This window comes from Pogona vitticeps, chromosome 6 (genome assembly GCF_051106095.1).
Source record: "Pogona vitticeps strain Pit_001003342236 chromosome 6, PviZW2.1, whole genome shotgun sequence".
Lineage (NCBI taxonomy): Eukaryota > Metazoa > Chordata > Lepidosauria > Squamata > Agamidae > Pogona > Pogona vitticeps.
The window spans coordinates 104,015,188-104,298,722 of record NC_135788.1 but is presented as its reverse complement, the minus strand read 5'-3'; the positions used below and the strand labels follow the sequence as shown (position 1 = coordinate 104,298,722).

At 39.8% G+C, this 283,535-nt stretch overlaps 32 protein-coding genes and 3 pseudogenes across 34 annotated transcripts; 22 read left to right on the top strand and 13 right to left on the bottom strand.

The window, feature by feature from the left end:
- The first annotated feature begins 813 nt into the window (after positions 1-813).
- On the top strand, positions 814-6,631 carry LOC110070906 (olfactory receptor 14C36-like). Its single transcript, XM_078378097.1, has one exon. The coding sequence runs from the start codon at positions 4,080-4,082 to the stop codon at positions 5,040-5,042; it is 963 nt and encodes a 320-aa protein (XP_078234223.1). The 5' UTR covers positions 814-4,079; the 3' UTR covers positions 5,043-6,631.
- A 6,890-nt stretch (positions 6,632-13,521) lies between these two features.
- Positions 13,522-18,612, top strand: LOC110070907 (olfactory receptor 14A16-like). Its single transcript, XM_078378096.1, has one exon. The coding sequence runs from the start codon at positions 14,379-14,381 to the stop codon at positions 15,372-15,374; it is 996 nt and encodes a 331-aa protein (XP_078234222.1). The 5' UTR covers positions 13,522-14,378; the 3' UTR covers positions 15,375-18,612.
- A 303-nt stretch (positions 18,613-18,915) lies between these two features.
- On the top strand, positions 18,916-24,907 carry LOC110070908 (olfactory receptor 14A16-like). The gene has a single exon (XM_078378094.1). It carries the CDS (start codon positions 22,839-22,841, stop codon positions 23,775-23,777), a length of 939 nt encoding a protein of 312 aa, XP_078234220.1. The 5' UTR covers positions 18,916-22,838; the 3' UTR covers positions 23,778-24,907.
- Positions 24,908-25,813: 906 nt separating this feature from the next.
- Positions 25,814-31,960, top strand: LOC110070909 (olfactory receptor 14A16-like). The gene has a single exon (XM_078378095.1). It carries the CDS (start codon positions 29,209-29,211, stop codon positions 30,145-30,147), a length of 939 nt encoding a protein of 312 aa, XP_078234221.1. The 5' UTR covers positions 25,814-29,208; the 3' UTR covers positions 30,148-31,960.
- An 11,049-nt stretch (positions 31,961-43,009) lies between these two features.
- On the bottom strand, positions 43,010-47,320 carry LOC110070337 (olfactory receptor 14A16-like). Its single transcript, XM_078378093.1, has one exon. It carries the CDS (start codon positions 44,088-44,090, stop codon positions 43,128-43,130), a length of 963 nt encoding a protein of 320 aa, XP_078234219.1. The 5' UTR covers positions 44,091-47,320; the 3' UTR covers positions 43,010-43,127.
- A 3,030-nt stretch (positions 47,321-50,350) lies between these two features.
- LOC110070336 (olfactory receptor 14A16-like) lies at positions 50,351-52,341 on the bottom strand. The gene has a single exon (XM_020778007.3). The coding sequence runs from the start codon at positions 51,344-51,346 to the stop codon at positions 50,351-50,353; it is 996 nt and encodes a 331-aa protein (XP_020633666.3). The 5' UTR covers positions 51,347-52,341.
- A 4,228-nt stretch (positions 52,342-56,569) lies between these two features.
- LOC110070335 (olfactory receptor 14A16-like) lies at positions 56,570-66,287 on the top strand. The gene has a single exon (XM_078378092.1). The coding sequence runs from the start codon at positions 57,192-57,194 to the stop codon at positions 58,140-58,142; it is 951 nt and encodes a 316-aa protein (XP_078234218.1). The 5' UTR covers positions 56,570-57,191; the 3' UTR covers positions 58,143-66,287.
- LOC110070334 (olfactory receptor 14A16-like) lies at positions 66,288-67,852 on the top strand. Its single transcript, XM_020778005.3, has one exon. The coding sequence runs from the start codon at positions 66,911-66,913 to the stop codon at positions 67,850-67,852; it is 942 nt and encodes a 313-aa protein (XP_020633664.3). The 5' UTR covers positions 66,288-66,910.
- An 8,746-nt stretch (positions 67,853-76,598) lies between these two features.
- LOC110070333 (olfactory receptor 14A16-like) lies at positions 76,599-77,627 on the top strand (annotated as a pseudogene). The gene has a single exon (XR_013537807.1). The product of XR_013537807.1 is annotated as an olfactory receptor 14A16-like (transcript).
- A 7,515-nt stretch (positions 77,628-85,142) lies between these two features.
- LOC110070326 (olfactory receptor 14A16-like) lies at positions 85,143-94,892 on the top strand. Its single transcript, XM_078378072.1, has one exon. The coding sequence runs from the start codon at positions 91,883-91,885 to the stop codon at positions 92,831-92,833; it is 951 nt and encodes a 316-aa protein (XP_078234198.1). The 5' UTR covers positions 85,143-91,882; the 3' UTR covers positions 92,834-94,892.
- Positions 94,893-98,062: 3,170 nt separating this feature from the next.
- LOC110070325 (olfactory receptor 14A16-like) lies at positions 98,063-105,954 on the top strand. The gene has a single exon (XM_078378078.1). It carries the CDS (start codon positions 102,278-102,280, stop codon positions 103,214-103,216), a length of 939 nt encoding a protein of 312 aa, XP_078234204.1. The 5' UTR covers positions 98,063-102,277; the 3' UTR covers positions 103,217-105,954.
- On the top strand, positions 103,539-113,751 carry LOC140708260 (olfactory receptor 14A16-like). Its single transcript, XM_078378067.1, has one exon. The coding sequence runs from the start codon at positions 109,135-109,137 to the stop codon at positions 110,092-110,094; it is 960 nt and encodes a 319-aa protein (XP_078234193.1). The 5' UTR covers positions 103,539-109,134; the 3' UTR covers positions 110,095-113,751.
- A 2,215-nt stretch (positions 113,752-115,966) lies between these two features.
- On the top strand, positions 115,967-125,988 carry LOC110071328 (olfactory receptor 14A16-like). The gene has a single exon (XM_078378069.1). It carries the CDS (start codon positions 118,942-118,944, stop codon positions 119,899-119,901), a length of 960 nt encoding a protein of 319 aa, XP_078234195.1. The 5' UTR covers positions 115,967-118,941; the 3' UTR covers positions 119,902-125,988.
- A 4,693-nt stretch (positions 125,989-130,681) lies between these two features.
- LOC110070330 (olfactory receptor 14A16-like) lies at positions 130,682-131,641 on the top strand. Its single transcript, XM_073003631.2, has one exon. It carries the CDS (start codon positions 130,682-130,684, stop codon positions 131,639-131,641), a length of 960 nt encoding a protein of 319 aa, XP_072859732.2.
- Positions 131,642-134,470: 2,829 nt separating this feature from the next.
- LOC110070329 (olfactory receptor 14C36-like) lies at positions 134,471-139,385 on the top strand. The gene is made up of 3 exons (XM_078378231.1): positions 134,471-136,588; positions 139,110-139,141; positions 139,254-139,385. Exons 1-3 carry the CDS (start codon positions 135,868-135,870, stop codon positions 139,383-139,385), a joined length of 885 nt encoding a protein of 294 aa, XP_078234357.1. The 5' UTR covers positions 134,471-135,867.
- A 1,148-nt stretch (positions 139,386-140,533) lies between these two features.
- On the top strand, positions 140,534-144,551 carry LOC140708086 (olfactory receptor 14A16-like). The gene has a single exon (XM_078378068.1). It carries the CDS (start codon positions 141,767-141,769, stop codon positions 142,724-142,726), a length of 960 nt encoding a protein of 319 aa, XP_078234194.1. The 5' UTR covers positions 140,534-141,766; the 3' UTR covers positions 142,727-144,551.
- Positions 144,552-144,859: 308 nt separating this feature from the next.
- On the top strand, positions 144,860-157,670 carry LOC144583689 (olfactory receptor 14A16-like). The gene has a single exon (XM_078378066.1). The coding sequence runs from the start codon at positions 150,417-150,419 to the stop codon at positions 151,386-151,388; it is 972 nt and encodes a 323-aa protein (XP_078234192.1). The 5' UTR covers positions 144,860-150,416; the 3' UTR covers positions 151,389-157,670.
- A 668-nt stretch (positions 157,671-158,338) lies between these two features.
- On the top strand, positions 158,339-159,968 carry LOC110071257 (olfactory receptor 14A16-like). The gene has a single exon (XM_078378230.1). The coding sequence runs from the start codon at positions 158,976-158,978 to the stop codon at positions 159,966-159,968; it is 993 nt and encodes a 330-aa protein (XP_078234356.1). The 5' UTR covers positions 158,339-158,975.
- A 2,068-nt stretch (positions 159,969-162,036) lies between these two features.
- Positions 162,037-169,609, top strand: LOC110071079 (olfactory receptor 14A2-like). Its single transcript, XM_073003628.2, has one exon. The coding sequence runs from the start codon at positions 168,647-168,649 to the stop codon at positions 169,607-169,609; it is 963 nt and encodes a 320-aa protein (XP_072859729.2). The 5' UTR covers positions 162,037-168,646.
- Positions 169,610-177,967: 8,358 nt separating this feature from the next.
- On the bottom strand, positions 177,968-179,082 carry LOC110071077 (olfactory receptor 14A16-like). Its single transcript, XM_020778807.3, has one exon. The coding sequence runs from the start codon at positions 179,077-179,079 to the stop codon at positions 178,141-178,143; it is 939 nt and encodes a 312-aa protein (XP_020634466.3). The 5' UTR covers positions 179,080-179,082; the 3' UTR covers positions 177,968-178,140.
- Positions 179,083-184,436: 5,354 nt separating this feature from the next.
- LOC110071078 (olfactory receptor 14A16-like) lies at positions 184,437-188,971 on the top strand. The gene has a single exon (XM_078378077.1). It carries the CDS (start codon positions 187,788-187,790, stop codon positions 188,724-188,726), a length of 939 nt encoding a protein of 312 aa, XP_078234203.1. The 5' UTR covers positions 184,437-187,787; the 3' UTR covers positions 188,727-188,971.
- A 6,262-nt stretch (positions 188,972-195,233) lies between these two features.
- On the top strand, positions 195,234-202,073 carry LOC110071360 (olfactory receptor 14I1-like). Its single transcript, XM_078378070.1, has one exon. The coding sequence runs from the start codon at positions 196,528-196,530 to the stop codon at positions 197,482-197,484; it is 957 nt and encodes a 318-aa protein (XP_078234196.1). The 5' UTR covers positions 195,234-196,527; the 3' UTR covers positions 197,485-202,073.
- Positions 202,074-203,468: 1,395 nt separating this feature from the next.
- On the top strand, positions 203,469-204,714 carry LOC140708259 (olfactory receptor 14I1-like). The gene has a single exon (XM_073003627.2). The coding sequence runs from the start codon at positions 203,776-203,778 to the stop codon at positions 204,712-204,714; it is 939 nt and encodes a 312-aa protein (XP_072859728.2). The 5' UTR covers positions 203,469-203,775.
- A 4,701-nt stretch (positions 204,715-209,415) lies between these two features.
- LOC144583691 (olfactory receptor 14I1-like) lies at positions 209,416-212,637 on the top strand. Its single transcript, XM_078378074.1, has one exon. It carries the CDS (start codon positions 211,534-211,536, stop codon positions 212,476-212,478), a length of 945 nt encoding a protein of 314 aa, XP_078234200.1. The 5' UTR covers positions 209,416-211,533; the 3' UTR covers positions 212,479-212,637.
- Positions 212,638-216,089: 3,452 nt separating this feature from the next.
- On the top strand, positions 216,090-224,504 carry LOC144583695 (olfactory receptor 14I1-like). Its single transcript, XM_078378088.1, has one exon. It carries the CDS (start codon positions 218,640-218,642, stop codon positions 219,555-219,557), a length of 918 nt encoding a protein of 305 aa, XP_078234214.1. The 5' UTR covers positions 216,090-218,639; the 3' UTR covers positions 219,558-224,504.
- On the bottom strand, positions 217,968-224,772 carry LOC144583690 (olfactory receptor 14A16-like). Its single transcript, XM_078378071.1, has one exon. The coding sequence runs from the start codon at positions 224,770-224,772 to the stop codon at positions 223,816-223,818; it is 957 nt and encodes a 318-aa protein (XP_078234197.1). The 3' UTR covers positions 217,968-223,815.
- On the bottom strand, positions 217,968-226,924 carry LOC110071720 (olfactory receptor 14A16-like). Its single transcript, XM_020779363.3, has one exon. The coding sequence runs from the start codon at positions 226,922-226,924 to the stop codon at positions 225,989-225,991; it is 936 nt and encodes a 311-aa protein (XP_020635022.3). The 3' UTR covers positions 217,968-225,988.
- A 3,160-nt stretch (positions 226,925-230,084) lies between these two features.
- Positions 230,085-236,335, bottom strand: LOC144583692 (olfactory receptor 14A16-like). The gene has a single exon (XM_078378075.1). The coding sequence runs from the start codon at positions 235,485-235,487 to the stop codon at positions 234,546-234,548; it is 942 nt and encodes a 313-aa protein (XP_078234201.1). The 5' UTR covers positions 235,488-236,335; the 3' UTR covers positions 230,085-234,545.
- Positions 236,336-239,570: 3,235 nt separating this feature from the next.
- LOC144583693 (olfactory receptor 14A16-like) lies at positions 239,571-242,838 on the bottom strand. Its single transcript, XM_078378076.1, has one exon. The coding sequence runs from the start codon at positions 240,909-240,911 to the stop codon at positions 239,970-239,972; it is 942 nt and encodes a 313-aa protein (XP_078234202.1). The 5' UTR covers positions 240,912-242,838; the 3' UTR covers positions 239,571-239,969.
- A 3,655-nt stretch (positions 242,839-246,493) lies between these two features.
- LOC140708256 (olfactory receptor 14A16-like) lies at positions 246,494-247,478 on the bottom strand (annotated as a pseudogene).
- A 2,920-nt stretch (positions 247,479-250,398) lies between these two features.
- LOC110091548 (olfactory receptor 14A16-like) lies at positions 250,399-252,278 on the bottom strand (annotated as a pseudogene). The gene has a single exon (XR_013537615.1). The product of XR_013537615.1 is annotated as an olfactory receptor 14A16-like (transcript).
- A 3,995-nt stretch (positions 252,279-256,273) lies between these two features.
- Positions 256,274-257,672, bottom strand: LOC144583696 (olfactory receptor 14A16-like). Its single transcript, XM_078378090.1, has one exon. It carries the CDS (start codon positions 257,630-257,632, stop codon positions 256,727-256,729), a length of 906 nt encoding a protein of 301 aa, XP_078234216.1. The 5' UTR covers positions 257,633-257,672; the 3' UTR covers positions 256,274-256,726.
- A 7,062-nt stretch (positions 257,673-264,734) lies between these two features.
- On the bottom strand, positions 264,735-265,862 carry LOC110091525 (olfactory receptor 14A16-like). The gene has a single exon (XM_020815680.3). It carries the CDS (start codon positions 265,662-265,664, stop codon positions 264,735-264,737), a length of 930 nt encoding a protein of 309 aa, XP_020671339.3. The 5' UTR covers positions 265,665-265,862.
- A 44-nt stretch (positions 265,863-265,906) lies between these two features.
- Positions 265,907-274,321, bottom strand: LOC110071549 (olfactory receptor 4D9-like). The gene has a single exon (XM_078378081.1). The coding sequence runs from the start codon at positions 269,727-269,729 to the stop codon at positions 268,794-268,796; it is 936 nt and encodes a 311-aa protein (XP_078234207.1). The 5' UTR covers positions 269,730-274,321; the 3' UTR covers positions 265,907-268,793.
- Positions 274,322-274,519: 198 nt separating this feature from the next.
- Positions 274,520-281,746, bottom strand: LOC110091526 (olfactory receptor 4D9-like). Its single transcript, XM_078378082.1, has one exon. The coding sequence runs from the start codon at positions 277,696-277,698 to the stop codon at positions 276,772-276,774; it is 927 nt and encodes a 308-aa protein (XP_078234208.1). The 5' UTR covers positions 277,699-281,746; the 3' UTR covers positions 274,520-276,771.
- Positions 281,747-283,535: the final 1,789 nt, after the last annotated feature.

Below are 283,535 nucleotides of genomic sequence, written 5' to 3'. Positions count from 1 at the left end.
GACTGCTGGAAGAAATATCAATAATCTCAGATATGCAGATGATACCACTCTGATGGCAGAAAGTGAGGAGAAATTAAAGAACCTTGTAATGAGGGTGAAAGAGGAGAGTGCAAAAAAAGGCCTGAAGCTCAACATCAAAACAAACAAACAAAAAAAAACCATAAGATAATGGCCACTGGTCCCATCACCTCCTGGCAAATAGAAGGGGAAGATATGGAGGCAGTGACAGATTTTACTTTCTAAGGCTCCATGATCACTACAGATGGAGACAGCAGCCACGAAATTAAAAGACACCTGCTTCTGGGGAGGAAAGCGATGACAAACCTTGACAGCATCTTAAAAACCAGAGACCTCATCTTGCCAACAAAAGTACGAATAGTCAAAGCTATGGTTTTTCCTGTCGTGATGTATGGATGTGAGAGCTGGACCATAAAGAAAGCAGACCGCCAAACAATTGATGCCTTTGAATTGTGGTGCTGGAGGGGGCTCTTGAGAGTCCCCTGGACTGCAAGGAGAACAAACCTATCAATTCTAAAGGAAATCAACCCTGAGTGCTCACTGGAAGGACAGATCCTGAAGCTGAGGCTCCAGTACTTTGGCCATCTCATGAGAAGAGAGGACTCCCTGGAAAAGACCCTGATGTTAGGAAAGTGTGAGGGCAAGAGGAGAAGGGGACAACCGAGGATGAGATGGCTGCACAGTGTCTGCGAAGCAACCAACATGAATTTGACACAACTCCGGGAGGCAGTGGAGTATAGGAGGGCCTGGCGTGCTCTGGTCCATGGGGTCACGAAGAGTCGGGCACGACTAAACGACTAAATGACAACGTATAAGATCAAGCTGGGATGATTTGTGTGGTTTCTCTCCTAAATATCTCTATAGTGAGAGTACTTCTATTATGGAACAAAGAAGCATTTGTTTCACTCAGCGGCAACTATTCTGGTACAGGAAGAGCATAGCTCTATCTCACTTTTAAAAACTTACCAATAGAGATGGATCAGAAAGCTTGTGATTTGTTTTGATTCATGATCCATCAAGGTTGGCAAATCATGAATTACAAATTTATAATTTTTTCTGGTGAATCAATGTATTGATTTGTCAATTCATTTTTAACTTTAAAACCCCATAAAATGCCCCTCCCAGCACCTGGAGACACCAAATTGCAGAACGACTTTCCTTCACTCTTCTCTACAAGCCCTGAAAGTATGGTGAAGTTTGGGTTTCAAACATCCAAGTTATACACCCACAAGGAAGCCTTCCCCAGGAAAGTTCTCCCCAAACACTTAAGGGATGCCAAAATCACAGAAAGCTTCTACTGACTCTCCTCTACAATCTTTGGTGAAGATTGTTCTCAGACATCCACGTTCTACATCCAGAAAGTAGGTCCCCCAGGAAAGTGCTCTTTAGCAGCTGGCTTGAGGAACCCCAATCTTCACCAAACTTAGAGGGTTTACGATGAGTTGGGCATGACGTAAAGAGAGGAGAGGAGCAAGTCATACTGTTTCATCTCCACATAGATTGGAGGACTTCTCTCATGAGTGTATGATCTGGCACTTTGCTTTTCTTAGAGACTAATTTCAGTAAACAAACAGCAATAATTTCTCTTGGGACTTTTATTGTTGAACTCTCTTTGGCTCTGTAATAAGTACCTCGAAGAATCTGTGTAGAGCAGATAGATGGATTAAACTCCATTCAAGATTACCCTGCTACAAAAATTTCATGTAGCTGAGCCACATGATACAGAATAGCACCATACAAATCTGGTGACCTCTTCATGAAACCTTTATGGAAATACCTACTGAGAAGAACAGATTTGCTTTATCAAAAGGTAAATGCTGTCTCCTTTTCTCTCCTAATTTATGAAGAGATATTTCTATGATATATTTGCAATGAGACTGGATATAAATCTCTACACCTTGTCCTGTAGATCTTCCTGTAGTTGGGTGAATTGCATTAAATGCCCCCAAGTCAGGATGATGGCTGTTGCATTTGAGTATCTGAAGCACTGAAAGGGTTGCATAAAATAGGTTGCTGTCGAAATCTTGAGAGCCTCCTGGCTTCTGCCTTTTTTGGATTATGATGATTACAGAAAGCTGGCCAAAAAGAGCTAGCGGTCACTGAGGTTTGCCAACTTCCTCACTGCCTGACATTACATGCTTGTTCCGGCAAGACTCCTTCTACAGCCATGGTTGCAGAAGCAGGAGTGCTTTGCCTAGCCACCCAGATGGGACATGCACAGGCAAAGCTATGGTGAATGGCAGGGACGAGCCAAAGCTTATCTTTAAAAGAGGAGCTTGCCCCTGCTTTGGCCTCTGCTTACTGATGCACCGACCTGCCTTCCCACCCATGATAAGAATGAGTGATGGTAGTCGCTTCAGGGCTGGATGGGAATTTTTGACCTGTACCTGTAATTGGCTCCAAGGTGCAGTGTACCTGTACCTCCGAGGCGCAGGTGTGTTTTCACTCATCCTGTTCTTATCTTCATTCATTTACAATTTTGTCAATGGAAAGGTGCATAGTTCAATTCCAACTGTTGGTCATATGGGCAGATAGCGCTAAAGGCACGAGTTTTTTAGGTGAGTTACAAGTGGCACCCAATGGGGGTATAGTCATAACACCTCCCAGAGTTGAAGACCACGAGGTTTCTGAGCTGGGAGGTGGGTAAGCAGACCCCCCCCTCGCAGGACGTGTACTTTCTAGAGTGAAGAGCCTTGGGCAGCCTGCATTTGAGGGATAATCTGAGTTTATGGGAACTCACTATGAGAAGGTCTGGGTCTGAGGCAAAGCTGGCTCCAGATACAGATCATGCTCCCTCAATACTATAGGTATCCCTTTTAAAGGGGAGGATTGTTCCCATTTATTTATTTTATTTATATCCCGCTCATTTAGACCGAAGTCTACTCTGGGTAGCTAACAACAATATTAAAATGAAATAAAACAACAATATTAGTACACTAGATGATGGTGAAATAATTTAGGTATTGACAGGAGGGAAGGCCTGTCTGAAGAGCCAGGACTTAAGTTGGTTCTTAAAAACACCCAGCAAGGGAGTTCAATAAAGTGTGGCCCTGATTTATACCCAGTTCTTTTTTCTTTGTGGAAGTTCTGGATTGGTGGCTGGAGACAACTGAGAGCCAATACATTGAGGTTGAACCCTAAGAAAATGGAAGTTTCTATTAGGTGGTAGTTCTCTCTTTGAGTAATTAGAGAAATTACATGCACATGGTGCAGCTGGAACAAAATTCATTTTCTATGGCTTCTCTTTGGTTCAACACTATTGCAGCAGGTGGATGTGTCTTTCATGGAATCCGTATTGGGTCAAACATTTTGGCTCTTTCTGTACTGGAATAGACATCCATGCCTTCTTAGTTGGTTGACTGGATTATTTCCCTGTAATTTAGTTCATACCTGGAAACACCCTTGAAGACAGTCTAGAAGTTGTGCTGGTGCAGAATGCCTTTTCAAAGTACTGCACTTGTTCCTTGTGAACCAGCTAGTTCAAACCATGCTGTTTTCCAAACCCTGGATGATTTAGGACAGAGATCCTTAGAAGATACCATTCCCAGTGCAAACTATCTTGTACTTTAAAGTACAATAGGAAATTCATTTTCACAAACTATGTATTCGGTAAAGTTCATGCTGTAGTGAATAAAACATAGGGGTTCGTCCATGTAGCACACTGATTATGCACTACCTTCCTTGGTATATGTGGTTAGTTTCATTTTATATTTGAAAAGAAGTTTGTTCACTAGGATTTCTGAACTGTCACATTAGGCAAGGAACTCGTGTTTTTAACAGCTGCTTTGTAAAATGTTCCATATACGTTTTTGGCTGACCTTCTTCCTAATGTATATCTGATGTATTGTTTTTTTCTTATGTTGCGCTATTTAGACTCCCTTACTGATATTTTTATCAACTTAACAGTGAATGTGTATAGCTCTACTTCTGAAACATATTTTTCCCTACTAGTTTCATCAAGAAATTTTGATGAATTGTAGTTTAATTGGAGATGTGTTTGAATAACAATGGATAATGAATTTAAATACGTCTTCATTTTCTGCTTCAGATGGTAAGCAGCTATGGAAGACAACATGAACAATTTTACTTCCATGATGACTTTTCTGCTGCTGGGATTCTCAGACATCCGAGAACTACAAATCATCCATTTCTCTGTATTGCTAGCACTGTATCTGATGGCAGTAATAGGGAATTTTCTCATCATCGTTGCCATCATCATTGACTACCACTTGCATATCCCTATGTACTTCTTCCTCTTGAACCTGGCCATGATAGACCTTGGCTTCATTTCAGTGATGGTCCCCAAATCAATGGCTGTCTCGCTTATGGATGACAGGTCCATTTCTTATTCTGGATGTGCGGCTCAAGTTTTCTTTTGCTTCTTTTTTGGATCATCAGATTTAATTACCCTAACCATAATGGCACATGATCGCCATATTGCAATCTGCAACCCACTCGAGTATGAGAGAATTATGCACAAAGAAGCCTGCCATAAGATGGTGGCCGCCGGGTGGATATTCAGTCTCTTTTATGCCACCTTGCATACAGGTGCAACCTTTGCAAATACCTTTTGTTCTAATAGCATCAATCAGTTCTTCTGCGAGGCCCCACATTTATTAAAGCTTTCATGTTCTGATCTTTATTTAGCTGAAGTCTGGCTTCTTGCCCTAAGCTGTGGTGCAGTGCTAGGATGCCTTCTCTTCATTTTCATGACATACCTGAAGATCTTTGCTACGGTCCTGAGAATGCCATCTGTACATGGGCAGAGGAAAGCTCTCTCCACTTGCATTCCCCACCTCACTGTTGCCTCCATTTATTTGTTAGCTGCATTATTTGCCTATGTAAAACCACCCAGGGATGTTTCTTCTACTCTGGATGTGGTTTGTGCTCTGATATATTCCATAATTCCTCCCACACTGAATCCACTCATCTACAGCATGAGAAACGGTGAGATCAAGGCTGCTTTGTGGAAACTCTTTAAACTGGTGTTTTGTTCTAAAAACATTGCCAGGTTTGTTTTCTGATCATTGAATTGTATCTTTGCATGCAAATGTTTCCTTACCCAAGCACTTTGTGAGCACCAGGATTCTTCAAGGCTACCTCCAATACTTCAATCAAAAGAAGACCCATTCTGCTGTCTCTACACAGGACTGCAATGAAGCCAGGGCTCACCTGGTCAAAACCCTTGGGCTTTTTTCTTTAGGAGGAACTAGCACCCCATATCCTTTTACCTGGAATTATCTCAGTAGCTGGGAAAGGAATGGGTTTTCCCAATAAAAAATATCCTAGTTCTGATACAAAGTATTTGAGGGGGAATTGGTCCTGAGTGGAGAAGAACAAAGCAGTGTAGTAGAACCTGGCCCATGTCATTAAATCCCTGGGACTCTTTATATAGGAGGACCCTGATATTACCCTGGGCTGGGATGAGCTTAACTGCAGCCCTTATGATAGCTGAGAATGAAAAGGATTATCCCTGTAACAGCATATAGTTGCTAGCTATTACATTTTCAATGTAGAATATTTGGGGGTGAATCGGTACTGAATGGACAGTAACTTGCTGTTGCCCAAAATCTATTACTAGCCTTGAGTAGAAGACAGCCCATTTGGATCTTTTACTGAATGGTAAGTGAACCCTTTTGTAAATACCAATGAGTCAATGGGTCTCCTCTTTGTGTGAATAGAAACAGGATGCTAGTACAAGATGTGGCTGCCCAACTGCTGTCGATTGCCACTCTGTGTCTGCATATGTCTTTATCTCCATCAGCATGTAAAACATTTGCTGAAGTTATATAGAAGACTTGGTTCATAACCATTGATATGCACTTATCTAGTGGCTGAATGTCTGGACTAGTGTTCTTTAGTGCAATAGTGATGGGTACAGTCATAATGAGTGTCTGCACTTATGATATTACCACTGTCTTTTATTTTATTTTATTTTGCAGGTTACATTGTGCTAATCAGGATCATTGAGGCAACGATCACATCTTGCCTGTGCTAGCATTATTTTAGTTCAAAATAGTGAGCATTTCCAAGTTTATTGCAGGTGAAATAACACGGTTACAACACTTTCTAGTACTATGCAATCATGTGTAACTGCATGTTTGGTTTTATTCATTGGACTGCGAAAAATTGAGTTTTTCCCCCTCTTGAATTCATTTTACAATGAAAATGTTTTAAAATCATGAGTCCCAGGTGTGAAATCCTTAGTAGGTTTGCAGTATACTCATGATTATTGTAATTACCTCTAATGTTGTATATGCACTTACGGTTTAAAGTTTTTTGCTCTAGCACTTTCTCTATTACAGACACTTTTACAGACTTTCTGTTTTAACTGTTTAATGTGTGTCTCTTTTTATCGGCTGACCGTCACCATAAACTCTCCTGAATAGAACAGTTTATAAACAAAATAAATAAAGTAAGTTAAATTGTTATCAGTGGTACATAGATGTGAATCTAAGTTCCAGAACCTTCAAGTGAAGGTTGCAGATATCCTTATGCCCACTGGATAAGAACTATGGTAGCCCAATAAATTGGGAAAAATGTATTTGTCTGAGGAAGACCAAATACAAGATGGACTGATCCCCTAAGGAAAGCCACAGACTTGAGTTTACAAGAGTTTACAAGGGGCAAATGAGGAAAGTACATTTTGCAAATTTCCCATTCATAAGATTGCCACAATTCAGAAGAAATTTGATGGCACATAACAACAGAAGGTGTTTCTCTGCTTAATTAATAAGAAAGAAGGCATGTAGATGTTGGTACTACAACAGCTGCATAGTTAGTAGGTCCTCCCTTTTTAAAATTATTATTATCAAAGCTGCAAATGTCTTCCATGGAGTGCAGATTTGTTCTGTCAAATCTGGATGTTTCTGTACTAGAATAGCCTGGCATTAGATTTGATAATCTCTTGATTAAATATTGCCTTGTATTCAAGTTCTTACATTACAACATTCTTGAAGCTGGCCTGAAGTTGCAGTTGGTATATACCTGGAATAGTCCCAGTCAATCCAGAGGAATTCCTTTCTTATCAGACATTGTTCGGTCCGCTGGCGAGCTTGCTTTGCTGGTGCGGGCTGCCATTATCCCCTTCCCTGGATATTGCGAGGTGCTGTGGTCTTGCGAGAGTGACCTGTGAAGGGAGGGGGGAAGGAGGATGTTATTTAATATATGTTCCCCCCTCCCTTCGGCCTCTTCCTTTTCATTTACTTCTGCTTCATTGACTATGCAAAAGCCTTTGACTGGGTGGACCACAGCAAACTATGGCAAGTTCTTAAAGAAATGGAAGTGCCTGACCACCTTATCTATCACCTGAGAAATCTATATGTGGGACAGGAAGCAACGGTTAGAACTGGATATGGAACAACTGATTGGTTTAAAATTGGGAAAAGAATACAACAAGGCTGTATATTGTCCCCCGGCTTATTTACCTTATATGCAGAATACATCATGTGAAAGGCTGGAATGGATGAATCCCAAGAGGGAATTAAGATTGCCAGAAGAAATATCAATGACCTCAGTTATGCAGATGATACTACTCTGATGGCAGAATGTGAGGAGGGATTAAAGAACCTTGTAATGAGGTAAAAAAGGAGAGTGCAAAAAATGGTCTGAAGCTCAACATAAAAAAAACCAAGATCATGGCCACTGATCCCATCACCTCCTGACAAATAGAAGGGGAGGATATGGAGGCAGTGACAGATTTTACTTTCTTGGGCTCCATGATCACTGCAGATGGTGACAGCAGCCATGAAATTAAAAGCTGCCTGCTTCTTGGGAGGAAAGCAATGACAAATCTCGACAGCATCTTAAAAAGCAGAGACATCACCTTGCCAACAAAGGTCCACATAGTCAAAGCTATGGTTTTTCCAGTAGTGATGTACGGAAGTGAGAGCTAGACCATCAAGAAGGCTGACCGCCAAAGAATTGATGCCTTTGAATTGTGGTGCTGGAGGAGATTCATGAGAGTCCCCTGGACTGCAAGGAGAACAAACCTATCCATTCTTAAGGAAATGAGTGTTCACTGGAAGGACAGATACTGAAGTTGAGGCTCCAATACTATGGCTATCTCATGAGAAGAGAAGATTTCCTGGAAAAGACTCTGATGTTGGGAAAGTGTGAAGGACGAGATGGTTGGACAGTGTCTGCGAAGCAACCAACATGAATTTGACCCAACTCTGGGAGGCAGTGGAATTCAGGAGGGTTTGGCCTGTTCTGGTCCATGGGGTCACAAAGAGTTGGACAATGACTTAACAACTAAACAACAAAAGGAAATCTTGGCTTCATAAATAATTAATTTTGCTTTCATATTGTGGTGGGGTATAATTCAAATTCGCTGCTTCCCCTTGGAGGTGGGCAATAATAGCAATATAATAAAAACATAATATAAGATAAAATAAAAAAATTAATAACAATTGATTAGAATAATAAAATAGATATTATAATTAAATTATAAATTTAAAAAATCATTAAGTGACAAGAGTGCACTGTGGCAGAGCTTTAGGAGGCCTTACATTTATTTTATTATTAATCAACTTATTGCTTACACATGCTCAGTGGTGAATAAGAACTAATTTAAACAAAACAAATAAATAAGCAGACTGTATAAAAAATAATCATGGTGATCCTAGGGATTCAAGTGGCTTATTAAAGATATAGAACTGCATACACTTTTGAGTCTCAGTGGCTGTGATGGCTTCTAGGAAGGGCCAAGGTAACAAGAAAGGCCAAAAAGCATGCAGCTCCCCAAGTTTTGCCTCCCCAATCTTCTTTGGATGAGGAGGCATGGCCTATATGGCAGCAGCTGCAATACAAAATTGTGGCCTTAGAAGCTGAAAGAGCAGCACAAAGTGTTGCACAACACAGTGAGCCACTACCACACCATTCGGCCAGGGAAACCAAGAGTCATAGGAAGGTTAAACTTAGGGCCATGGCAGAAAATCTAATGGCTCATTTTGCAGCTTTAGAGGATGATCAGCAGGTCTTTCGACCATACAGGAGTGGATGGGATGCCTCGACTGCAACATCTCAACACCAGAGCAAGGAGGAGGAGTGAGGGTTGAGAACACCAGAGGTTGACTGGTCCTTCACAGAGATGCGAGGTCAGCAGGATGAAGGGGAAGAGGCTGTATCCAGTGATCGGGCTGGCAGGGAAAAACATGAATCAGCACCACTTCCAATGGCACATGAGATGACGGCTGCACCCCACCCAGCCACGCTTGGGCGCAATTGGTTCATAGAATGAAAAATAAAAATAATAATGAATAGAATAATAATAAATGAATTACAGCAGACCTTCTAGTGAAACATGGAAGAGTGTAAGGGGGCGAGATTGTGGGATTGGGGCGGTGGCATTGAGTTTTTTGGCGGTGGATGGACACTGGCACGGCAGATCCTCTCCTCAGTTACAGTGGCTTTTAGTGCATGTGTGCTAGGCACGTCACCAAGGTCCCGGTAATGATAGCAAAGCCATGCCAAAATCCCTCTCCCCCCTTTCCCCCTGCAGCCAGCTAAACATTGCACCCTCAGTGATAAGCTTGCACAGGTTTGGGATGTATGCCGGGTCCATTTTATATCAGGTCTAGCATCATATTAAATAAATAAATTAAAATAATAATAGTTAGGAAGTTAACAATTAAATAACATTTAAAACTTGAATAATTAATTTATAATGAATATATTAAATGAATTAATTTTAATATTTACATATATATAGTAGGTTAATTAGATATTCAAATTGATTAATTAAGCTGATAACCACAACAGGATTAAGTAATTGATTCAGGTGGTAAATTAAATTCAACTGGTTCGTTGAAAATTTATCTAATAATCAATATTAGAGGTGTGATTTATCAAGATATTTAACCAAATACTTTCTATGTTCAATTGTAGAAAAATTAATAATATATAAAAAATCTATTAAATATAAAGACCCCTAATTATTTACTGGTGTAAGGAATTGCTACTCTTCTAAGGGGTGCTAAGCTGAAACCTAGGCTTAGCTTCTGCTGCAGAATTCCAACAGTGTTGGCAATCGCATTACTGAGCTAAGTTATCAATTAATCATTAGGGAGCCTTGATCCATAATGGCATTGAGGAGGTGCCAGGGCAACAGGTGTTGCCTCCCCAATCCTCTTCAGATGAGGAATCATAGACAGTATGGCAAGAAATTTTTAAAAAGCTCTGCATTAGAAGCTGAGCGGCTCTACAAGTTTCAGCCACATAGATCAGCTAGGGATGCCAAGAGCCACCACAGGGCCAAATTCAAGGCTTAAGCGCATGACCTAATGTACGGTTTGCTGTTCTTGAGGCAGAGAGCTGAAGCAACTACTAGAAATGAAGCAGAGGGCGCCTTTTCAATACCAAAGCCACAGCGTTTGGAGAGAGGCAGAAGGTTGTCGACAACGGTAACAGCAACTGAGTGCCAAGAGGTCCAGGAGGAAGTAGATGAAGTCAGCCCTGACAGATCATACATTGGTCAGGGTCCAAGCATGGCTTCAACTTCATCAGGTAAGTTGGCTGCCACACTGGGCATCTGCACACCAATCCCTGCATGGCCTTGGGCCGGCAGTGGTCAATGCAATCAGGCATCCTACACACCTTACAACTCACAGAGCATGGGGCTTCCAAGCACCGCATGGCCATGCACCAGTCCACAATCTTGTGGCTTGGGCATGCCATTCTCCCCACCAGGCCAAATTTTGGAGACAGATTTGACAGCAGTCATTTGCACAAAAAGGTCGCCCTTGTCTAGTATCCCCATCTTGAAGGGGCAGGCAGTTTAAGTCCGACTGATCTGCTGGGAGTACAACTTCAAAGGTAGCTGTACAAAAAGTGCATGCAGCTTCAGGCATGAGTGTACCATCTTTGGAGGCCAGTACCCAGATTCATCATGCTTTTACAGCAGGCGCCCGGCTCCAGAACAAGGGCACAGGAGGCGGTAAAAAGCCCAACATAGGCAAGGGTACTCCTGGAAAAGAGTCCCAGCCCAACCTGGTGAGGCTTTGGAAGCTTGGTTAAGCTCCTACCCCTGTACAGAGGACCTTAATTACCTTTAGGTACAGTGGACCCTCAACTTACAGACGGCTCGACTTACAGACTTTTCAAGTTGCAGACTTCTCTGGCTGCAAAATTTAGGTTCGACTTGCAGCCTGAGAATCGACCTACAGACCAGAAAAAAACAAAATGGAACAAAAATGGAACAAAAACGGGCAGTTACGGGATTAATCGGTTTTCTATGCATTGTAGGTCAATAGAGACTCGACCTATAGACTTTTCGACCTGCAGCCACTGTTCCAGTACGGATTAGTTCCGTAAGTAGAGGGTCCACTGTAAAGGTAAAGGTTCCCCTTGACATCTAGTCCAGTCATGTCCGACTCTAGAGCGCGATACTCATCCCCGTCTCCAAGCCGTAGAGCCAGTGTTTGTCTGTAGAAAGTTTCCGTGGTCACGTGGCCAGCTCAACTAGACACAGAAGGCTGCTACCTTCCTACTATGGCAGTACCTATTTATCTGCTTGCATTTTTGCATGCTTTCAAACTGCTAGGTTGGCAGGAACTGGGACAAGCAACAGGAATGCTCTCCGTCGCGTGGATTCAATCTTATGACTACTAGTCTTCTGACCTTGCAGAACACAGGCTTCTGCAGTTTAACTTGCAGTACCACCACTTTTTTTTCAAGTAGTCTCCCCTTAAAAGGTTGAACAGTCATGTTAAATCTTTCTTCCTGTTTCTCCTTTGGAAAATGTACATGAGGAAGAGATAAGTGAGAAATGTACTCCATAGATTGCCCCTTACTTTAGTCATTGCCATTTGCCTCAGTTCATGAGGTTAAATATAGATGAAATTACTGTAATATTTTCCATTCTACTTCCATTCTCCCCAGACACTCAATTTCATCACAGCATGTAACACTTTCGCTAAACTTCTGGTCCTCATCTGTTGATACGCACTTATCGAGAGGCCTAAATGTTTGGATTGGCCTTTTGTTGTGTGATTGTTGTGGATAATGTTCAAATTTGTCACATTATGATGGACTGCACATCCACAGAAATGACATCCTCAGCTGTGGATCAGGATTGTTAGCAGTGCTTTTTGGTCATTGAAGGTTTTCCACCCATACCAAGGCTTCAAAAGGTCAAAAGAGATCCTTAAAAACTGCAAAACAAAACATGCGTGGTGGTGGTGGTGGTAAGAAATCTTTAAGATGAACATTAAAATCAATTGACTGATATGGTAAGTATTTTTGTGTATGCAGGTGTGCAACAGGATTTTAGCCCTAGTAATATAACAGTGAGGCATAATTCTCCTCTATGTACAGAAGAAAGAAATGTTGTTGGTAGAGGCTTAGTTTCATTCCAAAGAGTGTCAACTTTGTACATGATGCAATACACATAATGTTTTAGGTTTTGGATTAGGGTTAGGGATAAGAATTGGGTGGCAGGAATGAATCTAAGAATGTATTAAAGAGCGCAAGGGAATGATTCATGCTGTACCATCCCCATCGAGATGGGTGAATTTCTCCCATGAGTATATGCTCTGGCAATTTCCTTTTAATAGAGATTAATTTTAGTTTACTAACAACAATATGTTCTCTTGGGACGTTTCTTGTTGAACACTACTTGGGTTTATGATAAAGACCAGAAATAATGCAAGTTAAAATACACTGATGTTCAAAACTTCATTCAAGATACCCTGCAATCTCGTGTAGTTGAGACACAGAAATATGGATTAGCAGGATGTTCATAAACATGTGGTGATTTCTTCATGAACTCTTTTTGAAACGATCTACTGAGAAGAACAGAGATGATTTATCAAGAGGTAAATGCTCTCTCCTTTCCTCTGTCTCTGATGTGATTGAGGACAATGCCCTTCTATAATACATACATTTTCAGCACAACTTGATACAGATCTCAGAACTCTACTACAGAGATGTCCTATGAAAAAAGCAAGGTTGTTAATGAATTTATTCTTATGGCATTTTGTCAGTCATGGAGTGAGCAGAAATATCTGTGTGATTGTTAGCCAGAATTCCTTTGTTCACCTGAGCATTACATAGCTCTTCTTGAGGACAAGGTTATATTTTTACTATTGCTTCTCCTCTTTTGTGGAAATTCTGGATGGGTGACTGCAAGCTATTGGATAAGAGCCAACAAACTGATGTATAACCCTAACAAAATAGAGATCTATATCAGAAGGAGTTTCTCTGTTTAACTGATAAAAAAGAAGTATGTAGAAAGGTAACAACAAGGAGTTGGGCTTCCTTGCTAATAACTCCCAATTTGTCCAACAAACTGCCAGTCAAGGAAGACCAGACTCCATCCTTCTCAATATTCAAGAAACTGCTGAATCTAGAGGTATATAAGAAAGCCCTTAAGTATATAATACGCTCCATGGATGTGAATGTTAATGTTGGGATTTTGGATATTTTCAGTCATTACATTTGTCAGTTACAGCAGTATCTGGGTTTTTAAAAATTGTGTCATTTTATTATGAGTATGAAGCAGGTGGGTGATTGTGGACTTTGTTTATTTGTATACCACCCGGAGTAGTGTGACTTCACTAATCGGACAGAATATGAATTTATTAAATAAATACATATTTCAATGATGGAGCCAGAATAGATCCTCCTTTTTCTTTTTCTCTTCTTTTAAAATATTACTACAGGTGCAAATCCTAGAGGGCATACCTAGGCTGTCAGTCCTGGACTGGAATAGCCTGGTTTCAGACTTGCTAATCCCTTGACTGGATTCCTCCCTTGTAATCCAGTTCTTACATGGCAACATCCTTGAAGGCTGTGCAGAAGCTCCACTTGGTGAGTAATGCATATGAGGTGTCTTTTCAAAGTACTGCACTGACTCCCAACAAATCAGCTGACCCAATCCATGCTGATCGTAATTGCTTACCAAGTCCTGACAGAGCTCCATAGACCACCCCATTCCTCATGTAGATGATCGTGTGCTTTAAGATAAGCAAGGGAGACCATTTTCCTGAAGGCGTAGGCATAACTTATGTTGTCATGACTGAAGAAAGAGATTTCTCCATATAGCAACTTCACTGTGGAATAACCATCCTGGGATTTGTGATTAATCCCAAGTGTGTCTTCACTTGAGCTTTTGACCTGTATTCTTAATGAAGAAATGTATTTTATTAATTGTTGTATCAATACATTTCTCTTCATGTTTTTGTATTTATTATCATATGTGCCACATATATGCCACTCTCTTAACCGATGTTATTGCAAAAAAAAGAGTAAGTAGGGCTATAGTCCTGAAACATAATTGTTCGTGCATTTCTAATTTCAAGAAGAAATTCTGAAACATTTCACACTTCAGTCTGAGTTCTGTTTGAATAAAAATGTCATGAATGAATCTTAATAGATCTTCTCTTCCTGGTATACATATAGCTCTTGAACACAGGATGAACAATCTGACTTCTATTTCCACCTTTCTACTCCTGGGATTCTCAGAGGCTCGTGATCTACAAATCTTGCACTTCTCTGTATTCCTAATACTGTATCTGATGGCAGTAACAGGAAATCTTCTCATCATCATTGCCATTATTGTTGACAACCACCTACACACCCCCATGTATTTCTTCTTATTGAACTTGGCCATGATAGACCTTGGATTCATTTCAGTCATAGCCCCCAAATCAATGGCTGTGTCCCTTATGGATGACAGGTCCATTACTTATTCTGGGTGTGTTGCTCAGGTGTTCTTATATATCTTTTTTGCACCATTGGATTTTATTGTTCTAACTATAATGGCACATGATCGCCATATTGCAATCTGCTACCCACTTGAGTATGAGAGAATTATGCACAAGGGAACCTGCCTTGAGATGGTGGCCAAAGGGTGGATAGTTAGTATTTTTTATGCAATATTGCATACAGGTGGCACCTTTGCAAATACTTTTTGTTCTAATAGTATCCATCAGATATTCTGTGAAATTCCACATTTATTAAGACTTTCTTGCTCGGAGATTTATTTAGTTGAAGTTGGGTTTCTTGCTCTAAGCTGTGGTGTAACACTAGCATGCTTTATCTTCATTGTCATAACATATATGAAGATTTTTAGGACAGTGCTGAGAATCCCATCTGTACATGGGCAGAAAAAAGCTCTCTCCACCTGCATCCCTCATCTCACTGTTGTCTCTCTGTATGTGTTGACTGGAGTCTTTGCTCATGTCCTACCACCCAGTGATGCTTCTTCAGTTCTACATGCGGCATCTGCTGTGATGTACTCCATAATTCCCCCCACCCTGAACCCATTCATCTACAGCATGAGAAACAAAGAGATTAAGGCTGCTTTATGGAAACTCTTTAAATCTGTGTTTTCTTCTAAAAATATTGCTTTCTGAACACCAAATCTACCATCTTTGCTTTGGAATGTTTTGGTCTCCTAATTTTTATTTTGAGCCCTAACATGTCTTGTAAATGATACACAAATATGTTAGAGCTATTTCTCTCTGAATGTTTGCTCTGATTCCTTTATACTTAATTGTTCTCTTGCCCAATCCTGTTGCTATCTGAATTCTAACATTCTTCAAGGCTACCTACTTCATCCAAGAGAGGAACTGTTGTCTCTATACAGGAGTGTAGTACAGCCTGGGCTCCCCTTGCAACTTTTTTATAAGAGGAACATTTCCCCATCCTGTTGGATGGGATGAACATGGCTGCAGTCTTCAGAGTAGCTAGGAGAAAAACGGATTTTCCCTGTAACAATACACAATTCCTTGCAGCGCCAAAGGTAATGTAAATTATTTGTGGATGAATTCATACTGATTGGACAATTAACAGTTATTGCCAAAAATGTATTACTAGTCCGAAGTAGACAATAGTCACTTTGGATCAACTGCTGAATGGTAAGTGAACACTTTTGTAAGCCCATGTAGACCTATAGGGTGTCACTGGTGCAAGATGTAGCTCCCCAACTACTGTCCATTGCTACTCTATCTCTATATGTCTGTACCTACATCATCATGTAACACTTTTGATGAACTTTATAATAGACCTTGTGCTGAGCTGCTGATATGTACTTGTCCAGTGGCCCAAATGTTTGGCTTATTCTTTTGTAGTGCGATAGTTATGGATACTATCTGAAGGATTGTCTACAGTTCTGAATTTACCACTTTATTGCTGTCTACACATCCACAGAAATATATTCCATGTGCAGTTTAAATTTTTTACAAGTTACATTGTGTTGATCAAGATCATTCGTACAGCAGTGGCATTATCCCTGCACTAATATTTTTTGATTGAAAATAGTGAGTCCTTCCAAATGTATTGTCAACGACATTCCTATTCCTTACAGACAGTTATAACCCTTTTAATGAGTATGCATTCATCTGTAACTGCATGTTTGATTTTTTTCCCATTGGATTGAGATAAAATTGGTGTGACTTTTTTCCCTTGAATGCATTATTCAGAGAAAACACTTTGAAGTCATGACTGGAAGAAATTGGAATGGAGATTGGTAAAGATGTAATGTTATTGGATTTCATGTAAGAGATTAAGCAGCCATTTATGAATTCTTTCTCATGGAGCTGCAATTCAACAGAATGAGGGACTCATGTTTACCCTGGATTGGGTTTTTTGTCATCTTCCATGCAACATGTGTATAATGTGTTTAGCCACAGATGCTAAACAGAACCTGGTTTAATGTAATAAGCTGTACAGTAAGAATAGGTAATGCATGGAGGTCCTGCTGTTGCTGGGCTTTGGATTCCATCAATCTAACTGTTTCCCTGAAAGCATGTCTGGACCCTCCAGCTGGTACAAAATGTTGCTGCCCAACTACTGTCAATTGACACTCTCTGTCTGTATACTATATGTATCTGTACATATTTGTATCTACATCACCATGCAACATTTTTTGCTGTAGGCTCTGTACTAATTTTTAAGTGGGCCAGGTTCAAGGTTTTGCTATGACATTGCCAAGTAACTTTCCTCGAGGACACACCTTCTCCCTTGTCATCGGCTTGACTATTGATGCCTTTGGTGGTTCAAAATGTATTTGGAATCTGCTTGGATTTCCCACAACTACGATTCTTAGTGCCTGAAGTATACTCTTGATGAATGTAACTGCATTTAAATTTGTACATGTATTTTTATTTTATGATGGAACTTCTCTTCATATAAGCTGTTACTGATGTTTTCTATTTTAATATTTTTAATATTTGATGTTTTAATCTGCTGGCTATCAATCTAAAATCTCCTGAATGGAAGAGGTCATGATAAAAAATAAAAAAACAATAATCCTTGTGTCTCCTGGGCTAGCACTACAGTATAATTATTAGCCCAAATTTTGGCTCCAGAAATGTGTTTGGAGTGTAATACCTTTAGTTAGCTTTCATTAGCACAGCAGAGAGCATATTGTTTCAGGGTTTCTGGGAGTTACAAGTCAAGAAGATCAAGAGCTGTGACATTAGGAATCACTGCTAACAAACATTTGTTTGTTTTCTGTTAGGTTATTGTTGCATAATAGTGGGAGAGACCATCATCAGAAAAGTAGTCTTTAGCTTCTTTTTTCCACTCCTCCCCACAATTCCTCTTGTGCCTACCACAAGTTTAACATGATACTGGGGGGGGGGGGGCAGAGAGAATAAGGCTGGGGGAAAATCCCAAAGTATATTCAATTTCCTTACATAATTTTTGAAGAATGCTGGTAGAAGTTTGCTTTTGAAGCAAAGGAAGTGACTGCTGTGGGAGATTAAATTCAGGTGATTTATATAGCTTTTTACTCCTGAATGTCTGTTTAGTAATAGTTCTGTCATATAAAAGGCATTTGTTCCACAATCGGGCAACTTTTCGGTTGCCGTAGGGTGTTTGAAATCCTAAAAAAACAAGCTTATTAAATTCTTAAAATGTAATACTGTTTTTTTCTCTTTATTTGACATGATAGACCTTGGATTCCTTTCAGTCATAGTCCCCAAATCAATGGCTGTGTCCCTCATGGATGACAGGTCCATTTCTTATTCTGGGTCTACTTTATCCTTTCCTTGAAAGCTTGTCTGGAACCTCCAGCTGGTACAAAATGTTGCTGCCCAACTACTGTCAATTGCCACTCTTTGTATATATCTGTATCTGCATATATCTGTATCTACATCAGCATGTAACATTTTTGCTGAAGGCTCTGTAGTGGCTGCTATGTTTTGTGTGGGCAAGGTTCAAGGTTTTGCTATGACACTGCCAAGTGACATTTCTATAGGGCATACTTTCTCCATTTTCATCTGGCCTGACTTGGTATCTTCAGCTGAGACAGTCCTGGTGGTTCAACATGAGATTTGCTTGTACTCTCTAAGGAGTAAAATCATAAGTATGCTGAATTACAACCTTAATGAATGTAACTACATCAAAATTTGTACATGCACTTATTGATTTTTTTTCATCATGGAACTTCTCTTCATATAAGCTTTTACAAATTGTTTCTATTTTAAACTTTAAACACATGACCTTTTCATCTGCTATCAACCCAAACCTCCCAAATGGAACAGGTTATGGTCAAAATAAATAAATAGAATAAGTAAAACCCTGTAAAGTGCTGCATAGATGTGAATCAAAATTCCAGAATTTTTAAGTGAATGTTGCACAGTCTCATTACTCATTAGCCCTAACCTTGGATCAGTAAATGTGTTTGAAGAGCCTCGTGGCGCAGTGGTTAAAACGCTGTACTGCAGCTAAAACTGTGCTCACGACCTGGGGTTCAAATCCCAGGTAGCCGGCTCAAGGTTGACTCAGCCTTCCATCCTTCCGAGGTCGGTAAAATGAGTACCCAGCTTGCTGGGGGGGCAATGTGTAGCCTTTATAATTAAAATTGTAAACCGCCCGGAGAGTGCTTGTAGCGCTATGGGGCGGTATATAAATCCAATAAATAAATAAATAAAAAATAAAAATAAGTGTAAGGCCTTTAGTTAGTTTTAGTTAGCATAGCAAAGAGTGTATGGTCTCAAGGTTTGTGAGAGATACAATTTGAAAAGATCAAGTACCCTGACATTGGGAATCACTGCTAACAAACATTTGATCATTCTTTGTTATGTTATTGCTTCACAAAAATGCGAGAAATCTTCACTGAAAAAGTAGCCTTAACTCAAGCCTTTTCTCTTTTCCACTCTTCCACTCCTACACTCTTCCATTCTTCCCACCTCATAGCTATTTTGGTTACATGAACAGTTCTTGTGGCTACCACTAGTTAAACAGAATGCCAAAAAAATGGAAAACAAAACAAAACAAAACAAAACAAAACAAAACAAACACAGAGAAAAGGGCCAGGCTGAAATCTCCAATTATATTCAATTTCTTTACATAATTTTTGAAGAATGCTAGTAGAGGTTTGTTTTTGGAGCAAAGGAAATGACTGCTGTACAAGGTTACACTCAGGTGATTTATGTGATTTTTCCTCCTGAATGTCTGTTTAGCAATAGTTCTATTATGGAACTGAGAGGCATTTGTTCCACAAATGTGTGAATTGTTCTCTTGCAGTAGGACTTTTAAAAAATTAACCCCATAAACTGGTGAAGGCATTTAAATGGAATTTTCTTTATTTTCTTTTGAGTTTATGAAGCAGGGTCTTAATTTATTATACAAGTCAATGCATTGATGATTCATTCATTTTTCAAGTCAATCTAGTTTCTGTACTGGATTCATTTTCCCATAGGTCCTGCATTTGGCTAAGGGAGAGTGATGATGCTGCAGTGGTTAAACTGCAGTACTGCAGTCAAAACTCTGCTCACCATCCAGTTTCCATCCCAGATAGGTGGGTTGAGGTTCACTCAGCCTTGCATCCTTCCAAGGTCAGTAAACGAAGTACCCAGCTTACTGGGGGGCAATGTGTGGCCTGCATAATTAAATTGTTAACCAGCCAGAAGGTGCTTTAAACATTACAGGGCAATATATAAGCAGCATGTTTTGCTTTGCTTTTATATTCTCTTGCCATTATTTATGAATTATTCTATGAAAGATAAGCCAAAAACAAGCTGCTTTAATAATGAAGCAGTATCACGTGTGTAATAGGCATGAAAACTGTAGTGTAGTTAGAACTTGGATGTTAAATGTTTTATTTTCCAGGTGGTAGGAAAAACCTCTACTGAATTTAATCTTATAAAAATAAGTTTGCGGTGAACCATCTTAACAGTTTAGGCCCTCAATACCTGACAGAGCGCCTTCTTCTGCCCAGTTCTACCCATATCGCCCACTCCAGTCAGGCCTGCCGACTGAGGGGCCTAATGCCAATAGAGGCCCAGTGGAAAAAAATAGAAATTGGGCCTTCTCGGCAGTGGCCCCTCACCTCTGGAACAACTTAACTGTAAAGATCCACCTGGCTCCCTCGCTGAGGGCCTTCAAGACTAACTTGAAGACATGGCTATACAGGCAGGCCTTCCCTACAGCTATTACCTAGGTTATCTTCCCTTATCTTTTTCTCTCTCTCTTCTTTTTCTTCTTTTCTTCCTTTCTGATCATGGACTCTGTGATTAATCTGGATTTTACCTTAGTTTATTTTTATGTTATATGTAAACCACCCAAAGTAGACATGTTCTAGATCAGTGGTTCTTAACCTTTGTTACTCGGATGTTTTTGAACTGCAACTCCCAGAAACCCCAGCCAGCACAGTTGGTGGCGAAGGCTTCTGGGAGTTGCACTCCAAAACTCCTGAGTAACCCAAGGTTAAGAACCAGTGTTCTAGATGGATGATAAATAAATAAATAAATAAATAAATAAATAAATAAATAAATAAATAAATAAATAAATAAATAAATAAAACCATTACCTAGTGCATAAGCCCTACTCTAAGTTGATTAAAGCAGTTAAAACACAGCTACCCATCCCCGCCCATAAGGACATAAACAATGAAATACAGAAAAAGATGAATAACCCAGAATATCCAAAATAAGAGAGAAAAAGAACTTCTCCCATAAGTATATGATCTGGCATATTGTTTTTCATAAACAGTAACTTCAGTGCAGACAGAAGTAATTTCTCTTGGGGTATTTATTGTGTAACTCTCTTTGGCTCTGTTGTAACTACCATAAATAATTCATGGTCAGACAGACAGATTTAGAAATCTTCATGCAAGACACCCTGCTATAACAACTCATGTAGCTGAGTGCCAGAAGGTACGGATTAGCAGGAAGTTCATACAAATCTGGTGACATCTTTCAGGAAACCTTTACGAGAAGATATCTTAAGAAGAACAGAGATGCTTTCTCAAGAGGTAAATGCTCTTTCCTTTCTTCTCAATGAAATCTGATATAAGAATACAATATATTCTTTCTACAATATATACATTTGCATCGGTACTTGACACAAGTTTCAAAACCCCTTACTAGAGACCTCCTGCAGTTATGTGAATTGTCCCCAAATTAGGAAGATAGTTGATTTGCGTAAGTATCTAAAGCATTGGGTTGTTTTAAAAAGGTTCCTATCAAAAGCAGGAACAAGCATTTTGGATGCTGTCTTTTGTGGATCCTGATGATAACAGGCAGTTCGCCAAAACAGCCAGAGATCACTTAGAATTGAAAACACCCTCAATGCCTGACAAGACATGTTGGATATGGCAAAGGGAGGTCCTTGTGGGGCCTTTCCTTGTTGCAAGAAGCTGTCTTTGGAGCCAAGGTCTGGTTGGGGAATCCAGATAAGAACAGGAACGCATTCCAAAATTCATTTTTGTTGTGAATCTTATGAAAAAGCAAAGTTGTAGTAAATGCATTTATTCTTATGCCATTTTGCTCATCATGAAGTGGGAGAAATTATATGCAAGACTGTTAGTCAAAATATTTTGGTTATACCACACCTCATCCTTAGGAAGAGGTTGTCTTCTACTAGAGCTTCTTCTTCTCAATTCTGGAAGTTCTGGATGGGTGACTGCAAACAGCTGAGTAAGATTCAATCAACTGATGTTTAACAAAAGTGAAGTGTCTATCAGAGGTGCTTCTCCTTTTAACTAATAAGAAAGATAGGATATAGATGATTGGGCTAGAATAAATCCACAGACTGTCACTTGACGTTTAAAAAAATGTCTTAATAGATATACAAAAATTATCAATGGAAGGCATACCTTGTCAGTCAACTCTGGTTGTTTCTGGACAGGAATACCCTGGTTTCAGAATTCATACTCTCTTTACTGTATTATTCCCTTCTATTATGGTTCCTATAGGGCAATGCTCTTGAAAGCTCTCCAGAGGTTACAGTTGGTGTAAAGCTGTACAATCAGAGTATTGCACTAAATGTTTATGAAACAGTTGGCCTGTTCTAAGGTCCTGCTAATTGTACGCAAAGGTCTGAAGGGCATGAGCCCTCCATAGAATACTACATTCCCAGTGCAGACCATTTTGTGACTTAAAATAAGCCAGGGAGGCCACTTTAAGAAACCATGTAATCGTGTTGTGTTAACAGAAGAATGAGATTCCTCCAGGTAGAACCTTGATTGTGGAATAACTTCCCTAGAACACAAGGTTAGGGCTCTTTTACATTTGGAAATGGACATTATGGGGAGTCTCAACTTTCTAGAGCTTGTGTTTTTGATCAAGGAACTTGCTTTTAAAATAGTTGCATTGTAACATTTTAAGTTTAATTAGTTAGTTTTTCATTCTATTACTTAATGAATTTTTTTATTATGATGTCTGCTACCTTAGATTCCATACTGTATTATTATTAACACAAGAAAGATTGAGTATGGCTACAGTTTGGAAACATAATTCCTTGTTGTTCACTGTTGATTTCTTAATTGCATACTGAAATTGGAATTGTGTTTGGATAATAGTACCATGAACGATATTTAATAGATCTTTTCATCCTGGTATAGGTAGTACACAGCTATTGAAGACAGTATGAACAATCTAACTTCCATGTCCACCTTTCTGTTGCTGGGATTCTCAGATGACCTAGAACTACAGATCTTACACTTCTTTGTATTCCTAACATTGTATCTGATGGCAGTAATAGGGAATCTTCTCATCATCGTTGCCATCATTGTTGACTACCACCTACACACCCCCATGTATTTCTTCTTTTTAAACTTGGCCATGATAGACCTTGGATTCATTTCAGTCATAGTCCCCAAATCAATGGCTGTGTCCCTCATGGATGACAGGTCCATTTCTTACTCTGGATGTGTCGCTCAAGTTTTCTTATCTTTATTTTTTGCACCATTGGATGTTATTGTTCTAACTATAATGGCACATGATCGACACATTGCAATCTGCAATCCACTTGAATATGATAAAATTATGCACAAGGGCAATTGCCTTGATATGGTGGCCAAAGGGTGGATATTTAGTGTTTTCTATGCCACTTTGCATACATGTTGCACCTTTGCAAACACCTTCTGTTCCAATAGTATCAATCAGTTCTTCTGTGAAATCCCACATTTATTAAAGATTTCTTGCTCTGAAATTTATTTAGTTGAAGTTGGGCTTCTTGCATTTAGCTGTGGTGTAACACTTGGATGTTTTGTTTTCATTGTCATTACATACTTGAAGATTTTTGCTACAGTGCTGAGAATCCCATCTGTGCATGGCCAAAAAAAAGCTCTTTCCACCTGCATTCCCCATCTCACTGTTGTCTCCCTGTATGTATTAACAGGGGTCTTTGCCCATGTAATTCCACCTAGTGATGTTTTTTCTGTTCTGGATGTGCCATCTGCTGTGATGTATTCCGTAATTCCTCCCACATTGAATCCATTCATCTACAGCATGAGAAACAATGAGATCAAGGCTGCCTTGTGGAAAATCTTAAAAGTTGTGTTTTCTTATTCAGATGTTTTCTGAACATCTAATTGTTTCCTCCTTTCCAGGTGAATATTTCTGTGCAAATTTATCTCTTATGGCTTCACTCTTAATGTAAGGATATACAAAAATGTTACACAGATTTCTCTCTGAATCTTGGCTCTGAATCCTTTAAGCTTGATTCTTCATCTTCCCTACCCCATCAAAATCTGAGTTTTTGCATTCTTTAAGGCTAGCTACAGCATCTGAGAGAAAAAAAAATTATGCTGTCTGTACACGAGTGCAGTAGAGCCAGGTCTCACATGGTCAAAACACTTCGGTTTTTGTGCACACTACAATATTACCTCACACCGGGGATGAGCTTAGATGTAATCATTAAAGAAGCTGGGTGAGAAGTGCACCTTATACAATGTTTTCAAGACTCAATTGGTCATGACAAATAACAGTTATTATGTGGAATCTATTACTAGTCTTAAATTCCTCATGGTTTTCCCTGTAATTTCTAGAAATATAGTGAAATGTCTTTTACTATCACTGCTAAACAGAACCTGGTTATTTAAATAAGCCATATAAAAAGGATGAGTGATGTATGACTTTGTAGTTCCTGCTTCAGATTCTATCATCCCCACCATTTCCTTGGATGCTTGTCCAGAACTTGCAGCTGGTACAAATGATGGCTGCTCAACCACTGCCAATGACCACTCTGTATCTGTAAGTATCTGTATCTACTTCATCAGGAAATAGTTTTGCTGAAGGCTCTTTATTGGCTGTTAGTTTTTGAGTGGACCAGTTTTACGGTTTGGCTACTACATTGTTAAATGGGTTTATTGGAAGACTCACCTTCTCCCCTTTTATTTAGCTTGATGAATGAAATATTCTGCTAAGGCAGTCCTGGTTGCTCCACATATGTCGAGGATCTGCCTGGACTCTCCCAGAAGAATGATCTTTATGATATTAGCAGTACACTCCTAATTATTGTAATTACATCTAAAGTTGTACATCCATCTACTGTTCATGAATTTTTTTGCAGAACATTTTCTTCATATAAGCCTTTATTGACTGTTTCTATTGCAACTGTTAAGTTTTTGTCAATTTTAATCTGTTGCCCATCACCCCAAAGTCTCCTGAATGGAATCATTTATGAATAAAATAAAAAAATAAAAAAAGTAAAATTGTGTTCAGTGATGAATAGTCACGAATCTGAATTCGATAATCTTTCACGGAATGTTGCAAATCTCCTTATGCCTCCAGGACAAAAACTAGAGTTTCTCAATAAAATGGTGAAAAGCCATTCATTTGCCCTGTGGGTCCAGTGTGGAAGGAAGTTTAACTCTGGAACTGAGGTGAATTTTACGTGTGATAAGGGAAGATAAAGGGAGAGAATCAGCAGGTCTAATTAAAAAGAGACTGGAAGATCTATTGGAGATAGATCAAATGTATAAAATGTCCACAGGTGGCAGAAGGCACAGCAAATTTTTTAGAGCGATAGAAACAAGATTTGGGAAAAGGCAAATAAGAGAAGGAGTTGAAAAAGGAAAAATATTAAGGTGGCCTTCAATGTTGAAAGCATGCACTGTATACACCTAACTTCTGGGATTGTAAGGGGGGCATATCCTATATATTAGAAAAAGGAATTAAACTGGAATAAGGGACCACTAATCAGGGTAAAGGCATAACATGGTAGTTCTTAAGGTAAACTGAAGCTAGATATAAGGATGAGGTAAATCAAATAGTACTTAATGAACATATATTAGATATGATATTGACATAGACATGATAGAAAATGTGGAGATGGAAATGGCTAAACAATTATATAAAGAAAACATGCATAAAATGCTTTAGATAATATCTATTATGTGTTAGGAACCTATTCAGTTATTACTGCTATAAAATACAAAGTTCGTCAGTTAAATTACATCAAAAGTATATAAAAATATACACACAAATGGTCTAAATGTCCTTTAAATGTATAGATTTGGAAGGGACAATTAAGAAGATACCAAGATGCAAAAATCAAATAATCATAAGGAACCCATGTAACAAGATGTTTAACAAGCATCAATTGAATGTAGATAGATTGAAAAACTAATAAAATGCTTTTTTTTTTTTAAAAAAAATTCAGTCCCTTTAGAATGTTGCCAATTCATAAGGAATTGGCAATCTCAGTTTTTTTCTGGCCTCAAAAGCACTGGTTGCAAACTGATTATTAATGCCATGAATGGCTGAATTTCTGTGAAATTTTTAAAAAAGTGGGAAACAGGGATAATTTTCTTTCCAGGCATGCATATTTGGTCTTGTAAAGTTTGTAGAGGCAGCAGCACATGTGCAGCTGATCTCCTCCCCAGCCTCCTCTGGCTCAATCAGCCACTCATCAGATCCAGCCTCTGTCATCTTCAACTGATCTTCCAGTCCAAGCAACAGCTCAGGCTTCTCTGCCCTGCCCACTTGGATATTCTCCCACTCAGATAAAAAGGCGGGGCAGAGAAGTCTGTACTCTTGCTCAGGATTGGGCGATTAGTCAAGAAAGTGGAAAACTCAAGCAAGCTGGGCCTGGTGCAAGGCTGATTGGTTGAGGAGGAAGGGGAGAGGAGGAGGAGCACCTGTGCTGCCACCTTTACAAAGTGGGGTGAACTGGGACAAACTGGTGCATGCCCATCTCTAGTCAAAATCTAACCTCTTGTAACTTAGTGAAACCCATTAGATACTGTCTTGTTGGCCATTAAAGCTGTCCACTGATACTAAGACTTCTAAAGGGCAAAAGGGATCCCTAGGAAGCCACCGAACTGCAGATGGAGACAATACTGTATAGGATTATGTAAGGTAAAGGTTCCCCTTGACATTTTTAGTCCAGTCGTGTCCGACTCTAGGGGGCGGCGCTCATCCCGCTTTTCAAGCCATAGAGCCAGCGCCTGTCTGAAGACAGTTTCCGTTGTCATGTGGTCAGCGTGACTAGGGAATGCCGTTTTATCTTCCCACCGAGATGGTACCTACCGGTATTTATCTACTCGCATTTACATGCTTTTGAACTGCTAGGTTGGCGAGGAGCTGGGACAAAGCGATGGGAGCTCACTCCGTTGTGTGGATTTGATCTTACGACTGCTGGTCTTCTGACCCTGCAGCACAGGCTTCTGCGGTTTAGCCCAGAGCGCCACCACGTCCTTGCATAGGACTATGTAAGATAAATATAAAAAGTGTTGGCTGATATGATAAGTATTTATGTCCATGCAGATGTGTAATGGGATTTCAGCCATAGTAACAAAGTGGCAAAGACCAACTCCCCACTAGGTACGGACAAAGCAAATGTGAAGCAGAGGTTGTTTCTAGAGGCTTAGTCTGTGAAACTTCCTACTGCTCGCATTTTTGTTTCTTTGATTTTTAAATTTAGGAATAATAATGCTGATCAGGTCATTCTTTATCCTTGTTTCCAAAGAGTATCAACTTTCTACACAATGTCATACACATGAGGAGGATGGGAATTTTCAGTATTGGTTTAGAGTTAGGATTGGGGTTAGCAATAGGGATGGGATAGGATCGGAGAGATGAAGCTGAGCATGTATGAAGGAGAGGAATGGAGCAACAGCCATGCTGATTCTTGCAACTCTCCATGGGTGTAGGATCTAGCATATTCTTTTTTGTAGAGAATAATTTCGGTATACAAACATCAATAATTTCTCTTGGGACTTTTATTGTTGAATTCCCTTTGGCTCCAAGATAAATACTGCACGTAATACATGTTAAAATAGATAGATGTGCAAAATGTCATTCAAGATACCCCGTTACAGAGATCTCATAAGTCTGAGTCACAAAAGATGTAGATTAGCAGGAAGTTCCTTTGACTTCTTTCAGGCAACCTTTATGAGAAGATCTATTAAGAAGAACAGAGATGCTTTGTCACAAGGTAAATTCTCTCTCCTTTCCTCTCCTTCATAAGTGATTTAGGAAGATACATTTCGGCAATATGTACATTTCCAATGCTACTTGGCACAAGTCGCAAGACCCTACCTCGGAGACCTCCCTATAATTGTGTGATTTGCATTAAATGGCCTCAAATTAGGAAGAATGGTGGTTCATTTCACTATATGAAGCAGTAGAGATGTGTATAAAAGAGGTTGCTTTCAGAAACAGGTACCAAATTCCCAGTTGCTCTCTTTTGTGGGTCTGAGTGCGCACAAAAAGCTTGCTAGAAGAGACAGAGGTGATTGAGGCTTGCAAACTTAACTTCCTGGTAACATATATTTGATATGGCAAAGGGAAAATCTTGGTGGGCTTTTCCTGGTTGCAAAATTTGTACCATTGGGCTGGTTGGGGAATCAACCAGGAATCCTTTGAAAGTTTTCATACTGATCTGAGACAAATAAGAATCAGAAAGCCTTCCAAAGTTTACCATTTGTTCCGAATGCTATGAAAAAACAACATTGTAATAATTAATATATTCTTATGGCATTTTCATGGCCATGGATTAGGAGGAAATATTTGTTAGCCAAAATATTTTGGTTCACCCTAGCTATTACAAACCATTGTGGACGTTCTGGATGAGTGAGCTCCAGCAGCTGAATAAGAGCCAATAAACCTTAAGAAAATCAAAGTCTCTATGACAAGGTGTTTCTCTGTTTCTCTATGTAGATGACTCGGCTTGAATTGATACATAGTCTGTGGCCTCCCCCCCCCATCTCATTCTAGAGGTACAAAAGATTTCTGTGGCTTCACAGTTTTGGTTGTTTCTGCACTGTAATAGCCTGGATTCAGACATGATAATCTCTTGACTGGAGTATTCCCTTGTAATCCAATTCTTTCATGGCATCATCCTTAATGGTTATCCAGACATTACAGTGGGTGAATAATATGCCTTTTCAAAGTACTCCACTAAGTGCTTCAGAATCAGTTTGCCCATTCAAAGATGCTGGTATTTGTGTACATAGACTGAAGGACATAGGGCAAAACTCCATAGAATGCTACATCTCTAGTGCAAACTATGTTATACCTTAGAAGAAGCCAGGAAGACCACCCTCATGAACCATGTAGTAGGCATAGCTCAAGTTATGGTGACTGACATTTCTCTATGCATCACCCTTATTCTGGACTAACTTCCCCAGGACACATGGTTAGCCCCATTTTACATTTGAAAAGGACATCATTCAGTTAGTCTTCCGAACTGTCTCCTTGACCAAGAAACTTGCTATTTACCCAGTTGTACTGTAAAATTTTCTGTTTTGGTTATTTTTTAAAAGTTTTTCATTCTGTATATTTTATGTCTATTTTATTACGATGCATGCTATTTTAAACTCCTTCACTGATTTTTATTACCAAAATAATGAGTGAGTAGGGGCACAGTTATGAAACATTATTATTTGCTTGCTACCTATTCCATTATTTCATATTTAAATTGGAATCATATCTGAATAACATGATCATTAATGAATTGTAATGCATCTTATCTTCCTGGAACAGATTGTATGCAACTATTGAAGACAATATGAGCAATCTGACTTCCATCTCCACTTTTCTGCTGCTGGCATTCTCAGATGTCCGAGAACTACAGATCTTATCTTTCTTTCTATTCCTAGCATTGTATCTGATGGCAGTAACAGGGAATCTTCTCATCATTGTTTCTATTATTGTTGACAACCACCTGCACACCCCCATGTACTTTTTCCTATTAAACTTAGCCATGATAGACCTTGGATTCATATCAGTTATAGTCCCCAAAATAATGGTTGTATCCCTTATGGATGATAGATCCATTTCTTACTCTGGATGTGTTGCTCAAGTTTTCTTTTATCTTTTTTTTGCTTCATCAGATTTTGTTATTCTAATAATAATGGCACATGATCGCCATATTGCAATCTGCAACCCACTTGAGTATGATAGGATTATGCACAAGGGAACCTGTCTTGAAATGGTGGCCATTGGGTGGCTTGTTAGCGTTCTTTATGCCCTATTGCATACATGTGGAACCTTTGCAAACACCTTTTGTTCTAATTGTATCAATCAGTTCTTCTGTGAAATCCCTCATTTATTAAAGCTTTCTTGCTCTGAGATTTACTTAGCTGAAGTTGGGCTTCTTGCACTAAGCTGTGGTGTAGGACTAGGATGCTTTGTCTTCATTATTATAACATACTTGAAGATCTTTGCTGCGGTGCTGAAGATCCCATCTGTACTTGGACAGAAAAAAGCTCTCTCCACCTGCATTCCCCATCTCACCGTTGTCTCTGTGTATTTATTAACAGGGGTCTTTGTCCATGTAATACCGCCCAGCGATGCTTCTTCTGCTCTGGATGTGGCTTCTGCTGTGATGTATGTCATTATTCCTCCTACACTAAATCCATTCATCTACAGCATGAGAAACAATGAGATCAGGGCTGCCTTGTGTAAATTTCTAAAACTGGTGTTTTCCTCTACAGTTGTTTTCTGAACATCTAAGTATATACCCTTTCCACATGAACACCTTGCTGCTAATTTTTATCTTGAGCCTTAACATGCCTTAAGTATATATAACTCTCTCACAGAGCTTGCTCTCATAATTCTTACTTTAAATAGGTTATACTTGATTGCTGTCCTTCCCTACCATATCACTATCTGAGCTCCAGCACTTTTCAAGACTATCTACTCAAACCACTGTGCTCTCTTTATACAGGAGTCTAGTAAAGATAGGGCTCTCATGGTGAATACCCTGGCAAGTAGGATGCTAAACCTTTTATTCAGAAAAACTCTGAAATTGCCCTTCCCACTGGGCTGGGATGAAGTTAGCTATGATCAACCAAGTTGTTCGGAGAGAAATATACTTTATGCAAAGTATTTGAAGGTGAATTAGTCCTGAGTGGACACATAACAGTTAATGTTGCAAATCTATTACTAGTCGTTAATAAACATGTGTTGCTGGATAAAACCCATTACCCGTGTCATGTTTTCTTATTTCTTGATAGGATGGGGAAAGGGTGAAATTTTATTGTGCAACTATATGCATGAAAATCATGGTGACATCATGTTTATGAATTATGCCTGTTGGTGGTGATTTTTTAGGCATTTAAGGTGATCCACCCATGCCAAGGCTTCTGAAGACCAAAAATGGATCCTAGGAAGCTGCAGAACTGAAAATGGGGAGGGGAAGGAAACCTTAAAGATTAAAACCCTTTGACTGACATAATCATTTATGTGCATGAAGATACACAACAGGATTTCAGTCATAATAATATCGTGAGGAGGCACAACTGTCCCAGAGATACAAGTGAAAGAAATGTGAAGCAGAGGTTCTTTGTAGAGGATTAGGCTGTGGTCATACTGGCAATTTGAATTGATTTCTGTTCAGACTTTCTAAAATTCAGATTCAGGTCCTATGGTATTTAAACTGGTGGCTGTGTTCACATGCACTGAATGGAAATTGATTTATTTCTGGTGATTTAAGCCTGTTTTGGTGTCTACACTGCTGAAATCAACAATTTTCTTGCACACAATTTTAGCAGCACACTGCTCTTAAAGATTTTGATATTTTTCCAAAAATGGTAAGTGATACATCAATAAATCAAGTGTCTAGCATATAACACCTGGTATCACAATAGTTGCTAGAAACCATGGGGAAGAGGTTGCCCCAGCTGATTAGTGATGAAAAAATGAGAAGAGGGGAAGGCTTCCTTAGCTGCTTTGTGGGGCAATGCTTCTGGTACACAGACTGTCTTCTATGTCCAGGTGTACCCGCTCTGCATTTGCTCTGTACCTGCTGGTCTTCTGATGCTCTGCCAGCTCCCTCATCAGCTGACTGGAAAGAAAAGGTGTAGACAGCTGTACAGTGGTACATTGCATTGTGACATTAACTCGTTCCGCAAAAATCGCTGCAGAACGAAAACGTCGCCATGCGAAATAAAAAAGCCCATAAAATCGCATTAAAACCTGATTAATGTGTTCCTATGGGCTTAAAACTCATGGTTCAGTGAAGATCCTCCATAGCACGGCCATTTTTGGTGCCTCTTAAGCGAGGAATCCATCCCAGAAAACAGTGGGTGGCCATTTTATTTACCCGGCGGCCATTTTGAAACTGCCGATCAGCTGTTAAAAAATCATCACTTTGCGATGATCGGTGCCTGAAGCAGGGAACTGATCATCGCAAAGAGAAATTCCCCCGCAGGGAACATCGCAAAACGATTGCTTTTGTGATCGCAAAAAATGCATCACAAAGCGATTTCATCACTAAATGGAACGATCGCTATGCGAGGCACCACTGTAATGCCAAATATATTGTGAAATGATGCAATGATAAACATTTGAAGAAACAATATATAGAAACGAAAAGAAAAAATGACTATGTCCCTGCTACCCAAAATCCACATAGGCACAAATAAAAGCAACAGCAGCATTCATAATCACAAAACTTCATTGGACTTAATTGATTTTAGATCAAAAGAGCTCTGCTCAGAATGGTAGGACATTGTGGAAGTCAGTAACACATATAGAATGAGAAAGATGGTGGTAAGGGGTTTTACCTCCATTCTGTCTACCTAACCTTTGGCCCAATGTTCTCTCTTCACACTGCTGTTGCTGCTGTATCCTTATTCATAAGTAAACTTGGTAAAATTTACTTTGAGATCATCACCAGCTACAAGAAAAACAAAATTTTCACAGGAAGTAATTAAAAATGTTTGACCAGGAACGGCTTAACTGTGTTCTTTCACAGTGATTGAATAGTGCACTGAGTCACAGGGTCAAAAGTTCAATACAGTTTAACTGTATTACTTCACTATCCCTCAATGAGACAATTCCTACGGCAGAAATAGCATCTTCTATTCCTCACCACTGACTGAGCAGTTGTGAATCTGGAGAGAGGAGGAGACACCCAGCTCCCCCCTAGGTACAGACAAAGCAAATGTGAAGCAGAAGTTGTTTCTAGAGGCTTAGTGTGTGAAACTTCCTCCTGCTCCCATTTTTGTTTCTTTGATTTTTAAGTTTAGGAATAATAATGCTGATCAGGTCATTCTTTATTTATTTATTTATTTATTTATTTGATTTATATCCCGCTCATCTGGTAAATCTATACCACTCTTGTTTATCCTTGTTTCCAAAGAGTATCAACTTTCTACACAATGTCATACACATGAGGAGGATGGGAATTTTCAGTATTGGTTTAGAGTTAGGATTGGGGTTAGTAATAGAGGTGGGATAGGATTGGAGGGGTGAAGCTGAGCATGTATGAAGGAGAGGAGTGGAGCAACAGCCATGCTGATTGATGCAAATGTTCTTTTTCCAATTCTTAAATGTCTCTTGCCCCAATAATTTTAGATTTTATTCCTGCGCAGCTGAGCTTCTTGAGGCCTTCCCCTCCCCTTTGCTGTCATCTTCCAAATTTCTTAAAGATGCTACCTGGTTTCTTTCCACCAGTTGTCGCTGCTGCCCCAGCTTTCTTTCAAATAACGCTATTTACATAGCACATCCAAAACATAGGTCAGCACCTCTCTATCATCAAAATGTTCTCACAGTCCGGGTCAAAACAATGTTTAAGATAACAATCAATGCTTTGAGGCAAGTAACATTAGCAGTTCAATCTTTCTCTCCAGCCAGTCCTTAGGGATAGGTCCTCCAATCAAAGCTGCTACCAGAGGGAGGATTGCCTCCACTGCAGTGCGAAAGGAAACCAAGGAAGCAAAGGTGCCTCCATTCTGGTGATGTTACAGAATCTATGACTCTTAAGTTCCAAAGTTGTATTTTCTGATTCAATTTTCCTCCATCAGCATTGTAATTAGACAGTATATGATTAAACTATTTTGTGAGAGCGAGTCTTTGTCGTTGATTACAACAGTTCATTCACCAAATGCCTTTCTCCCCTCCTCCCTCTTTCACTTTCTTCTCTTTTTCCTGATCAAGGTTGAAGAATGGATGGGGGAGGCATAATCTAATTCACTGGTTCTTTACCTTGGGTTACTCAGGAGTTTTGGACTGCAACTCCCAGAAGCCTTCACCACCAACTGTGCTGGCTGGGGTTTCTGGGAGTTGCAGTTCAAAAAGATCCGAGTAACAAAGGTTAAGAACCACTGATCTAATTCACCAGCCTGTGTGACTTTGGGCAAACCTCAGAATCCCCATATGCTCCGAGAAGAAGGAAATGATCTAAAACGTCTGAGTACTCTCTACCTAGAATATTCTGAAAAGGATTGTCATCTGTCAGAATTAACTTGATGGTACACAATTTTTATGAATGATGGAATCCTTTGAAGCTAGCTGGAAGTTGAGTTATGGCAACTGGACTTTTTTCGTATTAGGTTGAAACTAGAGATGGGGATGACTCACTATTTTGGTGAGTTGTCCCACTTTGTGGGTCGTCAAAAGTTGACAACTCACCAAGCACGAAGTTGCACCTATGAAGCAATGAATAATGAAGTTATTTGTTGATTGGGAGGGGTATTTAAAAATACACCCCATCCTGCACCCCTGCTGCTACTGCCACCTCCCACTGCCACCCCCACCCCCTGCTGCCACCTCCCACCCTTAGCCTGCTGTAAGGGAATCCAGGCTGCCCATTGCAAAGATAGCAGCTGCTGCTTCTCTACCCTAAATGAAGCCGCAGCCGCCATCTTTGCAAAGGGCTACAAGTCTCCCTTTTTACATGCCATGGCTGTGGAGGCCTTATGGAGACCTTGGCAGTGGTGGTGATGATTATGGTAAGGGGGTGTCGGTGGGGGTGGGTGGCTAAGGTAGGGAGAGGAAGGGGGTATGGTTAGGCTGTGGGGGTGGGTGGCTGTGTATCGGCTGGCCAATAGGCAGAATGTTTTTTTTTAAAAATGAAGGGAGAAATAAAATTGGGAAATATTCATCAAGCCTTATTTGTTGGGACTTAACATTTAATGAATATAGATTGATGAATATTTAATAAATCAGCTGTATTTGTCCAAAAAACAGATCCATTTTTATATTTGTCCCCCATCCCTAATTGAAACATGGTTTCACTTCCACCGGTCTGAATAGGCTTCTTAGGTGTACAAAGGACATGTGTGTACATGTGTGAGAGAAAATCCCACCTATGAATTCCTTTTCCACCTATTGTCATGGGTTGTTAACAGTCATTAACAGTGGTCTTTCTGGTGAGGGGGGTCTTGATCTTTCTGGGGATGGATGAGAGGGCAGCATGATAGATAGAAGACAGGTTGTAGAGATGAAAAAAGGTGAACTAGCACATCACTCTTCTCCATTTCAGCACAGTAAATTGCTGAGTAGGCTGGTTGAGTTAGTCGGGGTTTGGTGAGTTAATTCCTCTGTAAGTTACATGGATTCAAATGGATCTACTCTAGTTGTGATTTACTTCAGCATAACAAGTTACAGTTAGAGTAGGCACCTTTGAATTAAAGGAATTTTTGGGAGGCGGGGCTTTGTTGCGGTGCTGCCAGCAACTCCAGAGAGGAGCTCTCTCTGGAAAAGCTGGAACCCTCCGGTCCAGGATCCCCTTTTTGAAATGGGGATCAAAGGAGAGTCTAGAAGAAGTCTCTCTGAAGCAGATGGTGAGCAGCAGAAGGAGAAGAAAGGGAGGCAGACCCGGACTTTTTTCTTCTGAAGAAATCACCGTGCACAGACCGGAGCGGGCGCCTTTTTTTGGCACTGAGCCGCGAGGAACCCTTTACCGGGGGAGAGGAGAGCAATCAATATAAACTAAAAATATATAACAAGTAAGTAAGCCGAAGCCTCTGATTTATGAAACAGCCTCATTAAGCTGAAATAAGAATGAAATTATTTGGCAGAAAGAATAAATGCAGCGGCGGGTTTATCTTATCAGTCTGACTCAAAAGCGAAACTAAGCTTCTCCAAGTGAACTATTAAAACGCCAGGCTGATTCTAAAGCCGAGAGTCTGAGATGGAAAAATAAATCTTATGTTTCTGGAGAAGAATCCCAGACAGCAACACCGTCTGACTGGATTTAAGAGACTTCGGTGGATGCAGCGTGGTTGGGATACGCTATTCTTTGCCTTCTCTGGACTTTGTGAACTATAAATAATAGAATCTGGTGGTTGGAGCTGACGTGGCCGACTGGACTAAGGAGCATTAAGGGGTTAATGAAGATCACAAGACGAGCTCCAAGGACAATCTACTGGACAGTTTGAGACTCTGTGACTGTTGTTTTGTTTGTGACCACGTGTGAGTCTAAAAATAGAAGCTTGCTGAACTCAGGAGAAGAAGAAATAACTGCGTCACGGTTCTACTTGATATTGTATTTGCTGGGCTAAAAGTTGATTTTTATACTACAATATCTGGACAAAGATTGGAGGGAGATCTAAGGGGAGGTTTATGATGAGGGGTTTGAATTGTTGATAAAATTGTGGAAACTGGAAGGATTTCTAGGGGGTGATTATTGTGGTATTTAAACAAACCCCAAAGCCTGAGATGGACCCCAAAAATTCAAAAGAACAAATGGAGACTTGGTCTGTTCAATCCCAAAGTTCTGGAATAGTGGTGCAAGAAATAGAAAAGGAATGGCAGATTAATATACAAAGGCTAATATTAACAGGGTTCCAGCGAGTGAATGCAGGTCTTAGCAAAATAGAAAATTTGATGAAAGGGACGAAAGAGGGGACAGTAGATGCCAAACAAAACTTAAATGAAGTTGTACAGACTTTAGAATCGTCTGTATTAGACATGACACCAGGTAATATGAATGCAGTAGAGAGTTATCCAGTGACCCATGCAGCTTCCAAAATTAAAAAGCACTATGACAAAAATCTTAAGGAGGCAGAGATACTGAAACCAGATAATTTTATGGTGAAAATATGGGAAGTGAAAAAAATGGATATTCTGTCAGATGGGCTGAAAGACTGTTCAATTCAAAAAGAAACGGAAAGATGGGATGTATTGTATAAATGGCAGCAGCTACCAGACAATGTTGGAATAACATAGAATAAAATTAAAATTAAATGATAAGATAAAAGCAGGAGGGTAATCAAACTGTGAAAAAGCAAAAAGTTGATATGTATTAGTAATATGAATTGATTGGATGATGTTATACTTTATGCTCTCCTATCCCCCAAAACTATTTTTCCTTTCCTATCCCCTCTTTCTTTCTGTACCCTCTATCCTTGTTTCTAAATAAAATAAAATTATTAAAAAAAAAAAAAGAATTAAAGGAATTTTTGAAGGAATTTTCTCATCAAAGCAACACTGACTCAATGGCCCTACTCTAGTACTATAGGGTTTGTAATATCCCTTTCTCCCCAAAATCTACCAAAGAGAAAAGACTCATTTTTTGACACTGCTTAGTATTCAATATCTGATGTTTATCTCAAGATCCCCAACCATATTGAATAATTTTAAAAATTAATCAAATAATCACATGGGACAATGAAGATTTATTGAGATAAAGGAAGAAGCTGGCAGATTTTGTACAGTAGATAATCTGTGTGACAAAACCAGCAGGCTCTGTCATATAAATGTGGCACGCTTCCCAACTCTCAGCAATTGCTTGTCATTGATAGTATTATATTATATTTGAGAGATTTATATTATATATTATTATATTATGTTTTCATGATTTTTCGAAAATGTGTCATTCTTAGCTAGACTAGAAGGCCTATCCCTAGAGAAATAATTAAATTTACGTTTAAACTAACACAGACGTCAAACTCTGTGTTGATAATTACCCTTCATGTAATTATCTAGCAAGTATGTAAACCCCTTGATTGTTAATTATTAGCTTTCTCCCTCCCACTCCCTGATGCCTTTCCAGAGAAATAAATAAAAACTGTATACATTAAAATGTATGTTTAAAAATAGTTGTAGTGATTATGATTAACACTGGAGATTTAAAATTCTCCAGATGAGAAATTCAGTTTAAGTTTAAAGTTCAGTAAATAGTGATAATCTAATTCTAGCCCTAAAAAAATCTTCCAAGTTTAATGTTTAATGGCTTGGGTGGGGAGAAATCTTTGCACTGTGTTTTCTCCCTAAGAGACTAATTAAAACAGCTTAGATATTCATTCAGTGACAATTATTTCTTTGTGTCTAATTACCTTCCTACCAGCAATGTTGACAAGAGGTTGTGCATTTTTGCACTTTAGTATTTTGTAAAAAGAAGAAGAAAAGGAAACATTAATTAGTTAATTAGTTATCAATTCTTTAATCATCTTATCATATTCCACATTCTCAAATATTATTATAACTAATTTATTAACAGCAATGAGATTAATAATAGCTAGGCAATGGAAATCAAAATTTGAATTTCAAATGAATGAATGGTATAATGAAATATGGAATATAGCTATAAATGATAAATTAACTTGTAATCTAAAGGTTAAGAAGGGAGAGTTGAAAAAGAACATTTTTTATGAAATATGGGGCAGATTCTTGGAATATGTATTAACAAGAGGAAAGGGGAAAGCTCCAAATCAAGAATCAATGAAGTTCTGGAGAAGAGAACAATGAAAGAAGAGGAAGAATACAGATGGCGGAAGAAGATTATTGCAAGATTATTGTCTATGGTGGTGGGGAGCACAGTTATATTGTATTTTGATTTGTATATTTTATGTTTATTTTTATGTTTTAGTTAATAAATAAAAAAGAAAAGAAAACAACTTGTTCTCTTTTTTAAAGCCAATATTATGGTAATTATTAAACAGAATCCTTTAAAAAAAAAAGAACTGATGCTTTTTAAAATTTTCTTTTTTAATGATGATGATGATGATGATGATGTATAAAATCAATCCATGCTTATTTAATATCGTGTCACCTGGGTTCAACTTATAATCATTTGTTGGTACAACAACAATACACATTAAGCTCTTAATCTATATAACGTGTTTCTAACTATTGATAAAACAAGTTCCATATTTGATAATATTCTGCATCTTCCTTTCCTTTGATTTTCAATGTCAGTCTATCCATTTCGGCGCAGTCCAATATCTTTTTAATTATTTGTTGATCTGTAGGTGCTTCTTCATTTTTCCAGTGTTGTGCAAATATAATCCTTGCAGCTGTTAAAACATGCAGTATTAAATATACATTTTGTTTATCAACACTTTCTGGCATTATGTCTAGTAAAAAGAGTTCTGGCTTAAAATCTACATGTTTTTTGATTATTTTAACACCAAATCTCCAATGATTTGATGGACATACGCTAGTGTGGATTAATGCACTGAGTGATAGGATTTCAGCTAGTGAATGTGGACAGTTTCATACTAGCTTATTTGCTCAGAAAGTCTTGGCTATTCTTTTTTTTTTCTGGTCTGGCATTCCCAAAAGCACAAATAACTAGCTCTAGATACCCTTCTAGTTCCCCACAACTTCCCTGCATAGGCATCACTCTGGAGCATTAAAAAATGGATTAAACACAGCTACCCTCTTCTGTTTGAACAGCTGCCAAGGCACCACTTAGAATTGGAGAGAAAATACATTGACATATTTGAGCTTCTAAATAGAAAAGTTGACAGTAAGGAAAAGGAGGATGATAAGGAAAAGGAGAGAGGCAGAAGATGCAGGCCAGAGCCTACTTGGGTTAATTAGTTGCCAGGTTTTTTGATTTATAAGGCAGTGATAGTGAAGGCTCGACCCCGGAGGGCCTCATCTCTGATTCAATACTTGGACCTAATCTATAGGGTGCACATTGATTACCGAGGTCATGCGTGGTTGCTCTATGATGAATCATTTTGTATGAGGGTGGCGATCTACCCTAATTTACATTGGGACGAGCTCCACCCTGGTCTCTGGGTGCAGATTATGACCCCAGCCTGACCTAGTGTGGGCAACAGGTTTGATAGTGGGCATCTCATCCGCAAGGCGAGCCAGAATTTCTCTCCTCAATGGTCTTTGGTCCATACGGTCCAGCCTCATTTGCTTTGCTGGGAATTTAACTCCTGCACAGCTTGCGGCAGTAAGGTCTATAGGTTCAGGCATGTGTGCTCCTTGTGTGGTGGGCAGCATGCCAGTGCCAATTGTTTTTGTGCCCATGCACAAGGAGATGGAAAGGAATCTGGTGGAAATCGAAAGCAGAATGGTACCACTGGAGCCACTGCCAAAGGGGCCCAGCTCAATTAAGTTAGATGTATTGGACAGATCGTTGTTGGCATATTATGAGGTGGATGATGCTGAATTCTTGCTGAATAGGTTCAGATTTTGTTTTAGAATTCCTGTTGTTGGCGAGAGAAAAGGTAATTTTGCACAAAATTTGAAGTTGATTAAAGATACGGAGGCTATAGTTAGGGAGAAAGTAGGTAAGGAGGTCAAAGAGGGCTGAGTTGTTGGCCCCTTTCAGGACTCCCTATTGCCACACTTTCAAGTCTCCACACTAAAGGGGAATACAGGCTTATTCACCCTCTGTCATACCCAGAGGGTGACTCAGTTAATGACACCATCCCACAGGAGCTGTGCTCCGTATGCTGCACTCCTTTCGACACTGCTCTGCACATAGTCAGGTCCTGTGGGTTCAAGGTGGAGATGGCTAAATGTGATATTAAGTTGGCTTTCTGTCTCCTCCCTGTACATCCTGAAGATTTTGATTTGTTGGGTTTTCATTTCCAGGGGACATTTTATATAGATAGGGCTTTGCCTATGGGCTGTTCCATGTCCTACACTGGTTTTGAGTGTTTGAACTCATTTTTGGAGTGAAACCTCAGGTGCAGGGTGGGTTGTTGGAACACTGCTCATTATTTTAATGATTATCTTTTTTGTGGTGAGCATGGGTCAGGGATATGTAGATTTATTTTGGAAATATTCCAGGAAATGACAAAAGAGTTAGGGCTACCGTTAGCCAAAGAAAAAAATGGAAGGTCCGTCCACCATGTTGACCTTCTTGGGAATTGAATTAGATATGCAACTACAGGCTTGCAGACTACCTGATTCCAAACTGAAAGTCTTACAACAAAGGCTTAGAGAATTATCAAAAAAAGAGAGAATCTCCCTTAAGGAGTTGCAGGAGCTAGTAGGCCATTTGCACAGGCTGCTAATTCCTTGCAGCTTCCAGGTAGCTTAATGTCATTCAGCTGTTTCTTCTGTCTTTCTCAAAAAACAAAATAAATGTGAGAGCCTTAATTATCAGTAAGAACTAGAAAAGAACTTGTCAGCACTTGGATTTCTTGATTAAAGATCCCAGACCTCCGGCTAGGTGGAATTCTAGGAGCTATTGTCCGAGAAATATGAAAGCCCCATACCTAGTGATACAAACAGTTATACTAGGCTTGAATGACAACACACAGATTTGTTTGAATAAATATGTCTGAACATTATGTAACACTGTATAGCCCCGTGCATTGAATGTTGTGTGTGAGCATCAATGAAGTGGATATGTACTCATTAGTTTGGACAAGTATATCTTATTTAACAAAAATGCAGCCAAACACATGACTTGTAATCTGGGTGAAGTAGGACCTCAGTAAGGTAAAGGTAAAGGTTCCGCTTGACATTTAGTCCAGTCATGTCTGACTCTACGGGGTGGTGCTCGTCCCCATTTCCAAGCCGTAGAGCCAGCATTTGTCCATAGACAGTTTCCATGGTCACGTGGCCAGTGCGACTAGACAAGGAATGCCTGTGTATATATCAGAAATGACTGTACGTAGAAAATTATTCTATTCATACATTTAAAAAGATATGCATGGAAGAAGACCAGGAATTGTGTGCTACTCTGGCCTTTACTTCCAACCATCTTGTGTTAACAGATATTGGTGGAACAAGCTGAATGCATTTACAGTACTATGAGTGATGTATCTATGAGCCAAAGAAGCAAGTAAGGACTGGATTTTCATATTTAAGATTTTCACACAGTATGTGGAATACAGGTTCATCCTCTGGTAATCCCCATTCAATTCCTTGAGAAAAAATAGCCTTTTTCATTCATTTCCCTTGCATACAACTCTATGCAGAATAGGACGCTGCTGCACTGCCATCACTCGATTGCCTCCCAAAGTGTGACTGTCGGGGCTCACCTCCAACTCACATTGCTGCCTTGTCCCTGCTGGTGACAGAGGCAGCAGGAGCAGGAGGTGGAGGTAAAGGAGCACTTGCACATGCTCAGGCACTTCTTGCTGCTGTCCATTGACTGCTGCCACTGCATTGCTTCCTCCAGTGCTCCCTTCGGGCAGGGGACAAGGCAGCGATGAGGTGAGCTGGAGGTGAGCCCCGGGAGACACAATGGAGGAGGTGATTGGGCAGCTGAGGCAGCAGCAGCAGGAGATGGAGGTGGAGGAGGAGTTGTCCATTAACTGCTCCTCCACTTCTGGCAAGGGTCAAAATTAGGGGGATCGTCTTATACATTGGGATCGTCATATACGTTGAAAAATAGGGTAGCTCGGTTTTATCAATGGCTCAGCAATCTAGGTAGGGAAGTAAGGAAGAAGCCCAATTAGTCACCCTGCTAAGAATGTGTTCTTTCTAGAATGCAATGATCTGGGTGAGAGATTCTGTGTGGTTAATAGCACTGCACACAGTACAGTAGACAAATGTAGCATTCTGGCATAACTGTAATCAAACCTTTTCTACATTGATGTATTTTTAACTATGCTTTTAGAAGATTAGGGGATATATAACAAGAGAAGAGACAATATATACTAAAATTTCTGTTTATGCCTATCAGAATCTTATTGTCAATTGTGTGTGCAGTAGAATCAGTTAGTAGACAGTGAGTTAACACTCAGATAAACTCCTTTAGTAATACATAATCAAGAAATTATCCCCAAATATCTACAAAAATACTCTTATTTAACAAATGCTTAACTTTAAGATTACATGCCAGTTTTTCATTCCAAATGGCCGTATTCCAAATTTCTTTATACCATTCATTTAACGAAAATTGAATTGTACTTCCCACTTCCTTCCTATTATTAGTCTAGACACTGTTAATAAATTTGACAATAATTATTTTGTCGTCCAGTTTCATTGCTCCTTATCAAATATCAATAATTTTCTATTTTAGAACATGGCTGTATCTTTAATTTAATTGTTTCCTCCATTTCCTTAAAAATCAAAAGCCAACATTTTAATATATTTTCACATTCCCACCACATATTAAAATATGTACCGACTTTCTGATAACCTATCTAATACATCTTAGGAAAATTAACATCTCTTTGATTTAACTGGAGTTAAATATCACTGCCAAACTAGTTTTTTTTTTTATTTTTTTTTTAAGATGAAGTTTTGAAAGGGGACTCTGTAAGGGGAAAAATTTTGATTATATCTCAAATTGGCTTGGTGGAAGGGAAGCACATTTGTTTAATTGTATTGTCCAACTGGATTTATGTTGTGAATTTTTTCTTTATGTATTCTTTTTAATTATTATTTGTTTGTATTATTTGAGGGGAAAAAGAAAGCTGATTGATTTCATGGGTCTATTCTACTCAGAACTAGAAATAATGCTGGCCATTAAATTTCTACTTACACCAAGATGTGCTCTCTCTCTCTCTCTCTCTCTCTTTCTCATACAATCTTATTTATAGCTTGTGCTCATTGGTGTTCAGATAATGGATTCTTTGATGAATCCTTCAGGTTTAGCATTTTACGGAGAGCAACCTTGATCTCTTTGTTTCGCAAGCTATAGATCAGCGGATTCATCATGGGTGGCACCAAAGAGTACATAACGCCAAACACCAAACGCAAATCCGATGGAGAATTTGCCACAGATGTAATGTAGGCCAAGACCCCACTGCATATGTACATGGAGACTACCATGAGATGGGGAAGGCAAGTGGAAAAGAACTTCTGCCTTCCCTGCATAGTGGGAATTTTCAACACTGCAGTGAAGATTTTCACATAAGTGAGAATAATGAAAGTGAAGCAACCGAACACTGTACTCATGCTGAATACAAGAACACCTATTTCAACTAGGTATAAATCAGTGCAAGAGAGTTTGAGTAACTGGGGTATTTCACAGAAAAATTGGTCAACAATATTGGAGCAGAAGGAGATTGCAAAAGTGCTGCCAGTGTGTATTATTCCATAGAGAAGGCCACTGATCCATGCGCTGACCACCATCTGCATGCAGCTGATTCTGTTCATTATTGTCTCATATCGTAGTGGGTTGCAAATGGCAACATATCGATCATGTGCCATTATTGTGAGAAGGACAAAATCAGATGCTAAAAAGAAGAACAAAAAGAAAACCTGTGCAACACACCCAAAATAGGAAATTGACCTAGTGTTCAAGAAAGCATTAAGCATGGATTTTGGTATCGTTGCTGAAACTGAGCCAATATCTACCACAGCCAAGTTCATGAGGAAGAGATACATGGGAGTGTGCAAGTGATGGTCCAAGACGATGGCAAAGATGATGAGCATGTTTCCTGTCACAGTTGCTAGGTACAATGTCAGGAATACAAAGAAGTGCATGATCTGTAAGTCTCGGACCTCAGAAAATTCCAGAAGCAGAAAATAAGATGCAGAACTTGCGTTCGCTGTGATATCCAGCATATTAAATTCTATTCTTCCTGGAAAATAAATAAGATAGAGAAATGTTATAGGTCAGTATGATCTGCTGAGTAGTTAATGCAGATTTCCTCAATTTGACCGTAGGTGGATAGTTTGGTGGTTTAAGTGGCTATGGATCCAGAAGTTTGGAGTTTGATTCCTTGCTGTGCCTCCTATGAGAAAAACCTGGCTGTGTGGTCTTGGGAAAGTCACATAGTCCCAAGACAACCTCAGAAATGAGGAATTGTAAGCCACTTCTGTGTATCCTGTACCTGGAAATCCCTGAAAGAAGGGTTGTTGAAAGTCAGAATTAACTTGATGATGCACACGTGTACACACACACACACACAGACGGACAGACACACACGCACACGCACACACACAGACAGACAGACAGACACACACACACACAGAGCAATGGGAAAAGGAATTACTGAAGCATAACTATCCCCATACCATCTTCCTTTGCCTTACATAGTTATCAGCTCTTGGGGAACAAAGTGAGCAATATGATGTGGTCAATGAATATCTTCTCTTCACTTGGCTGTCCTGATTACATCGCTGTGAAGAACAGAATGGAAAACATATCTGAAATCGTTGTGAAACATTCACCTACATCCGTGGTTCCCAACCATGGGTCCCCAGATGTTCTTGGACTACAACTACGAGAAATCCTGGCCAGCTAAGCTAGTGGGGAAGGTTTCTGGGAGTTTTAATCCAAGAACATCTGGGCACCCAAAGTTGGAAGATACTGACCTAGAATTATTCAGCTGTTTTAGCATCATGGTGGCTAAAAGGGTTTCACATTGTTCTGTAATTTGACCTTAATCTGGTTCACTTCCCTTTTGCATGTTCCGATGCCTGCATTTATTCCATCAGTTTTCCATCTTACAAATAAATCTGCACAGAAATATTTGTCAGGTGATCTATGGAGGTGATAACCTCTATAAAAAAAATCCAGCCTTTTCCTCCTCTCTTTTGAATACTTGAGATCTACCTGGAATCATCAAGAAAACACACCCTCTATTATATAATTAACCAAGGCATATATGGCACTTATTGTGGTAATACATTAGATGTTTTCCACCTTCCTGTGACATTGACCATCATTCATATCCACCTGTGTAAAAAGGATCAGGTGCAGACATTGCCGCGATAATTTGATGGGGTGTCATTGGTGATTAACCAGGCACAACTCTGGCACCCTATCAGAGTGCTTTGCGGCTTCCTCAGTTTGAGATTCACATGTGTAAGCACTGAACAAGATACCAGCCTTTGTGTGGTGGGGAAGGTTGTTTTCATAGACCCACTGGAAGACATGCATAGCTGTTATCTCTGGACAATGCACCGGGAAAGGACAGCACATCATCATGTACTATCACACCCAGAACATTTCCATCTCCTTTTGAATCAGGAATTGAACTTTCGGGATGACCTAGGTGTCTAATACATGGCTTCAAAAGTCAGAACAAAGTATAAAATCACATCCTTTCTCTTCAGAATTTGAGGAAAGATACAGACTCCAGATCAGAATGCTTTAAGTATTGAGGGGGGAGGGATAGTTTAGGATAAATTATATGGATGCATATATATGTATATATGGCTGTATATATGTGCCTCATTAGAATATGTGTATCACACATTCTAGTACTTTAAAAAACCAATAAAATAAAAATTAGAACCAGCAATAAAATGCCAAATGTCAAATACCAAATAAGCTAAATACTTCTTCAACAGAATAAAAATAAAAAATATACATTTTTTTAAAAAGCAGGTAGGCAGACAAATCATTAAATAAAACTCATAAAGGAAACACTTCCTGAACAAGGTTTTAACTGCATCTGAAAGTTATGAAAAAAGAAGCCTCTCTAACCTCCCAGGGCAAATTACCTCACAATTTACACATGGAAGACCTGAGTATCACATTTACAATGTAACTTCCAAATGCAGATTTTTTTTAAGTTTTATTTTTTTAATGACAAAAACCTACACAGAAAATCCCTAAATGTGCAAGCACATCAAAGACTTACTGTTTTCTTTACAGATGCTGGAATTTGCAGATGCCCTTTCTTCTGCAGCTTCTTTAAAGCACGCTGTTCATCCATGCAGGAGCTTTTCCAGGGAACTCCTTCTATTATTTTGTTCTGCCTTGTTTTGCAATCTGCACAGTTTATATTGACTGTATGATGTCACCATAGGGCAGGCATTTCTTAAGAGTCTTAGTCTCAAGAGCTCTGAACAATTCCTCATTAGGGGAACACTACAGAACCTGCTGGATAGCTCAGTAGTTAGGTCTCTGGCTGCAAAACCAGACGTTGGGGGTTCAATTCCCCTCCGTGCCTTCTTATCAGTTGCTGGACTTGATTCATTGGGTCCCTCCCAACTCTACAGTTCTAAGATGATGATGATGATTAACTTATGTGTCTTGTTTTCTTCTCATTCTCATTCTTCGGTGGTTCCATGTCACTTCCCACTTATGGCCATCCTAGGGTTTTCTGTTGCATCTATTACAATCTACATATGATGCTTTTGAGAGGTTTTGACTGGGATGGAGCTTTATGGACTGTGGTGAAAGTCAGTCTGTAACTCAGATTTCCTGCCTTTTTTGCCAGTCAAAGTTCTATCAATTTTAGTTATGTAGTCTATCAGAAGTGGGCTGTTAAAGTGATGTGTTCTGTCAGCTAGGTAACAAGTCAGTTAATCAATATTGAAGCTAGTTAATCAGTTAAGCTCTGTGATGTAGCAAGTTAACATTTTTACATAATATAATGTTTGTTTGAATTGGTGAAGAACTATAAGTTCTTCACCAATTCAAACAAACATATGTAAAATAATACATAATGGGTTCTAAGTCATGTTCTGATCAAACACAACTTGGAGCCCATTATCGGGCCTATTTCGTGGCAATACGGCTGGCGAAATGGCAATGTTTCTCAGGCCGTATTGCTTCCTCAGAATGTTGTCCAGCAGAGCTCTTTCGGGTGGTCTGGGATCTTCTTCAATCGGGAAATCCGGTGGAGGTCCGGACTGCTCATCAGCTCGCTGTGATGAGTTTGCCATTCATTTTGAGGGGGAAATCGCTCAGATTCGTATTGGGTTGGACTCCACCATTACTGCAGAATCAGAGGATGTGTCCAGTGTGCTGTGATTAGGTCAAGTATTAATAGATGAGTTTCAATTGTTGAGACCTGAGAATGTGGACAGGGTGCCGTTCTACCACCACTCCGCTTGACCTTTGCCCATCTTGGCTAATTGAAAGATCTGCCAGGAGGGTTCACACCTGAGTCCAGGAGGCCATGAACACCTCTTTGAGAGATGGAGTGGTCCCTACCACCTTGAAAGAGGAGGTAATTTGGCCACTCCTTAAAAAGCCTAACCTGGACCCAAGGCTAGTGGTTAACTACCGACCAGTGGCGAACCTCCCTTATTTGGGCAAAGTGTTGGAGCGGGTTGTGGCCGGGCAACTCCAGGCGCTGCTGGTTGGACAGTGTCACTGAAGCTACCAATATGAATTGACGAAGCTCCGGGAGGCAGTGGAAGACAGGAGGGCCTGGCGTGCTCTGGTCCATGGGGTCACAAAGAGTCAGACACAACTCAATGACTAAACAACAACAGCAACAACAAAACAAGTTTGCCAAAAGAGGTACCCACCAATCCACCTTAGCCTTTAGCATTTCAGGGAGAATGTTCCTGGAGCCTTGCCTGATTTCATACTTCTAATCAGGGTTTTTGTTTCAGTCACTTTGACCGGCCTCCATGGAGGAGTGTCATTTAAATTTATAGTTGGAGAGAAATCTATTGAATACTCTTTAATGTCCCCGAGTAGAGAGGTGCTGTTCCCAGATGTCCGCTGAGATGTTACAGTTGAGCTGGTTCGAAGATGAGGTCACTATCCAGCCTTAGGCCTACAGAAAATTCCATTACGGTCAATTGATGGTTTGCTAGGTCTTCGTTGGTATTTGGGGGCTGTCCCAAATTCCTCAAAGTTGCAACCAGACATTCCAGTTGGTGTACTAAAGACATTTGCTCTCAAATTGGCAGTCTGATAAAGGAGGTGATAAGAGGAGTCTTCGCCTCCTCTTCTGGCCAAGCAACATCTGGAATGGTCTTTTTTGTTGCATGGCTATCATCCTTGCATTTTTTTTGTAGGGTTACCATAATCATTTTGCCCATCAATTGAGTGGTCTTCTAAAATTTGAACAACATCCTCCTCAGTGTGCTTCTCTTGGACATAGACTGGATTCTCCCTTTCTGTCTCCCTTGCATACTCACTTAACGGGGGTAGTGGGTGTGCTAAGTTTTGGAAGTACCTAACAGACTGTTATACCTCTTGCGGCTAGTTCCTCTCTTCTGCCATAAATCCTATTGGTTATTATACTATCCTTAAATTTTACAATTGCCCATGCGTGGATATCATTGTGGAACAAATATTCCACATTTAGAATTTGGGATGTGGAGTTTAATTCAGGGATTATGGGTTCTAAGATATTTACCAGATTCCATTTGCGCTCATTCTGTGTAAGTATCCCTTTTGGTTTTGAGTATCCACAGAAAGCTAAAGTGTGAGTCATTAGTCTCAGCCTCCATGTTGCATTGCTCTCAGGCTTTGTCGGCTAGGTTATAGATTGAGTGTTCTTTTCTGTATTGCTCTTTAGCACATCAATCCAGCGGTCATTTCCCACCTCATCTATATCACCCTCACTAATACCCTGTATGGTAGAGGTGATTGCTGGTTGATGTGTATTTCTCAAAGCTTCACCAGTACCTAACTTTTCAGAATTTCTTTTAAGTCCGGGAGATTTTTCCTCTTTATTTGAGCTCATCTCAAGATGTTTAAATAGGTTATGGTAGTTCATTTTTAGAGGGGCTGTCGAACTCAATGAAATGTTGAAGCAAAGGGGTGAGCAGGCGCAACACATACAATGGAGAAACATTGTACACCCTTTAACCTCTCAGTTAAACTAATGTTGCCATGCCATGCCAAAAGCAGACTGGAAAGCTATACTCCAGTATCCAATCCCGTTCTTTGAGTTAGACAAGCAGAGGAAGAAGAGCTATATTGGACCAAAACCTCTATGGATATATTAGGTACATGATTTCCAAAATGTGTCCTTTGCTTTTTGAAATAAAAAACTGAAAGAGGTTAGAGTTAGCAAAGAATGTCACTGAAAAGCTAGGTCAAAATCATGCTAACTGTTTGACAAAAAGACTGTGAAGAAAGACAGGGAAGAAATTAAGTCATTTGAAATGTTGTGTGGGTAGAGATACTAAAGACAGCCAGAAAAGTAAGTGCTCCATCATGTCAAGCCTGAACTTTCACTCGAGCCAAAATGAGGACATGAGTTTGTCATACCATGCACATATAATAGAAATGTGAACATTCTAAATGATTGGATTGTTAGCATAATATAGCATTCTGACGAATCAGAATGTGTCCGGAGTCATTATTTCGGTGTTTTAACCTATGAGCACAAATGGGACCTAGGCTGAACAATGGTTTGGGGATCATCCCAGGTAAAAATCATGTGGATCCATGAGGTATTGAATGCCAAAGCACTCAGCGTGAATGAAACTAATAAGATATTCTTAAAATTAAATTGTCTGAAGGAACATTATATATTTCTAGACTTTTAAGTTTATTCAGTATGATTCTTCATAACTTCATCCATCTTGGTATCTCAACCTTTCTCTTAGATTGCTCTAAAAGAGAACCTAGACTGATCTTCTATTACTAGTCCCCACCTTGACCATCATCATTCAATGCAAGTTGAGATGCTCTCATGGCCAGGGAGGATTTTGGGCAATGACTACTTAAGGCCTGCTAAACATGATTTAAGACACATCTACTTGGGCAAACAACATGAGTAGACTCTGTACGCAGAACCTAACTAAGAGCTGAGTCTCATGGCACAATCTACCAGCACCACTAAAGCCCCAGATAAAGCCTGTCTTGAAGGTGATAGACAGAATATGTTGTGCTGTCCTTCCTCAGCCCTAATGATAGAAGAAAAACGCACAGCAGAAACGCACTACTTATTTCCTTTAGGCTGGCCTGTCCCTTAATCAACATTAATGTTCGCCTGCCTCAACTGGTTTGTACCAGTAGATATTACATAGTATTCAAACAGTACTTTCTGTCCTTAAATTAAGTTGCAGTTGCAGATTCCAGATATTCCTCTCATTGTGAAAAGCTGTTTGAGATCCCGTAGTTACAAGACAAAACAAAATAATAGTTCTTTATGAATGAGAGATACAGAAAGTGTTCACTTTTGTAGAATTAGGATTGAGAGAAGAGTAGTACCTAAGACTTTGAATACAGCATTTTTAATTCCCTTGTTTCTCATGCTGTAGATTATTGGATTCATTAAAGGGGGAAGCAAAGAATATAATACAGTCATTACCAAATTAAGATATGAAGAATTCGAGGATGGCTTGATATAAACGAAAGATCCCGTGAATATAAGTATGGACACTACAATGAGATGGGGAACGCAAGTTGAGAACGCTTTCTGCCTTCCTTGCACAGATGGAATTTTCAACACTGCTATAAAAATGTACACATAAGTCACAAGGATAAAAACAGAACATCCTACTACAATCACAACACTTAACAAAATAAATCCAACTTCAATTAGATACAGGTCAGAGCAGACAAGCTTCATTAATTGTGGGATTTCACAGAAAAATTGGTTCACAACGTTGGAGCAAAAGGGGACTGCAAAGGTACCTCCTGCGTGTAATGCTCCATACAGAAAGCTGCTGATCCAGACAATAGCAATTATTTGCAGGCAGGCTTGCTTGTTCATCAACAAGTCATATTGCAATGGATGGCAGATAGCAACATACCTGTCATAGGCCATAACTGTGAGAAGAGAGAGATCAGATGATATAAAGATAAGATGGAAAAGCACTTGAGCAACACATCCAGAATACGAAATGTGTCTAGCGTCCATGAGGGAATTTGCCATGGATTTGGGGACTATGACTGAAACTTGTCCTATATCCTGTATGGCCAGGTTCATCAGAAAGAAGTGCATGGGGTTATGTAAGCGGTGGTCAGCAACTACTGCAGAGATGATGAGAAGATTTACTCCAACTGCTACCAGATAGTAAACAAGGAACACAATGGCAAGTAGAATCTGTAATTCATGAACTTCAGATAAACCCAAGAGAAGAAAGTGTGTGAGAGAAGACTGATTCCTTAGCTTTTCTTCCTGAAGATACATGTTGTCTTCCTGTGAAAGGAAGTAGAAGGACATGAGTATAAAAGCAAGAGCTGCTTTGTGTTGGGTTTTTTTTTTTGTGGTGGTGGTTTAGTCATTTCTTATTACTTATGAGTAGGGGGAGGATTTCTGGGACATGTCTTATTTTTTTGCAGCCTATGTTTGCATTTTTTAAAGAGGCTTTGGACATGCTAATCAGGAATCTGGTGGAAAATGCCAGATTACTTGGAAAGGCATTTGAACTTGCTTGTGGCTTCAAATGTAGGTTGCCGAGAGTGTGTGAAATGTCATAGAAACCCTCCCCCATCTCAGTGTTTATTAATTTATTTCATCCAAAGGTATTGGGAGGTATTCATTAGAATAAAAATACATAAATGTAGTTTAAATTCATATTAAATTAATTGAACCACATGAGGAAGGCTTGCAAAACTAATTGAAGACTGGGGTTGCCACATGCAAAGAATGGCACAGCTTCTATCCCAATCATAAACCATAAATGCTCCAAAGCAACTGGCTTCAAAAGTATTTAGAATTCCTATGCTAATAATAAACCCTAACCCTTTGTCTATAACTTTTTATACATATTTAAATGCTTCCAAATTCCTAATTCCTTGGGGATATTATGAAGGGACAATTTTATTTGAAGTGTTCACATTTAAAGAAAATAAATCCCAATAAACTATACAAACATAACAATGAAACCATGCCACCTCTACATCATCACATGCCCACAAATTAACTAGTAGACAAAAAAAGTATATCAGTAAAAATGGGCTAACAATTTACTGGTCGAGAGGTGAGGTGGTTACAACCCTTCTTCCCTGTTATGAAACCAAAGGAATCAAAACATGTCAGTGGAAATGACTGAATTCTGCAGACATTTTCATACAACTCTTAAGGTGACAATGAGGAAAAATGCTTACCTTGTGAGTCTAGTTCTGCATGAATTCTGCAAATGAACATTTCTCTGAAGTCATACAATATATTAATGATGTAGATAATGGTTGAAAATGAGAACTCATGAAGTTCTATCCCACAAACTGCAAACAGTAATATTTTTTGTTAGGTGCATGGAGGAAAAGAGGGACATTATGAATTCTAAAATATGTACCTCCTGAAACATTTTCAATTGCACAAGATATAATTTTGATAGAGAATATTGATCAATTCAGTGAATTTTCTCACCGGTTTTGAACATTTTTGAAAAGGGACAGTGTGACCATGGAAGCTGACAGCTTCATAGCCTTCATCTTAGACTACTGTAATATACTCTGTGTGGGGCTCCTATTGAAGATTGCATGGTTACTGCAGTGAGTACAGCATGTGTCAGCTAAATGGGCTGCTGTCAAAATGACTTCCAGAGCCCATATGCATTGAAAGAATTACAGTAGCTGCCAATGCATATCTGGTTAAAATGCAAGCTTTTGGTGATGACCAACAAAGTCCTAAATGGCATAGGACCTGGAGTAGTTGATCATTAGGTTGTCCCAGGGAATCAATAGAAGTGTGGGCAGTAGTAATAAGGGCAAAGGCCCATTATTACGTTTATTCATCTGTTACAGTTATTTATATTCCACATTTAAAATGTATCTGTGTTTGTGTGCATCAATGAGAGAGAAAGAGAGTGTTGAAAATATGTAGCGGAACATAGTTTTGTTGCAGTAAGAAATGAAAAATATTCTGAAATTATGAGATAGAAATTACTTACTATTTTTCTTCACCATTTCTCTTAAGCTCCAGATGCACCTTCTATTCCATGGATATTTCATGTCCAAATACAGTACTTACCAGATGCAGGTTCCACTTTATAAGTACTTCTTCTTTTGTTCCTTTATGATGGCAGTAAGAGCTTGTTATTGCAGAGAGGAGACTTGTTAGCAGCTCCTTCATGCCCTTGGAGATGTGCTCCTTCGGGAAGCCATCATCGCTCAGAAACACAAGCATTCCAAGATGAAATGACTGACCAGTATGGACCAGTGTGTCAGGAAACGTCAATGGGTTCTAAATGCAGCAGCCAGATTGCTTACTGGGCTTGGTTACAGGAATCAATAAAGAATCGAATCTTTATTGGTTACTGAAGTTCTGCTTTACTACATCTCACTTTGATATGAGTCATTGGAAAACATATTCGCAAAGCTGTCCTTTGACCCCCCCCCCCCCGGTTCTATTTTGTTTCTGAATATTTCATGCTAAATTTCATGAGGTCTGAGCTCTCACAGTTCCAAAGGTTTCCAACACAGAAGTGAAGACATACTCCTTTCTATTTGGTGTAAGTGATAAAACAGGGAGAAGCCGAACACCTGAGGTGGCTCCAAGGACAGAAGGCAGGCCTTCTGAAGGCAATGGAAGGACAGTCAAATGTGTAGTCTTACACCTCAGTAATGCTGGACTTCCTGAATCTGAGCTGCATTTCTGTTGGCTCTGGTCAGGCTCGTCTGCTTCCTCTGTGGGATGATGGCTATAACCAAAGAGGTGGAAGAGACTGAGGTTTCCCTAATGTGAATATGGCTGAGGATGGCTACAAGGGTGTTTGTCCTACTGTTTGGTCTGCTGTGGGAATAGGCTTGTTCCTTCCTTTTGCTGAAAACCAGGAGGTTTTTTTTTAATTAGATATATCTGTGATCTAAAACTTAGAATGACATTCGCCATTGCAGTGGTGCCTTGACTTGCGAACGCTCCTACTTATGACCATTTCGAGTTATGACCAACTCTAGCTGCAAAATTTTGCTTCTACTTGTGACCGGAGCTTCCACTTACGAACAGAAAAAGGCAGGGAAAAAAAGGCGGAAAATTCAAATTTCTAACTGTAGGTGGCGACGTGGCTGCTTCTTTGTAGCTCTTTCACCCCAGCAGTTAGAGAGTGTGTATCATCGTCGTAGGCTTGGGACTGCCTCCTTCTGCTTCTGAGAGAGAATGTGTGTGTTTGCAGGGAGGCTTCGGACTGCCTTGTAAGATAAGGTGCTGTTTTCTGCTTTTTAAAAACTGTTCTTGGTGTTTTTGCAACGTGGTTTTGTGCTGGGGGGTTATGTTTCTGTGCTGTGATGGGTCTTGGGGGGGTTTGCTTGTTTTTTGGTGTTTTTCTCCCATTTCTGATGGGTCTTGGGGGGTTTCCTTGCTTTTTGGATTTCCCCCCATTTCCAATGGGTCTTGGGGGTTTCCTTCCTTTTTGGAGTTTCCCCCCCCCCCCATTTTCGACTGGTCTTGGAGGGGTTCATTGCTTTTTGGAGTTTTCCCCCCATTTCTGATGGGAGTTGGGGGTTTCCCTGCTTTTTGGATTCCCCCCATTTCTGATGAGTCTTGTGGAGTTTGTTAGCTTTTTAGTTTCCCATGCCCCATTACCAATCTTGCACGATCTGCTTGATTGCTTTTTTGCTTTATCGTGTTTGCATTTGCAATGGGTCTTGCACGGTTGATTGGTTTTGTTTTGTTTTCTTTGCATTAGGTCTTGCACACTTGATTGCTTTTTGCATTGTCTTGTTTGCATTTGCAATGGGTCTTGCACAGTTGATTCCTCCCCCCCCCCCTTTGGCTGGAGGGGATTGATCATGTTTCTGACCGGCTTTGCATTGATTTTTTTTGTGATTTTTTTTTTCAGCCAGAATGGATTAATTTTATTTCAGTGCATTCCAATGGGAAATGGTGCTTCAACTTATGACCATTAAGAGTTACGACCATCTTCCTGGGCCAATTAAGTTCGCAAATTGAGGCACCACTGTAATTTGGGAATTGCTTTTCTGGCACGATGTGAAAAGATTTTCCAAGAAAGCCAGCAGTAGTTCATTTAATGAACTTTCAGGGAGCAAAGAACTGCCTCTAGTTAATGAAGTGAAATTGCTTTTCTTGTGTTTTATTTCTATTTCACCCAACCTTATCTTTGTATCATATTAGTCACTTCTGTTAAAGGAAGCCATATTTTGGTTAAATATCAGGAAAAACTTCCTAACTGTTAGAGCAGTACGACAGTGGAACCATTTACTTCGAGAGGTGGTGAGTGCTCCAACACTGGAGGCATTCAACAACAACAAAACTTAGATAATCACCTGACAGATATGCTTTGATTGTATTCCTACATTGAGCAGGAGGCTGGACTTGATGGTCTTGTAGGCCCCTTCCAACCTCACTTTTCTATTATTCTATGATCCTTCTCACCCTTCGTGTTAAATTGGATAACTACAAACATTTCTCAGTCACATTTTTCTGATCATTCCCTCATCTTTCCTTACCTGGCTGAATATAAGCAGCCATTAGACATAAAGGAAACTGCTTAATGTCCTGACAGATGATTGGTACATATTAATCAATAATTTCATCTTGGAATATTTGCACTTCTGAGCTATGATATACGTATTCCCATAGAAGCATATCTCTGGGGACAAAAAGAAGTTGTTAACAGGTCTCCTCTCTGTACTTCAGTTGCAATTGCAAAGGTACAGAAGAGGAAGGACTTATTAAATGGTATCTCTGTTGGGCTAGACACTATATGCATGCATTGCATATCAGTGGAATAGAAAGTGTATCTCGAGCTAAGAAAAATATGTGAAGAAAAACAGTAAGTCATTTCTATCTTATAACTTTAGAATTTTCTCAGTTCTTCCTGCTACAAAATATATTCTACCATCTCTCTCTCTCTCTCTCTCTCTCTCTCTCTCTCTCTCTCTCTCACACACACACACACACACACACACACACACACACACACACACACACACACACACAGAGAGAGAGAATTGCACGCACACACACATACAAACCACATATTAAATGTGAAAATTAAGTAGCATATAAATAAATTTAGTAAGTATTTTGGGCAATTATCATTATTACTACTGCCCATATTTCTATTGTTTCCCTGGCACAACCTTCCAGGCCATTTAGGGCTTTGTTGGCCATCACCAACAAGGTTCAATTAATCAGTTTTCTCTGTCAAAATTGCTTCCTATTCAAATTTTCAGGAGGTATATATTTTAGATTTGTGATATCCCTCTTTTTCCACCTTCATCTTAGAACAGCTGCTACTGTTCACTGTTTGTGGGACAGATGTTCTGTGTTCTCCATAATCTGCACCATTAAGAGACTGCATTACTTGAGAGTCATATTTGTTTGTAGAACTAATTCAGAACTAGATCCACAAGGTATGTGCTTTTCATCATTGTCATCTTAAGAGTTGGGAGAAAAAAGGCCCCAAGATTCAACCGTTTGTCATGTATTGTACTGATCTGTTTTGAATGCTTTGGTTTTATAACAGGTAGAAACTATTCCACCCCCACTTGACCCAGTAAATCTATAACCAGTTTTCAGTGAGATATTTTTTATGCCAGATAATTTTTTCACATGTGATTATGTAGAGCTGATATATTCCAGTTGTAAGTTTGTAGAGTGTGTTGCTACTTATTTCCCCTAAATTTCAAGCAATCAAATAAAAAAGTATCTTCATATAAACCGCAATAATTTAGGAATTTGGAAACATTATAATTATATAAAGTTAAATATTTATTTTTCAATTATGAACTTTAAAACAGTTTTGGAGCAGATTTGGTAAGAGCACTGATAATGGATAAGTGAGACAGAAGCAGTGTCCACCAGGACTGTTGGTATAAGGCACCATCATCCTCAATTATTTTTTTCAAGCCTTCCTGGTGTAGTTCAGTTTAGCAATAATTATTGTATTTTGATTCAAAAATATGCTTCTCTACTGATTTTCTGTATTACTCTAGCATATGTTTCTCCATATCTTTGAATGAACACAGATTATAAATACTGGAAAGTAGCAAAATAAAGAAATGACTAAACCACCACCGCAAGAAAAATACCAGAAAATGCAAGTAATGCTGTTCCTTCTTTTACACTCATGTCTTTCTGCTTCCTTTCATAGGCAGGAAACATGTATCTTAAGGAACAAAATCTAAGGAATCACTCTTCCCTCACACAGTTTCTTCTCTTGGGATTCTCAGAGGTTCGTGAGCTTCAGGTTTTATTCTTCACTGTCTTCCTTGTTTACTATCTAATAGCAGTTGGAGTAAATCTTCTCATCATCTCTGCGGTAGTTGCTGACCACCACTTACATAACCCTATGCACTTCTTTCTGATGAACTTGGCCATACAGGATGTGGGACAAATTTCAGTCATTGTCCCGAAATCCATGGCAAATTCCCTCAAGAATATTAGACACATTTCATATTCTGGATGTGTTGCTCAAGTGCTTTTCTATTTTATGTTTGCAGCATCTGATTTCTTTCTTCTCACAGTTATGGCATATGATCGGTATGTAGCTATTTGCAATCCATTACAATATGAGATGTTGATGAACAAGCAAGCCTGCCTTCAAATGATTGCTATTGTCTGGATCATCAGCTTTCTTTATGGAGCCTTACACACTGGCGGTACCTTTGCAGCCCCTTTTTGCTCTAACATTGTTAACCAATTTTTCTGTGAAGTCCCACAATTAATGAAGCTTGCCTGCTCTGATTTGTACCTAATTGAAGCCGTGTTTCTTTTAGTAAGTATTGTGATTGCAGGAGGATGTTTTATTTTCATCCTTTTGTCTTATGTGCATATCTTTACAGCGGTGTTGAAAATTCCATCCATGCAGGGAAGGCAGAAAGCATTCTCCACTTGCCTTCCCCACCTCATCGTGGTCTCTGTATTAGTATTTACAGGATGTTCTGTTTATTTGAGGACATCCTCTAATTCTGAATCAAATCTTGATTTAGCAATGACTATATTATACTCTATGGTTCCCCCTTTAATGAACCCAATAATCTACAGCATGAGAAACAAGAAAATAAAAAATGCCATAACCAAGATAGTAAGTTTAAGACACTCTTTTCACTAGCCTTGTTCTACGAAAGTCACTAGTTTTTGTATGTCTAATAAAAAACAGCAACTATTCTTTAGTATTTTTTGTACTTCCATATTCCTGAATAGCCAGTATACACTGAGAGGAACATCTGGGCTCTGCACCTACAAGTATTTTAAAGGACAGGAAAAAGTTTGAATGATCCATAAATATGTATTGGACCAAAGCCAGGTTAAGGAGGAGAGTCATGAAGGAGAAGAATTAGTTCCTGATTAATGGACAGTTGCTCTAGGACAGTGGTTCTCAAACTGCAATTCCCAGGAATCCTGACCAGCACAACAATTGGTGAAGGCTTCTGGGAGTTGTAGTCCAAGAACATCTGGGGACCCCAGTTTGAGAACCACTGGTCTAGGAAGAAGTGACCCCCGTTGTGCCTTTTTCTTCTGTCAATAGGAAGAGTAATAATCATATTTCTTACTTTCAAGACAGATTTTATATGGGGCTTTAGTAATGCTAGTAGACTGTGTCATGAGACTAGGGTCTACTTATGTTGCCTGTCCAAGAAGGCACATCTCAAATCATATGGAAACGGCCTTGATTATTCATGGCCCAAATTCCTTCCTGGGTATTATAACTTCTTAAACAAGCTTTGAATGATAATGGGGGGGGGCACTGTTAGCCTCCACTCTGATGGGAATATGACCAGCTTCTTCATATAACTCTAAGTGTAGAAGAACCCCTTCTCAGTCCGTATCCCTTAGAATTGTTTTCATAATATCAGATCTATTACACAATGTGAAGCTTCTGGGAGATTCATCCTTGAACTATTCAACGGTACATCATGCATCTCAGAAAATCAAGGTTTTTTGGACATATATATTTATTTAGTAACTATTTATAAGGCACTTGATAGTGGGGAAAAAAAGCATTGCTTGGAAAAAGTTAGTCTCTGTCCTGAATTCTCATGCTGTGATTTCAAGGAATGGGTGGCAGCAAAAACAAAAAAAAATTCTTAAAGCATCTTAAAGATTGCCAAGATTTTTTTCATCACAAACTTCCAGAGATGGCAGTTCACTTTTGGAAATGCAAGAAGATGAGTTCTGCTGGATGGGTATTTATATCTAAGAGAAGAGGACTGGGATTCAAAATGCTAAGTATGGCAGACGTCAAAAGACATCAGCATTCTGATGCAGTTAATAAGGATAGTTTAATCATCATCAGGAAGTGGCGAGCATAGATTTTAATGGTGCTCATTTAAAGTTTTTCACAGGCATGGAATGGGATTGAGTACATTCAGGCGTAGATCAGCATATTCATCTATATATGGTCAGGAAAAACCTTTGTAGATAATAAGTGTAATGGAAGAGTTTATCTATCAAATGCAAGCAGTTGGTCAGAAGAAATAGGAAGGCAACAATTACAAATAAAGAGATTTCTCTAAGCAAGTGGCAAAATATGTCCACATTTACTTTTTCTGTAAAGCTGCAGGAGAAACTGGTGAAAGACTAGATGACTGGCAAAAATATATATCACCTTGGAAAATGAGTGGGGGACTGAGTCCCTCAGGGTGTGGATTATAATGTTGGAGTCATTTAATGGTGTTTGCAGTGCAGATATGGGACATTGCTACCAGTAGGATCTTGGCCATTCAGGAAGTGGGACAAATATAAGGCATGTTCCCAAAATCAATGGCCAGTTCTCTCCTGCACAGCAAATACATTTGTATTTGAGATGGAGGTACTCATATATGAATACAAATATCCCTGTGCAGCTGGAGTTGATGAGGGTATGCCCCCTGGGATTGGACCATCCACTCATATGTCCACCAGTGGTGGCAGCCTCTCTCATCCTTCCAATCACTTCCAGAGCCCTGCTGTCTTCCTGCTTGGCTAGCCACTCCAGGCAAGGGGAGGGAGGACAAGTCTCCATGGCTGCCGAGTCACTAGCCAAGCGAGATGAGAGCGGGGCTTAGGGTGTGAATGGAAGGATGAGCGAGGCTGCCACTGCGGCCATCAGATACATGAGTGGACAGTCTGGCCCCAGGGGGCAGACTCCCGTTAGCTCCAGCTGCAGGGGCATATCCGAGGGTATTCTCATACACAAGTACGAATATCCCCATCTCTAATATGCATCCCGCAAGTTCTCTTTTATCTCTTCATTATGGCATTAGACTTTTCTTTCCAACTGTATTGACATATGATTGGTCTATTGTTATCTGCAATCATTAAAATATGAGATATTGATGAATAAACAAGCCTGTCTATAAATTATTCACATTGTTTGGTTACTTCTTTTTTTCTTTTTTCAGTGCCTATACATTGGAGGGATTTTTTTTTCAATCTTCTTTTCCTCTAGTGCTCTTGATCACTTTTTTGTGAAATTCCAAAATATTCCTCCGGTTTGTATTAATTTGCACCTTGTTGAAGTTGGAAGTCTTCTGTTCAGTCATGTGGTTGGAACAGATTATTTTCTACTCATGGTTGTGAGTGTGATGCCTCATTACTTTTAAATGTATTGTATTTTTTGTGATGGTAGGTGTACTATTAACAGTGCATCGGCTTGGTGATTATGTAGTGGAAGGGGGTGAGCATGGAATGTTGATAAGAATGGTTGTGATTGGCTGGAAGTGAAACTAGGTAAGGCAAGTGAGCATGTCTGGAAGACAGTGCAGTCCAGAGAAGATCAGTCTAGGGTCTCCTTTGGAGTGGTCTGAGAGAGAGTTTGAGATACATAGATGGCAGAGAGTATGAAGAATTGGGTAGAATATATCTAAAGTCTATATCATGCTCCTTTATCACTTTAATTTAAATAAAATCTTATTAGTTCCATTTGTGTTGAGTGCTACTGAGCTCAATATGTGAAGCCTGATAATCTGAAGGATGGAATAAGTGCCTAAGTGAAGGGGCAAATACACATACTCAGGACACATTAACATAGCAGGTGTGCCACAGCAGGTGTGACACTTGACGAAGGCTGGCTAAGTGAGGACAATTAGAACTCAGCACTGTTATTCCAAGTGGCATTTGGGATAGTGCATTAGGCTTCAAGGATGTCCTCAAAGCTGTCTCCACTGGGAACATCTGCACTCCATCAGCAAGTCTAACAGTTTATGTATTGGACCAATCCTGAAATAAATGTAGGTGACTGAAGGACTAGGAGGGTTAGATAGACAATATAAGATAAGACAATACACTTAACTACTGAGAGAGGCAAATCTGAGCCCATTTGTCTCTCTGATGGTTTTGCCCCACCTGCTGAACTGATATACTGTAACGGCCACTGCAGCAAGCTTGATTCATGTGTGCTACTGAGATTGTATCTGTATATACTCAGCCTTCCATCCTTCCGAGGTCGGTAAAATGAGTACCCAGCTTGCTGGGGGGGGGGGGGGCAATGTGTAGCCTGTATAATTAAAATTGTAAACCGCCCGGAGAGTGCTTGTAGCGCTATGGGGCGGTATATAAGTCCAATAAATAAATAAATAAATAAATAAATAAATAATAAATATATATATATGTGCATCATTATAGCTATTAAAGTTCTGCTATACCAAATGTCACTTTGATTCGTGTCACTGGAATACATCTCTCCCTTCTCATGACAAACCATCGCTCGTCCAAATGGGGCTTCTGAGCATTTCATGCTAAATAGCCTAAGGTCTGGCCTCCCACTGTCCGGTTTCCAACACAGACGGGAAGACATACCCCTTTCTACTTGGTATGAATGCATAAAAGAAGAGGAAGGAGAGCACCCGAGGGACACCAAGGGCAGAAAGCAGGCTTGCCAAAGCAATGGAGAGACAGTCAAATGAGTATAATGGTGCAGAGGAGGCATCTTGCATAGTACACCCCCAAATGTGGTCTTGCATTTAACACTTTGTGGCTTCATTGTCCCTCTTCACTACTTGGGAGATACTGTAGTTTGTATCTGGGTTGCAGTACAGAGGATTTAGCAGTTTGTCCACTTGCCTTCATGTCTCCCTGGGCATTATTTCCATAATCGCAGTCCAGTACAGTTCAGCCTTGGCTTTCTCTTCTCTTCATCTCAACAATAGTGAACCATACACGCACTTTAGACCAAGATATTCTGGTTCACCAAAAGAAGCCACAGCATTTCCCTCAGCCTACAAACACCCTGCCCTGATTCTGCAGCATGCTGGGTGTCGTGAATCTGAGCTGCAGTTTTGTTGCCTCTGGTAAGCTACATGGGTGGTGGATGCATCTTTTGGTGGCTGATGGTTGCAACCAAAACACATGGAAGAAATTGAGGTTTCCCTAATGAGAACATGTTTTAGGGATGACTACATGGGCATATATCCTGCTGTTTGGTCTGCTGTGGAGACAGGCTTGTTCTGTTCTTTTTTCCCCAGGAACCAGGAAGATATTTTTTTTCATTAGATATAGGCATAGTCACACCAGCGCAATGTTTCCCAGTTCTTCCTCATTTTTTTTTTTTAAAAAAAACTATTTTTAGTGGTCAGACAACGCAAGATCATTAGTGCATCTTTTAGCATGTTTCCATACCATCTGCATGTCAAATCCACTGGAAGGTTTCTTCTTTCCTTGTTGCGGGATCTATTACACAATACAGTGGTGCCTCGCATTACGATGTTAATTCGTTCCATCGAAAACACTGTAAAATGAAAATGTCGTAATGCAATTTTAAAAAGCCCATAGAAACTCATTAAAACCCGATTAATGCGTTCCTAGGGGCTTGAAACTCACTGTCCAGCGAAGCTCCTCCATAGCGCTGCCATTTTCACTGCCTGTGCAGTGAGGAATCCGTGCCAGAAAAGAGCGGGTGGCCATTTTGTTTACCCGGTGGCCATTTTGAAACTGCCAATCAGCTGGCTGAAAATCATCGCTTTGCGATGATCAGTTCCCGAAGCAGGGAACCGATCATCGCAAAGTGAAATTCCCCCCTAGGGAACATTGTTTTGCAATCGCTTTTGCGATCGCAAAAATATCAACATCTAGCGATTTCATCATCAAACAGAGTGCCCATTAAGCAAGGCACCACTGTAGTTTTATAGTGGTGGTGTGCGTTTATGGCTATATCAATACTTTTTCTGGCAAGCCACCTTGTCTTGCTTCCAACAGTGATGTTGTGCGCTGTATGTCCCTGTAATATATTTTTTCAAAAATTAGCAAGTGGAATGTTGATGCTTTGGAAAATATTTATCATCAGCCTCTGCACTTCACCTACTTGTGGATCCTTCCACCAGATGGTGCTCCGTCCCCTCATACCCAACAACAAAATGTTGCCGAAACATTAATGTAACTATTTTTTTAAAAAAGGGAAAAGGTGTCCCCAGAGGTGGGTGGTCAGAACAAGGCCGGCTGGAGTTGTGCTGTCTTACCACTGTGCAGCTTCGGGGTGTGGGACTCACCCATTATCTTTAAAAGGGATCCTGTGAGACCCTATATATACTCTTTCCGCACTACAGCAGGATCCTTTCTGTTTTGAGATCTTAAATATTTAATTGGTTAATAAAGTGTGGCCCTGGTTTACTGCATCACTTTGTGTCTTGCATCATTATTCAGGGGTAGGAGGGCAATGTCTGTGATCACACACTTAAAATGAATGTTATCATTAACAGGAGGATCGTTTTTCTGGCTCTACATAAGAAACTTTTTACAGAAAGCAAGCAGTAATTTCTTAGATGGGGACGTGGTGGCGCTGTGGGCTAAACCGCAGAAACCTTTGTGTCCTGCAGGGTCAGAAGACCAGCAGTCGTAAGATCGAATCCACGCAATGGAGTGAGCTCCCATTGCTTTGTCCCAGCTCCTCGCCAACCTAGCAGTTCGAAAGCATGCAAATGCGAGTAGATAAATAGGTACCAACTCAGTGGGAAGATAAAACAGTGTTCCCTAATCACGCTGGCCATGTGAAAACGGAAACTATCTATGGACAAGCGTTGGCTCTACGGCTTGAAAATGGGATGAGCACCGCCCCCTAGAGTGAGACACGACTGGACTAAAAAATGTCAATGGGAACCTTTAGTTTCTTAAATTAGCTTTCAGGGATGAAAGAACTGCTCCTAATTAATGAAGTGAAATTGCTTTCCCATTGCTTATTTCCATTTCACCCAACCTTGCCTTTCTATCATATTAATCATTTTATATTAGTCATACTAAAAGTCCTTTTACTCATTGCTAGAATCTATGAATATAAATCACATTTTTTTCTGGCCATTTCACCATCTTTTTTTAACCTTCTGCCTGGCTGAATATAGGCAGACATTAGTGACAAAGTAAGTTACTGAATGGCATGCCAGACCATTGGTATGTTTTGGACAATAATTTCATCTTGGGATGCTTGTGTTTCTGAGCTATAACAGCTTCCCACAGGGGCATATCTCAAGGGGCACAGAACAGATACTAACAAGTCTCTTCTGCAATAGCAAACTCTTGCTGCCATCACAAAGAAAAGGACTTATAAAGCAGAATCTCTATCTGGTTGAGTACTGTACATGAACATTGAACATCAGTGGAATCAAAGTGCATCTGGAACTGAGACAAATATATGAAAAAGTGAGTAATTTCTATCATGTAACTTTGGAAATTTATCCATTCTTCCTGATAAAAAAATATATGTAGCCTATTTTCTGTGACGTATTTTGCTCTCTCTTTCTCTCTGTTTCTCACACATACACTTTAAATATAGGATGTAAATAATTCTAACACAAAAACAATTGTAAAATGAATTGGGGGGGGGCATTAATTCATATTGGTAATGCCTCTTCTATTACTTTTCCAGTAGATACAGTACTAATGATTAACCAGGCCCATTTGGAGAGAAGAGTCCTTTAAGTATCCAGGTCCTAAACCATTTAGAGCTTTGATGGTCATCCTGAACAGCATGCAGTTAGATTAATGGATATCAGATTTTAAATGGTCTTTTAATGCTAAATGTTTTTAATGAAGTATTTGGATTTCTGGAAATTTATAAAAGTTTATGAATGTTCTAAGGACCATAACAATAAACTGACTGACTGACTGATAGATGGGACTGGATATGAATTGGCAAGAGTTGTGATTCTTTCAGTGTCACATAGGCTCTGAAAGTTATTCCTGCCAGTTATCTAGCTGTCACCTACTGCAGTCACTGCAGCATCCGTATAATCTTTGAGAGGAGCCCCACACAGAGTGTACTATAATAGTCTAATGTGAAGGCTATAGAGCTGTGAACTTCCTTGGTCATTCTGCCCCTGTCCAGAAATGATTCTTGCTGGCAGGCCAATTCAAGCTGGCCCCAATCATTCAAAGCCTCTGAGTTCGTCTGAGATTTGTGTGTGAGAAAGAAAAAAAAACACCTCAGGGGTTACCTCAGACTACACACCAACTTCTTCAGTGCAAGTGCAACCCAATCCAGAACAGGTCACATAGCCATCTCCTGAACATGAACCCATCCAACAACAGAGCCTCCATTATGTTGGTATTCAGCTTCACTTTATTAGCCCTTCTCAGTCCATTATTATCCATTCCACACTCTGTTCTGTACCTGAGTAGTCTCAGCAGTAACAATTATCATATTGTCAGCTTAATATTAAAAGACCACATGCTCCATCTAGAGTTATTATCCAATTAAGCCCAAACTATAAGAGCGGTCTTGCTTCTTTCCACAGAAAACATCCTTGGTAAGGAACAAGATTCAATCAATCAATCTTCCCTATCAAAATTATTTCTCATGAAACTGTCCACGCTTCACAAGCTACAACTTTTAGATTTCTCAGTCTCTTTTGTCTCTCTCCATCTTATAGTAACTATTACTGCCCACTGTTTATGGGACAGATCTTCCTGAGTTCATTTTCAATTGTAATCTACAATGAGAAGACATTTTATTACAGCAAAGTCACAATGGGTTGCAAATTTCATGCAGAACTAGAACCACAAGGTACGTAAGTGCATTACATTGCCATCACCTTGAGAGCTGTAAGAAAACGTATCCAGGATTCAGTTCCTTGCCATGGACTGTCTTGATATATTTTGATTGCTTTGGTTTCCTAACAGGGAAGGACTGTTATGACCAACACACACACCACAACTCAGTAAATCTGTAGCCTGGTCGCAGTGAAGAACATTTTTTTTTTGGTCCCAGACATATATTTTTTTGGATGTTGCAACTTACTGGCAGCATGTTTTGGTTGTTAATAGGTTTGTAGAGCATGTTGGGATATATTTCCTTTAAATTTCAACCCTTCAAATAAAATCGTTCTTTTATAAAATCCCCGAGATTAGGAATTTGGAAGCAAAATAATATTTGTATACAGCTATAGGCAAAGAATAGGGTCAAAGATGGGCAAGAAACACTGGTTTGACAGTTGATGCCGTTTTATTTTTCAGCTGAAAAGATGATCAGCTGCTCCCCACTCAGACGCTGCGCTCTGGCTTCAGTATCTTGCTTCCTTTGAGTGGGTGGAGAAGGCAGGGCTGGGATCCACTTGAACATTTGCTTGGCCAAAAAAAACCCCACAAACAAACAAACAAACAAATAAACCAGCATGAACTGCCAAATTGGCCGTTTTTGTTTATTACTAGTTTGAGTTTATTATTATTATATAAACTCTTAAACAGTTTTGGAGCAGGTTCTTTAAGAGCCTTGATGGCTGATGACTGTAAGAGGTGCAGTGCCCCGCAGGACTTTTGGGATAAGGCACCCCTCCCACTCTAAATGATTTCTGTAAGCTTCCCTGGTGTCATTCACTCTAAACTACCATCACAACAAAAGCACCAACAATTTCAGTTGATGCAATTCCTCTTTCTACCTTCTGTTTCCTTCCACAGGACGAAAACAAGTATCTCATGGACCAAACCCTAAAGAATCAGTCTTCTTTCACAAACTTTCTTCTCTTGGGATTCTCAGAGATTCATGAGGTGCAGGTTCTACTCTTTACTGTGTTCCTTGTTTACTATCTGGTAGCAGTTGGAGTAAATCTTCTTATCATCTCTGCGGTAGCTACTGACCATCACTTACATAATCCTATGCACTTCTTTCTGATGAACTTGGCTGTACAGGATGTGGGACAAATTTCAGTCATTCTCCCTAAATCCATCGCAAATTCCCTCATGGACAGTAGACAGATTTCATACTCTGGATGCATTGCTCAAGTGCTTTTCTATATTTTGTTTGCAGCATCTGATTTCTTTCTCCTCACAGTTATGGCATATGATCGATATGTTGCTATTTGTGCTCCATTACAGTATGAGATGTTGATGAACAAGCAAGCGTGCCTTCAAATGATTGCTATTGTCTGGATCAGCAGCTTTCTTTATGGAGTCTTACATTCTGCTGGTACCTTTGCAGCCCCCTTTTGCTCCAACATTGTCAATCAATTTTTCTGTGAAATTCCACAATTAATGAAGCTTGCCTGCTCAGACCTGTATCTAATTGAAGTTGCATTTATGTTGTTAAGTGTTGTGGTTTCAGGAGGGTGTTTTATTTTCATCATTGTGACTTATGCGTACATCTTTACAGCAGTGTTGAAAATTCCTTCCATGCAGGGAAGGCATAAAGCCTTATCCACTTGCCTTCCCCACCTCTTTGTGGTTTCCATATTTGTATTGACAGGATTTTCTGTTTATGTCCAGCCCTTTTCTAATTCTTCCTCATATCTTGAATTGGCAATGACTATATTATACTCCATGGTTCCCCCTTTAATGAACCCAATAATCTATAGCATGAGGAACGAGAAAATAAAAAATGCTCTATCGAATATATTACATTTGAGATACTATTCTCACTAGCCGTGCTCTACAAATGTGACCGCTTTTCGTATCTCTCCTCCAACAACAACCAGTTTTTAGTTCTGTCTTGTAACTACAAATTCTCAAACACACTGAGAGGAACAACTGGGAGCTGGACCTACAACTATTTGAAAGGACTGAAAAAAGAGTGTGAGTGATGCATAAATATCTACTGGCGGAAAGCCTGTAGAAGCAGGGGAATCATGAAAGAGAATAATAAATTCCTACTTAAGGAATGGGTGGTCTAGGAAGAAGTGACCCCTGTTGTGCCTTTTTCTTCTATCAATAGTTCTGAAGAAGGACAAAAAACGTATCTTATTTATCACCTTCAAGACAGGGTCTATATGGGAGTTTAGTAATGCTGGTAGACTGTGTCATGAGACTAAGGTAAAGGTAAAGGTTCCCCTTGACAATTTTTGTCCAGTCGTGTCCGACTCTAGGGGGCGGCGCTCATCCCGCTCTTCAAGCCATAGAGCCAGCGTTTGTCTGAAGACAATCTTTCCGTGGTCACATGGCCAGTGTGATTTAGACACGGAACGCTGTTTACCTTCCCACCGAGATGGTACCTATTTATCTACTCGCATTTACATGCTTTCGAACCGCTAGGTTGGCAGGAGCTGGGACAAAGCAACGGGAGCTCCCTCCGTCGCGTGGATTCGATCTTACGACTGCTTGGTCTTCTTACCCTGCAGCACAGGCTTCTGCGGTTTAGCCCACAGCGCCACCACGTCATGAGACTAGGGTCTGTTGAAGTTACCTGTCCAGGCAGGTGTATATTGAATCATATGGAACAGGCCTTAATTATTCATGGCCCATACTACTTCATGGCTGTTATAATTTCTCAAACAAGCATTGAATGATGATGGGGGGGGTAGTTTTAGCCTCCACCTGGATGGAAATATGACCAACTTCTTCATATATCTCTAGGTGATGTAAAAGAAGAAGAACATCTGGCTAACGGAGGACAATTAGAATTCAGCCCTGTTACTCCAAGTGGAATTTGGGATAGTTTACTAGGCTTCACAATTCCCTGCAAAGCTGCCTCCATTGGGAACATTTGCACTCCATATGTGGTCACAGAGAATGACATCTGCCAGTCTAACAGTTTATGTTTAGGACCTATTCTGGAATAAATTTAGGTGAATGATGGACTAGGTGGGTTATACAGGCAATATAAGATAAGACAATACACTTAACTACTAAGGGAAGCAGATCTGAGCCCATTTGTCTCTCTAGTAGTCTGGCTCCTGCCCCACCTGCTTCACTGATATGCTAGCCACTGCAGCAAACTTGATTTATGTGTGCTTCTGAGACTGTATCTGCATTGTGTATATGCATCATTATAGCTATTAAAAGTCTGTTATACCAAATGTCACTTTGATTTTAATCACTTGAAAACTTTTGTATACACCTCTCCCTTCTCATGACAAACCATCTCCATTTCCAATTGTGTGCCTGAGCATTTAATGTTAAATATTTGTTAAATATCTAAATGTTAAAGCCCCATATAGAACCTATCTTGAAGTTGGCAAATAAGATACATTTTTTGTATTTAATAATTATTAAATATAAATGTTAAATAGCCTAAAGTCTCCACGTACATGTTTGTAATTATCTTGGCCATACAAGAAGTGTGAAAAATACATTTCATGTTTCCAAAATTCATATTTCTTTCTCTGGATGTATGCCTCAAGTGCACTTTTGTACCTTTGTTATGGCATCAGACATCTTTTTTTTTCCCAACTTTATCTGTGTACAATTGATATATTGCTATTTCCTGCCTGTGAGACCGGCAGGGGTTTCCTTGGCCACGTGAATGGGCTCTCCACCTCCCCAAGATGTTCCACACACTTCCAAGGGCAGTTGCCAGACTGTGCACAGCACAGCACCCTTGTTGTGGCACACCGTACCTGGCATATCTAAGAAATGTCCTAGAGTTGACAGAAGAGGTGGGGCCCCAATCCTCTTAAAAGAATTTTGGAGACACAGCTCCAAAGACTGTGGGAGTAAAGTTAGCTGTCTTGCACCCTAAATTGTTAACTTTTATGAATTTGCCTGGTTGGTCTTTTAAAATTTCCATTGCACCAATAAAGAGTTTGTTCCAGCAGCAACACTCTGTGTCATCATGAAAGGGGGGGCAACAGGGGAGGGGGGTACTCATACAGTGTTGGTGGTCACAGAACAAAGGAAAGGCTAATTGCCTTAGAGAGAGAGGAGAAAAGAATCGACAGTGGATGTCTGAGCCAGCGGAGCCTACTGGCAACACCCAGAGGGCTCTTTTCTTGACTTAGCATGATTACATAGTACCGTATGTTATGAGAGAAACAGATAGGATACTAGTTATCTAATCGTAACTAGGATTGACTAAAATAACCCTTTGATCTTATGCTCTACCTCTAAGCAAAAGGGCAGAATAAAGGGCTACCCCGCCTGCTGGAAGCTGCCACATCCTGCCAGGAGTGTATGCACGTCACTGGAACAGAATCCAGCTACAACCTTTAAACAGAAGTTTCCCACAGTGAATGTCATCACCAACAGTTTGCACTTCAACTTGATGTGCATTGTTAGCGGTTATGATTCTTCCAACGTCATATGGTCTCTGAAAGTTATTCTTGCCAACATCCTCAAGTGCTCAGATAAGACAAGGTATTGGTTGTTCTGGTTTTTCGGGCTCTTTGGCCGTGTTCTGAAGGTTGTTCTTCCTGATGTTTCGCCAGTCTCTGTGGCCAACATCTTCAGAGGACAGCACAGGTTGCTGTCCTCTGAAGATGCTGGCCACAGAGACTGGCAAAATGTCAGGAAGAACAACCTTTGGAACACGGCCAAAGAGCCCGAAAAACCCAGAACAACCATTAGATCCTGGTCGTGAAAGCCTTCGCGAATACATTAAGACAAGGTATCTTTATAAAAGAGACAGTAAAACAAAATATGCTGCAAGGATTCAACCACTCCTTGACCACAAGGACAGGGTCTCAGTTCTGTGGGTAAACTCATATATCTTCCCTGTGCTGTGTTTGAAGGTACAATATTGCACCTAGCAAGGGTGAATGCCCATCGGTCTTGGGGATGTTCTGTGAGATAGAGATAATTCTGTCTTCTGCAATAGGAGAGGGGCAACTGAAAATATAGCAGGAAACAGACCCTTTGTGCAGCGCTGTGCTGCATTTGCCCCTCAATATCCAGAGCTTTGTTTGTACAGAATACCTGGGATAGAGGTATTGAACCCAGCAGATCTGGTAACAACCCCAGGGTCTTGATTTTCTTCAGAAATAGGGCCAATGTAGGCATCCTTCAGTCTCGAAAGACTATGGTGACGTGCTCTGTATGGAGGACTTGGAACAAAGTTTAGTGTGGCTGAAGAGGCCAATTCGAGAGTGACAATCTCTTCCACACTGAAGACAAATCCAATCTGTCCCCTGTCCAACTCCCTGGTTTTGCTGCTTTTGTGACTTCCTCTTTGCCTCGGCCTGCTGAGCAAGGGTCTCTTCAAATTGGGAGAGGCCGTGATGCACTGCCTGCCTCCAGGCTGAATGATCAGATGTCAGGGTTTCCCATCTGTTGAGGTCTATTCCTAAGGCCTTCAGGTCCCACTTGCAGATATCCTTGTATCGCAGCTGTGGTCTCCCTCTGGGCTGATTTCCCTGCACTAATTCTCCATACAGGAGATCCTTTGGAATCCGACCATCAGCCATTCTCACGACATGCCCAAGCCAACGTAGACGTCGCTGTTTCAATAATGTATACATGCTGAATATTCCAGCTCGTTCTAGGACTACTCTGTTTGGAACTTTGTCCTGCCAGGTGATGCCAAAAATCCGTCGGAGGCAACGCATATGGAAGGTGTTCAGCTTTCTCTCCTGCCGTGCACAAAGGGTCCAGGATTCAGTGCAGTACAGGAGTGTGCTCAGGACACAGACTCTATAGACCTGGATCTTGGTATGTGTCGTCAGCTTCTTATTGAGCCATACTCTCTTTGTGAGTCTAGAGCACATGGTAGCTGCTTTGCCAATGCGTTTATCCAGCTCGACATCCAGGGAGAGGGTGTCAGAGATAGTTGAACCAAGGTACACAAAGTCATGAACAACCTCCAATTCTTACATGGAGATGGTAATAGAAGGAGGTGAGTCCACGCCCTGGCCCATGATTTGTGTTTTCTTCAGGCTGATTGTTAGTCCAAAGTCTTGGCAGGCCTTGCTGAAACGATTCATGAGTTATTGGAGGTCTTCAGCAGAGTGGGCAACGATGGCTGCATCATCTGCAAAGAGAAAGTCCCGCATGCATTTCAGTTGGACTTTGGTCTTTGCTCTCAATCTGGAGAGATTAAAGAGCTTTCCATCTGATCTAGTCCGGAGATAGACACCTTCTGTTGCAGTTCCAAAGGCATGCCTCAGCATGACAGTGAAAAAGATCCCCAAAAGGGTTGGTGCGAGGACACAGCCGTGTTTCACTCCGCTTCGGATGTCAAAGGGGTCTGATGTTGAGCCATCAAAAACTACAGTGCCTTTCATTCCCTCATGGAAGGATCTGATGATGTTAAGGAGACGAGGTGGACATCCAATCTTGGGAAGTATTTTAAAAAGGCCATCCCTGCTAACCAAATCAAATGCTTTTGTAAGGTCTATGAAGGCCACTAAGAGTGGCTGTTGTTGTTCCCTGCATTTCTCCTGCAACTGTCTGAGAGAGAATACCATGTCAGTGGTGGATCTATTAGCTCGAAATCCACACTGTGATTCTGGATAGACTCTGTCTGCAAACACCTGGAGCCTCTTCAGCACCACAAGGGCAAGCAGCTTCCCTACAACGCTAAGAAGAGAGATGCCACAGTAGTTATTGCAGTCGCCCCTGTCTCCTTTGTTCTTGTACAATGTGACGATGTTTGCATCCTTCATGTCTTGTGGTACTCCACCTTCCCTCCAGCAGATACAAAAGATTTCATACAGTTTGGTTGTGATGATCTCCTTACCGCATTTCAGCACTTCAACAGGGATGTTGTCCCTTCCAGGTGCCCTGCCAGAGGCGAGGGAATCCAAGGCCGCATTTATTTCTGCTAGGGTTGGTTCGCTGTCCAGCTCTTCCAAGACAGGCAGGCACTCAATGTTATTTAATGCTTCTTCAGTTACTACATTCTCTCTGGAATATAGCTCGGAGTAGTGCTGCACCCAGCGTTCCATCTGCTGTGCTCGTTCCTGGATGATCACACCTGTAGCAGACTTCAAGGGAGCAGATTTCTTCTGTAATGGACCTAAGGCCTGCTTGATACCATCATACATTCCTTTGATGTTACCTGTGTCCGCTGCTATCTGTATCTTGGAAATACACTGTCAGAAAGCAGTGCTTGGAATAGGATCTCCTGGGCTAAGAAGAAACAGATCCTGGCCCAGTATTTAAAGAATCTGAGCCAAGCCATGGTCTCAATCCTATGTTGGCCACCTTCAAGGCATAGGGTTGCATAGGAGACACAGTGGGGCAGACCAAAATTTTATACAGGAACATTTATTGGACCCTTTCCACAGAGCTATGGAATGCAGATATCCAGACGGGGACACAATAAAGAAGCTGTGCTGCTGATTTAGCATTAAAAATATGCAGCGCGGTGGGGATGTACGAGTGGCCCCAAGTATGATGGAAGTATAAGATAGCCTGTGCGGAAAGCTTTGCTGACTTTATCACTGTCTTCTGGTGAGTTGACCAAGTGTTTCTATGATGAAAAAAAGACACGCAAACACTTAAACTCTCTGACCTGCTGGATAGAGTTGCCAAGAAAAGGGTTTCCATGCTTTGCCAAAGACTATAATTTTAGATTTATCAAAATTCAGTTGGAGCTTGTTGTGTCTCAAGTAGTCATGGCAACTGCTAACTAGCCACTTTAGGCCAAGCCTTGTGCAGGGCAGGAGAATCATGTCATCCACATATAATAGGACTGGAATCTGTATAGGGCCTAGTTTGGGGCTGTGGCTGTTGATACTATGTAGGAGTGGGGAAAGATCATTAATAAAGAAGTTAAACAGAGTTGGCACCGGAACACAGCCTTGGTTCACTCCTCCGTTTGAGAAAATCTGATTCGAAAGGACCCCCTGCATTGACATTTTTATGCTACAGGTAGAGCCCACAGGGAGTTTTTGAATTAGAAAGAGAAGCCTCCTAAAATGTCCAGTCTAGAGAGCTTTTTGAGCCCATGTGTTTCTCTAATGACCTGGCTTCTGCCCCACTTGTTTTACTGATACACAGGTCACTGCTGTGAGCTTGATTCATGTATGTATGGCTGAGACTGTGACTGTATTATCATATATTTGCTATCAAAGTTCTGTTATACCAAATGCCACTTTGATTCGTGTCACTGGAATACATCCCTCCCTTCTCATGAGAAACCATCTCCTGTCCAAATGGAGTTTCTGAGCATTTAATGCTATATTGCCTAAGGTCTGGCCTCCCACTGTCCAGTTTCCAAAACAGACGTGAAAACATATCCCTTTCTACTTGGTATGAATGGATAAAAAAAGGGGAAGCAGAACTCCCAAGCAACACCAAGGGCTGAAAGCAGGCTTGCCAAAGCAATCAACAGTCAAATGAGTATAATGGTGCAGAGGAGGCTTCTTGCAGAGTACACCCACAAATATGGCCTTGTGTTTAACACTTTATGGCTTCATTGTCCCTCTTCACTACTTGGGAGATAGTTTGGATCTGGACTATTTGTCTATTTACATGTTTGTGACAAAGTAAGCTACTGAATGGCATGGCAGACCATTGATACATTTTGGACAATAATTTCATTTTGGGAGGTTTGTGTTTCTGAGCAATGATAGATTCCCATAGAGGCACATCTCAAGAGACACAAAGGAGATATTAACAAGTCTCCTGTCTGCAATAACGAACTCTTGCTGCCATCACAAAGAAAAGGACTTATAAAGTGGAATCACCATTTGGTCAATACAGTATAAAGACACTGAAAATCACGGGAACAAAAGTGCATCTGGAGCCAAGACAAATATTTAAGGAAGTAAGTTATTTCTATCTTGTAATTTTGGAATTTTCCCAGTTCTTCCTGCTACAGAAATATATAGCACATATTCTGCTACATATTTTGTGCTCTCCCTTGATCTCTCTCTCTCTCTCTCTCTCTCTCTCTCTCTCTCTCTCTCTCTCTCTCTCTCTCTCTCTCTCTCACACACACACACACACACACACACACACACACACACACACACACACACACACACACACACACACACTTATAATAAATAAATATATTTAAAATTTCAGACCTTTACTTGGTATTACTAATGCCCATATTTGCATTTCCTTCTCAGCAGTATCCAACGATCAGCTAGATTCATACAGGGAGAAAAGTCCCTTAAATGCCCAGGTCTTAAGTCTTTTAGGGCTTTGACAATCATCCTGAACAGCTTGGACCTGGACTAGAAAAGTGCCCTTTAGCAGCTGGCTTGGAGGGAATTACAGCACTCTTGCAAGTCAGCTTCCGAAGGGGTCACTTTCCTGAGGGACCCAATTTCTGGGTGTATAACATGAAAGTATGAAACCCGATTGTCACCAATTGTGGAGGGATTGTATAGGAGAGTAGTGAGATGCTTCTCTGTGATTTTAATGTCTCTAGGTTCCTGAAGGGGTTTTTTTATAGGGTTTTAAATTCAAGATGAATTGACAAATTGATATGTCAGTTCATGGGAAAAATCATGATTCGTAATTTGTCAACCTTGGTGAATTATGAATTGTGACTCATACCCATCTCGAGTCCTTTTCCATTACCTTATTATCTGCTCTGCACAACAGTTCTGTATCAGCAGACATTCAACAGACTTGAAAGATTAAATGTAGTAGAGGATAATAGCAATAACAATAATAGTTTTACCAGCTTAATATTAAAAGACAACATAGTCCATGTAGATTAATTAAGCCAATACAGTAAAAGCTGCCCTGCTTTTTTCCACAGAAAACATCCTTGTAAGGAAGTTTCAATGAATCAATTTTCTCTACATTGTTAACTATTTCTCCATAGTCAACATTACTTCTGCAATTGTTAAAGGTCGATGGGCTACACATTTTAGTCTTGTTGGTCTCTCACTCTCTCTTTTAGTTCTTCATCTTACAGCAACTACTACTGTTCACTTTTTGTGGGACAGATCTCCATGAGATCTCATTGTTCAACTCTAATAAATTTTTGGTTGCAGAATTAATGTGGAACTAGAACAAGGTAAGCGATTCTCACCACTATCATCTGTCGTGACCAACAATCTCCTCCCCCATAAATCTATACCCTGTTTTAACTGTGGTCCATTTTTGTCCCAGACAATCATTTTGAAGTGTGATCATGTAAAGGTGGAGTGCTTTGGTTGTGAACAAACTGATGAATGATGGAATTTATTTCCTTTTAATTGAAACTCTTCAAATAAAATTGCCTCTTTATACTGTCCTCAAGGGATTAAGAATTTGGTAGCATAATAATACTTATACAAAGTTACAGAAAACATAAGACATGAGTGGTGTTGCTCAGAAGTTTTGGTACAAGGCACCCCAATCCCCAATTATTTTTGTAAGCCTTCCCGGTGTAGTTCAGCCTAGCAATTATTTTATTCTCATTTCAAAAAAACATGCTTTCCTTCCGATTGTCTGTCTTACTGTTCTGTATATTTCTCCACATTTATGGATGAAAGTACCTTTTAAATGCTGATCAGTAATCAGGAATGACTAAACAGCAATTTCAAGTAATGCTGCTGTTCTTTTTACATTCATGTTATTCTGCTTCCTTCCACAGGCAATAAATATGTATCTTAAAGAACAAAACTTAAGGAATCAGTCTGCTCTCACACACTTTCTTCTCTTGGGCTTCTCTGAGATTCATGAGGTTCAGATCTTATTCTTCACTGTTTTCCTGGTTTACTATCTAGTAGCAGTTGGAGTAAATCTTCTCATCATCTCTGCGGTAGTTGCTGACCACCGTTTACATAATCCCATGCACTTCTTTCTGATGAACTTGGCCATACAGGATGTGGGACAAATTTCAGTTATTGTCCCCAAATCAATGGTAAATTCCTTCATGGACAGTAGACAGATTTCTTATTCTGGATGTGTTGTTCAAGTGCTTTTCTTTCTCTTCTTTGCAACATCTGATTTCTTTCTTCTCACAGTTATGTCCTATGACCGGTATGTAGCTATTTGCAATCCACTAAAATATGAGATGTTGATGAACAAGCAAGCTTGCCTTCAAATGATTGCTTTTGTCTGGATCAGTAGCTTTCTTTATGGAGCCTTACACACTGGTGGTACCTTTGCAGCCCCCTTTTGCTCTAACATTGTTAACCAATTTTTCTGCGAAATCCCACAATTAATGAAGCTTGCCTGCTCTGACTTGTACTTCATTGAAGTTGGATTTCTTTTGCTAACTGCTGTGGCTGCAGGAGGATGTTTAATGTTCATCATTGTGACTTATATCCACATATTTGCTGCAGTGCTGAAAATCCCCTCCTTGCAGGGAAGGCACAAAGCCTTCTCAACTTGCCTGCCCCACCTTACTGTGGTCCTTCTATTTGTGCTTACAGGATGTTTTGTTTATTTCAAGCCCTCCTCTAATTCTCCATCATATCTTGATTTGGCAATGACTATATTATATTCCATGGTTCCCCCTTTAATGAACCCAATAATCTACAGCTTGAGAAACAAGGAAATTAAAAATGCTCTATCTAAAGTCTTGGGTTCTAGATGATCCTCTCTCCAGCCTTGTTCAACAAAAATGGCTACTTTTTGTAACTCTCATCAGTAAAGAACCATTCCTTAGTTCTGACTGATAACTACAAATTCTCCAAGAGCATAGAAACATTGAGGAACAGCTGAGAGTGATGCCTACAATGTTTTAAAGGACAGGAAACAGAGTTTGAATATCTGTTGGATTAAAGAAATTTGAAGCAGGAAACATATGAAGGAGGAGGATTCATTCCTGATAAAGCAAATGGTGGCCCTAAAAAAAGGAAGAAGTAACCCCCTGCTGTGACTTTTAATTTTCTTTCTAGTGCTTAGGAAGGATAATGCAACATATACTATTTATCACTTTCCCAACAGGGTCTATATGCGGTTTTACGAGACTTGTTAGACTGTGCCATGAAAAGTGGGCCCCTAGGTAGGACCTGATTTTATAAGCTAGTCATTTTACCTGCCAAGGCAGGTGTATCTGAATTCATCTAGTGCTAGCCTCCCACCGCAATGGGAATATAGCTCACTATATCCTATAATTCTAAGAGATGTCCATGGCACAATGTGATACTTCTGGTGGCTCCATCCCTTAACTATTCAACTGTACCTCAAAGAGTTAGCCCGCCGCTGAGTCCGCGGACTTTGAGCAGGCGGGCGTGGTTTGCCACCCACCCCGGAAGAGAGGCGAGACATCGCGGGATGAGAGGTAGAGGGGGGGTGGAGAGCAGGCTTTGAAAGGGGCTGCTCCACCCCCGTGTTGCCTCTTTCGTTTTCGGGCATTGCAAGGAATGAGGACTTCGCTCGTCTGAGATCGTCACTTGTTCGTGCAGGAGGGGAGGGCAGCTTCGGCTCCCTCCGAGGGTGCTAATATCCATTTCTCATTTGTAGACTGTTCGATCATTTGTGATTGGGAGTGTTGATTGTTTTTAGAGCAGGAGGTGAAAGGAAGCAAGGGCAGCTCGCAACCGGTGGCCCCCCCGCGCGCGCGCATCGCGCTCAAATGCGAGCAGCTTTTTCTTGGTCTGGAAGGAAGGGAGGAGAGCATAGGCTCCCCCTCCCAGGGTTTCTCTTAATTATTACATATATATGATAGATTATTATAAAGTTGGTGACTGAGCAAAAGGGGGGAAAGCCTCGGCGTTCTCTTTCTCTTTTCACGCCAGCCCTGCTTCCGCACGTGAGGTCGTTGTTCAAAAGGAAATAACTACACGACGATTGCTAGGAGCTAGGAAATAAGGAGGTGTAAAGGAAAGAGGAAAAGGGAACAGGGAAGATTATTTAGATGGAAATTTTTGTGTTTAATAGGAGGTAAAGGTTTCCGGTGCAGAGCTGGGTGTCTTTTTTACCCACAGCATGTCAGGTCTCCTTTTCTTCACCCCACCCCTTTCCCCTCTTTTTTAAGAAGCAATTTGAGCAGGAGAGGCTTTTACCTTGCAGCTCCCATAGCGCACACCCGTTGGCTTCTCCCCCCCATCAAAGTCTAATGATTCAGGGCATTAGATTAGCAGAGCAGAGGGGCGATTACCCATTTCAATACATGTATAATTTAAATATTTATAAAAGTAATAATAATGATAATATTAATGATAAATGAAAATTATATATGTGTGTGTGCATGTATGTGTCTGTGTGTATGTGTTATATTTATAGTAATGATAAATATAAAAAATAAGTATAAATAGGAAATAGGATATACAAAAGTCATTAAATAAATTCATACGACATTTATATTAGGTACAGTTTGTACAATAGACTTTAAATAAAGTACGTATGTATTGCACCAAGCACATTAGTGAAGATTGATCAATTAGCATTGAGGCCTTGATTTAATTAATTTATTCAGCAAATAATTTATTTGTATTGCTCATATTAATTTATTTAAGGTTTTTAGTCTAAACAGCAGAAATTAATTGAAGATTGATTAATGAGTGGTAAAGTAATTGATTTCACTCGTTTAGTCGTGTCCGACTCTTTGTGACCTCATGGACCAGAGCACGCCAGGCCCTCCTATCTTCTACTGCCTCCCGGAGTTGTGTCAGATTCATGTTGGTTGCTTCGCAGACACTGTCCAGCCATCTCATCCTCGGTCGTCCCTTTCTCCTCTTGCCATCACACTTTCCCAACATCAGGGTCTTTTCCAGGGAGTCTTTTCTTCTCATCAGATGGCCAAAGTACTGGAGCCTCAGCTTCAGGATCTGTCCTTCCAATGAACACTCAGGGTTGATTTCCTTTAGAATTGATAGGTTTGGAACTAGTAACTCAGAAATAATTTACATTGGCACAGTCCTTTATATTGGTCCAATTAATTAGTCCATAGGCAGCAAGTAAAATTGTGCAGATGCCTGATAGCAACTTTTGAAGGCTGAAGGCTGTAGGCTAAGGCATGGTGATTGGAGGTCAAAAGACCTCCCTAGCATCAACAGTAGTCACACATGGTTGAAAGCCACTAATTGAAAAGACAAGGGTCATGGCAGGCTTGGCCCGAGTGGCAAGAATTAAAGGAGAAAATATCAGCATTAAAGGCTGAAAGAATGACTACACAGGTTTCCTCATGGCGCTGTGGTTAAACTGCTACCAAAACCATGCTCACGACCTGGGATTTAACCCCAGGTAGCTGGCTCAAGGTGACTCAGCCTTCTATCCTTTGAGGTCGATAATATGAGTACTCAGCTTGCTGGGGGGGGGAACAATGTGTAGCCTGCATAATTAACTTGTAGAGAGTGCTTAGGCACCATGGGGAGGTATATAAGCAGCACGCTTTGCCTCTCCCAGGACAATGTGGAGCCCAGCCACATAGATCGGCTAGGGACACCAAGAGTCATTGTAAAGCTGGATCAGGCAGGGAGACCATATAGACACTGTAAGGCTGAGTTCAAGGCAATAGCGAATGATCTAATGTGAGAATTGTTGTTTTTGAGCCAGAGCAGCCACCCGAAGCGACTGCCTGACGTTGATGCAGATTGGTCTTTGTGGAATCCAAGGTTACAGTGCGGTAAAGGGTAGTAAGTGCAAAAGGAAACAGATGAAGGCTGCCCTGACAGACGAGCTCCGCAGTATCACGGGGTCCATACCAGGTAAGGCAATGGCTTGTATCAGAAAGAGCTTCAGCTACTCCCAAGGTCTCCAGTGTAAGAAGGTGCGGAAGGGTATTCGGCATGGAGACGTCTGGAGCAACTGCTGGGCCACAGGTCGGGTACGACATGACAGATCAGGCGGGTGTTAGCACATCACATGGGTTGGATGATTCCAGCACAGCTGCTGCATCATACGGTGAATCTTCAGCTGCGCACGGTACACAAACAACCCCACCGGCTTGGCCAGGGGCCTGTGGTTCTCTTCTTGCACATTCCACATTCCCATGGGGTTACCCAATGTGGCTTGGCCTTATTCTAATACTTTGTGGATGGAGTACGCCATATGCAGCTCCTCTGGCTGCAGGTACATCCAATGTAGGGACTACCATAGTTGATGGCAATATCTGTTAGTGCCAAAGACAGGCTACAATACCGTTCCCTCAGCGGCTTTGCCTTTCGGTAATTATAGTCATTGGGTGGGGGAATTTATTTATGCTGGAGTACTAGGGAAAGCTTAGCCTTGGAGAACGTTCGCGCTGCTTCAATATTTTCATTCAGCCCAACCTGCGTTGGGATGAGCCACAGACGGGTTTGTAGTTACAACATATGACCCTGGCTCAGCCCAATACAGCAGACAGACTTGATAGCGGCCATCTAAACAGAAAAATTGTTTCCTCACAAACTCCCCACCTTCGAGCAGGATAGGCAGTTTCGCCCCGTCTGCCATGTTTTTGCATACAACTCCACGGGTTTTTTGTCCCAGAAGGCCAGGTAATTTTCAACATGAATGCATCACTTGTGGTGGGCAACATTAAGATTTTATCTATATGAAAGCCCGTTCCCAGTGTCAGAACAAGGGAATAGGAGGAGGCGAAAGCAAGGGGAACCAGCCCAATTAGAGTGAAGTGCTGGAAGCTTGGTTACGGACATAACTCACATGGAGGGAGTGCAGTGCTTACTTTAGAGTATTGAAACAGGTCGATAGCTGGCTTGAAGGCTATTGTAAAATTGATAAATAGGTGTAGGAAGTTAGGCCCCCTTTTTATTCTGAGCAGCCCTTGGCATAATTGAGCGTTTTCACTTTAGGAATAGTAACCAAGGCACCTGGTAATTTTAATTAATGCATCAGCTGTCCTATCTGGAGGGAATGTCAGTTATGATGCCATCCCCCGGAAACTATACACTTTTAGATGCACCTCTTGATTGATATCAACACGCTGCAGCAAACTTCACAGATGCTTCATGGTAAAATGGGGTTGATCTTAATGTTAGCGTTAGGATTTCCTATGTGGAGAAAGCGTCTTTTTACAGAGTTACAGGTGATAGCGGGGCATTTAAGCTTCACATGCAGTAGTAGCACTGGCCCGTGCTTTCCTATGGCGTCCCTGCAATGCTGCAGGGCCTTAAGCAGCCCATGCGGAGGACCAGAGTGACAAAGTTATGAAGGAAGATCTTGTATGAATACATTTCCCTGAGAACTTTAACACTGCCTCCTTTTGCAGATTTAATATCAGCCTGGAAGCAGATTTTCAGGTAAACGAGGAAGGGTCTTCTGGATCTGGGCAGAAGAGTGATCAAATTAAATGGTCTAATTTTTTGGTTTGACAACCAAATGGTTGTCTGCTTTATATACTACTTCTTGTCAGATTATGAGAGTGTGATGGTTTTAGTTAGTACTTTTACTCCACGAGCATTGCAATTTATTATAATAGTGTATGCCTGGCGTGCACCTGATTTAGATAACGGAATGGCCGAGGCTCTCTCACGCCAGTAGATCAAGCAGTTAGGACGTTTGCCCCAGATGTTAGGGAGCTGTCAGAATTCCTTCGGGGGTCTGGCGGAGTGGCGTGAAGAGGATTCCAGATTACTAGGTTGCTGGAACTGGAGCAGGTTTGGCTGGATCCAGTAGAATACTTGCAGCAATTTATGATATTCCTTCATACGAAAAAGTTAGCCCCAGGCACCATTCAAGGTAGGCTGTTGGTGCTGGCTTTTCAAGCAAACATAAATGGATAGGGATATTTCAGGGGATTATAGGATACAGAAAAGGTTAGTAGGGGTGGCCTAAGGAGTGGGGGAAGGTGTTTTTGATCAGAACACCTACTTCCCTACCTCTTATGGAGCACATATGTGAGTAACGGGACAGTTGTAGAGATAATTTTATGATGGCAATTGTTTAAGACAAGCTATCTTAATAGCAATTTTCGGTGCCCTCAGGACCAGTGAGTTAGTGGCAGGAAGGAAGGCAGACACCTCTCGATTAGCCTTACAGAGACAAGACATTCGAATCCAGGATAGTCACTTAGAATCACTATTGGATGATCCGAGGCTGATCAAATAGGCAACGGGAAGCAGTTGGTCTTGGGGCATGGCGGTATTGAGCTCCTGCCCCGTTACAGCCATGTAGGCATTTATTGAACCTAGGGGCTAAGAAGTAGGATAATTTCTCAGACTCACTGTTAAGTCACCATGACTAAACATCAGTTAAAGGTTCGGGTTAAGGGCATAGGATTTGGTGACGGATTCCAGGTCGCCCATTTCTCCGGCATTATTGCAACAGTTGTCTGAGCAATGGGTGAGTTTGTGTCGGGATGAATATGAAAGGGCGTTGTTTCAAGTTGCATCATTAATTGCATTTTTTTGGTGCGCTTCGAGTTAGTGAGTTGGTAGCAACAGGTAAGGAAGATAAATCAGGTCTGGCCCTGCAACAAAGGGATGTTTTGCTGGGGGATAATAGGTTAGAATTGTTTATTAGGCGTTCCAAAACTGACCAGGTGGGAAAAGGAAAGCGACTGATGTTGGGGCAATGTAGTATAGTGAGTATATGTCCTGTGGTGCAGCAAGGGTGTATATGGAGAAGAGAGGGCAGGACGAAGGGTACTTCCTTAGGCATGTGGATAAGTCGCCTTTAACAAAGTACCAATTTTGGAGAATGACAGACGGGGCGTTACAAAAAGTGGGAGTGCAAGGCCTACGTTTTGGCACGCATTCCTTTTGGATTGGGGCGGCTTCAACCGCAGCTGCTCTGGGTTACAGCCCTGAGGAAATTAGGAACATCGGTCGCTGGTCGTCAGCCAGTTACAAAAAATACATTAGGAATCTACCTAACGAGTAGGTAGGGTGTGGTTGTGTTTTACAGGTTCAATGGTTATCGGACGACGGAAGGACGTTTGGATCGTCGGCCATAGCTACATTTATTGGGCAGAACGTTATGCTGCCACCTCCTCTTGTGGGAGGGATTTAGGACTGGGCGCTTTGGCGCATATTACGTGGAAAGGAACCCACGGAATGCAGTGGATACAGTTCAACAGGACGACGGCCTTCGGTCCTTCGCCACCGGATGTGCTGGTGGTGCATCTGGGTGGTAATGACCTACCTAGATTTGCCAGCGAGGCACTGATAATAGACATTCTTCGGGACTTGAATTGGCTGAAACGCAGGTATCCTTCACTGCGGATTCTGTGGTCTAATATCACTCCTCGGTTGGCCTGGCGAGGCTCAGGGAGGACTGATGCGGTGAATAAGGCCCGGCGGGGCGTGAATAAGGTGGTTCGTAGAGGCGTCTGCGGCGGCGGCCTCGGATCGGTGATATACCATCATCGAATCCATGTTTCAAATCCCGAATTATTCCGCAGTGACGGTGTGCACCTGTCAGAGGCAGGTTTGGAATTATTCCTAGAGGATGTGAAAGGGGGCCTGCTTTGCGAGCTCCAAGGGCTTGGTGGCGGGCATGCGACATAGCCGGGCTAGTACGCATGCTGTGGCGGGTAGTGCGGAAATAACCGGTATTTCGGTGTGTCCCAATGGGTAAATCAAATAAGCTAACAGCGCATCTGACCTTCCGGCATTGCGGATCGTGCGATCACGGTGCCTGTGGGGGGAGGATGCGCTGGGCCACTCCTGGACCGACAGGCATCAGTCAAAGATGTCTTGAGGTATGGGGGTGTTTATTAGCGGCTAGACTGGCTCCAACGGTGGTTCGACCGAAGGAGCTTGGCGGCCGGGGACTCGCCCTTTGTTGATCAAGGGGTATGATAATACCCCCATTTTAACGGTTTTCCGCACTACAGCAGGCCCCCCATATATACTGTTTGGCCGAAAGGCAGGTTACCGGAGTTTATTAAGTTAAATAAAGTGTGGCCCGCATTAACCCAAACTAATGTCTCGTGTCTTTATTCCGGGGTTGGGGTGGCAATGTCTGGGCAAATCAAGGTCCCCTCTGCTTTTACAAAGTGGATCGATTTGATTATTTGAACATGTTTGTTTATGGAAAAGTACCAGTTTATAAGACATTTGACAGACAAACATACACTCACTTGAAAAGTTAGCCTGTACCCAGAATTCTTATATTGTGTGTCTGGTTAGTCATATTGAAATGTGTGACAGCAATAACAATGCATATTCTTGAAGCAATCTTCATGATTGACATCTTTCTGGAAAGATATTTATAAACAAGCAAAGGAGGCAGGGATTGAAAATACTAAATATCATAGCAATTGAAAGCATGCCGTCATGCTCATTATTTTAACAGAGGTGATTAAGTACAGTTTAATCATCAGGAAGTGGCAAGTATTGATTTTATATTATGAATGGTGCTCATTTACCGTGGAGAAAAAACAAGTTCTTTTACTAAGTATAATGGAAGAGTTTATCAAATTTGATCTAAATAATATATTTTAATCTTCCTGGTCACTGACTGTAATAAATTATTAATATTATTATGATCTATGAAATACAAATAGTGAGTGAGAAGAAATGTTTGTGTGCATCCGTGTGTCGTCAAGTCAATTCTGACTTATGGCAACCCTTGCCAAGGTCTCTGAGGTAGAGACTACTCAGAAACACTTTACCATTCCCTTGCTCTCTGAGCATCCTGGCACTGTGTGTCTTGCCCAAGGTCACACAGGCTGGCTCTTTTCCCTGGAGGTGCAGTGCGGAATCAAAATCCCAACCAATGGCTCCACAGCTAGATACGCAACTCACTGAACTATCCAGCCATCAGCTCAGAGGATTTAGTGGGCAAAAATGAGAGAGAAAGATTTCTCCATACAGGTGGCAAAACATTTACATAAGTCATATTGGTAATATAGACCACCCTCCATATATGAGCTGGTTGACACATGTAGTGAGATGAAAAGCTTAGTGTTTCCCTACTGAAGTATGATAGATGATAAAAAGACATCAAAAATTCTTAAAGGATCTTAAAGATTGTTGTTGTGGGTTTTTCGGGTTCTTTGGCCATGTTCTGAAGGTTGTTCTTCCTGATGTTTCACCAGTCTCTGTGGCTGGCATCTTCAGAGGATTGGAGTAGGAACTCTGTCCATGTTCTGTTGCTGTTTGTTGGATAATTGAGTATTTATAGCTGTGGGAACAGGTTTTGTCTTTTTTCAGGAGATAGGGTGATCAGCATGTTTTTGTTGTGACGGGGGGGGGGGGGAAAGAGACAAAAGACAAAAGCTGTTCCCACAGCCATAAATACTCAACTATCCAACAAACAGCAACAAAGCATGGACAGAGTTCCAACTCCAGTCCTCTGAAGATGCCGGCGACAGAGACTGGTGAAACGTCAGGAAGAACAACCTTCAGAACACGGCCAAAGGGCCCGAAAAACCCACAACAACCTTCGAGAATACATCTTAAAGATTGCTGAGAATTTTTAAAGCATAGACTTCCAGAGACTGCAGTTCACTTTTGGAAATGCAGAAAGAGGAGTCCTACTGGACAGGTATTTATACCTAAGAAAAGAAAATAGGGTTTGAAAATGCTAAGTAGGACAGAAGTTCAAAAGACATCAGCATGCTGATGATTTTAGCAGAAGTTCTTAAGGATAGTTTAATCATCAGGAAGTGGCAAGCATAGGTTTTAGTGGTGCTTATTTCACAATCATGGTGTGGAAATGGAGCATTCAAGCGTATTCACCTTCATATGGTCCAGAAAAACCTTTGTAGATACTAAGTATAATGGAAGAGTTTATCTGTCGAATACCAGCAGTTGGTGAGAAGAAATAGGACAGCTACAATAACAAATAAAAGATTTCTCTAGACAAGTGGCAAAATACATCCACATGTCCAGTGGTAATATAGACAACCCTCCATAGATGAGCTGGCTAACATACATAATGAGATGAAAAGCCTTTATATTTCTCTGTTGAATCTCACTTTGAAATTCATAAGTTCAATGGCAGTAGACCCTGGGGTGAGAAACAAAGCATCAGAGGAACATCTTGTTTTCTTAAAAAGGCATATTAAGAATATCAATCCTTATGTTTGATTTCTGTCCATTTTCTTTTCTTTTTTTTGTCCTCCATGATAAACTTCAAAAACATGGATATATCACATTGAGTGGGGAAATGAGTCTCTGATGATATGGAACACAAAGTTGGAGTCATTTGATAGTATTGGCAGTGCAGACATGAGACCATAGCTGCCAGTATGTATCTATGTTTAGCGTCCACCTACACATCTCTATGTACAGTACGTGTTTGTAATTATCTTGGCCATACAAGATGGGAAAAATATATTTAATCTTTTCAAAATCCATAGCCAATTCTTTTCTGCAAAGCAAATATATTTCTTTCTCTGGATGTATGCCTCAAGTGCACTTTTGTATCTTTATTATGGCATCATACATCTTTTTTCACAGATGATGTAGCCACAACAGGACTTGGAATCAAGGAGGAGAGTGATCCAAGAGAGGAGAACTGTTGGGTGGATGCCATGAAGTGGGAGGTGTGGGAGGTGCAAAAGGTATTGTCATTGCCGGAGAGGTCAACACCTCAATGGGGGATGGTTTGCCACCATGATCCTGAGACAGGTCACTGGGTTGAGCTGCTAGTGCCACTGGGGGAGGTTCCATTTGGTTCCATCTGGACCAGGCCAAGTGCCAGGAGTCCTGGAGGCTTGAGCATCAGAGGAGACCCCACCACTGACATAGGGAGCAGCAGGGGCAATCAGACTATAGAAACTTGCTATGCTACCTACATATGGGCCTCCAAAAGAATGGCCTCCGGCTGCCCCTTGTTCCATGTCCCACTATATGTAGGATAGACAAGTCAGCTCTGAGCAGAATTTGGATGCACCACCTGAGAGGATTACTCTACTTACAGGATGATAGCTGATGGTGGAGACTATGGTGGTATAATGGGCAAAGGAGCCTTTGCCACACACCTCCAAGGGCAGCTGACTGTCTGTGCACATAACCCTTGTTGTGGCACACCATGCTTGACACACCTAAGAAATGTCCTAGAGTTGACAGAAGAGGTGGGGTCCCACTCTTCTCAATAAAAGAATTTTGGAGGCACAGCTCCAAAGACTGTGAGATTAAAGCTAGTTTTCTTGCACCCTAAATTGTTAAGTGTTATGGGTTGGCCTAGCTGGTCCTTTAAAAGTTCCACTGCTCCAATAAAGTGTCTGTTCCAGCAACTACACTCTATGTCATCATGGAATGGGGAGCGGGAGATCGGGTACTCAAAGCATCTGTTACACTTTGAGATACTGATGAATAAATAAGCTTGCCTTCAAATTATTAGCATTGTTCGCATCACAAGCTTTTTCTTTTTGCCTTGTTCCATATTGGTGGAACAATTTCAACCTCAGCTCTGAGTAGAATTTGGATGCACTGCCTGAGAGGATTACTGTACTTACAGGATGATGGCTGCCAGTGGAGACTATGGGGACATAGTGAGGGAAGAAGCCTTTGCCACACACTTCCAAGGGCAGTTGAATGACTGTGCACAGCACCCTTGTTGTGGCACACCATGATTTTAATATACTATGTATTTAGATTGTTTTGATAAGTATATTGCTTGAAATGCATTGGATTGGCAAATATGTAGTGTGAGAGAGGGAGTAAAGAACATGGGAGGTTGGCAAGAATTTTGTGATTGGCTGGGAAAGAAACTGGATGAGGAAGGAAGTATGTGTTAGAGATAGTGGAGTCTGGGGGAAATCAGTCTAAGAACCCAATGCTATTTTTTTTTTAAAAACCATATGCACATATCTCCATTTAAATTAAGGGACGTGGTGGCGCTGCAGTCTAAACCGCAGAAACCTTTGTGTGCTGCAGGGTCAGAAGACCAGCAGTTGTAAGATCGAATCCACGCAATGGAGTGAGCTCCTGTCCCTTTGTCCCAGCTCCTCTCCAACCTAGTAGTTCGAAAGCATGCAAATACGAGTAGATAAATAGGTACCATCTCAGTGGGTAAGGTAAACAGCGTTCTGTGTATAGCCACGTGGCGGAAACTGTCTTCGGACAAATGCTGGCTCTACGGCTTGGAAACGATGATGAGCACTGCCCCCTAGAGTTGGACACAACTGACTAAATGTCAAGGGGAACCTTTACCTTTAACTTTACCATTTAAATTGCGTTGAGCACCTCAGATCAGTTTTTAAAAGGGTGAATACAACACACACTAGCAAGTGTAGATTGCATTGTTTATTTGAGCATCAGTGATTTTCTTTTTGTTCTTCACCAGAGGTCCATTTATTTTAATGGAGTTGTGTGATTGATTCATGGAAATTGATTCCACTTCTGTGAACACATTCATCCACACTAATTTTTTAAGTAGCCCTCCCACCGTCTGACTCTCACAGCCTCTTGCCCTGGCTGTCGTCCTGCCTCTGTAGAGATCATAGGGTCCAGCTGAGAAATGGGGAGAAGCTGAATCATGGCTGCAGATCATGTGGGGGAGAGAGAGAAGAAGAAAAGAGAAGGGAAGGGAAGCGAGGGGTGGTGGTGAAAGGACATCAGGGAAAGTGCTTAATGGTAGCTGATCAGGCTACAATGGGCCATTTGCTGTGGGGATGGTAGTAGTGCACCAAATGACACTTTACCTTAAGAGACCATTTGTAGCAAATGTGATCCAAAGAGGTCTATCTAGTACCCAGCCTGGACAGGTCATAGTTAATTCAATTCTTTAAAAACCTCTGGTTTATGAATGGGATATTCTTCTTTTGACCCTATGATTCAAAAAACAAACAAACAAAACCCCAAGAAATGACCCAATATTGCTACACAATTTCATGCTCACATTGCCAGCAGGAAAATGGCAAGCGTTACATAGCAAAGAGTAGCTTGGACATTGACAAAATCAATGCCAGCGGTCAAGATGGCCCCTCTCTGCTCACTTCCGTTCACAGAGTGACACCACTTAAGGGAAAATCCCAGGAGTTGACTCCTCTTTTCATTAGTTAATTACTTCTCACTTGTACACAAAACAATTGCCAGGGTAAACTTACTCACAAGTAAATTGTTTAAAACCTGCTTTGAGATCATGCCCAGTCACAAAGCAAAATAAATAAATAATAATAATCCTGTAATTTCAGTTTAAATCAAGTGCTGAATATTATTTTCTCTTTCTTAAAATATATTTTGAAATATTTTCACAGGAAGGTGTTAAATGCTTTCTTTCACAGTCATTGAATGGGGGGGGGGTCTGAATCTAAAGGTCAAAGGTTCAGCCCCTTTAGAATGTTGGAACTTTATAAGAGAAAGCCCAGAAGCTCACATTTTATCTTGCTTAAAGATTGCTGCTTTGGAACTGTGAATTAGAGCCATGATTGGTTTGGACATTTTCTTTCTAGGTGTGTAAATTTGGTCTTATCACTTGTTTTAAATTGACCAGAACTCAAGGTCTCTTGGATCTGCATGGGGTAAAAAACAGTGCTGCTTTTTTTAAAAATTAAAACTTGATGACTCTTTGCCCCAAATCCAAAAACCCCATGCCTGGCAAAGAGCAAGAACATCCTTTCCACTATGCCTGTGCCAAAGCTGGAGCTGATTCAAGGTACAGTTCCATAGTTTTTCTTCAGGCACCTGTTTTTTGAGTTGGGTGAGTTGTTCCAGGCAGAAAATCTCGGCAGAATGGTACTTGAATGTTGTTCCCAATGACATCTTGTGGCTGGTTGCATCAATAGCCTCTAGCTGAGTAGGGCAGATCAGTTTGGTTTGGGTGATCTATTTGGAATTTGCTGTTCTGGTTTTTTTTTTTTTTTTGCAAAATTTATTTTACACCTGGAACAGATACCGGAATGTGTATCCCGGGAGCATTTTGTGATGCTTCCCCTTAGGTCTGGTGAGTTTGATTGAAATGGCCTGCACAGAAGTCTCTGTTCCAAGTTGTGTTTCAAAAAAATATTTTTATGCTTGGAGTGGGTACTGAAATGTTGTTTCTGCAGATAAATTGTGTTTTACCCTACCTGGAATTTGTCCTTTAGTTAAATACATGAACATTCCTTAGTAACACTGATGTGGTCGTTTCCTCATCTTCCCTTCCCTTTCTGCCTGGTGGAATATAAGCAACCAGTAGAAACAATAGAAACTGCTTGATGCCATGGAAGATGATTGGTACACATTTGACAATAATTTAATCTCGGAATGCTTGTGGTCCTGAGCTGTGATGGATTCCCATAGAAGCATATCTCAAGGGATGCAAAGGAAATGTAAACAAGTCTCTCTCCACTATCAAAATCTTGACATCATCACACAGGTCTCATAAAACTATGTCTCTGTCTGGTCACCATTGTACATGGATACTGAATAGCAGTGGAACAGAAAGCGCATATGGAGCCAAGAGCAATAGATGAAGAAAAATAGTGAGTAATTTGTCTTATCGCTTCAGAATTTTCTCATTCGCTCTGCTACAAAAATATGTTCTACTTCTATTTTGCTTTCTCTCCCTCTCTCTCTCTCCCCCCCCACTTTCTCTATATTGGATAAAAATAATTGTAACCCATGAATATATTCAAAGACTGCCACTATTGTCCCACACTTCCATTGCCTTCCGAGCAGAATGATATGATCAGACAGGTCCATACTGGGAGAAAAGCCCCATTAATAACCAGAACATAAGCCATTTAATGATTGTCATCACCAACAGTTTGCACTTCAACCGGATGTGCATTGTTAGCTGGTACGATTCATCCAGTGTCATATGGGCTCTGAAAGTTATTCTTGCCAGCCATCTAGTTGTCATGTATTGCTCTTAATAAATAAATAAATAAATAAATAAATAAATAAATAAATAAATAAATAAATAAATAAATAAATAAATAAATAAATAAATAAATAAATAAATACTTATGGCAACTTGTCTAATGTGAAGGCTACAAAGCACTAATCTTTGATCAAGTCAGTTCTCAAATATGCACTAGTAATAAAAAACCCCACTGTCACCACAAAAACACCAGCAAAAGCAAGTCATGGCACTCTCCTTTGTACACTCATTTCTTTCTGCTTCCTTCCACAGGAAGGCAACATGCATCTAAAGGAAGAAAACTTAAGGAATCAGTCTTCTCTCACATACTTTCTTCTCTTGGGATATTCAGAGGTCCATCAGCTTCAGCTTTTATTCTTCATTATCTTCCTTGTTTACTACCTGGTAGCAGTTGGAGCAAATCTTCTCATCATCTCTGCGGTAGCTACTGACCACCACTTACATAATCCCATGCACTTCTTTCTGATGAACTTGGCCATACAGGATGTGGGACAAATTTTAGTCATTGTCCCCAAATCCATGGTAGATTCCCTCATGGAGATTAGACACATTTCGTATTTTGGATGTGTTACTCAAATGTTTTTTTTTATCTTTTTTATGGGCTCTGATTTCCTTCTCCTCACAGTTATGGCATATGATCGGTATGTTGCAATTTGCAATCCATTACAATATGAAATGTTGATGAGCAAGCAAGCCTGCCTTCAAATGATTGCTACTGTCTGGATCAGCGGCTTTCTTTATGGAGCAATGCATACTGGTGGTACTTTTGCAGCCCCCTTTTGCTCCAACAATGTCAATCAATTTTTCTGTGAACTCCCACAGTTACTGAAGCTTGCTTGCTCTGACTTTTACTTAGTTGAAACTGGATTTATTTTGTTCAGTGTTGTGCTTGCAGGAGGGTGTTTTATTTTCATCCTCGTGACTTATGTGCATATCTTTACTGCAGTGCTGAAAATTCCTTCCGTGCAAGGAAGGAAGAAAGCCTTCTCAACGTGTCTTCCCCACCTTACTGTAGTCTTTATATTTGTCTTTACAGGATGTTCTGCTCAGATCAAACCCCCCTCCAAATCGCCATCATATTTTGATTTGGCACTAACTATATTATATTCCATGACTCCTCCTTTAATCAACCCAATAATCTACAGCTTAAGAAACAAAGAAATAAAAAATGCTATATCCAACATTTTAGGTTTAAGATACTCTTCTCACTAGCCTTGTTATCAAAAGGTGACCACTTTTTGTATCTCTTATCCATAAACAACATTCTTTAGTTGTGTCTTATAGATACCAATTCTCCAATAGCATAGACACATTAAGAGGAGCTTCACTCATGCACCTACCACTGCAGTAAGTTTGATCTATCTCGGTGCAAATGTTTCTATATATGTACTGTAATACATATTGCCCATCTTTTTAGCTAACCAAAGTTAGATTAAAACTGTGCGATTATACAAAACCTCTATAGATAAGAGACTCCTATATCTTATTATTGAAAGGGACGTGGTGGTGCTGTGGGCTAAACCGCAGAAGCCTGTGCTGCAGGGTCAGAAGACCAGCAGTCATAAGATCAAATCCACGCGTCGGAGTGAGCGCCCATCGCTTGTCCCAGCTCCTGCCAACCTAGCGGTTTGAAAGCTTGCAAATGCAAGTAGATAAATAGGGACCACCTCGGTGGGAAGGTAACAGTGTTCCGTGTCTAAGTCTCACTGGCCACGGAAGATTGTCTTTGGACAAAACGCTGGCTCTATGGCTTGGAAATGGGGATGACCACCCCCCCCTAGAGTCAAACACGACTGGACAAAAATTGTCAAAGGGAACCTTTACCTTTACCTTATATCTTATTAAATGTCTTTATCAGGGCACCATACTTCGTGTTAGATGTGGTACCGAAGGAAACTTGACAAAACCTATTCAGGCGAATCAAGGGGTTCGACAGTGTTGTATATTAGCCTCCACATTATTTAACCTGTACTGTATTTAAATGATCTGCTTGGGTGGTGTCTTGGAACAGACTTCCATCCTCCTAGATTGGCAGAGACCAAATGTCCCCTACTGCTTTACGTAGATGATGCCATTCTTCTGTCACTATTGAAAATAGGCTTTAAACAGCTGATCCGTACATTTATGACCTAAGGTAAGAACAACCAATCGGTTATAAATTTTGTTAAAACCAAAATTATGGTTTTCACTCAATCTGTAACACCAAGAAATTGGACAATTAATGGTTCTTGCATTGAGCAAGTAAAACAGCTAAAGTATCTAGATATTATATTCCGCCATAAACTTTCCTGGGCTGCGCATAGACGGTCAATAATCCAAGCAGCCCAGAACATGCAGAAAGCTATCTTGCATTTTTTTTCTTTACAATTTATACCAGCTGCTGTCCAAGTTTTTAAGCTCAAAATTCTGCTCCAACTGTTGTATGGTATACCAACTTGGATCCCAGGATTTCACACTAGTATAAAGAGTGTTCTTTCGGTTTTTTAAAGATCCATTCTGGGAATGCCAAGATGTGTCCCTGCAGGTGCCTTATGATTAGAGACTGGTTTAACATCACTAGAATGCAGTCTGTGGCTCTTTGCTTTTACATATTGGAACAAGGTAATACATACTGATCCCTTCATGGGATATCTTAACCTTATACAGAAAGATGTCCATAATAGCTCTTGGCTTAAAGCTTTTCCAGCCAAACTGCACCTATTAGGGCTCTCTACGGAGTTCCTTTATGCCCAGGAACCCAAGGCAGTCAACTCTATCCTAGAAAAACAGATTAGGGACATTGACTTTCAATATTCTATTTCAAAGGCTTGCAAAAGATGTTCTATCTTGCACCTTGGCCTAGAACTATAATTTGTCCAAAAGTGCTAGGAGAATCTGATTATCCCAACATATAGGCACATCTTCTCAAGAGCCCAATTTAACTGTCTCCATTCCGCAATTTTAGATGGGTGATATTCTGGCACCCCTTATGAAAAAAGATTGTGTTCTTGTAAAGATAGATAAATTGAAACTTTGAAGCACCCTTTTTGTGTGTAATTTTTACAGAAATGAGTGTATCAAATTCCTCAAGGCCATAATGAATGTCTTCCCAAGTAGGACTCTAATTTGGCTTACAAAATATTTATTAAGCAACACAAACAAGATAACCACCTAATCAGTGGCCAAATTCCTTCTTTCTGCCCAAAGAATATGAAAGACAACCTTGACCTCTACCCAAACAATGTATGGGTAATTTATTTTATTAATTTATACTGTATTAGCTATCTTGAAATTTTAATTGCTTACATCTATTTTAAATATTACAAATATGTATCCTATTGGGTTCGAGTCCAAAAATAAAGATTGATTGACTGGCTAACCGAAGTTCTGTTTTATCAAACTTCAGTTTCATTAAAGCCATTGGAAAACATTCATACACACCCATTTTTCTCATAGCAAACTATCCCCCATTCCAAATGTGTTTCCAGTTTTTCATGCTAAATTCCATAATATCTGACCTCTCACTGTCTTAAAGGGTTTAAAAACTGTGGGCAGAACACTTGTGTGGTACCAAGGGCTAAATGACTGAAAGACAGTAGAATATGCAGAATGTTGTTCCCTAATGTGAACATCTTTGGGCATGACTACCCAGGCATTTGTCCAGCTGTTCCGTCCACTGTGGGGATAGGCCTGTTCACACCTTTTGCCAGCAACCAGATGACATAAATACCAGCATGAACCAGAGTATACCCACCAGCACCTTTCTGGCTCCCTTTCAGTGGCTACTCTTTTTTATGTTTCAGCAGGATTGTCACAATCTGATTTGTTTCCAGTATATGTGATCACTGAGGTTGAACCAAAGTGAAGCTTGCCACTTTGAAATTTCCATCCAGTTCAAATTACCCAATATTGTTATGCTTAGCAAGTGAATGAGTTTGAGAAATGAAAATAAAATCCTCTGTTATTCCATGGAGGGGTAGAAGGAGGAAGCAAAGTTTTTTACTTACACCTATTAGGGCAATGCTGATGTGTTATACCTTTTAGAATAAAATAAAAAATTGAAAGCTTCCTCCTGGAACAAGGAAGAGATGGGAGGAGTAATGGGAGAGACTTTGTTTTATTTCTTTCCTTAGAGGAGGCAGGAATAAAAAAGTTGCCTGAGGTAGATATGTCTTGGATGCAAGGATTGCATAGAATGGCATACAGGACCTCAATGTGTTCTTAAGCATTCCTATCTACCAAATCAAGCCTGCTCCAGTGTAGCTGTCTAGCTAGTCCTTGTGTCCTTGTTTGAAGGATATGGAATAAGTAATATAAGTTCATTTAAAACAAAACGAACAGATCAGTGTGCAAATATATAGTCTAATTTCTTCATGTTCCCTTCTTTAGTGTTCACGGATTTTAAAAAAAATGTGATTTCCCTTTCTTTTCTTGCCACATCATCATCATCATCATCATCATCATCATCATCATCATCATCATCATCATTATTATTATTATTATTATTATTATTATTATTATTATTATTATTATTATTATTGCTTCCTTAATCATCTCCGGATGAGGAGGTGTGGCTTACCTAGAAACAGACAAGATTTCAGCCTTGGAGACTGAAAGAGCAGCACAAAGGGTGGCACAGCATAGCAAGCCACAGCCACGACGATCAGTAAAAGATGCAGAGAGTCATAGGAGGGCTAAGCTAAAGGCCATGGCTGTGCATTTAGTGTCTCACTTTGCTGCTTTAAAGGATGACCAGCAGGTCTTGGGCCCATCCAGATGCCTCAATGGTAATGCTTCAGTGCCAGAATGAGGATGAGGAGCGCGGGATGCAGACGCCGGAAGTTGACCGGTCATCTGCTGCAGTTGGAGGCCAGAAGAATGAAAGTGAAGTTGCTGTATTGGGAGATCGGTTTGTGATGCTGCAGCACCAGGGTGAACAGGAGGATCAAGGGAGGCCAACATCAGAGGTTGCAGAGTCAGCTGCAGCAGCAAGAAGTCAGTAGAAGTGAGTCCCAGAGGCAGCAGAAGGTCAACAGTTGGCCAGGCTGAGCATAGTTTAGCAATGTTCTGTCTGCAGGTGAGCTAGCAGTTGCATCGGACACCCTCCCGACACTGGCCACTGGGTTCTGGCCAGGCTGTGGTCAGAGTAGTACACCATTACACAGCACACGTTCTACAATGATTTAGGGCCCATCCAATCCCTGCCTACTTCGAGCATGCCAGTAGAAAGCCGGATGGCTCCCTATCCATAAGGTAGTTTTCTATCACCCCGGGGTTTGGCATAGAGTGCGGGGGTTTGGCTTTACCCACTGTTGCCCTCCCTGGATGCAACTTTGTCCCTCTAAAGGCTCTGTCTTTTGGAGATCACGACATACTGTTCAGCGATCACCACACTCTAGCTACCAATAAAAATATGGATAGGGGTCATGTAGCCTTGTTCAGCTTTTTAAGTGGGACATAGACCATAAGGAGCTTGAAAAGAGGAGGACCTGAATGTACGCTGGGACAAGCCTAGGCCAGGCCTCGGATTGCAGTATATGACACCAGCCAAGCCAAAATTTAGGTTACAGGTGTGGCAATGGGCATCTTAGGTGCAGAGCCGGTCAGACTAAAGTCCCTGGCGGGCACGAGGCAAATGGTTCACCCATGCCCCCTTCACAGGGACTACAATATGAAGGGCAACTGGTCATGTAAAGTATGATGGTTAAGTTATGGGGATCGATGTGCGGCGGTCAGCACCCTAGCTCATTGCGTCTTAGAGCTTGGGCATAGAGGAGGATCAGAAAAATCCTGGGAGGTAATAAAGGCAAATGGCAAAAGGGGTCACTTTAGAGTGCTCTTAAGTGACTAGATAGGCGGGATATAAATAAAATAAATAAATAATAAATAAATAATAAAGGGCCCCAGCCCAATTGAGATTATGGTATGAGAGGCATGGTTACAGGTCTACCCTAGGCGGGAAGACACATTTCACCCTTTGAAGGTATTAGGAATGGTTTCAAGATACCGGCTGTAGGAGAATGCAAGACGTTCCTGGCCCAAAATCGGAAAATTGCACAGGGATGGAAGTCATAGAATTGGATGAGATTTCACAGGTGGTAAGAATTGTGGGATGTTGGGACATTTTACATATGCTCTGTGGAGGACCTTTGGGTCTTATTACAGGGCGTTATTTCCAAAAGAATCAAGGAGTTTGGCTCATACATCATTTGTACTGCCCAGAGGTGAGTCAGTAAATAATGTCATTCATCCGGAATTATGCACAGTAAGTTATGCCTTAATTGACAAGGCAGCATGTATGCTTCCTAGGTTGGAGTAAGGGTAGGGTCTCTGAAATGCGATATTAGCATATGTAAATTCATATTAGAAGCTTCCATGCAATGCCGTGTGAATTGGGTTACCCTTAGCAGCAGAAAAATTTGAGCATCCAGCCGCTTCGCTCACAATTTTCGTAAATAAGAGTTAGACACAAGGATGCAGCCTTCTAGATTGCCAGGTGGCAAATGGACCGACCTTGCATTCAAATCAGTTTGATATTAAAGCGGGAAAGTGTTGCTAAGACCTGCCGGAACTTGCAATTTATAATAATAATAATAATTTTAAAAAGATGCATGCAGGCTAGTGGTACTGGGTTGTGCATTCCTGCATGGATTATACAATACTGAGAACGGTCTCAGCTGCCTTCCACAGGAAATGGGTGGTGAAGCAGGAGTAATGAGTTTGGAGTTAGTTTTTAGTACAGGTCTAACTGGTCATTTTGGTGAGTTAACACTGCGCAGAGGAGTGTTAACAGAGAAGTACACAGAGCTGGATGCAATGGCCAAGGATCGGTGATTGGTCACCAGGAGATCCATGTGGTTTGGCCTGAGCTCTTTTGGAAAGCCCAGCGCGTTAACACTGCATGGAAATATTGACAGTGAAGTGTATCGGGCAGTGCTCAATGGCCTTGGATTGGTGAATGGTCACCAGAATCCACATGGAGGGGCCTAAGATATGCTGGCATGGCCAGTGGGTTAATACTGCGTGGAGGAGTGTTAGCAGTGAAGTGCATCAGCAGTATTCAATGGCCTTGAATCAGTGAATCGTTACCAGGAAATGAGCATGGGTCAACTGGAGTTCTGTAGCATGATGGAGTGCACCTCTCAGACAGAGATTTGATGGTGCAAAGACAAAAAACAATCTTCCAGAGTTGCATAAAAAGGGCACAGATACAGGAGAAGTGAAAAAAAAAATCAAAACTAGTGCTGGTTGCCCTTCCCTGCATTTCCCTTGAAGGAACAATATTTAGTCTCGCAAATAAAAATGCTCTGCAGTAACAAGGAATAGTTTGATGGAAAAATATGATGGAACTGTCTTAGGAATAGAGATATGAATGAAGGAGGGAGAACATACTCACCAAACTCTTATTTGAGTGCTGCCAAATTTATTTGGTGGATCTGCCTCCTTTCATATAATCTTAATTCCCTTTTGCCCATCTTCCTAATTAATTCTTGTGATAAACTCAGGACTTCTAGCTTGCTATCTATTGGTTTCTGTCAGGAGGATCTAAAAGGATCTTCCCACAGTAGGACAAGAAAAGAGCCCTCAGAAAAGGTGACTTTCAGACTTAAATGAAATGCCAGTTTCTATGCTCTTCCATTGATAGAAGGCTGAGCAAACTCCGCACATACTACACTTTCCAGAAAACATGGGATATTCATTTGCATCCTAGAAAAGGGGGGGAGGGGTGGTCTAGTTTCTCTGTATACCCCAGTTACCTACACTGCATTATCATATAAAATCACTGGAATTACTTTTGTGTTAAATGCCAATACAGTCCCTGGAGTATAATAGCCTCCTTTCAGAGACTAGCTAAATGTTGTCAGCCTTAATTTATTGTCTATTCAGGAGCACACCATATTTCTCAGTCACTTGGTGACCAAGAGAAATTTATGTCTTTTTTTTTCTAGATAGACTCAAGTGGAATAATCTGCAATTAGGCACTGGACTTTATTTTATTTTATTTTATTTCCTTCCTTCCTTTTTGCACTGCAACACCCATAATTCATCAAGAATTCTCCAAACCAGAATTCTAAATGCTACAGGGAAGAGATCAAAATCCTCACAGGAGTTTTCATTCCTTCACAGGTTATAGGCTTCTGAAAGTCTGCTTAATGGCCTCCATTTTGGCTGCAAAGATGTAGCAAGTCGCTAGGAGAGGCTAAAACACAGGGAAGCCATAAAGAATTGTGAGGCTAGTAGCATGTCTTCTAGTTAGACTCTGGAAATGGTGCCTCTTTAAAAACTGTCTGTATGTGGCTCCCCTATACCATAGTCTCTTCCACCTACAAAGTATATTATTTATTTCCAAACTAGAGGTTGCCACGGAAGCTTTCAGAAACCCATACCTGTGAGAGAGTGGAAACAATTCTGAAGACATTGGTAGAGAATGTGCCTTGGGCATACTATTTTAAGTGATGTCTGAGATCATACTCTTAAAATGATGTTTGCCATGAACATTGGAATTGAACCTCTGGTGTAAGATCAAATTATTTTTGAAGAGAGCAAAATAATTTAAATGAACTTTTAGGGAGCAAAGAGCTGCACTTAGTTAATGAGATGAAATTGCTTTTGTAGTGCTTATTTTTATTTCACCCAACTTTGCCTTTCTATCATATTAGTCACTTCTGTGTGCCAATCACAAAAATAAAATCCCTCGTTCACAATAAACTGGATAGGACTCTATGCACCTTCCTGTATCATATTTATCCCATCATTTTCTCATCTTTGTGCACTTTCTGCGTGGCTGAATATAGGCAGCCTGTAGAAACAGAGGAAACTATCTGATGCAATAGCTTATCATTGGTACATATTGATCAATCATTTCATCTTTCAGAATTTAGTTTCAGACGTATGAAGGCTTCCCACTAGGGCGCATCTCAAGGGGCACAAAGGGAGATATTAATAAGTCTCCTCTTTGCACTAACATACTATTGCTGCCATCACAAAGATGCAAAAGAAGGCCTTATAAAATAGTATTTCTGTCTTGTCAGATATTGTACATGGAACACTGAGTGGACTAGAAGGCGTATCTGGACCAAAGACGAATATGTGGAGAAAAATAGTGAGTAATTCCTATCTTATAATTTCAGCATTTTTCTGAGTTCCTGCTACAAACGTATCTTCTACCACATATGTTGTACCACATACGTTGTGCACTTGCGCTCTCTCTCTCTCTCTCTTGCTAATAACCATGTAAGATGAGATATAAATATATTTTTAAAAATGTTACTACCATTATTACTCCCTAATACTTCTGCTGCCTCTCTGACAGAACTGAATGATTAGAGGTCCAAAGAGAGAGCAAAGCCCTTTAAATGTCTAGATCCTAAGCTTTTTAGTAGCTTGTTGGTCATCACCAACAGTTTGCGCTTGTACTGGATATGTATTGGATGGTGATGTAATTCTTTGAGAACCATTATCATATTGATTCAGAATGGGTTTCATGCCAGTTACCTATCTGTCCTATATTGCCAACCCATGTAATGTGCCTTACTGTGGTCTCACTATCAGGCTGTGAACTTCTATGGTCAGATTATGCCTGTTTAGAAAAAGTCATACATGGAGGGCCCAATTCAAGCTGCGCTCTGGCAGTCAAATATTTCATTGGCCCCCATCCAGTCTATTACAGACGCCAAACAATGATTCTGTATTTTCACATTCTCAACAGACCACAAGAATTAGGAAAACTAGAATGAGACCACAAATAACAATTTCTCAAACTGGCATTTTCTTTCTTTTTAATATTTGTATACTTATTGTTCTTAGCTTTAATATTGCTTTTTAATTATGTAGGCTTTCCCTTTATACTCTGTGTTTTCATCTTTAGATATTGTCTTTCAGTGTTTCTCTTTTTCATAGAGGAAGGCAGGGTAAAAAATATTTTAATTAAAATAAAATAATAAGGAGTTCATCTAGATCTACTACCCTATTAATCCCATGTTACAACAGAAAGCATCTTTGATAAGGGATACAATTCAGTTAATCAAACTTCTTGATAAAAATTCTTCTTATGATATTGTGAGAGGTACAGGAATTACAGATTCTTCACTTCTTCATGCTTCTTCTTTCTCTCTATGTGTCAACACATTTTCCAGCAGGTAATACTGTTCACAGCTTTGTGGGATAGATTCTCATGAGTTCTCAACCATAATTTAAACTTATCAGAGACACATTTGGCTGCAGAATATGTGAAGATCTAGATCTACTACGTAAGTATTTTCTATTATAGTCACCTGAAGAATTATAAGAAAATGTCTCTGCGATTCGGACATTTACCATATATTTGTTTGCTTGTTTAATTTAATTTAAATTTTATTTCATTAATTTTTAATCAGAATAGATGGAAGATGCTGGGACCAAAAATAAAATTTTAGCAAATTTATCTATACTCACTGGGATAAATTTTTTTGTCCCCAATAATTTTTAACATGTAAACATATACAGAATATGCGCCTTATTTGTTAGTAGCTTAGTACTGTGTGTTTTTATAACACCACACCTTTAGATGTAAGCAGTTCATAAATATGGATCAATAAGAATGAATAAACTACAGCAATGAAAAAAATCACAAGCAATTTCAAGTAATGCAACTCCTCTATTTACACTGTCTTCTACTTCCTTTCACAGACAGGCAACATGTATCTTAAGGAACAAAATCTAAGGAATCAGTCTTCCCTCACACAGTTTCTTCTCTTGGGGTTCTCAGAGGTTCGTGAGCTTCAGGTTCTTCACTTCCTTGTCTTCCTTGTTTACTACCTGGTAGCAATTGGAGGAAATCTTCTCATCATCACTGCAGTAGTTACTGACCACCATTTACATAACCCCATGCACTTCTTTCTGGTGAACCTGGCCATACAGGATGTGGGACAAATTTCAGTCATTGTCCCGAAATCCATGGCAAATTCCCTCATGGGCAGTAGACACATTTCGTATTCTGGATGTGTGACTCAAGTGCTTTTCTATATCTTCTTCATAGCATCTGATTTCTTTCTTCTCACTGTTATGGCATATGATCGGTATGTGGCTATTTGCAATCCATTACAATATGAGATGTTGATGAACAAACAAGCCTGCCTTCAAATGATTGCTATTGTTTGGATCAGCAGCTTTCTTTATGGAGTCTTACACACTGGTGGTACCTTTGCAGCTCCCTTTTGCTCCAATATTGTCAACCAATTTTTCTGTGAAATCCCCCATTTAGTGAAGCTTGCCTGCTCAGACCTGTATCTAATTGAAGTTGCATTTATGTTGTTAAGTGTTGTGGTTGCAGGAGGGTGTTTTATTTTCATCATTGTGACTTATGTGTACATCTTTACAGCAGTGTTGAAAATTCCTACTATGCAGGGAAGGCAGAAAGCCTTCTCCACTTGCCTTCCCCACCTCATCGTGGTTTCCATATTTGTGTTGACAGGATTTTCTGTTTATGTCCAGCCCTTTTCTAATTCTTCATCATATCTTGATTTGGCAAAGACAATAGTCTATTCCATGATTCCCCCTTTAATGAACCCAATAATCTACAGCATGAGAAACAAGGGAATAAGAAATGCCCTATTCAAGGTATTAGGTTTAAGATAATCTCCTGTGGGTTCTTTGTCTAGCTTTGTTCTGTAAGTGGGACCTCTTTTTTTATATCTGCCTTCCCTTTTGTAATGCAGCAATAACTATTCTACAAATTATTTCTTTAGTTCTTTTATGCAACTGTACATTTTATATCCCTGGAAAAGACCCTGATCCTGGGAAAGTGTGAAGGCGAGAGGAGGAGGAGATGGTTGGACAGTGTCATCAAAGCTACCAACATGAATTTGACCCAACTTCGGGAGGCAGAGGAAGACAAGAGGGCCTGGCGTGCTCTGGTTCATGAGGTCACAAAGAGTCAGACATGACTAATGACTAAACAACAACAAAGGTTTTATAGCTGCTTTTTAACACAGTACCTAATGTCAAGGTTAAATGTTTTCATTGTCCTCCTGCTGTGATGGGAACATGACCCATTTCTTCTTGTAACTGTAAATGATTTAATCGATTGGGTCCTCTTCATACTCTACCATCCTTAGTTTTATTATGACAACATTACATCTGTAGCACAGTGTGAAAGACCTTGCAGCTGTGTCCCATAACTATTCAACAATATGAGAAAATCTGCCTGAGTTTCTGGCCAAATCTATGTCCCCCTCACTCCCACTGAAAACTGGGTGGCGTATGTGAATTGGGCTTGTTTGTTTATTTAGTGACATCCATTTATAAAACATTTAATAGGAAAAAAAAAGACAATTGTATGTTCTGTCAAAATGCAGTAAAATCAATCAAAATTCTTTCAGCATCTTAAAGATTAGTGTAAGCTATCATGATGTGGAACTCATGTTTGTAAATGCAGGGAGAGGATCCTTACTGGATAGATTCACAAGATGGGGCAGAGGGGATGGAAAATACTAAACATGGTAGAAATTTAAAGGATGCCAATACGCTGATCATTTTAACACAGGTTTAACCTTCATCATGAGGTGGCAAGTATATATATTTAGTCATGTTCATTTAAAGTTTTTCACTTCCATGAACTGGTGATAAATATGCCCAAGTGGCAATACGTCTATTTACACATTTGTGTTGGAGAAAATTCTTTTTCCACACTAAATAAACAGTAGAGGCTATCTATTAAATACAGTTAATAAGAAGGATAAGAGGAGGATAACAGTTACAAAGAAAGAGACATCTCAGTGCAGGTTGCAAAACACATAAACCCTTAGGTTGGTAATATAAAAATAGGTGATCTGGTTTATATTCTTAGAGATAAATAGTCTTAGGTCAAGTGTTTCTCTGTTGAATCTCTCTTTGACATTCATAAGTTCAAGGACAGTTGACCCTGAGGCCAGAAACAAAGTATCCTGGAAATACAATGTGTCTTTATTAACATATTAACATTAAGTAACTTCATTAGCATACTAACATTATGGATCATAATGTCTGGTTTGTGCGAATTAATTCTTTTCTTCACAAAACCCCCCTGACTTGTTGGCCACATGATAACCTGGCAAAAGTTACAGGCAAAAAGATAGATAAATTAGCAGGTGTATATACCCTGATGGTATAAATCAAAATCTTTGATCATTTAATTGTGTTTGTAATGTAGACTTGGGGATAGAACTGGCAACAGCCTTGGGGCATACCTACACTTTCCTAAATACTTGTTTGTGATGAATCTGACCATCCAGAATGTCAGATGATTATCTGTCGTATTCCCAAATCCATGATGAATTTTTTCATGTACAGCAAATCTGTTTCTTTTTCTGGATTTGTGATTTAAGGTCTCATTTAAATCTTATTTATGACATCAGGCATCTTTCCCCTAACTGTACTGAAGTACAATTGTTATAAATTCCCTGCAATTCATTACAATGTGATATACTGATGAATAAACAAGCCCTTTTGATGGTTGTTGTGGGTTTTTCAGGCTCTTTGGCCGTGATCTGAAAGTTGTTCTTCCTGACGTTTCACCAGTCTCTGTGGCCAGCATCTTCCACTGAAGAACACGGCCAAAGAGTCTGAAAAACCCCACAACAACCATCAGATCCCAGCCGTGAAAGCCTTCAGGAATACATTAAACAAGCCCTTTGTCTGTATCAGGAATAACCTACTGATTTGAAAAATCCTATGATATCTGAAAGGGATGCATTATCTAGCAATTGCAGGCCTCATCCTGAGAAAGCAGAATCGGAAAAGAGCACTGTTTCTCTATCATTGTGGTAGAAGCTCTGTTCACTCATTTTTGTACAGTATTCTATTAAAAAGAAGCAAAAGTATTGGAACCATGTTGTGATGTTTTGCATTATAACTTTACTTACCAGAGCATGCTACACAACTATGAAACACATAGGTAAAATTGGGCTTCCTAGCTGACACCATCCTTTGCACTCCAAACGTGTGCTGAAGTTTTTCATCGCAACAGAAATCTCACGTTTTGGAGGACCCCTTAAAGGGTGTAGGCAGCATTCCCTAAAGGGGATGAGTGTTGTCTCCAGCAGAGCTTTTGTTCCTCGTGATTGGCTATGCTAGCCAGCCCAGATAGGGGCTGTAGTCAAACAACATCCCCACTTTTTACTTACAAGATGGGAGATACTTGGATCAATTACACTACAAGTGAGAAGGATCTTGGAATTGTTGTAGATCAAAAGTTGAATATGAGCCAACAGTGCGATAAGCTTTTGGTGAGCTTTTGGGAGAAAACAGAAGACCTTTTTCCCCCCTCTGTGACAGAAAGCATTTTTGTTTGTGAGATTCATATTCAGGAACCAGAGAGTACGCTGCCCAACTCAAAATGGAGGAATATGTCAAGGACGCTTTATAAGAGTTCCAAATAAACATTGTTAATTACATGACGGCCCAGATTTCTGAAGTTAAGGCATTGTTCTCAGGATGGATTGGAAAAGAAAAGGATCCGAAGACACCTGGCCAGCCTATCGACTCAGAGGCAGTCCCAGAGAGAATGACTTTATCTGTTGTTAGGAAGGAGGGTAAAACCCCCCAAAAAGGAGGCCAGAATAATGAACTTGTATGGTGAGAGGGAGGGTCAGGTGGATGCACATAAAGGAGAAGATTACTGCAAAATAGACATTAATTTGATGGGAGAACACTCAAAACAGGGAAGTGGGAAGGCGAACCTGGAAGGGCAACAAAATGTTCATTACAGACTAGATACTGTTTGGCTTCAGGGGCAGAATATGATTGATAGAGGGATAAATTTAGTAAATCAGAGAGAAAATGGCTTAAAGAGATTTTATGAATGGCACTTTAAGGCTGGTAAAAAGAATGTAAGAAATTAATTCTAGGTTTGCAAGGCTATAAATAATCTTGGATCCCTGGTTTATACATGGAGCTGAGAAATATAACAAAAACTGGAAAGTTACTTGCTGAATGTTTTAAATGGTTGATAACTGCATATAATCTTTTAAATTAGTACAGTATATGTATCTTGAATAAGATTGTTTAGAAGTTATTGATGACAAGATAGAAATATAAAGATACTAAGTAATATATGAATCATAGTTTGACTATGTAGTTAAGGTTTCACATATAGATATATTTTTTCTTTTTAAAATATTGATTTTTGTTGATTTGTAAACACTATTATTTTGACACAATTGGATATAATAAGGATGCTGGGATACAATTATATTATGATATAGCGTTAGTAATTGTTGACTTTTACATTTTACGAGTGATAAGCATATGAAAATCTTAAACTAGAATATCTCATATTAAATATAACAATAGAATTGTTTGAATATAAGATCAATATAGCTCTAAGTTTATATTTTATATAATGTATGTATGTTGATCATTATGAAGTAAGGAAGTCATTTTTTATCTTAATAATGGTCTATATATGTTAGTAGGATAATATAGTTTATGTAATCAGAATTATATACTAGATGGATATATGGAAACTATCTCCCCGCAGATATGTTTGTGTTTGTCTTCTTGTTTGCTTGTGTTATAACAATAATAAAAAATGAACCATCATATTTATCCAGCCGGTTCTCCATCTTTCTTTTCCTTACCTTTTCCCATGTTGAATACAGGCATCCATTACAGACGAAGAAAGCTACCTAATGGCATGGGAGATCATTGGTATATACAGTAGTAATCAATAGTCTCATGTTTGTGTTTCGGAGCTCTGTTGGATTCCCACAGGAGCACCTCTCCAGCAGGTACAAGATATATTAAGAAGTGTCTTCTCTGCACTAATAAACTCTTGTTGCCATCACAAATGTCCAAAAGAAGAATATACAAGATGGTATACATTTCTGGTCAGCTAATGTACACAGGCACTGAATACCAATGGAATAGAAAGTGCATCTGGAGCCGAGAGATATATGAGAAGAAAAATAGTAAGTAATTTCTGCCTCATTACTTCAGGAGTTTCTCTATTGTTTTTTATCCAAAGATATGCTCTCCCACCTCTCTCTCTCTCTCTCTCAATAAACTTGAAATATGAGATATAAATAATTGTAGTACATAGATAAAAAAAATGTTGGATCATTACTCATTAATGCGACTGTTCCACGTGTCTATTATTTACCCAGCAGATTCAATGCTTAGGCAGGCACCTAAAGTAAAAGGCAGTTGTTAAATAGCCAGGTCCCAAATCATTTAAGGCCCTTTAGGTCATCAACAGTACCCTGGACCTGAACTAGATATTGGCAGCTGATACATTTCTTTTAGCAGCAGAATTATATAGGCTCTGAAAAGTATTCCCTCTCATAGTCTAGCTGTCACATAGTGTGCTCACTGCAACATCCATGTTATCTTCAAGGCCCTATGAAGACTACCTTCCTTTAGTTTAGGCTGAAGGTTATGAGGATGTAAATGTCCATAATCAATGTGTTCCAGCCCACTAGAATGCTTCTGTATTTGCTCTGTGTCAACAGACCCTCCAATTAGGAAAAACGGAGCAGTAACAGGAATAATAAGAGTAATAGTGTCAGCTTAATATTAAAAGTGCAAGCACTGCAGCTAGACATATTGTCCCGTTCAGCTTGTACTGTAATGTTTGTCTTGCTTCCTTCTTTAGGAAGTATCCTTGATAAGATTCATGTAATCAAACTCTTCTACCAACATTTCTTCTTGTGTAATTGTCAAATATTCAAGAGCTGAAGATCCTAGACTTATTGGTGTGCTTCCCTGCCCTTTTATCTCATCTTATAACAGATAATACTGTTCACTGCTTTGTGCAGGAGATACTTGAAAGTTCTCATTTTTAAATAAAATTTACACCCACAAGACATGGTATTGCTTCATAATCATATTTGGCCATAGAATTTATGCAGGATTGGAACTGCAAGATAAGCTTCTTAGTGCCACTGTCACATGAACAGATGTAAAAAAAAAGTGTTTAGATTTAACTACTTATCATGTACGCTTTTATAGATGTCTAATAGAAAATGTTGGCAGAAAATATTGTCTTTTGTCACTTCTTTTCTTTCAGATAGTGTTTTGACTTATTGTGATATGCTTTTGTTGGCAGTAGGTTTGTAGGATATTTACAAGCATAATCATAGTATTACAAAATTATCAATGAAGGATTAGAGTTTAAATATTGACATATAAACTTCTAAACATTTTTTGAGCTGGTTACCTGAGGGTAATGGTGCTTCAAAATTTGGACAGGAACTGTGCCCCAACAATGTCTGGGGTGAGGCACACAATTTCCCCCCGTAATTCTTACAAGCCTTCTTTGTGTAGATTAGTCTCAGAGGTGTTTTTTTTACACTGATTACGTTTTTATGCTTCAATACGGATTCTGTGTATTATTATACTGTGTATTGCACAACTCCTTAACACCAATTTGACTACAATTTTGAATGAAAGAAGTTTTAAATACTGATAAATAAGAAATGAATGAAAAACCACTGTAATAAAATCACCAACCAGTTGCAAGTAATGTGGCTGCTCTTCTCATAATCATGCTCTTCTGCTTCTCTCCATAGGTGAGCAATATGCATCTTAAGGAACAAAACCTAAGGAATCAGTCTTCCTTCACACACTTCATTCTCTTGGGATTCTCTGAAGTTCATGAGCTTCAGGTTTTATTCTTCATTGTGTTCCTTGTTTACTACCTGGTAGCAGTTGGAGTAAATCTTCTCATCATCTCTGCGATACTAACTGACCACCGCTTACACCATCCCATGTACTTCTTTCTGCTGAACTTGGCCATACAGGATGTGGGACAAGTTTCTATCATGGTCCCCAAATCCATGGCTACATCCTTCATGGAGACGAGACAGATTTCATATTCTGGATGTGTTGCCCAAGTTTTTTTTTTCATCTTCTTTATATCATCTGATTTCTTTCTTCTCACAGTTATGGCCTACGATCGGTATGTTGCTATTTGCAATCCATTACAATATGAGATACTGATGAAGAAACAAACCTGCCTTCAAATGACTGATGTTGTTTGGCTCAGCAGCTTGCTTAATGCAATGTTACACACTGGTGGTACTTTTGCACCACCCTTTTGCTCCAACACTGTCAATGGTTTTTTCTGTGAAATGCCCCATTTAGTGAAGCTTGCTTGCTCTGATATGTACCTAATTGAAGTTGGATATAGTGTATTAACTGCTGTAGTTGCAATAGGATGTTTCATTTTCATCACTGTGACATATGTCTATATCTTTACTGCAGTGCTGAAAATTCCCACTGTGCAGGGAAGGCAGAAAGCTTTTTCAACTTGCCTTCCCCATCTTATTGTGGTTTCCCTATTGATATTCACAGCATGTACTGTCTACATGAACCCTTCCTCTAAATCTCCACCATATCTTGGTTTGGCCTTCACTATATCATATTCCATGATTCCCCCTCTAATGAATCCAATAATCTACAGCATGAAAAACAAGGGAATAAAACATGCTCTAGCCAAGCTCTTCGGTTTAAGACTGTCTTCTGCAAATTCTCTTTAGCCTTGTTCTGCAAAGGTGATTTATTTTTGTATCTGTCATCTCTGGTGGTATTGCAGGGAGAGACAACTTAGAAAGTTTTTTACTCTCATGGAGCCATAATGGGTATATGCATTGGTAAAACAAGCCTTTTCCATACTAAACACACTGGAAGAATTTCCCTATTCTATAGACACTGATAGGTGAAATAGATTTTGAAAAGTTAAAAAGAGCAAAAACTTTCCATGCAAGTGGCAGAACAGATACAGACGTTGGTTGGTGATCTACAAAACCCTCCATATATAAACTGGTTAACATTAGTAGTGAGATAAAAAGCCTTTGATCAACCGTTTCCCTGCTGAATCTGTCTTTGAAGTTCGAGGAGAGTTGATCCTGAAGCCAGCTACTATGCATCCTAGGAGAATGATGTGTCCTTAAACACTCATGCTAACCTTTCTGATACTATGTCTGCTTTTTGCTGACTTATTCTTTTTTGTAAAAACTGACTTTTTGGCTGCATGATAGGATCATGTAAATGATAGGATCTCTAGCAAAAAATGGAAACATCACATAGGAGAATCAGCAGGTGTGTTAACCTCTGATGGTATGGGTTACAATTTTGGGAACATTTAATAGTGTTTACAGTGTAGTCAAGGGGACAGAACTGGCAATAGCCTAGGACTGCCACCTACAAATTCACCATCCAGAAATTGGGACAAATACCTGTCATGTTCCCCAAATCCATGACAATCTGTCTCAGACATAGCATGATCTCTTCCTTTCTGCCTGCCTGCCTGGATTTATAGGTCAACTTGTCATTTGTTCGTTCGTTCGTTCATTCATTCATTCATTCATTCATTCATTCATTCATTCATTCATTCATTCTTTCTTTCTTTCTTTCTTTCTTTCTTTCTTTCTTTCTTTCTTTCTTTTAATCAGATATCTTTTTCCTGACTGTATTAGTTTATGACTATTATATTCCTCTCTGCAGTCCATTGCAATGTGAAATAGTCCTGAATAAATAAACCTGCCTTCACACTATTGTTTGCACCTACAGGTTCCACATTTACAAGTTTAAATAGTAGTTATATTCATTAGAGGGAATGGGGGAGATGGAGGGGGAGTCCATTGGCATGAAAAGAGCTCCTTTGTCTGCTTCTCAGAGGATGGTCAGAAGAAGAGAGAGTTATCAATACAAAGATATGAGAAAAGAATCAGGGAAAAGAAGCTTGCCTGAAGTGCCAGAGACGGGGGAAAAACTTTACCAATCAAGTAAGTGGCAAAAATCAATCACATTAGGGTTTGAAAAAAAATCTTTGCTTGTAAATAGCTCTCTATCTTACTATATGGGTCTCCTGGATCTGGAATAAGTAACACATGTGTTTTTGGAGATGGAAAGGATATATATTGTAGGAAAGGATCTCAATTTAAAAATATAGAATCTAATCCACTTTATGTCTCCATGCTCTATGTTCATTAACCAAAAACCCTCACTATTTGAAAACAGTTTCCAAAAAGTCATGAGAGAGAAAGCTTCCTGTTTCTTTTCCACACCCAGAAAATCTCAAAGGAAGTAATTACAGTTTCTTTACATCCAAGCAGATTGCTGGATGAATTCGCCCAAATGCTGTTGACCTTTATTTAAGCTCTGAGCATGGGCAAACTTCAAACCTCAGTCACACGATGAGAGACAGAGATGGTCAGCTCGTTTAATGTAGGAAAACATTCATATAATATTCCACTTTACTATTAAACATATAAAGGTTGCTATGATCCATGTCTTTAAGCTTATTTTAATCTCTGCTGCACTATTACCAAGGATTCTAGCATGCCCTGTACATTTTTTCTCAAATTATTTTAAATTCGGCATTGTTAATAATGACTGTGAGAGTGGAGAAGAACAGGAATTTCTCTAAGACAATGTGCTGTCCTCACCACTAGGGGAAAACAAGAGACTCGAAACTAACAGCTGCCCAATAGATGTTGGATTCGGGGATTTGGGGGAATAATCTTAGAGCAGTGGTTCTTAACCTTTGTTACTTGGATGCTTTTGAACTGCAACTCCCAGAAACCCCAGTTAGGACAGCTGGTGGTGAAGGCTTCTGGAGTTGCAGTCCAAAACTCCTGAGTAACCCAAGGTTAAGAACCAGTGATCTTAGAGGATAGCCAGAGGGTGGATAGTCTGGAGACAGGAAAATGAACAGAAGATATATGAGAGGCAGTTTGAAAAAACATGGGGAAAGGAAAACAGGAGGAGCCAGGAAAAGGGGAGAAGATAAAGGGGACAAAGATGGGGGCGGGAAAGAAAGCTCAAGGGAGAAAGGAGAGATAGTTACCAGATGGATGGAGGTGGATTAGTTTACAGAACCCCTGGACAGGGGAGTGGAATAAACTAATGATTCTCCCTGTGATGTTGGAAGGTGTTGGAATTATCACCATTCAGCAAAACCCTCCTACTGGGGAAAACAGAGGAAAGAGCAAGAAAAGCAATAGAAAAGGAGTGGTTAAGATACCAAAGGTGCCAACAAGAACAAAGTAGATGGCAGAAGCCAGCAGGGAAAGGATAACCTCATGGCAGGAGGGTATGTAGAATTGGGGGTTATGCCCTTGTTGCCCCTTCCCAACTTTGGAATATCATCATTCCCCACTTCGTCTTTCTGACTTGGGACACCATGGCAAGCAACAATCCTCTTGAGACCCAGTTGATCTTAAGAGACTATTGATGTTCTCACCCCAGATGTGCCCAGTGAAGGAGAACACGGATCTGCAAAAATCATTGTTGATTTACCAGAAATTGAGTGAAATAAATAAATTAATGTTAAACTGAAAACTCTCTGAGTTTCGAACTTGAGGCCGCTTCAGGAAACCATATGGAACCCATTTGTAAATGACACATTTCTGTTTTCATGAATGTTCACTGAGGGTGCATCCTCTGAATTTTATGCTAAGGAACATCCTTAAGGTTACATTATTTTGCTGTGTATGCAGTAACTCACTGAGTAGAACAATCCTATGACTTGGAAGAGCCTTCTTATTGAGCAACTACAGACCTTATTCTACCCAGGCAGAAGTGGGAAAGGAACACTGTTTCATTCTTGTTAGTTTCTCTGCCATCAATTGCAAATGAATTTCTTTTCACTCCATTCATTGTATTCAGTGAAAAATGTGCTAAATTTTGGAACTATGTTGCAATATTTGGTCCTATCAACTTAGCTTATCACATTCTCTCCAAACAAAGAAACACAATAGGGCTTCCTAGTTGACATCCCCAAATCAGACTTCCTCGTTAACACTGTCCTTTTCACTCCAAACTTATGCTGAAGTTTTAATTGTTTTGCAGCACTTTCTTCACAAATCTCATATTTTGCTGCACTTCCCCAAATGGATAAATGAGTATTTCCAGTGTGAAGGGCTTCTTGTGCACCCCTAGCGAACACTGTGCATTTCACTGAAACTTGTGCCAAAGTTCTACAAACCATTTGGCAAGCTTTCCCAGCAGAAAACTCACATCTTGGAGCACCTTCCAAATTGGAAATAAAATAAAATAAAATAGACAGAAATGTTGTGGCACCTTATAGAGTAACTTTTATAGTTTAATGTGAGATTTCATGGACAAGTCCACTTCTTCAGACATAAAAGTGGGACTACATGTTGGGATTATTTTTTTCCCCCTTCATACATGATCCCAAATCAGTGAGTGGACTTGGGTACATGTTGTTGAATTGACATTGACCTTTAAGACCTGCTTCTCAAAATGGTGTGTCCAACACACCCCAAAAGGGTGAATGTTGTCTCCAACACAGTTTAATCCCTCTTGACTGACAATACTAGCCAAGCCAGATGGGATCTGTAGTCAGACACTATCTGCATGATCGCATATTCCCCACTTCCTAGATAAACAATGTTTATGTAGCAGCATCTCATAGAGGTACATTTGCCAAGAGGTGTGATTTAGGACAGGGAAACATCTGGTGTTGTCACCATGGGATGTTTGGCTACTTAATTTTTAAAAAACATTTAAAAAATTTTTCAGAAGAAAAACAAATACAAAAGTTACAAAATACTTACTGTACAATCTAAACTACAGTGTACCCCATACCCATGGGACCCCTTAGAACAATACTTTTAATACAAACTTCCTTTCTAAAATTGTATTGATTGTTGTTTAGAAGCTTTCCCTTTTCCTTTCACTAATACAAATTCAACAAATCTACGCGAAATAGCATAAAAATATTTGAACTTAGTTGGCTGCTTAATTAAACAGGAAGTACTAGAAAGTTTTTGTAGAGAAATAGGGTAGAGTTCAGTACTGTCAAGAGAAAGGAGAATAAACTTTGCCCAGCCAGCCTGGAATAACGAGGCAAGACACAAGAGATGGGTTGCAAACTGGACCACACTTTATTAACTGAAAACCAACATCCCCTTATGAAAGGGACCTATGGTAGTATGGAATCATGATCTGAATCTGGGGCCAGCCTTAACCAAGACCCAGACCTACTAATGGTGAGTTCCCATTACATCAGGGTATCCCCAGAGACCAGGCCACCAAGCCTCCTGCCTCTAAAGCAAAGCAAAGCGTGCTGCTTATATACTGTCCCATAGTGCTTCAAGCACTCTCTGGGCGGTTTACAATTTAATTATGCAGGCTACACATTGCCCTCCCAGCGAGCTGGGTACTCATTTTACCGACCTCGGAAGGATAGAAGGCTGAGTCAACCTTGAGCTGGCTACCTGGGATTTGAACCCCAGGTTGTGAGCACAGTTTTAGCTGCAGTACAGCGGTTTAACCACTGCGCCACGAGGCTCTAGGCAGTCTGGGCCCCATGGATCCCTTTGCTCCTCCCACTCCCAGCACTGAAACCTTCTGATCTTCAAAGCCAGAAGGTGGGCCAGTTTACACCCCTCTCAGGTGCCCCTTGTAACTTACCTAAAAACTCAGGTGCCCCTTGTAACTCACTGCACTACCCGCCAGTGTGACCAAAATATAAAAGATCATTGAACCAGAACCCTTTGACAAAACTTGCCAAAAAGTAAGAACAGGATGGGCGAAAACTCACCTGCCCCTTCACAGCTAATTCAGGGGCAGACCAAAAATTCCCATCCAGCCCCAAAGTGACCAGTTACTCTCATTCTTACATGGGTGGATGGGTGGCGTGACAATCGTGTCAAAAGAGGCAGCGCGCTGGGTGAGCAGATTTAATAAAGCCTTGCTCCTGCCCGCCTCTCTGAGGCCACCATACCTGCCTCTTGAGCCTGCCTTGTCTTGGTGGCAGGCAAAGAGCTCCTCCCTACACAGCTGTGGCTGCAGAAGGAGCCTTTTTCATGCACCTGTGCATTGTTGGCTGATGTAGGATTGATGAGAGACCCAAGTTTCTGGGGACACAAAATTAGGATTAATAAATCTAATCCCTATGGCACGATAGTGATGCTCTTTTACTACCAGAGGATAAAGTATTTCTCCTGCTTCAGTGACCTTCTGGGACTCACTAGCTGACAATTAAGACTGAGAGTGTGATCACTGATCAGTGATAAAGGATCACTGTATGATCACAACAGAAAGGGGTCATTTTTCTGGGAGTGATCTCTCTTAGAGTGATCACTCCCATAAGGAATCACTCCAGCCTAGCTCCATTTGGGAAACTGGACCTCTGTTTTTCCACTGGGGCTCAGTGGCAAGAGGTGCAGTAGTATAGTGAAGTTAAATTAGTTGGACAAACACCCAAATGTGACATACTCACAGAGGAAGCTGGGCCAGTGTGAGGCTGGTGCATCAAAGCCCTAAATACTAACAAGCTCAATGCTTGGAATAATTCAGAGGAGGTGGCAACAAGGGCAGCTGGTGACTCCAGGTTCATAAGGGTAGTGCATTATTTATTTATTTATTTATTTATTTATTTATTTATTTATTTATTTATTTATTTATTTATTTATTTATTTATTTATTTATTTAATATGCTATTTGAAGCTGACATGCTGTTTTTGATTCCATTACTGTGTTGAGCAGGGGGTTGGACTTGATGGCCTTGTAGGCCCCTTCCAACTTCACTTTTCTATGATTCTATGAAATATGTTTGGGGTCACACTGTTAAAATGTAGGCTGGTGTTAAAATGGGAATAGTTTTGCTTGCACAACATGAGAAAAATGTTAATGAAAGCCAGCAGCATTTTGCTTAGTGAATTTATAGAGAGCAGAGATCCATACCTAAACAATAAAGCAAAATTGCTTTTCAAATGCTTATTTCAGTTTTAGCTAACCTTGCCTTTTCACCACATATGTTTTTCTCAATAATAAAATGTCCTCTTCTTATCCTTCACTTTAAAATGGATAGTTTTCTATGAACCATCATATTTATTCAGTCAGTTCTCCATCTTTCTTTTCCCTAGCTTTTCCCTGGTTGAATACAAGCATCCATTACAGACAAAGGAAACTACCTAATGGCATGGGAGATCATTGGTACATATTAATCAATAGTCTCATGTTTGAGCATTTGTGTTTTGGAGCTCTGTTGGATTCCCATAGGAGCACATCTCAAGGGGCACAAAAGGAGATATTAACAGGAGATGTTACTAACTCTTTCTTACATCACAAAGGTACAGAAGAAGAAAGATTTATAAAATGGTACCTCTGTCTGGTAAGATACTATACACATGCATTGAATATCAGTGGAATAGAGCGTTCATCAGAAGCTGACAGTAATATGTGAAGAAAAATAGTAAGTACTTTCTACCTTATTACTTTACGAGTTTCTCTATTGTTTTTGACTCAAATATATGTTCTACCATATATTTTGTTCTTTCTCTCTCTCTGTTTCTCTCTCATACACACCCATATACAAACACACACTTGAAATATGAGATATAAATAACTGTAGAACAGAGAAAAATGGCTGGACCATTACTCATTATTACTACTGTCCCACACTTCTATTACCTTCCCAACAGATCTAATGCTCAGGCAAGCACCTAAAGTAAAAGGCAGTCCTTAAATAACTACCTCCAAAGTCATTTGGGGTTCTGTAGGTCATCAACAATACCTTGGATGTGGACTGGATAGGTATTGGCAGCTGGTATATTTATTTCAGCATCACAGCCATAGAGGCTCTGTGAAGTATTTCTTCAATAGTCTAGCTGTGAGATACTGCACTCACTCTAGCATCCATCTCACCTTCAGGGATGGCCTATGTAAAGTTATTTAGTCTAATGTATTCGCGAAGGCTTTCACGGCCGGGATCTAATGGTTGCTCTGGGTTTTTCAGGCTCTTTGGCCGTGTTCTGAAGGTTGTTCTTCCTAACGTTTTTCCAGTCTCTGTGGCTGGCATCTTCAGAGGACAGCACTTCAGAGCACAGAGTGCTGTTCTCTGAAGATGCCGGCCACAGAGACTGGCGAAATGTTAGGAAGAACTTCAGAACACAGCCAAAGAGCCCGAAAAACCTACAACAATCTTTAATTAGCCTAACTTCAAGGTTACCAAGATGTGAACTTTCATAGTCAGATTGTCCCTTAGAAATATGATTATAACTTGCAACCCAATGGATGATGCCCCCAGGCACTCAAAGACTCTGGCCTCAGGTGAGTCTTATGCATAAAATAGATTCAGGATTATCCTAAGACTTATCTCATCATTTAGGGGAAGTGTGACCCCATCCAAAACAGGTCATCTACCCAATTCACAGAAATGAGACCAAAGAACTACAAACCCTTCATCTTGTTGGGATTCAGCTTCAATTCATGAATATCATCCAGCACGTTACAGCCTCCAAACTGTGGGTTATGTACACAGAGCATTAACAGATCCATAGATTAGGGAAAAAAGGAGGAGTAATAAAAATACAACAGTAATAATGTCAGCTTAATATTAAAAGTGGAAGCACACCGGCTAGATTTATCATCCTATTAAACATGTATTGTAAGATCTTCTACTTCTTTCCAAGGGATATGTTTTGACTTGTGATGAAGAAGAGGTTATGTCCTTTGGTAATCTGTAGGTTGGGAAGATGTTGAGGTTAATATCCTCTAGATTTCAAATTTTCAAGTAATTTTTTTTCTTTGATGCAAACATAATTATACTAATAATAAATTATTACCAAATGTTTCGCCTTTACAGTGGGGTCTTGACTTAAGAACGGCCCGAGTTACGAACATTTTGAGTTACAAACCGCTCTCATAGGAGAATATTGACTTGACTTACGTACGTAGATTTGAGTTATGAACTGAAAAAAAACCACGTGGGAGGTAGGGAAAGTGCAAAATTTGAACTTTCAGTTAACTGTTGGCCAGTGAAAAGGGTGCCTGTCTGCTTCCTCACTCCTCCCGGCGTTTACAGAGTGGATTGGGAGACAGTCTTCAGACTGCCTGGTACTGTACTGCCTGGACTGTATTTTCCCTGCCTTCCTTGAACCTTTCTTGACCTAAGAAACAAAATATCCCCCTCTAGTGGTCGAAGGTGGAATAGCAGCTTCCCATTAGTTTCTATGGACGGAAAAGAGCAGATACGGATCAAATGGTTTTCAATGCATTCCTATGGGATGTGCAGATTTGACCTGAGAACTTTTTGACTTGAGAACCGCCTTCCAATACGGATTAAGTTCTCAAGTCAAGACCCCACTGTATTAGTAGTACTGTATAATAATTCCTAGACACTTCTGGAGCAGGTACTTGATGGCTCATAAGAAGGGTGCTCTCCAGAATATCTGGAGTGAGGAATTGTTCTTTCTCAGTAATTTTTACAAGCCTCCCTGGTATAGATTAGTCTAGTAATTATTTTAAATGCAGATGGATTCTGTCAACAAAAATAGTAAAATCCAACTGCAAGTAATGTGGCTTCTCTTTTTGCACTCATGTCCTTCTGCTTCCTTCCATAAACAGGAACCATGGATCTTTTGGAGCAAAACCAAAGTAATCAGTCTTCCATCACACAATTTCTTCTCTTGGGATTCTCAGAGGTTCATGAGCTGCAGGTTCTACACTTCATTCTTTTCCTTGTTTACTATGTGGTAGCAGTTGGAGGAAATCTTCTCATCATCACCGCAGTATTAACTGACCACCGCTTGCATAACCCCATGCACTTCTTTCTGGTGAACCTGGCCATACAGGATGTGGGACAAATTTCAGTCATTGTCCCTAAATCCATGGCAAATTCCCTCATGGGTAGCAGACAGATTTCATATTCTGGATGTGTTGCTCAAGTGCTCTTCTTCCTGTTCTTTGGAGCGTCTGATTTCTTTCTTCTCACAGTAATGGCATATGATCGGTATGTTGCTATTTGTAATCCATTAAAATATGAGATGCTGATGAACAAGCAAGCCTGCCTCCAAATGATTATTATCGTCTGGCTTAGTAGCTTCCTTTATGCAGTATTACACACTGGAGGTACGTTTGCATCCCCCTTTTGCTCCAACATTGTCAATCAATTTTTCTGTGAAATACCGCATTTAATTAAGCTCACCTGTTCCAACTTGTATCTAATTGAAATTGACCTTCTTTTGTTAACTGCTGTGGCTGTAGTAGGGTGCTTTGTTTTCATCATTGTGACTTATGTGTACATCTTTAATGCAGTGCTGAAAATCCCCTCTGTGCAAGGAAGGCAGAAAGCGTTCTCAACTTGCCTTCCCCATCTTATTGTGGTTTCCTTATTGGTACTCACAGGATGTTCTGTTTACATTAAGCCCCCCTCTAATTCTCCATCATATCTTGATTTAACAATGACAATATTATATTCCATGTTTCCACCATTGATGAACCCTATAATCTACACCATAAGAAACAAGGGAATAAAAAAAGCTGTATTCAAGGTTTGGGGTTTAAGATGTTTGTCGGTGAATTCTTTTTAGTCTTGTTCTGTAAAGGTGATCTCTTTTTGTATGTGACATCTCTAATGTACTACAAAGATTTGCACAGTTATAGAGCTATAGTCTGTACATCCAAATGTAGATCAGCATAATCATCCATTTATGGTGGAGAAAAGTCTTTTTCCATACCAAATATAATCAAATATATCTATGGAATATGCAGAGTTGGGCAGAAGAAATATGAAGGCGAAAATTACAAAGACAGATATTTTGTCATGCATTTGGCAAAAAACAAAAACAGGTGTGGTGGTAATATAGCCAACTTGACACAAATCAGCTTGTTAACATATGTAGTGAGGCTGAAAAAAACACCTTAGGTCAACAGTTTCCCTGTTGAATTTGTCACTGAATTGCATTTCTTGATGGATAGTGATCCCTGAGGCCACAAATAAAGCCTCTCACGGAGACGGAAGCATTCTTAACTTGACCTCAGGATTTATCCAACACCACCTTCATCAATTTTTATGTGTGAAATTTCCTAACTATTTAAGCTTGCTTGCTCTAATTCGTACCCCACTGAAGTTAGAATTCTTTTGTTCACCGATGGTGTTGGAACAGATTGTTATATATTAATATATTTAAAGGTATTGTTTATATTGTGATGTTAAATGTATTTTTTTCAAATGTGTTGATTTGATGTATATGTGATAAGAGGAGGTGAGTGAACAGCATGGATGTTGGGGAAAATGATTCTGATTAGAGGAAGAGAAACAAGCCAAGGAAGGTGTGTGTGAGAGAGACAGATAGATCATGGAGTCTTGGTTGTGTTTTAAAGCAATGTGAGAGAGTAGTATGTGAGAGAGTTTGAAAGGGAGAGGTGGCAGAGAGTATGGAGACCTGTGCTGAATAAACCTAAAGCCAAGGAATGAACAATATTCCTTTAACACTGCTATTTTAATAAAATATTTTTGTTCTATTCAAGATGAATGTTGCTGAGTTCAATACCTGGAGGCTGGCTATGTGAAGGATAGTATAAAGGCCTAAGTGAAGGGAGAAATGTACACATAGGAAAAAGCTAAGGATTTGTGGCAGTGAAAGAGGAGGAAAATCACTATGTGAAGATTACTCTAGAAAACACTTTATTCTTTAGTTGTTGTTTTAGGTAAGTTTTTGTTGCTGTAATCCCAGGTACAATATGGAGCGAACTCTTTGAACAAATGGATTGTTTTGCTTTCCTTGGTAGCTTTTATCTCTATGGCATCCTTTGTGTTCATTGAGGAACTTCTGGAATCTCCGTCCACTTTTCTTCCAGAGGGTAAAAAGGTGAGTTAAATTGTTTCATTATTTTGTGAGGATGAACAACAACTCAGACTGAAGAAAATACCACTACTGCTCTGGAGTCTAGGACAGCCACACAGAGTTAGAGGCATCTGCACCAACAAACAGAGAAGAAGCCCTGGATGGTGAAAGAAGCAATTACTTCATCTATTGGGCCCTTGTGAAATTTCCCTCCTATAAAATTCTGTGTTTGGTTTCCTTGTTTGATTGTTTCCTGTTTCAGTGGTGCCATATTGCTGGTACATATCACTCTGTTATTTATATTTCAAGCCCTTTTGCAAGCAGTCTCTCCCCGCCCACTCACTGCATCATTATGGTGGACAAACGGAAACCATGTTCCCCATTTGGCATTCAGTGGACTAGAGGAATCTCCAGCTGGAAAACAGGGCCAAGGAAATATTAACACAGCAGGTGTGAAACTTAAAGAGGGCTGGCTAAGGAAGGACAGTAAGAACTGGGCACTGTTACCAGAGAAGGCACTTGAGAGAGCAGATAAAGCTTCAGGTTTCTTCTCAAACCCTCCCTCTTGGGATCCTCTGCACTCCAAGGCAAGATGGCCAATCGATAAAACATGTTGGTTGGACCAGTCCTAAATTAAATTGACTGAAGGACTGGAACTTAACTCGGAAAGCAGGAAGTGTAGGAGCCTCCTCCTGGCAAGAGGGCAGATCTGAGCCCATTTGTCTCTCTTAAAGCCTGAGTCCTCAGCTCCTTCACTGATGCACCTACTACTGTACTAAACATGATCCATCTTTGTGCACCTGTGACTATCTATGTAATATGCGTTGTGTATCTTTATATCTAAGTAAAGTTCTGATTTACCAAACTTCACTTTGATCTGAGTCGGTTTAAAATATGGGCCACACTTTCTTGAATATTAATGTATTAACACAACATCCCCTTTCAAAAGGAGGCCTAAAGAAGGGCGGAGTCATGCTCTGTGCCTGCAGCTAGCAGGTGGGGGGAGGGGAAATCATTTCGTTTGAGAGGCACCCTGGTACAGAGACTGATTGACAAAGAGGGTACTAGTGCTTCTTTGCAGCTTGGCAAGTCCCAGCTGCTTCCTTCTTCTTCACAGACAAAATGGAGGTTGCTAAAGGGGCCTTCACCTGTGAAGGAGCATCCCTGAGGACTTTGGGGCAGCTGATGGCTTTTTCCACACAATTTGGACTCTGGCTCTGAGACTCAAATTGCTCCCCCACACTGACTGAGCAGCATATCTGGCTGCCCAAAAAACGTAGCTGTGGCCCAGTATCATAAGTTGGACCTGCAATGACAAACAAACAAACAAATAAAAAACAGGCACCTGCCTAAATGTGAGGGAGTGCTTTTACATATCTTTGATAAGCTGTGGATGACCAGGGTCCTAAACGCTTGATGCCATCAGGGCTATAACCAAGAGCAGCTGCTGTTTAAGCTGCCCCAATTCTAAAGGAATGAGTGCCAAACTTTAGTTCTTGGATCCCAACCTTGCCTAGTGCCAAATCAGTCATCTTCCAGAACTGATATTTTGTTAAAGGGGTCCCATCTTTATGTATAAAGAAATAACCCTGACCCTGTCCCCTGAAACCTAAATATGTCCTAGAATCCTTAACCTGTCCCCTTTCTTTACTCCAGGCTTCAATCATGTTCTTGATCTGAAAGTCAGAGGTAAAGTCTTGATACCCTTGCATTCTAGCATGGAAGTCTAGGGCTGACAACCTGCCTTGGATGGATCCTGGTGCTAAACCCTTCCTATTTAAGTACACTATAAATTGTTGTAGATGCTCCACCAGGGCAGGCTATATGAGCTCCAATCCCACTAAACTCCTGAACTTCCAGAACTCTATACTCACTGCTAGGCACCCCTTCTGTGTTCTTGGGGCCAGGGCCAAGTCTATTGCTCTATCTGTGTTGTTATGCCAATTTTCCAGACCTCTGTTGGTAGTTTCTCTGGAATTTTGCTGGCTCCTGGATTATTCCCTGAACTGTGTGATCTGTTGGTGTGATAGCGCATCAGCCAAACTGTTGTCGAAGCCCGGAATGTGTTTTTCTTGGATAAGAACATTAAACCTCAGGGCACGTAATGTGAATGCACACACTAGGGCCATAACCCGTTCTGAATGTGACTTAAGGTTGTTTACATTGTATACAACAGCCTGGTTGTCACACCAGAACCATACATTTGAATTGGCCCAGAGCCACTATAGGAAAAAAACTCTTTAAAAAGTGAGATCCCTCATAATGCCTTTTTGGTGCCATGCTTTAGGCTACTACTCAGTGCACCACCTTCCTTTGAAACAAATTCCAAAACCTAGGGAGCCCACTGCATCCATCTGTACTTGAAATTTTGTCTTAAGGTGCATTTCGGACCACCAAAACAACACCCCATTAAATTCTGCTAAAAACTGGCTCCACACTTGCAGGTCCTCCCTCACACTCCTGGTAACTCTGGTTCTGTGAAAAGGGTGACAAAGGCCCTTCGTAGCCCTGCATAAACGATGCAGAAAAGTGCAACCTGGGGTGATTACATGCAAAATTCAAATGGCCAGCAATCTCCTGGAGTTCTTTCAGTGAAACTTTCCTGCTCCTTAAGAGGAGCTCAATAAGATCTTTAAGGGCCTTTAATTTGTCCTCTGGTAATCTAGAAGCCTGCTGCCAATTGTCCAGTTCGATCCCTAAGAAGGTAAGTGAAGTAGCTGGCTCCTCTGTTTTCTTCTCAGCTAACAGAGCACCTGATTCCTTAGCTAATGTCTGGAACAAATCCAGAATAAATTTGCACTGCCCAGTATTGCCTTCAACACAGAAAAGGTAGTAAACTAAATAATGGACAGTGCACCTGCAACCAATTCTGCACCTGAGCTTCCATTCCAAAAATGAACTGAACCGCTCAAATGCAGTGCCCATTGGTAAAGCCCTATCAACACTGAAGCCTAAAAGGTTGAAGTCTAATGGGTGGACTGGAAGGATATGAAATGCCAACTTAATGCCCCAGTTCCACACCTGTGGACCATATGCACTATGGAACTTAAGGTGTATCGCATGGTGCAAAGCTCTTGAGGAAGGACATCATTCACTGACTTCCCTTCCACGTAAGACAGATGATGAATGAGCCTGTATTCCCATTTGTTTATCTTGGGAACCACTCCCAAGGGTGATACTCAAAGGTTTTCCAGTGGGGGGGGGGTGCTTATAAGTACCCACTATTTCAAGATAGGTTGTATCTGGGGCTTTAGTTGGTAGATAATGCTATGACACTAGGCTCAAAATTAAGTCCTGCTTACACAGTGCACCTATGTTTCCTGCCAGGTTAGGAATAACTAAGGGATTGAGCCATTAATTGCCCAGTGGGTGGTGTAAAAGGAATGCCAGATTTAAGGCCAATGAAAGTAGGAAATCAAAACAGATTTAAGGTCAATGAAGATACTGGCATTGATATAAACTGGGGTCTTAGAGGGATTAGCTAAACTGAATACTGTACAACCATTAAAGAGACTGTGTATCAAACAACAGTGCAGTTGTACCATTACAAAGGCATACAGTATTAATATCACCATTAATTATGTGTAGTTTTTGACCATTTATTCTTTACTATAAAATCTGAGCTGTTTCAACCATGATAAACTAGCAAAAGACAGGCTCTTTGGCAAAAAGATAGATATGTTACATTTCAGAATGAGCAAATATATGAATCCTCAATGATATGGATTACAGTTCTGGGTCATTTAACAGTGTATGCAGGGTAGACATGGGGACACCGCTGGTGGTAGTTGTGGAGTACCAAATGCATACATTCCCAAGCACATTTTTGGATGAACTTAGCCATACACAAAGTGGGAGAAATATTTATCACATTAAATAATTCTATGTCCAATTCGACCGCACCTAGCATAACTTAATTTTTTCTGGATGTGTGGCTAAAGTATTCTTTTATGTCTTCTTATGGCATCACACAATTTTTTTCCAAACTCCCAAAATCCTCCTTTCCTAAAATCCATCTGTTTGCAACTAATTCACAACTAGTTTGCAAATTGAATAATTTGCATTATACATGTATTCGATGCAATATAATACATGTATAACATGTATTGTACATCTTTATGTTTTAGTAAAGTTCTGCTTTACCCAACCTCACTTTGATCTGAGCCTGATGAAAACATTTCCGCACATCTCTCATTTCCCAAAAGAAGCTGCCCCCTGTTCCAATTGTGTTGCTGAGCTTTCAGGACAAATGCTTTACACCTCTCTACACCAAAGATTTTTGATGTAGGAGTAAAGACATGCTTTTCCTGTACTCCAGGGATAAAGGATGGGGAAACAGAACACCCAGCGTGACACCACAGGGACAAAGCAGGCTGGCAAAGAGACAGTCAAATTATGCATAATAGTACACAGAAGACATATTGCACAGTACACAACCAATATGTGGCCCTGCAGTGCTTTCTGGCTTTGTTGTCTCTTCTCACCAGTTGGGAGCTCATTTGCATGTGGTCTGTGCAGCAGAAAATGTAATTGTTTATTTACTGGAATACATCTCTTCCTATGCATTCCTCCCATTATGCATTCTTCCTGTTATGTTCCAAGGGTGGATGATTGTTTCCAATAAAGATGTAAAAGACTGACGTTTCCTTCATGTGAACAACCTTGTCCATGGTTGAGGGATCTGGAATACTTAACATAAAATCATGTATTTTTGGAGATGGAGAGATTCAATAAGAAAGGGTGCATTCAAAAAGCACACAGTCCAGTTTGGAAAGACTAACCCACTCTATGTCTCCTCCTTAAGAGGTCATTGACAAAACAAAAACAAAATACCCTGTGATTTTATTTGAAGAAATTTTCCAAACTGCCAGGTGAGGGGAAAACGTTTTTTGAGAGGCATCTTGTACAGAGATAAATTGGCAAAGTCCCATAATGCCTTGCAGATCCCCTGTAGTTTAGCCATTCCCAGAGACTTCCTTCTTCTTCACAGACAAAATGGGGCCTTCACCTGTGAGGCAGTAAAAACACTCTGAGGACTTGGGTACAGCTGCTGACTCTCAGTTGATGGGGCTGGTGAACCTGCACTAGACACATTTTTGGTCAGACATATTTTGCATCACTCTGTAAAAGCAAAGTTTGCCGGTGTGGCATTCAGCTCTGCTCTCACCTGTCCGTCACAGCTGGGCAGGGGAACCTCAGCCAATGAGAGGACGGAGGGTGGTGCAGAAGTGGGAGGAGCTGGGTTATATAAGGTGTGTGTGAGGAGTTTTGAGAGATCAGAGTTTGAGAGATGAGTAATTAAAGTGATTGATAGTGAGTGAGAAAGAGCCTGTCAGTGAGGGAAAAGTCTGTGTGAGCTAGTGTCTGAGAAACAGTGATTGTCCACTTAATTTTATAACAGTAATTTACTCCTTTTATTTCGTGTAATCAATAAACCTTTTATTTCTTTGAAAGAAACCCTTGTCCTTATGATTTAAAGGATAGGTTGGTGGCAGCAAGTTTTTGGTGAGGGTAGTGAGCACTCTTATAGGCCTGGTTTGGTAAAGGCTTGAGAGTGGCCTGCTACCGACGGTTATATGGGAACTACTGATTCAGCACACCATCAGAGAGTTTTCAAGAAAACCAGCCATATTTTCTTAAGTGAATTCCAGTGAAAGTACAGCTGCACATAGTTAGTAAGGGCCTCTCCACAAGGTGCGAAGCTGCTTGGGCAAGGTCCTTTCCCCACCTGGATTGCCCTTCCTGTTTGTTGGCTGCATCGGCCCACTCAACCACCCTGTGTGCTAAGAATGACATTAGCTGGTTGTTTCAGGGCTGGGTGCAAATTTTTGGCTGGCACTCAAATTGGTCCTGAGTGCCAATGATTTTTCGCCCATCCCATTCTTACCAGTGAGGGCGGCCATAGGCAAGTCATAATAAACAGTTTATTAGTTAGGTCACAATGGTGAGTAGTGCAAAAGGATCAGGGTTAGCTAAGTTTCGAAGAGGGCACCCAACGGGTGCAAGGTACCCGTCCCCTCAGAATGGGAGCAACAGAGGTTTAGCTGAGAGGAGGGGAAGCTGGGGACCCCAGGGATGCTGAGCACTTAGGGTCCGGAGGTTCAAGTGGGGCTGACCTTGGGGTGGTACAACTATCAGAGACACAAAAGTGTGCTGTACGGTAGGCAGCACACTTTTGGAATAAGAACTCAGTTGGGTGAGATGTGAACCAAAAGGTCAAGATTGACTTTGATTACAGATCAGTTTTTACACTATGGTAGGCCCCCTTGTGAAAGGGGAAATCCAAGTTATAAATAAGTTAATAAAGTCTTTTCTATTTATTCCTGAAGGCTTTCACGGCTGGGATCTAATGGTTGTTGTGGGTTTTTTTTCAGGCTCTTTGGCCGTGTTCTGAAGGTTGTTCTTCCTAAAGTGCTACTCCTGTCCTCTGAAGATGCCGGCCACAGAGATTGGTGAAACGTTAGGAAGAACAACCTTCAGAACATGGCCAAAGAGACCGAAAACCCCCCAAAACAACCAAAGTCTTGTCTCGTTATTCCGGACTGGGCAGGCAAAGTGAACTTCTAGCCAACTTTTCTTTTACATAATATTAGTCATTAGTTATGTGTGCCTATCATAATAAGCCCCCCTCTCATCCTTCATATTAAATTGAATAGCTATCTTATCAACATTCCTCATTCATATTTATCCAGACAGATCTCCATCTTTCATTTCATTTTCTCTGGCAGAATACAGGCAACCTTTAGAGACAAAAGAAGTTATCTAAAACTAGTGTTGATCATTGATACATATTGGTTAATAATTCCATCTTTGAAAGTTTGTGCTTCTGAGTTATGATGGTTTCCCATTGGAGCACTTCTCAAGGGGCAACAAGGGAATCTTAATAAGTCTCCTCTTTGCACTGACAAACTCTTTTCAAAAGAAGAAGAATGTATAAAAGGGTATCTCTGGCTGATCACATATCTTACCCATGAAGATTGACTATCAGTAGAAGAAAATATGCATCTGAAGCTGAGAGGAATACTTGAAAAAATTGTAAGTAATTTCTGCTTTACTATTTCAGGAGTTTCTCAGTTGTTCTTGCTACAAAAATATGTTCTCCCACATATTTTTCTCCTGGCTCAGACATGTAGAATCAGTAAAGGTGATATATTAGTAATTCTAACACATAGATACATTTAAAAATGTGTTGGCTGTTCTGCGTATTCACACTTCTATTGCCTCCCCAGGAGATGTTAATCATTAGGCAGGTCCATACAGGGAGAGGATCTCCTTAAATATCCAGATACTGACCCATCTAGGGCTTTGCTGGTCATCACCAACAGCTTGCACTTAATGTGCACTTGCAGTTGGTATGATTCTTTTATAATCACTGTCATATGGATCCTAAAAGGTATTTCCGTAAACAGTCTTGATGTCACACACTGCTCTTGCTGCTTCACTTATTTCATATTCTAGATCAGCCCTATGAAAAGTCACTTACTGTACTGTGGTCTAGCTTGAAGGTGACTAGGTTGTGAACCATAATCAGATTGTCCTCATCCAGAATGGTCAGAAATGACAAGTCAATTCAAGATGGTTCCAGGCACTCAAAGCCTGGAACCTCATGTAAGCCTTCTAAGAGAAATAGTCTCAGGAGTATCCTCCTAGTACACACCTGGCAGATCCCACCCAGACCAAATAATCAATTCCTAAACATGAAACCAAAGATGCCATTCTGCATTTGCAGAGCCTCTACTGAGGCACCCTCTCCCATAGATTTGGAGAAATAGAATGATATTAGCAACATCATCATCATAACCATTATAAAAGAGCTGCCTAGAGTGGTCTGGTAGTCCAGATAGGTGGGGTACAAATTAAAATAAATACATAAATAAATAAGTATTCAAGCTAGACCTATTACCCAGTGAAGCCTGTATTGTAACAGTTATCCTGTGTCCTTTCATAGGAGGCATCCTTGGAATTATCATACCTCAGGTACTACAGATTCTAGACTTCATGATTCTAATTTTTTTCATCTTAAAGTATCAGGCCTTTTGCTCTTAACTGCTTGGTGGGATATATCCTTAGGAGTTCACATTTTAACCATCATCTACAAAGGCAAGACACATTATCCCCCTCAGAGTCACTCCTGGTGGCAGAATTCATGCAGAATTAGACCTACAAGGTAAGTGCTTTTCCTCATTGTCACCTGAAAAGTTGTGAAAAAATGTGCCCTAGGATTCAGCTCCTTACAATATAGAGTTTGTTCTCTTTGTTTTGTCTAGTTTTGGATAGAAAATGCAGACACTAAGAATAAAAATCTATTTCCTATTGACACTGGACTTTTTTTTTTTAAAAAAATCCAAAGCATGTACAGTAATTATGTAGATGTGATGTGCTTTATTTGTTAGTAGGATGGTAGAAAACGTTGGGATTATTTTCCTTCAAATTTCAAGCTTCAAGATAAAAATGTGCCTGTATGACATCTCCACAGAATTTTCATGTATAATAAGACTAATATTAAATTATTGACAAAAGGTTAGGGTTTAATATTAGTGTAAAAACTCCTAATAATTGGGACGTGGTGGAGCTGCAGGTCAGAAGACCAAGCAGTCGTAAGATCAAAACTATGTTATGGAGTGAGCTCCCGTCGCTTGTCCCAGCTCCTGCCAACCTAGCAGTTCAAAAGCATTTAAATGTGAGTAAATAAACAGGTACCACCACAGTGGGAAGGTAACAGTGTTCCGTTTCTAGTCGCGCTGGACACGTGACCATGGAAACTGTCTATGGACAAACGCTGGCTCTAAGGCTTGGAGACGAGGATGAGAGTCGGGCACAACTGGACTAAATGTCAAGGGGAACCTTTACCTTTACTTAGTAAAATGGTAAAGGTTCCCCTTGACAATTTTTGTCCAGTCGTGTTTGACTCTAGGGGGCGGTGCTCATCCCCGTTTCCAAGCCATAGAGCCAGCGTTTTGTCCGAAGACAATCTTCTGTGGTCACATGGGCAGACATGGAACGCTGTTACCTTCCCACCGAAGTGGTCCCTATTTATCTACTTGCATTTGCATGCTTTTGAACCGCTAGGTTGGTGGGAGCTGGGACAAAGCAACAGGAGCTCACTCTGTCACGTGGATTTGATCTTATGACTGCTGATCTTCTGACTCTGCAGCACAGGCTTCTGCGGTTTAGCCCACAGCAGCACGACGTCCCTGCTTACCTTTACTTATAAACTCCTATACAATTTTGGAGCAGCTTACTTACGAGCTTCAATGTAACATGATTGGAACAGACGTGGCACATCCTCAAAAATTTTGCAAGGTTTCCTGGTGTTGTTCAGTGTAGCAAATATTGATTCCTAAAGTGTGTTTGTGTAGTATTATACTGTATAATTTCTGTACTCATATCTGACCACAACTTTGGATGAAACCAGTTTATAAATACAGATAAATAATAAAAGAACACACTACAAACAATTGCAAATAATGTGGCTGCTCTTCATACACTCGTGTCCTTCTGCTTCCTCCCACAGACAGGAAACATGCATCTTTTGGAACCAAACCTAAGGAATCAGTCTTCCCTCACACATTTTCTTCTCTTGGGATTCTCAGAGGTTCATGAGCTGCAGGTTTTACTCTTCATTGTCTTCTTCGTTTACTACTTCATTGCAGTTGGAGGAAATCTTCTCATCATCTCTGCAGTAGCTACTGACCACCATTTGCATAATCCCATGTACTTCTTTCTGATGAACTTGGCCATACAGGATGTGGGACAAATTTCAGTTATTGTCCCCAAATCCATGGCAAATTCCATCATGGAAAGTAGACAAATTTCATATTCTGGATGTGTGGCTCAAGTGCTTTTCTATGTCTTCTTTCTGGCATCCGATTTCTTTCTTCTCACAGTTATGGCATACGATCGGTATGTTGCTATTTGCAATCCTTTACAATATGAGATGTTGATGAACAAGAAAACCTGCCTTCAAATGATTGCTACTGTCTGGATCAGCAGCTTTCTTTATGGAGTCTTACACGCTGGTGGTACCTTTGCAGTACCGTTTTGCTCCAACATTATCAATCAATTTTTCTGTGAAATCCCTGAATTAGTGAAGCTTGCCTGCTCTGATTTGTTCCTAATTGAAGTTGGATTCCTTTTATTTAGTATTGTGGCTGTAGTAGGTTGCTTTATTTTCATTCTTGTGACTTATGTGTACATCTTTACTGCAGTGTTGAAAATTCAATCTTTGCAGGGAAGGCAGAAAGCCTTCTCAACCTGCCTTCCCCATCTCATTGTGGTTTCCATATTTATATCTACAGGATGTTTTGTTTATATCAAGCCCTCTTTTAATACGCCATCATATCTTGATTTGGGAATGACTATATTGTATTCCATGGTTCCCCCTTTAATGAACCCAATAGTGTACAGCATGAGAAACAAAAGAATAAGAAATGCTGTATCCAAGGTCTTAGGTTTAAGATATTCTTCAAAGGTTCCTCACTAACTTTGCTCAACACAGGTGACCTCTTTGTGTATCTGTCATCCATCAAGAACCATTCCTTAGGTCTTCTTTTGCAATTCCAGGTTCTGCAATAGCTTTTACACACAGAGAGCTGTGGTTACTCCCAAGATCAAATGTATGACACCTGAATACTGACTTCAGAGTACTACAATTTTTTTGTAATTTTTGTAATAAAGGTAAAGGTAAAGGTTCCCCTTGACAATTTTTGTCCAGTCGTGTTCGACTCTAGGGGGCGGTGCTCATCCCCGTTTCCAAGCCATAGAGCCAGCGTTTTGTCCGAAGACAATCTTCCGTGGTCACGTGACCAGCGTGACTAGACACGGAACGCTGCTACCTTCCCACCTAGGTGGTCCCTATTTATCTACTTGCATTTGCATGCTTTCGAACTGCTAGGTTGGCGGGAGCTGGGACAAGCAACGGGAGCTCACTCCGTCGGGTGGATTCAATCTTACGACTGCTTGGTCTTTATCCCGCAGCGCCACCACGTCCCTACATTTTTGTAATACTTTTTGTTAATTTGAGTCTCTGGCGATCCTTTTCAATTACATCCACATTCACCTAGATATTTAGGTATAAATGTTTTCATTATTTAAAACATGAGATGTACAAACCATAACATTCTTTAATATTAGTATTGTTTTGAAGCCCAAAGAAGACAGCATAAATATATGTTGGATCAAAGACAGGTAAAGCAGGGAAGGTATGATGGAGGAGGATTCATTTCTGATAAAGGGACTGGTGGCCTTGGAAGAAGGAAGAAATGATCCTGTGCCTTTTTTCCCCATTACTAGAGCTGTCTTTCACTTTGAAGACAGGTTGCACCTGGGCTTTTAGGAGTGTTGGTAGATGGTGCCACAAGACAGGTTGCTTATTTAGGTCCTGCCTACACAGTGTACTTATATTGCCTATTCAGACAAATTGTACAGAGAAAACCTTACTTAATTGTAGGTCCAATTCTTTTCCTGCAACATCAGAAGAAGAATGCATAGGAATCAGGATAGCTGGCCATCACACCATCTCAAATATGAATCAGATGGTGGTGCTAAGTGAATTCTCAAAACCTTCATTCCTCCTTCAAAGCCAGAAGACAGCACATAAATTATACTCACAATTGGGACAAGAAAGAAATGAAGACAGAAATTTATAGGAACACTTTGTAGAACAACTAGCATCCAACATCAGCTCATGTTTCCATGAGATGTAAACTGCACCATTGTGTTGGGCAAATGGGAACCATCCCTCCTGTTCCCTACCCAGGATCCAGTGGTTTGAGGAATCTGAAGCTGGATAACAAGGCCCAGGAAACCTTAATATAGCATGTGTGGACTAGTGCTATATTAGGACTAGGACTAGCTAATTGAGAACAATTAGAACTAGGATCTGATACTCCAGGGGGCATTAGGGATGGTACACAAAGCTTCAGGGATCCCCCTAAAACTCACCTATTCAGAACCTCTGGACTCCAGATGTGGCCAAATAGGAAGGGTTATCAGCCTGCCTAGGCAGCTTCTGTAATAGATCAATCCTGAATTAAACTTAGCTGGCTGAAAGACTGGAACTTTCACTTAACTGAAAAAGGTAGTATAGGTCCAGATAGCAGAAGACCAGATCTTACACTTCATTGCTGGGGAGAGGGCAGAACTGATCCCATTTGTCCTTCTAATGGTCTGGCTCCTCCTCACTTGCTTCATTCATGCACCCATCACTGCAGTGAACTTGACTCATCTGTGTGCAACTGTGCTATATGTGTAACACTTATGCACATTGTTATAGCTAAGTAAAGTCCTACTTATCAAAACTCACTTTGATCTGAATCACAAGAAAATATGAATGTACACCTGTCCTTTCCCATAAATCATACCCTATTCCAGTTCTGTTGATGAGCTTTCATGCAAAGTTCAATGAGGCCTGTGAAGGTGCGGAGAGAGAGAGAGAGCCGTCTGCAGAGGACAAAATGGAGGCAAATAGAAAAGAAGGGAAACATCAGGATGTGACTGAAAGTGTTGATGGAAAGGGAAAGGTTTTGACAGTTGAGGAAAGGGCGGGAAAATCGGAGATATGTCTGGCTGAAGGGGAGTGGGAGGAGCAAGAAGTGTCAGTGTGGGAAGAGTATAAAATTGAAGAGGGGGTGGTCTGATTTAGTATGGTGGTGGAGGAGTATTAGAGAAAGAAGAAAGAGGAGAGACGGAAGGTGTTTGAAAGAGTTCGACATCAAGGGCTTCTGAGGGACTTCCCTAACTTAAAGATCGGAGGACTGCTACCTGACCCTGCTGCTGAGGGGGAGAGACCCAGACGTATTATAGCCCATGAATGGACTGTCATCGTGGCTCCGCAAGAGGCTGAGTTACAGCGGGAGCGAGAGAACCCGACAACACCTTTTCCTGAAGGACCGGACGAAAGGGGGTCGGTGAGGCACTCATGTTGTGGGACGATCTGTGCGATGAAGAGTGCCCCACCCCTGCAATTGGAGCCCAAGGAGCGATATGGGGTGCTACACTGTTAAGTCCCTGGGACTATAACAAAAGTTTAATTGATGTCAGTAATGGCCTGTTGCCTCAGTTGGAACCGACGTTGCCTTTAAGTGACGTGCTGGTGGATGTGGGAGACAATAAAGTTGAGAATGTTAAAGTTATTAAGACTCAGCCCTTGTTATTTCCCACCAAAAATGAGGCGCCACCTAAAGGAGACAGCGAACCTCCTCACAAGGCCTCATCTCTTATTGCTCAAAATATGTTCAACACAGGAGTGGCGAAACATGCCATCCTGCCATTTCCTGTACTGCAGGTATAAAAATGTGTGTGTGTGTGGGGGAGAGAGCAGAGCACCCAGCAGGGCACCAAGAGGAGAAAGCAAGCAAGAAGAATCAATAGAGAGGCAGTCAAATCTGCAATAAGACCCTGTCAAGGAAAAATGGTATGTGGCACAGCTCTATTTTCTGAAGTTCATTCAAGGGAGCAATGATCAGCACATAGTCAGTAAAATGAAAATGCTTTTCATTTTACTAGTCTTGCTTTTATATAGTATTAGTGACTTCTTTGTGCTTTTCACAATAATAAAATTCCCGCTTTTCATCCTTCATATTAAATTGGATAGCTATCTATGAACATTTCTCATTCATACTGTATTTATCCAGGCATTTCTCCATTTTTCCTTTTCTTCTGGCTGGCTGGATATCGGCAGCCTTTAGAAACAGAAGAAGGTAAGTAATGAAAAGGTAGATCATTGCTACATATTGGCCAATAATTTCATCTTAGAAGATTCATGTTTTGGAGTTATGATGACTTCCCATGGGAGCACATCTCTAGGGGCACCAAGAGAATACAGTATGAACAGATCCCCTCTCTGGAATACTATTTGCTGGCCAAAAGAAGATGGATATATTAGTTTCTCTCTGTGGTTCCATATTATACATCAATATTGAATATCAGTGGAAGAGAAGATCCATCTGAAGGTGAGAGGAATATATGAAGAAAAGAACTAAGTTATTTCTACGTGATATCTTAAGGGGCTTCTCAATTGTTCTTGCTGCAAAAAAATATGTTCTAGCATATATTATACTATCATGTTTTCTTTCTCTATCTTAAACACTCACAACCATGAAAGGTGAGATATTTATAATTGCAACACACAGGTAAATTTTAAAAATTCTTTGGGCCATTAGTATATATTTCTTTTGCCTCACATGTCTATTTGATGTAGTGATATCCTGGATGTAGTTATCAGTTCCCACCATGCACTAAAAATTAAATTTAAAGGCAAAGTTGAAGATGCACCAGTTTTTGCAAGCCTTCCGTCTGCAATTATGTTATTTTGATTGTGTGCATGTCTATTGATTCTACTTATGATTGTACTCAATATTTTGTAACTTCTGAAAACATGTTTAGTTGTTTACTAACACTGATGAAGGATAATAGGTTAAACCACCGTAAAAACAAAAATTCTAGCAATTGCAAGTAACGAAGCTGTTCTCCTCACATGTGGTTCTGCTTCTTTCCACAGCCAGGCAACATGGTTCTTAAGGAACACAACCTAAGGAATCAGTCTTCTCTCACACACTTTCTTCTCTTGGGATTCTCTGAGGTTCATGAGCAGCAAGTTCTTCTCTTCATCGTCTTTCTTGTTTATTACCTGTTTATTACCTGGTCGCAGTTGGAGGAAATCTTCTCATAATCACCGCAGTAGCTACTGATCACCATTTACATAGTCCCATGTACTTCTTTTTGACGAACTTGGCCATACAAGATGTGGGACAAGTTTCTGTCATTTTTCCCAAATCCATGGCAAACTCCCTCATGAGTAGTAGACAGATTTCATATTCTGGATGTGTGGCTCAAGTGCTTTTCTATACCTTCTTTATAGTGTCTGATTATTTTCTTCTTACAATTATGGCATATGATCGGTATGTGGCTATTTGCAATCCTTTGCACTATGAGATGCTGATGAACAAAGAAGCCTGCCTTCAAATAATTATTATTGTTTGGATCAGCGGCTTTCTTTATGGAGCAATGCATACTGGTGGTACTTTTGCAGCCCCCTTTTGCTCCAACAATGTCAATCAATTTTTCTGTGAACTCCCACAGTTATTGAAGGTCACCTGCTCTGATTTGTATCTTATTGAAGTTGGAATTATTTTTTTAAGTGTTGTTATGGCATTAGGATGCTTTCTTTTCATGCTTGTCACATATGTACAAATCTTTACTACGGTGCTAAAAATTCCTTCTGTGCAGGGAAGGCAGAAAGCTTTCTCAACTTGCCTACCCCACCTAATTGTCATTTCCTTATTTATGTTTACTGTAACCTCTGTTTATATCAAGCCCTCCTCTAATTCTCTACCATCTCTTGATTTGGCAATGACTATATTATATTCCATGGTTCCCCCTTTAATGAACCCAGTAATCTACAGCTTGAGAAACAAGGAAATAAAGAAAGGTCTATGGGCAAAGAGAAAGGGATGTTATCCAGCCTAGATAGCTTAAGTAGTAAACAAATCCAGAATTAAACTTAGCTGGCTGAAAGACTGGAGCTTTCACTTAACTGAAAAAGGTAGTATAGGTCCAGATAACAGAAGACCAGATCTTACACTTCATTGCAGGGGAAGGGGCAGAACTGATCCCATTTGTCCCTCTAATGGTCTGGCTCCTGCCTCACTTGCTCCATTCATGCACCCATCACTGCAGTAAACCTAACCCATCTGTGTGCAACTGCAGCTATATGTGTAACATTTACTGTGCATCATTATAGCTAAGTGAGCTTAGTATAGCTAAGCCTCCTAGAGTGGTCGAATAGACCAGATGGGCGGGTTATAAATAAAACAAAACAAAGTTCTACTTTACCAAACCTCACTTTGATCTGAATCACAAGAACATATTTATGTACACCTGTCCTTTCCCATCACGAGTCATCCACCATTCCAGTTCTGTTGCTGAGCTTTCATGCAAAGTTCCATGAGGCTTCATCTCTTGTTGCTCGAAAGATGTTCAACACAGGATTGAAGAAACATGCCACTCTGCCATTTCCTGTATTGTAGGGATAAAAAGTGTGTGTGTGGGGGGGGGGAAGAGAGCAGAGCACCCAGCAGGGCACCAAGGGGACAAAGCAGGCAAGAAGTAGCAATGGAGAGAGAGACATTCTGTGACTTCCCTTAGATTATCAATTCATCTCATATTGTGTTTTCTTATGAAGAAAAACATCCAAGCCCAGCTAAATTTTGCAAAAACACATCTGAAGTCTCCCAAAAAGATGTGGGGAAAAGTGTTATGGTCTGATGAAACCAAGGTTGAAGTTTTTGGCCATTCCAAAATATATGTTTGGCACAAAAACCAACACTGCACATCACCAAAAGAACATCATACCCACAGTGAAGCTTAGTCAAGGTAGAGGGAATTATGAACAGTTCCAAATACCAGTCAATATTGGCACAAAACCTTCAGGAAAAATCAGCACTAGCTGAACATTCCCTAAAACAAGTTGGACATGAAATTCTATTTCGAAATACTGAAGTACTGGACAACACCAGCAATCATTATGTTAGACTGCACAGGGAAGCATTGAAATCCATAAGCATCAACAAAACTTCAACAAAAAGGAAGAAGGCCTAAAACTAAACACGGACCAGCTCCCAATACTGAATAATACAGCCTGCAAAAGGTCAACAAATTCTACCCAGCCACAAGGACCAGGGATCATTGCACAAAAAAGACCAGCTAAGGACAATCATCAATCAAAGTGACAGATAATCTCTTACCCCCTTATCACAACAAAACAGGCTGATCACCCTATCTCCTGAAAAAAAGACAAAAGCTGTTCCCACAGCTATAAATACTCAACTATCCAACAAACAGCAACAGAGCATGGACTGAGTTCCTGCTCCAGTCCTCTGAAGATGCCGGCCACAGAGACTGGTGAAACACCAGGAAGAACAACCTTCAGAACATGGCCAAAGAACCCGAAAAACCCACAACAACCTTCAGGCTTCTGTTAGAAAGCTGAACATGAGGAGGAAATTCATCTTTCAGCATGACAAGGACCCAAAGCAAACATCCAAATCAACAAAGGAATGACTTCACCAAAAGATTATTAACATTTTGGAATGGCCCAGCCAGAGCCCCAACCTGAATCCAATTGAATATCTGTGGGGGTGATCTGAAGAGGGCTGTGCACAGGAGACACCCTTGCAATCTGACAGATTTGGAGCATTTTTGCAAAGAAGAGTGGGCAAATATTGCCTAGTCAAGAAGTGCCATACTGATAGACTCATACCCAAAAAAAGGCTGAGTGCTGGAATAAAATCAAAAGGTGCTTTGACAAAGTATTAGTTTAAGGGTGTGCACACAGTTGCAACCATATTATTTCAATTTTTTTTTTTATTTTTACGACCCTCCACCTAAAAGATTTCAGTTTGTTGTTCAGCTGAGTTGTACAGTTCATAGGTCCCGTTAAAGGTGGAAAAAACTTCTGAAATGATTTATCTTTGTCTCATTTTTTTACATCACAGACACTTGACATTTTAACAGGGGTGTGTAACCTTTTTATATCCACTGTACCTGTAGAGATCTACCTGGTTCCCTTGCTGAGGGCCTTCAAGACTAACTTGAAGACAGATATACAGGCAGGCCTTCCCTACAGCCATTACCTAGTGTATCTCCCCATTTCTCTCTCTCTCTCTCTCTCCCCCTTTCTTCTTTTACTTCTTTTCTTCCTTTCTTGGACTCTGTGATTAATCTGGATTTTACCTTAGTTTATTTTTATGTTATATGTAAACTGCCCAGAGTAGACATGTTCTAGATGGGTGGTATATAAACAAACAAACAAACAAACAAACAAACAAACAAACAAACAAACAAACACTTTTGGAGATAGAAAGCACTTATAGGAAAGGACATGTTCGAAAGAACAGAACAGACCAGTTTGCCAATATAGAATCTAACACACTTTGTGTCTTTTTCTTTAGTGCTTATTGACAATAAATTTCCAAATGGTGAGGTGAGAAAAAATAATTTTTTAAGAGGCAGAAACTAGTTAGCAAAGAGACTACCACTCCATAATGCCTTGCAGCTTCCCTAGCCTCTCCCTGCCAATTCCTCCTTCTTCACAGTTCATGCTGGAGGCCATTAAGGAGGTCTTCACCTGTGAAGGAGTGGAAACACCTCTTGCGGAGTCTGGGACAGCTGCTAACACTCGGTCAGTGAGGATGTTTAATCTGCAGTGGAGACATTATTTTGGATGAAACCTCTTTTGGCTCAGACTGTTAAAATGTGATTTACCACAAACATGAGAATTACTTCTTTAGAACACCCTTAGAAGAGTGTTCATGAAAGCTATTTCGGTAAGTAAATAGCAAAGAGCTGCACATAGTCTGTAAAGTGAAATTTATTACCTAATGTTTCTTTCCATTTTTATCAATCTTGTCTTTGTGTCACCTCAGTCACTTCTGTGTGCCTGTCACAATCACGGAATTCCACCTTCTCATCCTTCACTTTACTTTGGACAAATATCCATGAACTTCCCTCAGTCCTTTTTATCCAGTAATACCACCGTATTTCACTTCACTCTTTTTGGCTGAATACAGAAAGACAAAGGAAGCTACCTGAAGCCACGGCTTATCATGAGTACATACTAGGCAATAATTTCATCTTTGAACATTTGTGCTTTGGAGCTCTGTGGGATTTCTATAACAGCACATCTCTAGGGACACAAAGGCAGTATTAAGAAGCCTCCTCTCTGCAGTAACAAGCTCTTGTCTGGTGAGATGCTATGCACAAGCACTGATGGTCAGTGGAAGATGTCAAGTGTGTCTGGAGCTAAGAAATATACATGAAAATAGTAAGTATTTTCTACCTTATTAGTTTTGGATTTTCTCAGTTCTCCATAAAAATATTCTATCACACATTTTGCTTTCTTGCTTTCTTTTTATATATCACTTTAATAGAGCCATGAAAGGTGATATATAAATATTTTAATGTGTTCAGCTAATCTTACTATTGCCCTCACATTTCTTTTACCTCTGCAGTGGCGAGGGGGAAGCTGGTACTTGGATGGGATTTGCATTGGATCAGCATCTATAGCAGGGGTGTCCAACCTTTCACCTTCCCTGTGCCACATTAGAAGATGAAAATTTGGTTTGGGCCGCACATACATTTGTTTTGGGCCGCATGGGGGGGCAGCCCTAGCAATCCTCTGCAGCCCCGCTCCAAGCGCGCTTATCGGCAGCTGCGATCTCAGACAGCAGAGGCTGCCAGCTTCAACTCCGGTGGCATTATGGGGCTGGGAGGGGGGTCAACCTATTGCCGGCAATGGCGCAATGCAGTCACACTGCCCCCTCTCTTCTCCCCTCCCGCTCCTTCCTTCCTTCCCTCTCCCCCCCCCCCCGTTGTGATGTGCCCCAGCCGCATTCTGGCCGCAAGTGCCGGCAGTGTAACTTGAATCTTTGGAATTTTTTTAAAAATAAAAAATTGCACTGGGCCACATTATGAGCCGGCCTGGGCCGCATGCAGCCCTCGGGCCGCACGTTGGACAAGCCTGATCTATAGCTTCTGAAAGCTATTCCTGCAAGCAGTCAAGCTGTTACATACCACTTTTGCTGCAGCATCTATGTCACTTTCAAGGACAGTCCCATGTCAAGTACCTTAGTCAGGTCCAACCTGACCTCCTATGAGCCTTGTAAGAGAAATGGACTCAGGAGTATCCCCATACTACACATCTGCTCCTTTGAAGAGGTTGTAACTCCATCCAGAACAGGTTACCCTCTCTTCTAAAACAGGAAATCAAAGAGTATCCAACTTCCTTAGATTTAGCTTCAATTTCTGGGCAGTCATCTAGCATATCATACACTCTGAAAAAGCGTTGTTGGTAAGAAGCAAGACTGGATTAATTCATCAATATTTGTCAACATTTCTTCTCATGCAGTTGTCAGAGTTTCAGGAGCTATATAGTTTAGACTTCTTATTTATTTTTCTTCTTAAACAGTAGAAAGTACTGTTCACTGTTTTGTGGAATAGATCCTCAGGAGTTATCTTTTTAAATTGTCATCTCTAGATATAGGTATATCTTCCGAATATTTGAAATTGATGAAAACAACTTCCCCTGTCTAGTTCTTGTCTAAGTCTAGTTCTGTGTGACTTCTGCCATCAATGTGATTCTGAGGGAATAAAGTGTCTTGTCAGTGTAGATAACAATTTAAATATCACGTGAAGAACTGTAAGAAAATGTTCCCAGGACTCATCCACAGAATTTGTTGACAAACAATGAAACAGAGGTGATGTGATCTGGTTTCATATCAGTTAGTAAATTATTGGGAAATATACCTATATTTGCAGATGATGATTTAAAAAGAGAACTCCTGAGGATCTATTCTACAAAACAGTATTGTACAGTATACAAAACTATATTGCCAGGTCACACATTGGAACTATTGTTCACATCGGGGCAGTGGTAAATTAATATCTCCTGATCACTAATTTCATCATAGCATTGGATGAAATCAGTTTATTATCATGGATAAATAACAAAAGACGACACCACAAGTGTAACAAAACAACTAAGAATTGTAAGTAATATGGCTACTCTTTTTAACTTGTGTCCTTCTGCTTCCTTCCACAGGCAGGCAAAATGCAATTTAAGGAACGAAACTTAAAAAATCTGTCTTCTCTCACACAATTCCTTCTCTTGGGATTCTCAAAGGATTGTGAGATGCAGGTTTCACTTTTCACTGTCTTCCTTTTGTATTACCTGGTAGCAGTTGGAGGAAATCTTCTCATCATCTCTGCAGTAGTTACCAACCGCCATTTACATAATCCCATGTACTTCTTTCTGATGAATTTGGCCATACAAGATGTGGGGCAGGTTTCAGTCATTTTCCCCAAATCCATGGCAAATTCCCTTATGGATATTAGATACATTTCATATTCTGGATGTGTGGCTCAAGTGCTTTTTTATGTTTTCTTTGCAACATCTGATTTCTTTTTTCTCACAGTTATGGCATACGATCGGTATGTGGCTATTTGCAATCCTTTACATTATGAGATGTTGATGAACAAGAAAGTCTGCCTTAGAATAACTGCTACTATTTGGACCAGTGGCTTTCTTCATGGAGTCTTACACGCTGGTGGAACCTTTGCAGCTCCTTTTTGCTCCAACATTGTCAATCAATTTTTCTGTGAAATCCCACAATTAATGAAACTTGTCTGCTCTGATTTGTACCTAATTGAGGTTGGGCTTATTTTGTTAGGTGCTGTGCTTGCAGGAGGCTGTTTTCTTTTCATCCTTGTGACTTATATGCATATTTTCACTGCCGTGCTGAAAATCCCCTCCATGCATGGAAGGCAGAAAGCTTTCTCAACTTGCCTACCCCACCTCCTTGTAGTTTCCATATTTGTGTTTACAGTATGTTCTGTTTATATCAAGCCCTCCACTAATTCTCCATTATATCTTGATTTGGCAACGACTATATTATATTCCATGGTTCCTCCTCTAATGAATCCAGTAATCTACAGCTTGAGAAACAAGGAAATAAAAAAAGCTCTCACTGAAATGTTATGTTTAAGATACTCTTCTGTCAATTCCTTTTAGTCTTGTTGTGTTCATTTGTTTTTTATTTCTCACCTATAAGTAGCAATTATTCATTTCTCATAATCTCAAGAATAGACTACTGCAGTGCTCTCTACGTAGGGCTACCCTTGAGGTTGATGTGGAGACTACAACTCGGTCAGAATTTGGCGGCCAGATTAATAACCGGCTTGAAGAAATTTCAGCACATCACCCCCATTCTGGACGCCCTTCATTGGCTACTGGTTCATTTCTGTATTGACCTCAAGGTTATTATGATAACATTTAAACCTCTAAATGGTTTAGGACCTTAGTACCTAGCAGAATGCCTGCTCCCAGTCAGATCTCTTTGTAATACCCTTTCTTCACAGGCAGGGCGGTTAAGGGCCTTGACCCTGAAGGAGTCCCAGAGGAAAAGAACAAGAAGTTGGGTCTTCTCAGTGGTTGCCCCCCACCTGTGGAATAATCTGTCCAGGGAAATACACCCGGCACCCTCATTGGACGGGTTTAAATGAGCATTGAAAACTTGGCTTGTCCGTCATGCTTTCCCTGAGCATTAAGTTGCTGTTATCTCTGCTTCCCTTCTATCATCCTTTTTGCCATCATTTCATCATCCTTTCTAGCATCTTTATAGCCATCTGTTTTAATTTATCCTACTAGTTATTGTATCTTATTGTATCCCCCCCAGTTAATTCTTAATTTTCTTCCCCTCCTTTTCTGTTATGATTTATTTTGTCTTTCTTTCCATTTTGTAGAAAATTTTTCCAATTGTGTAAACTATTTTATATATATATTTGTTTTATATTTTGTGTTGTAAGCCACCTAGAGTGGCCGCAATGACCAGATAGGCAGGGTATAAATGGAATAAATAAATAAAAATAAATAAATGATGGATGTTTATATTATTTTATTCTTATTGTGTTTTAATATTGTGTTGTTTGTCTTCGTGTTGTTAGCTGCCCAGAGTGGCTTGGTTGCCAGATGGTGCGGGGTATAAATCTAATAAATAAATAAAGAATAAAGAATAAAACGAGCTGTAGCATCAGGAGGATTAATTCCCATTTGAGGAATAGGTGGCCCATGAAGGATGAAGATGTCATGCCTGCTGTGCCTTTTTGTTTCAGGGCTAGATAGCTCAGTGGTTAATGTACTTGGCTGCAGACGAAGAGGTTGTGAGTTGGATTTCCCACGGTGTCTCTTGTGAATGGATCCAGCATGTGTAGCCTTGGGCAAAAGTGTACCCTCCTAGGATGACCCCAGAAGAAAGGGATGATAAATAACTTCTGATTATTCTCTACATAGGAAACCTTGCAAGAGGCCACCATAAGTGTGAATGGAGTTGACAGCACATGATAATAATTATTATCAGAGCTCAGGAATGGAAGGATTGTGTATCATATTTATCATTTTCCAGGCAGACTCTGCCATAACCTTTAGGGGGCTTGTAAACTGTGTCAAGAGATTGGCCTCTTAGTTAGGTCCTTCTCACAGAGTCTACTTATGTCTTCTATCCATACAGGAATAGCTGAGATAATACAGAGAAGATCTTAATTCTAGATCCAACTCCTTTCTTGAAATATTAGCAGAAGAATCTGATCACATATGATTTTTACTCAGATATGATTTCGGTGTTGGTTGTAGCTTGGGTAGGGGTTTAGCAACTTCCCACCTCAGTGGAAAGTCTCTTTGTTCAAATCCAAGTGAAGTGATGGAGGGGGGCTCTCTTTAATATACATTACTTAAATTTATGTTCATCATGCTCACTCTATTTCACTTTGTGAAACATTTGTTGGCTATAGCCCTTAGTTATTTAACAACATTTTAAAATGTATTTGAGAGTCTAGGCAAACCAACCTCCCCCCCCCGACCAAATGGATTAATTACATTATTTGGACATGTTCATTCATTTTGTGTCATCCTTTTGTAAGACACTTGATAGTCCTACCTAATGTTCCATCAAAAACCTCTGCTCTGAATTTGCCAATCAAAGAGGAGCCTGCGGTAGTGTGGGAACAGGTAAATCCATACACATATGGTGGAATCCCCAGCCCCCTGTTCTTGAGGTCTTAAAGACTGCAGAAACCCAGCTGGCCACTAAATAAACACCCCCAGACCTTGAGCCATCTTTGCTTGATGACTGTTGGTCTGGAAGTGGCTCAGCACATGTTTCTCTCCCAGGTGATGCAATCGCACGATCCACAGCCCTGGGAGGTCCGATGTGCTGTTAGCTTACCTGATCTTACAGTGGGACTCACTAGAAAATACCTGTTTTTTTTTTTTTTGCACTACCTGCCACAGCATAGGGACTAGCAACGCTATGTCCCATGCCCGCCATTGAGTTGCTCGAGCTCAACAAGAAGGGCCCCCTTGATGTCTTCAAAGAAGGCATTGAACCCCAAATTGTACAGATGGACTCCATCATTCCAAAAAAACTCAGGCTTATCCATCTGGATCCTTTAGTGACCAATCACCAATCCAACAACACTGCAGACTGCACTCCAGCTCTCACGTTTAACACCCCTGTGTGCCATGTTAACATTGAGGAAAACTCAGGCCTATCCAGATCGATCCCCTGGTGACGGTCACCAATTCAGACCGCTCTGCAAGCCTTGAGGTTAACCCCCCTGTGTGTCGTGTTAACGTTGAGGAAAAACTTACCATCTCTCCATGCAAATACGACATGTTTGTGGACCACAGGATAAGCATAGCCATGTTCATGTCCTTCAACCCATTAAGGTCGCGTATGGCTTTCATGATCGGCGCCTGTCAGGATGCCTTTCCAAATTGTTGCCGCTAATGTATACCACAAATACAGTCAGTGGGAACTGTCCAAGGTCTCCACCCTGTAAAGCTGGCTTCACAGTATGCTGAGCAGCCCTTTACTTGCAACATGTGTTCTGGCACCTAAACCCGGGTTGCTCCCCCATGGAGACGTAGCCGCCTAACACTCTGGCCAGTACACCTATCTGTGGCCAAAATTGTAATGTGCCACCAGCTCACTGACTCTATGGGACCTGTGAACACATAACAAGACTGGCCCCCTGCATGAGTTTGGTAGTGTTCTTATATGACTGTGCTATCTAGTTAACTAACACGCCCCTAGACTCTTGATTTCTTCTGGGCTATGACCCAGGGTTGCCAAGTGAAGGCTGTACCGATGTAATTGAAATGTGTGTCAAACCTCCTGCCCTGAATATTTACTCTATCTAATACTTAGTCAGTAAGTTCCAGCAATGGCAATTTCCTCAATGGTGACTTAACAGCATGTTAACATAAATAACCGAGGGCCCCTCCTCCAACCTTTAAATATGGCTGTACTGCTTTTGCAGTGCAGCTGCTGTCCATGCTGCACTGCCCTAAGGTGATTTGTGGCCTTGGATCACCAAATAAGAATTTGCATCTTCCCATCTTCCTGCTTAACGTCCTGCCGTTGCAGGGCTAGACTAGACTCAATATTTTGTCCTAATGCAGATGCTTGCCTAATTTTTAGAGCCCCAGGGACACCAAAAGTAATGCCATTTTGGATAGGACCCTTTCATATTCGAACCAGCATAGGAGTGTCCATTGTTACAAATGCGTTCCAATGGTGGTGATATTGGGGCCTTGATATCTTGAATTCTACCCGTCACTGGGCTGTCCATTTAACACCTTCTACACAGAAGAATGTGTAGCCCTCCTCTAATACTCCAGCATCTCTTGATTTGGCAATGACTATATTATATTCCTTGGCTCCCCCTTTAATGAACCCAGTAATCTACAGCTTGAGAAACAAGGAAACAAAGAAGCTCTTTCCAACGTTTTAGGTTTAAGATACTCTTTTGTGAATTTTTCTTAGTCTTGTTGTGTGATTTCATTTTTATTTCTTCTCCATTATTTGTTTCTCTTCTACAACAGCCTTAACACAGAGAGTTGTAGCCTGTATTTAAAAAAAGAAAAAAACAAAGAAGAAAATATTGGTACTGCATAAACATCAACTGTTGGAATACCAGGTAGAGCTGGGACTCATGCATCATCAGAGGAGGGTGGCTCTGGAAGGATGAAGATATCATGCCTACTGTGCCTTTGTATTTTGGGGCTAGATGGTTAAAACGCTGTACTGCAGCTAAAAACTGTGCTCACGACCTGGGGTTCAAATCCCAGGTAGCCAGCTCAAGGTTGACTCAGCCTTCCATCCTTCCGAGGTCGGTAAAATGAGTACCCAGCTTGCTGGGGGGGCAATGTTTAGCCTGTATAATTAAAAATTGTAAACCGCCCGGAGAGTGCTTGTAGCGCTATGGGGCTGTATATAAGTCCAATAAATAAATAAATAAATAAATAGTTAACATACTTGACTGTAGGGGACGAGGTTGGGAGTTCAATTTTCCATGGTGTCTCTCGTGAACAGAGCCAGCTTGCGCAGTTTTGGACAAAGGTGTACAGTCCCAGGATGACCACAGAAGAAAGGGATGATAAACGACTTCTGAATATTCTTTACCTAGAAAACCTAGGTGTTTTGGATGTGTCAATAAAGGTTTTTGATTGATTGATTGATTGATTGATTGATTGATTGATTGATTGATTGATTGATTGATTGATTGATTGATTGATTGATTGATTGATTGAGTCAAATGTCCATTGTGGTACACAGGAAGCATCTTGAACAGTATGCTCCCAAATGTGGCCCAATCTCTACCACATTGTGGCTTTGGTGTACATCCTTAGCTCTTCAGAACTTGTTTCGATCTAGGTTCAGCAGCAGGGGGTGTAATAGCATGCCTAGTGGGGTATGTATCTTCTTATGCATTCTTCCCATTCTGGGAACTGCAGCCCAGGACAGTGAGAGAGACAGTGGAGTCTGGGGAAGACCAGTATAGGTTCTATTTTATAGTGGTGTGAGAGAGCGTAGAATGTGAAAAAGTTTGAGAAGGAGGGGTAAGGAGGTTGAGTTTGTGTGAGGGACAGCAGAGTATGGAGACGTCTGTGTTCTCTTTTAGGGTGGTTAGAGAGAGATAGTTTGAGAGGAACAGGTGTTAGAAAACATGAAAAATTATGATGAATAAACTTAAAATTTAGGAATAAACAATATTGAGCTGGTACTGATTTGGCATTTGACAACTGGAACCCTTCTGTTCCCTAACGAATATCCAATGGATTCAAGGACTCTCAAGGCGTATTGTGTACAGTTTTGGTCTCTGCAGCTCAAAAAAGATGTAGTGGAACTGGAAAAGGTACAGAAGAGTGAGACTAAAATGGTGACTGGGCTGGGACACCTCCCTTATGAGGAAAGGCTACAGTATTCAGGACTCTTAAGTCTAGAGAAAAGATGCCTTTTCTAATAATTTGGAAATGTCATTGTGGATGAAACACTGAGTTTTCCTTCATGTGAACTTCTTTGTCCATGGTTGAAGAACCTGAAATAAGTAACAAGGATTCATGTACATTTGGAGATGGAGAGGGTTTACAAGAACACATGTGTTCAAAAAGTACAAAGATCAGTTTGCAAAGATGTAATCTAACACACTTCAGGTCCTCTTCTTTAGTGTTCATTGACACACATCCCCACCCCGAAAAGAAAATATTTTCCAAAGAGCCAGGTGCGGAAATAAAGCCACATTATTGAGGGGTATCCTATACAGATACTAACTGGCAAAACTGGTAGAACTGGTCCTGTTACCCCTTGCAGATCCCCTGCAGCTTAGCCAGCCCTAACCTCTTTCTTCTTCCTCACAGACAAAATGGAAGTTGCTACTAAGACCTCCACCTGTGAGGGAGCAAAACACCTCTGAGGACTTTGGGATGGCTGCTGACTCTCTGGTCACAGGGCTGGTGAATCCACAGTGGACACATTATTTTGTCTTACATATCGTTGAGATGACACTGTTAAAATTAGGTTTGCCATTAGTACCCTGTTTCCCCAAAATTAAACCTAATCTGAAAATAAGTAAGATTTTTTCAGGATGCTCATAATATAAGCTTTGCCCCCAAAAATAAGCCCCAGTTAAGGGAAACCCCACACCTCCACCATTGTGCAGCAACCAGAAGATGACATGACTGTATTTGACTGACTGTAGTTTGTTGCACATGAAAAAAATAAATAAGCCCTAATGCATTTTTGGAGCAAAAATAAATATAAGACCCTGTATTATTTTCAAGGAAAAATGGTATGTGGCACAGCTCTATTTTCTGAAGTTCATTTTAGGGAGCGAAGATCAGCACATAGTCACTAAAATGAAAATGCTTTTCATTTTAGTGAAATGCTTTTCATTTTACCAATCTTGATTTTATATAGTATTAGCGACTTCTTTGTGCTTATCACAATAATAAAATTTCTGCTTTTCATCCTTCACACTAAATTGGATAGCTATCTATGAACAGTTCTCAGTCATACTGTATTTATCCAGGCATTTCTCCATTTTTCCTTTTATTCCGGCTGGCTGGATATCGGCAGCCTTCAGAAACAGAAGAAGGTAAGTAATGAAAAGGTAGATCATTGCTACATATTGGCCAATAATTTCATCTTAGAAGATTCATGTTTTGGAGTTGTGATGACTTCCCATGGGAGCATATCTCAAGGGGCACCAAGAGAATATGAACAAATCCCCTCTCTGGAAAACTAAACTTTTTGCTGGCCAAAAGAAGAAGGATATATTAAAGGGTTTCTCTCTGTGGTTCCATATTATACATCAATACTGAATATCAGTGGAAGAGAAGATGCATCTGAAGGTGAGAGGAATATGTGAAGAAAAGAAGCAAGTTATTTCTACTTGATATCTTAAGGGGCTTCTCAACTGTTCTTGCTGCAAAAATATGTTTGAGCATATATTATACAATCTTGTTTTCTATCTCTATCTTAAACACACAGAACCATGAAAGGTGAGATATAATTGCAACACATAGGTAAATTTTAAAAATGCATTGGGCCATTAGTATATATTTCTATTGCCTCACACATGTATTTTTCTCCCCAGAAGATCTCAGTGATCAGGCTGGTTCAAAAAGGGAGAGAAACCGTTCAAATAATATTGTGCCTTGATTATATCCCATCCATGGAATTAGGAATTGTAAGTATAATAATACTGTATCCTCGAAGGCTTTCGTGGCCGGGATCCGAAGGCTGTAGTAGGTTTTTTGGGTTGTCTGGCCGTGTTCCCTCAAGAACACAGCTAAACAGCCCGAAAAACCTGCAGCAACCATATAATAATACCCTTGCTAAGTCATTAATGAAGGATTCGAAGTTTATTAGTACATAAACTCTGGAACTATTTTGGAGCTATTTACTTGTAAGCATTAATGGTTCATGAATGAGGCTCGAGTGGTCTCCCATTCCACTTCTTCCTCCATTTGAATCCATCTTGCCCATGACTTCATCTCAAGATGCCTGCTGGTGGCATACTAGATTCCTGTGGCATACACCATAATTACCCAGAACAGAATACCGATGAAGTGATATCCTGAATGTAGTTATATCTTCCCACCATGCACTAAAATTTTTAATTCAAAGTCAAAGTTTGAAGATACACCAGTTTTTGCAAGCCTTCCCTCTGCAATTATGTTATTCTGATTGTGTGCATGTCTATTGATTCTACTTATAATTGTACTCAATATTTTGTAACTTCTGAAAACCAATTTCATCACATCTTTAGTCATTTACTAACATTGATACATGATAATAGGTTAAACCAGCATAAGAACAAAAATTCTAGCAATTGCGAAGTAATGAGGCTGTTATCCTCACATGTGTTTCTGCTTCTTTCCACAGGCAGGAGACATGTATCTTAAGGAATACAGCCTAAGTAATCAATCTTCTCCCACTCACTTTCTTCTCTTGGGATTCTCTGAGGTTCATGAGCTGCAAGTTCTTCTCTTCATTGTCTTTCTTGTTTACTACCTGGTCGCAGTTGGAGGAAATCTTCTCATAATCATTGCAGTAGCTACTGATCACCATTTACATAGCCCCATGTACTTCTTTTTGGCGAACTTGGCCATACAAGATGTGGGACAAGTTTCTGTCATTTTTCCCAATTCCATGGCAAATTCCCTCATGAGTAGTAAACAGATTTCATATTCTGGATGTGTGTCTCAAGTACTTTTCTATATCTCCTTTATAGCATCTGATTTTTTTCTTCTTACAGTTATGGCATATGATCGGTATGTGGCAATTTGCAATCCTTTGCACTATGAGATGTTGATGAACAAGGAAGCCTGCCTTCAAATAATTATTATTGTTTGGATCAGCAGCTTTCTTTATGGAGTCTTACACACTGGAGGTACCTTTGCTGTCCCTTTTTGCTCTAACTCTGTCAATCAAATTTTCTGTGAAATCCCACAGTTATTGAAGCTCACCTGCTCTGATATGTATCTTATTGAAGTTGGAATTATTTTGTTAAGTGTTGTTGTGGGATCAGGATGCTTTATTTTCATGCTTGTCACTTATGTACAGATCTTTACTACAGTGCTAAAAATTCCTTCTGTGCAGGGAAGGCAGAAAGCTTTCTCAACTTGCCTACCCCACCTCATTGTGGTTTCCATATTTATGTCTACAGCATGTTCTGTTTATATCAAGCCCTCCTCTAATTCTCCAGCATCTCTTGATTTGACCATGACTATATTATATTCCATGGTTCCCCCTTTAATGAACCCAGTAATCTACAGCTTGAGAAACAAGGAAATAAAGAAAGCTCTATCTAATCTTTTAGGTTTTAGATAATCTTCTGTGAACTCTTTTTTGTACCTCTCATCCATAAAGAAACATTATTTGGTTCTGTTCAGATTTTGCACACACAGAGCTGCATCTGTTATTATTTTAAAGGTCAGAGAAGAGAGCTTAAGTACTCCATAAATATCTCATGGAGCAAAATTAGTTGAAACTTGGACTCATGAAGACAGAGATTTAATTCTTGATTAAGGGGCAGGTGGCAATTGAAGGAAAACGAAATAACACCTGTTGTACATTGTTCTTCCAACAGTAGAGCTGAGGTAGGGCAATACAATGTACTTTATTTATCACTTTGCAAGCAAGCTCTGCCTGGGCTTTTAGGAGTGCTAGTAAACTGCCCTGAGACTGACCATTTTGGGGAAAATATCTGTCATGTTCCCCAAATCTCATGCATAACAGACCTATTTCTTTTTCTAGATGTTTGGCTCAAGTTGTCTTTTATGTATTTCTCAACCTTTTATCCTCATTGTCTTCAGTTTTATATATTGTCTTTCAGTGATGTAAGCCTCCTTGGGTCCTTTTTTAAGGAGAAAGGCAGGATAAAAATATTTAAAATAGATAAATAATAAAATAAGGCATCAAACATCTTTTTCAGAACTGCCATGACCTCTAATCCATTACAATATGAGGTGTTCATGAAATTATTTTAAACAAGCCATTATTCAATTTATTAGCATAGCTGAGATCACTTTTTTTTCCTTTTGTGATGTTACATGTAGGAATTATTGTTTCAATCACACTTTGTGCTAATGTTTAACGAGCATGGTTGTTGTGGGTTTTTCGGGCTCTTTGGCTGTGTTCTGAAGGTTGTTCTTCCTAACGTTTCGCTAGTCTTCAGAGCACAGAGTGCTGTCCTCTGAAGATGCCGGCCACAGAGACTGGCGAAACGTTAGGAACAACCTTCAGAACACAGCCAAAGAGCCCGAAAAACCCACAACAACTATTAGATCCCGGCCGTGAAAGCCTTCGCGAATATGTTTAATGAGCACTTTCTGTGAAATTCCCAAATTATTTAGGCTTGCTTGGTCTGACTGGTATTTTTATTTATTTATTTAAAATAGTTTTATGCTGCCTTTCTCCCCAAAATGACCCAAGGTGGCTTACATCACCTCATTGATGTTTGAATTCTTTCTTTTGATGGTGTGGTTTGAACACATTGTTATATATTTTTGCTTATGAATGTCATGTCTTTTATTTAACTATATTGCCTATATTTTGACAGTAGGTGTAATGCTGTAAGCCACCATGGGTTACAGGTAGGGTAAAAATGTTTTCAGTAAACAAATAAAATTGTTTGAAATGCATTGGTGTGATAAATATTTATTGACAACATGGGAAAGCCCAGCCCTGCACCTTAGTGTCCACTCCAAACAAAAACCCAACTTAATGTCAGCCTTCCCCAGCTCTGCCCCAGTGCCGCAGGATCTTATCATCTGAATCGAAGCATCGAAAGATGTGTACCGAACAGTACACAGCTCTTGGGGATCATGTCATTCACAGATTCACCAGCGGGGAAAGATAGATGGTGTATACGCCGGAATTCACCTGGCAACTTTTTTGGGACCCACTCCCAAAGGGGAAATGCGGAAAGTTGGCAAAGGAGGCTCTGCAAAAGGTCCAGCTACTCTCCCTTCTGTTACCTCTTTCTGAATCTTTTCCCTAACTACCTCTTCCATATCCTTAACAACTTTTACATTGGATGCCAAAGTGGCACTCCTAACACCTTGAAATGGAATCCTAAAACCAACTTTGAAACAAATAGCGTGAGACATCTTTGTCGGGATATTGCAGCAACCATTTGGCCAGTATCATCAAGTTAATTGGACTGGGGGCCTTTTGCAGGATTGACCACTCCTGTTGCAAGCCTCTTTGGCCCACTACTGTCTCTACCTCCCCCAGCTCCCGGCCAACCTTGGAACCATGATGTGCCACTATGTTTGCCCCCACATAGGGAACACTGGTGTCAGTATCTGCATGGTTTACAGTTGCAGAAACCTTTCGAATTCCCAACAAACCAGGCAGGATTGAATCCCCTGGCCTGATGCAGTGTGGGAAGCAGGAACTGAATTGGCTTTTTGCATCACATGTCCACTATCGAAACGCTCAACCGCCAATTGGCAAGATGGGGTCATGAGCTGCAGCCACAGCCCAGGATGATGAACATCCCAGTGCATCTGGGGGTTCATTGCAGCCCTCATACGGAACCCTTGGTCATAAAGCAAACACGAGGGGCCCGGAAATCCACATAGGCCCTATAAATGATGTCACTATATTGCAGTAGTGCAAGGTCCCTAGACAGGTAAGACTTTACAATTGTATCTGCATAAATCAAAAAACCTAGTAACCAATTCCCCCAACACCTTTCTGCCACCTTCTTCCTAAATTTATCCTTTTCTTTTTCGTCTTCCTTACTGACCTTTTTTTCTCCATTTTCGTGTTCAGAAGGTGAAAAAATGTCCACATACTTGCCGTGTCAGATATTTTCAATTGTGATCGGGAGCAAGTGGTCTCCCAATGGTAATGACTGATCGCCCTATGGGAGGGCACTGCGAGAAACCGAAATGTCGCCTTTGTTTGGAATTGCAGTGTAATTGCCTGTCTGTCAACTCTCAGGAAAACTGGGCACCTGATTCGTAGAAGACCACGTCCATGGCGTCGAAGCCGAAAGAGAGCCAACCGGAGTGGAAGGTCTAGGTCCTACAGTAAAAGGATCCTACACTAGGCTCAGGTGGGAAAAAACCCAGAGGAGTGACCTTGCACCAGGGCCAAACCCCCGCTGTGTGACGTGTATGTTGTGTAAGTGCACACTCACCTTGCTCAACAACTGCCTGAAATGTCTGGGTGGCAGAAGGCAGCGCAAACACCTGCTGGCTGGTACCCCAAACAACTTCATAGGGGCTCCACTGGGTGTCGATCTGCATGCCCGTCCCTGAACCAAGAGCCTCACTTGTCAGTTGGTCCCAGGACTGGTCTGGTGTCATCGCCCTAACCTCCTGAAAACCTTGCTCCTGCGTTCCATTGGCAACGTCTGGAGAGGCACCCACTACAGAAGTCACCTCCAATGCCCCTGGAGCTGTGGAACATTCTTTTTCCAAGGGAGCGAAGTGCGATATCATAACATCACCTAATTGCTTGAGCTCAGCCATCTTATACACTTTAGATTCCCTTCTTGATCTCCTGGATGTAGAAGCTCTAGAAGTCTCCCTGGCAAGGCCCCTTTTCCTCTCAAGTTTGCTCAACTTGGCCAAAATAGCTATATAGGCCATTCTTCTTTGTCCAAAGAAGAAATGGCAGGTGCCGCAAAAGTAGCAATAAATAAGGGAACATAAACCACAACCCCCCGCAAGCTGCGAAGCCAAAGGGGGGGGGGTAAAACAAAAGCATACCCCCCTGCATTCAAGAGAAGATAAGGAAACAATCAATTAAACAGTTAAATCAAAGATCAAGTAGATGAAGCACAATAAGCAGATAAAGAAACTGTCTGGAGACTGCTGGAACTTGGGGCCAGGGCTCACCGATTTCTTGAACAAGGGGTATCAGCACACCGCTGCTTTTCACCTGTTTCCGCACTACAACAGGCCCCTTCTTTTTGGCAAAGGATGGCAATTTCTGCATTTGATGTTATCAATAAAGTGTGGCCCATTTTAATCCATATCTTTGTCTCGCGTCTTTATTTCGGGGTTTGGATAGCAATTCCCCTATTGTTCTGAAGATCAGGAGGCTCAGACAGTGCTAGAAGTATCTGTCCCAACAAAGGAAGGAATAACATTGGATGGATGGAAAAGAAACAGTTGCTTCACCTGTTGTTCACCTGGTTGTGCTGAGACATTTTCCTCACAAACTCAAGGACTGATACCTACTTTAACTATAGGAGGACAAGCAGGCTGTGCAGTTAGGTGGAACTATAAGCAATATCTGAAGCACACTATCCATCTGATAGTGGTGAAAAACATTTGGAAAAGGTCCTCAATTCTAACAGGTGGATATCTTTTTAGGAACTGTTTCAAGAAGACATTTCAGGAGATGTCACTTCCCATGGAATCTCCATCTTGAATTTTCAAGCCCATCATTTACTCCTTTGAAGCCAAAATTGAGCAGGTCAATTACAGTTAGTTGGAGCCGAAGACATTAACAGATCCCATCGCTTTCAATGGGGGAAACACAATAAATATCTTTAAAATTACGGAAATCTATGGGTAAATGTATATAAAAAAGTGGCTTTCCACCCATGTCTGTGAGATGGTTTGACAAATATGTTGTTTTAAAAAAATCTTTAGTGTTACCAAGATAGACATATGAAATTTCCTTTTAGTGCATAAAGTTCCCTACTTTGAAAACTTTATGCACTTGATGCAATGTTATGTTTCAGTGCTGTCATATTATGGGTACACATCAACCAGTCATTTATACTAAATGCCTTTTTGTAAGCAACTTCCCCCCTGCAAGATTGTGATGGACAAATGGGAACCACCCCTTCTCTTCCCAACCCTGCATCTGCAGCTGGATAACAGGTTCCCAGGAAACATCAGCATAGCAGTTCTGAGACTTCATGAAAACTGGCTAGTGGGGGACAATTAGATCTAGGCCCTGTTACCCCAGGAGGCATTTAGAATGGTGCACAAAATTTTAGCATTCTCTTTAAAACTCCCCTGTTAAGAATCTCTGGACTCCATGTATGGACAAAGAGAAAGGCATGTCAGCTAGCCTAGATAGCTCAATGGAGAGAGACATTCAAATGTCCATTATGATGCACAAGGGGGATCTTGCATAGTACACTCCAAATTGTGGCCCTACCTCTAACTCTTTATGGCTTGCTAGTGCCTCTTTCCCTCATGGGATCCCATATGGATCTAGCTTTTGTAGCAGCAGGTGTAGTAATTTACCTGTTGCATTATATGTCTTCCAGTGCATTCTTCTTGTTATGGGAAATGCAGCCCAGGAAAACACATAATTGGCCTACTTCTCCCTTCCTCTCAGTAATAGTGAGCTGTGCATGAATTTTAGTGATTTGCCTTCCTAGACAACCTGGGCCACCGAGAGAAGCTATGGCATTTCCCTTCCCCTTGAAACTATCAACCCTGCTCCTCCAAAGTGCTAGATACCCTGAGACTCAACTGGATTTCTATTACCACCGATCTGGCTATTCTGCAAGTGGATGCTTGCTCCAGGGGCTAATGATTGTTTCTAAAAGAGGTGGAAGAGATTGAGGTTTCCTTCATGTGGACATTAGAGATTTGGACGAATAAAAAAAATGATGCTTTGTTGGGATTCGGCATTAGTCAAAGTTGACAAATGGAAAAAAGTGACAAAGCACCAAATGTTAGTGATAAATTGATGAATATTCATCAATTCACCATTAAAACACAATGTTCTTCTGCTGAACAGCTGATAGGTGGGACAATAACAAACAGGCTGGCTGTGGAACAAAAATGATGTCAAATGGGGGGTCACAAAGGAGGCCTTCTGTGGGGGAGTGAAAACACCTCTGATGACTTTTGGTGAGCTGGTAACTCTCAGTTCATGGGGCTGGTGAAACTGAAGTGGTACCATTATTTTGGATTAGGTGTCTTTGGGAAAACAATGTGAAAATGAAGTTTCCAATTATTATGCAAATTGCTTCTGGGGCACAGTCCCATTTTGTAAAGTGGATTTCAGGGAGATGCATATAGTTGATAGCTCATTAGTGACTTCTTTGTTCCTCTCAGTATAATAAAACTTCTCTTCTCATCCTTCTTCTTATATTGGATAAGTATCTGTGGCTATTCCTTGATGATATTAATCTAGCCATCTCCATATCTTATCTTCTGCCTGGCAGAATATAAGGAGGTTTTGGAATCAGAGGAAGCCAGCTAATTGGTACATATTGGACAATAATTTCATCTTTGAACCTTTGTTTCTGAGTTAGGATGGCTTCCCATAGGAGCACATCTCAAGGCGCACTAAGAGAATATTAACAAGTCTCCCCTCTGAAATACTCCTCTCTTGCTGGATGAAAGAAGAAGGATATATTAAAGGGTATCTCTCACTTGTTACCTACTATATAGGGATATTGAATACCACTGGAAGAGAACATGTATCTGAAGCTGAGAGAAGTACATGAAGAAAAGCAGTAAGTAATTCCTACCTTTTTACTTCAGGATTTTCTTGACTGTTCTTGCTGCAAAAATATGTTCTACTACTTATTTTTCTCATTTGTTCTCTCTCTCTCTCTCTCTCTCTCTCTCACACACACACACACACACACACACACACACACACACACACACACACACACACAGAGAGAGAGAGAGAGAGAGAGAGAGAGAGAGAGAGAGAGAGATATGCATGCAGTACCATGAAAGATAGATGTAAAAAACTGTAAAATATTTATAAAAGTTTTTTTAAAAAAAAGAAATGCATTAGCTATTACTACTGACTCACACTTCTATCACCTCCTCAGAGGATGTTGATGAGCAGGCAGATCCATAAAGGGAGAGAATCCCCTTAAATATTGTATTTCTAAGCCACTTAGTACTTTATTAGTCATCACCAACAGCTTACACTTGGACTGGATATGAATTGGTAGTTGGTGTGATTCTTAGAATCAGTGTCATGAGTTCTGAAAGATGTTTGAGGAAACAGTATATCTGCTCCATCATCTATGTAATTTTCATGGTATTTATAAAGTTTTTTATTATGGTCTAGCTTGAAGGCTATCAGATTGTAAAATTCAATCGTCAGATTTTCCTTGTATAGAAACAGCCGGGGCTAACAGGCCAATTCATGCTGGACTGTAAACACTCAAGGCCTCTGACCTCATGTAAGTCTGAGTAAAAGAAACTGATTCAAGAGTATCCTCATTCTACACACCTTCTCCATTATGACTGAGACCCCATCCAAAACAGGTCATCTAGCCAATTTCCAAACATAAAACCAAAGAACTACAGAGCCTCCATCTTGTTTGTTTATTTATTTATTTATTTTGTCAGAATTCAACTTCAATTTATTGGCTCAATAAGTCTTTTACAGATGTCAAACAATGGCTCTATATCTGCACATCCTAAACAGAACTAAGATTCAGAAAAATAGTGTGGCAATAGTAATAGTAATAACAGCAACAATAATGTCAGTTTCATACTAAAAGTGTAAGTACTGCAGCCAGACTTACTACTCTGGTAAGCCCAACTGTAATGACACTCCTGCTTGCTTCTCATAGGAAGCATCCTTGGTAAGGAGCATGATTCAGTTAGTCATTTTTTCTTCTCATAGACATGTCAGAGTTTCAAGGGTTGTTTATTCTGGACTTCTTGGGTAGTATTTTTTTTAAAAAAAATCTTAACAGAAGTACAGTTCATTGCATTGTGGGATAGAACCTTATGAGTTCTCCTTTTAAACTGAAATCTTTACTGACAAGCTACTTTGTTCCCTTGAAATCAGATGATTGGAGAATTCACAGAGAACGAGACCTACAAGGTAAGCATCATCATCAGTCATCATCATCTTTAACAGATATTTAGATTTTTTATAAATAGCAAAAAACTAAACCACCACAAGAACAAAACCTCTAGCAATTGCAAATAATGAAGCTGCTGTTCTCATATGTGCTTCTGCTTCTTTCCACAGGAAACCAACATGCATCTTAAGGAACCAAACCTAAAGAATCAGTCCTCTGTCACACACTTTCTTCTCTTGGGATTCTCAGAGATTCATGAGTTTCAGGTTCTACTCTTCATTGTCTTCTTTGTTTACTACCTCATTGCAGTTGGAGGAAATCTTCTCATCATCTCTGCAGTAGCTACTGACGACCACTTACATAACCCTATGCACTTCTTCCTGATGAACTTGGCCATACAGGATTTAGGACAAGTTTCTGTCATTTTCCCCAAATCCATGGCAAATTCCATCCAGGATAGTAGACAGATTTCATATGCTGGATGTGTGGCTCAAGTGCTTTTCTATGTCTTCTTTCTGACATCTGACTTCTTTCTTCTCACCGTTATGGCATATGATCGGTATGTTGCTATTTGCAAACCATTGCAATATGAAATGTTGATGAACAAGCAAGCCTGCCTTCAAATGATTGCTGTTGTCTGGATTGGAAGCTTTCTTTATGGAATACTGCATACTGGTGGCACCTTTGCAGCCCCCTTTTGCTCCAACATTATCAACCAATTTTTCTGTGAACTCCCACAGTTATTAAAGCTTACGTGCTCTGACTTGTACCTAATTGAAGTTGGACTTCTTTTGTTAAGTGCTGTGGTTGAAGTAGGGTGTTTTATTTTCATCCTTGTGACTTATGTGCACATATTCATTGCAGTGTTAAAAATACCCTCAGTGCAGGGAAGGCAAAGAGCTTTCTCAACTTGCCTTCCACACCTCCTTGTGTTTTCTATATTTGTTTTTACAGTAACTTCTGTTTATATCAAGCCCTCCTATAATTCCCCATCACAACTTGATTTGGCAATGACTATATTATATTCCATGCTTCCTCCTTTAGTGAACCCAATAATATATAGTTTAAGAAACAAGGAAATAAAAAAAGCTATATCCAAAATATTAGGATTAAGATACTCTCCTGTGGATTCTGTTTAAACTTGTTCTGTAAAGCAGTGGTTCTTAACCTTTGTTACTCAGATGCTTTTGAACTGCAACTCCCAGAAACCCCAGTCAGGACAGCTGGTGGTGAAGGCTTCTGGGCGTTGCAGTCCAAAACTCCCGAGTAACCCAAGGTTAAGAACCAGTGCTGTAAAGGATATATATATCTCTCTCTTTTTAAAATCTATCTTCCAGAAAGAACGGTTTTTCAATTTTGTTCTACAGCAGGTTATATACACACAGAGCTGTACCACTATCATTTTAAAGACAAAGAATAGAGCTTAAGTACTGCATTATTGGTATACAGGGGCGCAGATATAGATACTGTGCAGTAGAGCAAAGCAACATTCTACAAGGCAATTCTAAAAATGGGTGCACCAGAAACAAAATATTATAATTTTGAAACTTGGCTTTTAATCAGCACCAAATTCTCCACAGATGTGGCAGATCATCTGCTCTTGTTGTATGCTATATTTGGAGACATTTGAACAAAGAATTTCTGAGGTATGTTTTTTAAAAAATGTAAAATTGTATTACCACCGTGTGTAGAAATAAGCCTCCCCCCCGGCATATTTTAAACAGATAAAGTAAACTGCAAAGACCAGTCTTGCTTATCTCGAAATAGAATGGTTGGCCCCACCTTTTTTAAAACTTCAAATGAATCCAGGCTGCAGGGGGTAAAATACTGAAGCTTTAAAAATGATTTCAGTAAGAAAAAACAAAAAAACAAAAAATAGTGACTGTTACAGTGGCACATTTATTGTTCCACCAACTCTGGGGTGAACTGAAATTTTGACCCTGCCAGTAAATTATTCTCAGAAGGAGAATGTTTTGATTCCTCTCTGGCCAAGCATCAGTTAAAAAGAAATACTTAACCTGATTGTAAACATATTTAAAAATATGCTTTAAAAAGAATAGAGAACAAATGTTCAGAAGCTCACTTGTTTAAGCTGTGAAATTGCTGCCTTTTGATTGAGTGGGGATGGTCTTACTCAATGTTAGTAGGTGCCTATTCCACTGATCTTATCACAATTGTTTAATAATGGTGGGGAAAAAAAATTAAAAGATGCTATGTGTCATCAAGTCACTTTTACGGTGTGGTGACTAAATGAATTAATGATCTCCAAAATGTCCTATCAATAACAAATCTGCTCAGATTTTGTAAACCAACATCTACATTAAATTGTTCTTTCTTTCTCCTGCCCCCCATCCTTTGCCCTTTCCAATAATTTCTGCTCGGAACTCACAAACTAACAACCATGCCGTCCTTTACTGATCCAATCCATCTCATGTTAAGTCTTTACATTCCTATAGACCAGAGGGTGCTATCTTTTGTTTTCTTTTTCTTTTAATTTGTTTTTAAGAAATGAATATTTATCTACTGGATCATCTTCTTAAAAACTGTCATGTCATTTGACTGGTATAATGTGAGACATTAATGAATAATCAACTCTGCCTTCATATTCATAGTACTGCTATGATCATAAGCATTATCTTTTTGTTATGTTGCATTCTGGAGGGATTGTTTCAATCTCATTGTGCAGTAATGTAAAATTCTCAAACAATTGAACCTTGTGGTTGTTCTGGGTTTTTCAGGCTTTTAGGCCGTGTTCTGAAGGTTGTTCTTCCTAACGTTTTGCCAGTCTCCGTGACCGGCATCTTCTGAGGACAGCAACTTGTGCTCTGGTGTAGTTGGCTTGGGAGTGCAGTATTTATGGCTGTGAGATAGGCTTTTGTCTTTTTCTGTAGATGGGTGATTAGTGTGTATTGTTGTGGGTGTATTGTTGTGCTAAGGAGAAGATGCCGGCCACAGAGACTGGCGAAACGTTAGGAAGAACAACCTTCAGAACAGGGCCTAAGACCCCAACAAACCCAGAACAACCATTAGATCCTGGCCGTGAAAGCCTTCGCGAATAAATTGAAGCTTGCTTGCTCTGACTGGCACTTTTTGAAGTTTGGATTGTCTGGTGGTGTGATTTGAAGAATTTTATGCATATATTTGTTATATGTTCATGTTCGTGAACAAAATGCTTATTTACTTTTAAATGTATAGTTTGCATTTTGTATTTTGAGGGTATGTTTTTAGAAATCCATAGGTGTGGTAAATATATGATAACGGGGGTGAATTAGAACCATGGAATGTGGGCAAAAATGTTTGTGATCAATTGGGAGAGTAGACAGCTAAAGAGAGGGAGGAACTGTGAGAGAGACAGTGGCGTCTGGGGGAGATGAGTCTACGTCTGTTTTTGCATGCTCTGAGAAAGAGTTTGAGATGAAAATATAGTAGAAACCTTGAAGAGTTATGCTGAATAAACTGAAAGCCAAGGAATAAACAATGTTCTTTTGACACTGTTATTTCAATAAAAACCTTATAGCCCTATTCATGCTGAGTGTTTCTGAGTCCAGTCTCTGATGGTTGGCTAGGTGGATGATGTTGTAAGGCACTAAGTGAAGGGGAAAATGCACACACATAGGGAAAGAAGAAGGCAGAATATTATACAAGAATAAAAACATTTTTATTTCTGTGATTTTTGAAAGAGACTATTACCTAAATACTTAAATAGTCAAGTGAGAAGACAAAGTGAGTCAGGATATGAGAGAGGAGTGCTACAGTGAGCTATGTGAATTTTTCTTACTGTTTTCCAAATTCTTCCATGGCAAACAAGGCAAAAAAACGTGCACAAATTGTATTCTGCAGGAAATTTAGCAGAATCTGTTGCAGAACATTGTGCCAGGTGCAATTCAGGCAGAGCACTGAAATAATTCATTTTGCACTAACTGAAAGTTTCCTATTCTCCCATTTTATGTTCTGAGGCTCCCTTGGGCTCTCTTTTGTCCTGGGAATGTCCTTGGGAGTCTTTGGATGGATGGTGGGAGTTTTTAAATTCATAAATGAATGAATGAATGAATGAATGAATGAATGAATGAATAAAATCAATCTCCAGTAGTGATATTTGACTTCTAAAGGCACTTCCCATTCCAAAGCTGCCAAAGCGTTTGACAAAACAGAAAGGAGCCTAAGGGAGACTCAAAAACCAAAATGGGGAGATAGGAAACTTTCATTTAATGTAAATCATGGAATCATAGAATCATAAAGTTGGAACAGGGGCTATAAAGCCATGGAGTTCAACCACTGCTCAGTGCAGGATTCCGCATTAAAACAGTTCTGACAAATGATTCTCCTAATTTCTATTGAATGCCTCCAGCGCTGGAGCACTCATCATCTCCCAAGGTAATTGGTTCCATTGTTGTACTGCTCTAGAGATTTTTCCTAAAATCTGTTCAAATCTGGCTTCTTATAACTGGAATCCATTATTACATGCCCAGCTCTTTGGGATGACCAAGAACAGGTCCTGCTGCTATGCTGTATGACTTTATTACAGGTATTTGAAACTAAATGCCGTCATGTTTGATCCGAGTTGTGCCTGATGAAAAGTTACATGACAGGATTTTGACAATTGTCTTTTCTCTCTTTGCATCCAGAGACTATGTTGCTTATTTCAAATTCACCTCAAAATGCTGGCTGCTGATTTTGCAGTATTCTTAGTATATAATATGTTTTCTCCTCTAATGAATCCAACCATCTAGAGCAGTGATGGGGAACCTTTTTAAGCCTGAGTACCCAAACTGCAACACAAACCCAAATTATTTCTTTCGAAGTGCCAACACTGCAATTAAACCTGAATACTGAGGTTTTAGATTAGAAAAAAACACCTCATACAGTTGTCTGAACTAATCAACACATTTTCTCTTAATATAAATACACAATAACAGGGCTTTCAATGATACAAACACATTTTTATTGAAAAACACCCCCATGAACTCTAGTAAATGGAAAAAATTATTAAAGTAATACATTGTACACATGGCTTGAAGCCAGATAATTTATACAAACTTAAAATAATTCTCTGCATGTATTTTCGGATAAGAGATACTCAACTGGTAATACGATTATATGCCAGACTGAAATTGTATGGGGCAAGCCTTACTCCAGGTCCTTTCCCTGCTTCTACAGGTGTTGGATTAGTAAAAGTCAACCTGTATTAGTATGAGCAAGATAAATAGGACATAATATTGTTATTGATCAATGGTTGCAAATATGACAAAATAATATAAAGCTCACAAAATCGGTTACTTTCAAGGAGAAGGAACTCCAGTTTCAAACCTCACTGCCTTGTGGCTATATCCGCTCATGGAAAAGGCTTCAGGAGTTAACCTAGAGGCAAAATCCGGAGCTGGAGTCCTGAAGGCAGTTCGTGTTGTTCTGCCAACTCCTGTGACGTTGCTGGAACCAGTTGTATTGGCTCTTGCCTTTCCATTGGACCATTTCAGCAACATGGAAGGGGGGGGGGATCTGCTGGGTAACAGCCTATCCTCCATACTACTTTACCCAGGCTTCATGCTCTGGAGAGGACACTTCTCGATACAGAGCATATTACCATAGTGTCTCAAAACTGAAGGATGCCTCCATGCCTCCATAGGTGGCATATGACTCCGCAAAAACTATCAAAGATTTATATAGATGTATCAAATGTTTGTTGGAAGTATGAAGCATATGAGGGAAGTTTTTATCATGTGTGGTCGACTTGTAGAGTAGTGAAGCGATTTTGGCTAGGTGTACATGCTGTGTTGCAAAAAAATATTGCTTTGTGAGGTTCTACTAACCCCAGAACTGTTTCTACTGAGTATTATACCAGACAATAGAGATAAGACAAAGAACTACTTAGTTATATACATAGTCACTGCAGCCAGAATTCTTTATGTCAAGAATTGGAAGAAATTGGTGATACTGGAACAAGAGGAATTTATTGAGCAGATAAAGGAAGCGGCAGAAATGGATATCTTATCAGAAGTGCTGAAAGACTGTCCAATTCAAAAGGCAACTGAATGATGGGATTTATTATATAAATGGCTTGAGTCACCAGATAGAACTTGAATAACATAGATTAAAACTAGGGTGTAAATGTAAGTGATAATCTAGAAAGCAATCATATAGTAGAAAAGTGGAAAGTCAAGTTGATATGGCAACATGAATAGACTGGATGGTAGTACATTTTGTGTTCGCCTCCCCCAACTTTTTGTGTTCGTCTCCCCCCAGTCTTATTTTGTGAGGGTGAAATATTTCTACAACTGTAATAACAGGTACAATGATTTATTATTTTCCTTTCTTTCCTCCCCATGGTATCCTCTGTATTAATGGAGAAATAACCATTCTCATACTAAACACCCAATTTGGGCAAATCAATTATAGTTCATTGGAGTGGAAGAAATTAATATATCCTATTACCTTCAAAAGAAAAACTAGCCTTTAACCTCAACTCCTGCCTCACTTTCTACACTCATGCATCCTGCCAGTGCAGCAAGCTTGATCCATCTGAGTGCAACAGTGGCAATGTGTAATATGTATTGTGCATCATTATTCCTAAATAAAGTTCTCCTTTACAAAATCTCCCTATGATTTGAGTCATTGGAAAAGATTTCCACACACCTATCTTTTCCCGTCATAAGCCATTTCTTGTTCCAATTGTGTTGCTGAGCTTTCAAGCTAAATGTCATAAAGCCTAATCTTGTGCTGCCCCAAAGACCTTCAACAGAGGAATTAAGACATGCCCCTTTCTGTGATTTCCAGAATTAAGAAGGAAAGGAGTAGGACTCACACCATTTGGGCAAGCACCAAGCCAGACTTGCTTTTATGTTATACTGCTATCAAAATAGTAAAATCCTCTCCTTTTCATCCTTCACGTTAAATTGGATAGCAATCTATGAATTTTTCTCTATATTTATCCACTCATTTGCACATATTCCATTACATTATGCCTGGCTCGATATAGGCAACTTCTCAGAGACAAAGGAATGTATCTAATGCCAAGGGAGATCACTGGTACATATTAGTGAATAGCCATATCTTTGAACATTTGTGTTTCTGAGTTATGATGGCTTCCCATAGGGGCACCTTTCAAGGGGCACCAAGAGAATATTCTCTCCAGAGTAACAAACCCCTGCTGTCTATAAGAAGAATATATAAAAAGGTATATCTGACTTGTCACATAGCATACAAGGATAGTGAATATCAGTAAAAGAGGATATGCATTTGATGCTGGGAGAAATATGTGAATAAAAATTGTAAGTAATTTCCACCTTATTACTTCAGGACTTTCTCAATTGTTCTTGCTACAAAACTATCCCATATTTTTCTCTCTTGTTCTCTCTCACACACATATGTAGAACCATGAAACGTGAGATACAGATGATAACCTACAATGCTTGCACAGACTAGCATGGCTACTCCTTCTACAATATAAATAATCGTTACACACAGATAATTAAAAAAATGCTTTGAGCCATTAGTAAATATTCTACTGCCTCACACTTCTATTATTTTCTCAGTAGATCCTATTGATCAGACAGCTACATAAAATGATAGAATTTCCTTAAATATCCAGGTCATAAGCCATTTTGGGCTTGTTCCTCATCACCAACAGTTTGCGCTTGGACTGGATGCTTATTGGCAGCTGATGTGTTCCTTTTATGCATTCTAAAAGATATTCCTGAGTGCAGTCTAGCTATGGCATACGACACTTGCAGCACTCTATATGTGATCTTTAAGGTTAGGCCCATATAAAGTGCTTTTCTGTGATCTAACCTGAAGGTTCCCAAGCTATATTTTTTCCATGGTCAGACTGTCGTTGTGCTGAAATGATCACAGCAGCCCAACTAAAGCTGGCTCAAGGCATTCAGAGTCTTTGATCTCATGTAAGCCTTCTAAGAGAAATAGACTCAGGAGTATTCTCATACTACACACCTGCTCCTTCAGGCAACTGAGACCACATCCTGACCAGGTCATCAATTTCTAAACCTGAAGCCAAAGAACTACAGAGCACCCATCTTGTTGAGATTCAGCTTTAATTTATTGGCCATCATCTAGGCTTTTACAGATTCCAAGCAATGGCTCTGTATCTGCACATCCTCAACAGAAGAGAAATGTGGAAAAAAATAGAGTGATAATAGCAATAAGAAAAACAATAATGCTAAATAACTTAATATTAAATATGCAAGTACTGCAGTGTACTTACCTTGGTAAGCCCTATTTCAGTCTTGCTTATTCTCATAGTAAGAATCCTTGGTAAGGGTCATGATTCGATTACAGTGGACCCTCTACTTACGGAATTAATCCGTATTGGAACGGTGGCTGTAGGTCAAAAAATCTCTAGGTTGAGTCTTCATTGACCTACAATGCATTGAAAACCAATTAACCCCGTAACCGGCCGTTTTTGTTCCGTTTTGTTCCATTTTGTTTTTTTTCTGGTCTGCAAGTCGAACCTAAATTTTGCAGCCAGATAAGTCTGTAACTCGAAAAGTCTGTAAGTCGAGCCGTCTGTAAGTCGAGGGTCCACTGTAATCATTCTTCCTTGTCAACATTTCTTCTCACAGACTTGTCAGAGGTTAAAGAGTTGGATATTCTGGACTTCTTTTACTTTTTACTTTATTTAGACTTATACCCCACCCCTCTAGACAAAGTCTACTCGGTTAATATCTCCTTTACCATTCACAGCCTTGTGGAACAGATTCTCATGAATTTTCATTTTAATTGTTATCTATAACAATAAGATACTTTGTTCTCTCAGCATCAGATATGACTGAAGAATTCACATTGTACTAGATCAGTGGTTCTTAACCTTTGTTACTCGGATGCTTTTGAACTGCAACTCCCAGAAACCCCAGCCAGCACATTTGGTGGTGAAGGCTTCTGGGAGTTGCAGTCCAAAACTCCTGAGTAACCCAAGGTTAAGAACCAGTGTACTAGATCAATAAGATATGTATTTTGTTTCACTGTCACCCAAAGAGCTGTGAGAAAATGTTGTCAAGACTCAGCTATTTGCCATGTACTGTTCATTTTGTTTCGATTCATAACAGAGATAAATTATTGGGACAAACTCCCTCTATCAAATTGATTGCTTAATTTTCACTTTAATTTTATTGTTGTTGTTTCAAATGCATTTTTGACATCTAATGAAGCAGAGATTACATATTTTGGCTGTTAATCGGTTGGTAGGGTATGCTGGGATTCATTTCCTTCAGATTTCAGAACCTCAGATTAAACTGATATCTTGTCGATTTAGGAATTTCAGGTACAATAATACTCTTGCCAAGATATTAATGAAGGATTAGAGTTTTATTAGTACATATACAATCTTGGAGCTGCTTATTTCAGAATATTGACAACACGTGAATGTGGTTGGAGTGCCCTACTCCCTGACATTTTGAGATAAAATGCCCCACATCATTCTTCTATTTGAATCCCTCTTGTCCTTCATCTCATCTGAAGAGGCCCTGCAGGTGGTGTGCTAGGTCCTGTGGATATTAATGAAGTGGGATACTTCTTGTGTGTATCTCTTCCCACCAGGGTCTAATAAGTTAAATTTATAGTCAAAGGTTGAAGACAGACCAGTTTTTGAATGGCTTCCTTCTGTAGTTCAGTTTATCAATAATTTTATTCTCATTCTCTATGCACTGATCCTATGTATTATTGGACTGTATATTTTATGACTTCTGAACACCAATTGCATCACATTTTTGGATGTAAACAGTTTACTAACACTGATAAATAAAACAACAATGACACAAGAAAAAAAAACACTAGCAATTGCAAGTACCCTGGCTGCTCTTTTTACCTCATGTCCTTCTGCTTCCTTCCACAGGAAGGCATCATGCATCTTCATGAACAGAATCAGTCTTCTATCACATGGTTTCTTCTCTTGGGATTCTCACAGTTTCATGAGCTTCAGCTTTTATTCTTCATTGTTTTCCTTGTTTATTACCTGGTAGCAGTTGGAGTAAATGTTCTCATCATTGCTGCAGTAGCTACAGACCACCATTTACATAACCCCATGTATTTCTTTCTGATGACTTTGGCCATACAGGATGTGGGACAAGTTACAGTCATTGTCCCCAAATCCATGGCCAATTTAATCCTGGATACTAGACAGATTTCATATTCTGGATGTGTTTCTCAAGTGCTTTTCTCCCTCTTCTTTTTAGCATCTGATTTCTTTCTTCTCACAGTTATGGCTTATGACCGGTATGTTGCCATTTGCATTCCATTACAATATGAGATGTTGGTGAACAAGAAAGCCTGTCTTCAGATGATTGCTATTGTCTGGATAATCAGCATTCTTTATGGAGTCTTACACACTGGTGGTACCTTTGCAGTCCCCTTTTGCTCCAAAGTTGTCAATCAATTTTTCTGTGAAATCCCACAGTTAATGAAACTCACCTGCTCCAACTTCCACCTAATGGAATTTAGATTTATTTTGTTTAGTGCTGTGATTGTAGTAGGATGTTTTATTTTCATCATTGTGACTTATGTGTGCATCTTTACAGCAGTGCTAAAAATTCCCTCCTTGCAGGGAAGGCAGAAAGCTTTTTCTACTTGCATTCCCCACCTCATTGTGGTTTCCATATTTGTGTTTACAGCATGTTCTGTTTATATCAAGCCCTCCTCTAATTCTCCACCATCTCTTGATTTGGTAATGACTATATCATATTCCATGATTCCCCCTTTAATGAACCCAGTATTCTACAGCTTGAGAAACAATGAAATAAAAAGAGCTCTAGCTAAAGTTCTATGTTTTACATAATCTTCTCAGAATTGTCCTTAGCCTTGTTCTGAAGTGTTACCATTTTTGTATCTCTCCTCCATAAAGAGCCATTATTTCGGTGTGTTCTGCAACAGTGTTTGCCTACACAGAGCTTCAGCTTCTATTATTTTAAAGGGCAGAGCCCTTTTAAGGAAAAAAGGCAGGCTTAAAATATTTTAAATAAAGAAATAAAAGTATTGCCTAAATATCTACTGGACCAGATGAAGCTGGGACTCATGCATAACTACCAACTTCATCTGGTCCCACATGCCAGCACATGGTAGACCAGATGAAGCTGGTTAAGGTCAGCACATTATATCCTATTTATCACCTTCAAGATAGGTTCTATCTGGGGCTTTAGGAGTGCTTGCAGACTGTGGCGGGGAACTAGACTTTTAGTTAAACTATGCTTATACATTTCACTTATATTTCCTGCCCAGGCAGGAATAGCTGAAATCATATAGGCAAGGCAGTAAAAAGTCATCGCCCAAATTTCCTTTGTGCAACTCCAGCAGAAAAATTCACAAAACTTGCTGGTCATCACACCATCACAACTGTGAATTCAGTAATGGTGGTGAGTAAGCTAGTGCTAACTGCCAATACTGATGGAAACATGGGCCATTTCTTTGGAAAACTTAAAAGTGGTGTCATGGAGGACAATCTCCTCCAAATTAATTTTCATAAGGCCACTTTGTGAAACATTTGTTGGCTATATCCCTTTTGCCCTCCCAGCCCAGAAATAAAGACACAGGTTGTTGGGTTAAAACTTGGGCCACAGCTTTATTAACTATTTAAACTAAATCCCCCATCTACAAGGGGGCCTAATGGAGTGTGATATTCTTCCAATCCAGTGTAGCCTTGATCTCCGAACCATTCTAGAGCAGGGTGTGCTCCTGTTTCGGAATCATACTGTCAACTGTACAGCATGTCTCCAGGTGCCCTGTGATAGGGCTACCCCCCCCACCATTTCAGCCCACAGAGCCTCATGACCCTCATGGCTTGGCTCACTTCAAGATTCACACCATGCCTTGCACGGTCAATGCATCTAGGATCACAATCAGCTTTCCATACCAATCTTGGTATAATGTTTGACCATATCAATTTTGTTATAGGAAAATTATCCTTTATGGTCTGCAAATGCAAAGCAAAGCAAAGTGTGTTGCTTATATACCACCCCATAGTGCTTCAAGCACTCTCTGGGCGGTTTACAAGTTAATTATGCAGGCTACACATTGCCCCCCCCCCCAGCAAGCTGGGTACTCATTTTACCGACCTCAGAAGGATAGAAGGCTGAGTCAACCTTGAGCCGGCTACCTGGGATTGAACCCCCAGGTCATGAGCACAGTTTCAGCTGCAGTACAGCAGTTTAACCACTGCGCCACAAGGCTCAAATCATGAATCGCCTGTAATATCAATGACTTTCCTGTTCTCAAAGTCAAGTCATTTCTCTCAAGTGAACAACCAATATATCAGGGTGCGCATCCATCAGATTCTGGGAGGCTCGTACTAAGAGCTCAGCTCAGAGCATATCCCTCCTTCTTTTCCATTCCAATGGGCCAGAACTCCCAGGCCTAAATTATGGCCCCAACAGGTCCACAAAGCATGTTTCGCCACTCAATGAATATAACTGTGACCATACAAAACAACTTGCAGCCAGGTGGTAGCCGCCTCGAAGCTTAAAAGAGAAAACAAACACTACATCTATTGTGGGAGAAAATGTACATAAATTTTGAACCTGTGTGAGGACCACCTTCTCACTTTCTTTATCTGCTCCTCCCCATGTCCTAAAGCTGCTGCTGTGGATGCTGCACCTATTCTAAAGGAATGAGTGCCAAATTTCCAACCTATAATGCCTGCTTCCTGAAGCCAACAGGAAATAACAGTCCAAAACTGGTATCTCATGAGGGGTAAACCATCCTTATGGCAAAATAAATCTCTCATTGAAGTCCCTCTTGCCTCAACAAAGTCAAAAATGGCCTTAACCAGGCATAGCTCTCTTACTGAACAACACCCTAAATTTATAACCTGGCCTTTTCCTGATTGATCAGTCTTATATCAGCAGAGATGAAACAAAACTCTGTCTTCAGAGACCAATAAGTCACCCATCTGCAACACCATTATGAATTAACTGATTTGGACGCTCTTACCAACTCATTAATTCTAAAAGCCCCCAAAATGCACATAGCATTGCTGCTTTGAATAATTTGACCTCCTCTTGGTCAATACAAACATTGCCCCAAACCTGTCCCAGCTGAAAATTTGGGGGGGGGGCATTGGGGTGCACCTATTCTCATGCCTGCCCCTCTCCTTGCTCCAATTCACAATCATTTTCTTGACCCTGAAATCACTAGCCAGATCAGGGCAAGCATGGACCTTGGCATAAAAGGCCAGAGCAGACAACCTCCCCTGAATGGTAAGGTAAAGTTAAAGGTTCCCCTTGACATTTTTAGTCCAGTCGTGTCTGACTCTAGGGGGTGGCGCTCATCCCGCTTTTCAAGCCATAGAGCCAGCGCCTACCCGAAGACAGTTTCCATTGTCACGTGGCCAGTGTGACTAGGGAACACCATTTCATCTTCCCACCAAGATGGTACCTATTTATCTACTCGTATTTACATGCTTTTGAACTGCTAGGTTGGCAAGGAGCTGGGACAAAGCGATGGGAGCTCACTCCGTTGCGTGGATTCGATTTTACGACTGCTGGTCTTCTGACCCTGCAGCACAGGCTTCTATGGTTTAGCCCACAGCTCCACCACGTCCCTCCCCTGAATGGTACGGGGAGCCAAACCTTTCTGATGGAGGTGGACTCTGTACTGCTGAAAATGGTCAACCGTCATAGGCCATGGTCTACCCATGCCTTCTCCACTGCAAAAGGCAAAAAATTCTTCACAAGCAGCTGCATAGCTGCGCCTGGTACTAGGAGCAATAGCTACAATGCTACATACCTCTTGTGGTAATACCTCTGGATGAGCCTGAGCTTCCAGGGCCAATGCCCTGAACCGGTCGATCTTCCCTCAAATTAAGAAAAGCAAGAAACCTGGGGCCATGCTGATGTGCAACCCGAAAACTGAAGCTCCTTTTCAAACCATATGCGGGGAAAGCGAAACTGCTCTCGCACAGCGCAATGTGGCGTCACCTTGCTCAACTGAAGGAAGGAAGAGGCCAGGCTAGAGTGACAGTGCCTTCTTAAAGGCTCTGTCCCTCCTCCCCTCCAAAGAGCGGCACCATCAATCTGTGACACCATTCTCCGGGTGGGAGAGCAAAGCGTCCCCACCACGGCGGAATGAACAATTTAATAATAAATTAAAAAAATAAAATAAATTATACAAACATGGGGGGAGTGTTTCAGTACTTCAAGTTTCTAGGCAAATCAATGTCTCCCCAACTTTTCAAACTGGATGAATCAGATTATTTGGGATTTTGATAGCACTTGATAGAAAAACATATGTTCAAACAAAAGATTAGCCTCTACCTTGATTTATACTATATGATTGTACTGAAACTGGCTTTACAGAAAGTCAGATAAATATCTGTTCTCAAATCTCATGCACAGCAGACCTGTTTCCCCCCTGTATGGCTCCAATTCTCTTTTAAATAATCTGTATGGCATCAGACATCTTTTTAAAAACAGTTATGGCGTACAATTGGTAAAATCTGCAGTCCATAATAATATGGAGATGTTGATAAATAAATAACCCTGCCTTCAAATGATTAGTATTGTTGGGATCACAAGCTTATTCTTTTTGAGATTTTACATGTGGAAGGATTGTTTCAGCCCCTCATTGCACTAATGTTACTGATCAATATCTTTGTGAAATTCCCAACCTATTAAAGCTTGCTCGATCAGATTTGTGCCTTGCTGAATTTTGAAATCTTCTGTTTGGTGGTGTAGTTTCAACAAATTATTATATATTAACAGTTTTGAGTGAGATGCCTGGTTACTTTTATATGTGTGTTTTATATTATAATGGTAGGTGTATTGTTTGAAATTCATTGGTTTGGTAAATATGTAATGAGAGAGGTTGAGGGAGGAACATGGAATGTTGCCAACAATAGTTTTCATTAGAGGGAAATAAACTAGGTAAGGAGAGTGAGTTTGTGTGAGGGACAGTGCCATCTGAAGAAGATCAGTCTAGGTTCTGTTTTAGAGTGATCAGAGAGAGCGGTCAATGTAGCATTCAGCCCTGCCCTCACCTGTCCGTCACAGCTGGGCAGTGGAACATCAGCCAATGAGGGGACGGAAGGTGGTGCAGAAGGGGGAGGAGCTGGAATATATAAAGGGGTGTATGATGTGGAGAGGGGGAATTTTTTGTGAGAGTTAGTGATGAGAGTGTCTATGGGCCTGTGAGCCAAATAGTCTGTGAGGGAAGAGTCTCTGTGTGTCAGTGAATGAGAGAGTTATTGATTAACCACTTGTGATTTACCTATTTTATTTTATTAATCAAATAAACACGTTTAAGTTTTAAAGAAACACATGAGTCAGTGATTTATTGGTATTGAAAGAGCAATACCTCGTGGCAGCTACTTAAGAAGAGGAGTGAGCACATACTGGAGGCCTGAGTTGGTAGAGGCTTCAGCGTGCCCGCTACAGTCAAAGAGATAATTTGAGAGTAATAGGTGGTAGAAAATATGTAGAATTATTCTGAATAAATTTAAAATAAAAATAAACTATGCTCCTTTGACACCTACAGTATGTTTAATAAAATTCTATTAACTTTATTCAAACTGAGTGTTTCTGAGTCCAATATCTGAGGACTGATAATGTGGAGGATGATACTATACAAGGGCAGTTACACTCATTAATGGCATTTAATGGTTAGTGGTAGTGAAAGACGAGGTGAAGAACTAAGGAAGATTATTATAGAATAATAAAGCCTCTGGTTACATAAAGAGACCATTACCTAAAGAGTCAAGTGAGAAGACAAAAGTGAGCATTGACATAAGTATATGAGAAAGGGGTGCTACAGACAGCCATGTACATATCTTTATCACAATATTTGCAGTTCCTTAATTATAGAAGGCAACCCCCGCACCCGGTATTTAAAAAAAAATGAGCAAAATCATGCTGCCTAACTTTGTTCCCAGTGCAATTCAGACATGGCATCAGAGGAATTACATTTACACTAATTGAAAATTTTCTATTTTCCCTTTTTATGTTTTGAGGCTTCCTTGGCATTACAGGATATATTGCTTCCCATGCAATAAAAACCTCCATATTTTGATACTAAAATTGGGCATACCCATTACTGTTAAATGAGAGTGAAAAAAATAATATGTCCTATTGATTTCAATAGAAGAAGGAAAGGATTTAAAATTAAAGAAATTTATCAGAACAATTTTTAGAAAAACTGGCCTTCAACCTGAACTATTCTCTTAGTGAGATGACTTGAGAAATCATACTTTCACAGCCGGGATCTGATGGTTGTTGTGGGTTTTTCGTGCTCTTTGACTTTGTTCTGAAGGTTGTTCTTCCTGACGCGAAATGGCCAAAGAGCCCAAAAAACCCACAACAACCATTCTACTTTATTAATTTGGAATTAATTTGGAATTTGAGAAAATATACTCTACTACATATTTGGCTCTCTTGTTATTCTCTCTTGTTGTTGTTTAGTTGTTAAGTCATGTCCGACTCTTCGTGACCACATGGACCAGAGCACGCCAGGCCCTCCTGTCTTCCACTGCCTCCCAGAGTTTGATCAAATGCATGTTGGTTGCTTCACTGACACTGTCCAACCATCTTGTCCTCTGTTGTCTCCTTCTCCTCTTGCCCTCACACTTTCCCAACATCAGGGTCTTTTCCAGGGAGATTTCTCTTTTCATGAGATGGCCAAAGTATTGGAGCCTCAGCTTCAGGATCTGTCCTTCTAGTGAGCACTTGGGTTGATTTCCTTCAGAATTGATAGGTTTGATCTCCTTGCAGTCAAGGGAACTCTTAAGAGTCTCCTCCAGCACTACAATTCAAAACATCAGTTCTTTGACAGCCAGCCTTCTTTATGGTCCAGCTCTCACTTCCATACATCACTACTGGAAAAACCATAGCTTTGACTATGCGGACCTTTGTCAGCAAGGTGATGTCTCTGTTTTTTAAGATTCTGTCTAGGTTTGTCATAGCTTTCCTCCCAAGAAGCAGGAGTTTTTTTAAATTTTGTGACTGCTGTCACCATCTGCCATGATCACGGAGGCCAAGAAAGTAAAATCTGTCACTGCCTCCATATCTTCCCCTTCTATTTGCCAGGAGGTGATGGGACCAGTGGCCATGATCTTAGCTTTTTTGATGTTGAGCTTCAGACCATTTTTTGTGCTCTTCTTTCTTACAGGGATGTGGTGGCACTGCGGGTTAAACCGCAGATGCCTCTGTGTTGCAACGTCAGAAGACTTGCATTCATATGATCGAATCCACACGATGGAGTGAGCCCCAGTCACTTGTCCCAGCTCCTGCCAACCTAGTGGTTTGAAAGCATGCAAAATGCAAAAATGCAAGTAGATAAATAGGTACCACCTCAGTGGGAAGGTAAACGATGTTCCGTGTCTAGTCACACTGGCCACGTGAGCATGGAGGATTTTCCGCGAACAAATGCTAGTTCTATGGGTTGGAAACAGAGATGAGCACCGCCGCCTAGAGTCAGACACAACTGGACAAATTGTCAAGGGGAACCTTTACCTTTATCGCTTATAGAACCACAAACTGATCAGGTAAGTAGAGAAGCCAAGAATGACCTCTCCTCAGATATTCAAGTTAGACATAGGAAATAACTTTATATAGGGCTACCCTTTAAGATGACACAGACGTTGCACCACATATAGTATGTGATAGCCAGACTGCTCACATGTCTTTCAGAACCCATATGATACAGATTCTAAAATAATCACACTAGCTGCCAACAGATATCCAGTCTAAGTTCAAATGGTTGGAGATCACCAAGAAAGCCCTAAATGGTTTATGACCCGGCTATTTAAGGAGATCCTGTTATTTTATGGAGCTGCCTGATCACTGAGATCTGCTGGGGAGGCAATAGAAGTGACTGGCAATAGTAATATTTAGTAATGGCTCAATGAAGGTTTTTACAAAATTCATCTATGTGTTACAATTGTTTACATCTCACCTTCCATAGTTCACTCAGACGAGTCTGGTCCAAAATTCTGTTGATCAGGATTTGGTAAAATGTGCTCTTCCAGAAAGTGAGCAGTGTCCATCACAACCAACTACCTGAGCTAATAGTGAAGGAGGGAAGGAAGGAAGGAAGGAAGGAAGGAAGGAAGGAAGGAAGGAAGGAAGGAAGGAAGGAAGGAAGGAAGGAAGGAAGGAAGGAAGGAAGGAAGGAAGGAAGGAAGGATGGAAGGATGGATGGAAGGAAGGAAGGAAGGAAGGAAGGAAGGAAGGAAGGAAGGAAGGAAGGAAGGAAGGAAGGAAGGAAGGAAGGAAGGAAAGAGTACAATATCATATTTTTCTACATTGTTGAGTAATAGCTTTCAATGATATCAACAGATGTTTTGTCATCCTTAGCTAGAAATGCCAGGGATTCCATTTCTTGACTAATACAAATTTGGTCTTGGACACAACTGGATGAGATCCAGATAATTCATGGCCATACTGGGCTCTGATCTAAAGCAGACTCTAAACTGAATTGGTGTACCTGTGAACAGCTCTGGTTTTAACCTAAACTTTAATGATGCAGAATCAGCCAGAGAAAGAAGACATCTTTTCCACAGCTAACAGTTAATCTGTTGTGGATAAAAGATTACGTAGCATGACTTGGGTGAACTGAGGAAAAAGAGAAGTATTCTATTTTTGTGTTGTATATTTTATTATATTTTATTGTACAGCTCTTTAGTTCAGTTTACACTGTACAGTGGGGTCTTGACTTAAGAACGACTTGAGTTAAGAACATTTTGACTTAAGAACCACTCTCATAGGAAAATATTGACTTGACTTACATACTTAGATTGGAGTTACAAACTGAAAAAAAACCACATGGGAGGCAGGGAAAGTGCAAAATTTGAACTTTCAGTTAACTGTTGGCCAGTGAAAAGGGTGCCTGTCTGCTTCCTCACTCCTCCCAGCGTTTAGAGAGTGGATTGGGAGACAGTCTTCAGACTGCCTGGTACTACCTGGACTGTCTTTTCCCTGCCTTCCCTGAACCTTTCTTGACCTAAGAAAAAAAGAAACAAAATATCCCCCTCTAGTGGTCGAAGGAGGAATAGCAGCTTCCCATTAGTTTCTATGGACGGAAAAGAGCAGATACGGATCAAATGGTTTTCAATGCATTCCTATGGGAAATGCAGATTTGACCTGAGAAGTTTTTGACTTGAGAACTGCCTTCCAATACGGATTAAGTTCTCAAGTCAAGACCCCACTGTATTTCAAGACAGTTCACAAAAGAAAAAGAAAATATCCACTAGAAAAAAAAAATTATTGGCTCAGCCACACAATAACTGCTGCATTCTCATGAACCAATATTATATAGAAGGGTTACGCCAGCTATAAAAACAAATCCCATTTTTGAAATATAACTATAAAAATAACATACAATGCATTATTTTAGAAGTAAAATCTTAGAGAGAGACTTTTTTATTTCCTTGTTTTTCATACTGTAAATTATTGGGTTCATTAAAGGGGGAACCATGGAATACAAAACAGTAAATGCCAAATCTGGGTATGATGGAGAATTAGAAGATGGTTTGATATATACAAGACATCCTACAGATATAAATACAGAAACCACAATGAGGTGGGGAAGGCAAGTTGAGAAAACCTTCTGCCTTCCCTGCATGGAGGGAATTTTTAGCACCGCATTAAAGATGCATACGTAAGTCACAATAATGAAAATAAAACACCCTACTAAAACAGCAGCACCCAACAAAACAAGTCGAAATTCAAGTAAGTAAAAGTTGGAGCAGGTGAGCTTTAATAAAGCAGGTATTTCACAGAAAAATTGATTGACAACATTGGAACAAAATGGGGCTGCAAAGGTACCTCCAGTGTGTAATACTCCATAAAGGAAGCTAGTGATCCAGACAATAGCAGTCATTTGAAGGCAGGCTTGCTTGTTCATCAACATCTCATATTGTAATGGATTGCAAATCGCAACATACCGATCGTACGCCATAACTGTGAGAAGAGAGAAATCAGCTGCTACGAAGAAGACGTAGAAAAGTACTTGAGCCACACATCCAGAGTAAGAAATCTGTCTACTATCCAGGATGGAATTTGCTATGGATTTGGGGAAAATAACTGAAAGTTGTCCTATATCCTGTATGGCCAAGTTCATCAGGAAAAAATACATGGGATTATGTAAGTGGTGGTCAGTAGCTACTGTAGAGATGATGAGAAGATTTCCTCCAACTGCTACCAGGTAGTAAACAAGGAACGCAGTGAAAAGCAGAATCTGTATCTCATGAGCCTCTGAGAATCCCAACAGAATAAAGTGTGTGAGAGAAGACTGGTTACTTTGGTTCTGTTCCTTAAGATGCATATTGCCTGTGAAAGGACACAGAAAGACAGGAGTGGAAGTATTACAGCCACATTACTTGCAGCTGATTATTATTTTGTTATTGTTATGGTCTACTTTTAAATTAAATTATCGGTATTTATGCATGTGGTGAACTCAGTGTTCATAAAATATAAAACAGGCTGTATAATAATACATAGAGTCAGTACACATACATATGTTAGGAATGAAAATAAAATATTTGCTACACTGAACTATAAAAGCAAGGCAGGAACAAATAGATGAGGAAGGGTAGTACCACACGTCCAAATTTCTTAACAAATAGGTGTATTTCCCCCATTTGGCTATACATTGAAATTATCAGAAGATGCTGGAAATGAGCACGCAAATAAAGGCTACCATCACATTGCTTTCAGGGATAGCTTTCACTGCTCATATAATACTAACTCTGAAAGAGTTAGACCAATTGCCAATGCATATGTTATCCAACTGCAAGCTGTTGATGATGGCCCCGAAAGTCTTAATTGCCTTAGGACCTGGATTTATTTATTGTATTTATTCCCCGCCTATCTAGTCGAACAACCACTCTAGGCGGATATTGGTTCTACTCTCACTGTCTGCACCTGTGCAGTAAGATCTCCTTAGAAGGCAGGAAAACTGTCAAGCAGTAGCAATGTTCAGTATTCACACATATTGAAATGGTAAATTTATTTCATGACTTTTCTCACCTCCAGATACAATTTCTCTTCCACTGTCGTTGAGTGTCTGTGTATCACCAGAAACAGATACCAGTTTCTCAGTCTCCTCTTTTGGACCTCTGTGATAGCAGCAAGAGTTTCTTAGCACTTATTAATATTGCCTTCCCCCCCCTCTGGATATGCTCATATGGAAATCCAACAGAACTCCAAAACACTCATGTTGAAAGATGAAATTGTTGCACAATATGCACCAGTGATAAGCAATGGCATCAGCTAGCTTTCTTTGTCTCTGAAGTCTTTCTGTATTCAGCCAGAAACAGTTTAATAAAATCTATTTTTAGATTTTATTTGAAGATGCCGGCCACAGACTGGCGAAACGTTAGGAAAAACCACCTTCAGAACATGTCCAAGAAGCCCGAAAAACGCACAACAACCATATATTTAAATTGTTGCGTAAATCATCTCACTGACAGAATAGCTGAGTTTGAAGGCCAGTTTTTCTAATAGTGTGATAGATTTCTTTAATTTTCAAGCTTTGCCTTCCTCTGTTGAAAGCAATAGGGCATATTATTTTTTTCAGCCTCAGTTAACAGATGTGCCAAATTTTAGCATCGAAAGGGTTATGAAGACAAAGGTTTTAGATGCATGGAAGCAACATCTCCTGAAATGCACTCTTTGAAGCAACAAATTTCTTCACCAATAGAGCAGTTCCACCAGCAAATAGGTCGCTGGTCATATCTTGAACAACTTCAGATATGCAGATGATACCAACAACCTCAGATATGCAGATGATACCACTCTGATGGCAGAAAGTGAGGAGGACTTAAAGAACCTCTTAATGAGGGTGAAACAGAAGAGCGCAAAAATGGTCTGAATCTCAACATCAAAAAAACTAAGATCGTGGTCACTGGTCCCATCACCTCCTGGCAAATAGAAGAAAATATGGAGGCAGTGACATATTTACTTTCTTGGGCTCCATGATAACTTCAGATGGTGAGAGCAGCCACAAAATCAAAAGACTCCTGCTTCTTGGGAGGAAAGTGATGACAAACCTAGACAACATCTTAAAAAGCAGAGACATCACCTTGTCGACAAAGGTCTGCATACTCAAAGCTATGATTTTTCCAGTAGTGATGTATGAAAGTGAGAGCTGGATCATAAAGAAGGCTGACCGCCAAATAATTGATGCTTTTTGAATAGTGGTGCTGGAGGAGGCTCTCGAGAGTCCCCTGGCCTGCAAGGAGATAAAACCTATCCATTCTAAAGGAAATCAAGCCTGAGTGCTCACTGGAAAGACAGATCCGGAAGCTGAGGCTTCTGTATTCTGGCCATCTCATGAGAAGAGAAATCTCCCTGGAAAAGACCCTGATGTTGGGAAAGTGTGAGGGCAAGAGGAGAAGGGGACAACAGAGGACAAGATGGTTGGACAGTGTCATCAAAGCTACCAACATGAATCTGACCCAATTCCGGGAGGCAGTGGAAGACAGGACGGCCTGGCATGCTCTGGTCCATGGGGTCATGAAGAGTCGGACACGACTAAATGACTAAACAACAATAACATATTTTGAAAATCAGGGGATAAACCAAAGTTTTGTCAAGAGAAATGGGTTTGTATTAGCAGGCAAGACTTCTGTTTAATCATAATTCCTACAACAGATGCATGTTTGTGCTTTATATGGCTTTATCCCACTTGGAAACACAAGGGAATTATGTAAGAATGCTGTTTGCGGACTTTAGCTCTGCTTTTAATACCATTATACCCCACAGATTAATAGTCAAACTGAAAGATCTAGATTTTCCAAATTCTATCTGTCTGTGGATTTTGGATTTTTTAACAAATCGTCCACAAAGGGTTAAACTGAATGATTACATCTCTACTGACAAGATACTCAGCACTGGCACTCCACAAGGTTGTGTCCTCAGTCCACTACTGTTCTCCATTTATTCATCGGATTGCACCAATAACCATCCCAGTAATAGAATTATCAAATTTGCAGACGATACTACACTAGTAGGACTTATTTCTGGGAATGATGAGTCTGCGTATCAGGATGAGGTATTACAACTATCCCGCTGGTGCAAAAAAAACAATCTTCTATTTAACATCCAAAAAACCAAGGAATTTATAATGGACTATAGGAAAAAAAGAGCAGACATTCAGCCACTGTATATAGATGGAGTTTGTGTGGAACAGGTGGCTGAATGTAAGGTTCTTGGAACCATCATAACAAATGACCTGACTTGGAGTGCAAACACCGCTGCATTAATCAGGAAGGCGCAACAACGGTTGTATTTCCTAAGGACTCTTAGAAAGCAACAATTGACTGAGAGTTTGTTAACCACCTTCTATTGGAGTTTGATTGAGAGCATATTATCCTACTGTTTCTGTGTATGGTTCACGAGCTGCACAGTGGCAGAGAAAAAGGCAATTCAAAGGGTGATTAAGACGGCCCAAAACATCATTGGCTGTTCACTCCTCTCTTTGGAAGAATTGTATAAGAACAGATGTAAGAGGAAGATATCTAACATACTGAAAGACTCCTCTCATCCGGGACATCAGCTCTTTAAATTATTACCATCGAGAAGGAGATTCAGGGTATTGAAAGCAAGGACAAGCAGATTCAAGAACAGCTTTTACCCAAGTGCAGTATTGAGTTTAAATGCGGGGTCATAAGTTCTTGGTGGAATTTTAATTGCTGGGAGAAACGGGGTATCTATATTTGTATGGTGAGTGTTGTGTATATTTTTAACTTTTTTTGTAGTGGTGTTGTCCAGTTTTACCTTGGGGAAGAGCACCTCATTTCGTTGCACCCACTTGTGAGTGCAATGACAAATAAATTTCTTATGTCTTATGTCTTATATTTGAGCTAGAACTGGACTGCTTGGCTGCAGTTCTATCTACAGTTATGTTTATGTGACTCTCAATGATCTCAATGGAGTTTCCTTCAGAACTGATTTTTATAGAATCAATCAATTCATTCATTCATTCATTCATTCATTCATTCATTCATTCATTCATTCATTCATTCATTCATTCATTCAACTTATACAGTAGTGCCTCAACTTACAAACTTAATTGGTTCTGGAAGATGGTTGTAAGTCGAAATGGTCGTAAGTTGAACACCATTTCACATAGAAATGCATTGAAATGCAATTAATCCATTCCGGCCAAAGAAAAAAAAATCACCACCAAAAAATCACTGCAAGGCTGGTCGGAAACGCGATTAATCCCTTCCAGCTGAAGGGGAGGGGGTAAAAAAGAAAAGCAATCAAGTGTGCAAGACCTATTGCAAATGCAAACAAAACAAAGTGTTTGAAAGGCCTACATGGAAAATTGCTTCAAAAACTCCACAAGACGGAAATGGGGGAAAAAACCAAAAAGCAACCAAGCCCTGCAAGACCCATCGGAAATGGGGTGGTGGGAAATCCAAAAAGCAAAGAAACCCCCGAAGACCCATCAGAAATGGGGGGATCCAAAAAGCAAGAAAACCCCCATCGGAAATGGGGGAAGAAAAATCCAATAAGCAAGGAAAGCCCCCAAGACCCATCGGAAATGGGGGGAAACCCAAAAAACAAACAAACCTCCCAAGACCCATCACAGCACAGAAAGATAACCCCCCCAGCCCAAAACCACGCTGCAAAAACACCAAGAACAGTTTTTTAAAAGCAGAAAACAGCACCTTACCTTACCAAGCAGTCTAAAGTCTCCCTGCAAACACACACATACTCCCTCAGAAGCAGAAGCCAGGCAGTCCCAAGCCTCCTCCTGATTGCACACTCTCTAACTGCTAGGGCAAAAGAGCTACAAAGAAGCAGCCTCATCACCACCTAGAGTTAGAAATTTGAATTTCCCGCCTTTTTTCCCTGCCTTTTTCTGTTCGTAACTGGAAGATCTGGCCGCAAGTCGAAGCTGGCCGTAACTCGAAATGATCGTAAGCAGGGACGTTCATAAGTCGAGGCACCAATGTACACTGCCCAACTAGTGGTAAATCATTATTCTGAGCAGCTGTACAAAATTAAATACAAGGAACAAATTAAAACAAAATCATATGGAAAATACTAACCCAATAAATCCTATTATATAAAAATAATAAACATTACACAGTTTATGTAATGTTGGGCAGTTTATTCAAGTATGACCTTGCCTCTTTTCCGGATCCAAAGTTGCTTCATCTGTTTTGTAGACTGGAGCTCATGTAGTTAATATATCCCATGGGTTTTACTGGTAATAAGGGGGCAGGATTTTAAAATAGCAACATATCTGTCAGGATGTCCATACCTCCTGCCCTGTTTTCCCAAAAAGATAATGAGATTAGTGCCACCTGGTGTGATAAATGTTTTGGGGTGTGTGTGTTTAATGTTTAGTGTTTGAAAGGCCTACATGGAAAATTGCTTCATTGAAATGTGACTCCTGGAAAATTTTATGTATTTTTAAGAGCAGTTATTGTATGACAGCAAAGTAATTTATATATCAAGTTGATTTACAAGCTACTTTGCCTTCTGTATCCAAGACCCTTATGATAGACCACTGGGAACCATTACAGCTGTTCCCCAAATAGCAGCATTGTATTCTGCATCAGTCTGCCATTGGATGATGGGGCCGATAGAAACATAAATATGGATATTTGTTTAAAAATGAGCCCTAGCTTAGGAAGTAAAGAGGAAGCTAGCCACAAGAAGAAAAGCAGTGAAAACAAGAAAGGACTCAATAGAGCAGATTGTCCTGGACTTTCCAAATTGTAGAAGTAGCCAGCCATCACAACAGACCAGAGGACTTAGGCCCAACACAGTATCAGGAACTGAGGCAACCAGATAGTGTCCACACTATTATCCACACCCCCACCTTCTGAGCTTGTCTAGGTCTGGTCCAGGAGAATGTCATAGCTGCCAAGTGACCTATTTGTTCGCAGGGCCCACTCCACCTCAGTCCTTGGTGTTTATCTCATGAATAGACTATTCTCCAGATTGCACCTCTTCTGTAGCACAACCTTCTCTGTGGAGCCCTCTGGAACATTCTTCCAAAGAGTTTCTTCACTCTCCTCCATGTTCTCCTTTTCATATGGCTTTTAAAGTGTGGATTTAGTTTTCTTGTTGAAGTTATTTTTGTCCTTGTCCTGCACATTATTGCAAGGCAGCCCTTGCAATGAAGTGGCCACATGAAATGGAGAAAAGGCCAAGGTCTCTTTATTGGTTGCTTCAAGAGTACATTTCAGGAGATGTTGCTTCCCATGCAACAAAAACCTTTCTCTTGAATTCCCAAGCCCTTCATAACTCTTTTGAGGCTAAAATTGGGCACATCCGTTAACTGGGGTTGAAATTAATAATATCACCCATTGCTTTCAATAGAAGAAGGAAAGACTTGAAAATTAAAGAAATCTATCAGATCATCTTTTAGAAAAACTGGCCTTCAGCCTCAGCTATTCTCTCAACGAGATTATTTGGGCAACATTTTTTTAAAAAAACTTTTATTAAACTATTTCTGGATGAATGTAGAAAGATATCAGAGACAAAGGGAGCTGATGTAATTGTTGATCAATGGTGCATACTGGGCAATAATTTCATCTTTGAACATGTGTGTGCTTTGGAGCTCTGTTGGATTCCCTTATGAGCACATCTTGAGGGGAACAAAGGCAATATTAATAAGTCTTCTCTCTGCTCTATGAAACTCTTGCTGCCATCACAGAGGTCTAAAAGAAAAAAAAAAAGACTTATAAACACTGCCTCTGTCTGCTGAGATGCTATACACAGACACTGAACAACAGTGGAAGCAAAATTGTATCTGGAGGTGAGAAAAAGGCATGAAGAAAAATTGCCATTTTAATACAATAGTTGCTTAATTCTTTTTTTAATATTTGTACAGTATACTTAGAGTTTTGGCTTTTAAATACTGTTTTATAAATGTAAGCCATGTTCAGTCCTTTTGAGGAGTAAGGTGGCAAAATATTTTTTAAAAAATAAAATAAAAATAAATAGTTTCTACCTGATTAGTTTGGAATATTCTCAGTTCTCCTTACTACAAAAATATACTCTGCTACATATTTAGCTGTCTTGTTTTTCTCTCTCCACAAACAGTGAAATATAAATAATTGTAACACATAATTTTTCAAAAATGCATTGTGCCATTACTGAATATTACTACAGCTATACACTTCTACTGCCTCCTCAGGAAATCTTATTGATATTTAGAACCCTAAATATCCAGGTCCTGAGCCAGTTAGGGCTTTATGGGTCATCACCAACAGCTTGCAATTGGATGACATATGCATTGACAGTTGGTCTGACTCTTTCAGAATTAGTGTTATCTCTGCTATCCCTGTAAGCAATCCAGCTGCTACATACAGACCTTGCTGCAGTATCTGTGTCATATTCATTTTCAGCCCCAGAGTAAAATGCTTTACTCTGGTGTAACCAGGGAGTAACCTTGCAAGGTCAGACACTCCTTGCCGGAAGGCCAATTCAAGCTGGCCCCAGGCACTCAAAGCCTATGACCTCATATGAGCCTTGTAAAAGAAATAACCTCAGGAGTAGCCGCATAATACAGATCTGCTACTTCAAGGCAAATGTGACCCCATCCAGAAGAGTGCATTCTCCTAATTCCCAAATCAAATAAACACAGAGTCTGAAATTCCGTTTCAGTTCATTGTCAGTTATCCAGTCCATTATACACTCTGAATATCTTTCTGTATTTGCACAGTGTCACCAGACCCAAAAGATTAGAATTATAGCAGTAACAACAATAGCAATAAGAATAATGCCAGCTTAGTATTAAAATGGCAAGGACCCTAGCTAGAAATATGTACCCTTATTGTAAAAGCTTCTATGTTGACAGGCAGTATTATAACAACTATGTAACTTACTTTCCCTAGAAAGCATCTATTTATTAATCTTCTTTGTCAAAATTTATTCTCAAAGCTTCAGGAGCTACATATTATTCACATATTCTACATATTCTTGTTTATCATTTTTCTCCCGTCCTAACTGAAGGCACTACTATTCACTGCTCTGTGGAATAGATCCTCAGGTGGTCACATTTTTAACTGTCATCTCCACTGACAAGAGACTGGCCTCAAAGTCACATTTGGTTTCAGAATTCATACAGAACTAAACCAACAAGGTAAGTATTTTTCATTACTGTCACCCAAAGGGCTGTAAGAAAATGTCCAAGGATTCAGCCACTTGCCATTTACTGTTTTGTTTGTTTAATGCCAAACTATTGGGGCAATAAATCTGTTGCCGATTTTCACTGGAGTCCTCCTTTTGTCCCAGATCAATTGCTGCCATATAGTGAAACAGAGATTATGTGCTTTGGTTGTCAGGTGGTAGAATATGTTCGGATTCATTTCCTTCAAATTTTCTTTGAAACAACACTTTGCCTTGATGACACCATGGTAGAATTAAGAATGGGCAAGTACTATTAGATTAATCCTAAATTATTAATATAATAATAGGGTTGCATTACACTGATGAACAGTTATGGAGCTGGTTGCTTGCGAGCATTGATTGCCTGTGAGTGAGTCTGGAGTGGTGCATCCCCCTCTCAAATTATGGGATGAAACACCCTGTATCTTTCTTCTATATGAATGCATCCTACCTAGAGATCACCTGGGGAGGCCCTGCTGGTGGCATTCTAGGTACACTCCACAATGGTTGAGAACAGTACGTTAATGTGATGGTACCCTTTGTTTTTGTGCGCCTTTCCACCAACTTCTGATAATTTCAATGTATAGTCAAATGTGGGAAATACTGTACACTTACTTGTGCAGAAATTTTGAGGTGTGATACTATGCTTCCTCATCTGTTTGTACATGCCCTGCTTTTATAGTTCAGTGTAGCAAATATTTTATTCTCATTCATAACATATGCATGTGTATTGATTCTGTTTTATATTTCATGAACATTGAGTTCACTACATGTATAAATACTGATAATTTAATTTAAAATTAGAACCATTACGATAACAACATCATAACCAATTCAAAGTAATATAGTTGCTCTTTTTCTACTCCTGTTTTTCTGTGTTCTTTCACAGGAAGTATGCATCTTAAAGAACAGAACCAAAGTAACCAGTCTTCTCTCACACACTTTATTCTGTTGGGATTCTCAGAGATTCATGAGATACAGGTTCTACTCTTCACTGCATTCCTTGTTTACTACCTGGTAGCAGTTGGAGGAAATCTTCTCATCATCTCTACAGTAGCTACTGACCACCACTTACATAATCCCATGTACTTTTTTCTGATGAACTTGGCCATACAGGATATAGGACAAGTCTCAGTTATTTTCCCCAAATCCATAGCAAATTCCATCCTGGATAGTAGACAGATTTCTTACTCTGGATGTGTGGCTCAAGTACTTTTCTACGTCTTCTTTGTAGCCGCTGATTTCTCTCTTCTCACAGTTATGGCGTACGATCGGTATGTTGCGATTTGCAATCCGTTACAATATGAGATGTTGATGAACAAGCAAGCCTGCCTTCAAATGACTGCTATTGTCTGGATCACTAGCTTCCTTTATGGAGTATTACACACCGGGGGTACATTTGCAAACCCTTTTTGTTCCAATGTTGTCAATCAGTTTTTCTGTGAAATACCTCCTTTATTAAAGCTCACCTGCTCTAACTTCTACTTTATTGAAGTTGGACTTCTGTTGTTGAGTGCTGCTGTTTTAGTAGGGTGTTTTATTTTCATTCTTGTGACTTATGTGTACATCTTTTATGCGGTGCTAAAAATTCCCTCCATGCAGGGAAGGCAGAAGGTTTTCTCAACTTGCCTTCCCCACCTCCTTGTGGTTTCTTTATTTGTGTCTGTAGGATGTCCTATTTATATCAAACCATCTTCCAATTCTCCATCTTATTTAGATTTGGCATTTACTATTTTGTATTCCATGGTCCCCCTTTTAATGAACCCAATAATTTACAGTATGAAAAACAATGAAATAAAAAAGGCTTTATCTAAGATTTTACATCTAAAATAATGTATTGTATCTTATTTATATAGTTATATTTTGCAAAGGGGACTTCTTTTGATATCTGGTGTAACCCTTCTACATATTATTGATGCATGAGAATGCAGCAATCATTGTGTGACAAGCCAATTACTATTTTTTTTCTAGTGGATATTTTATTTTTCTTTTGTGAACTGCATTGAAATACAATATAAACTTAAAAAAGCCACACAATTAAAAGTTAAAAAAATAAAATATAAAACACAAAAATAAAATACTTCTCCTTTTGCTCATTTCACCCAAGTCATGGTATATGATCTTATTTTATCCAGAACAGACTATATATTAACTGTAAAATGTGGAAGAGATGTCTTCTTTCTTTGGCTTATTCGGTTTTATTATATTTTAGTTTAAAAGAGCTTTACACAGATACCCTAATTCAATTTGGATTCTGCTTTCAATTAGAGCCCAATATAGTTGTGAGATTATGGGTTTTGCAGTACATGTTTCCCAAGCCTTGCAGGTGTTTTCTCTTGACCAGAGATCTAATTGTTTCTGTGAAGAAGAGCCAAGGCCATATCTGAGGACTGATTACCATTACATTCCTTGCTGATGGCGTACCAGCCTGGGAATGATAGAAGTGCTGTGGAAAATTACAAGTTGGACATGCAGTTGCGGACAAAGACTGTATGCTGATTGGATACCATTATGAAGCAGAGAGTTTGATTTAAGTTATAGAAAGGAGGGTTAAGTGTAGGGGTGTATTTGAGTGTAAGTTGGAGAAGGAGAAGAAGATGGTCAACAGGTTTACAGTTTTCTTTGACTGACTGGAGACTTAGTCATGGTTACTTGGAACAGCCTAATAATTAAGCAGTAAAACTTTTTATTGTTTCATAGGAAAGTCTTGCAGGAGCTTATTTAATACAATGCTGCCTCACTAGACAGTTACCCCACATGACAGTTTTTTTGCTGACATTGGCTTTTTGCGATGGCTATAGCGATTCACAAAACAGTGATTCCTATGGGGAAATTTCGCTGGACAATGTTTGTTCCCTGCTTTGCAAACCAATTTTCGCTAGATGATGGTTTTGACAGCTCCCTCCGCGCTCACAAACAGGTGTTTTCGGGACCTAAGCTTCGCAAGACAGCGATTTAAACAGCTGATTGGCGGTTCGCAAAGTGGCTTGCCTATGGTCTATCTTCGCTAGACAACAACGATTCTTCCCCATTGGAACACATTAAACAGGTTTCAATGCATTCCAATGGGGAAATGCTTTTCGCTAGACAATGATTTCGCTAAACAACTATTTCAATGGAACGGATTATCATAATCTAGCGAGGCACCACTGTACTTAGGTGCTTTGCATTTAACCAGTACAATTTTTATCTTTTAGTATTTCTTTTGTTTTATAACTTTTTTTATTATTTTAAAATATATTTTATATTTTACCCAAGTGTGATCCTTCGGGGCAAGTGTGAGAGTGCCTAAAGAAAATGCCTTAGCTACAAGGGCTTTGTTTGCTATGTTTTATTATTTGGGTGTCCTAAATGGTCAGGCAGGTGTGCAAGGTTCAGAGTACACAGCTAAAGAGTTTTAAGCTCAAATATGTGAGTCATTGGGATAGAAGCTCGCCTATAGTTGCCCCAGTCATGCACCTTCTAGATCGCACCCAATCTAGGGAAAAGATGCTGGACATTGGGAACTACATGCAGGGAAGGCAAAAAGTTTTCTCAACTTGCCTTCCCCACCTCGTTGTGGTTTCCATACTTGCATTCACAGGATGTTTTGTTTATATCAAGCCATCCTCAAATTCTCCACCATATCTAGATTGGGCTTTCACTGTCTTGTATGCCATAGTTCCCCCTCTAATGAACTCAACAATCTACAGCATGAAAAACAAAGAAATAAAAAAAGCTCTATCCAAGGTCTTACATCTAAAATAATGTGTAGTAAGTTATTTCTATCATTATTTTCAAAAAGAGGGAAGCTCTTTTTGTATCTCTTATCCATGGTGTACTGCAGGGATAACCCTTCTACATATTATTTAGTTCTGTGTTGTAACTGCAGGTTGTGCACCAGCCTTTTCACATAAAGAAGAGCAGTTATGGGATGAAGGTACAGTTCATTCTAAGGGGAAAGTTCATAGCTTGACTATAGCATACATTCCTTCTGGACCAAGGTAGGTGAAGCAAGGGAGACATGCAGGAGGAGGATGGCCCTGGAAGGAGGACAAAATGTTGCCTTTTGTTTGCTTTTCTTCGATTATTGACCAAGAGAGGAAGGTAAGAAGAAGGAAGGCAAAAGGAGGTTCGAGAAGAAAGAGGAAGTGACTCCTGCTGTTTTTTTTTTCTTTAGTCAGTTTTACTAATTTTTCTAGATATGTGCATGTTTTAATAGTTGTTATCTTGTGCTTATCGCTGTATTGTTTTAACTTGAGTCTGTGACTGTATAGTAAATAAAAGAATAAACATGAAAAATGAACCAGAGAGATTTAGCATTCCAGAGCTAAATCTGCATCAGTGCTGAGATAATTTGTGACCAATTTAAAATTATAATTAAAAGTTTGAATCTCAAAAGGATACTTCTGTCTCTTCTGCTCAGCTGTGCTGGACTCTTGAGAACAAGCATCTCCAAGGCCAAAGCAGATATTAATAATGTCAACTGTTAGACATCAGTTGCATACCTTGGATTGACTCAAGAAAAAGTGAAATTTTCTATTACAGTGATTGCCAACTATATCATGCCAAGTGGATGTAGAAGAGTACGGACGGAGTCAAGTGAAAAGAATTCTAGGACTTAAAAGTAAGCTATTCATGTAGTTATTTCTCCAAGTTACTTTCTTTCCCTCCATCCCACTTCATTCAATAACTACTTATTTCTCCCTTCCCTTCCTTTCCCTTCCCTTCTACCATTTTGGACACACTATCTATCTATCTATCTATCTATCTATCTATCTATCTATCTATCTATCTATCTATCTATCTATCTATCTATCTATCTATCTATCTATCTATCTATCTATCTATCTATCTATCTACCTACCTACCTACCTACCTACCTACCTACCTACCTACCTACCTACCTACCTACCTACCTACCTTTAATGGTAGATTAAAGGTATCACCTACTCCTGCATTTGTTTTGTTTCCGCTACCATGTGACCTTTCTTGATTTTAGCTATAATTAGTACTCTGTTAAGTCTATGTGCATGTCTGTAACAGCTGCCCTGCTTCTCTCTCCATAGGAAGCATCCTTGATAAGGAGCAGGATTTAATTAACCAATCTTCTCTGTCAGAATTTCTTCCCATAGAATCGGCAGAGGTTCAAGAACTACATATTTCTTCCTTTCTATTAACTGCCCTGTAGAATAGATCCTTACAAGTTATCATTTTAACTATCATCTGCACACACTTTATTCCCTTAGAGTCTCATTTTGTTGAAGAATTCATGCAGAACCAGACCGGCAAGGTAAGCATTTTTACATCCCTGTCACATAAAAGAGTTGTAAAAATGTGCCAGAGATTCTCCCCTTGCCGTGTATGTACTGTGGAAATTTTGTTTTATTTGATAACCCATTAAAACTGTAATGACAAAAAATGATTTAATAAATACGTTGGCTTTTCAAACCTGGGTATTTATTTTATTCTCTCTCTCTCTCTCTCTCTCAATATGTTAATGAATTAATTAATAATTTTATTTATGTATTAAATTTTTATATATAGGGTATGGATATTTGAAATGTAAATTAACCCCACCATACCCTATATATATAGGGTATGGTGGGGTTAATTTACATTTAGAAATGTGTAAATGTAATAAATATAATAATGTGTTATTAACAAAGGATTAGGGTTTAACTAGTAGTACGTATACAAATTCTTACACAATTCTGAAGCACGTCACATGAGAACCTTGATGGCTTGTGGCTGAGTTGGGAGTATTGTCCCGAGAAAGCTTGAGGTGAGCAATCAAACATATTCACCTATTTTTGGAGCCTTCCTGGTGTTCTTCAGTCTAGCAATTATTTTATAATGATTCATATACTGATTCTATCGACTATTACACTCTGTATTTTATAACTTATATACACAAATTTCACCACACCTCTGGATGAAAGAAATTTATAAATATGGATGAAAAGTCAATGAATGAACCACAACAATAAGAAAAATCCCCTGGATATGCAAGTAATATTTCTACTCTTTTCACACTCTTATCCTTCTCCTCTGCCAAGAGAACACATAGGTCCCTTGTGAGGAACTGAAAGGTTCTCATAAGGAACTTGTACTTTCCAGATCCAGGATTCCCACAAAATAAAAAATCATCCAAGGAATGGATGACATGGGAAAGCCCAGCCCTGTGCCTTAGTGCCCTCTCCAAACAAAAAGCCCACTTAATGCCAGCCTCTCCAGCTCTGCCCCAGTGCCGCAGGATCTTATCATCCAAATCGCAGTATCAAGATGTGTACCGAACAGTACACAGCTCTTGGGGAAGCATGTCATTAACAGATTTGCCAGTGGGGTAAGATAAATGGTGTATAAGATGGAATTCACGGGGTGACTTTTTTGGGACCACTCCCAAAGGGGAAAGGCGTAAAGTTGGCAAAGGAGGTTCTGCAAAAGGTCCAGCTACTCTCTCTTCTGTTATTTCCTTCTGAATCTTTCTCCTAACTACCTCTTTCATACCCTTAACAAATTTTAAATTGGATACCAAAGTGGCACTCCTAACACCTTAAAATGGAATCCTAAAACCAACTTTGAAACCATGCCGTATCTTTGTTGGGGTATTGTAGCAACCAGTCGGCCAGTACTATCAATTTAATTGGACTGGCAGCCTTTTGCAGGATTGACCACTCCTGCTGCAAGCCTCTTTTGCCCACTACTGTCTCTACCTCCCCCCAGCTCCCGGCCGATCTTGGAAACGTGACGTGGCACTATGGTTGCCCCAACATAGGGAATACTGGTGTCGGTATCTGCATGGTTTATGGTTGCAGAAACCTTTTGATTCAAATTCCCAGCAAACCAGGTGGGGTTGAACCCCCTGACCCACTGCAGCATGGGAAGCACGAACTAAATTGGCTTTTTACATCACATGTCCACTATCGAAACGCTCACCCACCAATGGGTGAGATGGAGTCATTAGTTACAGCGACAGCCCAGGATGATGGACATCCCAATGCATCTGGGGGTTTGTGGCCCTGGGTTATTCAACAGGCATTTAGATAATTCAATAGAGAGATAAAGACAGAACTAAGAAATGTTCAGTTTTTTGGTTCTACAACTCCCAGAATTCTAAAGTCACCATGACGTCTGGAAATAGGTTACAAAAGGTCACAATAACTGTTACTAGTACTCATTCACAGATTATTTCTCAAAAACATTAGAAAATAGAGAAAGGAGAAAAAAGAGAGGAAGGAAATAATTTCCCTGCACGCCTATATTGCTGGCTTCAGTTGTATTTCTCCCTGAAGGCCAAGCCTTCAGGGAGACACGGTCAATATTAATAAGCCTCCTCCCTGTAATAGTGTGGTGATGATATTTTGTTTTCAGTGTAGATAGGCTTTTCTTGTCTTGGATAGCAGTTCCAAAACACTGGGACACAGTGGAAAATCTTGAATGTTGGCAGCAGAGAGAGGATGAAAAGGTGAATGAAATCTCTGATAGGATTTCCTATATTCTCAGCCAAACAGGCAAAATTACAAGTTTCATCATTTAGATAGATTAGATAGATAGAGAGATAGATAGATAGATAGATAGATAGATAGATAGATAGAGAGAGAGAGAGAGAGAGAGAGAGAGAGAGAGAGAGAGAGAGAGAGAGAGAGAGAGAGAGAGAGAGAGGGACGGACGGACGGACGGACGGACGGACGGACGGATGGACTATATGGTAAAAAAGGAATATACTGGGATTTTAGCTAACAGAGGAGTTTGTTAAAGTCATAGTGTTTTCAAGATTTTCTTATTTAGGAGCCTAACAATTCTATTTTTCATGAAACCAGGATCATCTGGAGAGGCTGGAGCAGTGGAGGAGTATGATCTGGTAAAATTTCAAATCATTAATCCATGTGTCCATTCAAAACATATCTTTCATGAACATTTACCCTCCATAACCGGAGCAAAAATCTCTTGAAAGGCAGTGATGGGAAACATATGGACATTCAGAATTTTTGGGGGAAGACAGATTCAATGATTTCTTACTGTGGCTATTCTGGATTATGCTAAAAGAAGCTGCAGTCTGACAGCATTTGAAGGACTTTATCTTCTCTTCAATGAAGGATAATTTACTGGCATATGTGTTGAGTTATTCAGTGCAAGGCATTCAGTGTCTTGAAAGGTCAAGGGAGGGGAGAGAATGGAAAATATGCAAGACTGTGTAAGACACATATTGTTTTCAGACCACAGAAAGCAGGCAAGTACCTTTTCTTATTACAGTCTAGCTTGGGAAAAAAAAAATCTTGATTTATATAAATATTGTACTCTTGTGTTGCAGAGTAGACTTTGGTCTAGATGGGCAGGGTATTAAATAAATAAATAAATAAATAAATAAATAAATAAATAAATAAATAAATAAATAAATAAATAAATAAATAAATGCAGTTTGCAAACCAACAATGCTTACATTAATATTTGCCTAGCCTGGCAGAGAAGCTACTGAGTGCTGAAACTAAAACCGTTGTTGAGAGTCCAGTGACAGGCACTCATCCTGCAAGTAATACCTTACCACATTGGTTTTTTTTTGTTTTTCCCCCCTAAGTGGGCATTACCATCAGATTAGTGTAGGGTGGAGCACACTTTTGCATGTTTGATCCCCCATCCCATGTTGTTGGACTCCAGCTCCCCATTGTCTTTGAGTGTTGGCTATTTGGACCCTGGCTGATAACATAAGCTGTAGACCAAAGTCTGCATCCTGCACCTCTGGCACTGTTTGTACACAATGAGAATGTGCAGTTTTGGAAGATAAGCATGTGTGCAGGTAGACAGAGAACTGCCAGAGGGTGTTATGGAGTGGGGGTCCATAATATTCAGCAACTGGGTTTTATAAATATAGACTAGATATCTGGATCATTGAAAGATCAAAGTAAATCCTAACTGGATGAAATGATTTCAGTGAGATTAAGAAAGTGGCCTTGTATGGTTTTCAATGTGTATCATTGTAAAACAGCTTGCATAAAAGGAGCCATATACAATATAGGTATGAGATGAAGTATCATATTTAGCTAGCTAGCTAGATAGATAGACAGAGTCCCCTTTTATGCAAGCAGTTTCACATTTATTTTCTACGAAGTAAAAATTCAGCTTTAAAAATCTTTTAGTATCATGAAGTCTAAGAATCTTACACAATAACATATTTGTAAGCAGATTAATCCTAAAATGGAAAGCCTTTTAGATCTGGTTTGCATCAAAACCACCGTATCTAAGGGTTGACATCAGCATCATTACAAAAACTGTTGACTTTAACTTCTATGAGTTCCAATCAGATAACCAATGATAAAGAATCCTAGCATTTACAGTTTGGAAAGTAAGAAATAGACAAGGGGCTTTAAAATCAATCCTCAAATCATAGAAGGTCTCATTTTCTATAGCAATATGAAGTTTGATATTCTTCTTGAATATGAAGCAGAATTACTTGGTCCAAAATAAATTATAAATATGAGATATCAATCCCTCTTTAGTTGAAATGTTATTATCATTCTTTAATTTCCCTTCTAAGCTTCACCAGAATTAAGTTCACATGTGTTCCCAGTTCAACATATCATTCCAATAATCATCTGTGTCTTTTCTTCCAGATGTGGAATACATCGTATAAAGGAATGACACTGATTTTAAAAAAATGGATAATACATCCTTTGTCTCTGAGTTTTTACTCCTTGAATTCTCATCAATCCGGGAACTACAGATTCTGCACTTCCTTTTGTTCCTGGTATTGTACCTGACAGTTGTATCTGGAAATCTTCTCATAATCTTGACAGTAGCTTTGGATCACAACCTTCAGACCCCCATGTACTTCTTTCTGATGAACTTGGCCATCCAGGACCTCGGGTCTGTATCAGCCATTTTACCCAAATCCATGGCTAATTCCTTCAGGGATACCAGGCAGATTTCTTATTCTGGATGCGTGGCCCAAGTGTTTGCCTTTGTCTTCTTTGTGGGATCTGACTTCTTTCTTCTCACTGTCATGGCATATGATCGTTATGTTGCCATCTGTCATCCGTTGCAATACGAAATGCTGATGAACAAGCAAACCTGCAAAGCAATGGTTGCTGGTGTTTGGATCACTGGCATTGTCTATGGTGCCTTACATACTGGGGGCACATTCACAGTCCCCTTTTGCTCCAATATTGTGAATCAGTTCTACTGTGAAATCCCACACCTACTAAAGCTCGCCTGTTCTGATTCATTTCTAGTGGAAGAAGTGGTTCTTGTAGTCAGTGCAATTACAGAATTAGGTTGCTTTGTCTTCATCGTTGTGACATATCTGTTGATCTTTAGCACAATCTTGAAAATTCCCTCTGCCCAGGGAAGGCACAAAGCCTTTTCAACCTGCCTTCCACACCTCACTGTATTTTCTTTATTTATATTCACTGGGTGGTTTGCATATCTAAGGTCTCCTTCTAACACACCATCCAATCTAGATTTGATATTGACTCTCATATACACTTTTATTCCACCCATGATGAATCCAGTGATCTACAGCATAAGAAACAAAGAGATCAAGGTGGCCCTTGAAAAATTAGCAATTTCAGTATGTTCTGTCTTGAAAGCTTATGTTACATCAAGTCTTAGATAGGGTCATATCATCCCATATGAGTCTTCTTGGATTTTAAGATCTTTTGGGAGGCCCTTCTTTCAGTTCCACCACCTTCCCAAGCTTGTTTGATGAGGACATGAGAGAGGGTCTTGTCAGTGGTTGCTCCCAGGCTTTTGAATCTACTTCCTCAAGAAGCCAGGTTGTTCTTCTGTTGCCAGGCAGACCTTCATTTTCAAGCAAGCTTTCAGCAATCAGTGGGTGGCTCTAGGGGATACTCTATCAGGTTTAGATATTTTTAAAATGATTTTTAATCTTAGTTTTAATACTGAGTAATGTTCAATTGTTGTTAATGCAGTTTTCATTTAACGTAATGGATCTAATGTAGACGTTTATTTGTTGTGACCTGCCTTGGGTCCCCTAGAGCAGTGGTCTCCAACCTTGGGCCTCCAGATGTTCTTGGACTTCAACTCCCAGAAATCCTGGCCAGCAGAAGTGGTGGTAAGTCTTCTAGGAGTTGTAGTCCAAGAACATCTGGAGGCCCAAGGTTGGGGACCATTGCCCTAGAGGAAGAAAGTAAGTTCTCAATGTCCGAAGATTTTCTGAGTGGTGTATCATCATGCAATCAAAACACTTTATGTTTAGGTTTCATTGTTGAATCAAGAGGAAGACATAAGTATTTCAATAAATAACCAAACTCAACAGATTAAGAATGTAAATCTTTATTTGTCTTGAGGGGACTGCTCAATTATTCTCCTTTTGTTCACTGGGTGGTTTGTTGATGCTGTTGAAGAGAACAAAATGTTTTATGATGTTTTCAACAAGAGAACAAAGGAAAGGGGCAATAAATCCACAACTTCAGATGCAGAGATCCGTGTAGGCTCTTGTGTGCCCTGCCAGCCCCCTGTCCAGCAGAGTCATGGTTCCTTGTTAATAACTCCACAGGCTCCTGCTCAGGCACTTGACTCATATCAGTGTTTATTAGACTTACAGCAGCAGTTCTCCCTGCCTAATCTCTCACAATCCCCACAGGGCCAAATTACAGTCTCTAAACTACTTACTAGCCCAGTTAGTTTCACTGGAATTCTCCAAGAGTCCAGGTTCTGGAAGGCAGGATGGGGGAGAGAGTTTAGGTCCAGGACACGTACCTTTTATTGAAGCCTTGGAAAAATGAAAAAAAGAACTCAGTCTCTGCAGCTTGCTTCCCTCGGTCCCCTCCCTCCCTTGGTTCTCCAGGGCTGAAATGGCATGTAGCCTTGTCCAAGAATGGGGCTGGAGTCTCCAGTGGTTGGTTCCTGTCACAAGCCAGTAAACCTGGAGAGGGTAGACAGCTTCTTGCATCCTTTCACACATCCCCTTCTTCCAAGTTAAGTGGTGACCCCTTGGCATCCCAATTTTGCTTTTTTTATCCCCCTTGACCCTGCCTTCTCTAGCTGTCTCTTATTGGGACGGTGCCTCTCCCGCATCTGCATGGACTCCCTCCATCCCGCCTGATCCTGATAAAGCAAAGCAAAAGCAAAGCGTGCTGCTCATATACCACCCCATAGTACTTCAAACACAAGTTAATTATGCAGGATACACATTGCCCCCCCCAGCAAGCTGGGTACTCATTTTACCGACCTCGGAAGGATAGAAGGCTGAGTCAACCTTGAGCCGGCTACCTGGGATTGAACCCCAGGTCGTCAGCACAGTTTTGGCTGCAGTACAGCGGTTTAACCACTGCGCCACGAGGTTACCCTCCTGCTCCCCACCTGCTACTGAAGTGCTGCGGCCAGAAGGCTCACTAGAGGTGCATGTTTGCTTCCCCTCACAGCTCTGCAGGGTGCTTTTTAAACAGCTCCTATTTATTTCTTTTTAAGTAATCTTCCTCATTAAATTAGACTAAAAATTAAAAATAGCCTTAAAATCAGAAATGAGGGAGGGAGTGGAAAACATGGGAGGCACAGAAGGCATAGGAAACAACTAACTATAAGCGGGGAAAAAGGGACAGTCCAGTGTTGCCAGAAATTGCAATATATCTGTAAAATCCAAAATTACACTATTGAGAAAAACTGGATTGGGCAACATTTTAAATCACAGCAGGGCCTGATGACATTTTTTTTAAACTGGAATCACTGGAGATTCAATTCAGTTTTTGCCAGTAGTGTAGTTCTCGACCGAGTTACACCTAATCAAGGCAGCATAATATGACAAGTGAAGAATTTGGCAATTATTTCATTTGTGCTTTAGATGGTGGAGGGAATTTCCTCTTAGATTCATACACATGCCCAGTGATGTAAGGTTAAAAAAAATATTATGAACTGAAATGTGGAAACTGCTGTTTAGACACAAGATTCTAATCAATGTTAGAAATATGACATGGATTTCTGATTAGTATAGGAAAGGTTTAGAAGGTAGCAGTCAGGTACAAATGCTTAGATGTTCCCAAAATTGTTTTGAATGTGGATTTAGAGTCAAATTTTCAGGCCTGATTGAAATCTATCTAGTGGCTGAAATCCCGAGGCTTTGTGTAGCAGATCACACTAAAGAAGGCCCACGGAATTAATGAGGATTTGATATACCACTGATTCAGTGTGCCTTCTCTACTGTAACTTACTACACTAAGTAAGAGGGTTTCAGCCACTGGAGTCAAAGATACCGTTCCTTATCATTTCAGCATGATAACTCGATTTTGCTATAACGGAATCTTTTGCGTAGATAAGATGTTTCTCTTTATACCAAACCATGAATAAAAATGAAATTGAGTGGACATTATGGAGTATATAGATTTATTTTAATTTTATTTATACAGTGCTTATAGTTTGTAGCTGGCTGGATAGCTCAATGGTTTAGATAAAAAAAGGTAAAGCTTCCCCTTGACCATTTTTGTCCAGTCATGTTCGACTCTAGGGGGCAGTGCTCATCCCCGTTTCCAAGCCATAGAGCCAGCATTTTGTCCGAAGACAATCTTCCGTGGTCACATGGCCAGTGCGACTTAGACACAGAATGCTGTTACCTTCCCACCGAGGTGGTCCCTATTAATCTACTCGCATTTGCATGCTTTTGAACCGCTAGGTTGGTGGGAGGGGGGACAAGCGACGGGCGCTCACTCCGTCACGTGGATTTGATCTTACGACTGCTTGGTCTTCCGACCCTGCAGCACAGGCTTCTGCACTTAGCCCACAGCGCCACCATGTCCCCTCAATGGTTTAGATAACCGGCTGCAAATTTAGAGGTTGGGAGTTTGATTCCTGTGAGTAGAGCTGCATAGCCCTAGGGCTCTTCCAGAAGAAGGGAATAGTAAACCACTTCTATCAGGAAAATCCTGAAAAAGAGTCACAATGACAAAGAATTTACTTGATGGCATGTTATGATGATGATGATAGTGATGACAATGATGACAACGACCATGATTACAGTATTCAAAGTGCTTAAAACCTTCAAAGATATCTCGAAGAACAGCTGTTTTCTCCTGACTGATAATGAGCTGGGATCTGAAAAAGCAAAGTATTTTGAACCTATTTGGAGAAGGATCATTATTCTAGTTGCTGCCTAAACCAGCTGCAGAACCTTGGAAGAAAGGTCATAAAAATTTGTTTTCATCACTTTAGCTCTCTGCAGAAGTGCACTCAGAAAACATAGCCACTGAGATCTCTTTCTTCCCTCAGTGTACCAGGTGAGTGGCCAGCTCATCTGCCCCAAAGGATAGTGGAACACCTAATCAGCAGTAATATCCTGCATCTTTACATTTCAAATAGTGGCTATGATTTCAAACCTTTATTTCCCTCTCCTTGCTACTACTCCAGCAGTTGCTAATAGTCAAAACATCAAACTTCATGTTAAAGATTTGTTGGAATTTAAAATGCAGGATGAAATGGTTAAGGAATGTATGATAAAGTGGGCACAAAACATAGGGCACAATATTGATATTGATCAATGGTTGAAAATATGGCAAAGTAACATAAAATTTACAAAATTGGTTAACCTTAAAGAGAACATATATAAAATGTTTCATAGGTGGCACATGACCCCAGAAAAACTGTCAAAGATGTATACAGATGTATCAAATAAGTGTTGGAAATGTGAAACACAAGTGGGAAGCTATTATCATATGTGGTGGTCATGTGGAGTAGCGAAAAAATACTGGAAAAGAGTACATACTATGTTACAACAAATAATGCTCTGTAATGTGCCATTAACTCCAGAATTGTTTTTATTGAGTATGATACCTGATAACATAGATAAGTCAAAGAAACATATAGTCATGTATATTGTTATGGCAGCTAGAATTTTATATGCAAAAAATTGGAAAAGTCCGACAATATCAAAGCAAGAAGATCTTATTGAAAAAATACGGGAAATAGCAGAAATGGACATTTTATCAGAAGTCATGAAGGATTACCCCCTACAAAAGGCAACAGAAAGATGGGACCTATTCAACAAATGGACCAAATTAACAGGCAACGTGTAAATAGCATATACTGAAATGAGAGCTTAATCTAAAAGGCAGAAAAGAGAAAACAGAACAATTTAAAACTATGATATGGCATTAAATTTAGAATAGTTGTTAGCATGTTATGGTCTCTCCTCTTCCCCATAAATTCCTAAGTCCCCTTTTCCTTTTTGTCACCCCTTATGTTAAAAAATAAAAATTATATATATAAAAAAAACTTCATGTTAAAGATTTGAAAAATTCAGGTATCCTAAATATTCTTGACTTAAAAACACAGAAGGACTTATTGCTATGTTATTTCCATGTACTTTCTCACACATCCATTGCCTACAAATTGGAAAATCATCCTTCATGCCCCTGGCCCATAATTGAGTCATCTTCTGCTAAATCATGTTGGACTCAAGAGACCTGGACTTAAGCTGTCCCTAAGGTGGCAGCTCCATATTACTAATTAAGGCAGTCATTTCACTACCACAAGGGAGGGCAAGGTAACAGAACTGGCATAAAATACCATCTCCGGCTGCAAGATGCATGATCGTCCACAAGAACTGAGAAGAAAACACAACAATTTGAGAAATTCGTAAGTTATGCATTTGCATCACTAAAATGACTTGTCATGTTTTCCTTTGCTTAAACATTCATTATGTGTTTTTTTCAAAAAATTCTCTTACAGTTGCTTGTTCTTATATAAATGTGTTTTAGTTGTATATATGTGTATTGGGTTTGACACATTTTCAACCGAGAAACTGAAAAAAGCACTATAATAAGAAGGAAATGTGGGGCTGGGTGATCTTCCTCCTATTGATTCGAAGTATTGCAACAAGCAGATTTCCCTTATTGGGTAGTATTGCTTATTAATAATAATGAAAGAAGATAGCCACAAATTGATATATGTTGAATTAATATAAGACTTCTCTCTTATTTAACTGAATCTCAGACTGTTACCTTGCTTCTTTGCACAGATTTGTAATAACCTTCAGTTTTATTTTATCTACACAATTTTTCACATTTCTGTCTTCCTTCAATTCTTTTGTTTTTGTAGTTTAGGTGTTGTCCTTTGGTCCTTTGGAATCTAAATTCCATAGATAACACCTTCAAATTTAATCCTATTCCAATAGAACAAAAATAAGTTAGCAATATTTGAATTTGTTGGGTATAGTTTGATTCTAAGAATTCCAATATGGGATATTAAAATGCTCTGTAATCCAAAGAAGGTTTCTGTGTGCCAAGTTCCATGTGCTCCACCCAAACACATAGAACAAGAAAATAAAACATGGGATAAAAGTAAACTAAAATGAGATTAAATGATATGAAATAAAATTTTTGACTGCGTTGTGGCATATTTCTAATACATTTCAAGGTCTCCCTCTTCCAGTATGCATGAAGAGGTTTTAGGTAAAGGTAAAGGTTCCCCTTGACAATTTTTGTCCAGTCGTGTTCGACTCTAGGGGGTAGTGCTCATCTCCGTTTCCAAGCCACAGAGCCAGCGTTTTGTCTGAAGACAATCTTCCGTGGTCACATGACCAGTGTGACTTAGACATAGAACGCTGTTACCTTCCCACCAAGGTGGTCCCTATTTATCTACTTGCATTTTCATGCTTTCGAACCGCTAGGTTGGCGGGAGCTGGGACAAGTGACGGGCGCTCACTCCGTCACGTGGATTCGAACTTACAGCTGAAGATCTACAGATCTTACAGCACAGAGGCTTCTGCGGTTTAACCCGCAGTGCCACCACGTCCCACATGAAGAGGTTGTAGTTTTCCTTAAATGAACAATACTGTAACTAGTGTCAACCAGAGTGCCTTGCTCCATGGTGATACAAATCTACGTAATAACGGAACAGTATTTTCATATATGCTTCCCCCTTCTTTTTCTAGGAATGTTTTGACTGATATGCAGAAATGGACAACCAAACATATGTGACTCATTTTCTCCTATATGAATTTTCAAAGAATCGGGAACGGCAGATTATACACTTTGGCTTATTCATGGTCTTGTACTTAGCAACGGTCACTGGGAATCTTCTAATCATCTTTGTAATAGCTTCTGATCCTCACCTGCACACTCCCATGTACTTCTTTGTGATGGTATTGGCTATACAAGATATTGGTTCTGTCTCAGTAATTTTTCCTAAATCCATGACCAACTCCCTCTTGAATACTAGGCACATTTCTTATTCTGGGTGTGTCGCACAAGTCTTCTTTTTGATCTTCTTTTTGGGATTTGATATTGCCTTACTCACAGTCATGGCTTATGATCGATACGTTGCTATTTGCAATCCGTTACAATATGAAATGGTAATGAACCGGAAAGCTTGCACCCAAATGGTTGCTGGTTCCTGGCTGGCTGCCTTTTTCAATGCAGTGCTGCACGCTGGTGGAACGTTCTCAACCCCTTTCTGCTCTAATGTGGTGAATCAGTTCTTCTATGAAATCCCATGGTTAATTAAGCTTGCTTGCTCTGATGTACACCAGCATGAAACTGGACTGATTGTATTTAGTGCTCTAATTGCATGTGGTTGCTTCATCTTCATCACTGTAAGTTATGTACAAATCTTTCTTGTTGTTCTGAAACTTCCTTCTCTACAAGGAAGGAAAAAAGCCTTCTCAACTTGCCTACCTCACCTTTTTGTCTTCTCCACATTTTTATTAACTGCCTGCCTTGCTTATCTCTGGCCTACCTCTTCCATTCTGTCTCATCTAGATTTGGCATTTACTGTTTTATATTCCATTCTTCCACCGATGCTGAATCCTTTAATCTACAGTATGAGAAACAAGAGCATCAAGGTTAGCCTGTCAAGACTTTTTATATTTTCCAAGAAAGACTTCTGTTGTATGTAGCTGTTGTATGGATTTATATGTGTAGCTGTTGTATGGATTTATACCACATAGTAACTTTTGAAGAAAACAAGGAAACTGAAATTTGGAAAGAACTAAGGTAGATCCTTCCGCTTCAGATACTGATCTCTGTGTCATAACATATGGGTAGAAATTTTATGCACATTGAAGAATGTTTATTCTTTATAAAATCAACCTTTCATTGTATACAATGTCTTACAATGGTTACAATCTGGGAAAGAAAACATTTTTAATATAGAATGATTTTCAACCATCACAACCTTCATCAAGGCTTACCAGAACCATATACTGTATATCCATCTGTGTCACCTTAAGATAGTTGTCTTTGAGTGCACTCTAAAATGAGGTCAAATGGAATACTACTCTGGAGAGGCTCCTTTCAGTAAACTTGCCTTCATTAAACTTTATTAAACTTCATTAACCTGCTTTTTAAAAAGTGCTCTCCTTAGAAAGATCCGTGTGAACTTTTTTACTTAGGCAAATAGCTTTTTAATTATCCCAGTCTTTTTACTATTAAAACGATGTGTTAGAGTGTTTCTCTCTCTCTCTCTCTCTCTCTCTCTCTCTTTGTGTGTGTGTATTTAGTCACTAGTGTTTTGTTTGCATTGCCCCCTACGCCAAAATAATGACGAGTAATATGGGATTAACATGGGCCACACTTTATTAAATAATCATTCTTGACCACCGTAAAAGGAGGGTCCTACCATTGTGCGGAACCAGATTTAAGCACAGAGGTCTCAACAGAGCTCTTACAAAACAAATGGGCGAGTTCCTAGCCCCAGGTTCTTGTGGTCCTCAAGAAAGCAGCCCAAATTTGACCACCTCCAGATGTCAAGCCACCTTCTGCTTGTTGACTGTTGGTCTGGATGTGGCCCAAGTGCATCTTTCCCCCCAAGCACTGTAATTGCACGATCCACAGTGCTGGGAGGTCAGAGGAGCTATCTATTACCTGTGATTGTGATGGGATTCACAGAAACCTGTTCTATCGGCACTACCCACCACAGCATAGGGACTAGCGATTCTAAGTCCCGTGCCCGCCATCCATCTTCATAAGCTCCAAAAGCAGCCTCCCCTTGATGTCATTAAGAAAGACATCCAAGCCTCTATCCGAGAGGTACACACCATCACTCTGAAAAAACTCAAGCCTATCCATGCAGATCGCTTGGTCTGATTCAAGGCCATTGCAAACTTCCCTGTTAACACTCCTCCGTGCAGTGTTAACACGTTGAACATGTTTTGCTGACCTTCACACCAACCGAGGGATGATTGTGGACCACAAAATGCTCATAGCAAGGTACGACACCCTCAACCATTTAAATTTGCGTATTATGTCCAAGATCAAGGCTTTTCCACTATAACTGGCCAGATCATTAACGCCAAAGTGTACTAGCAAGACATCTGGGGAGATGCAGTCCGAACACAGCAGCTCTGCAAAATTGGCCCAATTGCATTCCTCAGAGCCCTTTCAACGCTATCTGGGCTCGTGCCCTGAGACCCAGATTACCGCCCCACGCCAACCTGGTCGCATACCAAGCTGCTCAGAAAACATAACTGGCCAATAATCATGATGTGCCGCCTCTTTGCCGTTGCCACTGGACCTGCAATGACAAAACAGAACCAGGCACCTGCCTAGATGTGAGGGAGTGTCCTGATATATCTGCTATAAGCCAATAAAGACCACCGCCCCAACCTTTTAATATCTTCAGGTTGATAGCCTACGGCAGCAGCAGTGGAAGCAGCACTGATTCTAAACGAGTGCCTGCCAAATTTTAAGCGTAGGATTCCCACTTTGTGTAGTGCTATATCCGTCAGTTTCCAAAACTGGTAATTTGTTAGAGGGGAACCATCGTTATGCAGGAAAAAATATTCGTGCTCAGAGCCCCTAACTTCCAAATATGCCTCAATTGCCTTAACTGGACATACAGTAATTCATCTATCACACAAGGTGCCAGAGTCAGATCAGCACCCCTACCGCGCTGATCCACCTTGGATTGGCAAATATGAATCAGAACCGTCTTGTCAACTATCCTAACATCCTGCCGTTGCAATGTGGCTTTAGTCACATCGCCCTTTCCTGCAGCTACTATTTCGCTAATTCTCAATGTGCCAAAAAATATCAACAATGACACCGCCTTAAAAAGCATCGCCTCATAATCATCCCTAGAGGTGACATCCCACTGTTTGCAAATGTTCTCTAATACTGGGGATAAGGGCACCCTTATATCTTTAACCCGACCTCTTTCTTGACTCCAACCTTCGATCATTTCACGCATATGGAAATCGGAGGTACTGTATAGTCCTGATACCCCTGATCCCTAGTATGAAAAGCTAGCACCGACATCTGGCATCTTGTATGGAGACTGGCATCAGTCCCTTCCTATGTCAATATACAATGAATTCCTGTAGGTGTTCCACCAGGGCAGGCCATGTCAGCCCTAAACCCACTAAGTTTCTAAATTCCTGAAACTCTATACTCACTGCCGAGTACCTTTTCCACGTCCTCAGAGCCAAGGCCAAACATATTGCTCTTTCAGCATCGTCATGCCCATTTGCCAGACCTTTGGGGGAAGAATCTATGGGAATTTGTTGGCTCCTGGATCTAACTCCCTGAACCGATTTATCTGTCGGTGTAATAACACATTAGCTAAACTGTTATCTAATCCTGGAATATGTCTTGCCCGAACTAAAATACTGTATTTCAGGACGTGCAATGTGAATGAACACACCAATGTCATAAGACGTTTCGAGTGCGAGATGAGGCTGTTTATTATGTATACCACTGCCTGATTATTGTGCGAGGAGCGCTCCACTGAATTGGTCCATTCGTCAGCCCACAGCCATAGGGCATCGACTATGGGAAAAAAATTCAAGAAATGTCTATTCCTTAGTGATTCCCAGATGGTGCCATTCCTCACGCCAATGCTCAGCACACCGTTTTGTTAGCATTTAAAATCACAGCAGAAGATTTTCTCCTTACGAAAGTTTGGACCAGAAGCTCCAGCGTAGTAAGCCTCTCTCTTTTGTTTGTTTGTTTCCTTTTGTTCTGAATTTAGGTTTAGAAGCAAGAGAGGTGTTAGCTATACACAGACAATGGTCATTCTCAATTGTCTAAAACACTTTTCTGGAGACCCTGCAGGTTCCTTGATACGATGGATAAGGGTAGTGTGGCTCAACTAAAATTTCACTGATTTCTCCTATCCCATATTCCTAGTGTTTGCAGGTGAAAAATACTGTAAATACTTCTTTCTGCAGAATCTTGACTATGAGTAGGACAGAGCATGGACAGAGTTCCTACTCCAGTCCTCTGAAGATGCCAGCCACAGAGACTGGCGAAACGTCAGGAAGAACAACCTTCAGAACAAGAGCCCGAAAAACCCACAACAACCATTTCATTTTTGCTTTAGATAGTGGAGGGAATTTCCTCTTAGATTCATACACAGGCCCAGTGATGTTACAAAAATATTATGAACTGAAATGCGGAAACTGCTGTTTAGACATAAGATTCTAATCAATGTTAGAAATATGACATGGTTTCTGGTTAATATAGCAAAGGTTTAGAAGATGGCAGTCAGGTACAAATGCTTAGATGTTCCCAAAATTGTTTTGAATGTGGATTTAGAGTCAAATCTTCAGGCCTGATTAAAATCTATTAACTAGTGGCTGAAATCCTGAGGTTTTGTGTAGCAGATCAAACTAGAGAAGGCCCACTGAATTAATGAGGATTTGATATACCACTGATTCAGTGTGCCTTCTCTACTGTGACTTACTGCACTAAGCAAGAGGGTTTCAGCCACTGGAATCAAAGATATCATTCCTTATCATTTCAGCATGATAATTTGATTTCGCTAAATGGAATCTCTTTGGTAATCTAGATAAGATGTTTCTCTTTATACCAAAACATGAATAAAAATGAAATTGAGTGGACCTTATGGAGTATATAGATTTATTTTAATTTTATTTATACAGTGCTTATAGAATTTGTAGTTGCCCAGATAGCTCTGTGGTTTAGATATGCAGCTGCAAATCAGAGGTTGGGAGTTTGATTCCCCATTGAGCCTCCTGTGAGTAGAGCCGTACAGCCCTAGGGCTCCTCCAGAAGAAGGGAATGATAAACCACGTGTATCGGGAAAATGCTGAAAAAGAACCCCAATGACAAAGAATTTACATGATTACATGTTATGATGGTGGTGGTGGTGATGACAATGATGACGACGATGATTACAGTATTCAAAGTGCTTAAAATCTTCAAATATGTCTCAAATTCAGAGCTGGGCTCTGAAAAAACAAAGTATTTTGAACCTATTTGGAGAAGGATCATTATTCTAGTTGCTGCCTAAACCAGCTGCAGAACCTTGGAAGAAAGGTCATAAAAATTTGTTTTCATCACCTTAGCTCTCTGCAGAAGTGCACTCAGAAAACATAGCCACTGAGATCTCTTTCTTCCCTCAGTGTACCAGGTGAGTGGCCAGCTCATCTGCCCCAAAGGATAGTGGAACACCTAATCAGCAGTAATATCCTGCATCTTTACATTTCAAATAGTGGCTATGATTTCAAACCTTTATTTCCCTCTCCTTGCTACTACTCCAGCAGTTGCTAATAGCCAAAACATCAAACTTCATGTTAAAGATTTGTTGGAATTTAAAATGCAGGATGAAATGGTTAAGGAATGTATGATAAAGTGGGCACAAAACATAGGGCACAATATTGATATTGATCAATGGTTGAAAATATGGCAAAGTAACATAAAATTTACAAAATTGGTTAACCTTAAAGAGAACATATATAAAATGTTTTATAGGTGGCACATGACCCCAGAACAACTGTCAAAGATGTATACAGATGTATCAAATAAGTGTTGGAAATGTGAAACACAAGTGGGAAGCTATTATCATATGTGGTGGTCATGTGGAGTAGCGAAAAAATACTGGAAAAGAGTACATACTATGTTACAACAAATAATGCTCTGTAATGTGCCATTAACTCCAGAATTGTTTTTATTGAGTATGATACCTGATAACATAGATAAGTCAAAGAAACATATAGTCATGTATATTGTTATGGCAGCTAGAATTTTATATGCAAAAAATTGGAAAAGTCCGACAATACCAAAGCAAGAAGATCTTATTGAAAAAATACGGGAAATAGCACAAATGGACATTTTATCAGAAGTCATGAAGGATTACCCCCTACAAAAGGCAACAGAAAGATGGGACCTATTCAACAAATGGACCAAATTAACAGGAAACGTGTAAATAGCATATACTGAAATGAGAGCTTAATCTAAAAGGCAGAAAAGAGAAAACAGAATAATTTAAAACGATGATATGGCATTAAATTTAGAATGGTTGTTAGCATGTTATGGTCTCTCCTCTTCCCCATAAATTCCTAAGTCCCCTTTTCCTTTTTGTCACCCCTTATGTTAAAAAATAAAAATGATATATATATAAAAAAACTTCATGTTAAAGATTTGAAAAATTCAGGTATCCTAAATATTCTTGACTTAAAAACACAGAAGGACTTATTGCTATGTTATTTCCATGTACTTTCTCACACATCCATTGCCTACAAATTGGAAAATCATCCTTTATGCCCCTGGCCCATAATTGAGTCATCTTCTGCTAAATCATGTTGGACTCAAGAGGCCAGGACTTAAGCTGTCCCTAAGGTGGCAGCTCCATATTACTAATTAAGGCAGTCATTTCACTACCATGAGGGAGGGCAAGGTAATAGAACTGGCATAAAATACCATCTCCGGCTGCAAGATGCATGATCGTCCACAAGAACTGAGAAGAAAACACAACAATTTGAGAAATTTGTAAGTTATGTATTTGCATCACTAAAATGACTTGTCGTTTTTTCCTTTGCTTAAACATTCATTATGTGTTTTTTTTAAAAAAAGTCTCTTACAGTTGCTCGTTCTTATATAAATGTGTTTTAGTTGTATATATGTGTATTGGGTTTGACACATTTTCAACCGAGAAACTGAATTCAGGGGGAAAAAACCACTATAATAAGAAGGAAATGTGGAGGTGGGTGAACTTCCTCGTATTGATTCGAAATATTGCAACAAGCAGGTTTCCCTTATTGGGTAGTATTGTTCATTAATAATAATGAAAGAAGATAGCCACAAATTTATATATGTTGAATTAATAGAAGACATCTCACTTATTTAACTGAATCTCAGACTGTTACCCTGCTTCTTTGCACAGATTTGTAATCACCTTCAGTTTTATTTTATCTACACAATTTTTCACATTTCTGTCTTTCTTCAATTCTTTTGTTTTTGTAGTTCAGGTGTTGTCCTTCGCTCCTTTGGAATCTAAATTCCATATATAACACCTTAAAATTTCATCCCATTCCATTGGAACAAGAATAAGTTAACAATATTTGAATTTGGTGGGTATGGTTTGATTCTAAGAAGAATTCCAATATGGGATATTAAAATGCTCTGTAATCCAAATTGAATTGAATTGAATAAATAAAAAGAAGGTTTCTGTCTGCCGAGTTCCATGTACTCCACCCAGAAACACAGAACAAGAAAATAAAACACGGGCTAAAAGTAAACTAAAATGAGATTAAATGATACGAAATAAAATTTTTGACTGTGTTGTGGTATATTTCTAGTACATTCCAAGGTCTCCTTCTTCCAGCATGCATGAAGAGGTTTTAGTTTTCTTTAAATGAAGAAAAACTAGTGTCAGCCTTGCTCCATGGTGATACAAATCTATGTAATAATGGAACAGTATTTTCATATATGCTTTCCCCTTCTTTTTCTAGGAATGTTATGACTGATATACCGAAATGGACAACCAAACATATGTGACTCATTTTCTCCTATATGAATTTTCAAAGAATCGGGAACTGCAGATTATACATTTTGGCTTATTCATGGTCTTGTACTTAGCAACGGTCACTGGGAATCTTCTAATCATCTTTGTAATAGCTTCCGATCCTCACCTGCACACTCCCATGTACTTCTTCCTGGTGGTTTTGGCCATACAAGACATCAGTTCTGTCTCAGTCATTTTTCCTAAATCCATGACCAATTCCCTCTTGAATACTAGGCACATTTCTTATTCTGGGTGTGTCGCACAAGTCTTCTTTTTGATCTTCTTTTTGGGATTTAATATTGCCTTACTCACAGTCATGGCGTATGATCGATACGTTGCTATTTGCAATCCGTTACAATATGAAATGGTAATGAACTGGAAAGCTTGCACCCAAATGGTTGCTGGTTCCTGGCTGGCTGCCTTTTTCACTGCAGTGCTGCACACTGGTGGAACGTTCTCAACCCCTTTCTGCTCTAATGTGGTGAATCAGTTCTTCTGTGAAATCCCATGGTTAATTAAGCTTGCTTGCTCTGATGTATACCAGCATGAAACTGGAGCGGTTGTATTTAGTGTTCTACTTGCATTTGGTTGCTTTATCTTCATCATTGTAAGTTATGTACAAATCTTTCTTGTTGTTGTGAAACTTCCTTCTCTACAAGGAAGGAAAAAGGCCTTCTCAACGTGCCTGCCTCACCTTTTTGTCTTCTCCACATTTTTCTTAACTGCCTGCTTTGCTTATCTCTGGCCTACCTCTTCCATTCTGTCTCATCTGGATTTGGCATTTAGTGTTTTATATTCCATTCTTCCACCGATGCTGAATCCTTTAATCTACAGTATGAGAACCAAGAGCATCAAGGTTAGCCTGTCAAGATTTTTTAGATTTTCCAGGAAAGACTTCTGCTTTTGCCATATTTAAGTGTAGCTGTTGTATGGATTCATACCACATAGTAACTTTTGAAGAAAGCAAGGAAGCTGAAATTTGGAAAGAAGTAAGGTAGATCCTTCAGCTTCAGGTACTGATCTCTGTGTCATAACATATGGGTAGAAATTTTATGCATATTGAAGAATGTTTATAAAATCAGCCTTTCATTGTATACAATGTCTTACAAAGGTTACAATCTGGGAAAGAAAACATTTTTAATATGGAATGATTTTCAACCATCGCAACCTTCATCAAGGCTTACCAGAACCATATACTGTATATCCATCTGTGTCACCTTAAGATAGTTGTCTTTGAGTGCACTCTAAAATGAGGTCAAATGGAATACTACTCTGGAGAGGCTCCTTTCAGTAAACTTGCCTTCATTAAACTTTATTAAACTTCATAAACCTGCTTTTTTTTTAAAGTGCTCTCCTTAGAAAGATGCATGTGAACTCTTTTACTTAGGCAAATAGCTTTTTAATTATCCCAGTCTTTTTACTATTAAAACGATGTGTTAGAGTTTTTGTCTCTCTCTCTCTCTCTGTGTGTGTGTGTATGTGTGTGTTTGCTCACTACTGTTTTGTTTGCATTGCCCCCTACGCCAAAATAATGACATGAGTAATATGGGATAAACATGGGCCACACTTTATTAAATAATCATTCTTGACCACCGTAAAAGGAGGGTCCTACCATTGTGCGGAACCAGATTTAAGCACAGAGGTCTCAACAGAGCTCTTACAAAACAAATGGGCGAGTTCCTAGCCCCAGGTTCTTGTGGTCATCAAGAAAGCAGCCCAAATTTGACCACCTCCAGATGTCAAGCCACCTTCTGCTTGTTGACTGTTGGTCTGGATGTGGCCCAAGTGCATCTTTCCCCCCAAGCACTGTAATTGCACGATCCACAGAGGAGCTATCTATTACCTGTGATTGCGATGGGATTCACAGAAACCTGTTCTATCGGCACTACCCACCACAGCATAGGGACTAGCGATTCTAAGTCCCGTGCCCACCATCCAGCTTCATAAGCTCCAAAAGCAGCCTCCCCTTGATGTCATTAAGAAAGACATCCAAGCCTCTATCTGAGAGGTACACACCATCACTCTGAAAAAACTCAAGCCTATCCATGCGGATCGCTTGGTGACCAACCACTGATTCAAGGCCATTGCAAACAGCCTTGCACACTTCCCTGTTAACACTCCTCCGTACAGTGTTAACATGTTGAACATGTTTTGCTGACCTCCACACCAACTGAGGGATGACTGTGGACCACAAAATGCTCATAGCAAGGTACAACACCCTCAACCATTTAAGTTTGCGTATTATGTCCAAGATCAAGGCTTTTCCACTATAACTGGCCAGATCATTAACACCAAAGTGTACTAGCAAGACATCTGGGGAGATGCAGTCCGAACACAGCAGCTCTGCAAAATTGGCCTGATTGCATTCCTCGGAGCCTTTTCCACTCTATCTGGGCTCATGCTCCGAGACCCAGATTACTGCCCCAGGCCAACCTGGCCACATACCGAGCTGCCCAGAAAACATAACTGTGGCCGATAATCATGTTGTGCCGCCTCTTTGCTGTTGCCACTGGACCTGCAATGACAAAACAGAACCAGGCATCTGCCTAGATGTGAGGGAGTGTCCTGATATATCTGCAATAAGCCAATGAAGACCACTGCCCCAACCTTTTAATATCATCGGGATGACAGCCTAAGGTGGCAGCAGTGGGGGCAGCACTGACAATGACATAGAGCTAGGTGGATAATTTTGGGCTGGAAAGTAGGGTTTTTAAGCACCGAGGTGGAAGTGGCTATTGTTACTGTTTATGTAACTGCACAACACTAGTCTATATCAAGAAAATCCAGAGCTACTATTCTCTCAAAATAAAAAGAAAAAATAAAGATAAGAATGTTTTGGCACCTTAAAGACTAGCCACTATATTTAATGTGAGCTTTCATGGAGAAGTTACTTCTTTATTTTCTCAAAAATAGTATGAGATAGCTAACCCATTATAAAGTGGATCAAAAAGAATTATCTTTGATTGTATTCCATCTTAAAAATGCTGCATTTCATCTGGAAGCATTGGGGTGTGATATCGATATCCCTAGGTCACATTCTGGGAGTTCTATCACACTTTACACAGCAAAAGAATCGCTTCAACATCATTATCATCCTTTATTATGGTCACAGACCAGCAAGATTATAGAAAGACAGAACATACAGAAAACTCCTGTATGGAGTATATGAATCCTTCTTTCAAGGTGATTGCAACGTTTTCTCTCTAGTTCTCATAGCAATCAATAAACATTTAGACACCCTGTCGCTAATATAAGTGGATGCACTTCAACATCAGTTCTCAAACATCAAATGATGCTCCAACCATTGAATGGAAGTTCATCCAGAAGAATAAATTTTATTTTATCCTAGTCTCAATGTACTGACTTTTAAATTACAGCCTATACAATACACTTAGGTAAATAGTGTCTAAATGTCTGCGGGGGGAGACATGTTGTGAAGGACAAGAGATGACAGGGAGAAACTGAAGTGAAATCCTCTGGTTGGCCCTAAGGATGACCTTTCTTTGAGGGAACATATGCCTCAGTAGGTGTTGTGGCCAAGATTGGAAAACATCCTATGACATAAAGAATGTAATTATAATTCTTGTGTTCCAAGCTCTGGTTAGGCTACCCTAGATGCTGGAAATGTGGTGGGAGGATGAAAAAGAAATAAGTATCTCAAATACCTATTTAACAAAAATAACTACAATTTCCTTCAGAAAAGGAATGGTTATTTGCTCAAAACATCTCTAAAGTGATTTATATATCAAATGATTCTAATAATGGGGAATTAGTGGTATTATTGTTGAAAAAACAGAGTCCATTCTCCCCACCCCACTGTTTGCAGTGAATCTGTGTTTGGATTAGATTCCAGAGAGACGTCTAAGAATGGCATCCTGTACAAAGTTGCAAGGAAGTATAGCTCACTTTCCACAACAAGATATTGTTCAGAATAAACAGGACAGATTCATCTATAAAGCAACCATATCTTGCAGGGCATGTGCCATGAAATGCTTGGCTGGTCAGCTCTAATGCTGAAGTAATATTGTGGGGAAAGCATTGCTTACAGACATATTTGGATATGTCAGCTTTCAAAACTGTTCTCACAACTCACATCACATTTCTGCACTGGTAAATGTGTTAAAACATGATTTCAACATTTTCCTCTTGGCAGATAACGTTCAAAACTGGCCTTTGTCAGTGGGGAGAGACTGTACTGGCCTTTGTTTTCATAGACCAGTCAACCAACCAACCAATACAAAACAGCACCATTGCTAATGCAAATGTCATTGTTCACCCTACTACAACAATGTTGATATTTTGGTAAATTAATTCATGCCAATCAGATTGAAGGATAAAAGTTTGAAATATGGCAAAATCCTGTTGTATTGGCAAGCCCAAGGAAGGAAAGTTTTTAGCTGCCAGTAATGATTTCGATGAGATGGTTGGACAGTGTCATCGAAGCCACCAACATGAATCTGATCCAACTCCAGGAGGCAGTGGAAGACAGGAGGGCCTGGCATGCTCTGGTCCATGGGGTCATGAGGAGTCAGACATGGCTTAATGACTAAACAACAACAAGTAAATATTAAGGAAGGGAGGTGTTCCCCAAGGAGTGATTCCCCAGATCACCACAAAAGATAAAGATGACTCAACTTCCTTCTTTGGAGTGCATTTATTTTCCAGTAAAGAGCACACTCAGACATGTTGATCCTATTTCTGAAAGAAAGACAGGTGAGTAGAACCTTCATAGTTTTTCCTCAGTAAAGACAGCTACTTTAAGATGCTTTGCATTTTACTTCTGAAAGCAGAGCAAAATGTTGGATACATAATTGGATTTATGGAGGTAATTTCAATTCTTGAATGAGAACTGTTTCAAAAAACTAGATAGAAAAAGGTAATACAAAACATAATATGTTTAGGCTTTTTTAAAATATAGGAACAATTAGTTTTCATAACTTAAGATTCATTGATGTATAATGGCTCTAAGACTATTTGAATCCAAAAAGAATTTGAAAATTCTTCTGTGGATCAAGGAAAAGAAACTGTACCTGTCAAAATGACTCAAAACTCCTGTCAGCCAGAACCATGGCTGACTGCCAGTGATCAGAAATGGTGGGCATTTATATCCAGAAATGTCTGGCAGATCAAATGTTTCCACCCTGGCTGCAGATTGTTGATGATTGATGGTTCAGAACTCTACACTGTTCTTCAACAATGGGACCTTATTTAGGGAAGCAGCTCCTTGGTATCTTCTTAAGTGGGTTCTTGAAAACCAAACCAAACCAATGATTCCATAGGAAAATCAAATTGAAAGCATTACAGTGTCCAAAAAGAGAGAGCTTGTTCTCTTTTATTTCTGATAAAAGCATCAATAGTATCTGTGAACTTCAAAATTTCTATGTCAGAACACTGTGCCCGTATCCCAAATCCCCTGGCGAGTTCCCCTTTGCAAGTGTTGGTTTATATTCTGGATATATGGGATTACTTAAGGGGAAAACTCTTTATATTGAAATGAAATTAGAGGGGGACTTTATTCTCTTTTTAAAATTTTGGTTAAACCAATGTCCCCCCTCCCTTTATTCTGTTTCCCCCCCCACAATGAGAAACAGAGCTGACTATTTTGTACTTGGAGAGGCAGAGATGTTTATTCATGATACACCATACATGTGTGAAGAAAAATGGCATGCATACATGTAGGAGTTTTGTTTTTTTAAATTCAGTGAATGATGCAGAAATGGGTTTCAGTGGGCAGATTCACAAAGAAGAGTGAACATTTCTGTTAAGAGTTTGTCAATAAGATTGTATCATGTAGATGTAGAAGAATGCACAGCAAAGTAGAAAGAATTTCAGAAATAAGAAGTAAACTGTTTGATCATTTAGCTGTTGAGATATCTATTTGATTTTTGTATAAGTAAATAATAAATAAATGTATAAGACTACCCATGTTAGCCATAAAAGAAATATAACATGACAAATATTTATACATGGCATCATAATATAGACATCGAAACACAGAGATCATGGTTGGTTGGTAAGGAAATTAGTGGGAGTTTAACATTTTGGTGATTGTGTCTTTGATATGCAGGCATTTCATTGAAGCTTTGTGCTGTAAAGAGTATGAGAACCTCTGTCATAAAATTACAATGATAAAGTGAAATGAATATTAGTTAGATTGGCCTTTTAGATTGGCTAATGAACTTTCCCAGACTACACACTTCCCTTTGTAATCATTTGCAATGGTGTGTAAATTACACCGGGCAATGGATGACCAGAAGAGCAGAGTGAATAATCTGTTTTACTTTTGAAGTTTCAGTAATTGTCTGATAACTGGAACACTATATAGGATGCCAACAACTGCAGTGTGAAAATCTGGAGCATTTTTTTTCCCTTTTCTTTGTGTACAGAGGAATGTGTGTTTTCATATTTCTTTTATACATCATTTATAAAGTGCAATTTAAACAGCAGATACTTTTCTTTTTCTTTAACAGTTGTGTAGTGGGGCTAATCACGGAACAAAGGAAGGCTATTTGCTTTGGGAGAGAGAACAAAGGAGTCAACAATGGATGCCCAAGCCAAGGATGCCAACTGACAATGTCCTGAGAGCTCTTTTATTTACTTAGCATGATTACATAATATGTTATGAGAGAGACAGATAGGATACTAGTTACCTAATCTTAACTAGGACTGGCTGAAATAACCCTTTGATCTTATGCTCTACCTCTAAGCAAAAGGCAGGAATAAGGGGTTATCCTGCTTGCTGGCAGCTGCTGCTTCCTGCCAGGAGTGTATGCACGTCACTGGAACAGAATGCAGCTACAGTCTTTAAGCAGAAGTTTCCCACAGTGTAGGAACCTACGTAGTAACCCTGCTGTGCAGGTCCTTGTCTGAAACTAGAAAAGGACCTGCACAGCACATGTGCAATGTATACTGTGAATATCAGAGTAGCTGATTCTTTTCTGCCTCACAGATGTCACTAAATTGAATTTGAGCTAAGCTCAGCTTTTTAGACTATGGAGTAATTTGTCATAGCTTTCTGCTCTCTTCCTTTTTCCTCCCAGACAGTATCTTGCTATTTAAAACAGTGGAAGAGAAGACATGCCAAACCAAACATCTAAGACAGAATTCCTACTCTTGGAATTCTCCAGTGTCCGAGAATTACGGATAGCACAATTTGTTGTGTTCCTGGTTTTCTACTTGGCTGCCCTTGTAGGAAATCTCCTCATCATCTGTGCAGTAACTGTTGAGCATCGTCTTCACACGCCCATGTATTTCTTCTTGATGAACCTAGCCATGACTGATCTTGGATCTGTTTCCACCACTATCCCTAAATCCATGGCTAATTCCCTGATGAACACCAGGTTGATTTCTTATTTTGGGTGTGTTGCTCAAGTTTATCTCTTTTTGCTCTTTGGAGGATCAGATTACGCCCTTCTCACTATCATGGCATATGACCGGTATGTTGCCATCTGTAATCCTCTACAATATGGCTTAATTATGAACACAGGGGCTTGCATTCAGATGGCAGGGGCTGCGTGGGTCAGTGGTCTTCTCTATGGGGTTTTGCACACTGGTAGCATCTTTGCCACCACATTTTGCTCCAATATTGTTGACCAGTTTTTTTGTGAGCTCCCACAGCTGTTAAAAATCTCCTGTTCTACATTATCTGTACTTGAAAATGTGTTCCTTGTTGTAAGTTTTATTGTTGCCTTTGGTTGCTTTGTCTTTATACTCATGACATATGTGCAAATTGTCACCACTGTGCTGAAAATGCCCTCATCACAAAGAAGGCAAAAGGCATTCTCTACATGCCTTCCTCACCTCATTGTTTTCTCTATGCTTCTCTTCACTGGAACATTTGTCTATCTTAGACCACAATCTCATGACTCCTCACCTACAAATATGGTTTTTGGTGTCATCTATTCTGTGATTCCTCCCATGATGAACCCAGTAATCTACAGCATGAGAAATAAGGAGATTAAGGATGCGTTGTCAAAACTTTTAGGCTTGAAGTAGCTTGCCAAGAGTTCATTTTATCATTCTCTTCTGTGACCATGAATTTGTATTTATTTAGCTATGAACGTTGATTGATCAAGGCATTTGTCTGCTGTGCAAATCAATGCATGAGAGAGCATGAATAAACTTGTTCCTCTGTCACTTTCACCAACTGATAAAAAATAACTCTAACATGGAAAGACATTTCTATTTATGAATGAGCACCACATTCTGTTTATTGTCTGAACTCCAAATTATGTAGGAGCCTCAAAACATATGGGAGACTCCGCAGAAAATATCACAAGTTATTCTTTCAGTCTGTTGTAAAGAAGAACAGATAGAGCTACCATGCTCATCCTTGCTTTCCTGTTTCTGTATTGATTAAACTCAGAAGATGAATCATTGATATGATTAACAATATTCTATTACATAAATGTTTTTCCCTACCCAACTGAGATGTAAATCTTTCTCATTTTTGTCAGTAAGAATGTGAATGTTCTCCCCCCCCACCCCCAATTGCTTGAGAGAATATAAGGCATTTTGTCTTTGTCTGAATGAAACTTTTTGCATTCATAAGAATTACCTTTGCTCAAGTGAAATAAAAAATGCACATGGTCCAGAAACTCAATGGCAGCTGCTTTGTTTCTTGGGCATTTAAGAAACATTGGATTAAATGAGGAAAAATACCCACTTATGACTAATAATATTTTGTTAGCAGAATGTTTGTATATACGATAGGTGGGCAAATGTTGTCTTGTCCTTGTCTGTGAGAACAAGAATGAGGAAACATATTCTCATCTATCAGAAAGTGACATATTTTTCTTGCATTGTCCTCTTCACCTCTGAAAGAGAAATGACTATAGTTTTGCGCACAGATATTTTTGAGTATGTCATGCGTACTTTCATGGGGAAAAGAGCTCCAGTTTTATTCTCACATTGGAGATGAGGAGACTATTAGAGTTTGGAAATTCCTCACAAAGGTATCTCATTGTGTCGAAACATTCTAAATCACTGAAAATAAGGAATTCAATTAATATTCTCCACCTCTGTAGTATGTAGCCAGAGACTGAAGAGCATCAAAATCAAAAGGAATTTAGAATGGGCAGCTTTGGTTGCAATTAATGACAGGTTAAATATTATTTTCTAATATTCCCCTAAGGGTGTCTATGGGGCACATGCATATACTGTATGTGCTTCAGAATGTAAAGTGCACAGAAAAGTACACTGAATGAAATGTTCTTCTGAAGCAATGGGTACATATCCCATATGTGCACAATCTGAACATGCTTTAGTCAGGACGGTTCATTGAAACAATGTGCAAAGTTTGAAACATGCATACAAAAATACGTACATGGGGGAGGGGAAGGGAGGAGGAAAGCGATGGATTTCTTTCACAAAGGAAATTGACCAAAAAACATGATAGTAAGAAAACATATGGATTTTCATGGATGTATGTTTTTTAGATGTGAACAATCCTAAAGCCAGTTTTGTTTGGCACTTTTAGTTGGGAGCAAAAATGTAGGTGATTATTTGCACATGATTTTTGTATTAAAAGCTTTTCTGAACTTCACCCAGCTCGTGATATATCTCATTGCACCCGGATTTAATAGAACACATAACAGTGCATATCGGCATTTCTGGAATGAAGTTGCCGTTTAAAAAATGTATTTTGATCTATATCCCACTTACTCATTTTTCAAGAAATAATTTAATTATTAAAGCTAAATGGGTGTAACAAGAGATAATCAAATTAGTGGCTAGTAGCAAATAATCACACTCTCCCATGGAATGTTTTTACAAAAACCAGCATTGATTTTTAAGCTATAATTCAATCCACCACACTAGTATTAAGAGCCTGAACAATTGATTCTTTTTAATATATAGGTAATTCTGGTTATAACAAGTTAATTGATGGACCATCCACAAAGTGTTGTTATCTGTTCTAGTCCTAGTGTTATGTTCCACCCACCAGCATGAGATAAATGAGCTGAGAGTGTAGCTAGCAAGGATTTACCCAGGCAACTAGGATTTTGCTCCAGGGTGCCAAATTTAAAAGATGATATTTTCCTATTAAATTCCAGGATAGGCAGGCCATGTGGCAAGTCTAAGCAGAGCAGAGAAAGGCGGCCAGTATATCAGGCCTTAATGGGACATTGCAGGATAGATCTACCCAGGAATCAGAAGCCTGGACTTCAAAATTGTTCATAGTGTGGGCTGTTCTAACTGAATATCTAGAGATACAGAGATAATGTGTTATGAATTAATGGAGTTATTGAAACTGTGTTTGGCCTTTATGCACCTTAGCACTACAGGAAAAGAAACTGCAACTGCAATTTTCATTCCCCTGTAGTGGTCTTTTATCGCTTGTATTTCCTTGGAATATATGAATAAATCAGATTAGGCTGATCTATATGGAAGGCCCATCAGACTCCTGTTTGTGTTTTATATGCACTGTAGAAAGAATATATATAATAGGAGACTTAATTCTTCATTCGTTTTATTAATTGTTCTCAATGTAACCCAGAAAAAACAACACAGGACATTAGAATGAAAAATCTGTCCACTACCTGAGCACATTAGTGCTCAGGTAGTCTGGAAGAGGTGACACCCAAACTTTGGAAAATGTTAGCCTAAATAAGGCAATACATCTGGCCAATTTGAAAAGGACATATAACTTTCTGGTTAAGAAATCCACAGTTAAGCTTATGATACAGATGAATCTCAGGTAGCTAAAGACAGTATAAAACATGTTAATGTACTATTCATTGCATTATGCTATAACCTTTTCTGCTGTTGTCTGAATAGCCACCTTTCAAAATGGAGGATGTATTCTTAGTCACACTGCACAAATCATTTGCCGAACAGAGAGCAGAGAAAAACACCACAGAGCTCATCGGCCTTCTTCTCCCCAAGCATTTTCTCATATTTAATATGATTTGGTATTTATGAAAGACAAAACCACTGGGATAGATTTGCCTAACATAGAAGAGACTGAGAGATCTTTTCAGCCAAACACAGCTGCTGCAATTGTTTCTAGTCCTTATATTCTACTAGTGTGTTACAAATGTCTGAAATCAAGATGACAAAAGACACGTACAAACAGAAGGGCTCTGCAGAAGATGAAATCTCTCTGATCTAATCTATGAAATTCTCTTGTACTATTCTTAAAATGTTAATACTACTAATAGTTGTGTGCTGTCAAGTCAATTCTGACTTATGGTGACCCTTTTCATGGTTTTCTATGTAGAGAACACTCAGAAGTGTTTTACCATTCCCCTGTTCTGATGGCGCCCTGGGATTTTGTAGCTCACCTAAGGCCACAAATGCTGACTCTGCTGGGATGCACAGTGGGGCATTGAACTCCCAAACTCCTGCTCAATAGCCAAATGCTTAATTCACTGAACTATCCAACCAGCTCTACATTAAAAAAAAATACAGTCAGTATAGGCTTATTTAAACAAGAAATCTACATACTTTGTCCAATGGATTCAGGGACAAATTAGCATTGACATATATGATTCCTTTGTTTCTGAATACAGTGGTGCCCTGCTTAACGATTATCCCATTTAACAATGAAATCGCTTCACGATGTGTTTTTTGCGATTGCCATTGTGATTGCAAAATGATGATTGAATGGCATTTTTTCGTTTCATGATGATCGGTTCCCTGCTTTGGGAACCAATATTTCACTTTATGACTATCAGAGAACAGCTGATCGCCTGGTTTCAAAATGGCCACCCGCTGTTCAAAATGGCTCCCCTCTGTGCTTAGGACGGATTCCTCACATTACAGGCACCAGAAAATGGCCACCCTATGGAGGATCTTCGCTGGACGTTGAGGTATTTCGCCCATTGGAACGCATTGAGCGGTTTTCAATGCGTTTCAATGGGCTTTTTACTTTCGTTTGACGATGATTTCATTCTACAGCGATTTCGCTGGAACAGATTAATGTTGTCAAGCAAGGCACCACTATCACATTTATGTCAAAACTACAGTTTTATTTATCATATCTCATTCAGAATAACTGTGATTCATACTAAACAAATCTGAAATATGAGAAAGGGAAAAAATCAGCATTCTTCGTCAGTGTGTTGGATGAATGAGTTTACAACAAAAAGGTTTCAAAAAAATCTTAGTTTGCAGAAATTGTGCTCACTGCCTGTACGTTACATATGAAGAAATATATAATGAAGATTTGCAGTTATACAAGCATTAAATAGGAAAAGTGGGAAGAGGGTGACATTGGAGATGAAATTGCCTGTTCTTCACCCACAGGTACTCAGACCAAAATGTAGACTGCCCAGACGGTGTGAAATTTATACATTTTTTGGATTTTCCACATAGCTTCTTGAATCTCCTTATTTCGCAGACAATAAATGATAGGATTCAGGACTGGTGGCAAAATAGTGTACAGAACACCAGATAGCAAATTGACCATGGAAGAAAAAAGTCCACTAGGCTTCATGTATGAAAACATAGCTGTGATGACAAATAGGGAGAAGACGGCCATGTGAGGGATGCAGGTGGAGAAGACTTTATACCTGCCTTGATCTGCTGGGATCTTAAGTACTGTGGAGAAGATGTAGCCATAGGAAACAAAAATGAATAGAAGGCAAAACAAATCCACAGTGCTGGCAATAACAAAAATCAAAACTTCATTAACTTGTGTATTAGTGCAAGAAACCCTTAATAATGAAGGGATTTCACAGAAAAATTGTTCAAGAATATTGGGCCCACAGAAGCTTAAACTGAAGGTGACTGTGGTTTCTAGGACTGCATGGATCACACAGATTGACCACGAAGCAGCTGCCATTTTGATACATTTTCCCCTGTTCATTATCACTTTATACTGCAGAGGGTGACAGATGGCTACATAGCGGTCATAGGCCATGACAGTGAGGAGGGAAAGCTCAGCACTACCAAAAACCACAACTGAGAAAATCTGAGCAACACATCCAAAAAAAGAAATCAGGTTGTTGCCTGTTAAGGAAGCAGACAAGTTTTTTGGGACAATAGTAGAGATGTAGCAAACATCTATTACTGATAAATTCACTAAAAAACCATACATGGGGGTGTGAAGGCTGTAATTCAGAGCCACCGTTGCAATAATGAGGAAATTTCCTTTAAGGGCAATCAGGTAAATGGAGAAAAACATGACAAAATGCACAATTTGTAGATTGGCGTCATCGGAAAATTCCATCAGTAGAAATATGGTCACAATGGACTGGTTGGCCATATTGTTTCATTGAAGTGTTCTGTGGAGAGAAGCATATAAGTTGAGGACCTGCCTACCCATTTTTATTTTCATTTCATTTTGCATTGTTTTTATTTTTATCATTATATAGTTTAAATGATACCATCAGCTGAACACTTTGATTGAGTCTGAGTTTAGCACCTGCAGCCATCCAATTCCTTTTTGATGTACAGTACTGTATATCATATATTACATGTCATATTGGTTTCATCTGTATTTATTTTGACTTGTTGCTTCTTTGGTTGTACACAAGATTGTTGTCTAGAAGGTAATCAACTACCTAAATAAATTTGTAGAAATAAAATATAGATGAACTGATGAATATATTTGAAAAAAAGTTAAACATGAAGACGATGGAAAACTCGCACAGAAATGCAGCAGCCAATAGGGAAACCTTGTGCAAAAGAGTGCATTTAGAAAACAAATAATGATGGGAAATGCATACAAAAGCCCAGGCAGAAAGGAAAAAGACAAAAATATTAGAAATGGATGAGAATGCAGATGGGATTCAGAAAAAGACAACAAAATGATATTGAATGTTTTTCACAGCCTGTCTGGATGCAATGGCAAGATATGCCTTCAATTAAAACTAAACACTAAAAAGAACGGTAGTATTGGCACCTTCAAACCACATTGTTTTTCATGGCCATGTCAACACCTTTTACTCCTTCACTGAACTTGGTCTTCATTAACAGAAACATGTGCTGTTTGACAGTCCATATGCATATTTACTGCTGAATAATTCCTGATCTGTTCAATAGGGCTTATGTTGAAATAAAATCTCTGGGAAGAGATCTACCTCAATTTACTTATTAAAACCGTGCCTACAGACATGTCTGTAACATTCATTGAAAGGACAAGAGGGAAGGAAACAACCTACTCTCCCAAGACAGAGCACATTCCATGTTCATTCCATTGAAAAGACAGGACTTGGACTGAGGTGTACTGCTTTGCAACTGATATCCATCTGCTTTGTTGAGGACACTATAATGATATACTTTATAGAATGTCAAAATAATTAGTCATTTATGGGTGTACCCCTTCAGAGCTGGAATTTACTGGAAATTATAAGTCTGAGTCAAGAAGGAGATGTGAAGACAAAGGGGACTAATTCCCAATAGAAAACACTATACAGTTGTATTGTGTTGTAGAATTTGAGCTTTTCTACATGATCCTCAAAAGATAAAGATACTAACAGTCATGCCATGAGATCCTTAATTTTTTTTGGTATTGTCCATATCGCCTCTTGGATATCCTTGTTCCTAAAACTATAGACGATGGGATTCAGAACTGGTGGTAACACTGTATATAAGACGGCGGAAATTAAGTCCACAGTGGGAGTGGAGAGTGCTCTAGGCCTTGTGTATGAACACACTCCTGTGATGAAAAACAAAGAGAAGACAGTCAAGTGGGGAGTACAGGTAGAGAATGCTTTGTATCTTGCTTGAACTGATGGAATCCTCAGCACTGCAAAGAAGATGTAGACGTAGGAAGCACAGATAAATGCAAAACAAACTGACTCCACACTAGACACGATGACAAAAATCATAATCTCATTGACTTTTGTATTGGTGCAAGAAATCTTTTGCAACTGTGGCATATCACAAAAATACTGCCCAATCACATTAGATTCACAGAAGTTCAACCTGAAAGTTAAACCGGTTTGCAGTGCTGCATGGAACAGGTTGCTTATCCAGGAAGCCGCTACCATTTGGAAGCAAGCATGCCTCTTCATGATTAACCCATATTGTAGCGGAAGGCAAATTGCTACATAACGGTCATATGCCATGATAGTGAGTAAGGAAAGCTCACCACCAGCACAAGCGACAACTAAATAGATTTGTGTAACACACCCAGCAAAAGAGATCTGTTTGCTGTTTTTTAATGAAACACTTATGGATTTGGGAACAGTAGTAGTGATGTAGCAAATATCTATAAATGCTAGGTTGACCAAAAAGAAATACATGGGGCTGTGAAGGTGGTAATCTAGGGCTACAGCTGTGATGATAAGCAAGTTGCCCACTAAAGCTATTAAGTAGACGACAAGAAATATCACAGAATGCTGAATTTGACCGTCACGATCATCAGAAAATCCCATCAGAAGAAACTCCGTCACTATAGATTTGTTAGTCATTTCCTTTCCTTGAATCCTGCATGAAGAAATTAAAGAATACTAAGTTACTGAAGGATTTAAATACATGTGCACCATTATTACATCTCATCAAACAAGGTTACTGTTTAGAACAGAGTACAGTGGGGTCTTGACTTGAGAACTTAATCCGTATTGGAAGGCGGTTCTCAAGTCAAAACGTTCTCAGGTCAAATCTGCATTTCCCATAGGAATGCATTGAAAACCATTTGATCCGTATCTGCTCTTTTCCGTCCATAGAAACTAATGAGAAGCTGCTATTCCGCCTTTGACCACTAGAGGGGGGATATTTTGTTTCTTTTTCCTTAGGTCAAGAAAGGTTCAGGGAAGGCAGGGAAAATACAGTACCAGGCAGTACAGTACCAGGCGGTCTGAAGACTGTCTCCCAATCCACTCTCTAAACGCTGGGAGGAGTGAGGAAGCAGACAGGCACCCTTTTCACTGGCCAACAGTTAACTGAAAGTTCACATTTTGCACTTTCCCTGCCTCCCACATGGGTTTTTTTCAGTTCTTAACTCAAATCTAAGTACTTAAGTCAAGTCAATATTTTCCTATGAGAGCGGTTCTTAAGTCAAAATGTTCTTAACTCGAGCTGTTCTTAAGTCAAGACCCCACTGTAGTAGAAATATCCACTCTCAATTCAACTTTAGAAAGGCTGAATTGCAATACATGTGGAAGCTGTCTTTCCTTGGTGTTTATTTCCAGAAGGACCCCACAGATGTCCACTGACCAACTCCACCCACTCCTCTTGAAACACATACTCTAATATGATCAGATAGGCGGGATAGAAATAAAATAAATAAATAAATAAATAAATAAATAAATAAATAAATAAATGGGCAGATCTCCTTGCAGTATTTGGTTTTGGACAACAAACTACCTAGGTATAGTGGAATGTGGTGTGTTCATCAGGGAATGTATCAACTGTCAAGTTGGATTTAAGTAGAAATTTTTGGTTTAGTTTGGTTTTCAAGAACCCACTTTACAATATACCAAGGAGCTGCTTCCCTAAATAAGGTCCCATTGTTCAAGAAAAATTAAGAGTTCTGAAACGTCTATCAAGTCAACGATCTACAGCCAGGGTGGGAACTTGTGATGTGCCAGACATTTCTGAATGAAAATGCCCGCAATTTCTGACCACTGGCAGTCATGGTTCTGGCTGATATTTGAGTCATTTTGACAGCTAGAGTACCTTCCCCTTGATCTACAGAAGAATTTTCAAATTCTTAGATCCAAGTAGTTTTAGAGCAGTTAAACATCAATGAGTCTTAAGCCGCCTAGAGTGGTCGTAATTGCCAGATAGGTGGGGTATAAATAAATAAATAAATAAATAAATAAATAAATAAATAAATAAATAAATAAATAAATAAATAAATAAATAAATAAATAAATAAATAAATAAATAAATAAATAAAGTTATGAAAATTGATAGTTCTTATATTTTTCAAAAAAAGCGCCTAAACATATTATGCTCTGTATTCCCTTCTACTATCTAGTTTATTTTTTTAAAAAAAATTCTCATTCAAGAATTGAAATTAATTATATCAATTGAAACAATAATTATAATGGAAAGACTGAATTTTTTTAAATGGAGTTCATTCATTGAGACCCAAATGGATTTTTGCCAAAGGTACAACCTAAGGACATTTTTAGACATATTAGAATATTAAGAGGTGCATGCAAAGAAACAACTGGCATTAGTCTTTCTGGATGCCCAAAAAGCATCTGATAAAATAAATTGGCAATTTATGATACAGCAAATTAAAGCTATGGATTTTGGGAAAAACTTCATAAATGCAATTGAGACAATCTATAATAAACAAATACAAAATGTAATTGTAAATAGTGAATAGATGGATATTAATATGAAAAAGGCAGTAAACAGGGATGTCCACTCTCTTTATTATTATTCATATTAACTTTGGAAGTATTAAATAGGAATATGAGGAAAGATCCAGAAATCAAACAAACTAAAATAAAGGATGAGAATCACAAATTTGGTGTTCATTTTGGAAGATCCGCTGGAAACAACATTGAGGCTACTGCAGAAAACTGATGAATTCAGAGAAGTAGCAGGATTGAAAATAAACAAATAAAAACTAAAGTTATAGTGAAACATTTAACAGCCTAACAAAAAATCAACTTTCAGAGAGGTCAGACCTACAAATAGTGAAAAAGAAAACTACAATGGCGCCTTGATTTATGAATTTAATTGCCTCTAGAACTCCGGTCATAACTTGAAATGGTCGTAGGTCAAATCACCATTTCACATAGGAATGCACTGAAAAGACATTAATCTGTTCCGGCCAAAGGAAACAAAAAAACAAAAAACCCAACACTGCAAGAATTATCAGAAACATGATTAATCTGTTCCAGCCAAAGGAGGGGGGGGGGGGGAGAAAAGCAAGCAAGTCATGCAAGACCCATCAGAACTGCTAGAAAAGCAAAGCAGAAAGCAAGCAAAGTGTGCAAGACCCATCAGAAATGCAAAAGAAGCAAAGCAGAAAGCAAGCAAAATCTGCAAGACCCATCGGAAATGCAAAAAAGGAAACAAAAAACAAAAAAACCCAGTACTGCAAGACTCATCAGAAACACAATTAATCTGTTCTGGCAGAAGGGGGGGAGCAAGCAAACCATGAATATCGGGCTAAAAGGACTCTTTCTATTTCAAACAGTGACAGTGAAAACAGAGAAGAAATACTTTGATGATCTAAACAAGGTGATATAAAATTTATTTGGCAAGGGAAGAAAGCCAGAATCAAATTGAAAATGTTGCAAGAATCTAAGGAAAAAGGAGACTTCGGTTTACCAGACTGGACTTTATATTACCAATCATCTACCCTAATGTGGTTGAAATAATGGATTAGTCTGAAAAGCAAAAGACTTTTGTATTTAGAGGGACATGATTTACAGTTGGGTTGACATGCCTTTTTATGGTATCAGAAAGCTAAACCCCACAGGCATTTCCAAAACCACTACATTAGAAACTCCTTTTATTTAATATGGGATACACAAAAATACCAGGGCGGGTTTCAACTATAGACGCATTTGTTCATCTAAATCTTCTGAATTTTGAAAAAAGGTTTAACCTATACAAATATGTTAGATATACATAGGAGATTAAAACTGAAACAAGTCCTTATAGACAGGGATTAGACACATCGTGGTGGCCGATAATAAATACAATCTAGATATGAAATGGATTTTAAAATGTATGATTTTTATAAAGAACAGACAACACTGATGTTAACATCAGATGATAAATTAATTAGGAAAATATATACATTTCTTTTAAATTGGAAAATAGAGGACGAACAAGTCAAAGAAACAATGGTTCAATGGGCAATTTTTTTGGATATAACATTGACTTTGAAAAATGGCACAAACTGTGGTCTAGAAACTATAAAATGACAATGGCAACATCTTATAAAGAGAATTTATACAAAATGTTTTATAGATGGAATTTACCACCCAATAGATTAGCTAAAATGTACCCTAATCGGTCTAGTAAATGCTGGAAATGTCATAAAAAATGGAATTTATTATCACCTCTGGTGGACCTGTGATAAAGCAAAAAAAATAATAATGGACAAAAATACTTGTATGGCTTGTTATAATAGTAAAAAAATGTAGATTTTAAGCCACAACTCTTTTTATTAAGCATAATACCCAAGAGCTTTAATAAACAAAATGTATACTTAACACTGCATATTTTAACAGCCACAAGGATTATATTCACACAATATTGGAAGAATGAAGAAACACCTACAGCTCAAGAAATAATTAAAAAGATATTGAACTGAGCAGAAATGGACAGACTGACATTGAAAATCAAAGGAAAGGAAGATTCAGAATATTATCAAACATGGAACCACTTTTATCAATGGTTAGAAGCACATAGTATAGATTAAGAGCTTAATCTGTATTGTACTTGTATTAGCAAATGATTACAAGTTGAACCCAGGTGACACGATGTTAAATAAGCACGGATGGACTTTATAAATAATAATAATAATAATAATGATAAAAAGAAAATTTAAAAAAGAATTGAAATTACCACCATTAACCCAATTATGTATGCAACATTTTGCTTTGCTTTCAGGAGTAAAATGCAAAACATCTTAAAGTAGCTGTCTTTACTGAGGAAAAATTATGAAGGTTCTACCCACCTGTCTTTCTTTCAGAAACGGAGAGGATCAATGTGTCTGAGTGTGCTCTTTACTGGAAAAGAAATGCACTACAGAGAAGGAAGTTGAGTCATCTTTATCTTCTGAGGTGGTCTGGGGAGTCACTCCTTGGGGAACACCTCCCTTCCATAATATTTATTTGTTAGATGTCATCAAATAGCTTCTCATTTATGATTACTCTAACAGGATTTACAAAGTATGTGAGATGTTCAAGGAGCAATTTGCCGTTGCAGCGAGTTTCTATAATCCAAGGGGGTATTGAATCCGGCTCTCCTGAGTCCTACTCTATCACTTTACCCACTTTGCCCAATTAAGTAACAACTGGCCCAATGTGACCTAGGGAGCTTCATAGCTGAAAAGGGGTTTGGGACTAGGTCTTCCACTTCCTCGCTATGCCGTCTTGACCTTTAATCATTACTCTGTGCTCGGTTTCTCTGTAAAAGCACATTGTAGAAAATAAAATACACAATTGTTAATATGTACCACATATTAACTTTAAGTTATAAACTTTAAAGTTTCCTCTTTCTCAGACTTGAACTCCCCCAACATCCTTATTTCCAGATACAAAACAGATATATGAAGTGATTAAATGGTAAGAAACGTACTTCCACAGCAACACTGCTTTGAAGCAACCCAGTTGTATTCAAGTCAGAGATACTGGGTTAGTTCACTTATTATTTGGATCAGCAAGTCAATGTCTGGATTACTACAATTGTCTTTGATCTCTGTTTCTCACTTATTAGTAAGTTTAATGCATATAGCAGACACATGTAGAAACATGTATTCAACAAATATTATTGTTCCCCTTTTGATGGCCAGATCACAAGTAGAAAGTAGGTGGTCACGTAGAGATGCTCTATGTGTGGAAGTTGCAATCCCATGGTGGAGAGCAAGAATTAAAAGTGAGCATAGATAGCATATTTCCCTGCTAATGTTCCTACTTTAGAAAGTTTAATGAATACCTCTCTAGGGTATATGTGACCCCATTGCAAAATCTCCTGATCAATTTGTCCTGTGAATGCTTGTGTTGTTTATTATTTTATGTGGGCCTAACAATGATGTTGTCACAAATATGCACATTGCGTGATTGTCATTAGTTTTTCAAAAAGATTAGGATAACCACTGATACACAAAACAGATCAGGAATTTATTTGTCCTTGTTTTAAGGACTGGAGATGAAAGGAACTGGAATAATAATAATTTAAAAAATAAAACCATTGTATTACTATTGTCACATTTCAATGCCCCATATCTCATTTTCTGCATTATCTCTAAGCATCTGATGAATGTCAAAGTTTTGAGGTGATAGGTATGGGGAAGAATTTCATTTGTCCGAATTTTAAAATGAATTGACTTTCTTTGCACTTCTTGGATTAAATGCAAATCTCTGTAGATCTTGCAATATGATCAAGGAAGCTGACATTTTGGGGGGAATTCCAGAATCACTCCCTACATGTCCAAGAGTGTTTTTATTCTACCTTACAGAAAGCGGCAGACAATGCACCTGGAGATTTTTATATGTTAAGAAATTAAAATAAGGGTTGTTTATTAAATTACGGTAGCTGAAAGGCTTCAAGCATAACATGTGTTCTGAGCATTTCATGTGAATTCAAACTCAGAAGCCCTGGAAACAGTATCAGTTGCTCCTACATCACTAACATACATGGTTTTTGAGCAATGAGGATGGTGCATAGTTGCTTTCGCTATTTTTAGTTCCACTTTCCCAATGCCTTTGGTGCTTTGGTGCTAATTCAGCTCCTTTTCACATCAGTTGGCATATGGAATCAATGCAAAGGAAATCAATTATCCCATATGTTACAGTTTCAGGTGACAAAGGGGAAACCGAATCAATACATCCTGAATGGTCATCTATGCAGACTCTACAGCGCTGCACTATAAATGGGATTTATAATGCCAGCATTTAAAGATGTTGTAAGTTCACCCATTAAACTGAAACAAAACACTTTAAAGGGGTCATGCCACTGCACAATTTGCCATTTGCCCAAGAACCCTGTCTCTCTCCATCTCCCCCAATCCCCTTTTTTATTGTACAAATGCCCAGTTGCACCCATGGGGGCCTCTGGGAAATATGAATTGATATTCTGGTCCTATTTTAGGTCCAGGAGGGCTTTCCTGAAAAGTAATGTGACATTGTTGTCCTGCTTAGTCCCAAGGGTGTATGACTCTCAGTGGTGTTATGATGACATATTATGCTTAGATATATTTTGGGACAGTGGGAACATCTAACTTCTCAGGCTTTCCCTCAAGTTGTCCAAAATTTAATCTTAATTTAAAAAACCAACTAGTGATTTTTTGTGCTAGATCACCTTATCACTGCATTGATGTATCAGTGCTAATTCTGCATAGAAAAAAAAATAAGAAAGTAAGAGTCAGGATCAACTGGCAGGTGGTGCCCAAGGGAGACAGCCATAAACTGTGGGCATAGTTGAATTCACATGGGATTGAGGGTCAGTGTGGATACTGACTTGGAAATAATCCTGGGCCTTTGTGTGATCACCTGAAGTAAGTGCAAAAGAGGATGTGAATCAACCCTCACACCCAGTCCTTCGTCCTTCTAATGAGCCTACTGAGACTAGGGGAGAGTGAAATCAACATGGAGGATATATCAGGGATCTTCTACCAACTCTCCTCATACTGAAAAAGCTACTTAGAAGAGTAGCGAAACATCTCAACCTAACGAGAAAGAAGTCCAGTTGCCATGACTCAGCTTCCAGATAACCACTAAGAAGTTCCTTAGAGACCTACATTCATATCTTTCATTCTGCAGATTCAGAGGATGAAGCTCTCTTAGAAAAAGGGGGATTCTGAAGATGGTGATATTTGTGCAAACCACTTTTATATTTATTAACATGTAACATTTGAAAAATGTATATTCAATATGGGTGTATATAAACAAGAAATCCAAATATTTTAGGAATTTCATTACAGGAGAAAATTAACATTGACATATATGATACATCAGTATTGCAAAAGGTTATTTCTGGAAACCTCTTTTCGTTAAAAACTACTGTTGTGTCTATTATATCTATTTCACAAAACATCCATGAATCCCAATAAAAATAAAAGGGAAAAAACCCTAAGGAATGAAGATGCAAAATCAGGATACCTGAAAACCTTATTAGAAGAATGACTTTCCATTAAAGGTTTTCCAAAGAGTTCCAAAAATTTGGTTTGTAGAGATTACATTCGCAGCCTGTTTTAACATTTGTGGAATTTTAGGAGAAAGATTTGCAGTTATGCAAACATGTAAGTGGGAAAAGGGAAGAAGTAAAGATGAAATTGCCTCTTCCTCAATCATGGACTCAACCAAAAATTTAGATGACCTAGGCAAAATAGTAAGAAGAAAAAGGCAGGATGCCACGTTGTTAAACCAAAGCAAAAAGTGCATCAATAATAATTTAGGAAAACATGGTAAGAAATTTATACTTTTGGGGGATTTTCCACATAGCTTCTTGAATCTCCTTATTTCGCAGACAATAAATGATGGGATTCAGCATTGGTGGCAAAACGGTGTACAGAACACCAGACAGCAAATTAACCATAGGAGAAGACAGTCCACTAGGCTTCATGTATGAAAACATAGCTGTGATGACAAATAGGGAGAAGACGACCATGTGAGGGATGCAGGTGGAGAAGACTTTATACCTGCCTTGATCTGCTGGGATCCTAAGTACTGTGGAAAAGATGTAGCCATAGGAAACAAAAATGAATAGAAGGCAAAACGAATCCACAATGCTACCAATAACAGAAAGCAAAACTTCATTAACTTGTGTATTAGTGCAAGAAACCTTTAATAATGAAGGGATATCACAGAAAAATTGTTCAAGGATATTGGGCCCACAGAAGCTTAAACTGAAGGTGACTGTTGTTTGTAGGACTGCGTGGATCACACAGCTTGACCATGAAGCAGCTGCCATTTTGATACATTTTCCCCTGTTCATTATCACTTTATACTGCAGAGGGTGACAGATGGCTACATAGCGGTCATAAGCCATAACAGTGAGGAGGGAAAGCTCAGCACTACCAAAAACCACAACTGAGAAAATCTGAGCAACACATCCAAAAAAAGAAATCAGGTTGTTGCCTGTTAAGGAAGCAGACAAGTTTTTTGGGACAATAGTAGAGATGTAGCAAACATCTATTACTGACAAATTCACTAAAAAACCATACATGGGGGTGTGAAGGCTGTAATTCAGAGCCACTGTTGCAATAATGAGGAAATTTCCTATAAGGGCAATCAGGTAAATGGAGAAAAACATGACAAAATGCACAATTTGTAGATTGGTGTCATCGGAAAATTCCATCAGTAGAAATACGGTCACAATGGACTGGTTGGCCATATTGTTTCATTGAAGTGTTCTGTGGAGAGAAGCATATAAGTTGAGAGTACAGGTGACAACCTTAATATATATTGATTTTTCCATAGTTTGTTCATGTCTCAGTTTTCTAGGTGAAATTGTCCTTCCTCCCCCCAGTCTGTCAAAAACTACAAAACAAGACAGATTTCCCAGTTTTTACATGTTTCAAAAAAGTATTGTTTTTTTTGTGCATTTTCTTTCTGTACTTTGAAATATACAGTTTAATGCATATCCTAAATTATAATAAGAAGGTGTGTATCTGTATGGATTTGTGTGGCATAATTGTGTCTTTGTTGCTATGCACTTTAGGTCTCATATCTTAAAGTTTTTGTGCATATAAAGTAAAACTCAGGAGTGTTTTTTCTGGCTGATTTTGTTTCAAAAAGGGAGTATTTTTTCTTGATCATATTGATGATAGCCTGAGGTTCTTGTGATTCAGTCGAGAGATGGCAGATACCATATTTCTCATCAACACGTTTTATGAAAAAGAGGTGTCTCCTCCAGAACTGGAAGCCTTGAGTATTCCAAATATTTGCTTCTGATATTTTAAAATAGACCTCTCTATTTAAACTTACAATTCTGGCCTCCTGGAGCAACACATTTCTGTGAAATCCATTGTCAGAAGAAATGAGACAATACAATGAGCTATGCACCCCTTTGGGGCAGTTCATCACCTTAACTCTGTATTCAGAGTTCTGACCATCTAGGTAAGTAAAGAAGCTGAATCACCAGCTCAACTTTCTGTAGACTTACAGATCTTGGAGTGAAAGTTGCTGGTGGGTTCTGACTGGTGAAAGTAACCACAGACATTGTCCCTTTAGGGACCTACATTCCCAGGCTTCTCACATTCATTAAAAAAGAAGTCAAATGTATCAATGCTTCTCCATTTTGTGAGCACAACTCATTGCACACACTTCCCAATAACGTGAAGGCGACTGTATGGCAAAACTGTATGTACAGTTAACTCCCTTTGCAAACGTTTTGCTAAATATACTGAGATCAAGGGGTCACAGCAGTTGGGTGGGATGATGTGTAGGGGTCAGTCAGCAAGTGTGGGAAAAACTTCTAAAGAGGGGCTTTTGTGCTCCTGATTAGTCTACCATCCATTATAAGGAACATCTCTACAGACCAATATGTATGACAGTCCTTTAAATATATACTGGGTAGTCTAATTTATGGATAAGTCGTTTAACTCTGGCTTAGCTTTTAAAACCAAAACCACATAAAACAAAAAGTAATTAGAATTCTCAATCTAACTCATGTGTTGATTCTATTACTTTTTCCAGGCCATTTTCATGTTATGCTGTCAGTTAATGATATGTAACAGGTAGTGGTAGACAGAAAACTTGTTATTCAGCCTACTTCTTTAAGAAGCTCACTTCTATTTTAGCAATAACATCTTGAAGCAATCCTATTTCATTCTACACAAATAGTAGTTGAGTCAGAAAATGTATTTACAGATTACTACAATTGTCTTTGATATCTCGTTCTTCCCTATTAGGAAATTTAACACACGTTGCAGAAACATTTACAAATATGTATTCAACAAACATGATTGTTCTCTTTCTCATCGCCAGATCACACAAGCAGATGTGAAAGAATGGAAAATTAAACAATTCAATGAATTTTAATTTCCCTTAATTCCACATTGCCTAGCTTTAATATCACTTGAATCCAATTTATGCATCCCTCACAGAATTTAAAAGTAAAACACCCATATGTATTTATGCCATTTTTCTTCATATATACCAGGGATATTTGGGACACGTCTACAGAGTTTTGACACTAGTTTGTAAGATCTGACATACTATGGTCAGTCAGGAATCTCTCCCTTTTTAGAAACTGTAATGCTTTGAGTCAAGACGTTCTTGTGGGTTTTTTTGTTTGGTTTGATATAGTTTTAAAGGAACCAATTAACCTGATACTAAGGAGCTGCTTCCTAAAATAGGTTTGCAGGGTTGAGTCTCAGATCCAAATATAGACTTAGAGCAGTTAGACATCAATGGATTTGTAAGCTTTTAAGCTATTATTGAAAATGTGTTATTCTTATACTTTTCAAGGAAAGATTTCAATAAATTAGGTTTTAAATTACCTTCTTCTATCCAATGATTTTTTTAAAAATGTTCTCTCTGACATTCAAGAATAATAATTATCATCATACACCCAATCATATATCTGACATTTCACTCTCCTCTCAGAAATGCGTACCTGGAGTAGAAATACATCCTGGAGTACCTGTCCTTACCAAGAACAAACTATGATAATTCTGCTCACCTGTGTTTTTCATGGAAGATGAGAGCATCAACATGCTTGATTGTGGTCTTTCTTGGATATTAAATGCACTGCTGAGAAGAGAAGGAGTTGGAGTCATCTTTATCTTCTGAGGTAGCTCCGGGAGTCACTCTTTGGGGAATCCCACTCTTCCATAATGTTTGCTTATTAGGTGCCATCAGGTTGCTTTGGATTTATGACGAATTTAATAGGATTTTCAAGCCATGTGAGGCATTCAAAGAGTGATAATTGGGTTAAGCCAGGGCAATGCTTTATTGAACTATAATAAAGAAGAGGGGGCTGCTGTAGTGAAGAAAGGAATAAGTGGGTTTCCTGGGACCGTTTGTCAATGTGGGCAAGTCCTATGCCCTGAGCCTGCGTGGTCACCAAGACTGTGCAACCCCGGCCGGATTGGCACTGACCTCACCCGGGCCTTGAGCGCCCGCATGTTTGGTGGCCCTTGGTCCGTGTGAGGCACGAGCGCATCCTCCTGCCCCCATGGTGTAATCTCACAATCCTCTGCGCTGGGAGGTTGGGTGAGCTATAACCTTCCTGTGCTCTTACTAGGACTCACTAATCCAACTTCCTTCCACACTACCAGCCACGGCAAAGGGACTAACATGACTAAGTCTCTTGCCTGCCCCAACTATTAACAACTGAATGCAGGCCCCTCTGAATATTTTGAAGGAATAAGTCCAAACCCTGGGCTGAGAGATGCACCCCATCGTGTCTGTAAAGCTCCAGCTTATTTAATGTCGTGGTGTCCAATAACTACCAATGCCCCCTTTGACAGCCCAGCAAACTTCACGGTTAACCAGTCTGCATCCTATATTGAGGCAGTGCAGTGGGCAATCTGCTGCCCCCTGCACTTTAGGTATTATTGTGGACTACAAAATGATAATCGAAGGGTGCTCGGTTTTCAACAGAGGCAAATAGCATATAATATCTAAAACCAATTACTTTCATTGCCACCGAGGTGAAGAACTAACGCATTGGGGGGACAACAACAACGACCATGTGGAACTGCAGAGAGGAACACCACTCTTTGGGCAGAGGCCCCAAGGCCTATGTCGGTTCCACACAATGATTTCTCAGCGTGGTGCAATGCCCAGAAGATAAAGCTATGCCCAACTATCAGCATGTGAAGTCTCTTCTTGGAAACCTCTGCATCTGCAACAAAAGAAACAAGGCCAGCAACGTACCTAAACTGCCATAAACTGTGGATATAGATGAATTCACATGGGATTGAGGGTCAGTGTGGATACTGACTTGGAAATAATCCTGGGCCTTTGTGTGATCACCTGAAGTAAGTGCAAAAGAGGATGTGAATCAACCCTCACACCCAGTCCTTCGTCCTTCTAATGAGCCTACTGAGACTAGGGGAGAGTGAAATCAACATGGAGGATATATCAGGGATCTTCTACCAATTCTCCTCATACTGAAAAAGCTACTTAGAAGAGTAGCGAAACATCTCAACCTAACGAGAAAGAAGTCCAGTTGCCATGACTCAGCTTCCAGATAACCACTAAGTAGTTCCTTAGAGACCTACATTCATATCTTTCATTCTGCAGATTCAGAGGATGAAGCTCCCTTAAAAAAAGGGGGATTCTGAAGATGGTGACATTTGTGCAAACCACTTTTATATTTATTAACATGTAACATTTGAAAAATGTATATTCAATATGGGTGTATATAAACAAGAAATCCAAATATTTTAGGAATTTCATTACAGGAGAAAATTAGCATTGACATATATGATACATCAGTATTGCAAAAGGTTATTTCTGGAAACCATTTTCGTTAAAAACTACTGTTGTGTCTATTATATCTATTTCACAAAACATCCATGAATCCCAATAAAAATAAAAGGAAAAAAAACTAAGGAATGAAGATGCAAAATCAGGATACCTGAAAACCTTATTAGAAGAATGAGTTTCCACTAAAGGTTTTCCAAAGAGTTCCAAAAATTTGGTTTGTAGAGATTATATTCACAGCCTCTTTTAACATTTGTGGAATTTTAGGAGAAAGATTTACAGTTATGCAGACATGTAAGTGGGAAAAGGGAAGAAGTAAAGATGAAATTGCCTCTTCCTCAATCATGAACTCAACCAAAAATTTTGATGACCTAGGCAAAAAAGAAAAAGGTAAGATGCCACTTTATTAACCCAAAGCAAAAAGTGCATCAATTACAATTTAGGAAAACATGGTATGAAATTTATACTTTTGGGGGATTTTCCACATAGCTTCTTGAATCTCCTTATTTCGCAGACAATAAATGATGGGATTCAGCATTGGTGGCAAAACGGTGTACAGAACACCAGACAGCAAATTAACCATAGGAGAAGACAGTCCACTAGGCTTCATGTATGAAAACATAGCTGTGATGACAAATAGGGAGAAGACGACCATGTGAGGGATGCAGGTGGAGAAGACTTTATACCTGCCTTGATCTGCTGGGATCCTAAGTACTGTGGAGAAGATGCAGCCATAGGAAACAAAAATGAATAGAATGCAAAACGAATCCACAATGCTACCAATAACAGAAATCAAAGCTTCATTAACTTGTGTATTAGTGCAAGAAACCTTTAATAATGAAGGGATATCACAGAAAAATTGTTCAAGGATATTGGGCCCACAGAAGCTTAAACTGAAGGTGAACGTGGTTTCTAGGACTGCGTGGATCACACTGATTGTCCACAAAGCAGCTGCCATTTTGATACATTTTCCCCTGTTCATTATCACTTTATACTGCAGAGGGTGACAGATGGCTACATAGCGGTCATAAGCCATAACAGTGAGGAGGGAAAGTTCAGCACTACCAAAAACCATAACTGAGAAAATCTGAGCAACACATCCAAAAAATGAAATCAGGTTGTTGCCTGTTAAGGAAGCAGACGAGCTTTTTGGGACAATAGTAGAGATGTAGCAAACATCTATTATTGATAAATTCACTAAAAAACCATACATGGGGGTGCGAAGGCTGTAATTCAGAACCACTGTTGCGATAATGAGAAAATTTCCTATAAGGGCAATCAGGTAAATGGAGAAAAACATGACAAAATGCACGATTTGTAGATTAGCGTCATCAGAAAATTCCATCAGTAGAAATACGGTCACAATGGACTGGTTGGCCATATTGTTTCATTGAAGTGTTCTGTGGAGAGAAGCATATAAGTTGAGAGTACAGGTGCCAACCTTAATATATATTGATTTTCCATAGTTTGTTCATTTCTCAATTTTCAAGGTGAAATTGTCCTCCCCCCCCCAGTCTGTCAAAAACTACAAAACCAAACAGATTTCCATTTTTACATGTTTCAAAAAAGTATTGGTTTTTTTGTGCATTTTCTTTCTGTACTTTGAAATATACAGTTTAATGCATATCCTAAATTATAATAAGAAGGTGTGTATCTGTATGGATTTGTGTGGCATAATTGTGTCTTTGTTGCTATGCACTTTAGGTCTCATATCTTAAAGTTTTTGTGTATAGAAAGGAAAACTGAGGAGTGTATCTCTGGCTTATTTTGTTTCAAAAAGGGAGTATTTTTTCTTATCATATTGATGATAGCCTGAGGTTCTTGTGATTCAGTTGAGAGATGGCAGATACCAGATTTCTCATCAACACGTTTTATGAAAAAGAGGTGTCTCCTCCAGAACTGGAAGCCTTGAGTATTCCAAATATTTGCTTCTGATATTTTAAAATAGACCTCTCTATTTAAACTTACAATTCTGGCCTCCTGGAGCAACACATTTCTGTGAAATCCATTGTCAGAAGAAATGAGACAATACAATGAGCTATGCACCCCTTTGGGGCAGTTCATCACCTTAACTCTGTATTCAGAGTTCTGACCATCTAGGTAAGTAAAGAAGCTGAATCACCAGCTCAACTTTCTGTAGACTTACAGATCTTGGAGTGAAAGTTGCTGGTGGGTTCTGACTGGTGAAAGTAACCACAGACATTGTCCCTTTAGGGACCTACATTCCCAGGCTTCTCACATTCATTAAAAAAGAAGTCAAATGTATCAATGCTTCTCCATTTTGTGAGCACAACTCATTGCACACACTTCCCAATAACGTGAAGGCGACTGTATGGCAAAACTGTATGTACAGTTAACTCCCTTTGCAAACGTTTTGCTAAATATACTGAGATCAAGGGGTCACAGCAGTTGGGTGGGATGATGTGTAGGGGTCAGTCAGCAAGTGTGGGAAAAACTTCTAAAGAGGGGCTTTTCTGCTTCTGATTAGTCTACCATCCACTATAAGGAACATCTCTACAGACCAATATCCACGACAGTCTAAATATATACTGGGTAGTCTAATTTGTGGATAAGTTGTTTAACTCTGGCTTAGCTTTTAAAACCAAGTCCACATAAAACAAAAAGTACTTAGAATTCTCAGTCTAACTGATGTGTTGATTCTGTTACTTTTTCAAGTCCATCTTCATGTGATGCTGTCAGTTAGAGATTTGTAACAGGTAGTGGTGGACAGAAAACGTGTTATTCAGCCTACTTCTTTAAGAAGCTCATTTCTATTTTAGCAATAACATCTTGAAGCAATCCTATTTCATTCTAGACACAAATAATAGTTGAATCAGAAAATATGTGTAGAGATTACTAAAATTGTCTTTGATCTCTCCTTCTTCCCTCTTAGGAAATTTAACACACGTTGCAGACACGTGTACAAATATGTATTCAACAAACATGATTGTTCTCTTTCTGATGGCCGGATCACACAAGTGGGGTATACTCAGATGTGAAAGAATGGAAAATTAAACAATTCAATGAATTTTAATTCCCCTTAATTCCACATTTGCCTAGCCTTAATATCACTTGTGTCCAATTTCTGCATCCTTCACTGAATTTAAAAGCAAAACACACATATGTATTTGTGCCATTTTTCTTCATATATACCAGGGATATTAGGGACAGGTCTACAGAGTTTTGAACCTCTCTCTTTTTAGAAACTATAATGCTTTGAGTCAGACTTTCTTGTGGGTTTTTTCTTTGGTTTGATTTAGTTTTAAAGGATCCAGTTCACCTGATACGAAGGAGCAGCTTCATAAAACAGGTTTTAGAGGGTTGAGTCTCAGATCCAAATACAGTGGACCCTTGACTTACAGATGGCTTGACTTACAGACTTTTTTAGTTACAGACTTCTCTGGCTGCAAAATTTAGGTTTGACTTGCAGCCTGAGAATTGACTTACAGACCAGAAAAAAACCAAAATGGAACAAAAATGGCCTGTTACGGGATTAATCGGTTTTCAATGCACTGTAGGTCAATGGAGACTTGACTTACAGACTTTTTGACTTGAGAACCGCCTTCCAATATGGATTAAGTTCTCAAGTCAAGACCCCACTGTACAGACTTAGAGCAGTTAGACATCAATGGAGTTTAAGCTGTTATTGAAAATGTGTTATTCTTATACTTTTCAAGGAAAACTGTCAATAAATTAGGTTTTGTATTACCTTCTTCTATCTAGTATGTTTTAAAAAAATGTTCTCTCTGACATTCAAGTACAATAACTATCATAAACCCAATCATATATCTGACATTTCACTCTCCTCTCAGAAATGCGTAGAATCCTGGAGTACTGTACCTGTCCTTACCAAGAACAAACTACGATAATTCTGCTCACCTGTATTTTTCGTGGAAGATGAGAGCAGGAACATGCTTGATTGTGGTCTTTCTTGGATAATAAATGCAGTGCTGAGAAGAGAAGGAGTTGGAGTCATCTTTATCTTCTGAGGTAGCTCAGGGAGTCACTCTTTGGGGAATAGCACTGTTCCATAATGTTTGCTTGTTAGGTGCCATCAGGTTGCCTGGGATTTATGATGAATTTAATAGGATTTTCAAGCCATGTGAGGCATTCAAAGAGTGATAATTGGGTTAAGCCAGGGCCATGCTTTATTGAACCATAATAAAGAAGAGGGGGCTGCTGTAGTGAGGAAAGGAATAAGTGGGTTTCCCGGGACCGTTTGTCAATATGGGCAAGTCCTCTGCCCTGAGCCTGTGTGGTCACCAAGACCGTGCAACCCCGGCCGGATTGGCACTGACCTCACCTGGGCCTTGAGTTCCCACCTGTTTGGTGGCCCTTGGTCCATGAGAGGCACCAGTGCATCCTCCCACCTGCATGGTGTAATCTCACAGTCCACTGTGCTGGGAGCTTGGGTGAGCTATAACCTTCCTTTGCTCTTACTAGGACTCACCGATCCAACTTCCTTCTGCACTACTCGCCAGGGCAAAGAGACTAACATGTCTAACTCCCTTGCCCACCCCAGCTATTAACCACTGAACACAGGCCCTTCTGAATATTTTGAAGGAATAAGTCCAGACCCTGGGCTGAGAGATGCACCCCATTGTGCCTGCAAAGCTCTGGCTTATTTAAACTAATGTCATGGTGTCCAATAACTGTACCAATACCCCTTTGACAGCCCAGCAAATTTCACGGTTAACTCGCCTGCATCCTATATTGATGAACTGCAGTGGTCAATCTGCCAGCCATTGTGCTCTAGGTATTATCGTGGACCCCAAAAATGATCGTCGGAGGGTGCTCTGTTTTAAACAGAGGCAAATCACATATAATATCTAAAACCAAGGATTTTCTGCTCCGCAAAGCTAAGCTGTTGCCACAGAGGTGAAAAACTAACACATTGGGGGGACAGCAATGAAGACCATGAGGAAGTGCATGAAGGAACACATCCCACTGCAAACCACTGCAGTTGGACTGAGGCCCAAGGCCTAAGTTGCTTCCCCACAATGATTTCACAGCATGGCGCACTGCCCAGAAGATAAAGCTATGCCCGACTATCAGGATGTGAAGTCTCTTCTTTGAAACCTCTGCACCTGCAACAGAAGAAACAAGGCCAGCAACGAACCTAAACCGAAGGGAGAACACGAACATAACGCCTGTAACAACGGGAACTCCAGCGTCCTGACTGTTTAATATCTTCCAAAGCATAGTCAAGGACGGCAGCTGTTGAGGCTGCTCCTATCCTAAATGAATGAGTGCTGAAGCATAGCCCTACTACGCCAGACTGCTGTAGTGCTCTATCCGTTAATCTCCAAAATTGGCATTTTGTCAACGGTGAGCCATTAATTGTGCATGATGAGATAGCCTGGATGTTGAACCCTGGAGGTCAAAGATGCCTCCATGGCCAGAAAAGGGCTTGTGCTCTGTATAGAACACCTGCCTAATGCTAAATGCTCCCCTTTCCCTCTCTGATCAGCCTTTGAACTCGTATATGTATCAGTGTCATTCTCCATGAGGATGTCCTGCCTCTTCAAGGCCATTAGTGATGTGTCTGACTTGCTCATTGCAATTACCTCACTAATTCTAAGGGCTCCAAAGAAAATTACTAAGGATGCAGCCTTGGACAAATGTCAGAAAGTCAGGTGACCTGGCAGGTGGCATCAAAGGCCATAGGCTGTGAGGATGGATCAGATCACATGGGATTGAGAGCCAATGTGGTTTCTTATATGGAAATAATCCTGGGTTTTTGTGTGATCATTCAAACTAAGTGCAATTGCAAAACACAATGTGAATCAAGCATAGCAAAGCCAGATCACTGAGACTGGGCTTGCCAATAGAGTCTGACTAAACCTGTACAGTATTATCTTACCCATGTTATCTGTGGCGCTGGGACGTGATGGCGCTGCGGGCTAAACCGCAGAAGCCTGTGCTGTAGGCTCAGAAGTCCAAGCAGTCATAAGATTGAATCCATGCAATGGAGTGAGCTCCCGTCGCTTGTCCCAGCTCCCGCCAACCTAGCGGTTCGAAAGCGTTCAAATCTAAGTAGATAAATAGGGACCACCTCAGTGGGAAGGTAACAGCGTTCCGTGTCTAAGTCGCACTGGCCATGTGACCACGGAAGATTGTCTTCGGACAAATGCTGGCTCTATGGCTTGGAAACGGGGATGAGCACTGCCCCCTAGAGTCGAACACCACTGGACAAAAAAAAATGTCAAGGGGAACCTTTACCTTTACCTTTACTTGTTATCTGTAGACTTAAAGATCTTGGACTGAATATCGGTGATGAGTTGTAGCAGGTGAAATCAAACACTAGGTAACAGGAGTTGTCCCTTGGAGTCCTGCATTCAGAACTTTGATTCAGCAGATTCAGAGAACGATGGTCTCTTACAAAAAGGAGGGCTCTGCAGACAGTGAGATTTGTGCAAAACACTTTTTATGTTTTTTTAAAATTTGACATTTTAAAAACACATTAGATTCAGTAAGGCCACATATGAACATGAAATCACATTACAGACAGTTCAGTAAGGGAGAAAATTAGCGAAGACAAACATCAGTGTTGTGAAAGTTTCAGGATAAAATATTTAGGTCAAAACTACAGTTTTGTTTATTACATCCTTTTCATAAAATATCTGTGAATCGCACTCAAACCAGGTTCAGGAATGAACAAAATCAGCATTCATGGAAAGCAAGTTGGGTGGATGAGTTTTTATTGAAAGGTTTCAAAAAGTATTCCAAAGCTTCCACGCACAGCCTCTGTTCCCATATGCAGAATGATATAATGAATATTTGCAGTTGTACAAGCATTGCAGCGAGAAGATGCAGAGGGAAGAAGGAAGAACTGGAGATGAAATCGACTCTTCCTCACCCACAAAAACTGAAACAACAATTTAGATGACCGAGGCACAGTAAGAAGTAGACAAGGGCAGGAGCGAGTATATTAGCAAAAAGCCAAAATATAAGCATTACAATTTAGGAAAATATAGTATAAAAGTTATACTTCTTTAATATTTTCCACATCGCTTCTTGAATCTCCTTATTCCGCAGGCAATAAATGATGGGGTTCAGTACAGGTGGCAAAACAGTGTACAGAACACCAGACAGCAAATTAAACATGGGAGAAGACAGTCCACTAGGCTTCATGTATGAAAACATAGCTGTGATGACACATAGGGAGAAGACGGCCATGTGAGGGATGCAGGTGGATGCCTTGATCTGCTGGGATCCTAAGTACTGTGGAGAAGATGTAGCCATAGGAAACAGAAATGAATAGAATGCAAAACAAATTCACAGTGCTGCCAATTACAATAAGAATAACGTTATTAACAAGAGTATCAGTGCAAGAAATCTTTAATAATGAAGGGACATCACAGAAAATTTGTTCAAGGATATTGGGCCCACAGAAGCTTAAAGTGAAGGTGACTGTGGTTTCTAGGACTGCGTGGATCACACTGATTGACCAGAAAGCAGCTGCTACGTGAATACATTTTTTCCAGTTCATTATCAGTCTGTACTGCAGAGGGTGGCAGATGGCTACATAGCGGTCATAAGCCATGACGGTAAGGAGAGAAATCTCAGCACCAGCGAAAAACATAACTGAGAAAATCTGAGCAACACATCCAGAAAATGAAATCAAGTTGTTGCCTGTTAGGGAAGCAGACAAGGTTTTGGGGACAATAGTAGAGATGTAGCAAACATCTATTATTGATAAATTCACTAAAAAACCATACATGGGGGTGTGAAGGCTGTAATTCAGAGCCACTGTTGCAATAATGAGGAAATTTCCTTTAAGGGCAATCAAGTAAATGGAAAGAAATATGAGAAAATACAACATCTGTAGATTGTGATCACTGGAAAATCCCATCAATAAAAATTCTTTTATGATAGACTGGTCATTTTCTTGAATCATTCTGTGGAGAAAAGCATACACGTTGACAGTAGAAGTGCCAACCTTCATATATCTTGATTTTTCTATAGTTTGTTCATTTCTCAATTTTCTAGGAGAAACTGTCGTCCCCCTCCAGTCTGTCAAAACAAAGAGGGGCTTTTCTGCTTCTGATTAGTCTACCATCCATTATAAGGAACATCTCTACAGACCAATATCTAGGACAGTCCTTTAAATATATACTGGGTAGTCTGATTTATGGATAAGTCGTTTAACTCTGGCTTAGCCTTTAAAACCAGGACCACATAAAACAAAAAGTACTTAGAATTCTCAGTCTAACTCATGTGTTGGTTCTTAAGTCCATTTTCATGTGATGCTGTCAGTTAGTGATATGTAACAGGGAGTGGTGGACAGAAAACTTGTTATTCAGGCTACTTCTTTAAGAAGCTCACTTCTATTTTAGTATAACATCTTGTAGCAATCCTATTTTGTTCTACGCAAATAATAGTTGAATCAGAAAATATGTCTACAGATTACTACAATTGTCTTTGATCTCTCCTTCTTCCCTATTGGGAAATTAAACATACGTTGCAGACACATGTACAAATATGTATTCAACAATAATGATTGTTCTCTTTCTGATGGCCGGATCACACAAGCAGAGTGTACACAGATGTGAAAGAATGGAAAATTAAACAATTCAATGAATTTTAGTTTCCCTTAATTCCACATTTGCCTAGCTTTAATATCACTTGAATCCAATTTATGCATCCCTCACAGAATTTAAAAGTAAAACACCCATATGTATTTATGCCATTTTTCTTCATATATACCAGGGATATTTGGGACACGTCGACAGAGTTTTGACACAAGTTTGTAAGATCTGACATACTATGGTCTGTCAGGAACCTCTCCCATTTTAGAAACTGTAATGCTTTGAGTCAAGACGTTCTTGTGGGTTTTTTTGTTTGGTTTGATATAGTCTCAGATCCAAATATAGACTTAGAGCAGTTAGACATCAATGGATTTTTAAGCTATTAAGCTATTATTGAAAATGTGTTATTCTTATACTTTTCAAGGAAAGATTTCAATAAATTAGGTTTTAAATTACCTTCTTCTATCCAATGTTTTTTTTTAAAAATGTTCTCTCTGACATTCAAGAATAATAATTATCATCATACACCCAATCATATATCTGACATTTCACTCTCCTCTCAGAAATGCGTACCTGGAGTAGAAATACATCGTGGATTACCTGTCCTTACCAAGAACAAACTATGATAATTCTCCTCACCTGTGTTTTTCATGGAAGATGAGAGCATCAACATGCTTGATTGTGGTCTTTCTTGGATATTAAATGCACTGCTGAGAAGAGAAGGAGTTGGAGTCATCTTTATCTTCTGAGGTAGCTCCGGGAGTCACTCTTTGGGGAATACCACTCTTCCATAATGTTTGCTTATTAGGTGCCATCAGGTTGCTTTGGATTTATGACGAATTTAATAGGATTTTCAAGCCATGTGAGGCATTCAAAGAGTGATAATTGGGTTAAGCCAGGGCCATGCTTTATTGAACTATAATAAAGAAGAGGGGGCTGCTCTAGTGAAGAAAGGACTAAGTGGGTTTCCTGGGACCGTTTGTCAATGTGGGCAGAAGATAAAGCTATGCCCAACTATCAGCATGTGAAGTCTCTTCTTGGAAACCTCTGCATCTGCAACAAAAGAAGCAAGGCCAGCAACGTACCTAAACTGAAGGGAGAATATGAAAATAACGCCTGTAACAGCTGAAACTCCAGCGTCCTAACCATTTAATATCTCCCAAGCCATAGCCAAGGACAGCAGCTGTCGAGGCTGCTCCTATCCTAAATGAATGAGTGTCGAAGCGTAGCCCCACTACTGTAGTGCTCTATCCATTAAACTCCAAAATTGGTGTATTCTATGCTAATTCCGCATAGAAAAAATTAAGAAAGTAAGAGTCAGGATCAACTGGCAGGTGGTGCCCAAGGGAGACAGCCATAAACTGTGGATATAGATGAATTCACATGGGATTGAGGGTCAGTGTGGATACTGACTTGGAAATAATCCTGGGCCTTTGTGTGATCACCTGAAGTAAGTGCAAAAGAGGATGTGAATCAACCCTCATACCCAGTCCTTCGTCCTTCTAATGAGCCTACTGAGACTAGGGGAGAGTGAAATCAACATGGAGGATATATCAGGGATCTTCTACCAACTCTCCTCATACTGAAAAAGCTACTTAGAAGAGTAGCGAAACATCTCAACCTAACGAGAAAGAAGTCCAGTTGCCATGACTCAACTTCCAGATAACCACTAAGTAGTTCCTTAGAGACCTACATTCATATCTTTGATTCTGCAGATTCAGAGGATGAAGCTCTCTTAGAAAAAGGGGGATTCTGAAGATGGTGACATTTGTGCAAACCACTTTTATATTTATTAACATGTAACATTTGAAAAATGTATATTCAATATGGGTGTATATAAACAAGAAATCCAAATATTTTAGGAATTTCATTACAGGAGAAAATTAGCATTGACATATATGATACATCAGTATTGCAAAAGGTTATTTCTGGAAACCTTTTTTCATTAAAAACTACTGTTGTGTCTATTATATCTATTTCACAAAACATCCATGAATCCCAATAAAAATAAAAGGAAAAAAAAAACTAAGGAATGAAGATGCAAAATCAGGATACCTGAAAACCTTATTAGAAGAATGAGTTTCCACTAAAGGTTTTCCAAAGAGTTCCAAAAATTTGGTTTGTAGAGATTATATTCACAGCCTCTTTTAACATTTGTGGAATTTTAGGAGAAAGATTTACAGTTATGCAGACATGTAAGTGGGAAAAGGGAAGAAGTAAAGATGAAATTGCCTCTTCCTCAATCATGAACTCAACCAAAAAATTTGATGACCTAGGCAAAAAAGATAAAGGTAAGATGCCACTTTATTAACCCAAAGCAAAAAGTGCATCAATTACAATTTAGGAAAACATGGTATGAAATATATACTTTTTGGGGATTTTCCACATAGCTTCTTGAATCTCCTTATTTCGCAGACAGTAAATGATGGGATTCAGCATTGGTGGCAAAATGGTGTACAGAACACCAGACAGCAAATTAACCATGGGAGAAGACAGTCCACTGGGCTTCATGTATGAAAACATAGCTGTGATGACAAATAGGGAGAAGACGACCATGTGAGGGATGCAGGTGGAGAAGACTTTATACCTGCCTTGATCTGCTGGGATCCTAAGTACTGTGGAGAAGATGCAGCCATAGGAAACAAAAATGAATAGAATGCAAACGAATCCATAATGCTACCAATAACAGAAATCAAAACTTCATTAACTTGTGTATTAGTGCAAGAAACCTTTAATAATGAAGGGATATCACAGAAAAATTGTTCAAGGATATTGGGCCCACAGAAGCTTAAAGTGAAGGTGACTGTGGTTTCTAGGACTGCATGGATCACACTGATTGACCATGAAGCAGATACCATTTCCATACATGTTTTCCAGTTCATTATCACTTTATACTGCAGAGGGTGACAGATGGCTACATAGCGGTCATAAGCCATAACAGTGAGGAGGGAAAGTTCAGCACTACCAAAAACCATAACTGAGAAAATCTGAGCAACACATCCAAAAAAAGAAATCAGGTTGTTGCCTGTTAAGGAAGCAGACAAGTTTTTTGGGACAATAGTAGAGATGTAGCAAACATCTATTACTGACAAATTCACTAAAAAACCATACATGGGGGTGTGAAGGCTGTAATTCAGAGCCACTGTTGCAATAATGAGGAAATTTCCTATAAGGGCAATCAGGTAAATGGAGAAAAACATGACAAAATGCACAATTTGTAGATTGGTGTCATCGGAAAATTCCATCAGTAGAAATACGGTCACAATGGACTGGTTGGCCATATTGTTTCATTGAAGTGTTCTGTGGAGAGAAGCATATAAGTTGAGAGTACAGGTGACAACCTTAATATATATTGATTTTTCCATAGTTTGTTCATGTCTCAGTTTTCTAGGTGAAATTGTCCTTCCTCCCCCCAGTCTGTCAAAAACTACAAAACAAGACAGATTTCCCAGTTTTTACATGTTTCAAAAAAGTATTGTTTTTTTTGTGCATTTTCTTTCTGTACTTTGAAATATACAGTTTAATGCATATCCTAAATTATAATAAGAAGGTGTGTATCTGTATGGATTTGTGTGGCATAATTGTGTCTTTGTTGCTATGCACTTTAGGTCTCATATCTTAAAGTTTTTGTGCATATAAAGTAAAACTCAGGAGTGTTTTTTCTGGCTGATTTTGTTTCAAAAAGGGAGTATTTTTTCTTGATCATATTGATGATAGCCTGAGGTTCTTGTGATTCAGTCGAGAGATGGCAGATACCATATTTCTCATCAACACGTTTTATGAAAAAGAGGTGTCTCCTCCAGAACTGGAAGCCTTGAGTATTCCAAATATTTGCTTCTGATATTTTAAAATAGACCTCTCTATTTAAACTTACAATTCTGGCCTCCTGGAGCAACACATTTCTGTGAAATCCATTGTCAGAAGAAATGAGACAATACAATGAGCTATGCACCCCTTTGGGGCAGTTCATCACCTTAACTCTGTATTCAGAGTTCTGACCATCTAGGTAAGTAAAGAAGCTGAATCACCAGCTCAACTTTCTGTAGACTTACAGATCTTGGAGTGAAAGTTGCTGGTGGGTTCTGACTGGTGAAAGTAACCACAGACATTGTCCCTTTAGGGACCTACATTCCCAGGCTTCTCACATTCATTAAAAAAGAAGTCAAATGTATCAATGCTTCTCCATTTTGTGAGCACAACTCATTGCACACACTTCCCAATAACGTGAAGGCGACTGTATGGCAAAACTGTATGCACAGTTAACTCCCTTTGCAAACGTTTTGCTAAATATACTGAGATCAAGGGGTCACAGCAGTTGGGTGGGATGATGTGTAGGGGTCAGTCAGCAAGTGTGGGAAAAACTTCTAAAGAGGGGCTTTTGTGCTCCTGATTAGTCTACCATCCATTATAAGGAACATCTCTACAGACCAATATGTATGACAGTCCTTTAAATATATACTGGGTAGTCTAATTTATGGATAAGTCGTTTAACTCTGGCTTAGCTTTTAAAACCAAGACCACATAAAACAAAAAGTAATTAGAATTCTCAATCTAACTCATGTGTTGATTCTGTTACTTTTTCCAGGCCATTTTCATGTGATGCTGTCAGTTAATGATATGTAACAGGTAGTGGTAGACAGAAAACTTGTTATTCAGCCTACTTCTTTAAGAAGCTCACTTCTATTTTAGCAATAACATCTTGAAGCAATCCTATTTCATTCTACACAAATAGTAGTTGAGTCAGAAAATGTATTTACAGATTACTACAATTGTCTTTGATATCTCGTTCTTCCCTATTAGGAAATTTAACACACGTTGCAGAAACATTTACAAATATGTATTCAACAAACATGATTGTTCTCTTTCTCATCGCCAGATCACACAAGCAGATGTGAAAGAATGGAAAATTAAACAATTCAATGAATTTTAATTCCCCTTAATTCCACATTTGCCTAGCTTTAATATCACTTGAATCCAATTTCTGCATCTCTCACTGAATTTAAAAGCAAAACACCCATATGTATTTATGCCATTTTTCTTCATATGTACCAGGGATATTTGGGACATGTCTATAGAGTTTTGACACAAGTTTGTAAGATCTGACATACTATGGTCTGTCAGGAACCTCTCCCTTTTTAGAAACTGTAATGCTTTGAGTCAGACGTTCTTGTGGGTTTTTTGTTTGGTTTGATATAGTTTTAAAGGAACCAATTAACCTGATACCAAGGACCAGCTTCCTAAAATAGGTTTGCAGGGTTGAGTCTCAGATCCAAATATAGACTTAGAGCAGTTAGACATCAATGGATTTTTAAGCTTTTAAGCTATTATTGAAAATGTGTTATTCTTATACTTTTCAAGGAAAGATTTCAATAAATTAGGTTTTAAATTACCTTCTTCTATCTAGAATTTTTTAAAAAATGTTCTCTCTGACATTCAAGAATAATAATTATCATCATACACCCAATCATATATTTGACATTTCACTCTCCTCTCAAAAATGCGTACCTGGAGTAGAAATACATCCTGGAGTACCTGTCCTTACCAAGAACAAACTATGATAATTCTGCTCACCTGTTGTTTTTCGTGGAAGATGAGAGCATCAACATGCTTGATTGTGGTCTTTCTTGAATATTAAACACACTGCTGAGAAGAGAAGGAGTTGGAGTCAGCTTTATCTTCTGAGGTAGCTCCGGGAGTCACTCTTTGGGGAATACCACTCTTCCATAATGTTTGCTTGTTAGGTGCCATCAGGTTGCCTGGGATTTATGATGAATTTAATAGGATTTTCAAGCCATGTGAGGCATTCAAAGAGTGATACTTGGGTTAAGCCAGGGCCACACTTTATTGAACTATAATTAAGAAGAGGGGGCTGCTATAGTGAGGAAAGGAATAAGTGGGTTTCCCGGGACCGTTTGCCAATATGGGCAAGTCCTCTGCCCTGAGCCTGTGTGGTCACCAAGACTGTGCAACCCCGGCCGGATTGGCACTGACCTCACCTGGGCCTTGAGTTCCCACCTGTTTGGTGGCCCTTGGTCCATGAGAGGCACCAGTGCATCCTCCCACCTGCATGGTGTAATCTCACAGTCCACTGTGCTGGGAGCTTGGGTGAGCTATAACCTTCCTTTGCTCTTACTAGGACTCACCGATCCAACTTCCTTCTGTAGTACCCACCAGGGCAAAGGGACTAACATGAATAACTCCCTTGCCCGCCCCAACTATTAACCACTGAACACAGGCCCCTCTGAATATCTTGAAGGAATAAGTCCAGATCCTGGTCTGAGAGATGCACCCCATTGTGTCTGTAAAGCTCCGGCCTATTTAAACTAATGTCATGGTGTCCAATAACTGTACCAATACCCCCTTTGACAGCCCGGCAAACTTCACGGTTAACTCGTCTGCATCCTATATTGCTGAACTGCAGTGGGCAACCTGCCAGCCATTGCACTCTAGGTATTATCGTGGACCATAAAATGATCATCCAAGTGTGCTCAGTTTTCAACAGAGGCAAATCTCTTATAATACCTAAAACCAAGGATTTTCTGCTCCGCTAAGCTTTTGCCACCGATGTGAACAACTAACACATTGGGGGGGGACAGCAATGAGGACCACGAGGAACTGCATGTAGGAACACATCCCACTGCAAACCACTCCAGTTGGGCTGAGGCCCAAGGCCTAAGTTACTTCCCCACAATGATTTCACAGCATGGCCCACTGCCCAGAAGATAAATCTATGCCCGACAATCAGGATGCGAAGTCTCTTCTTCGAAACCTCAGCACCTGTAACAAAAGAAACAAGGCCAGCAACGAACCTAAACTGAAGTGAGAACACGAACACAGCAGCTGTAACAGTGGGAACTCCAGCGTCCTAACTGTTTAATATCTTCCAAACCATAGTCAAGGACAGAAGCTGTCAAGGCTGCTACTATCCTAAATGAATGAGTGCTGAAGCATAGCCGCACTACGCCAGACTGCTGTAGTGCTCTATCCGTTAATCTCCAAAATTGGTATTTTGTCAATGGTGATCCTTTGCTGTGCATGAAGAGATAGCCTGGATGTTGTGCCCTGGAAGTCAAATATGCCTCCATGGCCAGAAAAGGGCATGTGCTCTGTATAGAACACCTGCCTAACGTTAAATGCACCCCTTTCCCTCTCTGATCAGCCGTTGAACTCGTATATGTATCAGTAGGGTGTCATTCTCCATGAGGATGTCCTGCCTCTGCAAGGCCATTAGTGATGTGTCTGACTTGCTCATTGCAACTACCTCACTTATTCTAAGGGCTCCAAAGAAAATTACTAAGGATGCAGCCTTGAACAATTGTCAGAAAGTCAGGTCACCTGGCAGGTGGCATCAAAGGGAGGAAGCCATAGGCTGTGAGGATGGATCAAATCACATGGGATTGAGATCCAATGTGGTTTCTTATATGGAAATAACCCTGGGTCTTTGTGTGATCATTCAAACTAAGTGCTATTGAAAAACAGGATGTGAATCAAGCATAGCAAAGCCAGATTACTGAGACTGGGCTTGCCAGTAGAGTCTGACTAATCCTGCATTATCTTACCCATGTTATCTGTGGCGCTGGGACGTGGTGGCGCTGCGGGCTAAACCGCAGAAACCTGTGCTGCAGGGTCAGAAGACCCTGCAGCACAGGTTTCGAATAATATCGAATCCACGCAACAGAGTGAGCTCCCGTCGGTTGTCCCAGCTCCCGCCAACCTAGCAATTCGAAAGCATGCAAATCTAAGTAGATAAATAGGGACCACCTCAGTGGGAAGGTAACAGCGTTCCATGTCTAAGTCGCACTGGCCATGTGACCACGGAAGATTGTCTTCGGACAAATGCTGGCTCTATGGCTTGGAAACGGGGATGAGCACTGCCCCCTAGAGTCGAACATGACTGGACAAAAAAAATTGTCAATGGGAACCTTTACCTTTACCTTTACATGTTATCTGTAGACTTAAAGATCTTGGAGTGAATATCGGCGATGAGTTGTAGCAGATGAAATCAAACACTAGGTAACAGGAGTTGTCCCTTGGAGTCCTGCATTCAGAACTTTGATTCAGCAGATTCAGAGAAAGATGGTCTCTTACAAAAAGGAGGGCTCTGCAGACAGTGAGATTTGTGCAAAACACTTTTTATGTTTTTAAAAATTTGACATTTTAAACATTAGATTCAGTAAGGCCACAAATGAACATGAAATTACATTACAGGCAGTTCAGTAAGGGAGAAAATTAGCAAAGACAAAAAATAAGTGTTGCGAAAGTTTCAAGATAAAATATTTAGGTCAAAACTACAGTTTTGTTTATTACATCTCTTCCATAAAATATCTGTGACTCACACTCAAACCAGGTTGAGGAATGAACAAAATCAGCATTTTTGGAAAGCAAGTTGGATGGATGAGTTTTTATTGAAACATTTTAAAAAGCATTCCAAAGCTTGCACTCACTACCTCTTTTCCCATATGCAGAATGAGATAATGAACATTTGCAGTTGTACAAGCATTGTAGTGGGAAGATGTAGAAGGAAGAAGGAAGAACTGGAGATGAAATCGACTCTTCCTCACCCACAAAAACTGAAACAACAATTTACATGACCGAGGCACAGTAAGAAGTAGACAAGGGCAGGAGCGAGTATATTAGCAAAAAGCCAAAATATATCCATTACAATTTAGGAAAATATGGTAGGAAAGTTATACTTCTTTAATATTTTCCACATCGCTTCTTGAATCTCCTTATTCCGCAGGCAATAAATGATGGGGTTCAGTACAGGTGGCAAAATGGTGTACAGAACACCAGACAGCAAATTAAACATGTGAGAAGACAGTCCACTAGGCTTCATGTATGAAAACATAGCTGTGATGACAAATAGGGAGAAGACGGCCATGTGAGGAATGCAGGTGGAGAAGACTTTATACCTGCCTTGATCTGCTGGGATCCTAAGTACTGTGGAGAAGATGTAGCCATAGGAAACAGAAATGAATAGAATGCAAAACAAATTCACAGTGCTGCCAATTACAATAAGAATAACGTTATTAACAAGAGTATCAGTGCAAGAAATCTTTAATAATGAAGGGACATCACAGAAAATTTGTTCAAGGATATTGGGCCCACAGAAGCTTAAAGTGAAGGTGACTGTGGTTTCTAGGACTGCGTGGATTACACTGACTGACCAGAAAGCAGCTGCTACTTGGATACATGCTTTCCAGTTCATTATCAGTCTGTATTGCAGAGGGTGGCAGATGGCTACATAGCGGTCATAAGCCATAACAGTGAGCAGGGAAATCTCAGCACCAGCGAAAAACATAACTGAGAAAATCTGAGCAACACATCCAGAAAATGAAATCAAGTTGTTGCCTGTTAAGGAAGCAGACAAGGTTTTTGGAACAATAGTAGAGATGTAGCAAATGTCTATTATTGATAAATTCACCAAAAATCCGTACATAGGGGTGTGAAGGCTGTAATTCAGAGCCACTGTTGCAAGAATGAGGAAATTTCCTATCAGGGCAATCAAGTAAATGGAAAGAAATATGAGAAAATACATAATTTGTAGGCTGTGATCACTGGAAAATTCCATCAGTAAGAATCCTTTCACAAAAGACTGGTTGACCACATCATTTTCTTGAATCATTCTGTGGAGAGAAACATAAAAGTTGAGAGTAGAAGTTCTAACCTTCATATATATTGATTTTTCTATAGTTATTTCATGTCTCAGTTTTCAAGGTGAAATTGTCCTTTTCCCCCCAGTCTGTCAAAAACTACAGAACAAAAGAGATTTCCATTTTCTACATGTTTCAAAACAGTATGGTATTCTTGTGCATTTTCTCTTCTGTACAGTATTTTAAAATATACAATTTTATGCATATACTAAATTTCAATAAGTAGGTGTGTATCTGTATGGATTTCTGTGGGGTAGCTGTGTCTTTGTTGCTATCCACTTTAGGTCTCAGATCTTAAAGTTTTTGTACATTTAAAGGAAAACTGAGGAGTGTATATCTAGCTTATTTTGTTTCAAAAATGGAGTATTTTGTCTTAATCATGTTGATGGTAGCGTGAGGTTCTTGTGGTTTGGTCGAGAGATGGCAAATACCAGATTTCTCAGCAACAAGATGTCCTATGAAAAAGAGGGGTCTCCTCCAGAACAGGAAGGATTGAGTTTTAATCCAAATATTTGCTTCTGATTTTTTAAAATAGACCTCTCTTTTTAATCTGGAACAACACAGTTCTTTTTTCTGTGACATCCCTTGTCAGAAGAGATGAGACTATACAATGAGCTATGCACCACTTTGGGGCAGTTCATAACCTTAATTCTGTATTCAGAGTTCTGACCATCTAGATAAGTAAAGAAGTTGAATCAATAGCTTAACTTTCTGTAGACTTACAGATCTTGGAGTGAAAGTTGCTGGTGGGTTGTGACTGATGAAATTAACCACAGACATAGTCCGTTTAGGCACCTCCATTCTCAGGCTTCTCACATTCATTAAAAAAAAGAAGTCACATGTGTCAATGCTTCTCCATATTGTGAGCACAACTCATTGCACACACTTCCCAATAACGTGAAGGCGACTGTATGGCAAAACTGTATGCACAGTTAACTCCCTTTGCAAACGTTTCACTAAATATACAGAGATCCAGGTGTCACAGCAGTTGGGTGGGATGATGCGTAGGGGATAGTCAGTGAGTTTAGGAAAAACTTCTAAAGAGGGGCTTTTTCGCTTCTCATTAGTCTACGATCCACTATAAGGAACATCTCTATAGACCAATATCCACAACAGTCTAAATATATACTGGGTAGTCTAATTTGTGGATAAGTCGTTTAACTCTGGCTTAGCTTTTAAAACCAAGTCCACATAAAACAAAAAGTACTTAGAATTCTCAGTCTAACTCATGTGTTGATTCTATTACTTTTTCCAGGCCATCTTCATGTGATGCGGTCAGTTAGTGATATGTAACACATAGTGGTGGATAGAACACTTGTTATTCAGGCTATTTCTTTAAAAAGCTCACTTCTCTTTTTTTAGCAATAACGTCTTGAAGCAATCCTATTTCATTCTAGACACAAATAGTAATTGAATCAGAAAATATGTGCAGAGATTACTACAATTGTCTTTGATCTCTGCTTCTTCCTTATTAGGAACTTTAAAACATGTTGAAGACACATGAACAAATATATATTCAGCAAACATGATTATTCCCTTTCTGATGGCCAGATCACACAAGTGGAGTATACGCATATGTGAACGAATGGAAAGTTTTGACACAAATTTGTAAAATCTGACGTACTATGGTCTGTCAGGAACCTCTCTCTTTTTAGAAACTATAATGCTTTGAGTCAGACTTTCTTGTGGGTTTTTTTTTTGTTTGGTTTGATTTAGTTTTAAAGGATCCAGTTAACCTGATACCAAGGAGATGCTTCCTAAAATAGGTTTGCAGTGTTGAGTCTCAGATCCAAATATAGACATAGAGCAGTTAGACATCAATAGATTTCGTTATTGAAAATCTGTTATTCTTACACTTTACAAGGAAAGATTTCAATAAATTAGTTTTTGTATTACCTTCTATCTATTATGTTTTTAAAAATGTTCTCTCTGACATTCAAGAACAATAATTATCATCATAAACCCAATCATATATCTGACATTTCACTCTCCTCTCAGAAATGTGTAGCATCCTGGAATACCTGTCCTTACCAAGAACAAACTATGATAATTCTGCTTACCTGTGTTTTTCATGGAAGATGAGAGTGTCAACATGCTTGATTGTGGTCTTTCTTGGATATTAAATGCACTGCAGAGAAGAGAAGGAGTTGGAGTCATCTTTATCTTCTGAGGTAGCTCCGGGAGTCACTCTTTGGGGAATAGCACTCTTCCATAATGTTTGCTTGTTAGGTGCCATCAGGTTGCTTTGGATTTATGATGAATTTAATAGGATTTTCAAGTCATGCGAGGCATTCAAAGAGTGATTTACAGTTGCGACCCTATCGGGAATAATGACACGAGATAAGATACTTGGGTTAAACCAGGGCTGTGCTTTATTGAACTATAATAAAGAAGAGGAGGCTGCTGTAGTGCGGAAAGGAATAACTGGGTCTTCTGGGACCCTTTGCCAATATGGGTGATTCCTCTGCCCTGTGCTTGCATTTTCGCCAAAACTGCACAACTCCAGCTGGCTTGACACAGACCTCACCCTTGGTACGTACGAGGTCCCAGTGCACCCTCCCCTATCACACACTGCAATCTCACGATCTGCAGTGCTGGGAGGTTGGGTGAATTATAACTTTCCTGTGCTCTTACTAGGACCCACCAATCCAACTTGCACTACCCGCCACTGCAGAGGGAGTAGCATGACTAAGTCCCTTGCTCGCCCCACCTATTAACCACTGAACACAGGCCCTTCTGAATACCTTGAAGGAATAAGTCTAGACCCTAGTCTGAGAGATGCACTCCATCGTACCTGTAAAGCTCCGGCTTAGTTAAACTAATGTCATGATGTCCAATAACTGTACCAATCCCTGCTTTGACAGCCTGGGAAACGTCATGGTTAACTCATCCGCGTGCTGTATTGATGCACTGCAGTGGGCAATTTGCATGCCACTGCCCTCTAGGTATATTGGACCAAAAAAGGATCATCAAAGGGTGCTCGGTTTTCAACAGAGGCAAATCTCCTATAATACCTAAAACCATGGATTTTCTGCTCCGCTAAGTTGTTGCCACCGATGTGAACAACTAACACATTGGGGGGGACAGCAATGAGGACCATGAGGAACTGCATGTAGGAACACATCCCACTGCAAAACACTCCAGTTGGGCTGAGGCCCAAGGCCTAAGTTACTTCCCCACAATGATTTCACAGCATGGCGCACTGCCCAGAAGATAAAGCTATGCCCGACAATCAGGATGTGAAGTCTCTTCTTTGAAACCTCTGCACCTGCAACAGAAGAAACATAATGCCTGTAACAGCCAGAAATCCTGCATTCTAACTGTTTAATATATTCGAAACCATAGCCAAGGACAACAGCTGTCGAGGCGGCTCCTATCCTAAATGAATGAGTGCCAAAGCATAGCCCCACTACTGTAGTGCTCTATATGTTAATCTCCAAAATTGAAATTTTGTCGATGGTGAACCATCGTTGTGCATGAAGAGATGTTGACCCCTGGAGGTCAAATATGCCTGCATGGCCAGAACATGGCATATGCTCTGAATAGAACACATGCCTAACGCTAAATGCACTCCTTTCCCTCTCTGATCGGCCTTTGACCATCGTATATGTATCAATAGGGTGTCATTCTCAATGAGGATGTCCTGCCTTTGCAAGGCCATTAGTGATGTGTCTGACTTGCTCATTGCGACTGCCTTGCTTTTTCTAAGGGTTCCAAAAAAATTACTAAGGATGCAGCCTTGAGCAGGGCCACCTCATAATAATTCAAACATACAGTATATTATCCCAAACCCAATGTTGATTAAGCCCTTCCAGTATGGCACATATTATGGGAGCTGTAGCAACAGCTATTCTCGTTTTTTCCTTAGCCTACCCTTCTAACATCTTCCTGATGTGATAGTCTGGAGTGAAATCTTGGTAACCCTGTGTCTTAGCTTAAATGCTAAAGCTGTCAATTTGCCCTGGATTGCATTGGCATACAATCCTTTCCTATACAAGAAGACCATATATTGCTGAATATGGTCGATTGGAGCTGGCCATGTTTGTCCAAGCCTATGTGACCCCTAAATCCCTGAAATTCTCTACTCACGGCCGCGTACCCTTTGCGCGTCTGTGGGGACAGAGCCAAACCTATTGCTCGGTCTCCCTCCATTTTGCCAATCCTCTGGTGGCCGTAACTCTGGGTGCTCACTGGCTCCTGGTGCCAGTTCCCTGAACCATTTGATCTGTCGACGGGACAGGCCATGAGCTATACTATTTTCGACACCGGGAATGTGCCTAGCATGTATGACAATGTTAAACTGCAAAAAACCATACATTTCAAGAATATGTATCAAGGATATCCATGACTCCATTGCAAAATCTCCTGAGCTATTTGCCCTGAAGACTTTTGTGTATTTTTTTTTTAAACTTGGGTCTAACAGTGATGTTGTAACAAAGATTTGAATTATGTGATTGTCATTAGTTCTTCAATGAGGTTAGGATGACCACTGATATGCAAAAATATAACAACAGATGAGGAATTTTATTTGGCTTTCTTGTTGTTTTATGTATTGCCGATCATGGAAATGAAAGAAACTGGAATATAAAATGTAAAAAGTTGTGGGATCCAACCAACCTGACTTATATGGTCTGATATACAGCGGTGCTGCTGTTATCATCTATCAAAATCCTGTATCTCATTCGTTTTTCTGTATTATCTCCAAACCCTTGAAAACTGCCAGTGTTTCCATTTTGAGCTCACATAAGATAGGGATGGGAATTAGTTTTATTTGATCCTGCTCTAGATAAGATCATAAAGCTAGAAGCAACCTGGAAGGCCATCTATGCAGACCCCATAGGGCTGCCCTGTAAAGGGATTTATAGTGCCAGCATTTAAAAGTGATATATTTTCCGCCTTTAAAATGTGACAGGAAACTTTGTGGTTCAGGGCCCCTGCACACATCCACCATTTCCCTGAAAACCTTCATACTGTCTCTATCCACCTCCCCAAATAAATTTTTTATTCTACATATTCTCAATTGTACCCATGCGGGAGTCTAGGAAGTGTAATTTGACATTGTTTTAGACCCAGGTGGGCTTTTTAGAAAAATCAAGTGACATTTTTGTGCTGTTTAGGCCCTGTAGTTATTTTCTGAAAATCAGCTTCTGCTCACTTCTAGACCTTGAAAAGAAAGAAGAGAAAAGACACCCACCTTCATGGACTCAATATTGCTATGCATGCATCAGAAAAATGGATCACAAATTAGAAATTTATTTTTTTTTTCCTGAGGAACTGAAGAATAAATTTGGCTTTTTGATTTTTTTTTTTACTTTAAAGCTTCATAACATGGCCTCTAAGCACCTAGGGACACCACATTCATGGGGAAGCTTCTGCTGGCTCCCCTCTGCAATCCTTCCAAGTTTGGTGAAGAATGGATTTCAGACATCAACATTGTACACCCACAATGTGGGTCCTCACAGAAAATTGCCCTTTAGCAGCTGGCTTAGGGAAACCCAATTTTCATCAAACTAGGAGATATTGTAGAGGAACGTTAGAGGAAGATTTTCTGCAATTATGGTATCTCTAGGTGCCTGGGGGGGGGCATTTTATAGCCCAACAATTGACAAATCAGAAATTGCTAAGAAAGTGTTGATTCATATTTGTCAGGGGCATTGATTCATACAAATACGAATGGAAGAATTAGTGGTTTTTGAATTAATTTGGTGACAGAAGAGGCAAGCCAGAAAGAATCCTTTATTATTAAACAGGGCAAAACAGAGAAAAATAAATTAAATAAAAACAAAAGTTGACACAAAATGCAGAATTATAACTGGTTGTTTGGTTGGTTGTTTGTTTGGTTGGTTTGGAATTAATTTAGTTAGGTATTAGTTTTGAAATATTTATCAGGAGTAATGTACATGTGCAGTAAGTTTATCTTCCTCTACAACAAGAATCAATATACAGTGGTGCCCCGCACAGCGAGGTTAATCTGTTCCGGATTAACCTTCGCTGTGGGAAACATCGCACTACGGAACACCAAAAGGCATTGGAACGCGTTAAACAGCGTTTAATGCGTTCCAATGCCATAGAATACTCACCGTAGTGCGATGTTTCCCAGGGGCCGGCAGCCATTTTCGCGCCCTCCCCTCGCACAACGAGGGTGCCAAAATGGCTGCCATCAGCTGTCCGGCGGGTCCAAAATGGCCACCGGAACAGCTGAAAGGGGCCGGGGCGCAGCGTTTTCGCGCCCTTGGTAAGCAAGGGGAGCACGCGAAAACGCTGCCGGAAGCCCCGAAATGGTTGCGCGCAGCCATTTCAGGGCTTCCGCAGAGTTTTCGCGCGCTCCCCTTGCTTACCAAGGGCCCGAAAATGCTGTGCCCCGGCCCCTTTCGGCTGTTCCGGCGGCCATTTTGGACCCGCCGGACAGCTGATCGGCGGGTCGCAAAGCGAAGGTCGGTAAGCGAGCAGCTTACCAACCTTCGCTCTGTGAATCACAGCCTATATGGGCATCGTTTTGCGATCGCATTTGCGATCGCAAAAACGGCCTCGTAGAGTGAATTCATCGCTCTATGAGGCGCATGTTGTGCGAGGCACCACTGTATATGTCTAATTCTGGTCCGCAGTTAAATACAAAAATTGGGTTAAAAGGGAATTTTCACAGCAGCATCCAAAAAAAGATACCCCCCCCCATTTTCAACATTGTTTAACAAATGAAATGCATTACTTACATATATATACATATATATATGCACAACTTATTTAAGGCAGGAATTGGAGAAAATGAAGAGAAGTAAGCCTTTCTGAAAGAATTTTGAACAATTGGTTCTGTGGTTATGGAGGTAGATTTGCAAATATCTTTCCTTTATTTTCTTGACAACTGTAGCTGCTGGAAACACTAAAAACATCTCTAGGGGATTTTGATATATCTTGAATAGAATGGGCCACCATTAGATAGTGGCTGAGCAACATAATTTGTAATCAAGCATACGGACCTTGCATGAGTAAATGTTTGGTGTTTACAAGACACAGTCTGTGTAATCACATTAGCAGATTATTTAGTTGCTTTGGTAGTTTCCAAATTGCCTCTTGGATATCCTTGTTTCTAAAGCTATAAATAATAGGATTCAGAACTGGTGGCAAAATAGTATACAAAAGAGCAGAAAGCAGGTCCACAGTGGGGGTGGAGAGTGCTTTAGGCCTCATGTAGGAAAACACAGCTGTGATCATGAATAAAGCGAAGACTGTCAAGTGGGGAGTGCAGGTGGAGAAGGCTTTACGCCTGCCTTGAGCAGATGGAATCCTTATCACAGCAGATATGATATACCAATAGGAAACAAAGATGAATCCAGTAATAAACGAATCCAAAAACAGACCAAGGACGAAAATCAGAATTTGGTTAATTTTTGTATCCATGCAAGAAATCTTTTGTAACTGAGGGACATCACAGAAGTACTGCCCAATAATGTTGGAGCCACAGAACTGTAATCTGAAAGTCATACTAGTTTGTAGCAAGGCATGGATCAAATTGCTTAGCCAGGAGGCAACAGCCATCTGGATGCATCTGTTCCAGTTCATGATTAGGCTGTATTGCAGCGGGTGGCAGATGGCTACATAACGGTCATAAGCCATGATGGTGAGCAAAGAAAGCTCATTGCCTGTGAAGGTGATGACTAAGAAAACCTGAGCAACACATCCAGAAAAAGTAATCAGTTTGTTTCGAGTCCACGAAATGGCAATGGATTTGGGGATAGTGGTGGAAATGAAACAGATGTCTGACACGGACAGGTTGACTAAAAAGAAATACATTGGGGTGTGAAGGCGATGGTTGAGAACTACCGCTATCGTGATGATTAAATTCCCCACCAAGGATATCAAATAAATGGCAAGAAACACCACAAAATGCAAAATCTGTACATCATCTGGAAATCCCATGAGAAAGAATTCTGTCACCATTGATTGGTTGTCCATTATATTTAGCTGAATCTTTCTGTAAAAAAATGTTAATGGCAGAGAATCAGTTGACAATCTAGGAACAATGCCACTGCTTTACAGAACTATAAATACTTACGCAGGTGATAACTTAAAAAACCTGAACAAAACGTCCAACAAAGGAAATAGCTTTTTTATGTGTCCAAGAAGTGGCAATGGATTTGGGGACAGGGGTAGAAATGAAACAGATATCTGACAATTATAGGCTGACCAAGAAGAAATACATGGGGGTGTGGAGGTAGGGGTTGAAGTGCCACAGCTATGACAATGACCATACCTCCCATTATAGCTAATAAGTAAATAAAAAGAATCATAATGAGTTTCAAAATGTGTATATTATGGTTATCAGAAAATCCCACTGGAAGGAATTCTGTCACAGTAGTTTGGTTGGCCATACTACTTCTTGTGTCTTTCTTTCTTGAAAAGGATTAATGATTGACAATCAGGACAGATCAAAGTACTGGTTTAGAATGGAGGATATATGATTGTAAAGAACTCATGAAAACATCAGCTAATGGTGATTTTAAAGAATACTAAATAGATAAAATAATGATTGCCATGCAGTACTGTAAGTTCATTGTTGTGCCTATCCAGCCAACACACTATCTTAAGCAATTCTGTCTGTTAACAAATATTGCATTCATTCAAACAATGTGGTAAACCCATCTCAGACAGTGTGAGATGGATCACATGCTTCTTTAACACATATTTTGATTCCTTGTATTTCACATTTACTAATGTTAAATTCATGGAGAGGTCTTCACTGCATCATCAGGGATGCAAAAGGAGACAGTGAGGAGAAAGACTGAGTGATCAGGAATGCAGTCATCAATCTAGCAGGGATGGACAAGGATAAGGAGGTGTGTAAAGACAATTTGGATTGTGCGTATCTGTTTCTGCAAGTACACTACACTGCCTGATTAAACAGCACCAACAATAGGCTTCTATAATATAATTTTAAAACAAAATATTGCAAGGAAAATATCTGCATACCTGACAGTAACTGTGCCCTCTCCTACTATATATTTCAACACTGTTCTTTGCCTCAACCATTTTCAGGAGCAAGGAAGAGAAATAAAAGACAATAACACAGATTTCTGAGGAAGAAAATGTGAAATATAAAAATTACTGAATAAATGATTGAATTGGTGTCATGCTGTGACAATTACTGGGCAAGACAATTAGATTATTGGCGCTGTTGATCCATAGAAACAGTGTTCAGCTCTGATTCAAACCATGTCAGTAAAAACAAACAAACAAAATAGCAATAACACCACTACCACCATCACTGTGCAGGAGGCACAGTGGGGAATTGAACTCCCTGCCTCTGGTGCCGCAGCCGGATATCTGAACCACTGAGCTATCTGACCAGTCAAGCAAGGAAAAAAACTTCCTTCAAAAACATGATCAAAGTACTGGTTTAGAAAACTGAAATAAGGAATGGAAGTACTATTTTCTTTTATGACATAATTCTTTTTTTTTTTTTTACATTGAGCTTTGTCTTTCATTTAGCAGTTCACAGTCTTTGCAGATCCCAAATCGAACCCAAATGCATCCATATATCCTCCTGAGTACCACATGAAAGGGTTTTACTTACATTTCTGGTATGCTTGGAAGATGAGGATAGAAACGTTCTTCTGTATGGCCTTAAATAGAAGACCACTGTGGATGTGAAAAGGAGGAGGAACAAAGGATTGCATCTGTTATCTCTGGTGTTTCATAGAATCACTCCTTGGAGAATATTACACAGGCCATAATAATATGCAAGACCTAATTTACAAAATATGTAGCATCGTTTTCTGTCTTCTCTTCCTATTATTTTTCATGTGCTCTTAGAGGCCCTAGGCTTTAGTGCCAGAAACAACAAGCTTGATGGTTTTTCATCCTCTATTTCTTCTGCCTCCTTCCCTGCTAGATACTTAAAATAGGTGAGGGGAATTACCTTAGTTGGGTTCAGATTGCTGTCTGAATTTGGAGTTCTCCTGCTGTAAGCTCTACTCTCCTGTAGGTTCTTGCACCCCCCCTTCCACTGCTGGGGTGTCGGCTAAACTGGTGTTTGCAAAGGGTTCCCAGAGCCCTGGAATCCCATCTCCTCTCACTGCCATCACTCCTCTGAGGGTATGATGTTCTTAAAAGACTGCTTCTATTTTTTGTTGTTAGCCACCCAGAGTAGTCTAGATGGGTGGGGTATAAATAAATAAATAAATAAATAAATAAATAAATAAATAAATAAATAAATAGATAAATAAATAAATAAATATCAGTCTTGAGTGGTTTCTTGAATATTTGGAGGGACAGAGGCTGGTACATTGGTTCACAAAGTGGGGGCTATTACCAAGAAAACCCATACTCCTCCTTCTGATCTTTTTAGATTCCCTCAGCGTAGCCACCTTTAGCACTGGGGACAAAGTGTGACTTGGGAAGCTATTTTTTGGGAGAGACATTCCGACAAGCATCAACGTCCTAAACCAGTGGTTCTTAACCTTTGTTACTCAGGTGTTTTTGAACTGCAACTCCCAGAAACCCCAGCCAGCACAGCTGGTGATGAAGGCTTCTGGGAGTTACAGTCCAAAAACACCCGAGTAACCCAAGGTTAAGAACCAGTGTCCTAAACCATTTAGGGCTGTAAAGGTCATAACCAGCTCCTTGAATTGAGTTCAGAAACTAACAGGGAGCCAATGTAGGTGAGCCAAAACTGGAGATATATGTTCAAATTTGCTAGGCCCAGAGATCAGTCTGGCCACCACATTTTGGACCTGCTGAAGTTTCCATACTGTTTTCAAAGGCAGCCCTATAAAGAACACATTGCATTAGCTGATCATTGAGATTATAAATGTGTTCACTAATATTAGGTACTTCTTACCCAGGTAGGGGCACAGCTGGGCAATCAAACAAACTTGACAGAATGAGCTCCTAACCACAGCTGATTTTTGAGCCTTCACAGAGAGCACCGGTGGTCTTTAGGACAGTGTCCTAGATATACCACAATGAAAATGTGGCACCTCTGTGTAGCAAGGTGAGCTACATTTCTGGTAAAATTCTCCGGCTTTCCCATGGCAATTCTAGCCCGAGTTATGCAAAACAAAGTCATAAATACAGTGAAAAATCCTAACTGTCTAACCAAAGCAATCGTTTATAAAACCTCCCAATAGCATTTTTCATCTCAGTATTTCGTATAGTATAAATGAGAGGATTTAACATTGGTGTGAGAAATGTGAAGAGGGATGAAAGGCCCTTATCTGCCACAGATTCCTGGAAGGGTCTACCATAGATGATAATGCAGGGTATAAAATGGATGCATACCAGCATAATCTGGGCCCCACAAGTGGAGACAGCTTTCATCTTACTTTCTGCTACATGTACACGTATCTTGATCAAGATGACTGTGTATGAAACAATGAGGATGATAAAAATAGTGATGGTGAGGAGTCCACTATTAGAGAATATTAGCATCTCTACAACAAAGGTGTTTGTGCAGGCCAATCTGACCACTTGTGGTATATCACAGTAGTAGTTGTCCAAGATATTAGGTCCACAGAATGATAAACTCATTATTAGAGGTATCTGAACGATGGAATGAATAAAGCCACCCAACCATGCTCCCAGCACCAACCCTACACATGTACTTTGTTTCATTATTGTGGGATACTGAAGTGGCTTATAGATAGCCACATAACGGTCCACAGCCATCCCTATGAGGAGGAACACTACAGCACCTCCCATGAAGTGAAAGAAGAAGATTTGTGTCACACATCCTCCAAAAGAAATAACCTTATGCTTTGATGTCAGGTCCCACAGCAGCTTTGGCACAGTGACTGAAGACACGCTGAGGTCTACGAAGGCCAAATTCCCAAGCAGGAAGTACATGGGGGAGTGAAGCTTGGAATCCACAATCACTGTGGTGATTACTGTGAGGTTACCAAGCCATGTGGTAATACACACTATCAAGATCACAACAAACAGGACGTGATTCAGAAGGTGGTTTGCTGAGAGGCCAAGGAAAATGAATTCTGTCACTCGGCTTGTAAAATTCTCTGGTTCCATGATTAACCCTGAAATCAAAGTACAATAATTAAAGGTCAATCCACCCAGCTCATTGAATACCTCCTCCTTTTCCTTTGCAGTTTTCCGCAAGTGGGTTTAAGGAGTAAGACTCCAGAGATCCAGTATCAAAGCCTCACTGCTATAGAAACTCCTCAAGGGATGGCAAATGTAAACCGCTCATTAAATATCTCACATACCTACAAAACTGTATCATGGTTCCCAGAAGGTGGAAGAGAGAAAATGCTGCAAAATAACAGCAGTGTACTGTATATATGTTTGCCATCTCCCTGTCTCTCTAGACTCATAACAGCTACATATTCAGGCTTTTCTTCATTTTTCTTTTTATTTGTTTTTTAATTGTACATTTTCTGATATTTACTGCATTCTTGTCCTAAGGATTGTAGACAACACCGAGTGTCACTGGAGGCTAAATACTCTTCTGCCTATAAAAGCTTTCCATAGTGAAACAGGCTAATGATACACTGTCCTGTAGTTCACTATATGATTCAGACAGTTATGCAAAATGACATCAATACATGTCACTTCTTCCTGCAGGGTTAAGTTGGATTCTGACAACAAACAGTGTAGCTGAGAATAGCATCAAAGCATGGTGGACTGCTGAGTTCTAATATTCGCTGAGCACTATACACTATGAAAAAGGAAATACATGCATACGAAGATTCAATATGGTATATTTTGAAGCCATTCTGAATCCTGGTTTCTTCTTTAAGCCACCCAACTCCCACTCTATCTTCCACCAAACCCTTGTCAGAACCATTAATATCTTCCCTCCCATTCCACATAATCGAGTACCTTCCCATTCTGAATCCCTGCATATCAAAATCCAGGCCAAGGAAGAATGTGAGGGTTATACCTGCTTTACAGTGGATGAAATTTGCAGTTCTCCAAGCTGGGAGGAAACTGGAAAATGGTTGCCTGGCATCCATCAGCCAGGTATCGCTGTCCCCACATTTTTCTCCATTCGCATTTGGCTATAGTTCAAGGTTCAACAGGATCCATTTACTTCATTCTGTATTTGAAATGGTTTCAGTGTACTTACAATGGCAACTGCTACAGCACAGGGAAGGAAACAATAGTAGAGAAGAAGTGAGGGACTACGAAGAAAAGGGAGCAGGTAAGAAGAATCAGAGTAGAAAGCATAGATTTCTCTCCATGCTACTAAAAATGAGTTCTTAAGGTACTGTATTTTGGAATAGAGGCTGATAAAGGATCAGAAGAGCATAGAACATGGAAGATCTTTCTGTGATCAAAATACATAGCAGTGCAGCTAGTCTGAGCATTGGTTCCTGCTGATCATGAATTCATTTTAATAAAGACCATGATGTTAAGTACTCCACTGATTTCTTTCTGTGTCCTTCTAGCCCCGCCACTACTATAACTCAGTTGGAGGAACTAAGGCAACCAGCTGGAAAAGTGAGTTGACAGATCTGTGGGTCCTGACATCTGAAGAGGACCAAAGAGCAAGATATAGGGTTTGACAAAATAATAGTAATTTCATACCATCAAGCTGAATTCAACTTATGGCTATCTTTTACATAGTTTTATAGATATAAGGCAGTGGTCCTCAACCTTGGGCCTCCAGTTGTTATTGAACTTCAACTCCCAGAAGCCTTCGCCACCACTTCTGCTGGCCAGGATTTCTGGGAATTGAAGTCCAAGAACATCTGGAGGCCCAAGGTTGGGGACCACTGATATAAGGTACTCAATAGGTGCTGGTGATTTAGGCTGCAGAGGCACAGGTTGTGCGTTTGATTCCCTATGATGTAATCTAGGAGAAGAAGCAGCCCATGTGCAAGCTGCACAATCTGAGGATGCATCCAGAAGAAGGGAGTGACAAATCACTTCTACGGACTCTCTGTGTAGAAAACCCAGGAAATGATCACTCTAAGTCAGAACTGACATCAGGGCTTATAATAATGATGATTAGTAAAAAGCCAAGATAAATGCACTGCATTTAACACAGGCAGAAGTGAGTGCTGACAATCTCAGATATGTGCTGTGTTTGTTCAAAAATTCAGTGATACTTTTCTGAATATCTGAATCTTTATAGTAGGCATAGGTAGGCATTTATTTATTTACAAAATTTACCAACAGTCACAAAATGTGAATGTGGAAGACAGGAAAACTGACAGATTTTCCAATTCTCTAACTGATATTTATATAAATGCCCTTGTTGTAATTCATTTGCACACATCCTCAAAGGAGCAGGTGGGGGTCAGAATAACCATATGAATCATCAGCATTCATTTGTGAAAGTTCTTTTTCACTTCACTTCACTTTCTTTTCTTTTATTCTTTGCATCAACCTTTTTCTAGAACAAGGAGGATGAAAAGACAATAAGACAGCTTTCTGAGAAAAAGAGGTAAAAGAAAGTAATTATTCAGCAAATTGCAGTGACAGAAATTCAAGGCCAAATGAATTCAATGGGACATTAAAAAAAAATCTCAAATTGTTTCCAATGTGGTGGGAAGGGTAGCAGGCAGGTAGAATCCCCCCAGCCATCAGCACATCTGTCCTTCTTGGAAATTACACTGAGAAAGTCTGGGCAGTGACTGAGTTATTTTTGTAAGCCTCCCTGAACTTGTGGAACACTAATGGCATCTTTTTGAACCTAGTATTAATTCTACATTTCACATATCTTCACGACTGCCCACGAGTGGGTTTAGTTACTGTAGCTGCTTTTTTCAGACCTTCACTCCCATGTCATAGCCGGTCTTCTGGTCAAGCTCCTTCTATTAAATACATCTGAATATTGTATCGGGTCAAAAACTATCCAACACAATGTCTTAAGCAATACTGGTTGTTGACAAATATAGTATTTGCATTTGTTCAAACAATGCAGTGAACACATCTTAGGCAGTGTGGGGATGGATCACATGCTTTTAAAACACTTATTTTGATTCCTTGTATTTCATGTATATTAAGGTTAAATTTGTAGCGAGGTCTTCACTGCATCATCAGGGATGCAAAAGGAGACAGTGAAGAGAAAGACTGAGGGATCAGAATTGCAGTCATCAATCTAGTAGGGATAGACAACAATAATGAACAATGTGAAGACAATTTGGATTTTGTGTATCTGCTTTTGCAAGTACACTACATTACCCTGTTTAAACAGCAATAACAACAATAGGCTTCTATAAGATCATTGCAAAACAAAATATTTCAAGGATAGTATCTGCGTACCTGACAGCAACTCTGGCCTCTCATACTATATACTTCAACACTGTTCTTTGCTTCAACCTTTTTTCTGGAGCAAAGAGGAGAAAGAAATGACAATAAGAGAGATTTCTGAGGAAGAAAATATGAAATAAATTAATTATTGAATCAATTATTTAATTGATGTCATGCTATGACAACTAGGCAAGACTATTAGATTCTTGGTGCCGATGGTCCATAGAAACAGTGATCGGCTCTGATTCAAGTCATGTCAGTAAATATAAACAAACAAACAATAGTAATAATGCCACCACCACCATCACTGTGCAGGAGGCACAGTGGGGAATTGAACTCTCTGCCTTTGGTGCCACAGCCAGATACCTGAACCACTAAGCTATCCGGCCAGCTAAGCAGAACCTCCTTGAAAAACTTGGAAAAGTTCTATTTTTTAAGGAAAAAAAAGATGAATAAAAATGTTATTTTCTTTTATGATGGAATTCTAGTTTTTATGTTGAGATTTGTTTTTCATCTGGCTGTTCGCAGTCTTTGCAGACCCCAAACAGGGAGCAAATGCAATCTCTGTTACTTCCCAAAAAGCTTGTAAAGGTCTTACATTTCTGGTTTGCTTGGAAGATGAGCCTGCAAATGTTCTTCTGTATGGTCTTAAATAGAAGGTTGCTGTGCTATGAGAAGGAGGAACACAGCATCGCATCATCTCAGTTGTCTCTAGTGTTTCAGAGAATCACTCCTTGGAGAGCATTGCACATCCCATAATGGTAAGGAAGACCTAATTTTCAAAACACGTGGCATGGTTGTTATCTTCTCTATCTGTTATTTTTCTTTTGACTTGAGAGGTCCTAAGTACCCTTAGGCACTTAGGAATTTTGCATTCCTGATGATGCAGTGAAGACCTTGCCACAAATGTAACCTTAATATACATGAAATACAAGGAATCCCTATTAGCAGTAATCAGGATCTAGATTTGGTGGACAGAGTGCCTGAAGAACTTTGGATAGAGGCTCCTAACATTGTACAGGAGGCAGCAACAAAAACCATCCCAAAGAAAAGGAAATGTAAGAAAGCAAAGTGGCTGTCCAACGAGGCCTTACAAATAGCAGAGAAGAGAAGGGAAACAAAATGCAAGGCAGATAGGGAAAGTTAAAGAAAATTGAATGCAGACTTCCAAAGAATAGCAAGGAGAGACAAGAGAGCCTTCTTAAATGAACAATGCAAAGAAATAGATAAAAATTATAGAAAAGGAAAAACCAGAGATCTGTTCAGGAAAATTGGAGATATTAAAGGAATATTTTGTGCAAAGATGAACTTGATAAAGGACAAAAATGGGAGAGACCTCACAGAAGCAGAAGACATCAAGAAGAGGTGGTAAGAATACACAGAGGAATTATGCCAGAAAGATTTGGATATCCTGGACAACCCAGATAATGCGGTTGCTGACCTTTAGCCAGACATCCTAGACAGTGAAGTCAAGTGGGCCTTAGAAAGCATGGCTAACAACAAGGCCAGTGGAGCCGATGGCATTCCAGTTGAACTATTTAAAATCCTAAAAGATGCCGTTGTTAAGGTGCTACACTCAATATGCCAGAAAGTTTGATGTCTCTAGCTACCTGTATGTGATTGTGTAGGTGAACATGGTTCAGTGCAAAATAACCTGCATAGCATTATGGTCATGTTATATTCAATAAAACTCACCAACAACCATCAAAACTCACCACAGTCCTCAAAACGTTATGATTTGTGGAAGAAAAGAAAGGCTTTATTCCATTAACCTATTGCTCATTTCAGCAGGTAAAAAACTGATTAGTTTTGTAGGCCAAAGGAGACAAAAATCATGTTGTCTCCAGTAAAACAGGATTCAGTTTTAACATGTTTATTGTGGCATAGGCTTTCACCAAATGGAGTGTAGTTTATCGAATATAGGAATAGTTATTACCATTTATCTCGCATAATTCTGTACACACGTGCACACAGACACAAACACACAGGAATAGAGAGAGAAAGAGAATGAGAGATAGAGGCATAGAGAAAAGAAAGTCTGTTACTGTGGTGTTTGCCCCTCGTGGCCCCTGTTTGTCTTCCAAACACAGAGCACACGAAGGCAAACGAAACACCTTTTCACACGCTGCCACCAGTTGATCACTAACTTTACTCAACGTACTTTACTTAGGAAAGATGAAGGTCCATTCAGTTTTTACTTTTTCTTAAAATAGGTTTATTAATTACAGATGTTTCTATAATAATTCATAAGTATTTACTTCAGGTTCATCAAGCACAAATCTATTTAAATCTCACAGGTTATTATTCACTCCTCAGACTAATCTCACCTCAGATCTCCCAACTATCCCTCTATCTCTCTCGCTGTCCCTAACTCTGACTGAACTCTACTCATTGACTTACTCCTGACTCTTGACTGACTCTCCTCCTCTCAGGCTTCCTTTTAATCTCTCTCTTGGCTCCGCCTCTCCATCATATCAGCATAAAAGATGAATAATATGTGACTTATTTTGCATAACAAAGGGTGAATGCTACAGTTACACATTGAGGTCAAAATTTGGGGAAGGGGGGTAACTATATAGACATTTTTAAGTTACAGAAATAATTATTGTTGGCTGTTTCTAGCCAAAATCCAGTCCAAGAGAATTTAATCCCATCTAAATTTTGAGAAGTTAGGTAGTTAGCAAATGCTGTGGTTGCTGCCAAGTCACCGGACTTTGGGCAACACAACTGGCTCTTTGCTCTCCACCCAAGATGACACAAGACTGCCCCAGTCTTTCGAGACTCGCAGGTGGGAGGGGGGAAAAACCAGGGTACATAAAGGACTTTCCTCCCCTCGCACCACCCTCTTCTTTTTTGGGCACCCACCTGCCCTCCCTATTTCTAGTGTGAGTTTTTCTGGTTGCCTTTAAGGGGCCGGATAGGAATTTTTGACCTTCATCCTCATTGGCCATTGGATGGGGGGGGGATTTTTTTTTTGTTGCCTATCCCACACTGGAAGAGGGTTGTTGGCAATTAGGTGGAAATTTTTGGTCACACGGGCGGGTAGTGCAGAAAAAACAGCTATTTTCGCTGAGTCCCATTGTAATTTCAGGTAAGCCAACTTCCCAGCACTGCGGATGATGTGATTACAGTGCCTGTGGGGGGAAGATGTGCTGGGCCACTTCTGGACCAACAGTCATCAAGTAAAGATGGCTTGAGGTCTGGGGGTGTTTATTAGCAGCTGGTGAGGTTCCTGCTGTCTTTAAGACTGTTGGAACCTGGGACCGGGGACTCACCCATTTGTTTTGCAAGCAGTATTTGGATACCCCTGACATTTACCTGCTGCCTCACTATAGCAGATGCCCCCCCTCTTTTGCCAAAGGATGGCAAATTTGAATTCGGATTTATTTCAATGTAGTGTTGCTCATATTTAACCCCTATCTTTGGGAGGGCAAAACCCTTTCAAGGCAGACTCCTCTATGGAATCAGTGAATGCCTAATGACCCATGGTAGCCGGTGCCCCTGACATAATCATACTATTCCATTCCCATCTCTGGTGTTTCTATACTCACTGCAACTAAACACAATTATACAAACACACACATATGAGTTTGAACTGCAGGCACCTAGGGACGTCCGTGCAACTTGGAACCAAGATTTTTACTCACCCAAAGCTCCCAATCAAGTGTGGAAGTAAATTTATTTGTACAAAGGAATAAACACATGAGGTTGTTGCATTTTTGTCATTTTAACATGCAGCTGCCTAGAAGATTGACCGATTAGTCTCATTCTCAGTCACGGTGTTCAATGACTGTCTGCTGCATTTTGTTGAATTTGGGGAAAGGTGGATCTCAGAGGGAGATTCTGCTTTTTACAAATAACATTTTGCTCTTAGCTTTTCAATAGCATTTTTCATTTCTGCATTTCTCAGCGTGAAGATCATAGGGTTCAGCATTGGGGTGATGAGAGTGTACATCATAGAAATGATTTTGTCTCCTGGAAAAGCCTTGAAAGGTCGGTCATAGATGATGATTGCTGGTCCAAAATTTAATGTCAGTACCACAATCTGTGCAGCACAAGTAGAAAAGGCTTTCTGCTTGCCTTCCGTGACAAGTGTCCTGATTTTAACCAGAATGACAGTATATGACATGAGTAAGACAAGAAAAATCACTGAAACAATTAACCCACTGTTGCAAACCATCAGCAGCTCAGTCGTGTAGGTGTTTGTACAAGCCAGTTTGATCACCTGGGGCATGTCACAATAGAAATTATTCAGTATATTGGGACCACAGAAAGGTAGCTGAATGATAAATCCAATCTGGATGATAGAGTGAACAAAGCCTCCAATCCATGCACCTGCCACTAGACCTGTACAAACCCCTCGGTTCATGATCAGCACATACTGCAAAGGTTTGTAGATAGCTATGTATCGATCAACTGCCATCACCATTAGGAGTAAATCCACAGAAGCACCAGTCAAATGGAAGAAGAACATCTGAGCCATGCACCAGTGATAAGATATAGTGTCTGATTGTGACAGGGAACCTCTAAGCATCTTGAGAGCAGTAACTGTGGAATCACTGATGTCCATGACTGCCAGGTTGGCCAGGAAAAAATACATGGGTGTGTGGAGCTGATGGGTAATAGTGATAGTGATGATTATGATGAGGTTTCCAAGCCACGTTGTCATGTAGATAGTTAGAAAAATCAGGAAAAGCATTAATTTTAACCTTGGCTCCTCAGTGAGGCCTAGGAGAATAAACTCTGTGACTTTTGAGGTTTTGTTGCCCTGATCCATTTTGATTCTTCACATTTGCCTGCAAAAAGCACAAAACAGAAAGAAAAACAGAAAACAAAACCACGATAGCACATTCGCAATGAAAGAAACATACCTTCAGCACTGCCCATCACAGATACTTTGCTAGATTTCTCATTCAGTTATGACAGTCACATATAGTCAAGCCAGAAACCCATTCATGCAACGAAGTCCAGGAAGTCACTGAAATGTTGTACCTTCTGCCAAACCCAGATGTCTGTTCATATAATAGAGGGTTGTAGGAGAAGACTTGTGGAACTGGATGGTAGAACTGGTTTAAAGTCACTGGCGAGCATTTTAACAGTGCCTTCTTAGTCTGTTGTTCCGATAAGTGATTGGCATGTCTGGTTCACCACCATTTTCTCTTTTCTCCAGAACGATCAAATTGTCTTACTTTAGAGAGATATTTTTAAAACTCTTGGAACCATATTTCTATAAATCTACTCTTTATGAAAGGAATACAATATGAAGGTGGAGATCACAAAGTCTTTCTTGGGTCATACTGGTTATTGGCCCCTTTCTGGTTGACTTTTAGCACTGATTATGCATCTTCTAGATTATTCATCTGTGCTCGTCTTACAATGCTGTTGTGGCGCAGTGGTTAAAACACTGTACTGCAGCTAAAACTGTGCTCACGACCTGGGGTTCAGATCCCAGGTAGCTGGCTCAAGGTTGACTCAGCCTTCTATCCTTCCGAGGTCAGTAAAATGAGTACCCAGCTTGCTGGGGGGGCAATGTGTAGCCTGTATAATTAAATTGTAAACTGCCCGGAGAGTGCTTGTAGCGCTATGGGGCGGTATATAAGTCCAAAAAAAAAGGTAGTTCCAGCCCTTCCTGGATGAGAGGTTCAGAAAATGGTGCTGAGAAACTAATAGTCTGTGTTATGGTCTTTTGCCTACGGAGTGCCACAATGCTGAATCTTATCTACCATGACACTCCTAGATGGTCTTTTGGAGGTTTAAATTGAAGACTCCTTACATAAGGTAATTACCTAAGCGGGATTTACATTGAGTCTCAGATGGGTTTTAGCTTTCAATAAAGGACCACATGAATAGGGCATGCATGCTCTTGACCTTGGGACTAATTTTGGAAATACAGGCAGTGATGGTAGCCAGGAGAACTGTCTACCAGGCTAGTAGTCCAGCTACAAAACTATTTGAAGATGTCTGATCTTGCTTCTAGTATTCATGCACTAGTGACATCCTCACATAGACTACTATAATGTTCTAAGTAAGGTTTTCTTTGAAACAGAGTTTTGTTTTAAATGGAACATATTTGGAACTTATCATTAAAAAAAGGTGGCATTTATAATTCAGCAACACAAACATAAGTCCTAAGCAAGACTTTTAAGATCTACGCACTAAGGATGTAACCAGTACTCACAAATCTTGTCTCTCTCAGTGAAAAAAAGGATGTCTTGACATGCCATGAAATGTCAGTTGTGAAATTGTTCCTTCCTGCATGAAAGCAAAGGACCAGCAGCAATATTAGCAATAAACTTAAATCGTGCACAAGGATTTCATGTCAAAAGAGAACCTTTGTGTCATGTGCACTTAAGAGGAATCACATAAATTGCCAGAGTTAACTGATAAATTGCCGGACCTTGCCAGTCATATGTCCAGTTGTGCTCCTGTATGCAAGGCTGACATGTTATCAATTAGCCAAGGTAATTAATGTGTAGTTTCTGAAGAATTAGCCATGTTAATTTGTATAAGCATAAAAGACAAAAATGAAACAAGAGACAAAAACATTGTGGCTGCTTAAGGACTATATACTATATTTCAGTGCAAACCTTCATGGGTTAAGTCCACTTTCTCAGACACAATATAGCAGATAGTCTTTAAGGTGCTACAGCATTTCTATATATTTTTATTTTTAGGTATGTATTTATTGTCTAAAAACTTACATGATCCCTCTAGTACAAGCATAGAAACCTAAGACGAATTTGGCCACAGTGTCTTGCAAAACCCACTTCTGCAGACTTTAATGGGAAAAGTCCTTCTGATTAAATATATCCATATCTCTAGTAATCTTCCATGCAGAGGAGAAAATATTTGAAATAGTTATATTTTTACATTCTTTAAACCTAGAGTTTCATTTTAATTCCAAAAACAGCACAAGCTCAAAAGAGGTGTTTTTTCTTTCTAATATTCACAGTTTCAGAGGAACAAAGCTGATAAATATTTGACATTCAGTAATTCCAAAGAGGAAAGTTTTAAAGGTTTTTTCCCCCTTGTGCTAGCTACCCAAACTACTGTTTCTTTAAAAATAATAATAATAAAAAATAAACCATCAACTCTGCTCCCACAAAAACCATCCAACAACATATAGTATTCTGACATATTTCCTGGTGGATGAAAAAGTGTCCCTAAATCTACTTCATCTGGTGAAGGTAATGGTACAGCAAATGGCTCCCTCAAACAATTGACTACGAATGGATTGCCAGCTGACATTTAAGTAATCAAATATACAACAGGCAGGATCTCTGTTTATCATGACAGAATGTAGCTCTTTGCTTCCAGTGTAGCAACTGGGTTTTATTAGACTCCGCAGAATAATGATGCCTCTAGTGTGACTAGAGAGTATTATCTCAAAGGAGATCATTGCTGGTAGAGAAATTAACTCTTGGTTAAACATTGAGATTGGATGTTTTTTTGTTATCTTTTTAGAACACTTCAGGATTTCCTCATAAAAATGGATTCAGGAGTAATGAATGGAATATTGTAGCAGTTCTAGTGCGGTGTAGTGGTTAGATTGTTCAACCAGAACTCAGATTCTAATTCCTAGTGAGCCATGAAATCTACCAGATGACCTTGACCAGTCATATTCCCTCAGCCTGACTTCCCTCACAGGATTGTTGTGAGAATAAAGTGAAGAGGAGGAGTGAAATATAAGAGATCTTGAGTTTGTGAGTGTCTCTTGGTCAAATCAATCCCATTGTGTTACTTTATAGGATAAATGGGGAGAAAAAGTGCAGTGCACCTGGCCTCCCTCCTTGGAGGTAAGATGGCAACTTATAGTATAGATAGATGGATAGGTGGTCTTGAAATTCCTCAGAAGCTTTCTAAAACAAGGCACTTCCATATTCATGACAAAAGCTTCTGTCACGTTGCCACCTGTCCTTTGGTTGTTTCATCAATCACAGGGCACAAGCTATATGTTGTGTCACTGCTACCAGTTGATTACATCAACATTATATATTATTAATAATAGAGGTCCAGACAATGTGTCATTTAAGTAGAACCAAATAGAAGTTGTTTATTATTACAGGTGATGAAGGTACAATCAATGTATTTAACTCTTAATAAAACACCCTTCTTCAGGCACTCTGTCCACCAAATCTAGTTCCTTAAATCTGTTCTTCACTTCCACTGTGTATTCATAAGGGATTTGGTTTAGATTACAACTGACTAGCCCAGTGGTTTTTCCTACTCTCTTCAGTTTAAGCATAAATTTTGCTATGAGAAGCTGATGATCAGAGCCACAATCAGCTCCAGGTCTTGTTTTTGCTGACTGTATTGAGCTTCTCCATCTTTGGCTGCAGAGAATATAATCAATCTGATTTTGGTATTGCCCATCTGGTGATTTCCATGTGTAGAGTCACCTTTTGTGTTGTTGGAAAAGAGTGTTTGTGATGACCAGCTTGTTCTCTTGACAAAACTCTATTAGCCTTTGTCCTGCTTCATTTTGAACTCCAAGGCCAAACTTCCCTGTTGTTCCTTTTATCTCTTGACTCCCTACTTTAGCATTCCAATCCCCTAGAATGAGAAGAACGTCTTTCTAGAAGGAGTTGTAAATCTTCATAAAATTGTTCAATTTCAGTCTCCTCAGCAATGGTGGTTGGTGCATAAACTTGGATTACTGTGATGTTGAAAGGTCTGCCCTGGATTCGTATTGACATCATTCTATCATTTTTGAGATTATATCCTATTACAGCTTTCCCCACTCTTTTGTTGACTATGAAGGCTACTCCATTCCTTCTACGGGATTCTTCTCCAAAATAGTAGGTATGATAATCATCTGAAATGAATTCGCCTATTCCTGTCCATTTTAGTTCACTGATGCCTAGGATGTCAATGTTTATTCTTGCCATCTTCTGTTTGACCACATCCAACTTCCCAAGGTTCATAGATCTTACATTCTAGGTTTCTGTGCAGTATTTTTCTTTGCAGCATCGGACTTTCCTTTCACTTCCAGGTGCGTCCACAGCTGAGCGTCCTTTTGGCTTTGGCCCAACCACTTCAAGTGCTGAATCCCTTCCTCTATTCCCTGTACACACATGATTGCACCCCACTATATAACACCAATGCAATTATTAAATTTGCAGATGATACGACAGTGGTGGGACTCATAAATAAGACCAATGAGTCTGCTTATAGAAAGGAAGTACAAAGATTGATACTATGGTGTAAAGAAAATCATCTCACACTTAACATCAAAAAAACTAAAGAACTCATAATTGATTTTAGGAGGAAGAGAAATGTACATTTACCACTGTACATAAACGGTGAGGAAGTGGAGAGAGTTGGTAGTTTTAAATTTCTGGGTACTTACATCTCAGAGGACCTCTCATGGACTATAAATGCCAACATGCTAATAAAGAAGGCACAGAAGAGGCTGTATTTCCTGAGAATGCTCGGGAAGTTAAATTTATCACAGCATTTACTACTGTCCTACTACCGTAGCACCATTGAGAGTGTCCTAACTTATGGCATTCTGGCATGGTTTGGGAGTAGCTCTGTAGCAGACAAAAAAGCTCTACAGAGAACCATTAAAATTGCCCAGAATATCATCGGGCTCCAGCTACCAACCCTGGATGACATCTTCACATCCCGCTGTCTGAGGAAGTCACACAGCATCCTGAGAGACTCTTCCCATCCTGCTTATAACTTTTTTGAACTGTTACCGTCTGGCAGAAGATATAGAACAATTAAGACTCGGACCACACGTTTTCTAAATAGTTTTTATCCTAGAGCTATAATTGCAATTAATAATGAGCTTAAAGACCACCAGTAGTGAATAATTAGTTGGACTGTGTTACTTGGCCTGAGGTGTAGATGTTTGTATTTTTAGTGGAGGACTTCTAGTGGGTGGGGAGTGTTTGGGGAATGTTATGTGTGTGCATGTGTCTGGTCTCTGGGTGTCTGTGAATTTCGTTGTATGGTATACTGTGTATATACTTACAATGACAATAAATTATATTATTATATTATTATTATTATTATTATTAGCTCTGGAACTACTTGTACTTGTCCTCTGCTCTTCCTCAGTAGCATGTTGGGCACCTTCCGACCTGAGGGTCCCATCTTCCAGTGTCATATCTTTTAGCCTTTTGTTTCTGATCATGGGGTATTCTTGTCAAAGATACTGGAGTGGCATTGCTAATTCCTACTCCAGGTGGATTGCATTTAGGTGGAACTCTCCACTATGACCTGTCCGTCTTGGGTGTCCCTGCACGGCATAGCCCATAGCTTCTCTGAATTACTCAAGCCCTTCACCATGACAAGGCAGCAATCCGTGAAGGGCCAGAGAGTTCCAGAAAAACATCTAGTTCTGCTTCATTGACTATGCAAAAGCCTTTGACTGTGTGGACCACAGCAAACCATGGCAAGTCCTTAAAGAAATGGGAGCGCCTCAACACTTTATTTATCTCCTTAGAAACCTATACGTGGGAAAGGAAGCAACAGTTAGAACTGGATATGGAACAACTGATTGGTTCAAAATTGGGAAAGGAGTACGACAAGGCTGCATATTGTCTCCCTGCTTATTTAACTTATATGCAGATAACATCATCCGAAAAACTGGACTGGAGGAATCCC

Coding starts and splice junctions, on each gene's coding strand:
- LOC144583695 (XM_078378088.1), top strand. CDS start 218,640: ATGCCAAACCAAACATCTAAGACAGAATTCCTACTCTTGGAATTCTCC.
- LOC144583690 (XM_078378071.1), bottom strand. CDS start 224,772: ATGGCCAACCAGTCCATTGTGACCATATTTCTACTGATGGAATTTTCC.
- LOC140708260 (XM_078378067.1), top strand. CDS start 109,135: ATGCATCTTAAGGAACAAAACCTAAGGAATCAGTCTTCCTTCACACAC.
- LOC110070906 (XM_078378097.1), top strand. CDS start 4,080: ATGGAAGACAACATGAACAATTTTACTTCCATGATGACTTTTCTGCTG.
- LOC110070907 (XM_078378096.1), top strand. CDS start 14,379: ATGAATCTTAATAGATCTTCTCTTCCTGGTATACATATAGCTCTTGAA.
- LOC110070336 (XM_020778007.3), bottom strand. CDS start 51,346: ATGTCCTTCTACTTCCTTTCACAGGAAGACAACATGTATCTTCAGGAA.
- LOC110071720 (XM_020779363.3), bottom strand. CDS start 226,924: ATGACTAACAAATCTATAGTGACGGAGTTTCTTCTGATGGGATTTTCT.
- LOC110071328 (XM_078378069.1), top strand. CDS start 118,942: ATGGATCTTTTGGAGCAAAACCAAAGTAATCAGTCTTCCATCACACAA.
- LOC110070330 (XM_073003631.2), top strand. CDS start 130,682: ATGCATCTTTTGGAACCAAACCTAAGGAATCAGTCTTCCCTCACACAT.
- LOC144583689 (XM_078378066.1), top strand. CDS start 150,417: ATGTGTTTCTGCTTCTTTCCACAGGCAGGAGACATGTATCTTAAGGAA.
- LOC110091526 (XM_078378082.1), bottom strand. CDS start 277,698: ATGGATCAGGGCAACAAAACCTCAAAAGTCACAGAGTTTATTCTCCTA.
- LOC110070334 (XM_020778005.3), top strand. CDS start 66,911: ATGGACCAAACCCTAAAGAATCAGTCTTCTTTCACAAACTTTCTTCTC.
- LOC144583692 (XM_078378075.1), bottom strand. CDS start 235,487: ATGGCCAACCAGTCCATTGTGACCGTATTTCTACTGATGGAATTTTCC.
- LOC110070326 (XM_078378072.1), top strand. CDS start 91,883: ATGCATCTAAAGGAAGAAAACTTAAGGAATCAGTCTTCTCTCACATAC.
- LOC140708259 (XM_073003627.2), top strand. CDS start 203,776: ATGGACAACCAAACATATGTGACTCATTTTCTCCTATATGAATTTTCA.
- LOC144583691 (XM_078378074.1), top strand. CDS start 211,534: ATGGACAACCAAACATATGTGACTCATTTTCTCCTATATGAATTTTCA.
- LOC110071257 (XM_078378230.1), top strand. CDS start 158,976: ATGTGCTTCTGCTTCTTTCCACAGGAAACCAACATGCATCTTAAGGAA.
- LOC110071079 (XM_073003628.2), top strand. CDS start 168,647: ATGTCCTTCTGCTTCCTTCCACAGGAAGGCATCATGCATCTTCATGAA.
- LOC110070335 (XM_078378092.1), top strand. CDS start 57,192: ATGTATCTTAAGGAACAAAATCTAAGGAATCACTCTTCCCTCACACAG.
- LOC110091525 (XM_020815680.3), bottom strand. CDS start 265,664: ATGGACAACCAATCAATGGTGACAGAATTCTTTCTCATGGGATTTCCA.
- LOC110070908 (XM_078378094.1), top strand. CDS start 22,839: ATGAACAATCTAACTTCCATGTCCACCTTTCTGTTGCTGGGATTCTCA.
- LOC144583693 (XM_078378076.1), bottom strand. CDS start 240,911: ATGGCCAACCAGTCCATTGTGACCGTATTTCTACTGATGGAATTTTCT.
- LOC110071360 (XM_078378070.1), top strand. CDS start 196,528: ATGGATAATACATCCTTTGTCTCTGAGTTTTTACTCCTTGAATTCTCA.
- LOC110071077 (XM_020778807.3), bottom strand. CDS start 179,079: ATGCATCTTAAGGAACAGAACCAAAGTAACCAGTCTTCTCTCACACAC.
- LOC110070337 (XM_078378093.1), bottom strand. CDS start 44,090: ATGCTGGATATCACAGCGAACGCAAGTTCTGCATCTTATTTTCTGCTT.
- LOC110070325 (XM_078378078.1), top strand. CDS start 102,278: ATGTATCTTAAGGAACAAAATCTAAGGAATCAGTCTTCCCTCACACAG.
- LOC110071078 (XM_078378077.1), top strand. CDS start 187,788: ATGCATCTTAAAGAACAGAACCAAAGTAACCAGTCTTCTCTCACACAC.
- LOC110070329 (XM_078378231.1), top strand. CDS start 135,868: ATGTACTTCTTTTTGACGAACTTGGCCATACAAGATGTGGGACAAGTT. Junction 136,589..139,109: donor AAACAAGGAAATAAAGAAAG/GTCTATGGGCAA, acceptor CTTTTTCTTTAG/TGCTTATTGACAATAAATTT. Junction 139,142..139,253: donor ATAAATTTCCAAATGGTGAG/GTGAGAAAAAAT, acceptor CCTTCTTCACAG/TTCATGCTGGAGGCCATTAA.
- LOC110071549 (XM_078378081.1), bottom strand. CDS start 269,729: ATGGAACCAGAGAATTTTACAAGCCGAGTGACAGAATTCATTTTCCTT.
- LOC144583696 (XM_078378090.1), bottom strand. CDS start 257,632: ATGGAATTTTCCAGTGATCACAGCCTACAAATTATGTATTTTCTCATA.
- LOC140708086 (XM_078378068.1), top strand. CDS start 141,767: ATGCAATTTAAGGAACGAAACTTAAAAAATCTGTCTTCTCTCACACAA.
- LOC110070909 (XM_078378095.1), top strand. CDS start 29,209: ATGAGCAATCTGACTTCCATCTCCACTTTTCTGCTGCTGGCATTCTCA.